Source organism: Myripristis murdjan, chromosome 10 (assembly GCF_902150065.1).
Source record: "Myripristis murdjan chromosome 10, fMyrMur1.1, whole genome shotgun sequence".
Taxonomy (NCBI): Eukaryota; Metazoa; Chordata; class Actinopteri; order Holocentriformes; family Holocentridae; genus Myripristis; species Myripristis murdjan.
The window spans coordinates 14,800,015-15,085,696 of record NC_043989.1 but is presented as its reverse complement, the minus strand read 5'-3'; the positions used below and the strand labels follow the sequence as shown (position 1 = coordinate 15,085,696).

At 42.1% G+C, this 285,682-nt stretch overlaps 17 protein-coding genes and 1 non-coding gene across 24 annotated transcripts in view; 8 read left to right on the top strand and 10 right to left on the bottom strand.

The window, feature by feature from the left end:
• Positions 1 to 9,283, bottom strand: part of slc7a2 (solute carrier family 7 member 2) — a 19,761-nt gene extending 10,478 nt beyond the window's left edge. The window contains exons 1-3 of the mRNA XM_030062015.1: positions 9,009 to 9,283; positions 631 to 1,011; positions 387 to 542 (exon numbers count right to left, since the gene is read on the bottom strand). Coding sequence (XP_029917875.1) covers positions 387 to 542; positions 631 to 1,011; positions 9,009 to 9,135 — 664 coding nt within the window. The 5' untranslated portion in view covers positions 9,136 to 9,283. The remainder of the gene's footprint in view (positions 1 to 386; positions 543 to 630; positions 1,012 to 9,008) is intronic.
• A 39-nt stretch (positions 9,284 to 9,322) lies between these two features.
• mtmr7a (myotubularin related protein 7a) lies at positions 9,323 to 21,512 on the top strand. Its single transcript, XM_030062016.1, has 14 exons — positions 9,323 to 9,527; positions 9,870 to 9,992; positions 10,284 to 10,446; positions 10,544 to 10,701; positions 10,793 to 10,921; positions 12,741 to 12,875; positions 13,179 to 13,311; positions 14,991 to 15,100; positions 17,255 to 17,380; positions 17,884 to 17,933; positions 18,030 to 18,230; positions 18,895 to 19,029; positions 19,262 to 19,388; positions 19,493 to 21,512. The coding sequence occupies exons 1-14, from the start codon at positions 9,504 to 9,506 to the stop codon at positions 19,838 to 19,840; spliced, it is 1,962 nt and encodes a 653-aa protein (XP_029917876.1). The 5' UTR covers positions 9,323 to 9,503; the 3' UTR covers positions 19,841 to 21,512.
• Positions 21,513 to 23,388: 1,876 nt separating this feature from the next.
• On the top strand, positions 23,389 to 30,457 carry cnot7 (CCR4-NOT transcription complex, subunit 7). Its single transcript, XM_030062501.1, has 7 exons — positions 23,389 to 23,573; positions 24,248 to 24,444; positions 24,566 to 24,759; positions 25,662 to 25,823; positions 26,760 to 26,904; positions 27,057 to 27,167; positions 28,567 to 30,457. The coding sequence occupies exons 2-7, from the start codon at positions 24,328 to 24,330 to the stop codon at positions 28,696 to 28,698; spliced, it is 861 nt and encodes a 286-aa protein (XP_029918361.1). The 5' UTR covers positions 23,389 to 23,573; positions 24,248 to 24,327; the 3' UTR covers positions 28,699 to 30,457.
• Positions 30,458 to 30,553: 96 nt separating this feature from the next.
• On the bottom strand, positions 30,554 to 44,892 carry zdhhc2 (zDHHC palmitoyltransferase 2). Of its 5 annotated transcripts, XM_030062433.1 has the most exons (14): positions 44,506 to 44,892; positions 41,433 to 41,459; positions 39,968 to 40,062; positions 38,729 to 38,849; positions 37,597 to 37,666; positions 37,462 to 37,494; positions 36,440 to 36,560; positions 36,243 to 36,281; positions 35,919 to 36,051; positions 34,373 to 34,499; positions 33,174 to 33,266; positions 32,685 to 32,800; positions 32,327 to 32,377; positions 30,554 to 32,245 (listed from the first exon to the last, which is right to left on the bottom strand). In XM_030062433.1, exons 1-13 carry the CDS (start codon positions 44,630 to 44,632, stop codon positions 32,337 to 32,339), a joined length of 1,143 nt encoding a protein of 380 aa, XP_029918293.1. In that variant the 5' UTR covers positions 44,633 to 44,892; the 3' UTR covers positions 30,554 to 32,245; positions 32,327 to 32,336. The 5 variants fall into 5 exon arrangements, with proteins under 5 accessions (XP_029918293.1, XP_029918292.1, XP_029918294.1 ...); XM_030062432.1 differs by having other exon boundaries at positions 30,554 to 32,377; XM_030062434.1 differs by lacking the exon at positions 36,243 to 36,281 and having other exon boundaries at positions 30,554 to 32,377.
• An 842-nt stretch (positions 44,893 to 45,734) lies between these two features.
• micu3b (mitochondrial calcium uptake family, member 3b) lies at positions 45,735 to 63,779 on the bottom strand. Its single transcript, XM_030062474.1, has 15 exons — positions 63,528 to 63,779; positions 62,191 to 62,338; positions 59,730 to 59,761; positions 59,361 to 59,439; positions 56,398 to 56,445; positions 56,207 to 56,289; positions 56,049 to 56,120; positions 55,303 to 55,344; positions 53,027 to 53,122; positions 51,620 to 51,711; positions 51,198 to 51,369; positions 49,647 to 49,755; positions 49,070 to 49,227; positions 48,244 to 48,312; positions 45,735 to 47,051 (listed from the first exon to the last, which is right to left on the bottom strand). The coding sequence occupies exons 1-14, from the start codon at positions 63,777 to 63,779 to the stop codon at positions 48,244 to 48,246; spliced, it is 1,452 nt and encodes a 483-aa protein (XP_029918334.1). The 3' UTR covers positions 45,735 to 47,051.
• A 487-nt stretch (positions 63,780 to 64,266) lies between these two features.
• Positions 64,267 to 66,272, top strand: fgf20b (fibroblast growth factor 20b). The gene is made up of 3 exons (XM_030062475.1): positions 64,267 to 64,885; positions 65,125 to 65,228; positions 65,479 to 66,272. The coding sequence occupies exons 1-3, from the start codon at positions 64,609 to 64,611 to the stop codon at positions 65,722 to 65,724; spliced, it is 627 nt and encodes a 208-aa protein (XP_029918335.1). The 5' UTR covers positions 64,267 to 64,608; the 3' UTR covers positions 65,725 to 66,272.
• Positions 66,273 to 85,291: 19,019 nt separating this feature from the next.
• Positions 85,292 to 86,887, bottom strand: LOC115366824 (transcription factor HES-7-like). Its single transcript, XM_030062469.1, has 4 exons — positions 86,769 to 86,887; positions 86,465 to 86,560; positions 86,269 to 86,362; positions 85,292 to 86,135 (listed from the first exon to the last, which is right to left on the bottom strand). The coding sequence occupies exons 1-4, from the start codon at positions 86,820 to 86,822 to the stop codon at positions 85,468 to 85,470; spliced, it is 912 nt and encodes a 303-aa protein (XP_029918329.1). The 5' UTR covers positions 86,823 to 86,887; the 3' UTR covers positions 85,292 to 85,467.
• Positions 86,888 to 89,534: 2,647 nt separating this feature from the next.
• Positions 89,535 to 91,225, top strand: her5 (hairy-related 5). Its single transcript, XM_030062140.1, has 3 exons — positions 89,535 to 89,687; positions 89,928 to 90,023; positions 90,154 to 91,225. Exons 1-3 carry the CDS (start codon positions 89,640 to 89,642, stop codon positions 90,673 to 90,675), a joined length of 666 nt encoding a protein of 221 aa, XP_029918000.1. The 5' UTR covers positions 89,535 to 89,639; the 3' UTR covers positions 90,676 to 91,225.
• Positions 91,226 to 95,685: 4,460 nt separating this feature from the next.
• On the bottom strand, positions 95,686 to 100,474 carry pfdn6 (prefoldin subunit 6). Its single transcript, XM_030061280.1, has 4 exons — positions 100,254 to 100,474; positions 99,980 to 100,050; positions 99,342 to 99,466; positions 95,686 to 96,026 (listed from the first exon to the last, which is right to left on the bottom strand). The coding sequence occupies exons 1-4, from the start codon at positions 100,315 to 100,317 to the stop codon at positions 95,906 to 95,908; spliced, it is 381 nt and encodes a 126-aa protein (XP_029917140.1). The 5' UTR covers positions 100,318 to 100,474; the 3' UTR covers positions 95,686 to 95,905.
• An 883-nt stretch (positions 100,475 to 101,357) lies between these two features.
• Positions 101,358 to 104,776, top strand: mmgt1 (membrane magnesium transporter 1). The gene is made up of 4 exons (XM_030062527.1): positions 101,358 to 101,515; positions 101,864 to 101,916; positions 102,010 to 102,113; positions 103,888 to 104,776. Exons 1-4 carry the CDS (start codon positions 101,437 to 101,439, stop codon positions 104,042 to 104,044), a joined length of 393 nt encoding a protein of 130 aa, XP_029918387.1. The 5' UTR covers positions 101,358 to 101,436; the 3' UTR covers positions 104,045 to 104,776.
• Positions 104,777 to 105,716: 940 nt separating this feature from the next.
• ints6l (integrator complex subunit 6 like) lies at positions 105,717 to 121,582 on the bottom strand. Its single transcript, XM_030062136.1, has 18 exons — positions 121,303 to 121,582; positions 121,107 to 121,184; positions 117,492 to 117,641; positions 115,712 to 115,801; positions 115,096 to 115,279; positions 114,859 to 114,987; positions 114,229 to 114,392; positions 113,477 to 113,629; positions 113,056 to 113,188; positions 112,584 to 112,678; positions 112,373 to 112,483; positions 110,843 to 111,058; positions 110,588 to 110,714; positions 109,975 to 110,117; positions 109,646 to 109,874; positions 107,821 to 108,210; positions 107,487 to 107,580; positions 105,717 to 107,078 (listed from the first exon to the last, which is right to left on the bottom strand). Exons 1-18 carry the CDS (start codon positions 121,411 to 121,413, stop codon positions 106,976 to 106,978), a joined length of 2,700 nt encoding a protein of 899 aa, XP_029917996.1. The 5' UTR covers positions 121,414 to 121,582; the 3' UTR covers positions 105,717 to 106,975.
• Positions 121,583 to 123,961: 2,379 nt separating this feature from the next.
• mospd1 (motile sperm domain containing 1) lies at positions 123,962 to 131,187 on the top strand. The gene is made up of 6 exons (XM_030061699.1): positions 123,962 to 124,101; positions 125,782 to 126,093; positions 126,954 to 127,029; positions 127,766 to 127,998; positions 130,107 to 130,268; positions 130,402 to 131,187. The coding sequence occupies exons 2-6, from the start codon at positions 125,934 to 125,936 to the stop codon at positions 130,431 to 130,433; spliced, it is 663 nt and encodes a 220-aa protein (XP_029917559.1). The 5' UTR covers positions 123,962 to 124,101; positions 125,782 to 125,933; the 3' UTR covers positions 130,434 to 131,187.
• Positions 131,188 to 131,571: 384 nt separating this feature from the next.
• Positions 131,572 to 141,785, bottom strand: pabir2 (PABIR family member 2). Of its 3 annotated transcripts, none has more exons than XM_030061697.1 (10): positions 141,685 to 141,785; positions 140,015 to 140,093; positions 139,856 to 139,909; positions 139,345 to 139,388; positions 139,178 to 139,232; positions 138,121 to 138,222; positions 137,919 to 138,004; positions 135,841 to 135,905; positions 133,721 to 133,817; positions 131,572 to 133,500 (listed from the first exon to the last, which is right to left on the bottom strand). In XM_030061697.1, exons 1-10 carry the CDS (start codon positions 141,759 to 141,761, stop codon positions 133,365 to 133,367), a joined length of 795 nt encoding a protein of 264 aa, XP_029917557.1. In that variant the 5' UTR covers positions 141,762 to 141,785; the 3' UTR covers positions 131,572 to 133,364. The 3 variants fall into 3 exon arrangements, with proteins under 3 accessions (XP_029917557.1, XP_029917556.1, XP_029917558.1); XM_030061696.1 differs by lacking the exon at positions 141,685 to 141,785 and adding an exon at positions 140,597 to 141,649; XM_030061698.1 differs by lacking the exon at positions 141,685 to 141,785 and adding an exon at positions 141,103 to 141,648.
• LOC115367118 (small nucleolar RNA U109) lies at positions 138,317 to 138,466 on the bottom strand. Its single transcript, XR_003928891.1, has one exon. It is a non-coding gene; the product is annotated as a small nucleolar RNA U109 (small nucleolar RNA).
• A 298-nt stretch (positions 141,786 to 142,083) lies between the features above and the next one.
• Positions 142,084 to 150,901, bottom strand: hprt1 (hypoxanthine phosphoribosyltransferase 1). The gene is made up of 9 exons (XM_030062329.1): positions 150,627 to 150,901; positions 146,947 to 147,053; positions 146,285 to 146,468; positions 145,865 to 145,930; positions 144,957 to 144,974; positions 144,784 to 144,866; positions 144,357 to 144,403; positions 144,090 to 144,166; positions 142,084 to 143,917 (listed from the first exon to the last, which is right to left on the bottom strand). The coding sequence occupies exons 1-9, from the start codon at positions 150,651 to 150,653 to the stop codon at positions 143,870 to 143,872; spliced, it is 657 nt and encodes a 218-aa protein (XP_029918189.1). The 5' UTR covers positions 150,654 to 150,901; the 3' UTR covers positions 142,084 to 143,869.
• A 1,351-nt stretch (positions 150,902 to 152,252) lies between these two features.
• On the bottom strand, positions 152,253 to 162,766 carry phf6 (PHD finger protein 6). The gene is made up of 11 exons (XM_030061666.1): positions 162,626 to 162,766; positions 160,014 to 160,178; positions 159,118 to 159,219; positions 156,217 to 156,350; positions 156,065 to 156,111; positions 154,791 to 154,951; positions 154,513 to 154,656; positions 154,282 to 154,386; positions 154,026 to 154,159; positions 153,215 to 153,344; positions 152,253 to 153,076 (listed from the first exon to the last, which is right to left on the bottom strand). The coding sequence occupies exons 2-10, from the start codon at positions 160,143 to 160,145 to the stop codon at positions 153,215 to 153,217; spliced, it is 1,089 nt and encodes a 362-aa protein (XP_029917526.1). The 5' UTR covers positions 160,146 to 160,178; positions 162,626 to 162,766; the 3' UTR covers positions 152,253 to 153,076.
• Positions 162,767 to 166,658: 3,892 nt separating this feature from the next.
• Positions 166,659 to 174,828, top strand: cab39l1 (calcium binding protein 39, like 1). Its single transcript, XM_030061667.1, has 9 exons — positions 166,659 to 166,999; positions 167,556 to 167,720; positions 167,839 to 168,003; positions 168,186 to 168,304; positions 169,464 to 169,632; positions 169,849 to 169,908; positions 169,995 to 170,060; positions 170,225 to 170,368; positions 170,949 to 174,828. Exons 2-9 carry the CDS (start codon positions 167,604 to 167,606, stop codon positions 171,138 to 171,140), a joined length of 1,032 nt encoding a protein of 343 aa, XP_029917527.1. The 5' UTR covers positions 166,659 to 166,999; positions 167,556 to 167,603; the 3' UTR covers positions 171,141 to 174,828.
• Positions 174,829 to 181,413: 6,585 nt separating this feature from the next.
• On the top strand, positions 181,414 to 279,009 carry gpc3 (glypican 3). The gene is made up of 8 exons (XM_030062103.1): positions 181,414 to 181,576; positions 189,224 to 189,385; positions 236,804 to 237,489; positions 247,158 to 247,300; positions 247,849 to 247,974; positions 253,224 to 253,332; positions 266,918 to 267,104; positions 278,834 to 279,009. Exons 1-8 carry the CDS (start codon positions 181,414 to 181,416, stop codon positions 279,007 to 279,009), a joined length of 1,752 nt encoding a protein of 583 aa, XP_029917963.1.
• Positions 279,010 to 285,682: the final 6,673 nt, after the last annotated feature.

The following is a 285,682-nucleotide window of genomic DNA, read 5'->3' as shown; positions in this document are numbered from 1 at the left end:
AGTGGCTTAGAGGGTTTAGAAGAAACTGTGGTTGCACTGGGCAGCGTGAGGTATGGTGTTGCAGAAGAGCAACATGCGTGATCAGGTTAGGTCAGAGTTAAAGAAGGTAGGAGTTATTCAGGGTTACGAGTGTGCTGACACAAACCTGGCTTTCAAGCTGAAGCAGCCTGGCCACCATAGCTTATGAGCCCTGATCTTCATTAAGCACTTATCACAAAACGTTCTGCCATCTCTTTATTGAATTAAACCAGATGCGATGATGTGACTCATGAATGCTGGCAGTTGAACCAAAAATGTACCCGTCCCGATCTCTCCTCTTTTGCTACAGTTTTGTACGAATATGACCTGCATTTTCTGCAATTCCCAGTTATTATTGGCTGTGTTACCAGAGAGCAGCAGTATGAGGCAGACGGCGAAGAAGTCCGGGTACTGAGCCAAACCAGGAGCGTTCATCCTGAAGTAGGTTTTACAGAATGTCTCTATGTGGCCTCCTATCAGGTCATCAAATGTACCACTCCAAGCCCTGGCTACTGATGAGGTACCTGTGAGGAAACAGACAACAGACGACATGGAGAACCAGCACCTTAGTGGATAAAAAAAATCAGGACTCAAGGACCATCATGAACTCACCAATCACGTATGAGAGGATTAGGTTCCAGCCCGTGATGAAGGCCCAGATCTCCCCTACAGTCACGTAACTATAAAGGTAAGCGGAGCCAGTCTTGGGGACGCGGGCGCCAAACTCGGCATAACACAGGCCGGCCATGACAGAGGCTAGGGCAGCGATGAGGAAGGAGATGACGATGCTGGGGCCCGAGTCGCCCTTGGCCACCTCTCCGGCCAGGACGTACACTCCGGCCCCCAGGGTGCTGCCGACTCCCAGGGCGATCAGATCCACGACTCCCAGACAGCGGCAGAGCTTGGAGTCCTCCAGGCTGCTCATGTCCACCACTTTCCTCCGCACCAGGGAGCGACCGAACGACAGAACTCGCCCCAACATGCTGACACCTGCTGAGAAAGACAAGAAAAACTGTTGAAATCACTCTTTCTATGTGTCTGTCATGTTAAAAGGGTGTCCCACTTCTCTGTCTCAATTAACAGTTCAGCTGATTAAATAATTGGTCGATTAATCAATTAGTTGATCAACAGAAAATCAATCAATTATGGTTTTCATAGCTGATGATTTATCAGTTAAAATCCCAAACATTTGCCTCACTAAGATCATTAAGACGCTAATATCTGCTCACTTTTTTCAATTCTTATTGTTATAAAATTAATACCTTAGGTTTTTTTTAGTTGCTGGTCAGACAAAGGAAGCAATTTGAAGAGATCACTTTGGGCTCAGTTAACTTCCTATGAGCATATGTCATTATTTTTACCACTTTATATATATGAAATGATTAATTGATTAATTGGAAAAAAAAAAATCAGATTCAGGAAAATATCATTAGCTGCAGCTCGTTTGCATCTTGCCAGGCCATCATTGTGGCCTGAGTTTGTTCTCAACTGACTTGTCCAGCTAATACAATGTCGAATAAGATTTGTGTGGTGTGCATGAGCGGGTAGCGGGACTGAATTTCATTTTTTCATTTCATTTTAATTATACAGGAAAGTTTAAAAGCAACATTGCTGATGATACAATTAAAACTGGCCAGACTCTGTTAAAAACTGTTTTGCCGCAGGTTCCTGTTCTGCGGCGCATACAAGACCAAATCACATGACAATATAAAACAATAAATAAAAATCACAGAAACAAAACAACAAACAAGGAAAACTACACACACTACAGCATCAGATCCATCATGTTGATCTGATATTATATAGCACCTCAGTCCAGATTTTAGTGAATGTTGTTATTGCATGCCGGTGTTGGGATAAGTGCATGTGAAACTGATTTGGTGATGCGTTCCTGTCTTATTACTTTGGATGAGAAAGCAGGATTTAGTGAAGTATTGGTGCAGTTCTGAAAATTCATGGCGTTAGATAGTGAGAGTGCAGCGTTGAGTCCAAGGGGAGAGTTTGCCATGGATCTTAAAAGCTCTACTGAAAAGTCTTACTGGTTCAATGGATTCCTTTGTGGTGAGTGACCGAACTGGGAGACAGGAGGATATTGTTGAAAGAATGAAATATGTTTCTGAGACGGAAAACATGGATAAAACAGTGTGTAAATGAGCACTGGCACATGTTGCATACAAAGAGATACACATAAAACAAGAAATATTATTAACAGTATGTCACGTCATCTGTCAAAGTCCAATTAAAAAGGGGAAAAATGTGCTACTTCAGGTCACATTATGTTTACTACTAATGTTTATCTTAGTATCAATATTTGAAGCGGCGCTTTCTCTTTAACATTCAGACAAAGGTGCAAGAATTGTGAAACCATGTCTTTGGGCTAAATTTGTTTTGGCATGTGCTTCAAAATTTGAACTGCTCCTGCAACTTGTTCCTTTTAAAATGCTGACAACTCTTAACAGCCACAATTACATAACAGTGGGAGGAAAAAAAAACAAAGGTGGAGTTTTGACAGTTGAGGGATATTAACCCTACAACCTATGACGCACATATTGGGAACAAAGCCAAGTGATTTGCATAACTTGCATATAGTAAAGCTTATAATTGTCTCATTATAAACTATTGTCTGTGGTTATGATGCAGATCTAAGTACTCAAAGGGCTGCATTCATGAGGGGGTCATGAATGTACCAATAAAACACAATAAGGCCATTCCAGCAGCTCTCCTCACCAATTACAACAAAAAAGAGAAACTTCAAAGACTTTTTTTTCTGTTTGCATCACTTCATGTATCTAAAACTCTCTTTTCATTATTATGAATAGGCTGGGGAGCCACCATATGTTCACTTTTCAGAAATTATGAATTTACATCATAAAATTTGGTTCAAATTCTTTTGATTCAAATGTGCGGTGACATGTCGCTGCTCTCTCATGAATGGGTTTTCAGCTTGCTTTTGAAGTTCAATCTTCTATTTTCAACCAATACTTTTATTATCTTGATAATAAATTGATACTGACGACCGTCCAGACGTGCATTGATCTCCATTTAAGTGTGGATTTTCAAACCAAGAGAAATGCAAATGCAGTCTTGTATCTGACAGCTCATTAACATAACAATGTGGTCTGCTTTATGGCCTTTACAGAATACAGTTGAGCTACACTGTAGAAATCCACCTGATCCACTGTCTGGACATTTCACTGCACATAAGAATATCATCATTGAGTTTTGGAGATACTGACAATTAAATGATTAATGATGATCTGTACATGACATACCACATAACAGAGGCAATAAAACTTATTTTTTTAACTAGCTGCTAGAAACATACTGAATTTTACATGATGACCACCACTTAACCCTGTCAATAAGCTGCAAAATTACTATAGTTATTGGAATGGTAAATTCCAGCAATAGTTTTAATATAGAAATTTTTATGTAATCACTATAGAAATTGTGCTGTATATATATAAAATTAGAATAATGCAACACCAAGAATGCCTACCTTGAGTGGCACAGTGTGGGTATGACTAGTCCAAGTTCTGATGTTTAAACAAGATTAAAACAGTCACTGCACTTCTTCCAGTTTACTTTTCTACGTTGCAGGGAGCCACACCAGATCGATTGCACGTGGAGCAAAAAGTCTATCTGCTAATCCCATGGGCTGCAGCTTCCAAACTACGCTTTACCACCCTGCCCAACTCTAATTCACTCTGCTGGCATGTAAACTGTGCAGAACACTATTTTTACTCCTCCCCTGTCCCCAGTGTCTCTTCATAGGTTCTGCCCCTGCCATGCCCCCTAGAGCCACAGCCTCCAGTCCTGCCCCGGCCAGCAGAGTGATGTCCCCTGAGCAGGGAAGAGAAAAAAGAGGAGGGGACACAGGGGGAGAGGGTGGGGGTGTTTCACGTCCATGTTTGTGGTCCGGAGCCAATATTGCACCATAAGCCCCCACCCTGAGGTCAATGGCCCACACAATAGGAGAGAACACAGAAAAGAGCAGGCATCTTGTTCCCCCCTTTACTGTAGAAATTGTGATTTCTAATGCATACTCAGGCCAAACAGATCCCAGCTGCCTAGGTACTTACTGACTACTGATAAATGGTTAGGCAACTGACGTTGACAAACATTGAAACAGACACTTCTGTTTACCCAGTGCAGCCCAGAGGAGTGCTGCTAAAAGCATGGGTGCTGATTGGTCAATGAAGGGTGGACGAGCTACAGTACTGGGGGGTTGAGTCCTCTTAATGGAAGACAGGTATTACTCAGTGTTCCCTGAGTTACTGGAGTCATGGACATCACAAAATCAATAATGCAAGCTAACTGTGGTACACCTCCAAAAGCCTGGCATCTCCACAGCAACTTCATTTACAAGTTAGAGAACTTGGAAGTCACCTTTTCCCATCATCCACCGCCTGTGAATTATAAATAAGGTTGAGTCTGCAGCTCAGAGCATTTCTACCAAGACCAGCTCAAACCAGCTTAAGACCTCAGTGGGAAGGTGGCAGCTGGCCCCCAGAAACACTGCCCAGCCCACAGACCAGAGACCAGACAGCGTGACAACAGCCAGCTCTATTCCTCGCTCACTTTGCCTGCCCAACCGAGCGGCCAAATATCACGGCCAATCGCCCACCAAGCCTTGGCTGCTCGAGCTGATTATCTGACCTGCATGCTGATGGGAAAGCAAATGCCATCCTTAATGGTAGGCAGGCTGGAGACACCATTGCTGGTACAAGCTGTTTGTGTGGAACAGGGATCCCAAACCTTTTCATGTCAGGCAGGTTCACATTAGACCCATCGACCCTGTTTGACGAGACTTTGCCTCCTGCCAGCATGAGAACTTTTTACTCTGTCTATGACCATACTAACACCGCTTTGGGAACCACGGGTCTGGAACATGCCCGCACATGTTGCAAGTGCAGGTACACACACACACACACACACACACACACACACACACACACACACACACACACACACACACACACTTTCAGCATGACAAAGGAGAAGGTAGAGTAACTGCACAGAGAAAAACACTAGCAGCATAATAAACAAAGAAATACAAAGACTATATATGGATGCCATCATGGGATAACTAAGGAACAAGAATCTGAGGAAACTATGGGGATGTTATTGTAGCAGAAATATATGCAAATGTGTGTGGAGAGTTGCGTAACTATCTCAATCTGTGTGTCTGCAAATTTAAAATTTGTGAATGTGAAGGAATCTGTAAATGCGTGCTCAGAATCCATGTGTGCATAATCAGATTGTAAATGTGTAACAGAATCTCCAAATCTTTATTCTGAACTGAACTTGCACTGACTTATTGGTTATGTATGTACAGGTTACAATGTAAGTAGCACTTTAACAAAACTGCATGCACTTTCAATGCCGCTGGGTATTGTTTATTGTTCACTGTCTGTTTGTGTTTATGATTGTCTTTTTGTACATGATGTGTTGCTGTACTGTCCTTGTTTATGATATTTATGTCTGAGAGTCTGTCAGGACAAATTCCTATCAACTTGTTGACATGGCAATAAATCTATTGAATCTTGTGTGTAGACAAATCTGTAAATGTGTACATACATCTGCAAATGCGTGCACCAACAAATGACACGCAATATACCATGAATCCACACATGAACTCAATAATCAACTTGTTCTATTAAATTAATAGGAAATATCCATTCACAAAGGCAGAGATGAAGACTCCTATAAAGTAACTCAGAAATTAAGTTGAAAAGTTTAAGGTCAAACAATGGTACAAAAAACAATAAATTAAAGGTTACCATTTTGCTGCTATTGTGATACAAATTTCAGTGTATTTAGAAACTGCTTTTTCTACATAATTTTTTTTATTACTTGAAAATAAATTTTTCATTTACTTGTTGGGAGAAAATTTAGTTGCTTAGGACTTAGGATCTGCTTTGTTTCAACTTAATTATAAAGTTATATCTTTATGGAACATTTTTCATCTGTTAAAAAAATGCTTGCCTTTGGCATTAGTATTAATATATACCCGTCATAACATTTAGGGTAATCAGTGTAACCATGGCGCAGATAGATGGAAAGGAGTCACTGGCTCGCCGTATTTCATTGTTGACATGTGCTAATTGTGTGAAGCCAATTGAATACATTTGGCCTCCAATGGCTGACTGACCCAGCTTCTTAAATGTGGATATGGTCAACAGATTGAGAGTTGTTTGCCATGCAGACACTGGACTGCTCGCTCCAGTTAACACTGGTGTCACCAGGAAATGTTAGAGTGAACAATTACTGATAAGCCGGACAACAGCTCAAAGTAGAAGCATTTAGATGCATCAACAGGGCCAGGGTGACTGAGACCTCAAAAACAGCAGCCTCTGTGCCCATGATACTTAGAACTTAGATACTGTCAATGCAATAAGAAAGAAAAGGCGATCGAATAAAAAAATAAAAATAAATAAAAAAAAAAAAAACAGGTTATCTATTTTTTAAAAAAAAGACAATAGCAGAGGGCTAAGTCAACTTTTTCCTCAAATAGAGGCCTAATGTCCTACATCCCATGTTTTAAAAAAAATCTAGGCTTGAATCACTTCTTGCTGTTTGTCCAAGTGAAACATTCAGACATTTAATTTCCACAAAGTTTAGCTCAACTGATGACAGGTGTATTCTGTATATATGTGACAAAAATGTGAGCTCAAGTAAATGTAAAAAAACAACCTGCAAGAAGATTTGCTCAGGAGGACAGCGTTGACCAGGTCTCAGATGTTTTCGACAAAGTCCCTCTTGAAGTGAATGGACCTCCACAAAGCCTCTACATATTAGATTTTAAGAACAGTCTGAGCGCTGCAGCCTGAGGACGTTGTTTTTAGTTTAATGCTCTTTTTATGAGGAAGGGAGATGCCGCATTGTCTATGAATGCATTCATCATCATTGAAGACAGTTTATGTTGTAAGTATCTAGCTTGGTCAGTGTCCAAGCCATAAGCTATAATTACAGGTTTATGCATATATAGACGATGGTGACTGACCTGCCAGTGCAGAGCAACAGACCTGTCAGTGACCAGCAGCCTTAACAGCTTCGGCAAACAATATTAGCTCATTTACTGTCCTCATCATACAAATTTTTACCCCCCTCGGGCCAAATTTTGCATGTCTGGGTCATAAGACTGCAAACCTATTTTTAACAAAATGTACAACAGTCTTAAGTTCAGTCTCATATCATATGCAAACTGTTCTTTAGTTTGAACTGGCAACAGATAACAAGATAGTCTCAATGTCCTCTTAATATGATCTGTCATGTCCAAGATTTTTTTTTCAGCCTGTGGTAATTGTGGCTTTGGGCTGACTCCACTCCAGCCCCCGTGGGACAGATGACTTCCAAAAATGAATTCCAAAGTGAGAACGGTCCAAGTTTTGTTTAGTGTCCACTGCATGTTGTGGCCCCTGGTGCCTAACTTCAATCAACTGTGATTTTTCATTTTCAAATTTCATTTTCAAAGCTCCAAATCAGGCATTACAACAGTGCTGCTCTGTATTAAAATGTGTTTGCAGAGGTTTTTCATTATGGTAACTGATATGTTATGGATTCAGAGATAAAATACCTTTAATTCATACAGCCAACAGAATGGCAGATTAAAACTAGGTCACATTTCTCATGGATCACTTCGACAATGTCGGCTACAGTAAAACGGCATGACATGCATCAGTGACTTTATGACTTTACAACCCTTCTTAAATATTTGGTTTCACATCTTCCCTTTACACTCCATTTAAGGACTAATAAATATGATTTAGTTATTTTTCAGTCTTTGATATGAGAGTGAAGAACTCCCACCACAGACATTTTAAAAGGAGGGAGTGTACCATAAATCAAACAAAAAATGTACGTAATCATTAAAAAGGATAATGACCCCTGGACTCATCTCAGCAGGAACAACACGCCAACATATTTGTTCTTTGCATGCTCAGAGCAGAGTAGAGCTTCTTCATAATCATAGTGGGCTCAAGCTCCTGGGTTTCTCATGCATGAACACAGTGCAGCATGAGGAGTGCAGCAGTAAGTCAATCACTTCTGCTTAGTTTAACCAAACACTTTTATGGCTCCTACCTCTGGATTGTCCACCAAAGGACGGCTGCTCTGCTCATTAATGAGGAGGATAATTTAAAATGTTAAGTATACAATCTAAATCTCAGCATGACAGCCAAAACTATGAAAATATCAGAAGAATGTGGTGTTGGTAACTAAAACAACACAGCCTGGGTATAAAGGGTAAAAATACATCCAATCTGTGTTTGCATGTTCACAAATAGCAACACACTCTGTGGGATTACAGAGATTTACACACACTTTAAAACGTTTTATGCTGACTGCAGCATTCCATGAAAAAAACATTTGAGCTTGTCTGTTTGCAGTGTACAGTAAGTTGTGTCACACCCACTGACTTTTGTGCGTCTGTGCGCGCGCGTGTTCGGGCGCGCGTGTGTGTTCGCATGTCCGTGTGTGCGCGTGCACGCAGTGTCGGGGTTCCAAGAATGTGCTCTGCACAAAATCTGCAGAAACGTCGACATAAAAAACTGGAGAAACAAAATGAGCACAGTAGACTTCATCTGATAACTAACTCAATTTACAGAGACAAGTTTTACTGACAGTAAGCACCGAACTGAAACTCCTAAACCTTTACAGCAGCTCTGAGATCTGCGGCTGATTGGTTTGATTAATCTCAGCCTAGAAGAACTGTCAGGGCTGCAACTTTGCAATGCAACGCAGCACTAGACACGCAAAACAGTAGCATTAGCTTACAATTAAAAAACCTTAATTTATCAATAAACTGCTTTAGATATATTTTCCATTCATTAACTAACATCCAAATAATCTACACTTAAAAGATGACATACTGCATGACAATATTGTTGTGTTATTGTTTTTTTGTTTTTGTTTTTTACAGTAGCTAATCTGTTGGCTGCAACATTGCCTATGTTTAGAAGCACTAATAAATGTCCGCTCAAACTTACTTTTCGCGGTCCCGGACTTGAAAGCAGCGTCCGACTGGGGCTGAGGTTTATATTTGCAGAGTACACTCCACCACGTGTTGCAGCTGCAGCCCGGGGCTGGGTTAGTGAAGGAGTACTGCCTGAGCATGAGGGGCTCTAAGTACGGATTAGATCAAGATTTAACATTTGTACAGAAGAATATTTGATGTAAAGACAGATTACTGAACGGCTTTGGACTGCCTGAATGCTCTTTTGTTCCCTCGCCGGAGCATGTTGAGGCCGCAGTGAGGAACCGGGCAGGCGTTAGGACCAGGGGGAGGCCCGAACAGGGCAGCGCAGGGAATATTATGGCTGGGTTTACCTGGGCGTCACTGAAGAATATCTAATACCAATCACCCAGGCCTGAACTTACATCTAACATATGATATTAATAGGTTAATCCATTCTAAGTACTATTTATTTATCGCGATACGTCACAGCCTAGTCGCGGGGCTTTAGCTCATCTCTCAGCTGCAGATGGAGCACATCCGAGTACCAAAGGTAACCGCGGATCCTGATTGCGGTGATTTCAGTTTTCACAGTGTGAATGATCGCTTGGTGCTGACATGCAGCGGGAACTCCCAATTCGCAACCATTCAGATCATTAAACAAACACAGGCTCTGGTGTTATTGTTATTAACAGGGCGTGTGCGCGCCTCGATGGCCACGTAGGCAATCAGGTTCTTCCTGATATCAGTCACAGATTTATGGCCGGGTTTGCATGGTGGCGCAGCTTATGGAGTGTTTTCCTGCACTGGAATTGTGGATTATTGTGCGTTTGATGAGGATGAGGGTGTGTGACGCTGTTCTTCCTCTGTCCCCTTCCTCCTCCTCTTCCCCCAGGTGGAGAATGTCAGACTCACTGACAGAATCAACCCCAGGAAGTCCAGCGTGGGCACACTGTACCTGACAGCCACACACACCATTTTTGTAGAGAGTGAGACTGGTGTCCGCTCGGAAACATGGGTAGGCAACACCTGGTGGCACCAAAGGGACTGTAAATAAATCCACACTGGATCATTATACTTGTCAAGTGCAATACATGTTCAGGACTATTTCTTGGTGGCATCATGCATTGTATAGTGATTAATGGCAAAACAGGGCCTCATGCAGTGCAAGGCAGTGTATTGGATATACAGGAGGCAATGCATGTCACTTTACATGCTTCCCTCATTTTGTCACTACAGGGTTTACACATGTTTTCAATGTTAAAAACGCCATAGCATGATATTGTTTGTCTAATTTTCACCCCATCAGGTGCTTCACAGTTTGGTGTGCAGCGTGGAGAAACAAGCCCCCACAGCCACAGGATGTCCTCTGCTCATTCACTGCAAGAACTTCCAGGTTCTGCATTTTGTCTTTCCTCAAGAGTGCGATTGCCATGATGTCCAAGTGTCCTTACAGCGTCTCTCCCAGCCAGGTAGGTTTTTACTGTGCCACGATGACAGTGAACATATTTGTTTCTTGAATTCGAATGAACTTTTGATGTTAATGTCGGCACGTTTTGTGTTTTGCAGAGTGTTACGAGGAGCTGTATTGCTTCTCCTACAAACCGAACATTGATAAGGAGGAGAGACAACAGCAGTGGGACTTCTTGGACCTCAAGGCTGAATTCAGCAGGATGGGAGTCCCAAACTCTCTCTGGAAACTCTCCTCTGTCAACCGAGACTACAAGGTCAGCCCGGCTTCATCCACAGCCAGTCACACTATTTCATACTAATATGGCTATTAAATCATGGTTTATTGTTGACCTGTTGTTTCCTCAGGTTAGTGACACATACCCAGCAGACCTCTTCGTCCCTAAATCAGCCACGCCCCCTCTCATCGTTGGAAGCTCCAAATTTCGAAGCAGAGGGAGATTTCCCACACTGTCATACTACTGCAAAGAAAATCATGTAAGTTGAGCACTTGTGATATATGCTGCCTTGCATTCTTCTCTTAATAGTTTCTGCTTGCCATTTGACAGTGCATGTACCATAAATTGGCATAAAGTAAACTTTTACATTAACCCTCCTGTCACCTTCAAATTTACTAACATTTTTCTTATCACTTGGGGCCAATCTAACCCCAATAATTTAAGAAAATTGCTATAATAAAAAAAATTACCCATGTCTATGTTTCAGGTTATTTAGGTTTCTTGCTGACTATGTAAATAACCCTTTAAATAAAACATAACCTCCCCACTCAGACCCCATTATACATCAAGGTTTTGTGGGAATCACGTTTTTTGGCTCTACTACAGGTGTGGTTGTGTTAAAATTATGCCCCTAAAGCAGAGGGACATTTTTTAAAGATTATAAATGGTATGTTACAGTTCCACATTGCAATCCAAAACAACTGAAACAAATCTGTGTAAAATTTTGATATTCTTTATATGTTTTATACAGCTAAAACAGCCTGGGTTCAAATAGGCCCCAGTGGAACACCAGTGGGTACCAAGTGTGTGCAGGACATTGAACACATCATCATGTTAATATTATTTTTACCCTCTTGTCCCCATTAAATTAGTAAATGTCATGAAATATGAAGCAAAAAGTGAAAAAAAAAAGAAAAAAAAGAAAAGACTTTCATCATGTACTTAGAGATGTTAACATAGAATGGGGTCAAATTAACCCCAAAGGTGACAGGATTAAAACACTTCCATCAGTCACCAGTAGGAATTGCAACACCACTCAGTTTACAGTATATATGTAGACTAATCTACATTATATATGTCTCTCTTCCTGCCATAGCTGCTCTGTTGTCTGGCCCTTACATGAAATATAATATGTTCAAAATGAATATGGTATGAAGATGTGAGCGAGGTCAGATCAGGCTGCTGCGTTCATTCCAGTTCAGCTAGACTTGGCCCGCACTGGGATTGATTTACTGATCCCGAGGTTAAGGATTCCCCTCTAATGAACAAGGATTTTTTTTTCATCACTCCGATGTGCAAAACAGCGGAAGCTCTCTCTCTCTCTCTCTCTCTCTCTCTCTCTCTCTCTCTCTCTCTCTCTCCCACTCTCTCTCTCCCTCTCTCTATCATCTATCTATCTATATCTATTTATAAATCTATATTTCTATATCTATATCCATCTATATATATATATGTATATATATATATATATATATATATATATGAGAGAGAGACAGGGAGAGAGAGAAAGAGAGAGAGATGTCCACTCATGTCACTGAATCAAAGAAGCATGAATTATAAGCAGCCTCTCTCCCTGCATATTTGTGGAAGCCTTATCAGGAATCAGGAATACGTTGAAACATTTATAATCCATCCAATTCATCCTTGATTGGGCAGTGGGGAGTTTTTTATGTGTGTGAGGTCAGCTTCCCAGGGTTCAGGGCCCAGTGCGTGAACCTCAGCTTGTCCAAAGGCGACTCCACTGTGGTTTGGGAGCCAATATGGAGAATCACACTGCAGTTCCCGGCCTTTTCCCTTGTGGCTCCTAAATACAAATTTGAAATATGGGTAACTGATTAATTTCAACATGCAAGTCCAAAAAAAAAAAAAAAAAAAAAAAATACTGTGAAGTTGTACTAGCCCTGCTTCTCACATACTGCATGTATGAACCTCACAGCTTGCTTTTTCATTGTTCCCAGTTGTCTGTCATACCTCTGTCAAAAATGCTGTAAATTAATTTTATGTAGTCGTGTCAAGTGCACTTAAAGTCTGCCATTAATGTCCCTGCATGTGCCTGGGTCCCTCTCACTTCCTGTCAGGCTGCTATCTGCCGCAGCAGCCAGCCTCTGTCAGGTTTCAGCGCACGCTGCCTGGAGGATGAACAGATGCTGGAGGCCATCTTGAGGTCTAATCCCCGCAGTGACTTCATGTATGTGGTGGACACCAGGCCTAAGGTGAGCCCTTTTTGGCTAAGCAATAGCTCTCAGAAAACAAGTCATTCTGTATGATGCTGTATGTTCAGGTGGGCTTTATTTTCTGTGCAGCATTTTTCCAGCTGGGTGTGCTCACAGCAAAAGCCGTGAAAACATCCTGCGGGCTCAATAGCGTGTATGCCATACAATGAAATACAATGTAAAGAATACTTGCTTTAAAATACATCATTTAATACTTTATTAGCACATATTTCTTGGTAGTGGCAACTTTAAACTTTGTATCCCGCTCTTTTCTTATAGTAACCAAAAGTCATGTCTTTCTAGTTAAATGCCATTGCAAATCGAGCTGCAGGAAAAGGCTACGAAAATGAGGACAACTACTCCAACATAAAATTTCAGTTCATCGCCATTGAGAACATCCACGTCATGAGGAACAGCCAGCAAAAAATGCTAGAAGGTAATCATCAAATTATGCTCAAATTATTTCTCACAGTCATTTGAGATTAATGTTTTTCTAGAACTCATATGGTGGCTGCAGCAGTGCATAACTCACTGCGTCCGCCACTTGAGTCTTACTGGAACAAATTGTATAGTTTGAGCTTGCCAAAACAACATTTCCTGGGTATGTCCGCTGCTTCATCACATTACCAAAGCATAGCAGGAGCCCATGCTCTCCCTGTGGCTGTCATATGCAGACTGCTCTGCAATCAGGCCTCCAATGAGCCCACAGGAGAATTTCTGGGTAATGTGCAGGGGTGCGCCTACCAAGACTTTGAATCCATCTGGACTTGATTTCTTGAGCTATTTTGGTTTCCCTGAGTGGACAATCCGGGACCTTATCCCCCAAAGAGGACTGAGGGCGTGAGAATGATGTGATTTAAAGTATGAAAAGTTATAGCTGGTCTTAGTTGTGATAACTTGCCCCCTGGCAGCATAAGAGAAGTCTGTCTCTTTAAAAGCTGGAGACACTGCCTGCTCCTCTCTCTCTCTCTCTGTCTCTCTCCTGTCTTCTCTCTCTCTCTCCTCTCTTCTCTCTCTCCTCTCTTCTCTCTCTCCCTCTCTCTCTCTCTCTCACTCCACACTTCAATAAGATTTTGAAGACCCCCTGCCCAGCAAGGTTAACTCAAACAATTTTTCAATATTTTTTTTTTTCAGAGTGCAATATTTTCTCAGTAGGTACACTCTCCTGTGTGTTATAAAACCAAAGATTGACTGAACTCGTTCACCTGCTCGCTCTCTCCCATTGCAAGCCACACAGCGCACTCTCTCAGGCCACAGACACACTCACAGATCAGCATGTTGATGTAGTCCCAGAAAAAAACACACTTTGTCACATCTGTCAGCTGACATCCTGTCAACACCTTACCGAGCGAGGAGAGAACAGATGTTCTCTATATACACACGTTATCTACACGTGTGTCAGAATTATGAGTGTTGATACGATAACTTGTCATAATGTCAGCCGTACAGAAACAGTTTCTCATCACTCTGCCCCAGAGTGAACCTGCAAATATTTATATTCAACTTCCCTGATTGTGTCAAATTTATTTACACTTTAACAATAAAAACAACGCATTAAACTTTACAATATGTATTTAATTGCCTACCTTGCTCTAGTCACTGTCATAAAGACTACACTGCACAGAAATAACCCTGTGAAAATGTTTTATTCCAACAACATAATACTGAATCTAATACGGCATCTGTCAGATAACATATAATGCCACTGTCTCAATTATTGTTTTCACAAGCATTTCATTTACAGAATCAATGACTCAAGTCTCAAGTCAAGTTCTTAATTTAATTCATTGTAATCTGGGTTACAGCTGTCTGAGATCCAGATTACCACTTTGTGAATGTTTAGGACCGTTTTTTATTCCCTGAAATCGTAAAGGACGAAACAGGGTGATATATCCACCGTCCCAGAGAGCTAGTGTTAACCTGGAAAGGAGCCGAGGTAAACAATCTGTTTTGGCAAACAAGGCATCTCATTGACCCACATTTTGTCGTGCCATGCACAAATTCCTCATATGAAAGTTCTCCGTGTTCTGGGAGGGAATGTGAGTTTTAATAATGTCTAGAGATCAGGTATGCCCCGTGTTTCCTGCCAGTGAGACAGCTGTGTTGTGGTTACAGTGTGTGAGCTGCGGTCCCCCTCCATGTCGGACTTCCTGGAGGGTCTGGAGAGCTCAGGGTGGCTGAAACACATCAAAGCTGTCGTAGATGCTGGCATCTTCATTGCCAAGGTCAGTCTGGGGGTTAATCCCGCTGTCTGCCTCAGTGCTGTACTCAATATTATCTTAGGTGTGTTTGTTTGTGTGAGTGTAAGTGTCGCACGCTGATGTGTGTGAGTGTGTGCTTGTGTGTTGCAGATGCAGTGTTTGTGTACACTGGCTTGTTATGAGGGTTAAACCGCGTATGTTTCTGTTTTGTTGGCATCAAGTGGCTAATTCAGTCAGATGTCAGACACATTGCTCTTCCATTACTGATGTTTACAGTGGTTGAGAAAATCATGTTCTACAAATCAAATGTTTGGTTTATTGAGCAGTATCTGCCAAACAAAAGACAAGAAATGTTCTACTATCACAAAAAAAAAGTTACATTAATAATGGTTTAATCTAGTTCACTCTTTTTGCCTTAAGATTTTTCAGTCTGGTTTTCTCCCATATTCAGTAGAAATTACATCCTCTAGGAAGCCCACCACTTCCCCTTGATGTTATTCCTCCAACATTCCTGAAGGTTGTTCTTGACACAGCTGGTTCTGGTAGTTTATTCATAATCAGCAGCTCTATGGTAACTAGGATTTCCATATGAGTTTTTAAACATGCAGTGATTTAGCTCCGTCTTAAAAAAACAATGTCTAGTTCCCATAAATTCCATCAATTTCAGGCCTACCTGCAAACTTCCATTTTTAACAGATTTTAGAAAATGTTGTCTCAACTCACCTCTTAGCTGTTTTAATTTTGAGGAATTACAAACTGATGTCCAAGAAATGTAGAGTGCACAGACAACTCAATACAGAAGTTAATGACTGCCTTTTAGTTGCAGATATGGGTGTCAGTGCAATTTTAATCCTTCTAGATCTCAGCAGAGCAGTTGACAAGAAATTTTACTTGACCATATCTAATCAGGCGTCAGTATCGAGGACACAGCGCTTACAGTATTTGGTTTGTCTCAAGTCTTGTGAAAACAAACATTATTGACCCACCAGGGGAAATGAGGTTGCAGCCAAATTCTAGACAGATGCAGATAAAAGCGACTTTGAATCATTTTGTCCTCTGAAGAGAAGCTCTGCACTTTACTTTCTGAAGGAAGGAGCCCAAGCCTCTCTCAGCAGGAGGAGTCCGATGTGACTTTGGCCTTGCTCAGGACCTGCCTGTAGTAGAGGTCAGAGAGCTGCAGCTGATACTTCTCAGTAACAGAATATTCCCACTACTGGAAACTTTTCTGCTTCAGCACACATTACCTTTGGAGTTCCTCAAGGCTCAATCGTAGGCTCCATACTATTTTCTGTTTTGTTTTTGTTTTTGTTTTTTATTATTATTATTATTATTATTATTATTATTATTATTATTATAAGTATCTAAAGCCTTGTTTACAAATAATGCTGGATGTCACATTTTTTTTGCTCAATGAAAATATATGATCCTGAATATCTGAATATCTAACCAGAATCTTAATTAACTTGGTACTCCATTAATCAATGAAAAGCTACCTGCCTGAAATTTGTGTATAATGTTTGAGGCTTAATTAAGCTTTTATTCAGTGACATTTTTTTTATCTGCATAACTCACAAATCCTCCTTCATGGAATACCCCTCAGGTAAAGAGAAAGATACCATTTTGTTGTTTTCAGCTGAGGAACGATCCTATAATTAAACCATTTTTAACATTTGGTAATGTGGAGGTCGTGATTATTTCTTCACAAACAGAGTACTGGAACTGTTTTTGCCTTAGTTAAATATCTGTTTCATGTCTCCAGCTTGTACAGAAAGTTGATGCTAGGATTTTAACCAATACAGGCAAAATCACATCACACATCATTACCTGTTTAGAAGTGATTTGAAGATTTTCCTGGTTAGCTCTAGTGCCATGACATCACAGACATGTTAAACCTCCACAAGTCAGTGCACAGCCTTAAATCTCAGGCCTCAGGTTTACGACTAAGGACGAAAAACTGTTGCCATTAGTGCCCCTGGACTTTGTAGGCTACCTGCCTGAGCTGCTTAGACAGAGTGGGTATCATACTTTCCACAGGCACTTTAACCCTCTTGGCAATCTATCTTGCTTGCACTCCTGGGGTTGTGTTTCTCTTGTTTCTGTGGTTAACTGACCGAACTTAAAAATGTGGTCCAACATCAAGATATTTCCAGCTGTGTGTGTGTGTGTGTGTGTGTGTAGGCTGTTGCAGAGGAAGGTGTCAGTGTCCTGGTTCACTGTTCGGACGGGTGGGACCGTACTGCACAAGTGTGTTCAGTGGCTTGTGTGCTGCTGGACCCCTACTACAGGACCCTCAGAGGATTCATGGTAGAAACTGAATATTTCTCTTAATTACTGAAGTCAGAGTTAAGAACTGCATCCTTAAATAGTGCTGTTCCATCTAAAATTTTCAGTTGTTTGAAAATCAAAAGTACTTAATTTCCTTCTGAGAAGACTTTCTGTCTTTTAATGTTAAGCCAGGTTTCAGTCTTTTCCTGGGCATTGACATATAGTCATGTGAACACGCTGTATAATTACATTCTGATTGTAGCTGACAGTATCCCATGAGAGGGTAGAAGCAGCAGGGCCATGCTGTGCTTATGATACTTGCTTCTTTGATCATACGGATTTGCTCTGGCAGACTGTGGATCTGCCAGGAGGCACTTTTTGTAAAGTAAATTCTCTTTCGAGTCAGAGGAAAATCACCCCACACAGGGGGTGAGGAAGTTCAGTCTTTCTACAAAGTTTAACTATGTACTATGTCTCAATCTTAGAACTCAACATGTACAAAACTATCGTTTCAGTAAGTGAATATCTTTTGCTGCACTCAGGTTCTCATCGAGAGAGACTGGGTCTCATTTGGACACAAGTTCTCTCACAGGTTTGACTCTAAATTATTATTTTCACATCCTACAAATACTGGATCCGTAATGAATGTTAATGTTAAATGGATCCTGTTGTACCGGACTCTCCTCAGATGTAACCACCTGGATGGAGACCCTAAGGAGGTTTCTCCCATCATTGATCAGTTTCTTGAATGCGTGTGGCAGCTGATGGAGCAGTTCCCCTGTGCCTTTGAGTTCAATGAGAGGTTCCTTATCACCATCCACAGCCACATCTACTCATGTCAGTATGGCAACTTCATTGGCAACAACCAGCGAGAGAGGAAAGAGCTCGGGTGAGATTTAAGCTTGTAGCCGCCATCAGTCTCTTATCCTTTTCATTGCACAGACATCTGGTCAAAGCCCTGGCTCTGAGACAGAGAGATTCACCACTGAAGAAAAATGAAAACAAGTACTGTATTGCATCACTGAGCTAATGTGAACCAAGATTATTTCATACTAGAAACTAGGGCTGAACAATTAATCAAAATATTCTTGCAATATGGCTAAGTGTAATATCCAAAATGCAGGAGCTGTAATTTTTTGATAACGATAAAATGTCTAACAAAATATAATTCCAAATAAAGTATTATGGTGCTACAGAGATGCACTGGCCTAAATTGTATTTTCCATATGTAAGAAAACATTGTGTGGTACAGGCCCCTGCAAAAATCACACCATCATTTTAATAGTTTTTTTCAGTGAAAATGAGAGTTATAATGTAAAAAATGATCACCCCTACTAAAATTGTGAATAATATTGCAATGATAATATCTGTAAAATTAGTCATGAGATGATTTAATTTACCATATCGTTCAGCCCTACGAGACAATAGCAAACTTCTAAATTGGTTTCTTTAATCACATTTGAACCCTCGATAAGCACGACTTGCCGCTCTTTCTGTGTCTCTCTGTATTTGCTGACTGTCACATAACATATATGACGACTTGGTTTTGACAGAGTACGTGAGAGGACCCACTCTTTGTGGATGTATCTGTGGACAAACCGGACAGACTACATCAACCCCCTGTACAGGCCAGACCACAGCCAGACTCAAGGCCTTCTCCGGCCATCTACTGCCCCCTACTGTTTTAAGTAAGTTGTCACAAGCTGCAGACCTAGCACTTGCAGCTCAGTTTTCGTTTTAAGAGTCATCTGCATTAATTACGTGCAGTGTTAAAATTTTAGGTGTGAATTGAATATGAAAAAGACCATAAAGGCCTCTGTCCTGTAAAGCATGCATGCACATGAAACTAAAAAAACATACTGGGAAGAGAGAGTTGATATTAAGTTCATTTCTCAGTCTATGATCTCCTTGTTTGTGTAGATTCTGGAGAGGTCTGTACAATCGGTTTGACAAAGGGATGCACCCTCGACAGTCTGTGCAGGACTACCTGATGGCCATACAGGAGGAGACGCAGCAGCTCGAGGAGCAGCTGGCCTCACACCAAAAGGTAGGCTAGAGTTTCATATCCAACACTGGTTCTCATCAGTAAAAATGGGCTGTCTTTGGTTATAGAATACATGAGTGTTGCATTAAGCTTGTGTTGTCGATTAGAAAATTGAAAAGCTGGAGAAGGAGCAGCAGTGGAGTGTTGCTGGGAGAGAGGCCACCTTGGATAAGAGCCCCACAGCATGGGCTGGTAACGCAGGTGACTATCTGGCTCTGGCCAACACGCCTCAGGACTACACCGAGGGCTTCATCACCAGCAGCCCCTGCCAGCACAGAGCACCAGAGAGCAGCCTGATCATCCTGCCCCAGGAGTTGAACCAAACCTTTGACCCCAACCTCTCCAACAACAGCGACCAGGAGTCCGGCATCGCAGACCTCAGTTGCCGCTCGCCCCTCAGTGAGGACAGCACCAGGGACCCAGACTCTGACGAGGCTGCCTACTTTGCTGCCTGAGTGAATGCAGCATGTTGCCAGTTGTCCAAAGGGCCCTTGAACAATGACTGTATTTTCATGCATGGAGTAACCTGGCAAGCGGCCACACTCCAGTTAAGGTCTTTTTCGGGTTAAGCTGTTTACCTGCACCTTTGATAGCCTGTTTTGGAGACTATCCCTGTTGCCATATTAACCAATTAACACTTGTGCACTGCAGCTGACTGTAGTTACTTCTATACACTGTAGTTGAAAAAAAATGATGATTCTAGTAGTAATAGCAATAGTAAACACTACTGTCCATCTTTTTTTTTTTTTTTTTTTGATACCCATAAGACTGCGAGTCTGTTTGCTTTGCTTGCTAGTCATGTCAACCAGGTTTCTCATAATCCGATTTTAACCAGGTTATTTTAATTAACTTTGCTATTTATACATGTCACACTAAGAACAGAGTTCTCCACATGTGTAAACACAGCCAGTGAGTGAGCTGACTTCATCTTATTATTGATGAGCCATTTGAAACTGTGTGTGTGTGCATGTCTGTTTACCTTGTGCAGGGTTGCTTTTTATTTCATGCCTTGCTAAAAACTATTTATGGTCTTCCTTTCACTTCATGTGATCACTAGGCCTTTACAGCATGAATTACATTTTGTTTACAAAGCTTGTAAAGGGAAGTATTTATTTGCCACTGTAACTTGTGATCGCCGGCTAGAGACGGGAACTTTGGGTTCAACACATGACCTCAGTCTGACTTGAACAACCAGCAACAATCCATCACGTGTTAATATTCAATTCAAATGGCAAAGTAGGGGTATTTCAGCACCAAAGTATACATTACAAAACATCCAGAATGACATAAAAACACTGCACTACAACTCACTCCACACTCTACAGGAACCCCAGCTGTGTTCAGCCTTGTTTTTTGAGTCATTACAACACTGCAACAAATGGCCAGCGTTTCTTGTCCAGCACAATGTGGCAATGGACACCAAAATACTGTATTGTGAAATCAAAATATAATTTAGAAATTTCACTGTAGACTAAAGAATCAGACTGTTTGATAAGACTGCTTTATAATTGTTGCGTGACATTTCAGTCCACATTTGTAAGTGCAATATTTGTGACCAAATTCATACCAAAGGGAATCCATAGTCTACTGGTTTAACTGTGCATGCTGTAAATAATAAGACTGCTGTTTGCCTAACCAGCAGACTAGAGCACCACACAAATGTACTGTCACTTTAGTTATAGAACCAGATCATTCATTGTCTTTCTGGGGAGCTGTGCCATTTCTCTCTCTCTCTCTCTCTCGCTCTCTCTCTCTCTCTTTGCAGAACAATCACATACAGGGGGGAGGTTGTAATATGACATATTACTCCTTACTCACTGTAGTAGGCATATTACAAATTCATAATGCACAGATCATTAAGCAAATCATGTTAAAGTATTTTTGTACTGTGGTCTTTTTTTTTTTTTTTTTTTTGACTGCTGTTATCTTGCTGTATTTGCATGTTTTATTTGCATCAAGAACATCAGACGTCATATCTTGAGGGATTCTGGCCATGTACTGTATGTCTGAAAGAAAGCGCTTTATGTAATGAGGTTTATTTGTTCAGGTGGACCAAGCTGATCTAAATGCAATATTCTGAAAATTGTGTATGTTTATTTGTGAAATAAATCTGGACTATTGTTATGATATCGTGCTTACTCTAAGAATTCCTCTCATGATAGTAGATTAGTCTTGTATGACCCTTGAAAACATCGTCTAGTGTTTGCACAGCCAGTCCAGGTCACAGAGTCGAGGTTTTCCCTTACGGTTCTCCTTTACAGTCCAAAAGCTCGGAGGAGTCTTGACCACTGGACTGTGCAATCCAGCATTCTTTCAGCTGACCTGCACATTTTTAGCAGCTCAGGCCTGTCAGGCTGAAACCAAATTATTTTGTGTCCCCTCTCTCTTTCTCTCTTTCTCTCTCTCTCTCTCTCTCTCTCATTCTCTTTTCGAGTTCATGTGCTTCTGCATGAAAGAATATTGAGACTCTGCTGTCTGATAATCCCTGTCAAAACAGCAACATATGCAGAATGAGCTGATTGGCAAGGTGGGATCACCACACTGTCTAACACATCATTTCATTTAAGCAAGTGAATGACAAGCAGAGGATTCAAGACAAAGAAGACCATAAAGACCATAATAAATATAAAAACCAATGCCCAGTTTGATTAATAAAAAAAATCACAACAAAGCAAAGCACTATCAGTGAGACTGGGATCTGTAATGTAAACACTAACAAAAAAAAAATTATCACACCAGGTTTATTAAGGGGAGACATTCCTCAGAAAACACAACATGATTATTTAATGTGATCAGCTCCTATAACAACTCATCTGCTCTAAGTAACCCTCTGTTTATCACAGCGTCCGTCAACATGGAAAAGGCTTGTCCTTCCTCCTCACTTCTGTCACCTGTTTCCATTTCAAGGCATCTTTCATAACAAAGGGAATCACATCCAAACCTTTTCAGCTAAACACAGGTAGTCGACAAGGAAGCCCGTTATCGCCCCATTTTATTTGCACTTTATGCTGAAGCTCTGGCAGCTTCCATCAGACAAAGAGCTTGTCCAACATCCAGTCTCTGTCATGTCACTTTAAAACAAATCTGACGGCTGAAGGCCTTTTACCACACATCTACACCACTCTCTGGTGAAAGCATGCAGGCCTACTTATGCATGAAATGTAAAAGCAGCTATTGTGGAAGAATGGCTGTTCAAATTATTAACCTATTATGCATTAACCTGTAAGACATATTTCACTGCTGGAGGTCAAACTGCTCCATTTACTGCTGGGTCATTTAAACTCACAGTGCATCGTATTTTATAAATTCTCAGCAAACAGAAATATTTAAGTGCCAGTACTCAAAATTGTTCTTAGGTGAGTCACACAAAATAAAATAAACAATATACATGATATATACATAAAAACACGGCTATGACATTAAACTCACTGAAAAACTTTGAAAATGTTAGATAAAATCGTTGTTTTGATAGCTTCTTTAATTTGTGAAGAAGAAATCATTAATACGTCTTTGTTCGTTTCCTTAACAAATACAAATTTAATCTTAAATTAATTAAAAACCTGGGCGCACATGAGGGAGCAGATAAGGATTTGTTTTGGTTTTTTTTTCCAATCTTGGAAACACAAAACATTGAAAACACATTTGAATACACAAATCAGATGTGTGCTCAAAATGATGTTGTATAAAAAAATAAACAGGAGTATTAATTCAGGCAAACAAAAAATAATATAAAAATTGTGGTAAAAAGGTTGGGAAAATTTTAAACCATTACTATAAAATCAATATAAAAAATACAACAAAAAGTTATTCCCTTTTAAAGAATTCACAGTACACGCTGACATTGTTATTATTTTTTTAGTGTCTATTAGTTTTAATAGTATATTCTCTAAATTAACACAAAAAAAACAATAAAATTTGGGGTAACCTCTGAAACGTTAACGTACGTGACGTCTGCTGCACTAAAAGGAAGCGGGACCTGACGCACTCATACGTGACGTTTTCCTTTTACGTGATGACGTCTTATTGTAGGCTCAGCTATGATGGCAGCAGTAGGTTGACATCGATACAACCACACTGAATGTAAAACTGTTGAAAAGTTAGTGAAAGGCCCCGACATAAGAAGCCAGGTCAGGCCGGCGGTGGTGAAACAGCGCAGGCCCAAACTGAGCCGTCCGCCCCGGGGGAACGGTAAGTCGAAACGAGCCTCCGTGTTGGAGCTTTTGCAGCGACAGCAGCCAAGGAAGTGCCGCTGATTGTGTGTTGCTGCTGTTGCGGAGCCGCTGCTGCCACTTGCTCCTTGCATGCTTCGCACACCTCGGTTTTGACCGCCGAGTTAGCTCTCTGCTGAGGAAATACTCCAAACCGTGGTATGAAGCCGTCCTCCTGGTCGTTTCCAATCCGTGATGCTCTCGTTAACTAACGCCGGTGTCTGCCGAGCTAGCTACCGTTAACCTAGCTAGCACGAATCGCTGCTGGAAACTGCCTGCGACGGGCTAACGAGAGCCGGCTAAGTTTCCACCTGATGGAGGCTGCTGATGGACTGTAGCCTGCCCTTGGTATAGAAGACAAACAGCCACGGTGGCCACTGTGTGTATGCTCGTGTTTCACATCATAAATTACCAGTTAACATTAAGTAGCACAACTAAAAGCCAGCGCGATCCTCTCTGATATTAAGTTACCCCCATTGCCTCCCTGTTTAAATGACATTGGGATCTCTTACATGAAACAGAGTGGGGTTTAAATTTCCCTACAATTTTTTTTTTTTTTTTTTTTTTGTCAGTGCTCAGCAGAAATTATTTTTCAGCAGTGGGACGCATGTGTTAATCTGTTTTGTCCTGTCACCTCTATTTGTCCCATCCCAGGTCATCACACCAAGCCAGGACTGCAGATTTCCTTAAGGTGTTTATTTTGTCTTCACTGCTTTGCATGAAGAGGTGGCACTATGCCCGCAGCTACTGTGGATCACAGCCAAAGAATATGTGAGGTTTGGGCCAACAACCTGGACGAGGAGCTGAAGAGGATCCGACATGTTATCCGAAAATACAATTACATTGCTATGGTGGGTGGATTCTCATAGACGTGACAGAACGAACATGTAGAGGATTGATTGGCACACATGGGTACAGTTGTCACATCAGTGGATTTCCCTTATGCATAACAGATGTTGATCTGTTTCACAGGACACAGAGTTTCCAGGTGTTGTTGCCAGACCAATCGGAGAATTCAGAAGCAACGCCGACTACCAGTACCAGCTGCTGCGCTGCAATGTGGACTTGCTCAAGATAATCCAGCTGGGCCTCACTTTTATGAATGAGCAGGGTGAATACCCACCAGGAACATCGACTTGGCAGTTCAATTTTAAGTTTAACCTCACGTAAGATCACTTTCTCTCTCACACACTTTTTGTTTCTTGTTGTGCATTCAGGCAAATGTGTGAATTGAGCGTTTTGTGGTCCATAACCTGAAAATACCACCATCAAATAAAAACAGTCCACTTTTCATACCATTTATCACACTAAAGTCAGCATCATTTAGTCAGCAGCCTTGTTGCTGTGGCTTGCAAAAACGAGCTTAATATTATTATTATTGTTGCCAAATAGTTTTAACTCAGCTGAAAGGGAGCAGACTACACAGCAGGCTGCATCACGTGAAAGATGGTTGATGGTTTGTGAATGTTATAGACACGGCAGAAAGGCTCACAATAATAATTTTTACAGGCAACAGAACTGAGGTTGCACATGCTGACAAAGCACAATACCTCTACAGTTATACTGGGTTCATGGTGAATGCTATTCTGCCTCACCAATTTATTTACCATTGTGGAGTTTCATTGTGACCGCACAGTGACACAGTGAGCAATCCTGGATTACTGGGGTCAATGCCAATACCGATATTAGGGAGTGAAAAAAAAATCCAATATCGATCCAGTATCAATATATCGGCCAGTATATTCAAAATTTTTTTTTTTTTTTTTTTTTTTTTTTTTTTGCAGTGGTCCCTCAAATGTGGTTATCAAACACCTGTGACACAGATATGTAATGGAGACACAGGATATTTTACAGTAAACTTTATTGTCCAAAATGATATCAGTGCACTGATGTCAAACTTCACTGTGAATTTAGTAATTATAAATAACTATAAATAAAATAAAGAGAAATACACACAAGTTTTCCTATCAGGCATATTGAACGACATGTGTCGACATGGATCTGTGATAGGCTGGCATGGGCTGATAGTGTCGGTCGGGCTTTAATTTGTGCTCCCCTGCGTCATCAGAGAGGACATGTACGCTCAGGACTCCATCGAGCTCCTGACCACTTCAGGGATTCAGTTCAAGAAGCACGAAGACGAAGGCATCGAGACGCTGTACTTTGCAGAGCTGCTGATGACGTCGGGTGTGGTGCTCTGCGAAGGTGTCAAGTGGCTGTCCTTCCACAGGTACGCTATCTTTTAAAACACACACTCATTTTTTTGATGCAGGGGATTTTGATTAATTATGAATGAAGTGGTTTCTGCCATGTAGAGGGCTGTAGATCTGGTCCAGAGTGCCCACACTGTCAGCATTATTTGAAATTGCTCCCCCTTGCAAATGAGATGTTTCATCTCAAGGGGCTATCCTATAATAAATTCAAATTATGTTGCCCTGGCCTGAAAATGTTACTGGAAATGGTCGATGCCCCCAAAGGTTCTGGGTTATTAGTTCAAAATCCTTTGTTCAGTTGGCTGAGTGTTTAACTTCAGGTTTGGCTGATCTGTTCACATTTTGAGGGTAAATATTAAAAAAAAAATCCTGAGAAATAGTTGTAGCAAACCAAAAGACGACAGGATTAAGATCATCTTTTCAACAAAAATGTGACATTCCTTTGTCACCTTCCAATAAGGCATGATATAAAATGTTTTATCACTTTGATTAAAAAGTCCTCAGCATATTTTGTTTGTGTTCTTCCACTCTTGCTGTGTTTATTGTTAATGTAATTGGCCTTTTGTTTGTTATTGGTTTATAGTTTCATCTGTTACAATTGACTACTCCATTGGTAGGATAGCTGTACATCAGATCAAAGTTCCAAATCAGAAGATGAATGTAGTGTAAGGAAATGACATTTTAGCTCAATATTAAGCATTTCATGTAGAGAATTAAGAGATTGCACCAGCAAATAGGATTATTTTTTCAAGCGAATGTGTGTTATTACCAAGTCATTTATTTGCAAGTGCAGCAGGTATAGAAAACAAACAGGCAGGCACGAGATAAAGATTTCCACCCGGCACAGTCCCCCATCATCTCGATGTCCCAGCGGACTGAAAGTGATGAAAAGAATCGAGATGTGGTCTTTGAAAACACTGAGATCAGATAATTTGTGCACGTCTGTGTTGCAGTGGTTACGACTTTGGATACCTGATCAAGATCCTGTCCAACGCCAACCTGCCTGAGGAGGAGGTGGACTTCTTCGAGATCCTTCGCTTGTTCTTTCCGGTCATTTATGATGTCAAGTACCTCATGAAGAGTTGTAAAAACCTCAAGGTGATTTCAAAAATATTACCTAATTCAGAAAAACACACCAGCAAAACTCAAGAATTCAATCCTCACATCTTGATTTCTGTTTTGGTCTCTGTTGGGGGTTTGGCTCTGACTCGAGGAGCAGCTGGAGTGACTGACAGTGTGCTGTTTGGCAGGGCGGGCTGCAGGAAGTGGCAGAGCAGCTGGAGCTGGAGAGGATCGGACCTCAGCATCAGGCCGGCTCCGACTCCTTACTCACAGGCATGGCTTTCTTCAAGATGAGAGAGGTGTGTTCTTTCAGGAAAAGGAGAGAGGTTACGTGTAATAGCTGAATGAATCCTAATTTAACCCATTAACATTCCTCCTGTAACAGGAGGAGATGGAAATCAAAGCTCAACAGTAGATGCCACATAGAGGTGGTGAACATCATCTGATACCTGGGAACCTGGAGATTAATTTGAGATACAGCTCAACACTGTGTCAAGTTACTATAGTCATAAACCTGTAATAAACATCATGTTTTGGTTAGTTGCCTATTTATTTATTTACTTATTTACTTATTTAGAGTGTAGCCTGTAAGGGTTAGAACCTGGAAAACCAACATCTTCTGAGCGGCCTAGGTGTCTAGTTTGCACTTATAAAGTATCATGGGGTTGTAATTATCCTAGAGGTCACTAAAGGTCATTTTATACCGTGACGTCAAGTTTCAAAAAATGATCTCCCTATGATGAAATGGCTACTATTGGAGCTAACATCATCACATATGAATCAAATTCATCAAATCAGAATCAGCAAACGTTAGCCTAACGTTGGAGTGATATTGAACCCCCTAGCATGACACACTTTGCATCAGTGGATTTCTTGCTCTAGCTTGTCTGGTGTGATATGATATAAAGTATCTTCACTCCAGTTTAAGAACGGGGGCTGCTGCGACGGCCGCTGTGAGTACGGCTGTGCCCGCCAGCAGGCCGTCACAGTGTGAGGGGGTTAAGCCTCTCTGACTGGGCCACCGTTTTACAGGGCAGCTTAGTTTGATGACAGGGTGTGAATACTTGGCTTAACAGTTTGATTCATGATTCATTAGTCGGGAATTTGATTTAATTTAATTTTGATTTGAGTTTGTAAACTGCAGTTTGAGTCAACTGCATATCGAGTGTTTGAGTCAAAGTGGTATCACAGAAACATGTTGATTCAGTACTTTTAATCCAAATTGTATATCCATTGTGTGCCAGACGTTATTTCTCCTAAAATGTAAAAAGAAAATCAGACATCAGAATTACTTAAAAAATGCAAATCATAGTGTTCTTTTAGATCTAATAAGAATAGTGAATGATCCAATTCAAGGCATTTCATATCCATTCAGGCCGGTTCAGGTCAGTTCATTCATTCTGTTTTAGCAGATGGGTACAGTCGAAGTGACAGAATTTATCATTGATAATTGATCATTTATAATTACATTGATGCAGTGATGAATCGTTAGCCACCATAAGATGTTTGGGAGGTACACGTAACATTTGTACTTTATGTCCAGTGTGCCATCAGCAGATTAACTGTCTGTTGTTCCATGTTTTAAAGGCGAGGTCCAGTCTGAATTATGTTTTTCATGAGATCATCACACTTGGAAGGGACCGCATCTACTGTCAATTTCCATTCTCACTCTCTTGTGTCTGTCGTTGTTTCCTGCAGATGTTCTTTGAGGATCATATCGATGATGCAAAGTACTGTGGTCACTTGTACGGGCTCGGCTCCGGCTCTGCCTACGTGCAGAACGGGACAGGGAATGCTTACGAAGAAGAGGCTAACAAGCAGCAGTCGTGACATCACCCTGAAACCCTCCAATCCCGTCGATGGATCACATCCCCAGTCGGCGCAGCGCTGAAGTCGAGCCGTGACAACTTGGATAATAACGGAAGAAGAAAAACATACACACATCATTTAGGAAGCTGTTTCTCATAGGCTCTGCTCACCTTAGACAATTGAAGATGATGGTCAGTAGGGGGAAGAAAAAAAAAAACCAACACTGCTGTCCTCACACATAGCACTTGTGTGCGTGTGTGTGCGCATGTGTGTGTGAATTTAGTCTTTTATTCCTACAAAGCAGCGTAGAGGGTCTGGTTGGTTCAGTTCAATTTAACATGAAATGCTTGAAGAAGATGGGATTTTAGTTTTCCTAAAAATGTTCTGTAGAAATTTTGCACTTTAAAAGCTCTAACCAGATTCTGATTTTATATGGAAAGCTCAAAATGTTTCTGGTGTCCTCTCTGTTGCCTTCTCTAAGTTCCCATTTTACATCGTGACATATATCTTTATTACGACAACAACAACAACAACCTTTCTCACCAAGCTCAGCCTTAATATTAGCATCATTATCTTTTTAAACTTTAAATTATTGTGCCGGTCATCATAACTTAGCGATTAACAGTTGCTCCCTTTCAACACTAACACCACTACTCCACTACATGTCAGTATGTTTTTCCCTGGTCATGGTTTCTTGTCTGATCGACAGAAGGGAAGCTCTTGCTGAGTGTGTTTACATGCACATCAATATCCCATCATATTTGGGAATACTCCAGTATGTTTTGCAGTTGGCTCATGTAAACATATCATGTTTATTATAACCTCAATAAGCTCTAATCCCATTGTGTGAAACCTGAACAAATTAGCTGGTATTTACCCGCTGGGATGCTGAGACAAGTGAACACCCTTTTCCTAAATGCTGTTGGATTTTTTTTTTTTTTTTTTTTTTTTTCATGTCTGAATCTGCTCAGTTTCCATGGAAATACCTTAGTTCAATCATACAGGCGTGTTTATGATCAGGAAGAGGATCCACACACTCACAAGAAGTATTTTGTGCATGTAAACAGCCTCACTGACTGGCACAGGCACATTTGAACACACATGCTTCACGGCCCTGTTTGGTCTTGCACTGATTTCAACCCTCAATCGGGTGGGCACCAGTTTTACCAGACCGAAAATTAAAAAAAAATAATAATAATAATAAAAAAACTTGCCTGCTGTAGGAACTGCTATGAGGTGAATTTCTGTTTTCAGAGTATATTTTCTGTTTTCATTTTTAATTCGAATGAAGGTTTTGTTGAAGAGTTTTAGTATTGTAATAATAATAATAAAAAAAAAAAACTTTTACTCATTGGGGAAAAAAAACACAATGCCTTTTAACATACATCTTAACTTCAGAAGCTTTTGTTTTGTTTAAGGATTCATTTCACTTGCAGTTCTGGCTTCTGTTTTTCTTTCTGTATTGCTTTCTGATTTGTTCATGCTGCCTAGAACAGCTGCATGTACTAAAACGTTTGAATAAATGCTGTGTTGTTGAATAGTAAAATTGGAACTTCCATAGACGTGTGTTGAAGTGTACGTTCACAACTTATTAACCTCCTTGAGTGTCAAATATGGCTAATATTTGAACCATCTCGCGTTTTTTTGTTGTTTTTTTTTCCTTTCCTCATCACGTTCTTTCACACCATGTAAAGGAGTAATGTTAAAAAGAAAATATGCAATATACCAGAGGATTGTTTTTAGATTTGTAAATAAAGGCTTGAAACTTTTCTAACATAAAATGTTTCTCGGCTGCTGCATCATTTTAATAAGTCGAATTACAACAGGAGAAATCAGCAACATGAATCTACTGGCACGTCAAGAAAATGACAAAAACCCAAGATGACATTTTATTCTCATAAGGCATCACGACTGTACAGCACGTTGCCCCACACATCCATAACGTCTCTTAGTCATACGGACAAGAGGAATAGAAAAATATAGATTGACACGACTCGTCACCATGAAGCTTTTTTGAAACAGGCATACATTCTTCAACAGAGAAACACTGTAGTTTTCAGTGATGGAGTTGTCGTTTCCAGTCCGATATGAGAACAGACAATCTTCAAGAAGGTAAAAATGTACAAAGCAGCCGGAGCAATCCATATTCTTGTTTGTTTTTTAGTTGTTGTTTTTTTCTCCTTTTCTTTTTGTGTAGTACATCCACAATGTACAGTCATGTGAGTTACTGGAGAAAACTGCTGTTTCTGAAGTCGTCTGAGGGGGAACCGGAGTAGAGATGTGCTGTCGGTCGCAGCACCATAGTGAGGCGTGGTTTTTCGGGGGTCCCGGGCCAGCCTGCCAGCCCTCAGGAGACAAACAGTCAGAGATCTTTGGCTGGCAGTTTGACACGGAGGCGACCACACACACACACACACACACACACACACACATACACAGCACAGGGGATTTGGCAGGGGGAGCACACTGTCACAGTACAGAGGAATACCAGTCTTCAGCTGCTGAGTGCGTGTGTGTGTGTGTGTGTGTGTGTGTGTGTTTCAGTGTGACAACAGTGTCCTCACTCATGCGATAATACAAGAATCATCCATTAGTTACACAACAGAGCCCTTATTCAAATAATTACTAATTGTTACTTTACAAGTTCTGTCTGAGGGAAGGAGAAACATCTGGCGGTGCACGGTTTTCCACCACAAGGTCTTTCATTTGCATCGACATCCTGAGGTGAGAGCATGCATCAGTCTGATTCTCACAACACATGACACGGCGCTGTGGCTGTGAGAAGCCAAAACCCGCCTTGTGTTAAACACTCGCCAGTGCAGATTCCCACCAGAAGTAATATTACAATGAAAAAAACACAAACAAACAAACAAAAAAACAACCAAAATGCCTGTTTTGTCACTGCTCTCTAAAAGGAATGTCAGTTACAGCACATTAATACCACTAGTGACCTATATTTACTGTGTGTGCAAAGGTTTGGCAAACGTGTTCGCATTTACTTATCTGCTACGCCACATGAGAACGACAAACAAATAAACTGTTAAAGAGAATTACGGTGACTTTGGGCTTCAGGCTTTATCTCACCTGCCTTTAATTATTATCAGGGCCTTTTACAAAAAAAAAAGTATGTAAAAGACAAAAGTATGTAACACATTGTAATATACAAAAGCAGCTTAGGTTAATTTTAAACAATGTGCAAAACCCCTTTTCTTACATTGCTGCTCTGTGCTTATTATATAAAACAGTAATAAAACAAACAAAAAATATATATATTACTGGAATGCAGTTAATCCACATGTTCAGAGGCCAACAGAGATTCAGATATGATGTGATACTACTGTCAATAATAACAATAACAATAACAATCATAGTAATAATGACGATGATGATGATTTATTTTATGCAACTTCGGTCTGTGTGATGTGAAGAGCCCTCAGAAGCAGTGGCTAACTACAGCAGTGCATCATGGGAAATGACAAACATTGACTGATGTCACCACCACATTACAATCTGATAGGCATAGACACTGGGGGGAGGAGGGAGGGGGCAGAGGGGGGGCAGCATAGACCTGTTGGATGAAATAAACAGTTGAGTGTCTTTTGAGATCATGATATATCGGGGCGATGTGTGCGTCAGTGTGTAAACTCACTTATCTGGGGCTACGCCTCGTTCTCAATGGTCATCCCTGGGTTGCTCGTGCCTGAACGGACACAAACGGGGGAAATGAAATCCATCAGACACGACATTCAAACTCACACTAACACTGCAACTCTGTTCATGGATCCCACGTGAGATAAAACACCAAGTCTGAAGGGTGCTGCTGTTGTTCCAGAGACAAACAACTTTACCCACTATTCCATGAAAAACTTTAAATTTGTTGAAAAATTAAAATTGGTAGGAAATAAATCACTTGTTTTCTGCATTATAGAGACTCTAACTTTTCATATAATATGTTTATGTTTTCTTTTCAGTGGGGCAACATGCACAGGCCAGGCTTATCTTCTTACCCTTCTTGTCTCTGTCCTCTGCAGTGTCACTCTCTGTCCAGGAGGGGGTGCTGGTTAGCAGTCGACTCTGGGACTCCCTCAGTGGTTTGGAGGGGAACTGGTGGCCCTCAGAGGTGCTGGAAACACCAACAGAGTAAAACCATGAGCAAATCAAACATATTACTTTTTCTGATTAGAAACTTAAAGCTCACAATTTCAAGTCCCATACCAAGAGGCCACCTTGCACAAAATGTGCTGCACAAAATCCAGCTATCCTCACAAATCACACTGACTGTCCAGCCGTAATTACAGACCAACATTTTTAACTCAAACAAGACATCACAATCTCAGATGCCAGAGATCCAAAGCTGACAAAACTTTGATCTGGCATTTATAATCTGTAATTAAAGGTCAAAATCTGAGGCTTTGAAAGGTTTGCGTCAGATGAAATATTCGACTTGTTTAATATTTTTCCTCCCCTCTCAAAGTTGTGACCGAGCTGCCACTTACACCTTGGTGGCGGTGCTGGAGCCACTGGGAGACGCCGGCTGCTCCGGATCCTGGTTCACCAGGCAGGTCGGGAACGAGCAGCCATCACCTAGACTGGGGAGGCAGCAGGAAACACAGCAGGAGGATCAGCTTGATAACGAAACAACTGGAGCTTCATAACTTACTCCAATAGGCCAGACTCAACCGAGTCCATACAGCACATGTGGAAGTGATGGATAATAATCAAGGTTGCAAACACACAAGTCAAACTGCAGTGTGTGAGTGGGAACATCAGAGGAAATCACATTGACTTCCTGCAACATCCCAGTGGTGTCATTTACTATTTTCCCTGAACACCCCTGAGGACCTCATGACTCACTTTAACTGCACTTCTTTAGCCATTCTCGACTCTGTTGCTTCCTCATGTGATAAGAACCTAAACCCAAACGCGGAGCTGGAAACGGTCAAACACAAACGTTCAGGATGTCAGAGCAGCACACCTCTCCAAACTCAAATCTGTTACTCTAAGAGCTTTCAGGTCATCTCTACAAAATAATAAAAATAATAACACATTACTAAAAGGATACAAGAGACTCTACATCTCCCCTCCTGACCAGGACTTCTGCTTTTTGTGAGACATTTGAACTAAATTCCCCCTTTTTTAAAAAAATGAAACTATCTCCCACATGAGTGCTCTACTTGTCTTCTTTATTGTTTTCTTCTACCCTGTTCTCTTCTGAGAACAGAGTAGATTTGGCTCCTATTTTTATCGCCTCCATATATAGTTTACTATTCTTGTTATTATGCCTTCCTGTAAAGCATGAACAGTTTGAGAAGAATGGAGGACAAAAAGAATTTGTAATGATGAGAAGAAGAAGAAGAAGAAGAAGAAGAAGAAGAAGAAGAAGAAGAAGAAGAAGAAGAAGAAGAAGAAGATGGACAGCGATGAGAAGAAGTAGAAGAATAAGAACAAGAAGCAGAAGAACAAGAGTAAAAAAGAAAAAGAGGAAAGACAAGAAGAAGAAGGGGTAGCAGAAGTTGGTTGTTACTGGTTACTGGTTGGTGTAGAAATACAACAGGTGATAATATTATTGTTGCCATTGGCTTTCCACTGTATTTAAACAAGCAAATGGTGTCAAAATCAGATAAAAGGAAACAAAAAGGACAGAGGTAAACCGTACCTGGAGGGAAACAGGAGAGAACAGCCCAAAGAAACTTACCTGGAGAAAATGGGAATCGGCCAGTATCTCATTTCATCGCCAAACACTTGCCGGAAGTTCTTACTGAAGCCCAAACTGAAACCATTTTTATCCGTGCCATGACGAAACACCGGGGCGCGCACGGCCTCTGGGAGGAGAGACAAGGAAAACAGCCCGGCATCACAAATGATATCCATGGTAAAAAATGAATGCAGCATCGCCCCACCCCGTCCCTGCGCTCCACACTGCACTCTAGTGTTCAGACGGTGCACTCCTCAAACAGTCACAGGAGTTCACTCCCACAACAAACACATGGACCAGCCGTGCTGAATAATGGCATCATTGAGTAAAACCTTGAATGAAAGTGTCTTTGTTCTAAAGGAAAAACAGATCTAGACTGTGCTCCCAGGTGTGACTTCTCTTCCTGAGGGGCCTGAGCAGCAGAGCCGCCGTTCCAGTGTCCGTTACTAAGCCTCTTACTGCTCTGAGCCTCGTATGTGTGTGTGTGTGTGTGTGTCTTTGCATTACACCGTAACATACTCCTTGGATAATCCACGCTCTCTCAATCTGAGACAAAGTCTGCCACTGTGCGCTCATAATGAGAAGCCGCTCTGTCTCATAACGAGCCAGAGAGCCTCATCAAGTCACGGCGCTGATGAGGATGTCGCTCCGTTCTGAACTGACAGTGAGACAAATGGAAGAAAACATCCTTCATCAGCGAGAGAGCACGCGATGTGAGTGCTGTGCAGAGGCTGAAAGCAAACACTCGGGACGCACCAAGATGGATGTGCTGTCCCACTGTGGCTGCATGCCTCCTCGCTGAAACATCTCCATCACGACAAGCCATTGCATCTCACACTCAGTATTAAAATCGAGTTTTTCTTCAAACACGTGCAAAAATCTGCCAGTGGGAGGAGATAATCCAGCTTGTCTCAGTGCTAATCAGCTTGTTTCCAGATGTTTCTAGTCGTTTTCTTTATCCTAGTGGGTTGATCTGCCTCATTCTGCCTTGTTTCAACATCTTTTTACTGTTCCAAGAAAAAAAATCCTGATACACGAGAACCTGCGCTGGAAACAAGTGAGATTATAGGCTGGCACTTGTTGCACTTGTTTTAAGAGTTAACAAGATTTGCAGTGTGTTGGTAGAAGTAATGCAGTACTGTGTGTTACAAGGAGGCTCTAACCCAAATCTCTGTTTCTGCACTTAACAAAGGTGAAAAATCTGCCAGTGGGATGAGATAATCCCACTGGCAGATTTTTACCCTAACCCACCAATGCTAACCCACCAACTTGTTTCCATAATTTCTTGAATCAAGTGTCATTTTGTTGACACTAGTGGGCTGATCTTCCTTCTTCTGCCTTCTTCTGCCATATTTATACAAGATTTCTTGAAACAAATGAAAGTGCATTGGAAACAAGTGGGGTTATCTCATCCCACAGTCAGATTTTTAAGAAAAACATGATTTTTAACACTGAAAATGAGACTCAACAACTTGTTAAGATGGAGATTTTTGTTCCTCCACACACTTGCATATAGACACTCATGGCAATAAAGTATGCCACCTACCAAGAGTGGATCTGTTCTTGCAGACGAGCCAGCAGTGGTAGACGAAAAGCGAAGCAAGGCTGACGGAGAACATGGAGGCAGCAAAGAAGAGGAACATGATGTGGAACTTCGCCTGAGTGTCTGGTAGGCCATTCTGGGGGAACAATCAACACGTTCAATAAACCAACATGACATGGATCAAACCATCTGAGACAAAATGAATTATCACTGGTCAGCAGGTGTAGTCGAGATACTGAGCGGGATTTGATCAGCTGCTACTTAACTAGTCTAGGGGGAGCTTATTAAAGCGCTGTCAGTGCCACTAATTGGTTGATTGGCTCATACCAGATACTCTTTCAGACGGAAATGCGCTCTACCTCCAGCCTTGTAGACATAAAATCAAAACACCACACACATGAGACGGTTTGCATGTTGTCAGATGTCGGTTTAGGCTTTGTTTTAGACATTCAGTGCTGAATAGTTTGAAATAAAAAACAAAAAGACATTCATACAGTCAGAGAGGCACTGTCGCTGATACTCACTGTCCAAAATTTAATGAAGTACTGAAGATCTGTAGCAGTAATAAAAAGGCAGTAGAGCAGCGAATATGCCAGGAAGAGCATGAAAAACTTGTAGTTGGAGAATCCCACGCAGTTGTTCACCCTGCCGCAAGCCACAAGAGTGAAATGATCCGGGTCAGAGATGTGAAATGTTTTCATTAGTGCAAGTTTAGACATTCAGTATGTATGTATGTATGCATCTATCTGTCCATTTCAAACTTTCTCCATTCAGTACATCTCTATTGGATTTTTTCTTCATTGTCTCCCCTGACTACACTATTACCCAAATCCTTCCAATCAGTCCATTTTGCACTGTTTGACTGAAAAGTCTCTGCTCAGCAGGTTTGCCTCATTTGAATTGGAAGGCTGGGTAGTTTTGGGCTCTCAGGGTCCGGCACTGGGCCTCTTCTGCCCATGAGCACTGAAAGGCGCATTCACACCAACTGTGTTTGGAGCGGTATAAATGAACTCTGGAGCGTTAACTCCTTCAGGTCAGTTGTTTTGGGCAGCTGACAACAAGGCCATCCAACAAGCCCATAACTGCACCAAGAGGCCTGAAGATGCATTTGAAAGGAAAGTGCAGTTTCACTGGAGCGGCATCTGACAGCCAGCGGCTACTCATGCTGGAAATTTCAACTGATATGAACACCAGAGAAGCTAAATTGCAGTGAAGAATCTAGGCTGTTTAGATGAAGTTACAGGGACTTGAGCTGGAGCCGACCAAAGAAATAAAACTGTAGATGTGACTGTGCACTCGGTAATAAATAGCCTTTGGACTAAACTATATTTATTTGCAAAACATTATTCTCATCCTAAGCCATAGTGGGCTATTTCTGATGAGGTAACAACAAAAACTGGATAATGTCATACCTTTCATCATCATACATGATGTGATTATAAGCCTGTAACAACACACTGTGAGTATGAGGTGTTCAGTGTTGCCAGTAGTTTAAAAAAATCTTCTAATCCTATTGCCTGACTGATTACAGAGCACGACTACATACCACGGACAATGGTGATCCATCTTCAGGATGCATCTGTAACATAGCAGGGCAAGAAATCAGTGTAAGTGCCGCCTGCCAAGCTGAAATATATTGCAGTCATCTTTTCGGTATAGGTGCATGAGCAGGAAGCCATACTTATCACAGACTGAACAATGGTGACATCGATCAGGCTTCAGCAGTTGGCAGCGGTCACAGAAACGGATTGCTGAGAAGAGACAGCCAATTAAATCACACGCCATCGGCGGCCTCTCCTCTTCTTCGACCAGAGACTAACAAAGTGGAATGAGCTGCGAGGGGGCGTCTCAGCGTCGAGCCATAAACTTCAGCTCAGTGTTGGTCCTCAGCAGCAGCTCTCACTGCACAAAATCTCCATCCTAACCCTCCCATTATCTCTGGGCTCAGTTTGACCCCATTCAGTGTTTAGCATCCCTAAATAAATGACTGGAATAATTTTTTGCTTCATATTTAATGACTTTGCCTGATTTAATGGGGACAAGAGGGTAAACATAAAATTAATGTGATGATATTTTTTCAGCGTCCTGTACACGTTTTGTAAGCATGGGTGTACTTTAGGTGACCCCAGGCTGTTTTGGCTGTACAAAACATAAGAAATATCAACATTTTACACACATTTATTTTGCTTGTTTTGGATAATATTGAGATCACCATATCATGCAATTTATAAACTTAAAAAAATGAACAACACTGAGGAGGGGAAAACATAATTCCCACAAGAACTTTGCCGTATAAGTCAAGTGGGTGGGTGTTTTATTTAAAGGGCCATTTAGACCATCAACAAAGAAACATAAAGTATCTGACATATAAACCTGGGTAATCATTTAAATTATTATCATTTTTTTTAGGTTTTAATTGCTTGAGTCAGATTGACCCCAAGAATGACAAATGTTCATAAATTTGAAGACAACAGGAGGGACAACAAGTCATTTAGTCTGATATCTAGTGTCAAAAATCTCGTTTTTCTTCAAACAAGTGAATAAATCTGCCAGCGGGATGAGATAATCCCACTGGTTTCAGGAATTCTTTTATAAATACACCAAAACAAGGCAGAATATTTGTACCATTTGTAGAACTAGTATCAAGAAACTGACTTGATTCAAGAAAACTCTAAAAACAAGTTGATAAGTACTGGGAGCAAGTGGGATTTTCTGATCCCACTGATATTAAGAGAAAAAAATTGGACTGAGTAAATGACGTGTTAAGATGGATTTTTTTCCCCCAGCGCTGCAGTCAAAATTGTTCACTGTACCTCCAGAGTTGGTGCGAGTATAGATGGGCAGGTCCTTTGCTATTCTCCTCAGAATCTCCTGCTGAGACTCTCCCCGATCTTCACGCTCCAGCAGCTCTTTGTCTGAGTGGGACAGGTGAAACTATATGTAGGGCAGAACACAGAAGGAAAGAAGGAAGAAAGAAAGCATACGTGATCTAGCTATACCCCTATCTATGACCAGTGCTGTTTATTCCCCATAAACCACATCTTTTGATGCACAAAAACAAATGTATACATTGCAGCAAATGAACAATATGCACTGTACTGCAAAAAAAAAAAAATCTCCATCTTACTATAACACGTAAATTAGTCTCACATTTAGTCTTAAATTCTTTGGTTTAAAAAGTGTGGGGAAAAATCTGCCAGTGGGGTGAGATTTTTTTTTTCTCTTGATATTAATGCGTTGATCGGCCTTATTCTGACTTGTTTCAATATATTAATACGTGCTACCAGAAACATTTCTGAAACAAGGGAAACTGTACTGGATTATCTCATTGCACTGATCTTTTTATTTCACTTATTTTAAGAAAAATCAAGATTTTAAGACTGAATGAGACTAAATGACAGGTTCAAATGGAGATTTCTGCAGCGTGCAGGTGGAGGTAATGCAGTCCTGTGTGGTACAAAGCAGCTCTAACCCGAATGGCCACCGAGGGGAGTTCTGTGTTTCTGCCTTTTTGCTTCGATTCTATTTCCTTCTGCCCCAGCAGGCAAATGGGCGAGCACAGAGCTGTGATATTACTTTCAGCCACTCAGGCGTCTTATGATTAAAAACTGAAGACAAACAACACTGACGATAACAAACAGCCCGGCGCACAAGAAATCTTATTTTTATTACAATCCCAATGCCACAAGTGATCTAACAAACAAGCCTCATAAAGAACAGCATTCATATTAGCTGGATATCGCCTACATGCGCTACGCCAGAATTGCTCAAATGAAACTGAAGTGCAAGGTGGCTGTTTTTCTGTGAGTGTCCACTAAGATGTATGCATCCAGCAAGCAGAGCTGAACTGCTGCGGTCAGGATGCAAGCCACTAGACTGCTACTCCAGGCACTTTGGAAGGAGAGTATTATTACTCTAAATGCAGGCTTTCAATCACACAGGGAGGCTGCAACCTACATCTGCACTTCTCACAGCGCCTCAACATCATCATCATCATCATCATCATCTTCGCCTGCGATAAAGCTGTGTCGGAGTCAGGCAGACACACTCACCTCCTTCAGGGGGTTCATTGGCTTGGTGAAGATTGTTTGCCAGTAAGCCCACACAAACATGATGAAGAGTATATGGTACACCAGCAAATACACAACTGCAATCAGAAAAGCATACACAAGTCATCTTACCACATAGTGTAATAGGTAATTGTTGGTTAGTTTTTAGTTTTGGAGCAATGAAGCAATTAATCGGTCTTAAATCAACCGTTTATTCATAAGCCCTGAGTGTCCCCTCAGTTTCACTGCATCTGTGAATAATGACTATGATCCAGTGTGATTTGCTTTCTTTTCACAGGTAAATCAATAAGTAATGCAAATAAAAACACTGGCTAGAGTCCACGATGAGCATTGGGTGCTCTGAAAATGCAGAGAGAAAAGGAAAAAAATGGTTTGAGCAAACAGGAACAGCTAGACAAAGCCAGCACTGCTAACTAAGCATTCAGCTGGAAAGCAAATTCATAATCTAGTGGAAAAATTATTTGGTATTTGTTTAGGTCATTTTTGAATAACTTAAAATTTCTCCCATTATAGTTTAGCTAAATAGGATTGTTAAGATTTCTACAGCACTGACAGTCAAATCTGTGCTGCTACGCTTGTAATTGAACATGATAATGAACCATGCATGCCAAATTTTGACTTCTTAATTATCATAAAATTACAACAACAAACAACAACAACAAATTTTGGTTCATATTTCCAGAATTTAGGGGGGGGAATGAATTCACCACTCAAAGGTGCACTTTTATTTTTCCATACAAAATCCAAATGAAGCACAGCAGTGCAGGATAAACTGACAGTTTTGTTTTTATTGATAGCAGAGCTCATAACCAAAGAAAAAATGATCATCATTGCATTCTTATGGTTGTCACATGGCCTTGTCTGAATTCAGTGTATCTCCACGCTGCCTGGATACCAACTACACACAGACTGCTGTTTAAGTCTAACTGAGGCAAAGCAAAAGCAACAGTTCAGATGTGTTGTAATATCTATCAAGCCTCACCATCTACAACCTGTTATTATCTTCCTCTCATTTTGCAAGGCCACTTCCAGACTGGTCTTACTAAATGTTGTTTTTTTCTCTCTCTCTCTCTCTCTCTAGGCTGCCTTTCTGCAGAATGAAGGTGGGGAGATTTTCACTTGTACAAATATTGCAGAGGCCCTATTTAACAGCTCTAATGTCACGTGAGCCTAACCTATATAAGCATGTGACAAAGCTGAATCCTGACCGGATCGAAAGGTTGTCTGCTATAAAGTAATGTCACTCTATGGGATTTTTCTCTTTGACTGATACAGTCCAAAACACACAGATCTGCTGAACATCTGACAAACGGCCACAGAAAGGCCATGAGCCAGAAACCTGTTGGTCTGCTAGTCATTACTGCTCAGTGGTGAGGCTGAAATTAAATGACTTGTCCTGACATTACACAGCATCTTAATGCAGGAGATTACAGGCAAAAACACTCACTCTTTTCTCCAAGGTCTTCGATGGACTCTGGAAAATTAAAGGTGAAAAGACACAGTCAGGTTCATAGATAGCAAAGGGAGGTGAAACATTTAAGAGAGTTAGTAAAGAGCAGATCATTTTCATTGCCACATGGGAAAAAAAGGTACTTTTAATCCTTTACACAGTGAATGCAGCTTTATATGTCACTCAGTTTGACTTGATGCTTGTTTGACTGACTAACTATCAATATAATCTCAGGTCAAATCTGTAAGAGTGAAAAAGCTGAATGTATACAGCTCTAATCCCACTGACCCACAGCACATCAATGACCTTAAAAAGCCCATTAAAACAAAACCATTACACAGCACGCTCCCAATCAAATATTTCGACTCATTGTTCTCATTACATAGGAAAGCATTAGTGTACATTCACACAAAGGCAGTGAAAACAACAGTGGTATCCTGCACAATCTGTGTGAATGCTGACAGCGGCAGCCGCTCCCATGGTGGCGGCGGGGTAAAGCTGCTGACACCAGGCCAAGATCAGCACCCTAACACACTGGATCAGCACCCCAAAATTCACACCAACGCTGTGGACTTGCACGTTCAAATCTGTCAACATCTTAGAATCAGTCAAAACCGAGCATATTCCCACTGGTGCATTAACAAACACACATTTACATTTTTCCCCCATAAGTAAGCAATCATTAACAGAGCATGCAGAATCATCTATCTTCAGTAATTAGCCCTTAAAGAAGCACACACACACACACACACACACACACACACACACACACACACACACACAGGCACAGCAGGATCAGAGGAAAGGTGAGCCAAGGAGCTGAATCAAGGCATGAGGCCAAAAATCATGTGCACACCAACTTGCCACTATCCCAGAGCCTGGGTGTGAGAGAGAATCACAAAGGTGTGTGTGCCAGCGTGGGGAGCGATGGTCAGGGGCACGTCCACGGAGGTTTATTAACATTAATATGAAAACATTTTGCCCTTGTGACTTTGCACGCACTGCCGCACTGTCACTTTATGTTCCCTTTTTGCCCTCTTGCTCAAATCCAAAGAGGAAACCCCTGCCACAGCATGACAGGGTAAATTTCAGCAACATGATGGCTCCAAGATGACAACAACAAACCTGCATTTCACATTTTTTTTTTTTTGTTGTTTGTTTTTTTGCCAACTTGGGAAGAACAAAAACAAACATTCACCGGCTGATGTTTGGTGGTTTAAAAAGAAAGTGGGTCAAGCACAGATTGCTTGGGGTGAATTAAGTGAGTCAGACAATGGGATTAACTGAGCTGCCGAACGAGAGGTATCAGCTGACGATACTTTCACACAATTATCTCTGTATTTCCACAGAGCGCATGCCGGCCCTGAGCAACCGCTGTCCCGTCCTGCTGTTGTGCTGCTGTTGTCCTGCTGTCTGTGCAGGGCAGATATTTCCATGTGACTTGAAAGCACCACAATATTTTTTTTTTTTTTTTTTTTTTTGCTGTTTGTTTTACTGAGTGCAAAACAAGAAGTCAACAGGATTTGTGTTTTCATGTCAGCCTGCAGTAGTAAAGAACGGCTGAATATCCCGTGAAAGGCACAAGACACGCTGCGTCCTGTAACTCTAGATGAGGTTCATCCTGGGACAGGCGGTGGCTGGCCTCCCTGATGAACCCAGTGACTTGGCACATCCCTGAACCAGTGGCACCCTGATCACCTACACTGCAGGAATATTCTTGATATTTGTGATCTGCCTTACTCTGCCTTATTTTAATATATTTATATTTTAAAACAAGTGAAACTACAATAGAAACAAATGAGTTTATCTCATCCAACTGGTGACTTTTTTCACCTGTTTCAAGAAAAACAAGATTGTAAGACTGATTATGACTGCTTACGTTGATTTTTTTTTTTTTTTTTTTGCAGTGCTCTTGTGCTTAAACCACAGTAGAACCACTGTGGTGCATTCCCAATTAAAAGTAGTGACAACTGTTCCTCTCAATGTCTGGCTAAGTATTCAGGAGACAGCAAGATCTGAAAAGATTTGGCCACCACAATCAAAACAGTCCCTTTAATTCCCTTTAATTCAGATCTATTCGCCTCTCATTGCCCAGTGTCCATTTCAGCTCCTTTGATAGAGGAGATTTTCTTTCCTGGTGGGCTGACATGTTGCCAAATGGAGCACAGAGTATGCTGCTCAGACTCCTTTGAGACATCCTGGAAACCACTGCTCACTATCCAGGTCAACTCGGTGCTCGCCGTGCAGCAAAGCTTTCAGCCGTGCGCCACAAACTGCTCTGAACCACAGAGGGCGTGAAAGCAGAGGTTGACCCACAGAGCTCTTCCAGTACATCTTCTTGCCAAACAGTGGGCCAAGTGAAGCAGGGGCGGGTATAAATTCAGATTATATGAAAGCTATTACAGTTGGTCTTCTTATGGAATGATAATGCTGGCAGTGTTTTAGTGACAGACAGGTATTCAGATAATGAATCACATTATCTAGATGAGTGAGCCATATGGCCTAATCCATTTACACATCCAAAGGGAGGTCTTGATCCAGAATAGACATAAAAATGCCAACCTGCACACTAACTTACATGTTTAACAGCTACAATAAAGGCTGATGTTGTCAATTCATCTTGATCCTGGCAGTGTCATGCATGAAAATGTCACCCAAACATAGTCCAGGTAGGCAGATTTAAACCCCGTGAGAGATGCAGAGGATAATGCACATGGACACACATCACTGCCAGCTCCTGCACCTGACAGCCCAACTAACACACAGGCCTGTTTGTGGGGCTTGGAGTAATAAAACATTCAGGCAACTGTCTCATGTGTCCCTGGGATGAACAATGTTATGGTCATGTGCCTGACATTGTCAACACTGCGTAAACAAGCCAGTCTCCTGCATAACCAAAAAAAAAAAAAAAAAAAAAAAGAGGAAAAATCAGACTAAAGTGCTGAAACAGAGAAGCCACACTACACAAGGCATGCAGGGGAGAAAACACACACGCATACACACACATGCACACACCATTCAGAGGCATTTTTGCATCCTGCGAGCGGCTCCCCTCCTCATGAGTTCTTACCTACGCAAAGCTGTAAAACATAGGCGTAGTATGACCAAGCCACTATGAGGGAGATGAAGAGGACCGGGATCCAGTACAAAACTCTCTGACAGCCCCGCTTGACACTACGCGAGCCCGACGGTGCCATAGTCTACGAGCGGATCATCTCTTGCATACATTCATGTGTTTTTTTTTTTTCTTATTTGTAGTTTTTCCTCCCTCTCTCTCCCCCTCTCTCTCTCTGTCCATGCAGACCGGCTCTGTCACTGCATCGCTGCTCCGGCTCTGATCAGCCTAATCGGCAGTTCAGACGCAACATCCTCCCGCCCGCCTCTACAGCAGCTCGGCGTTTTTTGGAGAGCTGCACTGCTCCTCTGGTCCCGCTGAGCGCTACAACAAAACACCAGACAGACGGACACACTCGCGGACAGACAGACAGACAGACTGGGAGACAGACAGATAGGCGGCACAGCACCACCCCTTCTCTCTCCACAAGTTGCCGTGACGTCCGCGGCGGGATGCTGCAAATCTCGCACATTTTTTCCCATCATGGACAGATACACGCTGCAAATCCAAGCGCATAATTGATGCCAGAAATACTCTCCTATAGGAGCCCAAGGTTATTTCAGGTCTCACCTCCCCACAAGATGCACATCCAACCACAGAGTTGGATGTGCATGTTTTTTTTTTTTTTTTTTTTTTTTTTTTTTTTTTTTTCGGAGGGACACCACACCTAAGGTTATTTATGACAGACCTGGCCTGGTTTTTGCAGAATCAATGAATGAATGGGTGGATGTGTGAATGAATTTAAACGATTCCTCACATTCTGCAAATCCCTTAGTAACCCCATAAACCCCCTTAGAGAGCCGCTTGATTAAAATATGACTTTACATATGTTGCCCTGCTGAATCAATCGTTTTCAGATTAAAAGTCCCTGATTGTATTCCTCCTAAACCTCAAGAGCTCAGCAGGTTCCCTGTGATTAACAGTTAATGATTTGCCGTCAGGTGGAAATTATTATTGGATTTTGCCCGAGGATATGGCTAAATTATAATTTTGTAGTCCAGCAATCAGATCCCTGTAGTTTGGATAAGAAGCAAGTAACAGGAATGTAACTGGTGAGCAATGTGTGATGCTGTTTCTAGATTATTGGCTGACTTGTGTGAAAATGGCAACCATAGCTGCAACTAAGCAACTAGTGTGTGAGAGTGTGTGTGAGAGAGGGTGCAAAATAACCACGACAGTGCGTATTTTACTTGAATTTATTGAGAGCACAACCTCAGTACAAATGCATCTGAGCTTCAACATGAATGTAACAGTCAAGGCCGATTGTTCATAACAGTGGTGTATGCCGGAAGTTTCCACAACTATTGAAGAGGTAGACTAACTAATCCAGTTTGAAACATTCACTCAACATAACAACTGGCACAAATGGTTTCCCCCTGCGAGGCAAAGAAAGTAGGCTTACAAACACAAATGCAAAGGCGCTCATCTGGGTAACAGACATTAAAAGATGTAAAATGTTGATTCCTGCAGTCAGCACATAGCCCCACACAAGGTAAATATTTTACCAGGAAACAGCTGTTAATATTCTTCAGCCATGAAAGAAATTAGTGAAGTATTCCTAGGACAGCCAGAAGGAAAAATAAGTACAGGTAATAATATATTGCTTGTCTAAAACCAACAGTAATTTAAGCTCAGTGTCCCATGGGTGGAATTAATATATGGCTTCAGTATTCTGCATATTTATAAAGAGGTCATCCCTGCCAGTTGCAAGAAAATGGCATTCTGCATTTCTTTTTTTATATCCTAGGGTGGAAACTGTCCTTTTTTAAGATATTAGTAACATTGTTAGCTGCCTGTAATGAAACAACAAAAGCCGCAGATTCAGTTAGTGTGTTAGAGGCTTGCTGGCTCTGGGGGTTACTGAAGGATTTTAGCTGCAGCCCTTTGGGAGGGAGGAGGAGAGGTGCTGTCCCTGCGTAAGCTGATCTGTGCAGGGGGCTGCAGAACAGACGAGCTGAGGAGAAAGTATCTTAGCAATGCTCCCGCTGCACAGAGAGCCAATCAGACCTGGGAGAGAGTCACACTGACCAAAGCATACGGTGGTGGCAGCACAGCAGCCAGCCATAATAATACTACAAAGTGCCATTTGGCCTTTTAGACAAATAAATGAGATGCTCTGTGTTAACAAACATAAAATAATAAATATATTCCCAAAGGATGAATCAATAAATAGTTTAATTTCTTCTGAACAAGCAAAAGCTAGTACTCAAACTATTAAATTAGTGCAAATTACAGTCTAAATAAGATGCAATACTGCCTGAAGTGGCTCATTTGGTTTGAGGGTCACTTTTTTTCTTTGACTACTTGCAATAGATCTCCACTGTGTTGACTGTATCCTGTTTTGTACCACATCCTGTTTTCTTTTAAGACTTCTAAGACAGTGCAATTAGACAGTTTATGCAGACACTGCAACATGCATCATTCCCTCTCTCTTGATAGAAAGCACAGGAAGGCAGAGCTCATCCAGGCGGTGACAGGTGCACCGGCGTTGAGATTTTCACCTGGTGACAATGCAGAAAGAAAACATTATGACAGATGCAGTCCCAGTAGGATACACTCTGTAACGTTGTTGCAATAGCGCGTGCTGTCAAAACAAACTACAAGTAAAGCAGCATGGCATGAATAATCTGTATTTTAAACACAGTGCAGAGGAAGCCATTGTGGAAGCTGCCCTTCATACGCTTATCCTGCATTTTTCCTGTGTTAATGTGGCAGGTAATTCTTTCTTGAATGTTGAACCAAATTAGAGTACTGTGAAGTGAAACTGTAGTGTCTCTTAATCAACTAGGCATGTAGCACAAGTGCAGCCGCAGCAATAGTTTTGCAAGTATGCAGTAAAAACTAGGACTTCTGCAGTGAACAGCTGTAGATGAACATTTTCAGCACACATATCTCCATATGAGTTTGAGGAAACAGCCAGTAACGGCACTCCCAGTTCTGTATGGATGTCACGTATTTACTCTGGAAAAATCCACAATCCTACTGACAAATTTTGCATATTTGCAACTACCGATAGTGACAGGCAAAAAAAAAATATTAAAACTGACAGATAAACAAAATTACAGGGGCATTTGATGCAAGTGTGTGTTAACCTTATATGTACGTATACATGCAAAATGTATATAAGATACCAAAGTGGCGTCTTAATTGTAACGCTTGTAATAATGAAGCTAAGCAAAGCGAAATGTGTTTTATTTCAAAAAGCAGAATAGGCCTGGAGACCATGTTCTTATTTTTCATATGTCGGCGCAGTTGCAGGAAAGCGTTGCGTATCAAGTGTTATCACAAATCCTGTCTCAAGTTTTATCAGGAAAGATTATCAAGGCCTTGTTTGAGAGGTGCATTTCCTTTGAAACATTTATACGGTTTTAAACTGCACCGCTCACTGCTCATGTATGCAGACTTAAGCTGGTATCTGGTAGCAGTTGATCAGGCGTTAATATTACAGTGTAACTCAATGCTGTGGGTGAGGACAGTGCGGGCCTCAAACACATCTGAAAAGCCTGACTATGCTGGCGCACTGGGCCCGTGCAACTACTGGGACAGCGTTTGGAAAAAAAAAAAAAAAAAAAAAAAAAAACATTGATTGTGACATTATTCAACTTCAAAATAAACATCGCTGAAAAGACTCAGTGTGCTTTTAACCGAGTGTCGTTTATCAGACATTGTGGCCAGTGTGGGAAAGCGCTTCACCTATTTGCCAGAAAGCTCCTTCTTCAGACAGGACTTGAATGATGTGTTCTTCTCTTCCACTCGGATGCCCTGTGTAAATGTTTGTGTGTGTGAGAGAGAAAAAGGATGAGAGAGAGAGAGCGAGAGAGAGGGAGAGACAAGGAGAGAGAAAATTTGGAAAAACACTGTGAGGCTACTGATTTCATGATGGTCCGCTAGATGGCAGTATAATTTCACAAAAAAAAAACACCAGCCACCACCTTTGCAGTGAGATGTGTTTCACTAATAAAAACTGGCAAGGGGGTAATTGAGACATGATGTTACAGAGGTATTTTATTATACCACAAACCAGGAGAAAATAAACAAAGTCATCATTTGCGGTTATTGAAATTTGCCGTGCTCCTAGCTGCTGTCGCGATCCTGTAAGACTGACCAGTTTGGATAGCAAACATGCATCTCTGTACTCTGCTTCCACACATATTTGTCAGTTTGTTGTTCATTATGCCACATCTGACGTGACTTGTTTGCGTGTGTTCATCTATAAACCCTTCCCTGGTGGGCTCCACTCTGCTCCACCACACAAAACAGTGATAATGCTTTAAGAATGTAGCTGACAGGCTGATAATGCTGGTATCTTTCAAATCAGCCTGTGCTACTGTGCAGGCTGAGACGCAGGCTTCCCTCTGTTTTCGTGCTATCAGAGCCTGCTCTCTCAGGCTGATGAGGGAACAGGTAAGTGGGCTGGGTGGGCGTATCACCTCTCTCACCTCGCGCGTCATAAAACAGAGATAAATGGAGTTTAAACAACCCCGGCGTGGCAGGGAGCCACTGACCCCGGCTGCCTTACCCTCTCGCTGCGGTGCAGCCGGTCCTTCATGATGCCGATGAACTCCTTGTAGCTCAGCTTATCATCATGATCCTCGTCGAAGATCTTGAAGACGGTGTTAACCAAGTGACGGGTCAACTTGAGGCCCGTCGCCACATAGACGGCACGAGAAAACTCGTCTGAAATGGAAACAGTGAGAGGAACTGAAAAGTGGTGACCAAAAAATCAGTGCCTCAGACAGGAGATGTGTTCCCATCGTAAAAGCTGAAAAAATTATGTCAACGAGGTACTTAATTGTAAAAAAAAAAAAAAAAAAAAAAAAAAAAAAAAACAATACCCAACAACGTAAAATTACAAGTACCTAATATATATTAAAAAGAATATCTCTACTTATCTGACCAGCAACTCAGCTGAATAAACAAAAAAAAGTAAAATAAAGGCTTGTTTTTGTTTTTACCTGAAGACAGAATGCCTTGGGATAATTTTTCCCTTGGTTGCCTGCACTCCTCAGCTCTTTCACCACAAATGTAAGCCTTCCAAGATTTTTTTTTTTTTTTTTTTTTCCAAATTTCACTTGATAACCCATTGTGAGACTTACCCTGACCAATGGAGCGGCTGGCAAAGTTGTACATTTGCATGGCGATGGTAAAATCCTCCAGGTTGTTTAGGAACTGGAAAAAGGACCTGAACTCCTCAAAGGTGATTCCCTGCAACAGCAAAAAAAAAAAAAAAAAAAAAAAAAAAAAAAAGAGAGAGAGAGAGAGAGAGAGAGAGAGAGAGAGAGAAGAGTTCTTTTTATTTATGAGACAAAAACCTAGTGATATGTAATGTGAGAAGTTATGAAGTGGTGCATAAAGCAAACAGCTATATGTCTCAACACTCCAACAAAGGATAGTGCTACAATTCACACAATACATAATCTGCCTCCTTTCATCCTCGGGGGAATCCTTTAGTGTCTGCAGGACCTTGAAGCCATCAGATAGATAACACATCCAAACAGAGAGAGTATACATTGCTGGATTTTCCCTCCTTGGTACGGACATGCTGAGCTGTCAGCGGCGGGGGGAGGGCTGCAGCGTTTTGGGAAGAGGTCAGGCTGCTTGCAGACTTTTCTAAAGCAGATTAACCTGATACTTAAATAAACAAAAACAAAAGCTATGAATCCCCAAACATCTCAGAGTTGGCTGATGACTCAAACACTGGGCCTATTGATCTCCACTCAACCATCCCCTGGCTACTAGCTGCTTCTCTTGCCAGGGGCCCTGCCAAATAGGCAACACACACACACAGACACACACACACACACACAGCTTAACAAATGGAGTAATGACTAATCTGTGACGCTTTGCTGTTTTAACAAGGTGAGTGCCATAAAATATCTCTCAGCCTAATGATGAGACCCACTTGATTATCAATGGAGATCTAGCAACAGGCTACTCAAGGCGGCTGAGGAGCTGCAAGCCTCTTTTCATGCGGGTCAGCGTGCCGAGGAGAAAAACAAATTAAAGCTAAAATGAGCGCGCTTCACTCGACACCTCGTTCACAGTCTCTCGGGGAGTATCTAAGAGAGACGGAAGAGGTTTTGGACAGCTAGTGAGGAAAATACTCATAAAATACAACACAATATAGCGCAGGTACTCTGTGTGTACTCTTTGTGTTTTTTAACTACCTGCCAGGGGGCTGCAGATGATGAAAAGCAGCATTTACGGCTCTGGCACATTTACAGAAATGTTATTAATGTGCAATGTCCCTTTCAAATAAAGCAACCAACTAAAAAAACTAAACTATCACACCTGAGCTTTCCCTGCTATTGGTTCCAGGAAGACAGTGATTATCCCCGGTGTTGTAAAACTAGAAAAAATAATTAAATAAGAAAGTCTTTTTAGAGGGAGATTGTATTAAAATGTATGTAAATATTACTGTAAATCCTAGCATCACCAAAAGATGGAATACTTTAATATGTTTTCCGTGGGGATGAATGGAAGTGAAGGTGTTTGGTCAGTCTTGGTGTAAGAAAATAGAAAGCAGAGGGATGAGTGAGTGTTCATGGAGGGGTGTACCAAAAGGGCAGAGTGAGGGATTGTGGGAGGAAAGCATATGAGGGTGGGTGGTGGAGGTTAGAGCAGACAGTGGGAAACAGACAGTGCACCTTTTCATCCGGGATGCTACGCCGGACGTTCTCCAGGTATCCGCTGATGTTGTCCACGTTGGTGTAGCGGAGGAGGATCCGAGCAAAGTCCTCCTCGCTGATGGTGGGCATGCCTTTGGAGTAGGAGAGGAACTCGATCTCGAGGACCTCCGTCTGCAGGTTGTCCATGAATCTGCAGGAGAGGGACGGACAGCAGCTGCTGACAGGAAACGCCACCAGTAGCTCAAACACACACAAACACAAAGGAACACTTGACACGGCGACTAGAGCCGCCGCCATGCTTTTGACTGTGTAATGAAAATAAACCGAGGAGAAATGCGCCGCGCAAATGATTAATGACAATTTCACACAGTGAGATAATATTTTCACAGGGACGCCGTGATTAATTGCAGTGTCAAAACACAATAGGTTTGTCAACTTACTTGTAAAAATCTTCAAAGTTCAACTCGGCCTTGCCTTTTTTCCCAAAGAAATGCACCAGCAGTGTCGTCTCTCTTATATTTTCATCCACATGCTAACAGGGTGAAAAAAAGAACAGGCGATTCAGTGACTGCATTACACTTAGCTTTCAATGTGAATCACAGATGTAATACAAGCACTTAAAAAAAGCAAACCACAATGCACTGCAGCTTTACATGTTTTGGTCAGTTTACATAAGACACGGGTGTTCTGTCATGTTTCCTAAGCAGAACATGGCGACCCCAGGTAAACATTAGCGATGACATTTATTTAACCGTGCTGAAAGCTTCAAGTGACAATCTCAGTTAATAGCCATACCCAGGTTGAGCCATTAAATATCTGCTCAGAGCTAATGGTTAATATTTGACTCGGACTGAAGCTGAATGGAGGCTCAGTGCTTCTTTTTTGTCCCCCCCGTAAAAACGTGCCATGTAGACGTTCAACACAGCCTGCTGATGTGTCATCCTCCTTATTTCAGATGCTGCTTCTGTTAGAACGAGCGCGACAGTAACTTGCCTGGCAATAATGTAAACGTACACATCAAGAGATTATTCTTCTATGTTTGCACCCACAATACATACAAAGGCAAGGCTTTATACAGTGCAACGTTAAAGGGATACTCCAATGTTTTGGGCAAAATACTCTTTTTCCAGCTTACCCACTTAACTTACACAGTGCATCATGTGTATTTGAAATATTTATCTTGGGATTTTAGGCGAGGTTAGATAGTGGAGCTGTAACGGCTTAACAGATTTATGTGTGTCCAAATGTGTGTGTGTTTCAAAAACACATGATACACTGTGTGAATAAGACAGCTTCAGAGTTGCTGCAAGGTTTATTTTTTCACTTTGACAGAGCTGGGCTAACGACTCCCATAGACTTCAAGTCTTTATGCTAAGCTAACACAAAATGCTACCAATAGGAACTGAACTGGACATACAGAGGTGAAAATGATTTTGAACATCTTGTCTCAGTCTGGGTAAGTTGAAAAAAGGTGTTTTGCCTAAAATGTTGGAGTATTCCTTTAAGACAGTTAGATGCAGATTTACTGCGTCTTTTTCACCAAACTATCTGTGCACGATTCTCCATCTTTCCCAGCAAATACCATCCAGAACATCTCATCCAGATGATGCAAACCCAGATCGTGATTTTATTCGAGTGTCCATCTGACAAATTGCAAAATAAGTTGATGCATGGAAGTGAAGCTGCACTTCCAGTTGCACTGTGTGAAGCCCAGCATCAAGAGTCTGTTGGGATTTGTGAAGGAAAACACTTGTGAGGACAGTGAGACAGGACAGCAGAGCCTGATCTGAGGCACGACTGGAACCAGTGTAATAAATGAAGAAGCGTCTTAAAGAGGGCATCTCTACCTCGGTGAGATCAGAAAACAGAACTTGACTCGTGCCACGCCTGAGAACATCCCACATGCCGCGGGCCTCTACATGCTGACAGTCTTTTTTAAGCACCTGTGGCAGTAGGTGAAGCACAGCTGTTAGAAGACAAAATACATCTGGAAAATGTGACCAGGATTAGGAATAGGAAATAGATTCATAACAGACAACGGACAAACAACCACAAGGCACACCGAGTCGGGCAGGAGGACGGAGATGCACAGGCGGGAGACGAGCTGACAGACAGACAGACAGAGAGGTAAACACACCGTCCACACAGACAGACTGACATCCATCTAACTAGCTGACATCTACTCAAACAGGCAGAACAATATCAATAGGCTGTGGGGATGACACCAGCATATCTGAGAGGGGCTGTGTAAAGAAGCCTGTCAGCCCTGACATGAGCCCGCTCTGCAGTGGTGCATGCAGCCTTTTGGCAAGAAAATTTAGCCAAGACAGCTGCCGATGTCCAAGGTATACAGGGCGTGAAACCTGAATGATGATTCATGCCAGGTTAACTGTGTAACTGAATCCACCCCAATACATCATCATCTGATACTTAGCTGTGAGCTAAACGCAGGTTATGGTGTACCTTTTCATCCACTTGTGTGAAACGGGGTCAGATTTTGATTAAGTATATTTTCTGGAACGATTTCCTCTCTTTGTTCATTGTCTCTAAGTCTCCTTCTCACATTTACTGGAGGACGGTTCCAGAAAAAGCTGTTCTGATATGTTAAAGAACGACTGCAGTGACATACAGTATAACCACAACAAATTGAAATCATTCATCACTTTTCAAAAGTGTGTTTTTCCACCTGTGATCGTTGTCTGGAAAGACAAAAAACAAGGAAGCCACTCTGTGCTGTATTTCCAAATGAGGTCATGCTTCTAAAGTAAGATCCTCCAATGATTATTATTACAGTTAACGCTACCCTGTTCACACTCATATGCCTCTATCTACTGTGGCCCAAAAACTAGTATTTCTGCTGCTGTGCTGAATCTCAGCAGTCAACAACAATTTGCTTGTAATTGGTGCCACATGCACGAAAAAGATCACAGGTAACGTGTTGTTTAGAAAAGCTATGATTTCTCACGCCCGGTTATAAACCAAACTGCGCTCATGCCTCTTGTTTTCAGTGTTTTTTCAACCCATCATTTTTTTTGTCCAGTCTTGATGTTGCTCAAGTCTCGACATCACCTCATTCAACAGCAACATCAACACACAGCCAACCAGGAACAGCCAGCAGCCCTCGACACGTGTTCTCAAGTGTGGCTTGCTTCATTTCATAATATTTGTTTATCTTATTAGTTTTTTTTTTTTTTTCATCTTCCACACCTGAGGAGGAATGCGAGACAGCTGATAAAACAGCTCTTCCTCTGCGCTTCACGGCTTTTCACCAGAGAGAGATTTATGACTTGATCCCACAGCTAATTACGGACAAGTCTTTAATGTGCCGCGCCGTTCTCATCTCATCCCATGAAAAGATCCTGATACGCTTGTAATTAGAATATGTCGGGGGAAAGCCCAACCGCAGGCCTAAAGACGTGCCTGTTATGTGTTTTGGAGAAGGTTTGACTTTTGAACCTGCGCTGGAAAGATACCTTCACTAACGCAGAACAAATCAAAACAAAAGACACACCTTAAACCCAAAGTCTTCAAACAGTATCTGAAAAGCTGAGCGTGCCTCTGTGTTAGCTGTAGGCCTGAAGCTCTTGTGTGTGCGTGTGTGTGTGTATGTTAATGTGTGCATGTGTGTGTGTGGACTGCCTTTCACAGTGCGCCTTCTTCTCCCTGACTGGCATTGCGATCTTCATGGTCAAACCCACCACAAAAGGTAACCTGAGCCCAAATACCACTCTTCAAGAAACTGTAAAAATAAAACATGGGGGTCTCTGAGAAATGTTGTCAGTCTTCAGGTAAGAGCTTTTTGAAGTGGAATCTCCGCACCCAGAGCTTACCCAACACTGACAAAAGACCAGTACATAAATCATCTGCGCTGCCGGGGCGATCCACAGTCCAGGACTACCACACACATGCACACAAACTCAAAGACAAAATGTCAGATAATGTCGTGGCATACCATGTCAGTGAATCTGAAATATGGCTGGTGTCAACCCCGATAATTCATGTTTTCTCTGGTGGCTCACAAATAAAACATTTTCTCACGTTACGAGGGCGGCATGCTGCAAGAAGAAAAAAAAAAAAAAAAACACATGCAACAAGCAGCAGAGTTCATTTGAACAATACGTACACTGGGTGCATGAGATTTCCGATAACCGTACAGTTGAAGGCTCTGAAGAAAAAAATAAAGAAGAGAGAAGGTCCAAGCATGACAGGAAGAGAGGAAAAAAGTAGATTGTGTGTTTGAGAAACTGAATTCATGGAGTATTTTGGACTGATTTGACTCTTAATACACCTCCAACTTCATTGTCTTTCATCCTTTTGGTTTATTTTGCAGAAATCCAGCTGTCTTATATTCTTTACAGTGACTTTTTTTTCCCCGGGTCATGTGACTTGACCAGCGATCGTAGATTAGCGTGTCCTATTCTTCAGCTGGATGAATGGGCCCCGAGTCTCCACACTCATCAACTCAGCTGTGTTTACCTCAACATCATCATCACATTTCAGAATCTGGAGGACCCTTTCTAATGATCTTTTGATGGTCTATACGGGCTTCGGTTTAATGTAAGACTGTCCAAAGATGCCAACATTTGTCTCTGGCCCACAGAATAAGCTCTCCTGTGTTGTGTGTGTGTGTGTGTGTGTGTGATAAGACCTCAAAGAGTCGCTCTTATCATTTTATTCGAATCTGCCTGTTTACATCCACCTGCATGCAGCATAAGACAACGCGAAAAAGATGAAAGCCCCAGGCGTGTTTTACCCTGTATGAACTGCATCCAGCTTAGTGCGGCCCATACACACACACACACACACACACATGCTCTGTCTAGGAATACTGCACATCGAGCTTCATGATGCAGCCGCCGTGACTCTTACCTGCTGGTCTGATCTCAGCACATCCTCGCCAGCTTCTTTTCTGTCCTTCTTTTTGCGGAAAATTTCCTCCAGCTAGTAAGAGCGTGGTGAATTATTGCATGGAATGTGATACATCATTTGTAAAATTTTTTAAATAATTTAAAAGACCAGGCTCATACCACCAAGAACTCCCTTTTGTCCACCATTTCATTTCCGTCCGCGTCAAACATGTTGAAAGCAATCTTGAAGCCTGCATGGGGCTCTGAAAGCAGCCAAAACAGAATATTACTGTTCCGTATTCATTCATTCATTCATTGTAGATGAATTTTTAAAAGTCAATGTTCCTGAATCAGTGGACACACATACTGACTTGTTAAAATGCAGATCAGGAAGAGGTACTCTGTGTAACTGATGATGCCTGAAACGAAGGGGAAAAATCAGTCAAAAACCAAAACATTCGACCTCTTAAACATTAAACAGAACTGACAATTCAGCTCCAGGTGTTTACAGATGTTCAAAGTCATATGCATTCAGAATGAGTAAGCCGTCCCAGAAAAAAACAGCACATCTTCAGAGGAGAAATAATCTCCTCTCTCTTATTGATAACATCTTAAAAGGTGCCTTTTCCTTCACGCTTGGTGTTCCCCTCACACAAACAGAGGCTTTACAACTGAGCTGACCTATCTGAACACAAACCCAAACAAATTTAAGGCCCTACGGCTTCTGATCGTGTTTGGGTAACAAGGTGTAATACATTCTCAAGTGATCTGTCACCGACTGAGGGTGCCAGATTCAGGTTTGTGTTCCACTTTTGTGTCCACCAGCTCCTTTTGTTGTGTGACACACAGAGAAGGGAAGAGTAAGTGTCAGGGCCCATCTCGCCAGACTCAGGAGGCTTGTCCCTCTGCCTCTGAAAGCATTCCCAAGCTTTTGTTTGCTGGGGAAGATAGAGAATCGAGCACAGATAGTTCTGGGTGACTGCTCTGGGTGTTATGGGAAAAGAACTCAGGTACGGGGGTTTGCTGCAGGGAGATTTCAGGAACAACGGACACTCAAAGGAAATGGTGAAAAAAAAACAAACAAAGATGTAATAACAACCTTTTCTTTACTCTGGTTTTGTAATTTCTCGGGATAAGGTGCAGGACAAACCCGAATAAATCAGAGGTTCACATAATAGTGGCTCAAACAATGCGGCAAGGCCGATCACATGACATAAAGGCCAGCGAAATGCATGTATAAAGTGTACAGACTCATGAAAAAGGCGTTAAAAGCATATTAGTGATGCATTCCATTAGAAAAAGTTCATCAAAATTTCCCCCCTGACAAAATGCGAGGTCTTTTCAGCGCGGCTCTGCCTGTTTGGCAGGTACGGCCTTATAATGACAACAGATCTGTAGCTTCAAAGACCTTTTAAGCTTAAATGGGTTGAGGAGGGTAAAAAAAAAAAAAAAAAAAAAAAAACTTTTAAGATTCCAGCCATGTCTCACCAATGCCACACACCTTCAGTGTGGGAGAGAGCCCCCCTCCAGCCCAGCCTCTGAGCTCAAGTAGATGTTGTTAGACAATACAAAGAATTCCACAGAAACACTTCATACAGAGTGGCAGTCCCGGAGATGTAATCCAATGCCATTCTTGGGCTTCATAATGTCCGTGGTGATCAGGGGGGTGGCCAGTGGGACATGTCTCGACATAGCCGGGTTCAAACGGCTCCCTCATTCTCTAAAGCGAGGCTTTGTTCGCAGATCAATCCAGTCCTTTTTTTCTCTGACAAAGCCGCAACGTTTAACAGCAGGATTAAAAGCCCCAAATCCCAGCATTGGCACTTAGCTAAAGCAACAGAGGAGAGAGCAGAACAGTGAGACCTGATGCACCGCGAGGTTGTCTGACCCACTGAGCAGGACTCTGCAGGACTCTGCAGGGCCAGGTGGGACACCTTTTTTTTTTTTTTTTTTTTTTTTTTTAAAAGGGGTGTTTTTGCTTGTGCTGACAAAGGTCAACTGTATTTTCTTAATGCAACGTTACTGTGAGTTAAAATTCCTCAAAAGAGTGTATCTTCCGATGCAACCCGCATTCAGTGAAATGTGATAATTTTTCCAAAAACACCCATGATGGTCCAAATGCAGCACCCACATGTCATACAGGCTTGACGAGTCAGTGCAAAAAATATCATTTAACCAACTCTATTGTAACCATCTCTTATCTCTTCCTCTCTAAATTACTTGGTCATTATTATATCATTATATGGTGAGCAAAAACATGTCAACACAGACACTGCAAAATTATCTGTCTTACCAAGTGATTCAGACTCATAATCAGTGTTAAACGTCTTGTTTTTCTTAAAACAAGTGCAAGAAATCTGATGGCCAGATGACATAATCCCACTTGTTTCCCATACTGATCAACTTGTTTCTAGAATTTTCTTGAATCAAGCATCATTTTCTCAATCCTAGCAGACTGATCTGCCCTCTTCTGCCTTGCGTCAACATATTTCTACGTGATCCTGGAAAAATCCCTGGAAAAAGTGAAACTGCATTGGAAACAAGTGGGATCATTTTATCCCACTAGCAGATTTTTTCCCATTAAGAAAAACATGATATATAACATGATATTTTTTTGCAGTGTGTCAGCTCACATCCTTATCAAACTCCAAGAGGATCACTGAGCTGTGCACATTAACACTGGTAACTGTGGCTTTTGCAGTGACATGGGCTATAATAAGCATTTTTATCACTTTCCATATCTTAGGTTCAGTGGAGGCTGGTGACTTAAAAAAATGAGTCAGCGCTGAGCACGGAGAATATAAATCTGTCACAGGCATAAGAGTGTTGATATAGTGATACAGTGATGCAGTGTGGTGTATGACATGTATATGAAAGGCTCTGTAAAAGCCTTGGAGACATGCTTGTGATAACGGCCTATATAAATAAACTTGAAGAACACAGGATTTTGTAAAGTGCATGTTGAAAGGCAATGCCTCAAAAATGTCTGACTAGCACGTTTACTGTTCTCAAGAATATTCAACTGCATAACTAGATTTTTGTTCAGAAAATTGGGGAGGATCATCCTCGATATCATCACAGTAAACCAGGCTCCTCTGACACAGAGGACTGATGGACTGATAAGATAGCATTTACAGCTCACACTCTCTGTTATAAGGAACCAAACTGCATTTGTGAACAAGAAATGAAAAGCCCGAGTGTGCTATCTTAAAAAAAAGGACAAAAAGGAAAGACAAAGGCATGAGAAGGATATTGTTTGTTGTATTCTGAGCCTGATTTATGTGCACAGCTGCATTACATCACACCAACGTGACAAAGCGGCAGGCTACCTTACCTCGCTCACGAAGATTTCTGAACAAATTAGAGGATCCTCTCCAAACAGGTGGGGTATCAGCCAGCATCTTCTCTAATTCCTTCAAGAATAGAGGAAAATCCCAAATGGCTAAATCTTTTCTAAAACCTCAGTACACTGGGTAATCACATCTCAATGCAGCGTTGTTGCTATCACAGTGATTACAGAGGTTTAGCACAGATAAAGAGGAGCTTCACCTTAAGATCTATAATAATGAGAATGTGGGGATATTCATGCATTTAGGGTGTTGGGCCTTTCCTGTAATTTAGCATCTATTTACCTTGAGTATGCACTTGAGATTGAAATGTTAATTCAATAGGAGATTTATTTTAATAAGGCCCCACTACTCACCTTTTTTGTGAGGGATTTCCGTGCTCTTGTACCTGAAAAAAAAAAAAAAAGCAAGGCTAGTGGTTAGTAGCTGTTGATGCTTGCGACTTAAGACTTCATAATGATCATGAATGCTGAACATTTCAACTGTGTTTTCTGCAAGTCACATATGAGGGGAAACAAAAGTGAAAACAGGTGTCTTGTGCGGACAGCCGGACACAAGACCGGACAGCAACACAAGCTCTGTATCAGGAAGGCATTCCAATAGTCAATAAACCAGCCTCAGGTCAGAAGATAAGGAGGAGGCCTCGTAAAAACACCTGGCTTGGTAAATCACATCGGCCTATCGCAGCGCTGCCATGATAACACCGACAATAACCCTCCTCTGACACATTTTAAAGCCTGTCCCTAAAGCTGGGATTATGATTGCCTTATGATTGCTTGCTCTCCAGCAAAGTGAGATTTCTGAATGATCAGGTAACAATAAAAGGCATGCCTGCTATTCAGGGATGCCCTGAATAGCAGGCATGCCTTTACAAAAAATTTCATATCCTGCAGGTTTCAGAGATCTGGTATAGTTCATGCACGTCTATTAACAATGGGAAGCAGACGTATATCGGTGCCTGTCCAATCAGACAATGTGTACGTTATCTTTGTTTGGATTCACTGCTTAGTGGCCAAACTTGTATCCTTGTCTGGAAAACACCTACCTCCACCTGTCCTTGATGCACTATATCTCCAAAAATTAAACCATCATGAGCAACAGTGATATGTGATGGTCACTCCCAAGGCCTTCACAAACATCCTCAGGAATGGCAAAAACAAATCTCTTTACAGCCGCAATATAACCATAAAACACCACAATTACAATTTCGTAACACATTGGCCATTAGCAACAAGAGAGCGATGACACAATGTATGCGATTCACATTACTGCCACCCATCTACATCGCTCATTTTGTGCCAAAGAAGCCATGTCTGAAACATCAGCAGATCACAAGATAGAAATTATAAACAGTCTCAGTAATCAGACTGTCTTATCATGACATTTATGGCACGATGATGAGCACAGCATCCACGCCATGTTGTTTGGTCTCTTTCAGTTTCTGAGAGCTTGTTGCCACATAAATGAGCCATAAAAGTGGGGCTGCTGGTAAAGATGTCTATCTTTATGCAGGTGTTATGACTATGGCAGTAAGAGCCACGTCTTATTCGGTGTCACCTCACAAACACCTCACAACAAGTTTGTTCCAGGAAAATAAAAACACTGGAACCTTTCAAATCTGAGGTAACTGGACAAAAGTAGAGATTTTATCTCATGACTCCGGTTATGTAATAAGGAAAATGCCCGGCTACAAATATTGTTGATTTCCTCATGGAGCTATAACCTAAAGCATTTCAAGAGGAGCGTATTTTGTCAGTGAATGTTTGTGTGTGACGTCGCACAAAAATGTTTGTAGTAGTTGAGAAGATGTTGGCAGAGTGGTGGATGGGTCAAACAACTGACTTTCACTCAGGTGACCCGAGTTTGAGTCCCATGTTAACAGTGGTGCTTGTTACCTTACATTACTTTACATGGCATACATTACGTTGCATTACATTACGTTACATTACGTTGCATTACGTTGCGTTGCATTATGTTACGTTGCATTATGTTACGTTGCATTACATTACGTTGCATTACGTTATGTTGCATTACGTTACGTTGCATTACGTTACATTGTGTTGCATTACGTTGTTACATTGTGTTGCATTACGTTCTGTTGCATTGTGTTACACTACGCTACATCACAATACATTATGTTACGTTATGTTACATTTTGTTACGTTACCTTACATTACCTTACATTATGTTATGTTACATTACAATGTTACATTACAATACGTTACGTTATAATGTTACGTTATAATATGTTATGTTCCGATATGTTACATTACGTTACACTGCATTATGATATATGACATGATGTTATATTCCGTTAATGTTAGATTATGTTATGTTGTGTTACATTGCTACGTTACGTTACGTTACGTTACGTTACGTTACGTTACGTTACGTTACAAAGTCATTTTTGGTGCCTAAGCCTAACCACATGACACTGACGCTCTATAAAATCCAGAAAGACAGATGACAAAAACAGTTGAAACCGCAACATACATTTCCTTCTAAACACAAATAAGAATGCAATTTAGCTGCATGGGAATATAATTTTTAGGAGACTATGTTGCAGTAATAAATAGCACAAAATCAAAACAACAAATAATGGCGTTTTCAAAGAATACTGGGTAACTCCTTGTTTGACATCATGGCAGCACTTTTACATCCTCTGGATCCTCTGTAGACACACTGAATGATTAACTAGAGGTAATGATCTATGTATCTATGTATGTATGTTTGTATGTATTTATCTTCTGTGAAAGGACAGACATGTAGCATTTTGGGGAGAAACCCATGTTATATGATTAATCAGACTTTACTCACGTTTGGGCTCATTCAGAGTGACAGACTCAATGAAGTTGAGCGGGGTCATGTAGAGCTGGCCCTCATACTCCACCGAACTGAACAGGCGGAACCTGTTCTCATACGATGACATGTACACATCTCCATCATCCAGATCGTATGGCCTGGCCTGCAAACACACACACACACACACACACACAGAGAGAGAGAGAGAGAGGCACAGACACATGCACACACACACACACACACACACACACCATCACAAAATATTGCAAATCATATCAACAGCGATAATACAGTCTGAAAGATGCTTTTTATGAAATCCATGGAAGCTTTTCTTGTCACGAAAAGCCTCGGTCACATGGAACAACAAAGAGGCCCGAGCTTTAATTCAGTAATGGGGCACATGTTATGTCAGCCCTATTTTTCATCCCTGTGCAGCAGATAATGTCCCTACAAATGTTCAAGCCCAGCCAGATCAGAAGGAAGGATTGGTGAAGACAGAGTGAATCTCTCTGTCAGGTGGCAGGGTGCCAGGTCCACTGGGCACACGGCAAACACCCAGGGAATGCGTGCCCCCCTCTGCTTAACCATTAAACCCCCTCCAACCACCACCCCCACCTCTCATCAGATGTCAGTCTCTCCGCCAAGCCCCCGTGTCCAGTTTCCTGTGTCCCTGGATTCCTCTTGCCTGTGTATACCTCCCTTCCATTTTAGTTAGCAAGGATATGATATACATGGTTACATGGTTTACATATCCTGTAATCTGTGACAGGCTTTTCAACAATGTCAGCACACACGTCACAGCTAAATAGACAGTGTAACACCTACAGTTATACTGAATATGCAGGCTGTCATTGCATGTGTTTTCCAGAGGACAGAAAAAATAGTACCATATTTGGAAGTGGAAAAGGCCAGCAGTGTAATAGTAATATGGTGATACATAAATACACTGTATAAATAATCTAGTCATTTTCACAAGGTAAGCATAATTATCAATTATGCAACATAGGTTGAAAAGCACAGTAAGTCTTAATGTATGTTAATATGTGGGTCACGTGACCCTGGGAATAAACGCCTTGATCATTTTGCCATTTCAGCACCAAAGGTCGCGGATAGCTCCCTAATGATGACGGGACAGTATCCATATTGCATTTTCTGTCCGCGAAATTAAGTAATTACATCTCAGTGGTGCTGAAATGCGTTTCATAATCGGCTGTCCGTCCCGCTTCAGTGATTTAGTATCAGAAAATCAAACGCATCGTCATTGCCTCTACGATTGAAAGGGATTTTGACCACAGCCGTGTTGCATGTTATGACAAAAAAAAAACTGCAGCTTGGCAAACGTCCCACTGTACCTTATCGGTCGCAGAAACTGATGGCAATGCGAGATGCAAAACTCGAGCCTCGACATGGCTCGCTAGTCCTGCGCGACTATCGTGAAATAAATAGAAACAGCAGGCAGCGCCAGCCGCGGCGGTGACGCCTGCTCCAGCTGCGAGAAGTTTCACCGTCCTGGTTGCCTTTGCGGATGTTTGTTTCCGGGCCCTTAATGATCCTGTTATTGGGATGTTGGTGAATGAAGAAACAAGCCTGCGCAGGGCAGCCATGGTTGTTTACACTGAGGTGTCGTAAGAGAACAGCAGCGTGGGCCGCCCGCTCTGATCCCTCGCGAGAAATGCCGTGGATATTTACCAGGGGACTGAAGGGGCTCTCTAATTATAGGGCTTTTATTCATGGGACTGGAGGAAATGTTAAGATATTACTTAGGAGCGCGGGTTTTGTTAGTTTCCATTTCCCCTGAGCAGATTCCAGTCAGAATTTGTGTTTGAACATTTGAATTGTGCAAGCCATCCACTCATTTTTCCCCCTGTGTAAGCCTACCTCCAACTCTCCCTCTCTCTTATTTTATGCCTTGGGAGGAGGAGAAAAAAAATCTCTGCCAGGGCACGTCTGAACTGTGACAGCCCCGCCCATTACTAGTCCTGTGGTTTTGCACCTGCCTCACCACCCCTGCCACTTTGAGCGCAAACCTCCAAGAGCTGCCTTACCTGCACTGCAGTGATTCAAACCCCTGCGCTGTAGCCTTTATCCCCTCCTCACAAAGCCACGGCTGGACCCTCTGAGGCATCCCCGTCCGGTATGAACAGGTAGGCAACATGAGGGCTATCTGACCAGCAGCTGCAGCCTCTTAAACCTCTGCTGATGAAGACGCAGCGGCGGGTCAGAAATCTGTGAAGGAGCGGATATTTGCGCACGGTGCGTGTTCCATGTCAAGGGAAAGAGACCCGCTGCGCCTGTCTTTGCACAGAGGGGACATGTGCTAAGTAACGGAGGGGGGGACGTAAACATGCAATAGGTGACAGTGGCAACCAGGTACTACGCAAGAGCGCTCCCTCCGGACCTGCTCACTGAACTTTACCCACTGAGGTTTACGCGATGGCTGCTCTGGGTGAAGTTGGAGGCTTCTTGCACGGTGTTGATGGTATTGGACACGTTGGGTCCCCTTTCCTCCTGACCCCACTTGGGGACAGTCCGACGCTGATGGGGGAGCACTTCATACCTGGGGAGAGGTTGTCCCGGAGCGCCACGGCGGATTTAACTCATCTAAAAGGGATTCTAAGGAGGAGACAGTTATACTGTAGAACTGGATTTCACCTGGAAATACTTCCGGATGGCACCGTGCAGGGGACGAGAAAGGACCATAGTCGTTTTGGTAAATATTTGGTTCTTTATTTTATACATTTTGGCAGCCCACAGATAGGTGAAATGGCAATAATGCCCATAAGAATCATGTAATCAGTGTTGTTCTCTAAACCATTTCTGATCTCTAATTATTTGTTTCCAGCAAAATGCTCTGAGGTATAGAGCTGAGTTTGGATGTTCAGCCTGCTTTGTAATAATCTTTCATCTTTGTCAAAGCATGTACAGAACAACTGTGTTATTCTTCTCCAGGTATTTTGGAATTCATAAGCCTTGCTGTTGGATTGATAAGCATTAGAGGGGTGGACAGTGGACTGTATCTGGGGATGAATGACAAAGGAGAGCTGTATGGCTCTGTAAGTACCAAGCTTTACCCATCTTTGCTTATTCATGCTGCCTTATCTCCAGTGTGAATCAGAGTTTTTGTCTGTATGATTTACCTCCTGGAGGAATTCCTTTTTTCATTCCTCCGTATCTGTGGTGTTTAGTTTGTTTATTACAAAGGATGTAATGTCAAATAGTTTGTTTCTACATTTCCTGCACCACGACTAAGTATCCGGTCCTTGTCAAGTGTAGATTATGGTGTACCTTTGTTTTCCCTTTCAGGAAAAGCTCACAGCTGAGTGTGTCTTCAGGGAGCAGTTTGAGGAGAACTGGTACAACACATACTCCTCCAACCTCTACAAGCATGGAGACAAAGGGACACGGTACTTTGTGGCACTGAATAAGGATGGCACCCCGAGGGACGGGACAAAATCTAGGCGACATCAGAAGTTTACCCACTTCTTGCCGAGGCCTGTGGAGCCAGATCGGGTGCCAGAGCTGTACAGGGAGATCCTGGGCCACAGCTGAGACCGGGCAGCCTCTGGTCCAGATCAGGAATAGCTGCTAACGCTGCAGCCCTCACAGGGAGCAGATAAGAGGGAGCCGGGGATGTGGCCAGTCCAGGTTGGTAGACGGAGGAGCCAGCAGCCCAACCAGCAGGGTAGCCCACATTACGGATAAAGGCACCGGGGCCTCCTCTAGGAATGCATGGGCCATCTCTCAGCGGCCGGGAAGACAGTCTAGAATGTCTGACTTTGTCAACCTGCGCGCCAAGCATGAGGGGGTCGTTTGTTTCAGAGGCCAGCCGACCCTAAAAGTACCTGCGTGGAATAGGAGAAGAACTGGAAGTGGAGCAGAGAGAAAGAGGGAGAAGCTGAATGGTCAGGGAGCGTCTCCTCTGTGCCGAGTCGGATGTGTCTGTTGGACAGAGACGCCAATTGGCAAGGAGTCCATGGGAATCCGTACTATCATGAGAATGGTATTTTTATTTGGGTGCTGTGTCAGAGAGCCTTAGTTTGTTCAGAAGGACTTTGAAGGAATTCAGTTTTTTCTTAGCTGTGTCTAGATGTGTTTAAAAAGAGTAAAAATGTAAAAAAAAAAAAAAAAAAATTATTTATTCATTTTAGATACATATATTTATGTTATATATTTATTTATTTGAGAATATATTTTTACAGTTAGATATATGTCGTAATAGAAAAAAAACACTAGAAATTGTATCAACATGTAAAGACTGAGACACTAAACCTCTTTTATTCTGAGAAAAGCATATTGTGTCTTTTATAGGGTCTCAGAAACTGGTGTACTATGATTACAACAAACAAACAAACAAAACAAAACAAAAAAAACAAAAAAAAAAAAATAAAAGAACACAGGCAAAAATTTGAAAAGACCCCCACTGCAGTCCAAATGCATATTATCACAACCACAGAGGTCATTAGTGGTGATCTTTTTTTTTTTAGCAGATCAGATTTTTTACATGGTATCTAGCAGCAGTCATGATTGATGAGCACTGAGATGTTATGTAAGAGCAGAATCTGAAGGAAACAAACCGAAGCCAAATTTAGATTTCTCCTGTCAAACAATAAACGGCTCAAAATATCACCTTAATTCTTTTTTTTTTTTCTTCAGACGATCAGTGATCAGTCCAGGTGCAGAAACGAAGATATTTTGTTTGCTGTTCCCTGTGCCCGCTGACAGTGTGCGCTTGAAGTCCCCAGATTTATAGTTTCAGCAAATCAATATTTTCAAAGAAGTGCACTCTGCTGTTTAGCTTTGTCTTTCAAATTTTGCGAGTTTAAACCTATAAACCCACTTACGAGATCAATGTTGTCTTTCTTTATGGTTGCCATTACGCTGCGAGACAAGACGTAGAGTCGATGCACACATAAAAACTTCAAAGCCTCTCTCCTGGATCCTCTGAATGTAGTGGCCGCACAATGACACGATCAGGGCCAAATAAAAACTGACCTTTAGCTCCAGCCCAGCAGCTTGGCAGATGTATAAAACTGGAGGTCAGTGAGATAAGGATGAAATAATCACTCCTGACAGTTTCATAAATATAGCCCCGTTGAAAAGTGTTATGAAACAATGACAGTCAAGATGGCCAAAACATCCCCAGGAACTGAAATCTTGATTTATTTTTCTTTGTTTGTGTATGTAATACCTTATCCTCTGGTCTGCTGATGGCTTCATCAGAGAGGGGCTTGCAGAGAGATTGTCTTACAATATGCCTGCTTTTTCAAAAGATTTATAGGGACCCGTCTTCAAAGGGAGAAAAAGACACGCCACTCTGAGTGTCTCCGTTTAGCACTTAGCAGTTCGACTAACCAAAAGAATGTTATGGGAGAAACACGGGATTTTGAGGTTACAAAGCGTATGATTATTAAACAACGGCTGAATTAGTGATTGGTTTAAAAAGAAAAGCCACTATCTCATATCTCTGTACAATTTCCTCCATGGTTGGGAGGAGATCTGTGTTGAAGCATGAAAGCTAAGCCTGTGATCTTAACATCTGATGTTAGGCAAGCCAGTGGGTGTCTTGATATGGGGAGTCAACTCTGCTTGCCAACTCTCTCTTGTCTGTGATACTATGGGACTTTCCCATCTGCACACCTTGAACATCAACACATGTCTATCTTCAATTAATGACAGTATGTTGTGTGTATTATAACCTATGTGCACATGGACATCCCCTGTCCACCACATAAACACATACATTATTATTACAACATACAAAGGAAATGCAGTGGATGGTTTGTCCCTTTTTTAAAAAAAAAAAAAAAAAAAAAAGGCAATGTTGAAGGAAAACATCTCCACCTTAACAAGATATTTAGTCCAAAAAAAAATCTTGTTTTTCTTAAAACAAGTTAAAAAAAAAAAAATCTACCAGTGGGATGAGAAAATCCCACTTGTTTCTGATGCAATTTTATTTGTTTCAGATGAAAAACTCCCAGTATTCTTTTTCTGGGACCAAGTATGAATATGTTGAAACAAGGCAGAACAAGGCAAATGAGCCCAGTATCAAGAAAATGATGCTGGATTCAGGAAAATTATGGAGATAAGTGGGTTCACATTGGAAAACAAGTGGGATAATGTCATCCCACTGGCAGATTGTTTCACTTGTTGCTGAAAAACAAGATTTTAACGCTGAATATGAGACGAAATGACTTGTTAAAATGGAGATTTTTCTGTTGCTAATACAAAACATGCATGTATTTAAGCATAAAAATAGTAAATAAGTTGTGCTCAACTGTGTTCACTCTGATCCTGGAGTCTGCTTTTGCTCTAAAAGAGGGTGTTGTTGTAATAGTCGGAGCACAAGTCTGACCAGCAGCTTCTTTTTCTGCTGCTAACCTCAGCTCTGTGTCAGCAAGATCTCCAAAAGGACAAACATTTCAAAGCAGGGCTCATTGCCATCACCTTCTCCAGCCATTAAAAACAAGACTTTGTGTAAATGTAAGAGCGTAACCCCCTTCCGCCCCCCTTTTTGACATTTTGAAGGTCATCTCTCTAAACACGTTGGAAATCCTGACTTGTGATACCTGATGCCTAGAAGTGCTCTTTGGCACTTGTTTAACCGATGTTTTGGAGCCTGCGTGGCCTTAGACAGATGCTTTTGTTCCTCTACTCCGCCTCCACCAGGTGGTCCGTGGCTGCCCGCTGAAAAACACTTAAACCCCTCATCCGCACCCACTCTGGAGGCTGTCTCACACGCTTAATGGATGCTCCCTGACTTTCATCACCTCCTCAGCAGCGGCCTTAAAGGGCTCTCGAGGAAACCCAATCAAGTGTGTGTGTGTGTGCGTGTGTGTGTGTGTGTGTGTGTGTGTGTGTGTGGCATGGGTCCACAGGCAGGTGTGGAAGTCAGTGATCTTCCTCGTCTCTCTTCGCGGTCCAGTCAGACAGTGCAGGTGTTCCCTCAGCACTCGAGCTCTCTCACACTCTGATCTCCGCCTCTGTGTTTGTCAGCTGGGGGATACAGGAGGTAAGTTAGCGGTAGGAGGGTGGAAATATGGCTGCCTTTGTAGTCTGCCCCCAATTATCAGGGAGCATAATTTCTATATTTAGAGGGCTGGGTTGTGGAGGACGGGAGGTGCCGAGAGCTCACCTGTTGCCTCTAAAGCCATGAGTGTGTTTGCTGAGGGATGCTGTCTGCAGCTTTGTGTCATTTGAATCCCGCAACTATTGATTTCAGGCTCTTTGTTGTTTGTTTATTCCTTAGTAAATTGCCGTGCTCACAAATTATGAGCTGCATGTGTGTTTACAGGGATTACATCAGAAGTGTAAGTATAGCGTGACCTGCTTGATATTTTTGGGCAGTTATGCGTGAAAGGTTCATGTCCAGGGGGAAAAAAAAAATCTGCACTTTACAGTCAGGGCCATGAGTTGTGGTTCACTCTTAATGTCATCCATCCATTCATTCATCCACTTTTCCACCTCCTGAAAAAAAAAAATCCACCTGAAGAAAAGAAAAAATCATCTCGGCACTTAAAGAGTATTGTACTTCTTTTGAGTTCAATCATTTTTAATGTCATAGCTGAGAGGATTTTGTGGTCTGCCTTCCGCAAACGGCAATTAGACCAGCATACCTGATTTACTGACACTCCACATCCCAAGCTGTCAGCTACGACGGAAAATATGCTCCTCTGTTTGCATCTCCATGGAGACATTAGTAGAAAACAACAATGTTTAGGTGTTGCGGGGAAAAAAAGAAAAAGAAAAAAGCCGGAGCACTGTGATTTCTACAGAGTTTTGTTTTCTCGGTGCAAACAAGGCCCACGCTCTGAGCAACACCTCGGTGCGATTGCAGCCCTCGCGGAGTGACTGACAGTGTTTTGATAATCTTAAGGCATCAGAACATACCTGGGGGAGGCTGTGCAGAGGAAGCTGTGCTGGTACAACAAACACACAGCTGCCATCTGCAGCATCTGCAGCACAGCAGTTACAGTCCAGGCTGAGACCAGCTTAACACGCCATGACTCTAATAATTATATAACATGCATTATTAGAGTTGTGTTTTATCCTTTCTAAAGGGTAGGAAAGTTCCTGGTTGACTGTATCATCTACAGTGAACCTTTTGAACCTCTGGAAATTAATTTTTGGCAAAAAAATGAATATTACACACTAGTTTTATAAAATATTAAGTGCACAAATGAAGTGTATCAAGGTAAATGTCACTATGTCTCATTGATCTTTCTTATAAAAATGTATACCTGTTACAGAGTCCATAGAGTTAAATAAGGATTTCTTGGATTTGTGACAGCTGAGGTGAAGATAATGAAAAAGGGGCTTCAACTCCATATCAGGACTATATCCCTAATCATTTTTACATTTAGTGTATTCACACTGTTTGCACTTTATTTCAACACCACAGTTTCTCTGGCTTCTCAGTCAAGCGGCCTCAGCCTCAGTCTGCCGCAGCCCCTAGCCCCTCACATCTGCTGACCAAACCGGTGGGCAAGTCCCCACGGAGCCGCCTGGTCACCCCTTCCTCTGGCCCATGTGTCCACATTACAAAGCCACAAATTAGGTCTTGACATTTGGGCGCTATAATTGCCCCCTGAAAAGCATGAGGCATCAATTAGGCTCTCAGCACCATGACAGGTTATCCCTACAGGACATAATCGCCCTGCTAGACTCCTCGGCTGGACTGCGCCATCAGGGTGCAGACACACACACACACACACACTCACACACACACAAACCAGAATTTCAATTTTTTTCCATCTTCCCTGGATATAGAGTGTGTTTCTTCAAGTTCAGATACATTATGGACAGCTCTAACGCTTCAGAGAAAATGTCATTGATTCCTAAATAGTTTGACAGGCTCAATAAAATTTGTCATCGTTTCAAAATGATAGACGTGTGATAATAATTTCTATGTGGAGGCCGTGCTGGAGGTTTGGCGGTAGGTCTCAGGGTGCTGCAGCAGTAATAGCTGCTTAGACGCCTTTGATTTTCCGACTCTGGTGCAGCCTGACAGTTTTTTCTCCCACAGGGCTCGGAGATCTTTAGGGTCAGAGAGAGGGTCAATTGGTTCATTTCCATAGCTTCCACTTTAAACATTCTTCCAGGCTTTTGGAAGCAATTCAATCAGCAGTGAAAACACTGGTTAGCAGCGTGGAATTACCAAACATCATTAAGGATGCAGGCCATTCACAAACAAGCATAAAGAACTGCACAATAAATTCTATGCAAATCTGCAAGATTACAGGATACGATATGGGAGTAATGCTGCAGTGCACAAAGATATTAGATGTTAGAGGTAACGTTTGGCATAAATAACCCAAAAGCTTTGAAGGCTCACATCATCAGTGAGTACTTCTATTGCTGAGGTGGGATGTTAAGATTAGATATGGGTTATTAAAGTTTATAATTGGATTTTTATACCAACAAAACAGGCTTAATTTCCACTTTACTGACCATTAGCACAAATTAAAGACCTATTCTCCAATAAACACAACTTTGAGGAAAATGGACTTTCAGATTACACAGATATGAGTGTATATATATTTTACATTACCTTTAAGTGAGGATCAAAATTATGATAATAAATTAGAACAGAGAAAAAGATACAAAGTGTAAATTTTTTTCATACAGTTTTAGATATCAAAGATGTCCTACGTGGGGCAGTTTCCCAGGAAATTTGATTCATACTACAATAGATTGCCTCACTATCTGAAGTCAAGCTTGCACTTAATCAAAAATATTTTTGTCTTGCTGCAGCATCCCGACTGTATTTTCCTTTTTTCTGATCCTAGAGGGAGAGAGAGAGACACCGGCCAAAATGCCAAAGTAAAGGCTCCACCTTTATAATAGATGTTTCTAAGGTGAGGAACATGGTAGGCGAGGGTGTGAGGAAGATTGCACTCTCACTGCCTACTGGTGAAAGTGGAAATGTGCTTTGTTGCCCCTAAGTCAGGCGGAAAATTGCAAACCCATTTGTCATTGTATGCCAAGATGTAGAGGTCAGTCGGTGGATTCCTTCATGACAAGCTTACGGAATCGAATGTTTTTCCACGGCCTCACCCCTTCACACCTGCACCTCCAGGTAAAATAACAAAACAGGGAGAGAAAGAGAGAAAAGAGGGCTTAGAGCGAGAGACTTAAAGACAGGGGGAGAGAAAAACGATATGCGAGAAGAATTCACCATGAAACCCTGCACGTCTGTTGGCCATTTCAGCTCATTTGAACCCAATATACATTTAGCTCACTGTGGCAGATGAAATGCCAGTTTTTTGGCCAACATCCAAACCTGCAGAATACCACTAATTATTCGTGCCTGTGACCGCAGAGCAGTCATGGAGGCTCCAAAGGATGTTGTTTGTTATCCTCTCGGTCAAAACAGCACAGCACTTGCTTGATTTGAGCATAAAGCAATAACAGAAACAAAACTTTTCCACTGCATGATTGACTGCTTAATCGTGCAGAGGAGCATCTTGGCTGCAGAGGTGTTTCCTACAGCTCAAACCCACATGAAACAGATAGATGCTGAGGTGATTTAGCTTTTGCACAATTCACTCATAATAGCTCTGTGTGTACGTATCAGTGAGTACATTAGCACACAATTAGCAGTGTGGTGATGACGGTAATGAAAATGTGTCTGCGGAGGATCAGTAGAAATCAACGTGAAAGACAAACTGCCTTAACAAATTTTCTCCTATTACCAATGCCAACTATTTATGTAACCAAAGAATGACTCGCCTAGTCCTAGACAGGGTCAAAGAGAAACATATAACCAATATTTTTTTTGTTTAATAAATGCAAACGACAAACAGATCAATGAACAGTTAATAAAAGCACTTGGATAGTTTTGTTGCTGAGTAATTCTTAATTCAAACGGGCAAAAATAGTCAAGATTTTTAGCTACAGAAAAATGTAGCAAAGAGGAGCTCTCCTGTGACAAGCCTGCTGCACAGATATAGTATAAACAGGGTTTTACTTTACAGTGCATTAATCTGTACCTCTTACATAGTTACATTGTATAAATCACAGGGCTAAACATGAACAAGCCCCGGCGAGTTGCAAGGCGCAAGTGATCCAAGAGAGCCGCTTGAGTCCCAGTTGTTTTGGAGAACAGTGAGGAATCACAGCCAAAACAGAAAACCACTTCAGAGGAATCGATGTGAATCAATAGCCCTGTGATCTGTTGCACCCCAAACGCTACATCCAATCCCTAATTACATCACTTTTGAGGAAAAATAGCACCAATGTATATAATGTAACAAGCTCCACAAAATAAATAGACATTTTGCACAAATGTCATGCAGCAGTGGTATGCAGGTGAACACCAGTGACCGTAACCTCTTTTATAAAGACAGAGAGAGAGAGAGAGAGAGAGAGAGAGAGAGAGAGAAAGTGTGTGTATGATTCACTCTGGTGTTTCTGGGCTGCTGTGGCTGCTGTTACTGTGATCTCAGGGAGTGTTAGCGATACAAAATGTTGTGGGGAACTTCAAACAAGCGTTGCAGCACAGCTCGGATCCTCCTCCATAGTAATAACTTAGAGTGCTTCTGGGAGGAGGAAATCCCCTGGCCAGGCAGGGCACATCACTCCACTACAAAAAGAAAGAGCTGTGCTGTTTCACACAGCCAACCTGCAGACTCCACCTTGAAAAAACAAGCCCAGAAGACTATCGCACTGGATGACATTACAAACTACAGCATTGTAGCTACACATGCCACATTCATCTAGATACAAACTTCTGCACAATACAAATACAAGATTTCCTTGGACGGAGTGGAACAAGCAGCATTCAAACACAACTGACTGATTATACGTCTGCACAAAAACTAATCCTGTGCTAAAATCATAGCCTCGAGGCACAGATTCATCTATTCTTGTTAAGTCATATTTTCATGTGACAAATTGAAAAAGCAAGAAATCAAGTGTGGGCCAACAATCAAACAAACATTATCATTTATTATCTTCTGGGAAAAGTCAGTTTAAAGTGTAAAATTTTTCTGTGAAAAAGCAAAATGTGTCTCCCATTGGTTCTCACAGAATGAGACAACATGGCCTTTTGGCTTCAAGTGTCACACAGCAATGCATGAGAGTTACATTGAAAACTCAAAACAAAACAAAAATGGAGTCTGCATGTCACCCTGTGCATACTGAAAGTCCAAAACTCACTTATAAAATGAATATATAGTAGGCTTATTCCAAGCCCATATCATAAACATAATCCATCCTGGAGTGCTGCTAAGGACTGCTGAGTTCTTCCAGATTATCACAGATACAGAGGTTAATCAGAAGAGCTTCAAGCAGGCCTTTATTTTGCCAAAGCCTGCATGCCCTCCAGTATCAAAGGCAACATGAAAACGCAAAGCAAGAAGCTGCAGCAGGTGATAAGCAGCGACCCGGCAGAGAGTTAAGAGGGATCGTGGCGGAGAAAGAAAGTTCATTCTTCGAGTTTCTTTGACTCGTGTCCCAGGTTGCACCTTCATGGAAACGCTGCAGCTTTCGACAAACTCACATTGGATCAGAAAATTAAAAAAAAAAATGCTCAACTTAAGTTGTGCTAGAGAGGACTGTCAAGACACAAATGGCAATTAGAAAAGAGATTAATAATCACCATGCAGCTCTGAAATGATGTTGCTGTTTTTGGACAGATGCCCGGTGCAAGATAAGGATTTGTCAAGGATGGTTATACAAAAATAATTAGCCGTTCCAAATTTGAGGACAGTGTTTCAAGATTTGTCATACTTTTAGAGTGAATGTGGTTTTTCCTGGATGACTTCATGGTTTTCCTGGTTCTGAAATCCCTCTGATGAAGAAACAGAAGTCTCTGTGGGGAATTAGAGGAATTATAATGGCAATAGTTTGACCTGCAAAGTAGCATTAAAGTGTGAACTGATCCTTTCACTAAACTTACTTATCCCTATTTTAGCAACTAGTATAAAAGTATACATTTATTAGTCGTTGTTGGACACAGTGTTTTTTATGATACCTTGGCCTTGGTTACTTCCTGCTAATAAGGTGTGCATGCTTACCTTTCCACATCCCGGTAACTAATCGTCACACAGATCTGGCCAAGAATAGAGTGGTTGAACACACGGGAAATATCATATTCAAGCATTCTAGAGTTACTCCTCCGCTTCCAAATTTCTCATGCCTTGACCAAGAGGATGCCAGCATTATCTGGTTCAGTAGACTGAAATTATACTTCAAAGACATGAGTCCCTCCTAAATGGCACAGGGAGGTATCTAAATGTTCCAGTGTTTCAGTGTGAATTTAGCTCTGTTAGTCCACCAAGCCTCAGCAGGTGTATTTTTATTGGATTCATATTTATCAGTGAGGTGATCAGAAACCCCGGTGCCAGCGGGCTAGGTCATCCTCGCACATTATGAAACTGGAAACACAGCTCTCATAAACTCGGCGCGGCGCTGTTTGATTGGGAGAAGAAGAAAGAAGTGACCCCCATATTTCTACAATAAAGACTCAAGGGGTGAGATTTGCATCAAATGTCAAAGCAAAGGTCTGAAGCAGTGGAGTGAAGCTGCGGCTTTGGCTGACATTATGTTTCAGGATCTGCTTTGTCATTTGCAGAGCAGAGTGACAACAGACTTTTCATTTCGCCTTTATTTGCATCCATCGACAAAGCTGAATCTGCACTAAATAATCCAACGCACCTCAGTAAAGGAATTTATATCATCTAAACCAGTACAGGTTTTTGTTTGTTTTTTGTGACCAAATTTTTATTGATTTTTTTTTCTTTTTTTCCCATTTGCTTTCATTATGGAGGAGACATTACATCACAAAATCTAGAAACTGAAATTTTGTGTTGACACTGTATAACACAACTGCATATATTCAATAAGGTAAAACACATATATCTATCTACCTACCTATCTACTCTTTTCTTATGTTGTAGGTGTACTGACGGCTTCAACTTGAGCTCAAGCATTCAGAGGAGTTACCTTTAAAAGAAATCATCCAGGACAGGCTCTAGCCCCCTCTCTCAGATAGTTTACACCCTCCTGCTCGGGCAGATCAAAGCGCCTCTCTGTGCACATTAGGAAAATACAGGGGACTCATTTTGAGTGCTCAAAGTGCCACACAGATGCTTAGCCATACATTCCCCCTGTCAGAGGCAAACAAAGACAGTTTTCTGGGAGGAGAAAGGCATGCCGTGTCTCCAGCATGCCTCACCTGTGGTGACCAATCACAATAGTAGCTCCAATCCCAAGCCCTGAAGGAAGATAGGTGAGGGTTTATGTTGTCATTGGTGGATGCTTTACAATCTGGTGTTATACATCTCACAGCTAATGTTTATTTTCACTGGGACCACCTCATTCTTTCACTCTGACCCATAAAGATGCTATGTGTAATCATAACAACATAGATAGGGATGTTAAAATGTCGGCTGAGCATTCATTCATTCAGCTTCTGCAGTGTCAACAAGCAAGCTGTCATTCTGTGAACTGGAGTCTTGTCCTCATTTCCTGCAACATATAGGCGTATACATGCAAATATCAAAGAAAAACACATCTTGTGCAGAATAGGTTTTTTTATGCCATTATTCTACTTATGTTAAAGTGTGGGAACTGTGCACACAGGGGAACTGGATGCTGCTGATGGTCAGCATGCTCTGGTGAAAGGTCAAACGTTGGAGTTGCAGCCAAAAGGAAACATTTGTGCCCAGCTCCTGAGGAAAGTGAGCAGATGCAGAACTAAGAAGCCCATATTGTGTTCCATTATCCGCCATGGTTAGTACACCTGAACTGAACAATGTTGAGGCTTACTGGCCCAAACAAAAGATTGATTTAGTGAAAGGGACTTTAAAACTGGTATTCATGCAAGTAAATAGCACGCTGTCTTTTAGAAAATGCGCTCTTATTCTGACAGGAAGAGCAATGCTGCTTTAGATGGATAATACATGATTCATTGGAAAAAATGCTGTTTAAAACCTATTCAATTCTGCTGGTACCACTGGTTCAAACCCCCCGGGACTTTACATTAGATTCATGTGGAGATCCCAGGAGCATGCTGAATGGCAGAAAATTATGCTCAAGAAATCTAGATGTTTTCTGTTTGATGCAGCAAAAAAACACTGGCATGTTTGAATATTTCACTCAAGAGTATGTGACACAATATGGAGAGAAAAAAACATGTTTTTTTTCCTAATAATGAAGCTTCTTAAGATTAAATTTAAGGAAAAATCTGAGTGCATGAGGTTGATGTGGCAACACTGCAGGTTTTAAATCAGTGTATTGCAGTCCTGGCACCGCGTCTCTGTAACTCACTGCAACTCACAAATCACGTCTGGCCTGGCACCGAAACTCAGGGCCTCCTGAAATCACTCACAGTCTGACAGGGCATCAAATCAATAATGTAACATTACTGATAGCCTCCAGCTTTGAGTTGTCGACCATGTAATGAAGAATGTGCACAAGTACATGAATATGATGGATAAGAGAACAGCAGAGCCAATGAGGTAGATAATTATGGGGGCGGAGAGGCCTGCCAGGCCAATCTAAAAATCTCTTCCTTTGTGCATTTGAACATCTTTCAATTTTGCCGCTGAAAAGCAGAATCACACAAAAGTATTTTCTCCATTCTGTTCTCCTTGCTGTGATGTTGTAGGGCAAAAAAGGGAGGGAAGAAAAAAGCTGATGACAGGGTACTTTCATGTTACTTATCGTGACACACTATCATACCCATCTAGATGGGCCAGACAAAGCACCACCAGCTCCCGTAGCTTGGAGCAGAATTTGCTCTGTTTCAGCACAGTGAGATGAGCACTATCTCCCTGCCTTTACTCCTCGGGGGAGATGAGAGGTTGGTGGTCCGCTCATTTTAGACCACAGTGAAAAAAGTGGGAGCCTGAATGACAAGAGATAAGTCTGGTCTTATTCAAGAGGAGCTATCTGTGTTTTAAGAAGAACTTACAAATACACAGCTGGATAAAAAAAAAAAAAAAAAAAAGAAAGAGAGAGAGGGAGAACTTGTGATAGCGACACACCCCGTCTCACGCAAGACTTCTCATGAGACAGGGCGTTCGTCTGTCAAATGTTCCCAAATAACACCAGTTTTTTTTAGGGAGTGTATATAAGACCCTCTGCATCAGGACTGAGAAAACAATGACCGGCTGAACAGAAAACAAACATTCATAGTTGATTGCAAACTTTTGTTTGAGCCATGTTGGTGTACATTTCTGAACAATAAACAATAAACCACAATAATAAAAACACTGAGTGCAGTAAAGCAGCACCCCCGACCCTTAACTTCTGGGTGTCCCATGAAGGCAGGAGCTTTACTTGCATCTCAGAGATTATTCATTCCCACACAGCAACCATGCTATCTCGCCTCTCCTCTGAAGACCCAAACCCTTCAGCCTGTGCCATGATCTTCCCACATCAGCAGCAGATGTGTATCACAGACAGCAGGGGAGGGATGAAGGTGACTGGGTGCACGGGAGTTCTTGCCTGACCCTGCCGCTCTGCTCCTGCCGCCCTGATTACACTGAGAACAAGACAAATCTCTATCTGGCCAAAATAATCTAAAAATCATTTCCTGCAATACTAATTGGTGATCTCACCATTGCAATTAGCCCTCCTGTTACCTTCAAATGCACTAATAATGGTAGTATTTCCTAAATACTACTCATAATGCTCAGGTTTAGGTATCAGGTCCTTTATGTTTCTTTGTTGATGACCTAAATATCCCTTCAAATCAAACATTAAAGATCATAAATGGCATGTTATAGTTCACTCACTAAAACACATGTGTAAAATGTTTAGATTTCTTATGTTTTATGCTGCTAAAAAAAAAAAAAAAAAAAAAAAAAGCCAGGGGTCACACTGATCCCAGTGAAACACCTACTGGTACCAAATGTGGACATGACATTGAAAATATCATGTTTTATTGTTTATTAAATTAGGAAAAGTCTTAAAATATAAATAATAATAATAATAATAATAATAATAATAATAGAAATTGGGATAGAAATAAATACAAAAAATACCGCGAAAACAATGTTAAACATGTATTTAGAGATGCTAAACACTGAATAGAGTCAAACTGACCCCCCAAGGTAACTGGAGGATTGAGTGTAGCAGCACGAATCAACCATCTTTTGCTGGAAGTTTCTATATTTGGTAACAACATCAACTGTTCATGTGTTATCCAAGAACCTGTGGTTGGTTACTATCCACTTAAATCTGAGAAAAGTTAGATGTAAGATGACAAAACAAGTCATTCCTACAAGACGAGATGGGCAAAGAAAGCATTTACTCCCCATAAGGAACATAAAAGTGAGAGACCTGTGGAGCTTTTTAGTGTAGTAATTTATATTTTACATTGTATGGCATGTACTCTTCATGAAAGGATATATGTATGTATGGAGACGGGGGTTGAATGTGTAATTTTAGAGCGTATATTAGAGGATACGTAGTGGGAGTTGCAATGTGTATTTTAATGTCCTACTGTGCAAAGACAGTCAATCAAGAGCGCCGGTCGTGTTAGGAAAGTCACTGACCGACGTGAGACCACCAAGCCCCTCACAGAGCTGCTAATAACGAGCAGTGATTCAAACAACACAGAGAACGGTGAAGGTATTTGGCACAGCGAAGGCATGTAATTTCCTCTTTTACTGTAACTCTTGTTCAGAGCTTGTTCCTGCATGGAGGCACTTGTGCTGCAACGGGAAACCCCAGCTCCCCGCCAGAAACTACAATATCAAAGTCTATGTACACTCTGCTCATCTCCAACAATACTGCCAGGTGTCAACTTGTGACTCCACAATAAAATAGCACATTTTTTCCATGCTGGTAATGCCTGAGTGAGTGGCCCATAAATAGCATGAATGATGGCTTGATTAGGTTTGTCATCCATTCATACTTTGTGCTCAGTTCAAAAGGTACATCATGTAACAAGGCTATGCGTTTCACCTTTCGCTGTTAATTTACTCAGTGGGTTTTCAGATTGCAGATTTATGATGGTTCAACAGGTTAAGATACACATGTACTTGCAACACTGTGCCCGTCCCATTTTGTTACCACCTTTTCCTTCTTTTCTTCTGTTCACTGTTAAAACCGAGCACAAACACTGCAGATTTATCTACAATCAACAATGAAAGAAAAACAGAAAGATGCTGGTGAATGTGACACATTTTAGACCTTCACTGTATGTGCTATGCATCATTTGAAAATCTCAGCTTCAAAAGCTCAAGTCCCCAGCATGTGAGGAATTCTCCCATAGCAGAGATAAGGACAGGCTGCTCTGTTTGTCAGTGTATGGGGCCCCTTAAGGGCCCAAAGAGTCTGTGTCCACACACTCTTTGTCCTGCACTCTGACATTTTCTCAGCAGTATGAGGTTACCTACAAGGAAAAAGACAGCTACATCATCAAGCTTTTTTTTCCTCAACTTGTGAACAAACAGCCTCTTAGTCTTGTTTCTGGCCACATTAGGACAAATGTCAAAAGTTCCCGAAAGGTTGCCTGCAAATAAAGCGTTCACTAAATGAGAATAGACAAGACCGCGTATTTTTAGGCGACCTATGAATCACTTGCTATTTTTATCGGCTGCTTCTGTTTCGTGGGTTGACCTGTGACCTGCTAAGTTCTTCCTGATTTTGAGAGAGGAGCAGGGAGCACGGAGTGTACCGCGGTACATCCCCGGGATTACAAGCGTTTCAGAGAAAGAGCTGTAACCCGCAGTGGCTGCAGGCTAGCAGGGTCACAGCCCACCCATGGGGGCAGGGGAGACAGGGTCACAGGGCCTGTGGACGATACATGTTCCCAGACACGATGTAGACAGCCTCATAGCCTAAACACACACCGCATAAAACTCTGTCAGCCATTCTTGATAGGCGATTCTTGATACTTTCCATGAGAACTGCTAAGAATCGGTTGAATGCGGCGTATAGATTAACTGGGTTTTACCTCCGGCAGCATGATGTCACAAACAAACCAATAGAGGCTCAATTTCAGGTGTGATCGTGATGACAATTAATTGTACATTCAATCTAGCAACATCTCTTGGAAGTCTAGGGAGGATTACAATTTGGACAGCACAGGGACATCTGACTGACAAGATGCTCTTGCATACTTGATTGTGGCAGGGCTTTGGAAGTTCCTCAGGAAAAAAAGGTTATAGGATCTCTGAAAAGGCAGCCATTGTTCATCATCTCCAGCAAATGACTTTGTAAAATTGAGAGGAAGAAAGGCAAACCACTGGACCAAAGTGATAGCAGCCTCTGAAAGCGGAGAGCACTGATGCATGAGTGAAAAGCGCCTTATGTCAAATATAATTGTCCTGCCCTGAAAAACAAGCTACCGATGTCTGATTCGATTCCCTCCTGTTTGGCTCAAGTTACTTCCTGCCTGCTTTAAACATGTCGCCTCGACAATGAAGCTGCTGGGCCGTTTTTGCGATACTCTGATATCCCTGTCCGCCAAAGATTGGGATTTAATGACCTCTCATTTCCCCGTCTTTTGCTTTGTTCGCTTTGTTTGGAAGAATATTGAGCATTTCATTCAGTTTCAGATATTAAATAAAGTAAAGAAGTAGAGGAGCGTCACGTGATATCGTCATGAATTCTTCAAGATCTGATCATATAGCTGTAAAAACCTTATAAAATCTTTGGCCGATCTTATCTCAAATATAAATATCTGAGATAAGACCAACACAATCCATTATTGTTTCATTCCTTGACTGCGTAATTAGGGATTCATGCTGACAAGGCACATGGCAGAAGTGGACGTCTCCTGCGGACACTTGTCACGCTCCATATTGCTCTGCTGTGTGAGCTGAGGCACGACCGCCTGCTGTTGTTGGCTCTGTGCTGAGATGTCTGCAGTGGCCCTTCTCTCGGGTTTGCTTTGCCCGTTGCTGCGGCCCTGGAAACATGTCCAGCTGTCCCATCATTCTGTCAACGCTGCTGTCTCCCACAGCCCCAGATTAAAAACGCCAAAGGGGCCGCCAGGAAAAGTGGCTCGCCCTCGTCTCTCAGGACTTATGTCAAAAATGTTTCAGTCCTCAGGTAATTTGCTACAGTCGGGGATCCTTTCACTATTTACTTCAAAGAACCTTGCAGAGGAGCAAGGGAGAGAGAGAGAGGGAAAAAATGAAATGAAAGAGAGGAAAAAATGATATTTAGTTGTGGGTAGTGACAGATCTACATTCTTGAGTATTGACATGAGATCTGAGAAAGGAGTCCTTCTTCCAGTGCGGGGATGCTGACTGCCCACTGGGTCTGCAGCAGCCTGACATATAAAAAGCAAGAGAGTCCACAGGCCGTCTTCCAAGATTTAGCCTAGTTAAACAAATGCGTGGAAGTCCAAAAGAATGCAAAGTACATCCTGCAAAACTGGACAGGTACACGCGATTGTCAGCCTGGACAATCGCAAATTAAACCATCAGTTCACTACTTTACGAAATGAGAAGTCCCATTTTGCTGACAGTGTCGTTAAATTTTGCAGGTGCTTCATGTCATAGTCGTATATTTTCTACTCAGGCATGTAAATCATAATCGCTTGATTTCGTTTTTGTCATTATGAGAAGAGGCAGAGAAAGGGAAGCTTCTTGCATGCTCTGGGAGGTGTAACTTATCCTGAGGCCATTACCCTTGATCGAGAACAAGGTAAACAATGCAACTAATCCAAAGTGTCCACACTGTCTCTCAGTCTGAAGTGGTCCCACAATAGAACACTCAGGTCCTTTATTTAAATGTTGGCAGGAGAGGTTAGCTATTCTCTGAGAGAAAGATAATCCTCTGCTTCTGGACTTAAATACAAAGTGATCTGTGCCCGTGGAATGAGGAAGAGAAAGCGGAAACGTCAGTTCAATTAAATCCAGACTTGGCAAACCTCACAGGGAATTTTGAATTATTAATGTGGATCTATCGAGGGCTGGTTTACATAATAAGAGCCACTGAATCAGAATACATCAGGAGCATTTTGTTAGGTGAATCCAAAATAGACATGACAGCTGTGTCACACCCAGCCCTGAAAACCTTTAGCAGAACCTTGAGCATTGCAAAAAAAAAAAAAAAAAAAAAGTCTGTCTGGCTGTTTCAGGGACAGTCATGATAAGCACCTGTCCTGTGGAGTTGCTGAACCACATACCAGCAAAGTACAGTGTGCGCCCTGCACTGTTTAGTGTGTATACTTTCGGTGTGTACAAGTGTGCACATGTGCGATGAAAATGTTTGACACCAGTCCTGTCTCAACATTGGGATTTTGAAACGTGCCAACATGAAGGAATTTGCAGATCCTCAGCGGCCCATAAACCATGACAAACCCGTGACATCTCCACATTATATCTTCTGGAGTGTTCCCCCCCTGCCTGTTTTTGGCCAAATCAGGAATGCATAGGGCACATTCATGGCAAACAAAACAATGATTAAAGAGGGTAACAGGATCAGCTCTAATCAGCGTGCCCTGAGAAAATGCTAGGGGGTTTTCAACCATTGTCAGGTCTCTCCAAGAGGTGATCTCTTTCCCTTTTAATTATGTGCCGTGCCGCAGCCAAATGTCCTCTACAGCCTGCGCGACCTATTCTCCTTACATATGGCGCGGCAGAGTGATCAAAACCTACAGAGAGACAGTGTGGAGAATCAAACTCCAAACGATGTGACCGCCCTCTCATTTCTCTGACAATGAACAATGGCCGCCTCCTAACTAATGGTACCAGCACAGAGAGAGAGTTTCTTCAGAGCGATGAGGAGCAAGGAGGGGGGGAAAAAATAACCATTATCCAAAGACATGTTCTATCATGTGATAAATTCTGTTTTCTCTAGCCAAATCCCTCAGTGCCTCCCTGTAGAAAATATTCAGAGCTTGTAATATAGATTTGATCAGCAGATAAAGAGCATTTATCTGAGGCTGAGAGACAGAATGAGGGAGAAAAGACTGATGATCTGGGGACTCGTGCATCTTGGGCTTATCGTTGATGGAATAGCTAGAAACAATGACATCCTCTATTTAGCCCAGCTGACAGCCCCTTTTATTATCCTCATTGTGAGAGGTCAGGAGAGGATGGAGATCGTCGTCTCCACTGGGGGACGAAGCTGTGTCACTGGCGCCCTCTGTTGATCACAAGTTAAATAATCACCAGCCCTTTGAACCCGGTTCACACCAAGGAGGCCCAGACTTTCCAATTCATCTTTTATGCGCTTGCAAATTAAAAATCTGCCCGGTCGCCTGTGAGAAGCACAGAGAGAGCTGCTGCTGGGATTCAAATGTAGCTTTGAGCAAAAGAGGGAAATAACAGCTCTCCATTATTATGCATGCAGTTCAAAATGTTCAGTGTCTTTGACTCTGGTTGAGGAGTTTTTATATTTTTAATCAGCAGACTAATTCTCACCATGTGTTGAAGGGATGACTTTTATACTCACGTATGCACATATGTGTGTGTGTTTTAACCTTTATTTCATTTCTGCCTCAGTCATTGCCAGATCAGATTTCACATGTGACACCTGAAGCAGCAGCAAAAGCCAGAGAGCAGGGACGATGACCTTCAACTCTCTACTCATCTCACAAAATTATGTATTGGGTCAATTTATGAATAATGGCTTTGAAAAACAAATAAATGGGCACTGCTTTGTGGTAATGAAGAGAGAAATGGCCAGCTAGCTTTTCCATACATCACAGCATCTCCGTGGCGAGTGTTGCTCAGGGTCAGGGTTTGGTTTATATTTATTTATTTATTTCATGTTATGTTCTCTTATTTCGAGATTGGAGACATTCACTTTCCTATATCCAAAATCCAGAACTGAAAGCACCCTCTTCAGGTTTCGGTCAAAACTGACATGGTTTAATAAATTCTATTAATAATAAATAAATGAAGATATGAAAAATATGAATAATATATATTCTTTGAAGGAGAATTTGTCATCTGCCCAGTGCCCAAAGGCTTGTGCTGCTGGTCTCTTGAATACTTCTGTGATTTAAAGAGAGAGAGAGAGAGAGAGAGAGAGAGAGAGAGAGATGTACACACATTTAGAATGAGAAATGAAATGAGCTGATCAGTTTTATGTGTTTTATTTACGAGAAATACAAAATATAGACAATTTTATTATATACACTGTACAATTCATGCATGAACACCAATAGGATTTTTTTTATTGTAATAAAGGATAGGTATTCATTATATTGCACGAAAAATGGCATCCTCTGAGCACCACAGCCAGTTTGAGATTCTTTCTTTACCCAAGCATTACAATGAATGTCCACTAGGTGGCTCACTGCCCTTGTTTATCCTCACCCCACTTGAGTAAAGCTTGACTGTAACCAGCAACAGAAGTTTTTCAGTCTGTCCCACTTCAGAAGAAAGGCCTCCATATGGATGAAGAAGAGTTGGGTGGTAATCCCTCCCTCGGGGATCTCACAGTGGCCCGGGAGGGGAGGTGGAGTGTGGGTGGGCCTGAGAGAGGGGGAGTTGGCGAGAAACTAACAGGAGCAGGCATGGTGGGCAGGGAGTGTGAAAGTGTGGCGGCAAAGGAGGTGTTGGAGGAAAGAGGCGACAGGCTGGGAGAGAAGGAGAAGTGGCAGGCCAGCAGAGGGAAGGGAGGAGGGGAGGTGTACGCAGGAGGAGATGAGAGGTAGGGAGAAATGGGCGGGGAGAGATAGTAGTCATGGCCTATGGAGGGAGAGAGAGTTCCAGGTTGACACGAGGAGTGATGAGACTCCTCTCTCCTCTCAGAGCTGCACACACTCCTATCCACAGATGCTGTGTTGGGCCCTGTAGCCGTCTCTGGTTTGAGGCCGTTTGGACACTGGCTCTCCATGTGACCGTTCAGCTCCTGGATCAGATTCATCCTCTCTGCTGGTGATATTTTGTGCATGTAGCTAGCCAGCTGGGCCATACACTGCTGAAAGCCTGCATTCTCAATGCTGAAAAGAGTAGGGGCGCCGGACTCTGAGGAGAGAGGAGGTCTTACCAGGGGAGGAAACGGATCCTTCGCCTGACCAGAATTTCCATTTGCAGAATCTGCAACAAGTGAAAAGACACGAGGGTGAAGGGGGAAATCAGGAGTGCACGTTCAAGACATTAATTTGATGCTTCATAAACTTAATCTATTCACAATTTCTCAAAAGTATCTAGTTATCCTGATTTAACCAACCAGTGCTCATGCTCCTCCTGTCAGTCCACTTTTGAAGATACTCCACAGCCAAGTCCAGGATCTCTGCCTTCTCTATTTTAGGATTCTGCAGTCGCTGTGGGTGATAAGACCAAAAAACACATAAGGAATAAGTTGATACAATCCATCCAAATACATGTAGGAACTAAATGTGCCATGGCCTGATATTACAACTCACCACATCAGATGTATAATTCAACAACAAAGTTCTCAGCTCCCCGAGACTTTGATTTATCCGATCCCTTCTCTTTTTCTCTACAACAGGTTTCAGTATCTGGAGAGAAATCACAGTCAGCACACACACACACACACACACATGAGTCAGCTGATAAAGTGATACAACTAACTCTCCACATGGCCAGATTGTTGCTGCCTTTTTTGACTAATTTAATAAGAATAATCTTGCAGGCCATTTTTACAATCTATTGCCTATAATATGCAGTGAATTTACTAAAATTAATAATTATTAAAAATGTCCTTACCCTTTTTCGACTTTTTGCATGATCCAGATTTGGATTTTGTACTTTTCTTGTCATGATTTCTTGTCTGTTTGGTTTAATGTCCACAGCCAGGAAGACTTGAGTCAGATTTCTGCCACAGCCTCTTGTGTTTCCCTTTTTTGAAAAAGTCCACACGACTGGGGGGCGCTGCCTTATATAGCCAGACCACTGAGCTGTCCCAGATTGGCCGAGAGGTGTGACTGACGTCTCTCAACGACAAATTGTCTTAAACTTCCTTTATTGTGGGCCTTCATTCAAACCACATCTAGATTTCACGATTTAGAGTGATCTGCCAATGTTGGTGTTGTCCCATAACCAACTTCATTAATATCAGGCCTATCAAAGTAGACTAAAGGTGTAATAATGACTGGGCTGAGAGGTCCCTTTGATTTTTTCTATAAATTACAGCTGGTAGAACTCAGAGACAGCGAAAACAAAGTCCCAGACACTTTAATTATTGTTTGATTGTGGTAAAACTGAGTGACACTGAAATGCGATTATGCAATAGGCTCTGTTAGCCTTACATGACCCTGGATTACCTAACCAGCATATTCAATTCAGCGCAGATCAAATATCACTTTAGATCTGCCATCGCCTCAGTAACATCTAGCACCTTGAAGGTAAGGCGATGTGAAACTGATTTTTTCTCGTGGGAACAGAACTGAAGTGTCAAAGCGAGCCGCTGGGATGGCGATTTTATGATGTGTGACGCATCGACACTTGAACGTGATGAAAAAGACCAAATGAGCGCACACACGGCCTCACCTGTTGGCCTATATGAAGAAGCGGGCGCACTTGGCCAATTAAATACCTTTGGAATAAATAGATGAGCAAATATGCGTTCAGAAGTAAATGCACAAAATGCCCCTCGGTGTAAAGTTTGGAGAAAAACACTGCGGGTAAATGTGATTATTTCTCTGATATGTAAAGGCTGGTGTGCTGCTGAGGCGCTGGGTAATTGTCGCACCCGGGTGTTAAGTGTGCGCTTGTTTAGGCCCACTCGACCAGCCTGCCGGGACTTCACGGGCTCTCTGTTTACGCACAACTCAAAAATCAAGCCACATTCATGTCGTGTCCATTTGCCTCTGAGCCACTTTCCCTCTTTTGTCCGCCCGGCTGATGCGCGTGACGAATCACGATATTAGAAGTAAACGGTTCATTTGTCGGTGAACAAAAGGCAGATGGCACTAATTGGTTTCCCTTAGAGGCTCAGGCAAGCACATTATTACCATCAATAAGGCTTATTTATGGGGCGGGTCCACGTGGCTTAAAGTCTTCACACACACACACACACACACACACACACACACACACACACACACACACACACACACACACACTCACCATATAGTACAGGCATCCAGACCTCTAACGCCAACGCTAATTTATTGTGTTCGTTTAAAATTCCCTATATCACTGGGCTACAATATGTCAGACCTACTGCTATAGGGACTTGCTTTAACCGCATGTGTATAATAATTCAAATTCAATAACATACATCAACATGGCAGTCTAATGTAGGCGGCAATTCTAAAATGTTTTGTAGAAGATATTTTGTGTGCTTTGTTTGTGATATGCCAGTTAGTAAATATGGGTATACTCCATCCTCACATAACTTAGACCTATAGGGGTAAATGTAGGATAGTTGTAGTAAAAATTTACAATTGGGAAAATTGTGTAGAGCCCATATTGAAAGATGGGCTAGGTGAGGTAAGTTCACTTGCTCCCCCCTCCCCCCTCCATCGTCTCCCTCCTCTGCACTAAGCCCATACAAACTCTCTCTTTTATGTTAAACGGAAATATCATTGCCTCTCAAAGACCACTTAATCTCCACGGGAGACCCGTGATCCGATCATCCTGGTGTTATCTCCACACTTTAGCCTATTATGGGGATCAGGGTGACCATAAATGCAGTGCTGGGGAGGCTACCCCTAAATTCAAAGGAGTTTTGTAAAGCCCGCACATTTCTGCATCGTCTTTAAGGTTATTCTGGATTGGTTGTCACGGAAAAGACCAAATTAATATCTCCACTGCATATAAACATTAAAAAAAAAAAAAAAAAAAAAAACAGGTTATAGTAGGCCTAATGATGTAGTCTGCACTGGAGCTCCCTCATCAACATCAACTGGTGCAACCGAGGACAACAAACCACTGAAGCCCTACTGTCGATCTAAAGAAGTGTGAATTAAGCAATTTGGCCGCCACAGCACAAGGGGAAAGGTGCGCATTTTGTGGAGTGTGTGCGTGCAGGGGTGGGGGGTCGATATGTAAATACTGACTTGCAGTAAATACAAGAGTCATAAATTAATGTGTTACCCCAATAAAACCATCTCAGTCGTGAGGCATACCTCAGGTTGTGCCGTAAAACTAGGCCTAATACTAACAGAAGTAGTACTAAAAGCAGTAGCGCTAGCCAGCTCGTAAAAACAAATTGATTTAAGTAAGAGACCACAGAGAAGTATTCATGGAGTGAATAAATGTGAAGAGTAGGCTCAAAGCAACTTGACCCTTAAAAGATCAGATATAACTCTTTATTCTATTTTATAGTTTTTTCTAACATGTTGTTTTAGTTCAAGGATACATTTTAAACTTATTTATACTTTAGATCAAGTTGTTTAGCCGTATGTATAGTGATGTAAATCAGGGAGTAGCCGGTGCGAGGGGCCGGGACGCGGCCTCTGTACCTTTCTCAGGTGACCAATCAGCGCGCTGATCCACGCCGCTTGCAGTTGAGAGGCGGGGCCAGCAGGGGGCGTGGCTGTCGGATGGGCAGCTCATTTATTGCAAGGGAAACGCAATTTTACTACTTGAGTTTTCGTTTCACCTCGCATCGACTGCTCGTTTAAATTTACCATGAAAAAGGTGGCCGCTGTGTTTCCAGGAGAAAGGGACGTGAGACGGGTAAGAAACAGAGGAATATTTGCTGTTTTTTCTGAGGACTGTGTTGTTGCTGGTGCAGGAACTAGTCTGACAGTAGCTCTCATGCAGAGGGAGTAAAAAGTCAACGCATAACCACAGGCATTAGCTGGAGAAAGAAAATAATTTCAAAAGACAACTTGTTGACCCAGCTATGGGAAATGTTGAATATACATTTGACTGTTGTTTAAACTGCAGGTTAACTTAATTACTTTCAATCCTCAGGTTCCTAAACCTCTGAAGGAGAAACGCAGGCGGGACCGGATCAACCACAGTCTGGAAACTTTAAGACTTCTGCTGCTGGAAAACACCCGCAATGAGGTGAGTCTGGCCTTTCTTACACTGAAGTATGATGTATTTAGTTAGAATCAAACTGATCAGCTATGATAATAATCTAATTGGTGTTATTGACATTGCTCTGATACTATATTTTTTATTTTCCTTGATTTAGAGGTTAAAGAACCCAAAGGTTGAGAAGGCAGAGATTCTGGAGAGCGTGGTCAGCTTCCTAAAGAGAGAGAAGGAGGTGCAGAAGGAGCATCGGACCCTGAAGAGGATCCTGTCTAGGGAGCAGATGCCGCCCTGCCAGCAGCAGCACAACTACAGGGAGGGCGTGCAGTCCTGTCTGCTGAGGGTGAGCCACTTCATCACCTCCAAGAGCCAGGAGCTGGAGGAGGCCGGTGGGGACGCAGCAGACTCGCTCCAGGTTTCACTGAGGATCCCGAGTATCCAGATGCACTCGGACAGCCCCGGACAGATCCACAGAGCGTTGATGTCCACGACCTCCTGTGGCCCCGCGGCTTTGTCTGCACAGCACCTGCCCCACAGTCAGCTCTCTTACACACCCCTGTCCAGTCTGAGCGGGACGACCCAGAGTCCCGGAAACCACTGTGACCATGACACCAGGAAGCTGCTCTCCCCCACCAGAAACAAGGACATCAGTGACCCTGTGTGGAGGCCATGGCCTCAGTGACAAAGGCACTGCAGATATGATATGATATGTATGATATGTATGATATGTATTTACACTGCAGATGATGAGGAGCAGGCAGATGTGTAGCTCTGTAAATATGTATCTTATTGTATATGGATTCTATGGATTCTTCTGTACAGTGAAGCTATTTTTGCTATGATATGTATTTACCTCTTGTGCTTGTGGAAGTACCACTGAAAACATTTACTCCACCGTCTTTGAATTTAATTTTTAGTATTTGGATTATTAGCGGGTTTTTTTTTTCTTTTTTGGAAAACCCTAAAAATCCCTTTTTTAATCCTAGATTTTGACTTTTGGATTAGTTTTAGTATCAAGTACCTCCTCCTACGTTTTTCATGTCCACAATTGAATTGCTTTTTTTAAGATCTTTTTTTTTTTTTGTGAGAATTTGGCATTCAGTTGATGTGGGGATATTTACACAAGCTTTTGCTGTTACTGTGAACACTTGAATGTATTTTGATTTATGTACAGGAAACAAGCCTATTCTGTTGTAAAATAAAAGCTTCCTATGAAGTACTTCTTTGTGACTAAGTCTCTGCCTCTTAATTTTACAGTTTGAGGAATGCAGTTCAGTAAAATGCTGGCTTTTGCTTTTATTCTTTGCTCTGAAGTGGAGATTATTTAACTGTAAACACTGCACAAGAATCTTAATTTTATACAAATTGCTTTAAAGGTGAATTCTTTGTTTGTGCTCCATTTTCTGATCCGTCAGTTTTAGTTGCTGTGTGAATTTCCTGCTCAATCTCATCAGCTGCACACTTTAGACAGAGAAAAGGGGCACATCTCCTGGACAGTTAACACATACTTTAGCAGCTTTATTCAGGCTGGATGGCATTTATGACACAGTCAAGTGAGCATTGAGATGTTGATGACTGGAAATCTGGTGCTGCTATGATCTCAAGAGCAGTTTTTTTCACATGTAGAGAGCGTTAAGAAGAGGCACTTTATTGACCATTCACACACTGTCCAGCATCCAGACAGCCACTGAGCATGTTTGCCTCCAATCTACAAACTCACTGACGGAGCTGGACTGTGAACCTGCTCGGCATGCAGCAGCTTCAACTCAAATGTAAACCTTTAACTCCTCTCACTTCTCAACAATTAAATCAATGTTTTGTAATAGAACAAATTAGATGTGTTTGGTTTTTGTCACATCACCAGTGCAGCCCAGCACACAGCCTGCCCATCATGTGTGCATGTAGCCTATATGAATGTCTTGAAACTCATTTGTTCCAACTAAAGAAGGAAAGATAGGTCTAAAATACATACATACAGTGGTGGAAAAAAGTTTTCGGACACCCTTAAAATTTTACACAATCTCAAATATTATCATGAAATATTTGTGGAATTTTTTTTGTGTGTGTGTTTCAAAAGGTGTGGCTGCATTAGATACAAACAAATACAAATTATATTTTTTTGTTTATTGTTTACAAGAAAAACTAACAAAACTAAATTCTTTACAGTTTAATCTTTATCTTCCTGCGTTAGGTTCCTTGTTTTAGCCATTTTTGTGTCTGAAGAACTTTCAAATGTGTTGGCTTTATATAGACACGAAGCTTGGCAACAAAAATTTTGTCTTTTAATAAAAAAAAACAACCTTCATCACTGGTACCAAAATGACCCAATACTCAAAATTTCTTATGTATTTTTATGGAACCAATCAATTTTAAGTTTTTAATGGCTTTTTTTAGGATTTGTTTAGTATTTTGTCTGTGACTGTAGTAAAAGAGGTTGCACTTGAAGACCTAAGAGTGATTTGTTAATGCAATATTTCACAAATGCATGGGGTGTCCGAAAACTTTTCTCCACCACTGTAAACTCAGCGAGCACTTTATTAGGTCCACCTGTACAATCTAATGCAGTTCAATACAGCTCTGCCTTAAATTCTACCTTTTAAGAAACTTTTTTTTATTTTTTACTGAGGTTGTAGTTTGCAGAGGTCTTGTGCTGGACTATATTGTATTGAGAGGTGTTTCTAATTTTTTGTCCTCCTTATTTATAGACAATGAGGGGGACAGAATAAAATAAAATGCAGTCCAGTACAACAGCAAACTATGAGCTCAATGCCAAACACAGAAGTGAATGAACACCTCTATTACTGTGACAAAAAGAAAACCTGAGCATTATAGGCATCATAAAGGCAAACTTTATGGCCCAACAGTTGTATTGAATTGTATTAGACTTTGCAGTGGCCAATGGGTGTATGTTACCAGTCACTGACTACTGAAATTAATAAAAAAATTAACAAGATGAATGAATAGGGTAAATGTTACCTCTGATCACACTGTTGGTAATATCAGTTTTTTACAGGTTCAACTCAGTCCTCTTACTCACACACCTGGGCTGGCCTCCAACAAGTGCTCAGCTACTTGAACACCTACTCAAACTCCCAAAGAGTGTGTGAGAGCCGCCCATTATGACCCCATTTGCACTAGAAGAGGGACTAAAGACAAATCATCATGGATGTGGATTTCAACTGCTCTGCCCCTTTCAAGTGCAACAGGCGGGCTGGGGGAGGCTCAACCAATATTGTGATAAGCCCCTTTTGCGAAAATAACAGTTTCCAGGAATCGACATTGGCTTGATAATTCCTGGATTAATCCTAAATGCACCTGGATTTTTATTAAACCACATAGCATACTTAATAAGTAGTGTGGGGTGATTTTTTTTTTTTTTTTTTTTTGCTACATTTTTCAAAAAAGCGACTAAACGATATAGGCATGTTTCTCATCGGATTAACTACAAATAGAAATAAAATACTCATGTTTCAGTGAGGGATTACATGTAACAGTTTCAGATTACAGTGGCTTTATAATTTATGTGATCTCTTATTTATGTGATCTCTTATGATATTTTCTTGTGTCTAGACAGTGGCCCATGCTTCTAAAAAGTAGCAGGCTGTGGATTAGAGTAGGTTTTTAACTCCGGAGGTTTTGGATTAGCCCAGTGAACTACACTATGACCGCATTAGCCTGTTGTGTCTCTGACAACACGCAGCATCAAAGGAGGCGTTAGTCCCGCTGCGCTGCTCTCCACAGGATGCGCCTTTGTGGGCTTTAAGCTTTTCTCGCCCCCCGGAGAAAAGCCCAAACAAGACTAAGTAAATGAATCAAACCGGGAATCAGATTAAGGTTTCATTCGAGGAGCATCTGTCTAAATGAAGATTAAATGGTTGCAACTGGAGAATGCACACAAGCGTCAGGTTATTGCGGATGTTGAGTTTAGATTAGAAAGTCATCTTAGAATGAGCTTCAATTGGAAGAAACTGGTTCTCTTTTGGACAGTCATGCCAGTGGTGCAATCATGCGAGTTTATTTACACCTCGACACCAACACGCGTCATATGGAGGACACAGTGATAAAAACACCTTTTGGTTTCAGCCACTGAAGTGTCAGAGACATTTGGCGTCCACAGTTCTCTTTGTTATAGCAGTTACATTATTCTTCAGCATAAGAGGATGCAATTTCAGGTTTGGAACAAGACACACACTTGGACAATAAGAGCGCACCTGTCTCATAGAAAACCTCGAAGTGGGACTTTAATCCGAGCGACGTCATCGAGGCAGATTTTTGCCACTGATCAGCTGAGGCAGCCTGAGAGCCGGTCCGCCCGAGCCACGTGTCAGCCCGGCTCCCAGCCATGGAGCTTGGCACCTTCAGGTGTGAATGGCTTTGCTGACACCCACGCGCCACAGGTGATAGGCTCGTGCACGGAAGCAGACATTATCAGGGATATTATTTAGTTGGTGTCAGTTTGAGGCTATTTTAATTTGATACTGCGAAAGTCCGACAACAATCAGTGGATCTCAGTTGCGATTCATTTCAGTTCAAATCAGCTGTTCTCGATGTTGTATTATTCATATTTGTGTGTGACTGTTTTAAGTCTACAGGGTAGGCCTAATCCAATGGCAGCTGAATGTGCATCTCATTTCATCACACACTGTCACTTCTTATGCTGGACAGATTAGGCTATACAAACAGGAGCTCTTCATAATCTGGCCTGTTGTTTAATGATCAATTTAGTGTACAATTTATATTAATAGCCTGGACGTTGTTGATCATCAAAGACTAACTTGTCTGAGTGTTTAGTGATAGGTCGCCTTGTTTTAGTGGTTCATTGCCATTCCATAACTGGTGCTAGGGAAGTTGCTCTAAATAAATGAGTAAAAATAAGTAATGTTATTCATTGCTTTCTACAAATTGACATCACATTAGGCTAGTAAAACCCAGATCAGCCCTCATACGGAGAACAAGACACTGAATCATGTGAGCACCAGTCATTTTGCCAATTACATCATATTGAATAAAAGTTCATTTCTGATCCTGATACACCTGAGAGGCAGATTATCATCACACCTGATCATTGAACCTATATCTTTTCTCACTGTTCCCCTATCTCAGTGTGCTCTTTATTGTCCTATAGTTTTCTTGTTGAATATCAAGTCATAAATAGCATAAGGATTATTCTTAGTCACTGTAGCAGCAGTGTCAATCGCGTTTGGAGCCGAGTTCAGTTTATTAAGTTGCATTCCCATGAAATCCCGTGTTCAAGTAACAGAAATACCACATTTTCTGTAATAATTAAAATTGGATAATGATAATTTCAGCTAGGCTTAATGTGATTATCGACAACTCCAGACATAATTAAAATGTTACTGCGCCACAGGGAAACGTAGTCTAGTTACACCAACACCACAGTTAGTTAATGGTGAACATTGCGTGACAGCTGAGCCTGACTTGTTGCAGTAAGGTGTGCCTGTGCCTGTGCACACACTAAGGAGGAAGGTGCTCCATCCCATGTTTTCACTCCTCAGTCACTCCTCCAGTTTTTGGTCAACTGGCCAGATTCCGCTGTGCAAAGGTACAGGCACAGCCTGTTCAGCTCAGATCACTACTGCTCAGTCGTTTGCATTGTCTTTGATCTAACTGTGCTGCATGGAAATGGAAAACAGCGTTCATGCCATCAATAAGGAGAATGAAGAAAAGGATATGACTTTTCATGAAAAAAAGTTTATTAGTTACAACAGAAAAGTCACAGTAACACTAAACACTGCTGTCGATAAACAACAAGATGCGAGCAGAACTGAATCTGTTTTATATCACCACATGAGATCAACTCCCTTTCTATATCTGCCAAGCTGTCTTTGTGTGTGTATGTGTGAGAGAGAGAGAGAGAGCAAGCGAGCGTGGGTGTGTGCAGTGTCATCTGGTCAGACTTTGCCCACAGTGAGGCCTTGAGCTCTCTGGTACTCCTGCTGTAGACTGGACAAGACTTCTCGATGCTGTTCAGATTTCTTCTCCATCTCCTTCAAAAGCGTCTCATACCTCTGACTGCAACACAGGACAAAAAAAAAAAAAAAAAAAACATGTCAGAGGAAGCTGAAAAAATTGCTGCAACACTAAAGTGCTCGCTGCATACAGCAAACGCTTTAACATAATTACAAAAACACTCTACTGCTCAGTGACATGAACTCTTTAAAAAGGACCACACCAGTGATTTTAAATGTTTGACCAGTTTACTACAATAAACCAACATTTTGCATTGCAACAAATCATTTTGCAAATCGTATGAGACACAGCATACATAATAATATACAGTACAGGCCAAAAGTTTGGACACACCTTCTCATTCAATGCGTTTTCTTTATTTTCATGACTATTTACATTGTAGATTCTCACTGAAGGCATCAAAACTGTGAATGAACACATGTGGAGTTATGTACTTAACAAAAAAAGGTGAAATAACTGAAAACATGTTTTATATTCTAGTTTCTTCAAAATAGCCACCCTTTGCTCTGATTACTGCTTTGCACACTCTTGGCATTCTCTCGATGAGCTTCAAGAGGTAGTCACCTGAAATGGTTTTCACTTCACAGGTGTGCCTTATCAGGGTTAATTAGTGGAATTTCTTGCTTTATCAATGGGGTTGGGACCATCAGTTGTGTTGTGCAGAAGACAGGTTACTACACAGCCGACAGCCCTATTGGACAACTGTTAAAATTCATATTATGGCAAGAACCAATCAGCTAACTAAAGAAAAACGAGTGGCCATCATTACTTTAAGAAATGAAGGTCAGTCAGTCCGGAAAATTGCAAAAACTTTAAATGTGTCCCCAAGTGGAGTCGGAAAAACCATCAAGCGCTACAACGAAACTGGCACACATGAGGACTGACCCAGGAAAGGAAGACCAAGAGTCACCTCTGCTTCTGAAGTTCATCCGAGTCACCAGCCTCAGAAATCGCAAGTTAACAGCAGCTCAGATCAGAGACCAGATAAATGCCACACAGAGTTCTAGCAGCAGACCCATCTCTAGAACAACTGTTAAGAGGAGACTGCGCGAATCAGGCCTTCATGGTCAAATAGCTGCTAGGGAAACCACTGCTAAGGAGAGGCAACAAGCAGAAGAGATTTGTTTGGGCCAAGAAACACAAGGAATGGACATTAGACCAGTGGAAATCTGTGCTTTGGTCTGATGAGTCCAAATTTGAGATCTTTGGTTCCAACCGCCATGTCTTTGTGAGACGCAGAAAAGGTGAACGGATGGATTCCACATGCCTGGTTCCCACTGTGAAGCATGGAGGAGGAGGTGTGATGGTGTGGGGGTGTTTTTCTGGTGACACTGTTGGGGATTTATTCAAAATTGAAGGCACACTGAACCAGCATGGCTACCACAGCATCCTGCAGCGACATGCCATCCCATCCAGTTTGCGTTTAGTTGGACGATCATTTATTTTTCAACAGGACAATGAGCCCAAACACACCTCCAGGCTGTGTAAGGGCTATTTGACCAAGAAGGAGAGTGATGGAGTGCTGCGGCAGATGACCTGGCCTCCACAGTCACCGGACCTGAACCCAATCGAGATGGTTTGGGGTGAGCTGGACCGCAGAGTGAAGGCAAAGGGGCCAACAAGTGCTAAACACCTCTGGGAACTCCTTCAAGACTGTTGGAAAACCATTTCAGGTGACTACCTCTTGAAGCTCATCGAGAGAATGCCAAGAGTGTGCAAAGCAGTAATCAGAGCAAAGGGTGGCTATTTTGAAGAAAGTAGAATATAAAACATGTTTTCAGTTATTTCACCTTTTTTTGTTAAGTACATAACTCCACACGTGTTCATTCATAGTTTTGATTCCTTCAGTGAGAATCTACAATGTAAATAGTCATGAAAATAAAGAAAACGCATTGAATGAGAAGGTGTGTCCAAACTTTTGTCCTGTACTGTATATAATCCCTTGATTTTCAAATTAGAATTTTTGGTTGAAACATCCACCTTGTAATGTTCTGCTTCTGGAGATAACAAAGTCATCACAATTTCATAAACCAGAAGTAACAATTTGCTGTGTGAGGCAAACTTTTCCCTGGGGACTATCATCAAAACACAACTGTGTCATTGCTTTTAGGAAAACTGATGTTGACGACTTGGTTACGGTGATGGGATACTGGTGTGAAGAAAGTTTGAAGTCTCTGAAAGTTCATTGTCAAATCAGAGTGGAATGAATGAAATCCAACAGCTGGATATAAGGGAGGAAAAACGATACTGAGGTTCTTAAATACGACCGCTTGCTTTGTGAAGAGATTAGATGCAGAATCCCAGTTATGGTCCTTTAAACTGGTTGTGCTCTAATATAAATTATATATGATCACACAGAAATGTGTGCAGCCCATACCACTATTTTGTGCTGTCAAGTGATTTTAAGAGAAATTATTAGCAAATTTTGTACATACACCTAACAAAGTAGCAAGAAAAAAGTGCAGGGCTATATAAAATGTATAATGGTATGTTATGATTTACAATGGACAGCAAATCTCACAGAGCATGGCATGGGACTCACTTCATTTGAGTCCTGTTCTTGAAGGTTCAAGGAAAAAAATAAACAATATAACTTAGTGAAAATATATAGACATTTTAAGTGGAGTGTCCTGGGTCCCATTTCCAATCCTCAGTAGTAAAATTACACCAAAATGAATAAATAAATAAAATAAGAGGGTGGGAAGAAACCTTAAAAATCTTAATTGATTTTTTTGAGGAATCCACTGCCATCATTCACGTCCTGCTAGGTTGGCGGCAAGAGGACTAAATATCGCTCTGAAATTCAGCAATTTTTTGGCAAGGGAAAATCTAGCATGGCCGTTTTCAAAGGGGTCCCTTGACCTCTGACCTCCAGATATCTGAATTAAAATGGGTTCTGTGGTCTCCTCTTTGCAGACATGCCCAGCTTATGATAATCCTATGCAGTTTGGAACTAAAACCATGAGGTTGTTTGCATGCAGTACAAATGTGTTATTTGCCTGTTGTAAAATGGTGTATTTGTGCATACTGGGGCCTAAACAGTCTTGGAGTTGCATAAATTGGGTTTGACTGGAAAGCTGAGACTCTTGTGAATTCACACTAGAGGATGATTCAAAAAAGAAAAATCGCAATAAATCCTAATATTGAATCACAATACTTAAGAATCTCAGTACATATCAAATCAGCACCAAGGTATCGTGACAGCATCGAATTTGGAGATACAATATTATTAAAAGTATCAAAACTGAGGCGTTCAGTGAGTTAAAAGACATTTGGTTTCATCCACATCACCCAGCCAGGGTCAGCTCACATTTACTGCACCAGGCCACACATGCAGTGAATAAGAGTGAGACTCACATCTCTCCATTGATGTACTCTAGTCTTTTGGTCACCGTGGCCTTGGCCTCATCCAGGTCTTGCTTCACTAGAACAGGACCGATGAGCTTATACACTGTGTTTGTGCTCTCCAGCAGACCCAGCTCCTGAAAACACAAGATGAGAACTTGTTTTCAACCTCCTGTTCTTGTAGGAATTATGATTTTAAACTCCCAAATGTCACATTAATTCTCAGCGGCTCTCACAATACTGCACGTGTGGTTATGATAGGTAAGGAGCCTGAAGCAGAGGGGAGTTTTGTGAATGTTATAGTTCCTCAGTGTCATCCAAAACAACTGAGGCAAATGTGTGTAAAATGTTGATGTTTCTTATATGTGTTACACAAGCTAAAACAGCGTGGAGTCAAACAGAAACACAGGTAGAGGACACTGAAAACATATCATAATGCTAATTTCATGTTGACCCAGTTGTCCCCATTAAATTAAGGGAAAAAAAGAAAAAAAAAAAAAAAACAGTGTTAATCTCTAATTTAGAGGTGGTTTAGACCCAACCCTGGACACAATATGTTCAACCTTACAAAGATTAATGTGCTGATCACACTGTCACCGCTGGAGGACATGAACTGTAAATATTATTATTACTATTATGATGATTACTACCTCTTTGACGATGTTGTTCTCTGTGAGCTGCGCCTCCAGCTTCTGCCGGGCTGACATGCTCTTGCTGACATCTGACAAACAAACAAACAAACAAACATTAGGCCGTTTTATCACAGTGACGCTTTCTAAATGCAGTCATGGCAGATGTGTCACACTGTTGTCATCATTTAAACACTACTGAAGAGCAGCTAACAGGAGGCATGTCCACTGAGCTGAAGTCAACATGGCCCGGTGTGAGACTCATGCAGCTTAGCTTAGCGCTGCTAACACTCACCTTTCTGCATCTGTGTGTACTTCTCCATCTCCGAGTGCAGCTTCTTCTGGATGGCCTCCGCCATGTTGACCTTTTCTCAGTGAATTAATATAGGTGTATGTGGATATAAATGTAATATAGCTTAATTAACAAAGAATAACTAAATAGCTAAATTGCTCAGAGCACAAACGGTGTCAGTTAGCTCACCGGAAACAGCAGAGGTGCTACCGGATACCATGTGCTCCTTTCAAAATAAGAGCCATGGCTTTTCAGAGGTTTCCAACAATTTCAAAAGCATTTCATAAATACAACAATACTGGTGTTAAAACAACATGACTGGTGTGAGTTGCTCATTTTGTGATACATACGTACGGAAATGTAGTTTTTAATGAACTGTACATTTATAGGTTTTTGTACGGCTGAACTGACAACATGTGTCACTGATTATATATATTCAGATTGTTTATGCTACAAAAATGTCTTGTTTGTTTGTTTGTTTTTATTGTAATAAGAACAGTGAAAATGAATTTTATTAAGAAGTTAAAAAAAAAAACAGTACAAACTCTAATACAAAACTTCATTCTTTAAAAGCACAATTTCAAATCAATTAATTTCAAGTTTTGAAATCCATTGCGTCTTCCTCTATCGCTTAAACTATGATGACTGCATGTATATGTACGCATTTTAGGGGCTTTCAGTAATTTATTTTTATTAATTTATTAGGGTTAGAGTTTGTATAGTTTTAGCAGATTTGTATGTTTTTTTGCAATATTAAAATAAATGCTAGACGCCGGTCATTACAAAATTGTCAACAAATAATCAATGGAATTAGAAAGAAAAGAGATTATAAGGAAATTGCAAAAAAAATAAAAAATAAAAAATAAAATAAAAAATGGGAGAGAGAACACACAAACTGAGGGAACATTGGAATATAAGAGCTTGGCGGAAGGAAGAAAATATTTGCTAAATTTTTGGAGAAATCTGTTAATGAATCTGATTCATGCGAAACCATAATGGATTACGGATTATGAACGAGAAAAAAAAAAAAAAAAAACATCCAGATGATGGCAGTACTCAGACATGTTGGGTTCCAGTTGCCGTAAAACAACAAAGAAGAAGAAGACGCAGGGAGGGGGAGGAGCTGCTGGGCTTTACGACGTTTTTTTGCGACAGTGGGTTCAGTTTCTCGTCGCCTTGGTTCAAGATGGCCTCGTCGTTTTGGAAAGGTGTTGTCGGCGTCGGACTCTTTGCCTTAGCCCACGCAGCTTTCTCCGCGGCGCAGCGTGAGTGTCAGGGGGGCGGCGGACACACACACATACACACACATACACACACATGTCCCGGTGTGTTTGTCGAGCGGCCCGGCGGGGCGTCGTGTCCCAGCGGGGCGGTGAGACATCCGGACACCGCGGGCCTCTCCGTCGGGCTGCTAGCGCCGATTAGCTGCGGCTAAAATCACCGACACGGAGGCTGAAACATCTTAATCCCTGGTCTATTAACACTGAAATACAAGTGTGAGCGCCTTAATGAGGCCAGTGTGACAGCAGAGACACGGCTGTTGTTTTTGTTTACTCCTGTTTTGTTGTGATGCTGTTGTCCTGTGCCGCTAACATCCTGCTTCTGCCTTCCAGATCGATCCTACATGCGACTCACAGAGAAGGAAAACGAAACACTACCGATCGATGTGAGTGATTCACCCCCTGCACTAAAATCCTCACAATGGACTGTGTGTGACGGTCTTTTCATTCCCTTTATTGTTGTTTTTTTCCCCCCTCAGATTGTCCTACAAACGTTATTATCGTTTGTTGTGACTTGTTATGGCATCGTCCACATCGCTGGGGAGTTCAAAGACATGGACGCCTCCTCAGAGCTGAAAAACAAGTAAGATGTCCATTTGTCACGGCTCAGTGTGATACAGATGAGGGATCGATCACAGGAAAAGTGCTGAGTGGGTTAATAATCCGGGAATTATTGAGAACAGGACTCATGAGCCTCAGAGGGCCAGGCACACAAACATCATGGTACAGTCTTTTTTACTTAATCTAGTGTTTCTGTGCTGGAGGATTACACTCCTGCCATCCAACACTAATGAAATGGAACATTATTAGTGTTATGTACATGTAGACTATATGCCGAAAACATTTTACAGTAGCAGATCTCAGCCTGAATCGACTCAACATGATGATTCAACAAGATCCCACCGCCGGTACTGAAACATCAAACTCATCAGAATAGTGTGTGTTGTCATCAGAAGCTGCCAAAACAGCTTTTATAGATTTTAGCAAGAGTGTGTTGAGCATTACTAGATGGATCTGAAGCCGTCACTCCACCAGAAGTAAAAAAATAAAGAAAGAAAGAAAGAAAAACATTCGCCTGATGGCTTAATCTAGATGGAATCCTAATTTTATAATTTAATGGCTGAAATGGGCCTGGAAAATTAAAATGATTTGTTTTATTGTTACTTGTGTCAAACCATGATGGGATGGCATTGTAAACCTACACTATTTGCATAGACGCCGTGCTAGAAAGATGAATGAATATGATAATGTATTTTGGTTTACGCGGCCCTCTGACGTGCTGAAGGGAGCCATATCGAGTTTGGAGCTGTGTTCAAGTGTCAGGCACCCTGTTTAAATGGGCTACATTTAAAACAGTAGCTATGTGTCGCCGCAGTTATATCTGCCATCTTTCATTTCGTTATGCCATGTATATATAATCACATATGTAATTAATCAGTTTTTCTAAAAATAAAAATTCTTTATTTCTAGAGATGCACCAATGTGGAATTTCAGTGCCAGTAACAGTAGAGTGTAATGACTGTTTGTTTGTTGGGTGCAATACAATAACATCACTCTTTGGATTTGCAAATATGTGAGGAGGACGATAAAAGCTCCCTATTTAGATTGACCAGTTTATTTTCCCACTGTCAATACATTTTTTTGTAAACAAACTGTAGTTAACACAAGAAAGATTAGTTTTATTGGCATTCTTCAACAAATATTTGTCTTTTTCTCTCAGTGTGCCAACAGGCAGCAGTGGAACTTAATGTCAATTCAAGAGAAAACCTCGTATGAGCAGTGTGGCTCTACATTAAACATGATGCATCATACAACACCCAGCATGCAGCGCTGGTTAAAAATAACACTGTCTAATGGACAGTCAGTCACAACTCACACACATGAACGAATTAAAAGAAGAAAAAACAACTTCCGACCGACTTCAGTGTTACTGACTTTAAATATAACAGCACCGAGCCTCAGAGGAACTGCAGCTGTTGTATGAAAAGGTTTTACATGATCACATCTAATTCCCAGCTCCAGTTCCTTTATCACGACAGTAACAATAACTTCCATTTCACATTTATCAAATATATCATGCTTTCCTATTAGTTTTAATGGCGTATTTCATCAAGTAAAGGCTTTTATTTAAATATTTAAACCCACTTAAGTACCTGGACTCAGATTTTTGTGTACTATGTATACCATTGGTGGTGAGTATTCCTCTCTTTTTTTGATAATAACTAATTTTGACTTGGTGTGTGTGAGAGGCCAGGGTTTACTCCAGTGTGTCCAAACTTCCTTCTCTCTACAAACACAGAACCGTGCAGAGTTTCCTGTGTCATGCCATTGTTTTTCACGATTTCGCCCTCTTGCAGAACATTTGATACGCTGAGGAACCACCCGTCCTTCTACCTGTTCAACCACCGAGGCCGAGTGCTCTTCCGCACGCTGGAGCAAGACGTCTCCTCCGCACGCAACCAGCAGGCCCTCCCGAACCCCTTACGACTACGCAAGCTGGAGCATTTGCACTGAGACTGGCCTTTCCTGCCCTCGTCATCATCTTCTGTGCACAGATTAGGTTTTTTTTTTTTTTTTTTGGTTTGTTAGATGGAGGGGAAAAGTGAGCATTCATTTTCCTTACTTTATCTTTGTACATAAACTAATACGCTGTTCAGACATGCATCTGTCCATAAAAGTGGTCACCACCATATGTAACACTGACTGTGCCAACCCCTCAGTTTTTTCAAGCCGACTTGTTTGTATATATGTAATCGCTCTGGAGTCTTAAGATTTTGAGACGTCTGCTCCCCTTTTCTCTCGTGTCCCTTCTGAGCTGAAGTGGAGTACCGCTATCCTGTGTTGTATAAGGGGCAGATTAAAAAAAAAAAAAAACAGTTTGTTTCATTAACCACACATCAGTCTTGAGAAGCTGTCTTGGGCAACTTTTTAATTTCATGTCAGCAGAAGTGGTATGTGTCGTACGAACTGAGGACCCTTTATGTCTTGTGATGATTTCCTGCAGGCATGAAGGCTCACCTGTACATTCTGTATGCAATAAAGAGTAAATGCAGGTTTGTGTCACAGGAAATCAACTCCAGGCTAGGTGTGACAGCCGTCGTGTCACAGCAAGTCTAATGATACTGTGAACACTAAGTTGAAAGTTAAGGTACATTTATTTGGACAGGTTTTTTTTTTTCCCTTCATTTTACATTTTGTTAAGATTCAACAGTTTGTTTTTGATTTAATAAAAGCATACTGATTTTACTAATGTGTCCAGTTTTTTGGACTTTGTGTTACTCTGCTACAAACTGGAGAGGCTTTGGATAAATTGAAGGGATTGTTAATAAATTACTATATCATACTGACTGATTATAGGTGATATCTTTTCCATGGATGAAAAACCAAATCAAGTAGCTGACCATCAGTTGAGATTGTTTAACTTCTGATGATCAGGATGTTCCTCAAATACAGATGATGCATAGATCTGTAAAATTAGTTCACGTTCATATGGGAAAGCTAAACGTTGCATATTGTGCCATTTCATGGACACATTTATTCAAAGTGTCTTACAGAAGAACAAAGGCATTTTTAGTCCTGTCATGGAAACTGGGTCGCATCACAGAGCATGGGATGGGCCTCAGAGATGTGCAGCTGTGCATCACCGCCACTAGATGTCACTGAAGGGCAACGCATGTTTCCTCCTCAGCTCCAGTTGCTCTGGCTCTTATTCACACAGTGCGATTCAACAGCCAATAATAAACTTCAAATCTGGCTTAATTTCCGCACAAAAATTAAGATCAGGTAGTTGAGAGTAACTTATCATACTTGATTTATTCATATTCTGTTGCTCCCTTAACAGCAGTTCATGTTTTTATGACAACTTTTAGCCACATTCCACATTCATTTTTATTGGAATCAGTTTTGTTACGTAAAGATTGTTTAGGCTGCTTTTGTTGATATATTTTTTACACATTAAATGAAATACATAATCTATCTTGCTATTTTAATCTGTTATTCATTTTGTATATCTCTGATTTAAATTGCAGAATTGTTTGTTTTTATTGACATATTCGAAATAAACATGAATAAACTAAACTAACTAAACTAAGATTTCTGAAAATGTTATGTCTTCATTTTCTGAAAAATTGTAATTTATTGTGTTTTTAAACCTAGAAGAAACACACATGCACACATGTATCTGGGCATATTTGTAATTTAATTTTGTTAAAAAAAGCTTCAGTTTATAAAACTTTCCCTTATATATATATTTAACAGTTTACAAAAAGCGCTTTAAACATTTCTTCCAAAATATTTTTTATACTCTGAAATAAACAAATTCACAAAAATAGTCTATATTCCTTATGAACATTAAAAAGTAGTGTACATCTGTCGTAAAAACAAAGGAAAAACACAGGAGAACTGTTAACTTGTCTTTTTGTTGATGTAAAATGCAGCAGAAGGCAGATTTTACCAGCTGTGCAAGTTCAACAACAGGGGACCGTCAACTGGCAGATGCAGATTTCCTAAAAACAGCTGCAGAAACGGGAGGAATCAATGGGCTGACTGTGGCTCTGTGGAGGATTGTAGCATGGTGTGTGTGTATGTGTGTGTGTGTGTGTGTGTGGTTGGGAGGGGGTCAGGCTCACAGTCCCTTAGTTTAACACATTTGCTATTGCTCTAGTGGCAGGTAAGAGTGTATTGATACTGAATCAATAAATTAGAGAGTACACCTGTCTTATGTCAGTAAGTCGGTGTCCAATTTGGCGTAGTTTGGTCCGACCTGCCCAAAACGTCTCTGCGTGGATTTAACACTAAAGATAATGAGGTAGACCAGATTTCTCATGTGAGTGATAAGATTTCTGAGTGCACAACAGTTTATTACTTCAAGCAAGTGCACTGGCAGCCTTGCGTTACAGTAGCACTTACTTGTCAGACCAGCTGAAGAAAGGTCCTTGTTGCTTTTTATTATTAATGAGTAGCTGTCTCGTAGCCTTAATCCTGAACAAACGGTGGGAATACTAGCTCAAATACAGGCCTCACATGAAAAAACCCCGTCCCCTACAATTTTCATAATCCGTCTGCTTATTGTGTTTCCACTGTAAGGAGTGTGTGTGTGTGTGTGTGTGTGCGCCTGCTGGATGAGTATGTGGAGCCAAATGGTTGTGAAAGGCAGCAGTCAATATGAAGAGGATTATATTCAAAGTCTCTTTGCTCATCCCCAGTGGATCTGTCCCCAGGCCCCTCCTCCAGTTAAACCCTTTAGCCTGAAGTGACAGCACAAGGACAGCAGGGGCATCTGCAGTCTGGGCATTTGTCCTATTCCCCTCCATCCCACCCTCTCTTTGCTCTTCAAGGTCAAACAACCAGGTTGTTTTTTTCAACACTATATGCTGTATCCCTCAAAAGGGGGAAGTACATTGTTCGCGTTTCTGCCTTTAGTGGCAGGGAGTCATGCTCTCTTCACTATCTGCCGTGATCGTTGGTGAGCCGGGAGGCTGGCGTCTGCCTCTCCTCCAGCTCAGCGAGGGCTCCCTCCAGCTGCTGGATCAGGACCCGCTTCTTGAACCTGGGGGACGGACGCGGAAAATGAGAAAAGAGGAAGAGGAAAATGAATAAGGACAGACAACTGTGCTGTCTGTTCATTTCAAGGCACCGAGCCTTCGACTGCAAGTGAAGAGATGTGCCTTTTCATGCAGATGAACCTGCCTCTCTGAAAATGACTGCAGTGTAGGTGTGACTCGGTATTAATAGCTGCAGCACTCCAAGGACACTAAATCTATGATATGATGAGACTGCAGAGAGAGAGGTCTAAATGGCACATTGTTGAGCCGGTGCGCTCCTTGTCACAGACAGGATTATGTTAATGCTTTATGCTCAACATTGCTCATAGTAAACTGAGTGAATAATAAGTTGTGACAAAACACTGAAATAAAAGAATATGGACACGCGTGGTGAATGATAGTGTGTTTCTTACCTGGCAGCCTCTTTGATAGCATGGTGGATGAAGTACCTCTGGACATTAACGGATCCTTTCACCTCCTGCAGTAGTCTAAAGATTGCCTCATAATCTGGGAAAAAAACAACAGCCAGGTGAACAAACACCCAAAAGGTTGCCAAAATAACACTTACGTCAGCAACTTAGAAAGAAAATAAGTGTACTATCATTATAGTGCAATAACTACAAATATCAAATCTCTCAGTTATGATATAATTATTAAAATACTGAATAACGTCTTGAGTTTAGTGTGTTGAACCTTACTGCAGTGTGTGACTGTGTACATGGAGTAGGCTGTGTGCCTCATACTCACTGCGGCCAGGCTTGCGGACCTCCTTGATGACCCGCGTCCGCAGCTCTGCTTGGCTGCCATCTAGTGGTGGTATGAATATGGTCTCAGGCATTGCCGGATCGGCTCCGGCACCCTCTGATGCCCCCTCCTGGCTCGGCGGACTCAGTTGTTCACAGTTGTGTTTTTCCTCCACAGGCCGCTCGTCCAAACCGTCCTCTGATAGTCTCTCCTCTATCACACAAATGTCCTCTGCCTGGTCAGCTGCTCCCAGTCCGACCCGTTCCCCGAGGCTGAGAGGAGCTGGGCTCCCTGCCACCGCGTCTACCTCGGTGGGCCAGCTGTCCCCTGAGTCGGGTCCAAGAACGCCCTCACCATTACTCTCACTGACCATCACACTGTTGCCATCCACTCCTGCAGGGGGGAACAAAGAATGCTTTGGATTAAACATCTTGGAATAATTTGAAAACTATTTTGCTGTCAGCACTTTGCTATCCAGTCCATGCACAATGCAGGTCAAATGCTTGAGGGTGCAACTGCATCGCTGTGATCTGCACAAACAGCTCAGGATGTCACAGTATCAGTTTTGGTAGTTGATAACAACACCGGGGAAACTCCATGGCCACATTAACACAGTGGCTGAAAGTGATCCAAGACTTGACTTTTCACATTCATCTTTGTATGGGGACCGCATCTGACATCAGTGTGAACAGATCTCTGCTGTGAACCCACATGTTCACATTTACAACAAGCATACATGCTAGTAAAAAAAACAAAAAAAAAACACAATTGACACAACAGTCCATCATCACAATGCAGTAAATGGTGGTGCAGGCATTCATTTCAGTAATGGTTTGCTGTGGTAACAGAGGTGTGGTGGCTGTCCCTCAGCTGTTCTGTCTGAGGGTAAGGAGGCAAAAAAGAGCCTGGACTGAAGCATCTTCCCATGTATCTCACTTTTGTTGCTGCTATCTCCCATATTTTGTTTTGTCCACCACTGTTGACAATCAGTGAACGATGACGCTCTGACAGAGATGTGAGTGTGCTCAGTGGGATTAAAAAAAACACATGAATTCTGGTGTGAGTGTTCATACAGCCGTCACATCAGCAGAAATCAGATACGTGTCTGATTTAGGACCACATATGAAAACAGCCAAAATCAGAATTGAAAATTCCAGAGTCAGTGTCTTTTTGCTGTTCACACTGGCGTAAAAATCAGATCTGTGTCACGTTTGAGGAAATAATTTCAGATCTAGGCCACTTTTTACTGGCTCTCTGAACACAGCCCATGGCCAGACCCTTTTGACATGAAGTAGCAGGTAAACACAGGTGTTACTTATGATGATGATTAATTAAGCTTCTGTTCCATTTAGGTGCACTAGAGCGTTTCCAGTAAGCCAGCCAGTCAGTAAGACCCGACTGGAACAGAGCCGTGATTAATTTCATTGGTAACACCTGTGCTTACCTGCTATTCAGGCTGTTGTGAAAAAGGTCTAATCCGAATCCTAGACCTTTTAAACATACAGGTTACACTGGAATAAGAACGCTGAGGTACAAGCAGAAAAAAACGCAGCCCAACAAAATTGTATTTTCAAATTAAGAAATTAACTGTATGAAATGTCCTGCTGTATCTATATGATTATGTGGTTAACTTTAAGTATATGGTATAATTATGTGTTGTCATTGTGATTTGCAGTTGTGTAAGCATGACTACTACTGATGATACTAATGATAGTAATAACAGCACTATTGATATTGTCTTCAAAGATTTAGTATTGACTTGATACCTATATTATTGATTCTTGTAGCATCCATACATACAATTCTGATTGGTTGCTCTGACTCCTACCTTTGTGCTGTGGGATGGGCTTGATCAGGTTCAGTTGCCCCTGAACCCCTGCAAGACCCTTCGCCACCACGTGGTTGGAGTTCATTGGAGGAGTCTGCGGCCGCCGTAGCAGCGGGGACATGCTGCGCCTCCTCTTCAGAGCAGCGCCCGAGTTGGAATCACCTGAGCTCCCTCTTTTCTTGTGTTGAGGGCCCGCTACAAACTCGTCTGCCTCGTCAACCATCATCCCCTGAGAGAAATAATTCAGAGAAAAGAAATTAGACATACAAATTTACAAAACAAAATGCTGGGTGAAGATGACAGGGTTTTTTTTGCCAGGATACTATTACCTTCTTGTCCTGTTTGAAGGGATTACCAAACGTGTGGAGGCGTTTTGGCTGGTCAGGGTCGATCTCCCTCAAAGGAGAAGGCATCATCTTTAGGTACTCCTGATAGTTTCCCATCTGAGCCACTGGTATACTGTGCAGATAGTCTGAAAACAACCACACAAGTAAGGGAAATGTAAACTATATAGTAGACTATCTAAGTTTCAAACATCAAATTTCAACATAAGAATAAACTGTGAAGAGGAGGAAACTGATCCTGTTTTAATTATATATTTTTTCTAATGCTTCTGGTGCTTGGACTGTGTAGTATTCCAGGTCTTCAAATTACTTTGTCCCACACTCCCTCCATGCATGATGCAGCACAGCCTTTGGGCAAATCACTGACAACACATAAAATGTTGATAATGAGAGTAACAGAGACAGAGTTTCCAGAACATACACTACTTACTGGGTGTATGTGCAAAATTTCATCATAGCAGCAAGTTCTCAGTTAATTGCTTCACTCTATTCCCCTCTTGCCCTCCTTGACTAATGACTGCCAGTTTCATCAGCATGAAGGAACCTGGCCAGGAATTAATTTCTTCTCCATTTCCCTGTTAATGGTGGGATGATATACCTTCATCTTGCCCCCTGATCAGTTTCTGCGTCGTCCGCAGCAAATTGGAGCGCATCCGCGTTAGCTGGTCCAGCAGGTTCCGTCTTGGGATGTCATACGCGTTCCGATAGGCTTGAGGCTTCAGATCCTGAGCATAGGTGGTAAATTTAGTGAGGGACAACCCACCAAAGATCGCACCCGTCCTGTTTTCATTCTCAACCACCCACAAGAAATATGTCATGCATTTCAGAAATGATCCCGCCGTCTCCTATCTACCTTGTTGAGCAGGGCGATCTGGAAACCAGCAAACTCTTTGAAGTTGATGTCTGCCAGGCGAAGGGGAACCTCCCCGGTGATTCCCTGCAGCAGCTGTTTGAAGTCACAGCGATGGGCCAGAGAGAGCGCACTGGAGTGGTTCTTCACCTTGATACCGGTCTCCTGGGGGGCTTTTTTCCCCACAGACACTATCAGACGGTCTGATTCGATCTTTGCCTTTACACCAAAAAGGAGAGAGAAAGACCACTTCTTATAGTTGTCTGTCTAGGTGGTAAAATTCAGACAGCTTTCAGCTTTTGATGAAGGATTGTGCCAAAACTATCAGTCACTTGACATTTAATCAATTACAGTCATGAAAATCAATGATTTGTTTTAGTAATTTATCAAGGGCATGTTTGGGATTTATCACATCCCAAATATATTCTGATTCCAGCTTCACGAAGATCATTAAGATGACAAGATTGTCTTGATTTTCTCTGTTCATATCATTATAAAATTAATCACTTGGGCTCAGCTAAATTCTCATCAGCATTTACCATCAGATTTGATATTTTATAGACTAAATAATTAATTGAGTATCCAAAAAAATGAATTAAACAACTTTGAAAATAATCATTAGCTGCAGCTATAACGAAGAGTATTCCTGTTCAAACCATAGACACACCACATCAAGATTCTGGGTAAATTTTTGATTTTCTGGCTTGACAGCCATAGTTTCTATCAAATACTGAAGTAAAGAAGTTAGTGATTTATGAGCTGTAGTCCACTGTCTGAACAGTTCACTGACTGAATTACAACAACACTTCAGTACAGCAATGACTGGTACAATACATGTTCTTTACCTACAATACCACATGATAAATGTCGTAGTTTTTGAGCGTGTTAGATCAGCTGAGTGAGAAACTTCAGCATCAGTGCTGCCTATCTTAACAACGCTTACATTTTTTTGATTTCAGTCAAAATGTATCTAACAGGAGCGATGCTGGTGCAATTAATTATATTTTCCCTCTCACATTTTGTCTAAAATTAACAGATAATAATGGCCATTCACTCAATAATTTGTGTCTATAAGAAGGAAGCTTTCACCATTTATCCCCATCAAATTACCCTGTTTGACAGTATAATTCTATAAAATGCTATAATGTGCATTTTCGCAAACGACTCTGGTTTTGCAAGCACTTGCATTTTTTTCTATATTGCAAGAGTTAAAGTTTTTACATTTACCTTGTAGGAATTTAGCAGATGCTCTTACCCATACCCATTTGTATTTATAACTTGTAAAGCACTTTGTGAGGTCTCTCTGAGAAAAGCGCTATATAAATAAATTTTACTTACTTACTTAAATACCAATGTACAAATAGTAAGCATTTAAGGGTTCAGGCTCTTGATCTAGGACACAGTGCCTGTTGCAGCGGGTTAAATATGTGACCTTGCAGTGAGGTCACACATTTAACCATTAGGCCATCCTGCCCACTGTACTTTTTACACTGCTTGGACATGACAGTCAGTGTGGGTGCAGAGAGCAATTACCTGCTGGCTGAGCTTCTTCAGGTAGGAGATGACACTGTAACTTAGGCCACAGTCCATGTTGTCTGAAATAAGGTTAGGTGCACCCATCATCCTCAGTGCCTTTTTTAAGGGCTGCGGTAAGATGGCAAGGGAAGATTTAGGATGTTAAAGCTATGCAACAACAAACATCAACATAAAAATGTGGGAAAAGTGGCATAACTATATTCTTTACCAAGAGATAGTATGAAGGCATGGTCTTCAGGTACATTTCAAAAGCCTGCCGCCACTTGAGGTTCGGTTTTAGTTTGTGCACTTTAAACAAATCATCTAAAAGGAGAGAAAGAAAATATGTCAATATTCTGGATCATCAGGCAAACAGACAACAGTTCCTCCTTTTTTTTTTTTTTTGCTTTGGGCTGCTCAACATATCTGGCTGGGCATCCTGTGTGCCCTGACAGACCCAACATTTCCCTTTAGTTTTACTGATGTATTTGTTTCACAGTAGTGTTAATACAACATAACAACATGCTGATGTCCATGTTCTGCACTGAAAGAGTGCTGTTATTTGTGATCATGTTTGAAGCTGTAAACTATCAAAAAAAACCTCCACTTTACAAACAACTCAGAAAAATAATGCTTTGACAGAAAATCAGCTCAGAACCACTGATCTAAAAACAAAAACATTTCATGCCTGTATCTCTTACCAAGGAGTGGGAGAAGGACTGGGTAGTTGTAAGGCATGACAAAGAGGTTAACACAGGTGAGAGTGGTGCTGGCTTTAAGGTAGCCAAAGGGCTGGCCCAGGTCATTTTGCTTCCCACTGCTGCTAACAAACACCTGAGGAAGTTTGAAGAAAGTTAAACACAATTAAAGGCAGAATCACATCATTTTTTCTGTTATTAAACTTAAAAGCCAAACTTCTGAAAAACTTTGCAGATTTGTGTCTCCTGACCAGATTTTGTAACTATGACTCATCTCACATTCACCGCTGCCAAATGGTTAAAGGATATTTTGAATCAGCAACCTAATTAATTCAGCTTCCTAGGACAACCCCTCAGGCAACACCAGTGACAGTACAAACAAACACACCAGCAGTGCTAATGGGTGTGTGCATCTCTACACTACCTGCCAGCACATGTGTGGAGACTTCCTTTCCAGGATGTACTGGGTGAGAGGAGATGGCTCCAGTTCATACTTGTCAAAGGGCAGCTTGTCGATCACCATGGGCTCACAGTCCACACAGGAGAAACGCACCACAGGATGGGCCGTGCGAGGTGGCTGGGGGCAGAGGATGGAGAGAGAGAGGAAAACAGTGGAGGATGAATTCGACAAGTTGTTGATATATTTATCTTGGAAGTCAGCTGCACTGAGTAAGATGTCCCTGTGATAGGAGTGTAAAACAAAGCAATAAAAAAAAGTAAATGAGAAGGATTGCCATTACACAAATTGCAGAGTGAGAGCTTGCAGAGTTTCACACCTTAAATTAGCCCTACGTCTAAAAAAACACTGGCGCAGAGCTCATAATATCACAGCTAATGTCAAAGACAGTGAGAGAGAGGGGAGCATGTTGGTGCATGAATATGTGTGTGTGTGTGTGTGTGTGTGTGTGTGTCTGTCGGTCTGTAGCTGCACACCTACACTGTTACAGGTCCCAGAGGGTGACAGCACACAGGCGATGTAATTAGTGGGAGATTAACAGTCCCCCATTCTATTAAGTCAAACTGAGACCTGATTATCAACTCACTGAAAACAAATATATGTCCAGATGGCTACATATATCATGAAAACAAAGTTATTATTGCAGTGAAATGAGACTTCATTTGCAGTATGACTGACTGTAGATGACACTGACATCTTCAGAAGTTGAGTCAGCTCACCAGAGTTGGAGAATTCTGGTCCGGCCAGAAGGACTCTGGTATGGGCCAGTGTCCAACTGGCACCCCTGTCTTTGGGTTCGGCCGCACATAGATGAGTTTGTGGCAACTGTGCCAGGGCTGTGGACTAAAGGATGACACGGGACGAGTTGACTCCACTGAGCCATCTGTAACACAAAAGTGGGAAAGATAAACACAAACACACTCCGGATGCACATTAGAGAACTGCCACAGTCAGCTGTATACTGTACATCAGCAAGACAAGCAGAATAACTTCATTTTTTGCTCTTTTGTAATTATGTCAAATGTTAATATAGGTCCTTACATTTGTTCTTGGTGATATTTTGAGACAAGATCTGTTCAAAATAATGGCTGTTGGCTTGCGCCCATTTGGTGTGCACCCATCAAAACGACGTACCCCCTTTGGGGTGCCCTGGTAGCTCACTAGATAAGAGCACGCACCATGTGCTAGGGCTGAGTACTGATCACAGTGTCCTGGGTTCGAATCCAACCTCAGGCCATTTGCTGCATGTTATCCCCCCTCTCTCTCCTGCCTTTCCTGCCTTTCTCTACTGTGACTGTCAAATAAAGCATAAATGCCAACCAAATAATCTTAAAAAAAAAAGGACTTACCCTCTCCTACTAGAGGCGGATCTGGCCCTGTCTTTTCAAAATTAATAACGACACCACTTTGAACCTTTTGCACCAGAGACTCCAGACACTGGTTCAACATCCTCTGCGTCCTCACACAGTACGATCGTCCTGTAAAACAGATATCTGCATGATTATCACAAATATCACACAGAGTGCCATAATTTTTCAACAAAACAGTAGTAATGGTGGTGCACCAAAGCAAAAATAGAGTCAAACCTCCTGTGACTTCACACATCTGGGTGATGGCTGACTCATCTGTGGGGACACTACCAAGCTGCTCACTGTCTGGTATGGTTGCTCCTGGCAGCCTCAGCACCAGGGCAAAGAGGCGCTGGTCCCAGCGGAAGGGCTCTTTGGTCAGCTCACTGCCGGGCAGGGGCGAGTTCAGAGGCAAGTGCAGCTACAGCAGGTCAGGGCACACAGAGGAAAGCCTTATGAGAGGTGGTGTATGAATGAAAACTGGCTTAGGCCGGGGGTTTTGCCCATGGGACCCTGATGTAAAAAGATATTTTAGTTTACATTAAAGATGCACTATGCAAAACTGCCAAGAGTAGAGAGAAGTGAGGACTGCTCAATGGTTTCCATGGTAAACCTTTAACAAATTCTTTAGATGTTCTCCTTAAACACTGACAACTACAGTCAAAGTCGTGAGATTGAGGCACAATGTTCAGCAAAATAATCACTCATACATTTTTTGTGTTGTAACGATTTCTGGTGAGACTTAAACAATAGAGAAAATAAACTATTCTTCATTTTGCAAACTCAGCCCTTTATGAGGATCAATACTACCAGCCAACAGACAGTAGCACTGATGCAGCCATCACATCCTTACCTCATCTGGCACCCCAGAGCTGTGTGTTAGCTTGTTCCCATCAGTGATAGTGATGATCACAGACGGCTCAAGGAAGAAGGGGTTACGGCCCTGAGGGGAAACAGTCAAGTTCAACAGTCAAAAACATGTGCAGGTAAAATGTGACCTCCTTTAGTCTCTCTCTCTGTCTGTCTCCTCCACTGTGTAGACCCGACAGACTGATCTGCTCTCTGTGGAAATACAAAATGTTACTTGTGTTTCATGCTTGCTGTAATGGAACAAAACATTTGCCCCACTTGGACACTGTTATGGCTACGACATTAGCCATAAACTTCTAATAACCAAAAGCTTGTGACCAAAATATGTTTGCAGAACACACACTGGATATAGACATGAAATGCGCTCTGCAGCTTGTGATTTTAACGTTCCTGTCTTGGTCGACCTGTGAGCTGCTGAGTGTCCTCGTGTCAGAGACGCCTCTCCCACTGTACTGTAGGGGTCAGCCTTGTCTCATTCAAACACACAGGGAGTGCCTAAGTAGATTTACACATTCCTGATGCTCACAACTCGCGTCACTACTTGAGTGTGCTAATCCATCACTGCCTTTTGGAGAAATGATGTGTGTGAGGAGCTGGCGACAATATTGACTGAGACAGGCTGGAGTGGATTAAGATCCATGATGGAGAAGATATGCCTCCCTTTGTCTCCAGATAGGAATAAAGGAAATTCCACACTAAAAGCCTTTGAACAGCGAAGATCTCATTTGACTAAGCACGCCTGTGCTTTGTCAGCAGCTTTGTACTCATACAGTTACATACATCCACAAATGGGAGCTGCCCAGTACAATCACATTCTTCTACTGCTGGCCAATGAGAGGCTACACTAGGGCAAGTGGAGGTTAACAGCCTTGCCCAAGGGCACTTATCTCTTTTTAAGCACATTTTCCCCAGCTTGTTTCTGCACCTTTCTGCACATCTAGGTCACTGCCACCCATATTCCAGAGACTATGAAACTGTAAAGGGTGCATTTCCTGACGTGGTTTCTCACCTAATCGTTTTTTTTTTGGGGTTGGACACCAGAAGTGACGAGCAGCAAGATCAAACACAAATCACTTCCCTGGAATGAATGCCAAACAATATCAAAAAGAAAGTCCCTGAGGATTACTTTCACCACATGTTACATTTTTTGTCAATGTAGACTCTCGCACACGCTTCACCTCTGCTTAATACAGCATAGTATAAAGCCTTTATCAAGACCTCAATAAACATTTTATACTGAAACACTGAGAATTAAGCACTAAGCAGAGGTGATGAGTGTGTGGGAGCCTTTCTAATTCTTAGTAATGTCCTCCTGTCGGGTTTTCCCACCCAGCATCTATACTGAAATTTAAGTTTCTGTGTGTATGTTTTCCATATCTTGACTGATTATTAATTTTCCATAATATAACCTCAACACATAAAAACAATTCATCATAACAAAAACCTGATGAGGGCGTTAACAGAGCTGTTATCTCGTCATTGAAAACTGGTGCCTGACGTCACGTTTACAACTACAATCAGTGATGGACTGAGTAATTCTGTAGGGATCTGTAAATAACTAGGCTGTTTTGGTGACCTTCCAGTCTCCTACTAAAACACTCAATAAAGCTTGTGAGTTGTTATGCAGAAGGGAACTCTACTTTTCTAAAAAATCATAATGATGTGCTTTTCAAACCGTTCAGAGAGTCACTCAGCCATCATGGCTGAGACTGCTGCCCATGAGAAAGAAGCACCTACAGTAACAGGATGTTTTTGTCAAATACCTGTCCGTAGTTGTCGATGCCTGAGACGAGGCGGTTGAGGTTAAGAAGGTCGAAGGCTGTGCGAAGCGCGTGACCCAGCGTGGTCAACCCCGATGCCTGCAGGTTCTTCAGCTCACACATGAAGGTGGCATGGTTCTCCTTCCAGCCGGCCTGAAATACACACATGGATAGAGCGCTGCATTCACTGCATAGCATTGAGTCGTAAACAAAAACACTACCAGAGGAGGCCAAAGTCACACCGTGTGGTGCACTGTCACATCAGCACCCAAAATAGTCACACATCCAAAAATACACATGCTGTGTAATTACAAAAACAGACACAGTTTTGTACACAGACAACCACAAACTCATTCATGTCAAGCGTATGATTATTAATCTGAGTGAGGAGTTTAAAACTGGGTAGCCGATTGGTTCTGAGCCGCATCTTAAATCTAAATTAAGTTATTATACACCAATAAAATGAGATTAGGTTATGTGGAACTCTGGAAAATCAAGATAATATTGCAAATTTCAGAATGAACAGCTCAGTCCTGCATGGTGTTGCTTAAGAACAGTCCAATTTCATACATCACAAGCAAAAATTATAACAACAACAACAACAACAATAATAATAATAATAATAATAATAATAAAACACATTTTCCCACTGTTGCTTGTCCTCTGAGACAGATACATTCCCATGGGAGAGATGTGGGTGTGTGACTGCTCTTGCTCTTTCCTCAAGTGAGGTCAAGTACCTTACTGCAACAGCTTTATGCTTAATCTAAGGATGACCTGCAAGCTTACCACCTTGATGGTAAGCACTGCCACACTTCCTCTGACAGAGGAATCAGGGACAGAGACAGAATACAGAGAGAGAGAGAAAGAGAGATGGAGAGTGAGAGGGAAAAGGAGAGAGAAAAGGCTTAGGATAGGCAGTATCAACATGCTGTTTTGCTCTGGATCAGGCCAGTGGATAAATTTTGAGATTATCACAGCATATCAATCTAGCATCACCATTCAGCTGGAATTTCAAGGAAGGCTCAGAGTCTAACAAGAATGACGCTGACCAAATAGCTTACAGGTCATGCATGCAATATTACTGCACTGGTGAAGCAAACCAGAAAGTATAAACATGCACAGCGTAATACTAACCCAGAACCAGGCGCTTAGCTTGTGTTAACTTACGGCAAAAACCCTTCTGTAGGCCTGCAGGAATGTCAGGCCTAGCTTGCACTCAATAATTCAGACTAGAGAATATTTCTGTTTTCTTCCCACCCAACCTCCTTTCTCCCCCTCTACATCAACAATTTATTGTCTCTGTAATTCTGCAATAAGAGTAGCCCCATTCAGCATAACCTTGTCCTTTTATCATAATCCTTTGTGCACAAAGCAGGGAGAAAACAACAAAGGACAAGGCAGCAAAGACAAAGAGAGGAAGAGCAGGAGGAAGAAGAGTTGAGGACAGTCTTTACGATGAGAGAAAAAGCACTCCACAAAGCAGTGTGTGGATGGTTTTATGTAAGCACAGATCTTGGGATTGTTTGCCTAATATGATTTAAGCATGGCTATTTCAGTATGACGTGTTCAGCTGCAGTCTAGATATATGGTGACTACTGCAAGGTCAATGGCTGGATAAAATAATCGCTGCATCAAATGAATTACAAACGACCTCGTCCACACATAACAGACATTTCATGCCGTGACCCCAGTTCTACACTGAGGCCTATGGCAACACAGTACAATATTTATCTTTATGACACTCGCTTGGGAAAAAAAAAAAAAAAAAAAAACATCCGTGAAAGCAGATTCCTATTTACAGTCATGTGTGAGTACTGGGCCAGTGAGATAAAATTGATTATTCTGCCAGATTTTAACGCGATTTAGCATGGAAATCAATGAAGATCTATGCTTATAATCTGGCAATTATTTTGTCCCTCATAAAAAGCTTTTTATAACACTATACCACATTGGAGATCAGTTAATAAGAAACAAGAGCTCTTTATTCAGCTGTTACAGATTGTAGAGTAGTGAAAGAACACAAATCCTTGTAAATGAGCAATTGCAAAAATAGTACCCTGGAAAAAGTTCAAAACCACTTTGGTGGGAATTTCACTTGAAGGGAACTATTGCTTTTAAACATCGGCCTTTTAATAAGCAAGTTTATCAAGCTTAGGGGTACATCAATATAATGCCCTTGTTTTTCTGTGTGACAACATATTAGGTTATTATACTAATATAGATTCAGCTGAAATGAGCTGCGATGTTTATGGCTTCTCTGGTTCAATGTCTGTGCTAAAGTTTAAATGAGTGACATCTGCATGACTTTATCATGTGTTTTCTATTACAAAGCCTTTTTCTTCATAGTAAAACAAAGCTGCAGGTGCTGAATAAGTGTGTAAGAATTGGGATACTCTGAAACTGAACTTTGAAATTCAGTGGAATAAAAGCGACAATTTGATTCACCAGAAATTAACTACTCAAGTATAGCACCTTATAACTTGTACTAGCCTATACTTCATAACATAACTCTACATCCAAACTACAGTCTACACTAAAACAATAAAACTGCACACAGTACTTCAGATAAAGTAATTGATTACTTTTTTAGCTCTGGTAGACTATAAGGATTGGTGCTGCAGCCAGCAAGCAGGAAAATTAAAAATGCACAAGGAAAGCAAACATTTCTATGTGTCAACAAAGGTTTGTGAAATGGGATGAAGTAAGCCTACAACACAGTGAGCCGACAACCTTTTCTTTGAGGAGTTACCAAGATCAGTGACGTCTGATAACACAGCCCAGGGGTTTCAGAGGTTCATAAGCGCTATAGATATTATTTTATTTGGCATGCAAAAGTTTACAGTGATGTGCCGACTCATAAACAACTCAATGGGTTTGTTGTGAGGAGAGCTTGCCTGACATAAAGCCTTTGAAATTATTGCAGTGATTCACAGGTTGTGTGTGTGCATGTGTGTTTGTTTTTGTGTGTGTGTGTGTGTGTGTGTGTGTGTGTGTGTGTGTGTGTGTGTGTGTGTGAGAGAGAGAGAGAGAGAGAGAGAGAGAGAGAGAGAGAGAGAGAGAGAGAGAGAGAGAGAGAGAGAGAGTGCAGTTGCTGGGCAATGATGGGTTTTCTGTAATGCTCATAATACCAGCATGAGAAATGATTATCATGTGAATAATTGTCATTTACATAATTTACTTTAAGGAACTATCATGTTTAATAATAATATACTTAAAAAAAAATCTCATGATGAATAGGGCTTATCAACTTTCAGTTCACATTGGCCAATGGTAATGCATGGAGGATGCAAGGGGCGGGTTTGGGGAGGATGGGCGGGCTGTTGGACCAATCCGGACCGTGTAACGTCAAAAAAACACGAGACGTCAGAGACGATAATAAATCTCTCCGCCTCCATCTCAACGCCCGAGACTTTTCTCAACACAAAAGCAAAATGTCCGCTGATGTTCAGAGGCAGCGCTGCTCCGGGTCTGCGGGTATTAGAGCAAAAAAATGCCGTTTTCGCCACCGGGAAGCCTCCCAGCCCTGGCTACAAATCAGAGGGACAATCAAGTCTCACTGACAGAAAAAATACTTTCGACTTATCAAATAAAAAAAATGCACCAGTTGCTAATTACCTTTACTCCGTATGGTGGATCATCGAATGTAACTAGCATGTACCTGTCGCCTCTACTAGCCGGGTCTCGGCCACGCAGCTGTCAAAAGAAAACCAAACAATACATATTAATTTCGACCTGTTTTGTCCAAGGAACCCTAAGCTCATCAAAGGCACATAACTTGCTGAAAAAAAGTCGGGGTAAAATCATTCTTTACCTTCATAAAGACCTCAACCGCGCCTTTAGCAACGTCCAGATACGTCGTACCCAAATAAGTGCGCTGATTCATAGAAGCGGACGTGTCTAACAGGAAAAGTAAAATAGGCATTTTAAATGGATAGCCACGGCTGTATGCTTTCTAAAATAACTGTTATTCACATATGAGCTATCGTGCGGCTAAGGCGTTGACACATGTGTGTATATATATTTTGTTATAATCAGACCCCCCTCCCCTCCTGAAGAGGGTCGTACAGCCACCCCTCGCCGCTGCCCTCTCTATCTGCCTTTCCAAAGCGCTGCCTCGGCTCGCGCTGTTGAACTTCTGCTCCGAACACAGCGGACCGCCCCCTTTCCAACTGCCGCCACGCGATTGGCTGGGCCCGTCCACACTGACCACGCCCCCTCCGTATACATTATCAATATGTAATGAGCTCCAGGCGTTTGTCTTAAATCCGCCTATTAAGAGTTTTTAGTTTGCACTTTATTTATGCAGGCGGGCCGCTGTTGCGGAGCGTGTATGCTGCAGCTCGTTAGCACTTTGTGTCGTGCTTTGCGCTCTCCTCCTCCTCCTCCTCCTCCTCCTCCTCCTGGCCCTGCAGCTCCGGCGGTGAGAGCAAACTGGAGCGCATGATGCACGTTATGGGGCATCATGCTCTCATAAAATTAACATTGATAGTTTAGCCACCCCCTCATCTCTCTCTCTCTCTCTCTCTCTCTCTCTCTCTCTCTCTCTCTCTCTCTCTCTCTCTCGTCATTCTCTTGCTGCTTTCAAGCGCTCCTCGAAGCTCCTGCATCTGAAATAGTACAAAGTACAATACAATATTTTGATCGAGAACAATAAAGTAAGTAACATTAGCTGAAAAGAAGAATGATCATTTCGGCGGGAAATTACTTAATAAACAAAAAAGTCTAGTAAATTATGTTTTTATGAAGGTTATTAAAAGTTAAGAGAGAAAATAAAGGATGCACATTATGGAGCATCATGCTCTCATAAAATTAACATCGATAGTTTAGCCACCCCCCATCTCTCTCTCTCTCTCTCTCTCTCTCTCTCTCTCTCTCTCTCTCTCTCTCTCTCTCTCTCTCTCTCTCTCTCCCTCCCTCTCTCTCTCCTGTGCCTGTCTCTCGTCATTCTCTTGCTGCTTTCAAGTGCTCCTCGAAAGCTCCTGCTTCCAAAATAGTCGAAAGTACAATTTGTGCAGCAGTCAGTTGCTTTTGGTAACAAAAGTATTTTGGCGGCCAAATAGTAAATAAACAATAAATGCCGATCAGTCGGGTAAATCATGTTTTATTACGGTTATTACAAACAAAAAAGTATCATAGCTAAAAGTTAGAATTAAAATAGAAGATACAGCAATAGTAAATATTAATATACAGACAATAACGTACTAAAAACGTCACTTTTCTTAATAATTACTATCACTAATAAAATATTTTTGTGGTAAAGCTTTCAAACCTAGAAAAAGAAAAAAATGTGATGCACGACAATAAACTCACTTCAAGACATAGAAACTATTGCACACATCCATTGTTTTTATATAAACAAATGCTTGCAACGGTGAAACACGTCGCTTTTATTTACCACATCGCGCGCTCGTAATCACGCGGGCATGTGTCCGACGGGCTGTGAAGGCAGCAGCCCTTGTACAGTCTTGCGACGATCAGTGGGGGGTTGGGAGTTATAATAGAGCCATGGTGGGGAGGAGATCAACTCACTGTCTTCTCATAAGCGTCCTGATGTTCCTTTGAGACTTAATCCACACCCCCAAAATGACAGGCTGGCGTGCAGGTCCATGGCCGTCGGTAATCTCAAGATGTATTTTTTCCCCCTCAACACATTATTTTTCCTATTTGCCAGGCTTTTGCTGCCGGCCTGGGTCTTGCTTTGGTGGCCGTACCGATTGGCGGCTGCTGGCCGGACGGGGAAGTGTCCCGTGGACCAGTTCCTCCTTAGAAAAAAAGAAAAAAGTAATCCCACCGTATAGCACACCATATGATATATAAAGCAGAACTGTAACTTCTGATGCGAATATGATGAGAGTGCCACAGTGATATAATAAGAGATAACATGCCCAAGTGCAAAAAGGTCACCATAAAGTCAAAGAAGCACAGCCACACTCTTTACGTTCATGCAGCACCACAACAGCAATGTTACCTGCTTGCACTTTTACATTAAACGTGCATGTTAAAATAGAGATCTCCTCACAGTGAGTGCATTTTTTAAATTGGGTTTCAGTTATTGCAAGAGTGTGTTTTGTAATGCAGATGAAGTCATGTTGACATTGATATTTTTCTGGCAGCACTTTTTTTTCTTTGATTTGTTTGTTTCTCATCGTTAGTGAGCAGAGGGCCACATGGGTAAATATCATCTGCAGGCGGTGATCATCATCATGTAAGACACAGGGGCCTCCTGAAAGCAAACACGTTCAGAAATGCACAAAATGTTGTTTATTTCCCTTAACGCGGTGTGGTGCACTACGGATTTATGCCATGGAGATCAATATCAGCGCGCACGTCCAAAAGGCGCACACCGACATTGCCTGGGCTCGGGCTGATTACCACATGTAAATATTATTATGTACCCCCTCCTGTTTATCACAGCACATCTCGGCGTCCATTTTAATTGACGTCATTAACTTTCTCCGGCCCTCCTGTATCCCAGCATGCACCGCACCATCTGCGGTATATTATTGACAAAGGAAAAAAAGGCAAGAGACAAAACAAAAACAGGGTGGGATCAGCGGCAAAAAATACGTTGTCACAACACCGCAGCGACCCGCGTACTGACAATAACCAGGTAAAAAAATATCCTCTAGTCTCTCTTTGTTTCTCACAGTGCAGCGACAGCCTATCCCGTTTTTATTTTTTATAATGACAAGGCTCGCAGCTGCCAGCTGGGCTTTTCCTGGCCAGCTCTCGGTAGCTAATGTTGTTTTTTTATTTATTTCTGAGGCGTTAGTATCACCGCCGTGTCTTTGTGGTGTGTGATGGGGAAACAGGGTGAATATGACCGAGATTTAGGGCTCAGCTGGTCAACAAACTTCAAACCAGCGTCGTCACGTAACCGGCCATATATCATGAAATAAGACACCGTTTACATTGTGTGCCACAGTGAGAGGCTATCACACTAAACTAAAACACCAACACCAGCTGTGGAGAAAAACAGATGTGTTATAGTCTTGTATTTTTCACTCGTCTTGTAATTTTTGCTGTCAATCCAGTTAAGTGTCAGTTCGTGTCTAATGTTTACTGTGAGTTTAGCGCTTTTTACTCTCAGTTTTAGCTTTATTTTTTTATTATTGTTATTACAGTATCGGTGATGTTTGTCAGAGGCATGATTTAAAACTTCAGTAAAAGGGATTATAATCCTAACCCAGCACTGACAGGCATGTAGACGTCCCAGCCTCAGGAAGCACGTGCACCAGTACCTCCTCGTGCCCGTTGTGTTGACAGATTAGACCAAATGATTTATAGTGCAGGTAACTCAAATGTTGTTTCACACCTGAGTTTTAAATTTAGTTTTAGTTAACTGTAATAACCTTGGAAAACATTTTGGTTAACTGAAATAAAAATGAAAACTAGATTTTAGGGGAAAAAATGAAAAACTAAGTGTAATGATATTACATATTTAAAAAAAACAACTAACATAAAAATACAGAAAATGACTTTGGTTTTAGTGTTTGTCAGTTTGGTCAAATTTGTCACCACAACAAGCATGAGGAGGCCTTGGTGCATGACTGGGAGTCAGCTGTTGTCACAAAGCGGTGTGTGTTTGTGTTGTAATAACTATTATGAACTAATTAAATACAGACCCACACACACACCTCCCTTGTTAGGATTGTGTGATATGGACAAATCTTCATACCTTGATATTTATGCCAAATATCTCGGTAGCAATATGATATGACTATGGGTTCACACTTATTTGAAATTTTACATGCAGCAAATTAAGCATCCCTCAAATAACAGCATAATAATGCCAAATGAACATAGAAAATGCAGTTACTTCACCGAGTCATTTATTGATCAGAACAGACCAATCACCATCTTAGACTGCATTAAAATGAATGAAAAAAAAAACAACATTTTGATGCAGCCTCTGCTTCGGAAATTAACTGAAACTAATCTGAAATTAAAACGAAAATTAATTAATGAGAAATACAAAACTCTAACAACTCTGCTGCAGTGCAGTTTGATGTAACACTTAACATTTAACTGTCAGTCTTAAATATAATAAAGTGACTTATTATACATTCCTCGTCACTTCCCTCAGTGCTCAGAGAACAAAAGTGTTGCGACACATTCAGTTCTTCTGCTCGTATCCAAGTAAACACACACACCCACGTGACCGGCCACGTGGAGTTCAGTTACTCTGGCTTGCCTTTTTGAACTTACACTCTCTCAGGTCGCACTCCTCTCACTCTCAGCAGCAGAAGGGCTCAGGTTTGCACTCTCCTTGTCTTTGTGTGTTGTGCAGTGTCAAGCCATGGCCCTAAGGAGCTGAAAGCTGCCATTTCCACCTGAGGGAGTTTAAACATTTTGAGAGCTTCTGGAGAGAGAGACAGAGAGGGAGAGAGAGAGAGGGGGCCCAGACCGTGGACGGGAAGGGGAAGAGCTCAGCTGGAGCCAATGCAGCAGCAGCAGCAGCACAGACAGCCTGAGCTAGTGGAAGGAAGCCTTCCCGTGTTCGTGTTCCCCACTGAGCTTGTCTTCTACGCAGATGAGCAGACATCTCACAAGCAGGTGCTCACCCTCTACAACCCTTATGAATTCGCCCTCAAGTTTAAAGGTCAGTGGCTACAGTGAAACTCACTATCTACTTTTTCCTCGTTGTCTCCAAATGTAGGGTTTATACTAGGGCTAGGACGATATGCTTATCTCCTGACGCTGCTTTGAGATTGAAATTCTTAAGTATTGCAATTTGATATTATGATTTATTGTGATTTCTGTTTTTTGCTTTGTCCTCCAGTTTGTGGATGTAAAGTTTCATGAGCCTGTGATTATCCTAAAGGTTACAGTAGATCATTTTATACAGTGATGACAAGTTCCAAAAAATAGTCTCATTATTGACCATTGAGATGGCTGCTATGGGGTCTAACATCATCACACATGAATAAAAACTGGGCTCACTGAATCCACAAGAGTCTCAGCTTTCTAGTCAGATCCAATTTATGCAACTCCAAGACTGTTGAGGCCTCAGCACAAATACACCTTTTTACAACAGGCCAAAAGTACACATTTGTACTGCATGCAAAAACCAGTATGGTGTTTGCTCCAAAACTGCATGGGATTAGAATAAGCTGGACATGTCTGCAAAGGGGAAACCAGTGGGTACCCAGAGAACCTATTATCATTCAGATATCTGGAGGTCAGAGGTCAAGGGACTCCTTTGAAAATGGCCATTCCAGATTTTCCTCACCAAAATGTAGCCTAACTTTGGAGCAATATTTTGCCCCCTTGCCGAGAACCTAGTAGGACATACTTAGTACCAACGGATTCCAACGGATTAGGCTGTCTAGTTTCATGATATACCTTTATATCTTTATGTTAAATTGATTTGGTAATAAAAAAAAAAAAAAAAAAAACTCATGTCATAATGCTTTTTTCCCCCCTACCCCTAGTTTATACAGTGTTTGTTTTGTTTGTCAGTGCTGTGCACAGCGCCAAACAAGTACACCGTTGTGGATGCTACTGGAGCCGTCAAGCCACAGTGTTGTGTTGACATGTAAGTTATCTCTCCATGCCAGACTCTCTTCTTTTCTCAGATATCTTCATTAATGCACTGGTGTAACAATATATGGCCCTGATGGTTTATGTCAGGCCAATTCAATTGGCGGCCCGCGGGCCACATGCGGCCCAGAAGCAATTCCCGAGTGGCCCAGCTCGTGGTTCAACCAAAAAAGCAGAGAAAAACATTAGCGAGAATGAACTCGAAATCCCTAAAGTAGTTCAGAAAGTGAATGCAACACTCCACGTTGCCCAGCAACACACAACCAACTCACAGTGCAGCGCATTGTTTTGAAAGTTACTGATGCTAGCGGCTCAAAAGTATGTCTTTTCCAACCCTTAAACGAAAAATTGACGATGAAAACCGCCGTTTTAAATGTCTGGAAAATGTCTGGCCCAGCTTAAGGTCTCGGTTAAAAATCTGGCCCAACTGAATTTGTAATTGAATAGCCCTGGTTTATGTGTTTAGCTTTTATTCTCGGTAGTTTCCTCTTCATGTTTTTATTGTGTCATATGTTAACCTATAGGGTCTATTGTGATCAGTGTGTCTTGTGTTGTCAGTTTGCCAGGTGATTGTTCACAGGAAGGCAATTACAGCCATCTAATTTCCATAATAGCCCTTGTCATAGGATGTTGTGGTGTTTGTTGTGTGCCAGGCTTGTTGCTGCCGTGACAACTGACTTCCCCACAGGGGTAAATAAGATCTCTTCCCAAATTATCTGTTATCTGCTCAGAGTCATCAGACACAGAGATGTGCGGGCGTGCCACTACGGGGTGTATGACAAGTTCCGGCTGCAGGTGTCGGAGCAGAGCCAGCGGAAAGCTCTGGGCCGCAAAGAGGTGACGGCCACGCTGCGTCCCTCTGCCACACAGGAGCCGCCTAGCCCCCGGCCTCAAGAGGAAGAACGCAGACTCAAAGAGCAGCTTGCAGACAGCGTGTTTTTTGAACAGACTGCGTTTCAGACAGGTAGGACAGAGGCCTTTTGTGCTCAGAAACAGCCAAAGAAATGTGTCTCTTTTTTCACTAGATGGCGCCAAATCACTAATTTGAGACACCACAGAGGAAGTAGATACACACAGTGGCCACTTCATCAGCTCCACCTGTACAATATAATGCAGTTCAGTGCAACAGCTCTGACATAAATTCTACCTTTTAAGAAAGTTTATAATGTTCAGTTTTTGTTTACATTGTGCAGAATGTGTCAATTTAATTATATGTTTATTACTGAGGTTGTAGTTTGCAGAGGTCTCGTACTGGACTACATTATATTGAGAGGTGTTTCTAATTTTTTGTCCTCCCGATTTATATACAGTGAGGGGGACAGAACAGTAGAAACAGCTCTCAATAAAATGCAGTCCAGTACAACAGCAGAACTAACTATGAGCTCAATGCCAAATATAGAACTATTACTGTGACAAAAAGAAAACCTGAGCATTGTAGGCCTCATAAAAGTAAATATATGTATATGTATTGCATTGTATTAGATTGTACGGGTGGACCTAATAAAGTTGCCACTGAGTGTATGTGAGGCTTGTAATTTTTGATCTCGCCGACTGAAAACTTTTGGGGTGTTGAGGGTTATTTATAACGCTCTTTGACACACATAGAAGCTGTATTTTTGTTTGTCTGTCTATCTGTCTATCTCGTCGCGATGGGGAAAATGTATTCAGTTATAAACCTTGTTTTTTTGTTGTTTTGGATGACCTTTTTATGCCATGAATTGATGCTTTGTCCTTATTTTGGACATTTTAAAATTTTGTTTAAGGTGGAAAATATATTGCTGCTTAGAATTTAACAGGTGGTGATGTGGCCTATTCAAGAAAAAATTTACTTCCAGGTCTCTGATATAGTATTGTGGGAATCGAGTGTATCATCACATGAATTAAAATCACAGCGTGTGGCTGACAAAAGAGATTCATGTCCATGCTTTAAATCAAAAGCCTGGGAAAATTTTGACTTCAATAATTTATAATGTACAAGCTGAGTGGACATGAGCACTGCTGTATGCAAACTAGGCCACTGAAAAGCCAAGTATTGCGGTAATACAACCAGCATGTGAGCTCATATTGCCCATATTAGGTTAAAATTACCCAGGGAAAAAAACATCACATGTTTTTCTTTTGTTTTTCTGGTTGGCTTCTATCTTTAGGGCCATAATAAATGTTAAAAGCTCAAAGTAAATTGGACTGACATGCTCATGATGTCTTTGGAAATATAATTCAGCTGTTTCCATAGCTAAGCATTTTTAAAAAGGTAATTCAAAATAAGATGATATTGTAAAATTGAATTGCAATACTCACAGAATCACAATAATTACACATCTACAATATATCGAATCAGCACCCAAATATCATGAATTGCAGGGTGTTAGGGTTCCCTGCTGATTCCCATCACGATTTGTCTATTGGTCTGTCTGCACTACACTGTAGCTTCAACAAAACTAAATATAATTACATTTTCATTACATGAACATCAGTCTAGCTCAGTAATAAATAATCCAGTCATGGCATTGTCAGGGTAACATCAAGCAACACATTCAGGAGTTACTAATACCTGTGTTTTAAGGCTGTGAATAAATGGCATTCACCTCATATTTTGATGACTGTGCAAGATAGACTCAAACATAGTTCCAGTGGTTCCACAAACAGTTATGACAATACATTCAGAGGCACCTTCTGGTTTTCACCAGAAACAAAACTTATAGAGCAGATGGTGGTGCAGCTATAAAAAACATGTCTTCCTTCCTTGCGTTCTGTTGCATTCATTGTTTGAGTCCTTTGACTGAAAAAATGCAGTTTTTAAAAATCTTCTCCTGATTCACAGTTGATCCTGCAGGGAGACTGGACATGCAGATGTTTCCTCTCTTTTGTTTACACTGTTTGACTGCTGCTTGTTCAGATGATCATAAGCTGAGGATTTAATCTTTATTGTATAAAATAAGTTTGTACTTCTTGTTTTCAAACCATTTTTTTCTCACAACAGCAAGTCATCAGCCTTCATTTTGTCCATGAAATGTTGATTGATTTGCTATTCCATGTGCCACATCTGATCAGTGCCTTGTGTGTGACTGACAGAGAGCCGGCCTGTTACCGGAGGGCCGAGTGTGTTGACGGTGCTGCTTGGGCTGGTGTGTATGGCCGCCCTGATGCTCCCGACCCTGGGGGAGCAAGAATCTACTGTGCCTGTCTACCTCCACTTAAGTGTTAACAAGAAACTTGTAGCTGCTTACGTTCTTGGTGAGTAAAATGATGACAAAGACAGGCACATAAACTTTGACAGTGAGTTGTGATAGATTAAAAAAAAAAAAAAAAAAAAGCTTGTGAGAGATTGTACATGCTGCACTGCCATGGTCTGCTGTGTTCCTTCCAGGTCTTCTTACGATGGTCATCCTGCGCACATGAAATGCTCTGAACTGAGAGAGAGAAGGGGAAAACGGATTCAAAAGATGAAGAGAACATCCACACACCCAAGGCTACAATATGCTTTAATGGGTAGAGCTGACATTAAGGGGAGAGGGGTGTGGAGCATCCGGTCACCTCATCCCCTCCCCTGAAACATACATTTTAGCATAACTGTTTTCAAATATATACATTTTGATTGTGTTAATGTGGAGATTGACACAATGCTGAACTGATGCAAACAACAGTGACCTCCAGCGTGAGGGTCAGAGGAGTGACATTCTCAGAGGCGCGGGCCTCGTTTTGAGCCCTGAGAATGGCTCGCGAAGGAATATGAGGGCGTTGAACACCACAAGTTGTTTGGCCCCATATTTCCTGTCTGTCTGTATTTCCGATGCCATTATGTAACAGAACATGGTTAACTTGAGTGTGAATGAAGTTATACACAAACATGATACCTGTATATAAAGCCATTAACATTTTGTTATGGTCTTCATCAGTAACCACCCTTATATTGATGTCTAATTCAAGCTTTTTTTTTTTTTTTTTTTTTTTTTTGGTAGTATAGACTGAGGACTAAATGCATTTTCTTGCATGTGTGGATTCCCATCTGAATGAGTTATTTTTCCAACAGCAATATGATACACCTTTACATCGTCACCAAAGGAAATATCTTATGAAAGATAATGGTTTATTTGTTGTACTATGTCAGTGCTCCATCGAACATTCAATAAAGTCACAACGCATTTGTCTGGCATACTGGACTAAAAGGTTCTCTTAGCTCTGCAGTCATGGTCATTGAAAACAGTCAGCCAGTCTTTAAGGGGCTCAGAGGTTGCCAGCTTTTACAGCGAAACAAGAACAAATTCTCACAGCTTTCATACCACTTGGCTTTCAACCAGTCAACTAAGTTTAGTGTTGGCATACTAATGTGGGTTCGTGGATGAATTGTTAACATATTGTGAATAAGCAGCACACAAAATATGCTTCAAAAAACTGGCCTTCAAAGGATGGTGATGAATAAGGAATCCATTATACTGGCAACCTCCACATTTAATTTGTCCACTTCTCAGTGCACAAATTCATGTATACCTTTTGCAAAATCACAAGTAATTACCGGTTTAAAAAAATACTCCATGGAAGTAGTAAAGAAATAATTTATTTAGTCCAGATGTTTTGATATGATAGCTATCACCAAGGACACAAGCACAGGCGAGATGTTGACCAACTCATAGGATTATATCCTTTCCATTACAGAGAGAGAACAACTCCATATGTTGAACTCAAGCCCTGGACACTAAGTAGGATGACAGGGAAAAAAGTGGAAAAATACCACCAATGTCGACAGCAGGGCAAGCTGATTGCCTTTTCTTTTTTTGTTTGTATAAAGGAAAAAGACATTCTGAGTATGAACTGCAACCACACGCTTTTCTTAAAAAAAAGAAAGAAAAGAAAGGGGGGGGCACACTTTCATTAAAAAAATGATTTACAATCACTTCCTTGCTTTTATTTGAAGATGAAAGGCTGAGGAGCTTCAGACGTGTACACTCACACTGGGGACAAATGCCTAACAAATTAAATTTAGGTGCAAAAGCACACTTTAGGTTTAACTTATACACATTGTACTTCTTGAATTTCGAAGGGAAGTAACATCAGTCGTGGTTTATTTTAGTTCTTCCCTGCATGAGCTTACATACAGCTGAAACATTACAGATGACGACCCGGTGCTAAAACCTCTAATAAATGTGACCACAGCAAAAACAGCAGCCTCTTCAAAACCATAATGGTGCCATTTTGCTTTGACACATGCTCTAGCAGTTTGCCAATTTAGTATTTATGACAACACAAACAGCATTTTTTCCTGGGGATAGAAATGATCACCTTCCAATTTTTACAATAAACAAATTTTTCCATAAATAAGAACATTATGCCAGCGGGCATTTTGAGGAAGAAAACAGAATAATCAACTATACTCTGCATATCTACAATAACATCCTGACAAGAATACAGGATTCAGAGTAGCCTTTAGTGTTGAAAACCCAACAGTGGTGACCACCTTCTTTTTCTTACCATGATTATCTGCTAGGTGAGTTAATTGCCTTAACTGGGCAATTATAATTGCAGCAAGTTCAGAGAACTGGCGAAGTGCCAAAAGTACAAAATTTCACCACAGTTCACAGCCTATACCATAAAAATATTCTGAATATCCACTGAAAACATAACTTTTTTTTTTACAGTATAACAGTGAGGAAACCACCATGTTTGAACCCCAGAAGCATTTAGCTTTTCCTTATCTGCTCCTTTACAAAGAAAAAATTTGCTGTTGAAGCCCTGTGCCCGCATTCACCTCACAGCCAATCAAAAACTTGTATGATATTTGACATGGTTAATATGTACATACTTACAAAGCAGGAAAACAATAAGTTAAATCCTTTCATACAAAACCTGCAGACTGTGTACATACAAAGGCCTGTGGACATGAGTTTTCCAGCACAAAACAGGGCATTCTACACATCCAAATAGTCATGTTTTGTCCAGTGCTCAATGTCTCTCTCCAGTGAAGCCAACTGGTCTGATACATTTGCAGGATAGTCATACATACAAACACAATATCATTATGGGGCTAAGCACCATAAAAGATCCATAACTAGCAGCTGGTGCTTAGTGTCTTCAGTCCTTCCCCCATTTTACCAGGTGCACCTTTACATACAAAGAACACATCCATGGCTTTCGTTTCCTTTCGTTCAGACATACCTAGACCCTACCAAATGCAGCCATGAGAACAGCCTTTCAAACGCAAACATGGAAATTCCACTTTAACTAAATCTAGGTGATAGAGAGGCAGAGGGTCTGACAAGGAAACTCGCTCTGTGGAGAGAAATAGGCTTTGGCGCCCATCTTTGTCCTCGTTTAGTGTCTCTTGCAATCCCGTGTTCACTTGGGTGACAGATCCTGGAGGGAAGCAAAGGGCGAGTTGCTGGATGAGGGTGACACTCCCTCCATCTTGCCAGGGGACCCGGTGGAGGAGCTCACACTGCTGAGGCTGCCATCCAGCAGATCTGGGGAGTGACTGAAAGAGAGCCAAATTCAGCAGGACTGCAGGCTGTGATAATGGAGGAGCAATCATCCAGTGCATTACAGGACACATCATCACACTGAGATTCACATTTGATTTCAATTAGCGCAGTGTTTCCTCAAATAGCCAGAGTTCAAACATTTCCACCTAAGTCACTTGACAGCACTGCTGGCCTGTTTGGTCTGACCGATTTAATGTTGCCACAAAATCTTACCAGGAACTGAGATCTGACAGGTTGGAGACGTCAGATGACAGCATGGTGGTGGTACCCTGAAAGAGCCTCTTAGGCTGGCTTTCTGTTTCCATCTCCCCTGCAGAGGGAAGGACACCTGCATCAAAAAATATTCCAAATCCCACACAACCTTCTGCAGCTCACATAGTCTGTGGTGAATGTCAAGGGACAGTCAAGTGAAACTGGTTCTTTATGTTGTCTTGGCTATAACTCAGATATGATATGGTGCTCAAGCACATTGTAAAGCCAAGTACAACTAATTTAGGGGGGTTATTTTATTTTATCTTATTTTGCATGTACTTTAGGTACACACAAAAAAATGTGCTGTATGTGACTCACTGGCACTACAAGACTCTTAGAATTGTCTTAGAATCTGTGCTGGAGGTTAAATGCATAGAACTGAATCTGAAAAGAACGATTTCTGAGAATGAAGACAATTGCGTCATGCTCTGGTGCAGCATGACATAAACGGATGAGTAAAAGACTGAATCAGCATCCAGGTTGAGTCAACGTGTTGACTCTAAACCACTGCCGCTTCACCATTGCATCAAGTCATGCTCACGAATCTCAACTGCTGGAGCCCTCCTGGCCAAATTTTCTTGGGTCAAATGAGAATTGTGACTTGCGGAAGCCATGCCAAGGACACATGCTGATGAGACATGAAGATTTTCATCTATGAAAACTGAACTAATCTTAAAAGTTCTCTTTGTACTCCACACATATCCAAGTGCTGTACGTGGAGTCTGTTCTTCAGCTTAAATTCCAATGAGATGGAAGAGTATTTCAAGGACAGTTCCATTTTCAATTCAACCAGGCCTGATTTTCCTTGGCACTTGCCATCATCACAACGGATTGTGTTCAAAATTTCATCGCTTACTTCACTGTAGAGTTTTGTGTAACTCCGGTTTGCAGAGTCCTGCTCTTCCACACACCCAGAGGGCCAAAGCACAGAGAGAACACAAAGTCCTTTGAACACAACACCACTCACAAGTCTGTTACATCCAAATTTTCCGATTGTGCATCTCCTCAAACTTTCATACACTGCAGTATGACATTTTATGCTAATTAAAGTGAGTTAGTTGACAAAGCACTTGGTTCAAGTACTCTAATGCTGCGTTTCTATCAGACTTTCAGTAAATGCAAACTGATGACTGGAGAAAAATGTTCAGTTAAACCTGGGTGGAAAATTTTTGAAGGCTCCAATATCTGCCACATGGTATAAATTGTGGAGGTGTGTCAATACAAGTGGCAAATGTAGAGGGGAATCCACTGATGCTGGCAGTCCAGCAAAATAAGAATTAATCTGTTATATACAAATCAACCATTGTCTTCAGTTAATTTATGGTTGATTTTACATTAATGAATATAAATGATTTTGATATGGGCATTCTGACAAGTAATAGCTAAATCTTTTCAAGCTGAAACAATGACATCCTGTTCCTCCGTTTCTGATGTGACCTGAACTCAGAAGACAGGCACCAGAAGAAAGAAAGAAAAAAAAAAGTTCAAGTGCTGGCAAAAGTACCAGTACATACAGTGATTTTAATTTGTTAAATTAAACTACTGGACGTTGTGTTGGTTCTTTGATTGCTGTACTGGGCAGGATCACTTTCTACAGAGAGGTGGCACAAACCGCTCTACTGCAAAGTGATGGCATGTTGAACACAATCTATCGTAATGATGGAGAGAAAAAAAAAAAAAAACATAAAATTGAGGTTCTTTTAAGTATAAAAGGATTCCTCACAAGAATTGAGTCCAGCCAAGTGATGTTCACAGCTCTTGCACAGATGTATTAACCTAGATTGTATTTAAATTTACTTTAACGTTAGCATACACAAAAACAAGCATTTCACTTCACTGTCCCAATATTTTCAGCATCACCTCAAGTGCACATTACACAGCCTTGATTCTGGACATGGTATCTGGATAGAGTTAAAGACAGTTCACTGCTATTCTTAAATGGAGTGGCTTTTGCTGTGATGGAATTTCACCACTTCACCTTGGTTTACTCAAGGGGAAAATACACCTTTAAATAGACTGGGCATCATTATTCCAAAAGCACTTAGTATATAGGATTTTTAAAGGCATGTTAGGTACCCCACCTTTGCGTTTTATTGGCCCAAGTATGCTCGCTCTGATGCAGTTGATTGGGCTTTGACTCCGTCGGCTGAAGAACACAGAAAACCAAAACATGTTGCCAAATATTTTGAACAGCCATCAGTGTTTTGGATGTAGCTATGGAAAGCTTAATGAGAGAAAAAAAATACACTCTACGTTCGATAGCAGTACCGAACATGACGACAAGACTCAAAAAAATGCTGGAGTATTACTTGGTTACATATCAAGTTGGAACTGGAGTAAAATGACTTAAAAACAACAGGACAGCCGTACTGGGTTCAAACTGTACACGGTAATATTCTACCTGTTTAAATCTACGAAAACCCATTGGAAGACTTTTAGAGGGACTGAGAAATGAAGCTCCTCTGGTAAAATGCCCATCATGAAATAAGCCTAACCTTGCACAAAACACTGTTTAAGGTAAATACAAATCATTCACCCTAAGCATGTAACTCTCCCAGAACAACCAATCTAATAAGAACTGTTCAGAAGAGTGTAAAATAGCTCAGTTAGCTTCTTTATGATTATAGTAACTTAATACTGCACTTCTTATGTTTTGTGAGGGGAAACAAGCAACAGCTAGTAACACTGAACATCCTATGTAGCTTAATAAACACCTCCCACATGTGATTATTTGTTGGAAAACATTTTAACGTATTTATACACACAAGAAAATGACCCCAAAGCTCAACTACAGCCAACGGGTGTCAGGGATCAAGGAAATGCTTCCGCTGATGTCAATGGGTGTTTCATTTGTATGGACAGCACAAATAGCAATAGGGATAGCGGGAGGATTGCAGACTAAGTTGTTATGCAACACAGTTCAATAATGTGTTTTTCTTTTTTATACCATGGTGCAGTTGCCCCACTTCCACATTCAGAATGACCCGAAATCCAGTCAATGTGTGTTTGTTCGGGTGAAACATCACTCCTATATACCCACAACCAGTTGGCACCTATTGCTGCTGTCTTGGAAGGATAGCAGCATTTTTTTTTTTTTTTTTTTTGGTAACAAATGAGGGTTACCATAAACTGTGGTGGTGTATCAATACAGGCAGTAACTGATGTTGTAGTCCAACATAATAAAAATGTATCAGTTATATTCAAACTAATATAAATCAACCACGTGCAAAAAACAAGAAAATACCTTCTCTTTATATATGGTTGATTTTAAACTCATGAATACAACTGATTTTGGGTGTAGGCATTCGAACAAGTAAAAGGTAAATATTTTCAAGATCAAACAATGAAATCCTGTTTGTTTCATTTCTGATATGACCTGAAAGCAGCAGATGGGCAACCAGCAAAACAAATAAGGAAGTGAGTAAATGCTGCCAAAAGTATCAAATGGACTAATTAGTTTCATGGGTCCATGAGTAATTTGTTTTCATGGGTTGGATGTTTGTTTGGGCGGCTGTGATGCAGTGATGTGTGTGTGTATATATACACACACACTGTTTATGATCATAAAACAGCACTTAACTCTGATTTTAGCCGGTATGATTGATTTTGCCATATCCCAAGGGGGACAGGGTATGTGATATGATATAAGCTCCAGGATGTTTGCTACAGGCTCAGTTGCTAACCTTACTTGGCAAGCCATGTGACCTCGCATTACAGTATTCTCCATAGAGGAGATTAGGGCAGCTGATCTACTAGGAAACCAGAAACCTGAGATCACGTTCAAATAAACAGCTTGTTATTTAGCTACAAATGTGCAACATGACTGTGCAAAAACTATACTTCGTCTTTACCATCAATGTACAGGTGCAGTTATTTGATTTTAGGAATTTAGTGGAAATAGATATGCAGTGAATAACTTTAAACTGCACAGAACTGGTCAAACATCCACACCTGCCCAAGTGCAAAGTAGTTTTCCGACTGAACAGACTCATTCAAACCAGGGAGAAATTGAGATTGAAGAGGGGCCAGCTGCACAATAGCCGTCAGTAGAGAGCTGAGATGTGCGTAACAATCTTATTTAGAGCAAAAGTGAAGGATAGCTGGCAAATTATAAGGGTGTTAGTAACCATAGGCGTTATTTAAAAGAGCAGCTGCTCACCTGAAGCGCCGTGTTGGGCTGGGTATTGGGCTGGGCGTTAGGCCATTACTGCTCACAAGGATTTGTAGTGAAGGGGAGAAACACTGCTGCTTGTAGGAAAGGGAAATAAAGAAACAGTGTAGCTAGAAAGACACATTATCAACTCAACCATCATAGCATCAGTATAAGAAGTCCAGTGCCTACAATGATCCAACAAATATACCTTCTTTCCTATCCCTCTGGTTGGAGACGGGGCAGGGGACACAGGCACAAAGTCAATGCGCTTTGGAGATGATGATGCAGACTTCTCCAAGTCATTGTCACTCTGTAAGAAGACACAAATATGAAACACAGGGATTACCACTATTTCTTTATTTGTATCCCTATGGAAGTGCACACTGGGGTAATGCAACTCATCAGAATGTTGGAGTATTATACTACCAACTCAGTCTGTCCTTGAGAGACTGGTGGCCCTGTTAACTCCATGTGTTTTTATCTAGCATGTTTGTATTTGTCCACACTCCAAAAATAGAGAGTGGCCAACAGTGGCCATGGGCCAAAACATGCAATGTGAAGGCACAAGACTTCCAAGGATCCACAGCAGTGTAATATATCAACAACTGTTTATGGGGTACAACTACAGAACCTGAGTGGTGTAGAAAGGTTTTTCCCATTCAAATCAACATCCCGGGATGGTCGGAGCAGTGGCAAGTTTGGTGTGAATCTTTGCCACCGTTCCGAACAAGCAGGCAAGTCGCTGTGAAGTCATCGAAAGCAGTGGAAAGACATTTTGTCTTTCTGCTGATATCCATTAGCTGCTTAAAGTTACCACTTTTCTTCTCCGCTAAAGTTCGCCCGCACTACAACAATTTGTAGTATTTAAGGAGTTATATTAGTCAAATTTATGTTTAATGTTGCTGGCCAGCTGGGCTTGCAAGTTTACAGATGCTGCCTGGAGGAGTTAATAGGAGAAGCACAATCTTGCTAATGTTATGCTGACCTTGTGTAATGTGCCAGGACACAGACTCAAATGTTCACAATTCTTTTAGTAATTTCCCCTTTCAGGCTACAGCCACATTACAATGTATCTGCACAGTTCTCATGCAAGGGTGACACACTTTACTGCCCTACTAGCTTGCTACCATAGCAAACAAGTAAATCTGCATTTTATTCAGCCAAATGACCACGGCAAACAGAGCAATGATCGTTCTACTCCACTCAAGTTCTGTGGGAAGAACATACTAGAACATAATAAAAAGAGAATAGCAATCCTTCCTTACCAGACTGAGGCTTTCCTCCCAGGACTGGCTCATCTGCATGGCAGCTTGAACCTCCCTGTGATGCACAGAATGAGGAATGAGGATGACAACGGACAAGCACTTTTCCTTCTACAAAGCGACTGTGATTTAAGAACAGATCCCTGCATCGGTGCACAGCTGTTACCCACCGCTCATGAGCCGTCTCTCTGTTCATCACATCTACACCCTCTTCCTGTTGGAGCACAAAAAATGGTTTCAAGTGTCAGTCATGCCATCTCATTATTTTCTTATGTATACTCATTCTACATAGATTCTACCATACTGCCATTTTAAAATCACTCTTCAGTCTAACAGTATCACTGGGGTCCTGAACGTTTTTTTCTTCCATGTTACAACCATGTTCGATGTCAAAAGCTAAACTTATCAGCCTCATGCTCAACATGATTAGGAAATGCAACTCAGCTGGTGGGTAGCGATGTAGAGGAGCCATTTTGTTGGAGTTTGATACTACCAATTGATCAACTCTGTGAGATCGATGGCCCTGTTAACTCCACAAACAATGACTCTGGCATGTTTTCCAGTCACCGTCACTCCCTATGGCTTGAGAGGGGGACAGCGGTCTGACATGCTGATCGTCATGATGAAACATTCACAAGCATCTGGCTCTGGGTGGACCAATAAGGGCACAGTTTTTCTTACTTGTTTGATCTGATGGAGTCTGGTGCTGGGAACGCGAATGGGTGATGAAGGGACCTGTAAAGAAGGAAGGTTGCGTATGAAAGAAAATGTTGAACACTGAATAATTCACAGACTATTCACTGAAGTGAATATATGTGTAATGAAAGTAGGATTTACTACCATATTGGGCCTGTTCACAACTGTAGTGCTATTTCTCCTGCTGCGTAGAACCTCTCTCTGAAACACCTGGGAATTATCACTGTAATGGCAAATTCAAAAACCACTCATTATATTTGCATGTATTTTAAGCAACAGCCTCTATATGAGAGGTCTAATTTAAGTGCGGGGGGAAATATGTTAACATTTATGACAACAGGCAGAGTGCAGTTTCAAATGAGAAGGCACAACTGATGTTAACAGTGAGGCTGAGGAAAGATAAAACCCCTCGGGTTCATGCCAAGTCTAACAACCCACAGAATTAATGTCACTCTTTTAAATGCCTATCCTGAATCTGATGTTTTGCAGTCAAATTTACATGAAGACAATGGAGCTTAATGTTCCAATATTTTGGGTAAGTTGTCCTGAACTCCTCGGGCATTTCTATATTTTGAGAAGTGAGAGGCATTTATCATTTTTTAACCACCTCATAACAAGGTGGGGTGTCCTCTCCTTTGAAACTGCACAGTCTGCCTTTAAGACTTTATACGATACACAAAAAGTGTTGTAGGAAACTCTTAAGGAAGCCAAGTCAAACAGTAAAACCTTAAGCCATTTATCATGGGTGCACTGTTGGATCTTCTCAAGTGTCCATCGCTCTGAACTAGCGAAGAGGGAATATCCAAGTCCAGCTCCATCTTTTCTTGTGGCATGACTCCAGGGTTGTTCATCTTGCTAGATGAAGCTCATGGGACTAATTCAACTGGCTGACCAACTCAGTGTTGCTGGCTAGCTGCCCCCCAGAAACCTCGAAATTAGCTATTGCAACTTTACATGTTTAGAGAAACGGGTTGACCAGTCAGGTAGCTGTGCTGAGGCTGGGTACAGGCAAACAAACAAGCTAGCGTTACTTCACTCACAGCAAACTGCAAGGCCCACTGGTCGGTGGTAATTCAACCACTAACATACTTAAGCTGTCAAACACAACTAGCTCGGTAATATCACGACAGTACCATCAGCCAAAACCGGCCTGTGCTAACGTTTCCTCTAACGTTACGGCCAGTTACCAACTTTGCTGATGATGGTTAGCATAGCATACCATGGCTACATACCCCCACAATGCCCGGTAACTGCGAGCTAGCAAGCAGCTGGTCAGCGGTGCAAAGCAGCAGAGCCTGGCGACCTGAAACTACACTCGCATGCTAACGCGTAAAGTCAGCCAAACTGTCCAACCTGTTCGTTAACAGCCGAGTGTCCTAATTAGTCTAACGTGGCTGACGTTAATGTAACGACGCTGCTGTAAACTGGTGATAACGTTAGCCTATCCGCAGCTAACACAACGCTGCAAGCATTATGCTACAGACTAGCCAACTACCCAGCTAACGCTAACTAGCCGGATAGCTTAGCTACGTTAGCATACGCCAGTAGCCACAATGCCATGTCCAGAGTCCGGGTCTGCAGCGGCTAAACGGCTCCGTCCATCAGGCTGAGGGCGACCGAGGCTCCTACACTTTAAGTAAACTGAGTCCGGTGTTAATGCTGTAAGCTCTACACGCAATTTACTGTGTCGTTTCTGCTGGGCGCCGCCGAAAACGAGCAGGATCCCAGATGATCACACGGCGGCTAGCTAAAAAACTTCACGCCCATTTCAGTTGAACATTAGCAAACCTGTCCAATGAAAGAGCTTTATTTACCGGCGTGCGCTGCCTGCCTGCCTGCCTGTGAGCGAGCACGGCCCCGTCCCGCACACATCCTGCAGCACCGCATCCATCCCGCCTCATGTGTCAGTGCTAAAACACCACACCGACACATTTAAGAGATAATTAAAGCTGCAGCAAAACATGTATGATTACTTTCCTGTTTTTCACCAAAGACTTGTCACGAATCATTTTTGCCCATAAGGGTGCATCCCTTATGCAAATGGTGCAGGTTAAATAGATTTTGTTCTCTTTTTTTTTTTTTGGTACATTTTCTATTTTCACAACAGCACTACTCCTAATATGCGTACACACACACACACACACACACACACGTGTATATAGATAGATAGATATAGATAGATAGATAGATACACATGAAAAACAACGGCCATATTTAATAGTTGCAATAGTTGTATTTTAATCATGTGGGATAATGTAAGCGTTTCCAGAGATCATCTCGACATGTGATCAATCCACATTTGATAGTCTTTAGTCATTCCATGGAGGCAGCACGAAGTGGAAAAAGTAATACAAAATACAGGGAGAAATGTCAGATTACAGTCATAACTGGGCATACATGGAATAGATCACTGGGTACAAAACAAAGCTGAACTTTGTTTTAAGATAATGTGATTTTTAAATAAAATGGGCTAGCTTTTGGCTCTCCCAGCATGTTTTCAGCCCTGATGGTTAATTGGATAACATGGTTCTGTGCAGCCCCTCTCCTTGGCTCTTTGTTAATGGGGGTGTAGTGGACAACATGGCTTTTGTTTGGCCCTAATCAGTGACTTTCTGTAAGGCCAGGGAGCTTTGAGGTCATGGTCTGATCACACTGACACAGGTCACACACACACCGGGTCCCTCTGCTGTCCTGTACACACACTGGAGGATGAGCAGCTGCCATTCCTAGAAAGCTTCAAGTTTTATTGGCTTCCCGACATAATGTAAATACTACTGATCAAATCCCAGTAACACACTTTTTGGGAACCCTTTTAGCTACTCCAAATCACTCATCCTTTCCCCTTTATTTGCATCATTAAATGGACAATAAGTGAATTATCAGCTTCCTTAGTGTTACTTTATATACATGTCATCCTGGGGAGATCCACTGGTCACAGCAGGGGTGTGAACATTTAATGGCTGATATTGCAAAATGCAGTTGAAACTGGTTTACAGTCACAGCAACACTGGATGAAGTTCTATTATACAGTGAATATTAAAGACATATATAAAAGGCAGTTAAAGGTAAATTATCTCAAAAGTATGCCTGATTCAATTAACGGTAGTTACAGATAAATTATGTCAAGTGTCTGATGCAGTGACCCTTTAACCTAAATTAACGACGGTACATTTGCACAGGTGCAAACAATATTTTTCATCATTCTCTTTATCGTACAAAAAGTGATGCATGGACGCCAACTTCTGTTGGAGACAAACATTTCTTTACTTTGGACACTCATAAGTAAAGGATGTCTCATTTTCAACAGATCCATGTGGCTGGTTTGGATAACTAACATTTGTGTTACTTTACACGTTGCCTTAATAAACAGCATATCTTAACAATAACACATTCCTTTGGTTTTAATACACGTTGCTTTGAAAAGTTGCCAAAATGTGTTGTTGAGAGTGAAACATCTTTAAGAGTGCCAGTAAAACAATTATTTCCAAGTAAAAGTAGAGACTTATTAAGATGAAAGCAACAGTTTATAAAATAGGAGGCTGTCGAAATGTTGAAGTAGCAAAAGACTTGTGATGCTCTACTTCAGTCTAGCAGCATTGCTCTGAATAAATTACCCCTCTGGAAAAAAAAAAAAAAAAAAAAACAAGACTAACACATTGGATATTAATAGGTGTGATGGGGCACAGGGGCATTATATGCTCATTTCAGACAAAGCTGAGCTCCATGCTGTACCACAGACATGGCTCGATCTAAGGCAATCAAATTTCTCAAAAGTTGAATGACATTGTGTGTGTGGTGACTAAAACTGGTAATGCAAACATCAGGATTATCACCGTATCAGTGTATCCTCAGGGACCCTGAGCATAAGATCCATGTGACATTAGCCGCACGCAGCTGGATATTGTTTTCATGACACAAATATATAGAAATCAAATATAAAATCAACTGCAAAAAATCAAAAGAAACAACCATACAATAATTATAGTACTGAAGTGCTCTTCATGCCTTGTACTTCTCCTTCCCTGTTTCACTAATGACGCAGATATGCTGAAAAAAAGAAAGGGATCAGTGACAAAGTGCAGCATACCATTGATTTACTGAAGGTCAAGAATTTTTGGTTCAGTATTTGTTTTGAGGATCTTGACTGTATCATAATCTCAATAAAACACAAGTACAAGCTGACATCAATGACAAACTTTTTTTTTTTTCAAATACTTACATTTAGATCCCTAAAGTACTCGTTGTAGTCTAGTGCATATCCCACCACAAATTTGTCAGGAACCTCAAATCCGACAACTGAAATAAATAAGAAAATAAAGTAAGTAAATTATAAACTACTCTTTGTTTACAGGAAACCAAATCAATCTGATGGTAGAGGAAAAAAACATCTTCAAAAAGAGTATTTTGTCACAGCAACTACAACACATGATCTGATTGGGTTAATCAGATAGTCTACTAATCACATTTATTGTTGTATTGAACTCACAGTCTGGTCTGTAGCCAACACTTCTCGGTGTTCTCTTCACCAGCAAACTGAGGACAGAAACCAAGATGTTGATCACATGACCGCACTGCTACAAGAATAACTCTGATATAAAATATGACTGCTTGAAGTGGCCTGTCTTAAGAGAGGACAGTTCACATTAATAAACATAAGCACTTAGATGCACCATCTAAATGTACCACATATTGCCAGACAGGCTAATTTTCATCTGTAGTCTCTGGGCAGGTTGATTGTTTACAAAAACATAAAGACCACATAACCACACATAGATGAATTAAAAAAAAAAAAAAAAACAATGTAACTTATGCTACATACAGTATATACACACTTACACACCTTGTAACATGATTTGTTATGGTGCAAAAACTAGTTTGGAATTGAAAAGGCAACTATAAAGAGGTTAAATTACCTTGCTACTTTCACCATTTTGGGATTGTACTGTTTGAGAAGTTGCAACAACGTCTTCATTGTCTTCCCTGTGTCGATAATGTCCTTGAAACAACACAAGACCAACTTAAAATTTGCAGAACTGGAAGGGCAAATGGTCTACATTGATAGAGGGAATTGAAATTCAAAGCATACCTCCACAATCAGGACATTCTGCATGAAAAGAACAGATAAGACTTTAGTTAACACAGTATACTGAACACACTACATCTTGATATGTAAATGAACCCATTAGGAATGGCTATGGCCTTGTTGTTATGCAACTGCATGGGAAATCCTTTAATATCATGGTACGGGGTGACACCTTGAAGGGATTCCTGCCAATTACTTGATGTATTTAATGTAACTGGTGGTGAAACAGATTTGTGCTTAACTGCCCTACAGGGATCTATGTGACTGTCTGCTGAATGCTAGTACTGCATCATTTATCATGCATAATCATTAACAATTTCACTTGCCACAGTTATTAATCAGTGAAGTTAAGCTGACTTGCAATAAGGAAACATCTCAACATCTCAATTTATCACTCTGCCTCCCCCTGAGGCAGCAAGAGGTATTGCAAGTGATGTTCAAACCACAGTGGAAAAAGTGTAGCAGATAGTGCCAACCCTGTGTCGTCACCTCACCAATAAACACTTCCCATCCTAGTAAAAATGGCATCCTCTGACCAAGTAATTTGAGCTTTAATGACTGTAGCTTGTATAATGAAAGAAGGCAGTGGCATCGTGTGTACCACTAGCAAATCAGTCACAATGGCCAAAAAATATTTCCAATGTAAGCTCTTTGAGCAGGACAGTATGCAAACTGGGCTAGGCATCAGTCTACACAGAGCTAACCATGACAACAGTAACAACGGGTTATTGTGCAACACAACTCCACAATCCAGATTAATAAGAGAACTGATATTGATTAAAAATGATGCAAAAGTACAGTACAAATCTGTTTCTAAAATCACTAAAATTAACAATAATTGTTAATAATATATAACAAAGTAATCAGATCACTGTCTAAGCCGTGACTGTTCACCCTAACTCACTGCTCACCTTTCCTGTCAGAGTTGACAGGTCATCCCCACCAATTACTTTGATTTCACCCGTCGACTGGTCATTCTGCAGAGATGTAAGAATAAACAGCACGAGTCATGGATTTGGTGCAAACTTTCAGAAAATACATCGGTGCAAAAACCTGCATCAACTACTGTGTGGGTGAAACAAATCAAGCTTAGACGATACCGTATATTGTATTAAATAATGTGAATTACAGTATGTAAGTTGTATTTACATTACAGTACTGATGTAGCTACAAAACCAGATGTGTAGCAAAAGCAAGAGGAAAGTATGAGATTAAATAAAGTAGTCAAGCCTATATGGAACTAAAAAACTCTGAGACTTAGAGAGCATCAGCACATTAATGGTGATAAACATAACCTGAATAAAAACAGAAGAGGAAAAAAGAAAGATTACACAGTAGCTCTTAAGGCGAATGAAGTCCACTGTCATTGGGATTGAACGGTCGCTGTTCCTGTTTAGGGCCTTGATGTAGTCCAGCAGGTCTGCAAAGAACTTGTAGCCCCCTTTGAGCACACAGAGGGCCACAATGTGGTGCCCCCCCATGTCCTTCATGATCTCCCGGGCCAGCCTCTCTGTCCTGAGGTCACGTGGTGGAAAAAGAGAGAGAGAGAGAGAGAGAGAGAGAGAGACAGCGGGAGAGGATGGTCAGCTCAGTTTTCTGCTGCAGTCAGCATTAGCTCTTACTTCCTTTCTCTGTTTGGCTCAGCGGGCATGGCTGTCATTTCAAAAGGACCCCCAGCGATAATAATGAGAGCTGGCTTTCAAAAAATAGTTTTAGAATAACTGGAATCATTCCCCTGACATGCTTTAGGTACAACTGGGTTTCTTCAGTTCAGTTCGCATTTGTTAGAGGCATGAAGGGTTAAAGCCAAAATCTGCGACAGAGAGTTGTCAATTATTTATGAAGAATCTAGATAAGCAAACTAGTCAACCAAACAAAGTCAGTCGTGGAGTGATCTGTTTGGCAGTCCATTCACATCCTGGAGTCTACCTTTTATATAAACTGGCACATTAAGTAAAACTCTATTATAACTAATCCTGAATGTGCAACCTACCTGTCCAAGATGAGTCCATGTGGGATGTAGACTCTCTCCAGGTCAGCTGCATAGTGCTTTGGTATGCAGAAAAGGTCCAGGTCATACCCCTGTTCCTCATCACTGATCTGTAATGAACAGGCAGATCACAAACTCAGAGTGTGTTAAGTGAATGCATGGTACTCAAGATTTGAAAAAAGGATTGTGTCTCATTTGATCATTTGATTCAGAGTAGGACCAACGCCAGTTCACTTCTCCATATACTCGCCTATAGCGATGGGAATCAACCACCTGTTCCAACTGACAACCAGTTGCCTACGAGCTGATCAATTCCTTTTATACTTTTCGCCGAAGTTCGAGCACTGGAGAAGGGAGATACGCAGGCAGTGTGTCTGTATTTTCCCTTCTTCTGGTAGGTGGAAAAAAAAGGAAAAAGGTGCAGGAAAATATGTGGGCAGTGCCGCCATATCTTTCCTTCACCAGTTGACTGCAAAAAAGGGGTGGTTGCTAAAGCAGAAGGGTTTGAAACACCGGAAGAAGGGAGAGTACAGAAGCACTACAGAAGTGTATTTTCAGCTGTGTTGATGCTGAAAACTGGTGTAAGGTCTGTTTTTTCCCCACACAGAAAATTGACCAGGAATCATTAAGGGAGTTAACAGAGAATCAGACCAATACAGAGTTGATAACGGCACTGATATCAATAGCATCTCATCAGTTTCCCTCCCTACTGGCTCGCTTACTGTGGCTGCACTATTGCAACAGACATTTTGCCACAAAGCACACAGTTCGAGGGCAAGTCCAGACAATGAAGCACAGTCTAGGAGGCAATTAAAATCTACATTTCACCGTCAGCGCAACTGCAGTGAAAATACTGACCTCAGCCTCTTCAAGAGACCAGTCAACTCACTCCCTTCACCATAAAGATGCCTCTAAATAATTCCTTTCACCACTACTGAAAAATCTGTGTCTTGTCCAAATGACCAAGTCCTGGAGGCTAATGCAGTCGTTGTCTTACTAGGATTTCAAACCCATGCTTAATTCCATACATGGTTTTCAGTATTTGTTATACTTCATTAAATCAAATTTCCAGCTTGAGGACAAACTGCCCGGTGGTTGAACCCATACAACATAATTGTTGTCATGTGATAGCTGAGAGGCTGGTACAGAGCTGGAGGTGCTGAGGTACCGGCTGAGTGACCACAGGCAGACTTGCAGTTTTTACTCATAGCATTATTTTTTGTGCACATTGTAAGTTGTAACCCTGTGGTCAGTGAAGCAAGATGCATGTCCTCATGAGTGGCTCTGCTGAATTTTTGAATCACAAATTCCCACTGCACACACACACACACACACACACACGACCCATTCCCAGTAATACCCACTCAAATGAAAACAATCTGTCTGGGCAACGCCCTTTCCATCCTAAAAAATAACGGTTCATGGTGAGCAGATGTCCTCAGAGACACGTGATCTGAGGCGCCACAGACTCTCACAGACTCGCTGCTCATTAGTGAAGTCTGGAAAAATAAAAAATAAAAATGGAATGATGATGATGCCTCAAGATCACCATGATGAACTCCACTTGGAGGTGGGCGGGGCGGCTCAAACAACCTTGAGGTGTGTGCAAACAACATCCAGGTATGCAAATAATTAGGGTTACAACATGAAATCTGCTTTGTCTTTCTGATGTGACACAGAAAACAAGACCTGCCGCTGCCTTTCTGAGTGCCTTTTTAGTCACACGTGCATTCAACTGGCCTTGTTATCTGTGTCAACAAGAAGTGTGTCTGCCAGTCTGATGGAAAGACGAAACAACAGCAAAACACTGCCTTTCAAACCTCCTGCGGGAAATGTCATGGAAAATAGGACATTGGTTATTTACCTCCTCCAGTATAGAGGCCATCACAGGCTAGTCAGCTGATCTAGTATGTGAATGCACACAGATACAATCAGCAGCAGCAGCCAATGTTGACTCAAAGTGGAATAATGTTTAACAAAAGACAAACATGTCATGTCTTGCTTCCACAATTATTTTGAGGACTTTTCCCTTCAATGCTCATATAAGGATGGGAATAAATTAAGATGCAGATGGTGTTTAAAGATTTAGAAGTGGCTGATTTTATGTATTTATTTCTGAATAAGTGTAACAAGAAGATAAAATCACAGACTCTCACCTCTAGTTTACTCCAAGTGTTCATGTAATTTACATTAAACTGGAATTTCAAGCAATTTTGCATGATAGAAATCTCTCAGTTGGAACAAAGCTACACACAAGACGATTTTCACAATACCCCTCTGTAAAGCCACTGGTATGACACAGGATTCTTGCCTAACCATGATCATTTATAGCACCAAGACAACTCCCTTAAATCTGTTATGCCACTTCCTAAAAATCAAACTCCCTGTCTTGTTGACTTTGAATAAGAGAGCAATTTGCTATCCCTTGCCTCCCAGAAACAATGATGCAGCCATTTATGCTGTTTTCCAGATAAACTGTATACATTCTATTTAGGGTAGGGGTTCCTGTTGCTCATAAAGGGTAAAGAAATAACATAAAAAATCCAAACTGCATATTTAAGAAATTTGGACTGATGGATAGACTTTTTGTCCTCATAAAAGAAAAAAGTTCCTCTGCTCTCTATACCACAGAGACACAGCTGGATGTCAGTCAGTAGATTCCTAATTGGACATAACAGCCATGATTTAAAATAATTAGCTTGGGCATACTGTGTCAAGCAAAGGAAAGCAATTTGCTTTACGTTGCCACCCAGAAACAATAATGCAGCTATTTATGCTGTTTACCATATAAACTGTATGGATCCCATTTAGGGTGCTGTTTAATGGGTAATGGAATAATTTATGATAAAGGTCTAAATTCAAACTGCATTTTTTGAGTAAGTCTTACCCCATTTTAGACAGGTTTTAGAATGACGGACAGACTTTTTGTCCTCATAGATAAAATGTGCCTCTGCTCTCTATAGACACAGGGAGCTGGATGTCAGTCAGTTGATTCCTAATTGGACATAACAGCCATGATTTAAAATAATTAGTTTGGGCATACTCTGTCTAGTCAATTTGGGTTTTACAACAATTATACTGCATCGGAATCTATCTGTCCTCTGAGGTCCGCTTGGCATGTGTACACAGCATCACCACACACACACACACACACACACACACACACACACACACACACACACACACACACACACACACACACACACACGCAAACGTCCAGTTTATCAATTATTATCATCTGTAGTGGCATGTAAGCTGGTGTCAGTGACGGGATACCCACATGTGGGTTTACATGTGTCCTCTCCTCCAGGTGTATAAAGGAAACGCTGCTAAAGTCACGTGCGCACGGCATGGAGAGCGCGTGTGTGACTGTCATGGAAGTCAAAACGTGCATGTGCGCACCGCCGCAGGCCGTGTTCAAAGTGAACCATTTAGCACCATGACTGCTGCAAAACCCGCTGTCAAGGTAAGAGGGCAGGCCTGTTAACCAGTGAGAAACAAGAAAAAATAAACCTCCAGTGTGTTCAAGGCGTTTTGCGGAGGGAAATGGCGCCCGTGTGTGTTTGTGTGTGTTGGGGGGGTGTTAGTCATATGGATGTGCTGTATGTCGCAACCTATGGCCACCTTTTACCCGAATCAGACGCGCTCATTTCGGTGTGGTTGTCCGGGGCAACTTAACTCACCACAACACAGGAGCTGGATGTCGCCATGTCCGTATCGGTCACTGCTGTCCACCTGATGTACCGGAGACTTCAACAGGATCAAGAAGCTGAGGGGGGCAAAAATCCTTAAAACGCGGTCACGGCGCCGTCACACACCCTTCAGCCTTGTGAGAGCAAACACATGGAGGTGGCTAGCTAGCTGCGTCGCTACCAGGCAGTCCCCTCCTGTCTTTTCCGTGTTGCTGCTGCGGCCCCACTGCAGCTCCGGGCTGTTGTGTATATCGTGACGCAGAAAGACAGCGGCCAAATCAAATCAGCGGGAAATTTTTTGCTCGCACCGCCCCCTTTTTGGAGCGAAAAGCCCGAGCTTGAAGGTCTGTGTGCCACCATGCCGTCCTACAGAGCCAAAGGGCACAGGAAGCTGCTGCCTTACCGCGCATTTATCATGTTACCATGACTAAACTGCCCTGGTAAATAAATGGATTAATATGTGGTTTAGTCGCACATATATATCTATTTTATTCTTTTTAAAATTCAGGGAAAACTCACCATGGCTCATGACAACTGACCTTTGATTTTTTTTTTTTTTTTTGCTCTTTACCTTTGTAAGCCAGCCTGTCCTTTGTTCAGTTCTGTGGAAACATCATGTATTTATTGATTTACTGATTGATTGATTGGGTCCACTGGCTCTGTTATGTTGTGGGAGGCATGGTCCTAACATGGTTTGGGTCCACCTGTCCCATTAAAGGGGAGGCTCACTGCAAATCAATACAAAGTTATTCTGAGTGATCACCTTTACAATGTGGTGAATCCTTGCTATCCTGGTGGGCGTGGTATCTCTTCCAGGGTTCACTGAATGGTTTGCTGGAGGTGGAATTGGTGTAAATCAGGTGCAATAGTCTTCACAGTCCACATATCTCAGCCCAGGTGAATACCTCTAGGAGATTTTGGACTGGTGTGTAGACAGCGCTCTCCTCCACCATCATCAAAACACCAGATGAGGGAGTATCTTTTGGAAGAATGGTGCTCCATCCCTTTAATAGAGACACTGAAGCGTTTCTGGCAGCTTGTGTTGGCCCGACACTTTCCTGAGACACTTAATTGGCTTTTCCTTTGTCACACATCTGTATGTCATCGATAACATCTGCAAAGGCCTTGTGATTTCCTGCTCACATACATACCATTGTCATCCGGCAAGTCCATGCACTAATATGTATCGTGGCAGTAATTGATATTGCCAAGATTTATGGACAAAATCTTGAAGGGAACATAAATGCACATTTTTCGTCCATGAAAGCAATACCACCCAGTCATAATGCCTCAGAATCTTAACTTGCTCGGCTTAGACTGTATTATAATTATGTAAGTTGTAATTTATGAAGTTATAATGAAAGGCTTGCTGCATATGGCATGGACCAAATGATTGCTTGTTCAAATAATTTAGTGTAAAATTAAATTGCATGAACTAAGTGGTCATATTGATATTTACTGCAGCTGCAGAATATGAATGCTCCAGATTAGTGAATAACAGGAGCATGCAGCTGGTGTGACATTCCTCACCTATCTAACACCCTGTTTACAACCATATGAGGAATATAGTCTGCACCAGTGGACACACTCAAAGGAAAGACTCGGTTCACTCAGTCGCTTGTGTAAAATAAAATCTTTTCTATTTCCAATCATTCGTGGATACATTTGAAGAGATACAAGGAACAGTACAACAAACAAAGTCAGGCCAACTCCTCTAAAGAGCTCTACATTGCCCTTTAGCATCTAAATAAAAAAAATGCCACCTTTAACAGTGGAAAAAATCCAAGTGCATGCTGGCAAAAACTTTTTAAGTGTGACTGTCTGAAATCCAGATATTCAAAAATTACTCATGGTGATAATACAGTAGCAAAATATTACATATCAAGAAAGAAAGGCTAACATGAAAAGAGATTTTCTTAAGACGATTACAGAAACAAAGTAATCAAACTGCACAACTTCAGAGACTAGTAACAAACAGACCCCTCTTAAAAGTGAGTCTTTTTAGAAGCTAAGGAAGAGGAAGAATGTTTCTGTTTTGGGCAAGTGTGGGTCATGTAAACTGTGGGGGGGATATGGGCAGCGAGAGACAATCAACAGATCAGTCCATTCAGCTCTTACTTCATGGTAATATTACATGTACTCTAAACTGAGCCCACGACTGACACTTGGGAAAAAAATAGCCATGGCTTTTTATTATCCTGCAGCAATCCTTCGCTCTCTGCAGAGTGCCACCAGTTTGTGAAAAAGCTCATCCAGTTATCTCAAAGCAGGGTTCATGAAGAAGACAACGGGTGCGCCTTGGACCACTGTGTCTGTCTACTGGAAGAAACCATGAGCTTGTTCACCATGACTTTGTGAGCCGGCTATCAAAGAGTATCAAAAATATCTCTCCACCATCATCGAGCTCTTCCTTTCTTCCCCATTTCACATCCATCTCCCACCTGTTAAAAAAAAAAAAAAAGAATACTTCAAACAGCCAAAATGGCATGAAAATGTGAATGAAAATTGAGTGCTACGCTTTGACAATAATATTTCTTCACATCTTTAAACACAAGAAATAAGGGTTTTCAATGTTGCACCTAGTTGCCGTTCACTTGTGAGGGCAGTGTCCCTCTGTGGTCGATTGCTGCCCGCTCTCTGCTGCGATTCTCCCGCTCCTCGTCTTCCTCATCCCGCTCCTCATTGCCGCTGTGGTTCTTACAGTACAGCCTGGATGTAAAACACAGCAGTAAGGAAACCAACTCACAGTATGATTAGTTATTCAGCAAACCAGGAATCAATTTTAAAGTTTAATGTGGTTTGATTTTGAAAGTTAAGATGGTGCAATAACCTGGTAACAATAATCTGAGTTCATTACTTGCCATTTAAACTGATGTACAAGATTACCAATTTAATACATAATCCAAATTATTTCAGATATTTTAAAATATAGTGTAGTACAATAAAGCCAGTGGTTTTCCCAGGTGTGCCACTAAAACTTTCAGATGTTAAGCTGCTCTTGGTTGCCAAAATAGCGCTATTTTATTTGTTTTTTTTTTAACATTAACATGGATAATTAATAGCTGATCAGAGTCAAGAGGTGAATGTGCATTTGCCATGACACTTAAAGGCTTACAGTCACAAATCCTGTCACATCAGCAGCCTTAAGTGATGGATTTCAAGGGATAGCAATTACTTTCTGGACGATCCCCAAAAATTTGAAACTGGAGTGTAAATGCGCAAGTGTGGCAATAAATATATATAAAGCATGAAACATTTCTGCACAAGAAAACAAGTATGTAAATTATGTTATTATAATCTAATATACCAAACCTCCTCTGTGTTTTTGTAGTAGATCAGAGCCTTTACTTATGAACTAAAAATCGGTTCAGTGGTAGAAACCGAGCTCACTTGTAGATGCCACGGGCCATGTTTTCAATGTACTTGGCTTTGTCCTGCAGGCCGCAGTGGTAGTGGTAGGTCTTCACACAAGCTTTGATTTCACACCCGATGGTAGCTCCCAACTGAGTGCAGAGAGTACATTTCTGGGGAGGAAGAAAAAAGTCACCCAACAAATTCTTAAGCAATCATTATTACGTTTCCGACATATGTATTTTTTTTTCCAGGAAGAGTTGCTAAATCATCAGAATTATTTAAGTTTGCACACCATTCTTTTCCCCCTTTTGATTTCCTGGATGACTGTTTTGACATCGAAGTTTCCAAATTCAGCCCGTGAAGTGGTGGTCAGCTGGACCGTCCCAGATGAAAAAAGCTGTAAGGGTTTTAAAGAAGAATATAAAATCCCAGCGTTGGCACTTTCCCTGCAGACACTGCTGCGCAAACAGAAGCTCCAACAAACAGCATAAACATGTGGACCGTCTTTACCATCTCATCTTACCATGCACTTGTAGTGTGCAGCAACTTTTTTGGAGTTATCAGCATGGAGCATTCCTCTCGTTTCATTTTCCTCCTCCCCGGCGTGGCAGAAGCCACAGCGTTGCCCACCGTCCCCTGGGCTGGTCCTCAGAGGTGACCGGTCCCGCTAGAACACACACACAACACTGATCAGAGCGACAAACCCGCCACCCGAGACCACATGCAGTGCAAACAGATCATGTTCCATGCGGTCCTGGGACTGAAACAGATTGTGTTTTGCGAACAGGCGTGTTGCCTTACATGGGATGAACTCTCCTCGTCCGCGCCCTGCGAGGAGGTGGACCGGGTGTCTTCTGACTGGCCACGAGATCCGACCTTGGCTCTCCCCTTTTCAAACCTTCCTCGGCCCCGACTTTGTGGAGGCGAGGAGTCTGAATCGTTGGCCACACCTGCCTCTTCATCTGATAACGAAGCAATCATTAGGTTTAAAACGCTTATTTTTTTTACTATTAATCAAAACCAAAAAGACAAACTAAGCACAGTAGAGGCCGCAGGGGAACATGACATGTATTTCGAGGCTGTGACAACACTGTGTGTGCAAAAAAAAAAAAAAAATCAGACATCATTATCTTGTTTTGATCAATTAGACTGCACAAGTTGCATTTTGTTCAAGATGTCCCCTCATTTTCGATATTTCTGCACATAATTTTGCTCCTTCAACAATGTTCATGCTGTTGCCACAGAATACATACTTTCCCCCTGCAGGTTGGCCATCACCAAACTCTGTGTGAATGTGTTGTCTTGAAGGATATTTTTAGGTTTAAAAAACACAAACCAACCATTTCTTTTCTCTTGCCCTGAAAAGCGAGAGGGGAAAAAAACATCCAAAACTAAACAAAAAGCAGCCTTGTCACAGTAAACCAAGAAACACAGCGGGGGAATTGTTTTTAATCTATATCAGCAGCTTCCCATCTCTCAATAGCGTAAAATACCGAATATAATAATCATCTCTGTACTTTGCAGCCCATGAGAGCTGCTTTTTAATCAACATAATGTCTTAATGTCCCCTCCCCACTGCAATAACAAACATCAGACTAAATGTAAAACACAAAGCAGCTGATTGGGAACAGCAGTGATTAAGGCATATTTTTTGGTTTCATCAGAATAAGTAATGACAATCAGTGGGAAAATATGCATTTAATATTAAATGCACTTTCAATCTGTTAAAGACTCCATCAAACATAAGTGAAAACACTGCGGTAAAAACAAAAAAGAAGAAAAAAAAATACAAGTCATGATGTTATTTTGGGACCGCCCTCTCCCAAATGAGTAATCACTTTCTCTTTATTCTTCTTATTAAATTCTTTAGCTCCAACAAGCTTGTGAATATTTCCTTAAAATGCAGGAAAAGTAAAGAATAAGATGCATTGATGCCTTTGATAAAATTCCACTTTGATTTTTTTTTTTTTTTAATGTACTGTTGCTTGTATTTGTGTTTTGAATGAGGAGGAAAACAGACATTCAGTCCCAAGTCCAACTCACAGTGGTGTAACAGATGTTAAAGTGCACTTTACCTTGAACATCATCCTGTGAGGCATCCCGGTGTTTGCGACAGTACACACTACATTCAGGAGCAAAAGACAAACAACAAAATAAGTTGGACAAATTGTGTCTTTATTTACCTTGGATTACCTTGTAGGAAAAGACCAAAGGCAAAGTGACTCACAGGTAAATCCCTTGTGAAGGATTCTCTTTGATCTGGGCTCTGTCCTTCAGAGCGCAGTAGTAGTGATATGTCCTCCGGCACGTCTTCACATCACAGCCGATGGTAGCGCCGGGTCGGTGACACGAGGAACACATCTGGAGGGCGAGGAAACGGAGATCAGACTTTCACAAAAGAAACAGATCGGCATATTCACTGTGTGGCCACTTTGGTAGATACACGTATACAATAATAATATTTAATATTATTTAATCTAATTATATAATATTTAAGGGTCTGCGGGGTATAGGTTTGGGGGTATCCTTAAATGATGAGTGTATCCTCTATATTAACTTTTTATATTACTTTTGTAAGTAACTATAATCGATAGTCTACTTGTTCACACTATTTTAATGATTGTATATTTATTTGTCCAGGGACTATGGGTGGAAATTAGCTTTATAGCTATAACCTTGTACAGTGCATCTCTCCCTTTTGGGTTAATGTCTATTGTACCTTGTCCCTGTTTCAGAAATAAAAATCACTATCACTATCACAATAATAATACAATCCATTACAACTGTTGTGCCATAACGTTTACTTTTACGATGCCTATAATGCTCAGGTTTTCTCTCTGTCACAGTAATAGAGGTGTTCATTCAGTTCTATGTTTGGCATTCAGCTCATAGTTAGTGGTGCTGTCATACTGGACTGCATTTTATTGAGAGGTGTTTCTACTATTCTGTCCCCCTCATGTATCTAAATAGGGAGGAGAAAAATTAGAAACACCTCAATATAATGTAGTCCAGTCCAAGACCTCTGCAAACTACAACCTCAGTCATAAACATTGAATTAAATTTACACATTCTCCACAATGTCAGCAAAAACTGAACATTATAAAGTTTATTAAAAGAATGAATTCATGGCAGAGCTGTAGCAGTGAACTGCATTAGACTGTACAGGTGGACCCAATAAAGTGGTCCCTGAGTGTACACGCTTTTCCCCCTATTCTTTTTTTTTTTTCTTATAGCATTTATTTATTTTCTTTCTGGATCCTTTATCATACCCTTCGTGCTATATTATAGGCCTTATTTTTACTGTCTACTCTGTTCTTTTGTTCTCTTTGTTCAGACAGATGTGTATTTTTCTGCAGCTTCACCACCAAATGGTAACTTAAATCGATGTATGATGATGTACATGCCTTGAAAATAACAATCAGATGTCAGGGAAAAAAAAGAAATAGATCAAACTGCTGTGCACCAACAGCTCTACAATTACTTATACTGCATGATACTGCTCCTCCTTATTATTATAGATAGCTGTCAGCTGGTAGTGGGATGCAAAATGAAATTCTTAAACATTAAATTAGAACCCATATGTTGTCAGATATGTACCAATATTATTTTTTTACAGAACATAATGCAGAAGAAGATGCATTGGGTAATTTCAAAATGATCGTTTTCTTAATTCAAGCTTAATTAATGTAGTTAATAAATATAATCAGTTGTCAGTTTGGGCAATAGATTTCAGTGTTAAACTGTCAAATATTTGCTCTCCATGACATATCTTTGTTACAAGTGTTTGATAACCACATTTGAGGGATTCTTTGCAAAAAAAAATGTGTGTTTATGAACATATGGAGAAATATATCAATATCAGAATTTTTTTAGTCTAATATCAGCATCAGCCTCAAAAACCCAGTATCAGTCGGGCTCTACAGTAAATATTACTTATTCTGAAAAATCACATGCTCTGATTAGTAGAACATGTAGGGGAAGCAGAAGAGTCCTTACATGGCTCTTAAGGGCCGTATGCAAATAAGATTAGATTAGAGGGGAATAAAGATCGTGTCAGAAGAAATAACACTCAGAAGAAAGAACAGATGAGCACAAAACTAAACTATAAAAAACTAACAATCCGGAAATAAATGACTCAAAACTAGCGTCAACAACTCATGGGAAAGTACAGATAATAAATTATAGATAAGACTATAGGTTTATTTGCGGCTGGTACTAACTGCTTACTCGAATATAGATTACTAAATATGAAACAAATGTTGTATATGTAGGTATAAACAAATACAGGTAAATATATATAGGAATGTGAAAATGATGATCAGCAACACACAAATGTGCCTTGTGTATATGATATGTCTTGTATATATGACGTGCCTTGTATAGTTATGCACGGTGAGGATGCTCATTACTGTACATTGTTTCCCTCTTTGTTGTTTGCAAACTTGCTGCTTTGAACTGCCCCATGAGGAATAAAAAAGCTGGACTAAATTGAACTGAACTGAGCTGAATTACTGGCTGTCCCTTCATCAAAAACTCCACAAAGGAAATGTCATTTGTACACTGTGTGTATTATAAGCTATTAAATAGAGCAGCTACTCTGTTTTCTCAGACAAGCACAATTTTCGAGAGTGTGGTAGTGTTATTGTGGTACTGTCAGCATCAATGGCATCCTGTATCACCAGACATATCTGGGGCAACAAATAATATTGTGAAAACACCCACCCCAACACTTGTTTCGGGTGCAAAAACAAAATGATGCTAATATAAATCTGGCTTTGATACCCCAAATCAGATCCACTGCAAAACATCTTCGGTAAACAAAAGCGTTCCATTTTGTGCCATTAAGAGCCGAGAGTGAAAAACAAAACAAAACAAAACAAACAAACAAAAAAAACCCTGCTGTCATTCAGCTTTATGCCAAACACTGTCTCACGAAATGATATAACTCTGGTAGAAGAAAAATGTTTGATCACTGAATTTCGTAAACTTAAATACAACTGGGCTGTTTTGTAATGTGCTGCTCTTAGATGCTTCACTGACAGAGAAACACGGGTGTGAAGCTCCGCCTGGTGGCTTCACAAAACAAGCACTCTGCTTCTCTCACAACGCAGGCCTGTCCATAACTCACCAATTTGTTCCCCCTTTTGATCTCCTTTTTCACATCCTCAATGGAAAATCCTCCGATGTTGTCACTGTCTGAGTGAGATGTGACCAGGGCAGAGGAGAAAAGCTACACGGGACGATTATGAAAACAGGAAATGGTTATCAGAATCAGAATCAGAGATCCTTTATTGATCCCCGAGGGGAAACTGGCTCAGTTGCAGTTGCTCTAATTCTCAAGAGAAGACTATATTATAAGCATAAGTGAAATGATAAGAAATAGAAAAAGACATAAGAAATAGAAGAATATGTGAATTATAAATGTGTAAAAAAAAAAAAAAAAAGTATGTGCATTATGTATAAATATGAGCATTAATCCCATAATAATAATCCAACAATGAATACAGAAATAAGAAATTGAGAGTACGCAAAAAGTATATCGATGTACACCATACATGCACTGTGGTATTGCACTACTAAATCATTGTAAAGTCAGGTATAAGATTATTGCACAGTTAAATAGTGTAAACAGCAAACAAAAAGTATCAAAAACAGTATCAAAAAGTATCAGTAAACAGTTAAAAAGGTGGCCTGTTTGGTATTTTCTATAATCAGCTATTATCACTATCATGTAAAATTGCTGCAGCACTTTACAGTTCATTATAAGCTGCATGTTTGTTTGTTTGTTTTTTATTTCCCTTTACTAGTTCTGATGGTCCATTTTCCCAGTCTGCTGGAAACTGAGCATGTGCCTGTGTTTGCATTCGTGTGTATTTGTGTGTCGTTGGTATTAGGCAGGTTTATCACCACTAATTCTACCATGATAATAAGAAAATCCCACAATGTGCAGGTTGTGTGTTAAAACCGTGTTTCCTGAATGGCATGTCAGTGCCTCAGTGGCCACAGAGTGTGTGTTCTGCTCACCATGCACTTGTGGTGGGCTGCCACCTTCTGGTTGTCAGACACCAGCAGCTGGCCGCACTCCTTGTCCCGGTTGGTTCTGCAGAAGGCACATTTAGGCAGCCGTGATGCAGCTCCTTTCCTCTGTCCCGACATGGCCAACTACTCTTGTGTGTGCCAAGTTTCTGTCTGAAAATCAACACCACAAAAATGAGAAAACAGCGTGACAAGTTATCATTGTGTTAGCGTGAATGGTGGACGATTTTCAAAGATATTATCCGAGCAGTTAAATAAATAACATAAGCCACTTATTCACCCAGAGACACTACCTTGCCAAGTCTACCATGTTATAAAAGCACAGCTTAGACAAAAGTTAGAGTGATTAGCTATTTCATTGCATAGATCAAAATATAAGTCTGCCTCAAGGACATTATATCCCTGTGAGAGGCGAGGAGCCATAGGACTTTATAATGTATATTTGGAAGGTGCCCAAAGTGCAAAGTGAGTAAAAGTGACCTTGATGAAAAGGATGGCCCAAAATATTGGCACCGAATTACAATAAGATGATAGCAAACCTGTATTCCTGACTTGTTTATTAATATGTAAAAACAAGACAATAATATCTAGGGTTCAATCTTTATCAGTGTGTATCTGCACAAGTACCAATATTTTGGGTTGCCACGATCCCTAACAGATGCTGTTATTTATTTAAGAGTAAAATATTGTGTTCTTTAGTTATCCAACAGGGAAATCTAAGTTTGCTTCTCATTTCCACCCAAATAAAAAGTGGATGTTATGAAATAATGGATAAAAATCCCTGGAAATGAGCCAGTGGAAACACTTTCCCAGAAACAGTTGGAAACGTCACTTTGATGCGAGCACTACAGCAAGTAACTCCAAAATAGAGCAATGAAAGTCACAAAAAAGTGTCCCGTGTCCTAAAAACACTCTTAAAAAGAGCTGACTTGCTCAGATAAGCCTCTGATGGATGACACATGGGGCCCCACAGAGTTGTTGAAAGTCTTAAGCTTGACCTTTTTCCAGTTTCACTTTCCTGGCTGAGTTCTGGAGAGTGTCTTACACTTCCATATGAAAACTGAAATCTACAATCGCACTACAATTGCTGAACGGTTTCTGATAGCCAGCGGAGTGTTTTATGTTCAATATTGAAGGTGGCAGCGCCAGACAGGATCTGCATAGCACAGTGGGCAGAGAGTCTGGGTCAGTGGTCCTCGGGGTCCAGACGACGGCTACTTCATTTTCCTACCAGGTAGTTTGTTGCATCCACCTGTCATCACCGCTCTGAATCAGACTCATATCAGACTGCTACAAGCAAAACCAGCAGCAACTCTCTCCAACCCAAGGACCAGATCTGATGTCCACTGATCTAAATGCAAACCAATGTGTAGCATACACAAAGGCCACATTTATACTGTATGTAACCTCCTCCACGACATCAAACAAACACACCACAAGCAGTTTTTATGATACAATCACATTTCTTGTTGCATACACACCCTTTCCCAATATTCCTCTATATACTATATGCAATTTTATTCTGTATGGCCTGTTAACTGTGATAAGTCATAGGCCTACAGGACAAACAGATTAACATTTAGAGCAGCTGGTCTGATTTTAATTTGTATCAAAACATACTAGTGCGTTGTATCCAAATAAAAACTTTTACATATTAATTATACATTATTTCTTTGGCATTCTTGCACAATGCATTGATCACCTTCACTGTCTGATTAGACTAATATTACATCTTTTGGAGTAGATGGAAGATCAAACCTCTTAAATCGGTGCGCTTTCATTTGCAGGGGCAGTCTGGAGGAGATCTGGCCCAGAAATGTGGCGACGGGCATTTGAAGAGACACCAAAGACACATTCAATAACAGGATTATAAATAGATGGAGTGAATGTTTAATAGTCCACAAACGAAAAGTGGGTGTTTTAATCACAATAGCAGTCTGCTGCGACGCCTTGATATAGCCATTACTGCCATGACAGCAGGGCCAGGATTTCACTGCGGCGGCAAAAGCAACGGAGCCCAACGTGCAGGCACACAATACTGTCCAAGTAAATAACACATTTACATCGGGCTTATTTCAACCTGTGCCGATTACTGAAATGTTCCCCAACAACCATCGTCTACCACATGGCGATGGCGTTGACGATGCGAGATTTGCGCTGGGTGGAAACATGAAAAAAGTCCCCCCCGAAAAAATCTCCCACAAAGTTTTGAATTAAAGGGGGTGTGTGTGTTTCTCCATCAAACTATATCTGAAAACAATTTGCAGCGTGAACATGCGAACGCCCCAAAAATAAATCGAAAGGCCTTTTTTTCATGCAGGGAAATAAAAAGGTCGATCGTAGGGAAAATATGATACTCCGACACACGTTTGGGCAGGACACCGAGCGGCTACGAATATTTCCCTTTAAATTGTAGGAAATTATAATGACAGGCGCGGGTCTTTGCTACCCCTTTCGAAGTAAAGAGCGCCATACGTGATGTATCCCTGTGAAAAGACAGGACCTGAGCTTGTACGCCAGCATTACGGCCTAAAACACGGCACTGGGCCTGAGAAGACAGAGGTTATTTCCCGGCCACAGAGGCACACTTCACATCTTACCTGGACCGATACTCTTTTCACGCAAGACAGCGAATAGACGCAAAAATGTTCCCGTGACTGAGTGTGTTCCTTTCCGTCCTTTCTGAGAACTGATCGTGCTTTTCACACTAATGTCAAGTCAGCCTCGATAACTAAACGAGACTTCCGGCCGACACTTTCAAAATCAAAGCCTTCTCCACCGGCAAAACGCGTCGACACTTTGAAATAAAGCAATGTATCAAAGCGAATATATCAAAAAAAAACATAAGGAGAGTCGGTGGAAAATTAAATTTTGAGCTATAAAGTCATTTTTATATCATATGTTCAGCCATTTAGGTGCACAAACTATTGCCGAAATGACGGAAATACCACATGAAAAAGGCTTTAATTTTGAAGTAAGTGTGACAATCACAAAGGCAGTTGTAGCCTACAGGCGAGTCATGTTAAGTGGATTGCCGACTGGCTCTTTTTAAGCAGGCAGCTCTCAAAGATGTTTGACAAGCATAACTTTTTTTTTTATTATCTCCGCCATGTGGTAGCCTGGAGGGGATTATGTGTTTGGTTGTGTGTGTGTGTGTGTGTGTGTGTGTGTGTGTGTGTGTGTGTGTGTGTGTGTGTGTGTGTGTGTGTGTGTGTATCTGGAGCTAATTTCACATACTGCTGGGCCTATCAGCTTAATATTTTTGTATAGTTATGGCTTTATGATCAAGGTAGTGATTCAAAACCTTTGAAAAACATTTGCCTTGCTACTGCCACTCCCTCTCTTGTTTCACTGTCTACCTCGCTTGACCACCGCTGCTCTCTCTCTCTTCACTTAAGTTTGAACACCAGAGAAGGGGAGATATGCAGGCAGTACCTCCATAGTTTCTCATCTCCCGGTGGTTTGTTGCCTTAAGTCTGAGCACTGGAGAAGGAGAGGTGTGCCCTGTGGAGGTCTGCACTATACTGGGGGAGAAATTTGAGGGTTAAACAAAAAGAAATACTCCTGAGAAACATTTATGTTCTCTCACAAAGCTTTTGCATTCCCTCACAAAACTTTCTGTTCTCCTGAGAAACTTTTGTCTTCTCCCACAAAAGTGTTGTGCTCTCTTTAGTAACTTTGCATTCATTTGAGAATGTAGAGAAATGTTTGAGGAGGGCAGGGGGTCATATGTCAAAGCCCCATTGTCTTTATATGTTAAGCCAAGCTCAAAATAAAACTTAATAATCTGCTCCTTTTTTCCACCAAGTGACATGTGTACAGTGGCTCAGAAGTACTTTGACATTTCTGCGCAAGTCTTAAAACGAAAAAAAAAAAAAAAAAATCACATCACGTGTTTCTCCGGGGAACGCAAATGTTTTGTGAGGGAACGCAAAACTGTCTCTGGAGAACACAAATGTATTTAAAGTTTGTTACCGTCCTTTTCTTCTTCCATGTGTAATTTTTTTCTTCCTCATGTCCCTTTAGGGGCTCCGTAGATTTCTAAGCAAAATTAAGCAACAGAGTTCCAAAATGCTAATAGGAGGTAGCCAAACTCCAGATGCTTTATTCAACGAAAACTGCAAAATTATTCCATGTGCCAAAGGAGTAATTTAACCTTAAAAATCCAAATAACATGTGCCAACAACAGGCAAACTGCGCTGGCAAGGAGAAGTAGTGTGAAGTCAAAGCTCACAGAGAGAGAGAAAATGGCACTTAACAGAATAGTGCTAAATTTAAAAAATATATATATATATTGTCTCAAGCATTATCACAGACTTTAAACCATTACCTTTAAGATGCAATCTCAGTAAAGTTGTAACTTGCTTCAAAAAGCTGGCATTTATGACAAAAACCCTTTATGTCCAATGACAATACACAAAAAAGCATAAATTAATGCAAACAAGGACAAGGGTCAAAAGCAGTATGGTCTGATGGAATAATCTCTAAATGTCTTTATTTATTTCCAAAATGTGGATTGGTTTACATTTTGATGAAGCCAAAGGATGTCTTTCACCCTCAGTGTGTGTTACCAACACCAAAACATGGTGGTGTATCTGTAAAGGTTGGGGCATCTTACGAGGATCAGTAGGACTGAGGAATGTGCTTCATGGTGATTCATTAGCCAAGGTATAAGAGGCCAGATAACTTGTTTTGTTTTGTTTTTTCCCCAGAACAAGGTTTTCCCAACTTGTACGCTGATCCCTAATGATGTTCCCATATTCCAAAATGGCAATGTCTCCAAACGCATTGATAAACAAATTCATGAGCAGTTTCAGGAACACCATGTTGAAGTGAAACACCTTCCATGGTTTCCTCAGTCAAGTCAGGTTAATTTGTACACAGCCACATTGTGAAGAACAAGGTAATACTCCTGTGTAAATCTGAGCAGGGAAAAAAGGAAAGAGAGCCTGGAAGGGTCCTCACAGAGAGGGAACCCTATCCAGGACAGTGAGGGATGCAGTTTCTACTCAGGGTGGGCAAACAAATATTAAAAACTGATCAGAAAATGAAAAAAAAAAAAAAAAAACACGCAGCGTGCAAAAAGAACAAAATAAGAGTGTGCAGATGAATGTAAGGATCTGGCATAGAGTGTCAGCATCAACCCTGATGATAATTACAGTCACTTTTGTCATCATAAGACACAGCCACAACCTGAAGTGAAATGAGAGAGGAGACAAATCCACCCACACACAGCACAGACAAACTGAGAAACCGACACACACACACACGCACACTGACATGATTGAACAGCTGATGTCCAAGTTCATCCAGTAACAGGAACCCCTGATGTCCAGCCAGAATAAACCACCAGTGATACACCTGTGATTATAAACACAAAACATACATCATCCTGCACCTCAAAAAAAAGTCCAAACCCACACACACTGCTGTGGCACGTGTTCCCAAAGACTATAGGAGCTCCACTGGCTGGTGATAAGGCAGCTAGTCTGCTCATTACACAGAGCACAGTTTAAGAATATTGGATAATTTGTCATACATCATGATTGAAGTGGATGAATGTAAAACAAAACAAAACAAAACAAAACAGCCATTGCGTAGCCTACTCGTGTTTATTGGGATTTGTTTGCAATCAAAAAAAAAAAAAAAAATGTCATCATCAAGGTGTAATTTCAATATTCCACGAGTAAATCTTGCAACCCAGGAGTGCTAGTAGTAATGCAACTTTAAATGGTCACGGTACAGATCAACTTGTTTTTTTTTTTTTTTTTTTTTAATTAATCAAAAGATTAGGTGCGCTCGATTATTTGTCCGCGGTTAGGCCAGTGAGCGGAGCCTTCATCACCTTCACTTTTGTATAGTCCCTCGTCCCAGGTTATTGTAGTTAACTAAAAATAAATTAAAAACTAAACCCGGGTGTGAAACAACGTTTTAGTTAACCGAATTAGAAATAAAAACAAAAACTAGACTAAAACACAACAACTGAAACGATGCCATAGGCTATACTTACAAAATTAACTAAAATAAAAGTTTAAAAAAAAAAAAAAAAAAAAAAAAAAAAAAAAACAGAGATTATGTGTTTAGTTTTGGGTTTTGTCAGTTTGGTCAAATTTATCAACACAAGCAGGAGGAGGTATAGGTGCATGTGTTCACTGAGACTGGATGTGTTCATGACTGTGAGTCCAGTGCCCTCACAAAGTGCTGGGTTTGGATTATAATACCCATTCTGAACTTCTTAAATCTTGCTCCCGACAAAAAATACCCCCCATATTATAATTATAATAATAAAAAACAACTCACAACTAACACTGAAACTAATACAAAGTAAATTAAAACTACATTTTCAAACAATAAAAAAACTAACTTGAAACGAGCAAATGCACTCTGTAAACGAATTGAAACTAACAGTAATTGAAAATTAAAATTAAAAGCGAAATTAAAATTTAAAAAACTAAGCAAAAGTACCAAACTATAACAACTCCGCGCATGTTCCGCTCCTCTCACGCGAGACACGCTGAGCCGTGAACACGCGCAACGGTATTGCCTCGGAGGGGGCGTTGCCACAGCGCGTTGGTTCCTTCAAGCTGATTGGCCGGGAGAGGCGTCAGTCACTGTCGCACGGACGTCGCCAACAAAACACAGCCGCCCAGTGTCCCTTGGTGAGGAGAGAACAGGAGCCTGAGCAGAACAGGGAAATGAAGTTGTCAGACAGGACAGCCCTGAAACACTCTTCAACTGAGCTAGCTTGCGACTTAGGGGACGAGTAGAGAGATTTAGAGTCAGTAAATTTAGCTATGAAGGCCGTCCGTCGGAGTAGTTTGTAGCTACGTTTAGCACACGTTAGATAGCTAACGTCGGGGATCCCAGATAGAGGCATTTCTCAGTAGAGGGGAGCAAGTTACTGGTAACAACTTGCTAACTGACATTAGCTGGCTAACCTTTACCCACCGAGCCTCCTTCAAGTTCAAAAACTGGTGAGTCTTGTCAACAGTGTTTCAACAACTGGTATGTGTGTGTGTGTGTGTTTTGTCGTCCTGTTCGCTGTCTTATTACTAACACAAACTCTAAAGGTGAAGTTAGTGGACTTGTCACTGCAGCCAGCTCACAAGCTAGCATGCTGAACTTTTGCTGATGAAACGTTCACGTCTTGTTCTTGACGCTGGTTGCCGTGACATCCTTGTTGGGCTTGGTTAACTAAGAGTTTGTAGTCTGCTGTGCACCCAGTGAAGTCAAATAAGCTGTTATTTCAACGCCAATGCTGCCCGTGTGTGTGACAGGGTACGTAGCAGTATTATCTACGTGAGTCGTTAGTAAGTTTTAATAAGGAGTCAGTGAGTTTCTCGTAGTTTGCTGTTAACCAGCGTCGATTTTCGCTGAAATACTAGCATAGCATAGCTAGCCTGAAGCCTCGTTTTCTTCAGGTGTGCGGCTCTGCTTTGCAGCCATTTCCTGTCCCTGAAAGGTACAGGAAGTTAATGTGCTTTACCTTCATGTTAATTGCAACTGACTCCTTCCCTTCTCTTGAAACAGTTTGTCACTTCATCAGACAATTAGGTTTGGATTACTTTGCCCTCCACCATGCCTTTTCCTTTTGGGAAGTCTCAGAAGAGTCCGGCTGAGATAGTGAAGAGTTTGAAGGAGAATGTGGCATACATGGAAAAGCTGGACGCTGCAGAGAGCAAAAAGTGTGATAAGGTTAGTGATGATGTGATGTGCATGTTTGTTCCTCTGGCTACTTTATGGTTGAAATTGGGCTTGTCATTTTGATGTCAATGGACGAGACTAGCAGTTGACTATTTTTCTGTTTGTTAAGGTTGCAGAGGAGGTGTCAAAAAATCTGGCTTCCCTGAAAGAAGTGTTGTGTGGGACAGGCGACAAGGAGCCTCAAACTGAGGCTGTGGCTCAGCTCGCACAAGAGCTGTACAACACCAACCTCCTCATTGCTCTCATTGCAAATCTGCAGAGGATTGATTTTGAGGTGGGGGAAATGTACTATTTTCTGGGATGACTTTTATGTATGTGAGAAGTATTGATTTCTTTGTGCAGATACTGAAGAGTCAGTGGGTGCAAGTGCCTGATTGGGGCAGCTAAGCCCAAAGCAAAAAATATCTTTCCATATTAGCACTACAAGTCAGCTATTCATCAGAATGACTTCCACAGGGCAAGAAGGATGTGGTGCACTTGTTCAGCAATATTGTGCGACGTCAGATCGGTACTCGCACACCCACGGTAGAATACATCTCCTCACACCCACAGATCCTCTTCATGCTCCTGAAAGGGTAAGTTGTGGTTTTTTCCTGGGTATTTCATGTTAGATGTGTGCCAGGACTATCCAGTCAGAGTTGTCAAAGGAAAATTCCACCCTCGGACACTCTTACACTGTTAGATATCATTAATTTATGAGGTAGGGCTGGGCATTGATTAAATCAGTTAATTCATATGTATATTTTAACTCGATGCAACAAAAACAGCTGAATCGTAAAGTTGAGATTTTTACTACTTATGTTATAACAGCTGCTGAGTGCTCTGTCGAACAAGAAGGTGCATGCCCAGAAACGCATGCACGAATCACCAGTCACATGATCATGCTTGCAAAAATTCCCATCAGTTAGTGATAGCTGTTGGTGAAAAACAAGAAAAATGTAGATTAAAATCGTGAATGGTGTAGAGGAAAAAAAATGGAGATTTTATTTTTTGGGTCATATCGTCCAGCCCTGATTCTAGGAGTTATTTTTTATCCAGTGTTGTTTACCTGTTTTGGTTATACCTCATCCTGCCTCGAGATTTTTTTGACGGCACTCAAAGAACAGGTGAGAACTTGTTGAATTCAGCTGTGGGTTATACTGTATGTACAGGTGGAGAGAGCAGTAGCACAGTGAGACGTTTTCCAGGCAAGAAGAAGTGAAAGTCATGACACTCATTTAAATTTCAGCATGTTTTGGCTGCATTGCCTTCTGGTGTATGGAGGCTTCTGCTAGTGGACAAATTGTTATTTCTGTATGATTGTTAAATGTTTGTGCAGAATGGAGGGTCTGTAAAGAAACTCTTGCTCTTAGATTCTGAGGGGCTGACACCAAAGTTTAGCATTTTCTTTCAATGTTTTTGACAGATGGTACATTTTCTGCTATGAAAACTCCACTGTAGCTGCAGAGGAAATATCTCGCTGTAATGTCACATTGTCTGAGTTTTGCCAGTTAGTGCATCTGCAGGAATAACAAAAATATACTATAGTACAACAAAATATGCCCAGTAGCTGTTTTTTTTCATAGCTCTAAAAAATGTTTTACGTTCGGTTTGCCCTTCAAGGACATCGATTTTCTTCTTTTTCATTTTTTGTTTAATCTAGAGTGTAGGCAATATCTTACAACCAGCAAATGGTAACTCCATATGATGGAAAGCTATTTTACTGAAAGGCCTGATATGTATAAACCTTTGCAGATATGAGACTGCAGAGGTGGCCCTGAACTGTGGGATGATGCTGAGAGAGTGTCTGCGTCATGAGGCTTTGGCACGGACAGTGCTCTTCTCTGAGGACTTCTACTGCTTCTTCCGTTATGTGGAACTGTCAACCTTTGACATTGCCTCGGATGCTTTTGCCTCATTCAAGGTTCACTGCTAATTTGCTTTCTTATGATGTTACGTCTGTACTAACATGATAATAATTATAATAGTGATAACACTAATCATCATCATCATCATAAGCTGTACTCGTGGAGCACTTAAACCATAGTCCACAAAGTGCTTTTACAAGCCAAAAAAGAATATAAATATAAAAGAGAAGATAAAAGCTTTGATTCAAACACTCTGATCTCTGTCTTCTCAGGATCTTCTCACAAGACACAAGATTATGTGCGCAGATTTTCTGGAGACCAATTACGATAGGGTGAGTTTTCTAGTCTGCATTTTGAAGAGAAATTCTCTTGCTGTGCTTAACATACACATTTTAAAACTCTTTTTTATATTTGTCAGGTGTTTACAGAATACGAGAAGCTCCTACATTCAGACAACTACGTCACCAAACGTCAGTCTTTGAAGGTACTGTCACTCTCAAATCAGAATTTCAACAAGTACTGAAACTCTAATTAAAATACCTGTCAAACATTTATTTGGGCCACTGACACAGGAATCACTGACTTGCTCACTGACTGCATGTTCAACCAAACAAAGTGCTCTTCATTCAACTGTGTGACTGTTTTCAGCTCCTTGGGGAACTTCTGCTGGATAGACACAACTTCACTGTGATGACCAAGTACATCAGTCGGGCAGAGAACTTAAAACTGATGATGAACTTGCTCAAAGATAACAGCCGCAACATCCAGTTTGAAGCCTTCCATGTCTTCAAGGTGTGTACTGCTGCATGCATCATAAATTTCGAAAAGTTTTCTTTAGTTTTTAGGACATATTACATGTATCTTCAACTGTTACAGTAAAACAATTTGCAGTACACTGAACTGAATTTTTTGAGGTTGCATTGTAAAATATTACATACCTTTTTACATAAAAGTTAATCATTCTGTAGCTTTTAAATCATTAGAATCTAGTCCATAGAGGTGTTAATTTTTTCTAATATAAGGCATATGTTGGTAAAATATTGGTATAAGGTCACTGCTTAATGTTGGAATTAGTTTATTTTTGGAAACTTTATAAGAAATGTAATTGCAATTGTAATAGGCAAAGAGTTGTCAAGATCACACTCAAATTAAAAACCTATTTCTGTTGTGGTCCTTAATAATTAGAATTGAGCATGAATTAAACACTGTGGACAACAAAGCAGCAGATGATCTCTGCCTGCCAAACTACTATAATTTGTTGAATTTTGTGCTACTAGTTAGAGAAGTTGTTACATTTTTAAAGGGCAGACAACACACTTCAGGATGCAGCTCTTCAGTCTTAGGCTCCATATGTCCCTCTCTGCTCTCATAGGTGTTTGTTGCAAACCCCAACAAGACTCAGCCTGTGCTGGACATACTGCTGAAGAACCAGACCAAGCTAGTGGACTTCCTGAGCCACTTTCAGACAGACAGATCTGAGGACGAGCAGTTCTGTGACGAGAAGAACTATCTGATCAAGCAGATCCGAGACCTGAAGAGGCCCACGGCACCCGAGGAGGCGTAAGGTCGCAGGGATGACCGCTCCGTCAGGTGGTGTTATTATTAGAGGTGGCGGTTGGAGGGATTGAGCCCTTGGAGAAGTGAGAGTGTAACAGAGATACTTCCTTAGGATCCATTAACCTCAAAATATAGGAGTAAAGTAAAAACTACTTCTTTCACTTTTTTTCTTAGTGTGGATATGATTTCCATCAGGCAACTGTGAGTGGGCCAAGAACTGTTATTTAAACCTTAGTGCTTCTTTAGTGTTAATAAAATGCATCTAGTCAGAGCTTGTAATGTTGGACCTTAAACTGTTACCTTTTAGATAAGCAATTTCCTCATACATTTTCACTGGAAAAGCCCTTACAATAAAAGAAGCTTCACCCCATCCACAGCCAGCACAAGCTCTGAGGTGTTCTTGAAAGCCTTTTTCACAAAGATGTCAATATATCAGCGGCTTTAAAAATTATGAGGAAGAATAAATGTTTTGCTAATGTAAGCGTAAGGTTAACATTTTGAAACTTAACTCTTCTTTCTAATACATTGCTTAGCCCAACTAATTCCATAGTATTGGTTTATTGCCTTATTGTAAGCTATTCTGTTATTCTGGGATGTAAATGATCTTCTGAAATTTGACATAAGCGTAATGACATCTGGATTATATTTTAGCCAGGTCAGCGCATGGTAATCTTTGGTGTTTAATAGGTGGTTAGTTGGCCTTTGGTGCGTGTGTAAGGTTTGAGGGGTCAGAAGTCATCCTGCTGTACTTGCTAATGCGTTAGCTGGCACAGGAAGAGAAAATCAAAACCATAGAGAAATCAATTTATTGTGCAGGGGTTTTAGTTAGGCTGTGGTCAGCAAGGCTTACATGACTGAAATAGAAACAAGGTATCAGATAATGCTGCAGGGTGTCGGGCAGCCATCAGTTCACTGCTAACATGGGCGGTCAGGATATACCAATTGATCTCAATGGATGCACTTCATTTCATCCCCAGATACACAGTGAAAATGACTTATTTTTGATAATAATTATACTCTTTAATTATACTCTATTTAAGAAATATACGCAGTATGAGAATTTACCTTGATCTTTTTTTTTTTTTAATGGGAGTGGGATCTATAGGATGAAAAATGCCACAAAGCAACAGATTATAGGACAGAAACTCAGCAGAAACCAATATTTTCACCAGACGGGTTAAGAAACTCATTGATGTGCTGCTGCTTGACAAAAACAGCACTGCTCAGCAGAAAAGAAATATTATTGCAGACTACTTGAAGTGTTTTTGATAAAGCGTTGCAATGCATCATAAGTATCTTATAAGTACTCATATTGGAACACAATTTAATCTATTATGTTAATTGACTTGGCATGTGTGTATGATGTGGTGTGTGCTGACAGGAATTGCTTTTCCTGGATAATTTTACTTTGAAATTCAGTGGGGGGGCTTCAGAAACACAACATAGTGGTATGAGGTGATTTATTTTTCATTTGGCCATGTTGATCATCTTATACTCTCGGCTTGAGGCAGAGTACTTTCATAAAATCCACAGAAGATGTATTTAAGATCTTTTTTGATGAAAATTTATAGTTAAAGCAAATTTCTCTTTGCTCTTTTCCAATTCAGTTAAATTCTGCTATGGAGTTGATCACCCTAATTTCATGCAAACAAAACCTCCCTCTGATAAAGTTTGAAGCAGTTCTGTTTGCACAGCCAAATGTGCAAAAAGCAAAGGTGGCAAATACTAAATACACCTAATTCAAAATGTCATAATGCATTATGTATGAAACTGTTTTTTATGTGATTGTGATTATAATTAGAGTACATTATAATATGCCTATGATGCATTAGTATGCACTACCTATCAAAGTCTCATTACACTCACAAAATAGTGACATGCACTGTTAAAACAAGCACAGGTCTGTTCTGGATGATGCGCACTGAATTTACCAAGGTCACTCACTTGGCTCAGCTGTGGGTTGAACCGCTAAGGCCGAGGTTACATGTGAAACTTTTCATGCTCTGTGGGCGCATGCAATTGAGTTTGTTTTGGAGCTCCAGCCAATGGAAATCATGACTTTGGTTTACATCACCATCAGAAGGGTTTCATATGGGTTTGTTGACATTTAAACAGTAAAAATTTAATTTACAACATGCAGCAAAATTGCATTTAAGTTGCACTGTGTATCGTCGGCCTTAGAAAGCATTCTGTTGAAATAATTGCCTTACTTGTCACTGTTTCTAAAACTGCATATTAGGGATTTTGAGAATTTGTTGTGTGTTGGCACAGTCTTTAGTATATACCTCATGGGATTTGAGTTTGTAAATGCTGTGTTCTCTTTCTTTCCTTCCTTGACAATATGTTTTATTTGACATTTTGATTATACACAACAGTGGTTTGTATGCATGCCTAAACTTGATAACTATGTTTTAACTTGAACAGGGACTGCAACCTGGTTTTCACAATAGAAAACTAGACTTTTGAAACTAAATATTTTATTGAGTGGTGCCACACAAATGTTAATTCATAATGAATTGCAATATGGTACCATATAGTGAATGCTGCCTTACCTAAAGAAATTTAATCGATTGTAATGATCATGTGAAAACCTCTTAATTTGTTTTTTAAACCAAAGTCTATATGAAAGGGAAAAAAATGCATTTCACGCCCCAAATGTAGCAGTAATTTCTCAGACCCACATCCAACAGCCAGATAAATATGCTGCAAATGTGATCCTATGTGTGTATATATCATAGAAATTTATTTCAGTTTCTATGGTACATACATTTTGAAAAGAGAGATCTGCAGAGAACCCTCAATATAGGTTTTTGGTCATACTTAATTTGCATTTTTAGATCAATATACATGCCTCCAAATAATCGTAAGGTCAATATGAGGCCTTTCTGGGTCCATAAATTTGTTTTGGAAATTTACTGTGCATGTGGTACATAATGCATAAACAGCCTGATGTAGTCCTGCTCACTGTGCAGCACCATGCCAGCCAGCTTCTGAGAGAACGTTTGCAGAGTATCTCTGGGCTAAGATGTTTCTCAAAACATCCCTGGCACTGATAAATTTATTAAAGAGTTTATGAGAGTTATGTAAAATCTAACCGTTGCAAATGTGAAATCCACCAATTTCAAAAATAATACTGAACAAACACACACACACACACACACAGGTCTCCATTACAAGTAAGCTAAACTTCCGTTACCACCAGGTTTATTTTAAGAAATAATTCCATGTGAATTTAAAAGTGGGTGCTTGGTCCATACAAACTTTCTTGAAATACGGCTCTAATCATGAGGTTCATTTTGGCATGGATAAATTGTTTATACAGATTCATCAAATACAGTTTGGGTAATTCACCAAAAGGAGTTATTGGCACCTTGTATCAGCTGTACAAAAATACATTTCTTGGAATAATCCTACCTCCGGTTATTTGAGTACATCATAATTCACTGGCAATTTTATTTAGACATCAACATAAATTCCTTAATGTAAGATAAAGACTATAAATTTGGTGATTGAAACCTCTTTTTGAAATGTAAATGTAATTTTTCCACTCTGTTGCCTTCTTTTTTCCCCCATAACCTTAGATACATGAATATTTTCCTTATTTACCATGGGAGAGAATTGTAAGTGTATATAGCTTTATTTTAAAGAGCAAAAGTGTGAAAGCATTCATGAAAATAAAATTTCATGGCACAACATTTTCTGTGGCTCCATCAATTGAGATGATTATTTTAGGAAAGTGAATTCCCCTACAAACTTAGACTAAGTTTGAAACCCAGGGAACTTGCCTTAAAAGAATGAGATGTGTATTTTAAAGACTGAAGACAAGAAGCAGTGTGACAATGCAGTCGTCTCTCTTGTGTTGGTTTTATCTTGGACTTTTTTCATGTGTAGCTCAGTCTTCAGGTGGCTGTAGCATTTAGATTTTGTATTTTAAACACTGAGCTTGCGCTCTTTTTCCAGAGTAACTTACAAGAAGTGCAACAAGAGAGACTGTTTTCATTGTGAGATTACCAGAATTTCAAGCAACCAAAACTTTAAACAGGATTATAATTTAAAGCAATAACTTGATTTATACCTGGCATAATTTTAGCAATGAGAAATTGGATTTAGTTCTATATGTGTTGCAGAAAATTGCAGAAAAGGTAAGTTGCATCATGATGCTTTAACAGACGTCTCAACCTTTGGCTGGCATTTGATTGAAAGCATAACATCTGTCTGTAAGAAACTCAGTAATGAGAAACAGATTATAAAGTGAGTTATTTTTCTAAGCCTAATGTGTTGCTTTTGTGATTTCTCCTGGTCTGCTCCATCACACGTTTTGGCCTACAGTGCTCCATCTGCAGCATCTTCTCATCCTGGTGTTTTCCTGGACTATCAAGCTGTGCTCCTGAAATTCACACAGTCCTGAACGCACCATTTTCCTCATCACTCTAGCTGCATTGTGAATTTCCTGCGGGATGAATAAAGTATCTATCTATCTCTATCTATCATGTTCTTTAGACCTTGCTCTTAGGATGGACTGAAATCACCTGGACGTCCACGACTCTGCTTCCTTTTCTCCCTTGACTCGTCTCTGGCTGTCCACGTCACTGCTGCCTCCTCAGTCTGCCGCAGCCACTCGCATGTAGATCCAATGTGGAACGTCCAAGAGCCATGCTTTGAGGATCCTTCCCAGGTCTCTCAGGGATTTAGAGAAACACAGAGGTTTATCCAAGCTCAAGGGAAGTGAGACAAACAATGTCTCCACCCAGTGGCCATCTGATTGATCTCCCTTTGTCACTCAGGCAAAAAAAGAAAAAAACACTATTGATTCATGTGAAAGCACGCTCTTAACAAAAAGCTCCTCTCGTGCAAAACAACAGCCTCAAATCACTGCAAAAATTCTTGAGCATTCAGAACAAACATCTTAGCAGGATGGATCTAAAGTAAGAGCTATAGCTGCAGTTTAAGGCAATGCAAAGTTTTTAACCTATTCCAAATGCTCATCAAATTGATTTTGCCAACATTATAACTCATAATCTTTGTGAATATAAACATCTTTGAAAAGCTAACAAGGTGATGACTGGTGCCAGTTTAATATTGCTGACTGAGCGAATGGATGAATGGGAGGATATTTGCATATACCAGTATATATTTTACATTGAAATGTACCTTTACTTATAACCTATATATGCCTTAATTTTTCTCTCTCTCTTTTTTTAACACTGAAATGCACTTTTACCTCCAGTAGAGTTTTCCCACATACTGTCAGATGTCCTTTGCATCTCTTACAGTCCATTCTCCCTGTGGTGCAAATTAATATTGGCAGTGTTTAAATAACCCACCCCCCCTTTTAGCAGCTCTGACTCTGGAGCAGCAGCGGTGTCACTGAGTCCCCAGCCCGGTTCAAAACACTGGGATGCATTCCATCGTACCAGGAGGCAGCCTGCATGACTGAAGGCAGTTCAATCGGCTGGCACTTTTTTTTTCCCTCCAGAGGTCAAATTCCCCCATGTGAAATTTGTGTCAACAAAAATTTAACCATCTTGAACCTAAGAGGCCTACATTTGTTTGATGATGCAACAGCTAAATTCATAACACAAAAAGATGTTTCAGCTACTTTGAACACATGAAGGCATTATAGCCTATTGTTGGGGGGAAAATATCCTAATGAGCACAATAAACACACCACTGAAGGTCTCAGAGGTTTTCTGCACTTTTAAATAGTACAGCATTCAAACTATTGCTTCATGAGATTAAACTGTGTTTTTATTTTTTTATTATTATTTTTTTTTTAATATACATGGTCAAATGCAAAGTCAGTTGGAATTTGAGTCCACCAATGGCACTCTATACAAGCAGAGAAAATGCAGTCTGGGAAAGTAGGTTAAAGTTCAATCAAACAAGGAGGCAAATAAGGCTACGATGGAGGGTATTCTCACGGCAGAGGGGCGTACCATGCTTTGAAAACGCACCATCAGCCCGGCTGAGGTTGGGATCACTGAAAAAGCATGTTGGAAAAGTATGCAATGGGGACATTTTTTGGCTCCATATCAAGCGGGAGGATTGAGGGACATGCTGCTGCAGATAGAGCACAGGGCTATGTGGGGGTAGGGTTTACAGGGGTTACAGGTCACAAGCCTTCTGGGTCTCTTTGACCACACCACTGAATGGAGCAGCGAGATGGGTAATCAAACTATTCACCTCTCCAAACCACAAAGTCTAGCTTTTGCAGGGAACTTTATTTCTTTGTGTGACTGCAGCGTCAAAAACAGGATGGTCTAAATGCAAAACCCAAAGCAGGGAATACCATGTTTATGTGGATTAAGAGGACATCTACAAGATTGCGTCGTCTGCGTTCCTTTCCCCACCCCCACAAAGAGAAAAACAACAAAAAAAAGATGCTCTCACAATTTCATGCATGACAAAACTTTTTGTTGGTGAAAAAGGCTGGCAAAGAGGATCTGTAGGAGATCCAACATCTGCGTGCTAAGGTACGTGGTAATATTGGAGTGTCCTGCATGGTAAGGCTTGTATACTGGAGCCATACTATTTCAAACACCCCAACAAAATGCGACGGATATGGAGGTAGGTTGCTTATGTGCGTGCATCTTTTTCCTCTTTATTCCATTATAGGGATATTTATTTGATAACCTGCCCTGATTGGAAAAGGTTTTCTACCCAAACGTTTGGTTAAAAGAAAACTAGGGGCGTCACTTAATTTGCTTTTTTCCTCGATAGGGGATTGATGATTTAATTAATTGTTAGACCGTATTGTTAAGGTGGAGCGTATTCAACACATGTGCAATGCAACAGTCTTCCACGCAGAAAATGCCTCCGCTTATGTCGGAATCGTCCCAACTTCCATCGGCTGCACTTGGGGAGCCACACAAGCTGAAATTCTCTATTTAACGTGTTTTGCAGAGATATTTGATAAGGCTATTGTTTGGGCTTCCCCCCCCCACTCTCAGATTTAATAACTCGTATAAACCCCTCCGAAAATGTGGCCACCTGCTCTGTAGAAGTTGGAAATGACTGTGTTAGGAAGTAATTGGACAAAAGTAGACGCGATTCCCATTGAGATCCTTTTTCTTTTTCTTTTCTTTTTTTTTTTTTTTTTAATTGACTTGAGCCGAGCAGCTGGTCACAAGACGCGGTTGGCGCCACTTTGTCAAGGCGCAACACCTTCAGTGAAAGCGAGCCTCATTCATAAACTTATTAAAAGGTAACTCGGAAAAAACAAGCCTCCTGTTAAAGTGGGACTGTTGCAGTAATAATAGCTGCAAATTATGTGTTCATGGTTTTTGAAGATAAGTTTAAAATCCTCACGGTGTTCATTGCATGTACAGATAATGTGACTTTACAATAGTGGAAATTTATGTTTTCATTGTGCCTAGACTAATTATTTTATTCTAAATAAATAAATAAATAAATAACCAGCAGCTAAGCAGTGCAACCTTTTCAGACTTCTTACCAGCTACAAAAGCCTTAAAGTCTAGGAATGAAAAATATAGGCTTTATAAAATCCCTATCTATCTATGAATAGTAAGTGAATTGTCTTAAATGTTCCCTTCCTCGTCCCAATATTATTGCATGACTAATGTAAGGAGTTTAAGTCCCACAGTGTATCAGACTGAAAGTTTCTGCCACAAAAATGTGATGTTAACCAAGCTGAATCCTGGTTTTATAATATGGTGATATCACAGCTACAATAATCAGTGTAGCCTACTGTTGCCTATGCAATCCTGCACAAAACAAATTAGAAGATGTTCTGGTTATATTTGCAATGTCTGGAAACAAACATTTTGCAGTCACCGCCGGCAGTGATGTAGTGGCAAACAAAACGGTGGGTTAAATAATTGCCTCCAGTCGATGATCATCACAAGGCAAACCATCAATTTAAGCCAAAAATCAATTCTTGCTTTCAGAAAAGCATTCTTTACCCATTCTTTCCTTAAGAGAGTCTATCTTCAATTACCTTGCATCAGTTCAATACTACTTACATGTTTTTATTGTAGGTCTTAATTTATTTCCCCTACAAATGAAGAGACAAACAGCTGCTTTGGCCATTGCTTTACATTGCTTTTTTGAGTTAAAGGATCATTTTCAATATTTACATGCATGCCACTGGTAATCAATTTTGTCCTCTTTTCAGATGGCGCAGACGGGGAATATCTCATATGGAGTAGGAGGCAATCGAGGACATCTGTCCCATGACTTCCATGTCTTTATTGACCCTATGGTCCTCCAGCTAAGGTGCATCTAGTGTAGTTAGTGAAGTAGTCCAGTATCTACTGCCCTAGTTGCTCCTTCTGGCTGGAGGGCTTGTTCTGCCAAGTCCTGAAATGTTTTTCATTACATATGGCCTGCAAACTCCTGTACCTCTGTAATGAAATGCCTCTAGTTTTATTTTTTAGAATATTATAACATTTTATGATTCAGTTCAGCGCATAAGACTTGTGTATCTGTGTAATTACCTAGAGCCAGCATGCAGTGTTGCAGTTTTTTCCCCAAAGAATTCCCACCAAGAAAAATGAGTGTAGTCATTAATATGAATGTAACAACCTAATCACTTGTTTTCATTTTTATTTAATCAGATATTGAGTCAGAAATGTTTATGAAATGTAGAGACGACGGTTTTCAAATGTGTTGATGTGTTAATAAATGCCAGTGCATACCACATGTTTCATTTATCATTGGGATTGTGCTAAAACCTGCATGTTTTCCTTTATCAGTGACTCAAATTAATATGCGGTGTATTGCCTGGACGTCTTGTGCTGTAGACCTGGCAGTTCCAAAGTGCTCACAGTGCAGGTAGTACACAACACATCTACTGCAGTATGTGCACTTCAGGTACTTCTGGTCACCTTATCTTTTTCATCAGCCGATTCATTACCTCGACGGCAGATGTGCGGGATGTGTTTACAGAGAGTTTTGTTGGTTTGCTCTCAGCTTCGTCATATTTCTGCTGTGCAAATCCATGCAAAGCTCCCTGTTACTCAGACATGCAGCCAGAGGAAGAGAGAAACCTTCCCTGAAATGGTTTTGTTATGGTAGGCACACAGATGAATGCTTGATAGACAAAAAAAATCAATTCACCGCAGGCATGACAGAACAGCTGCTGTTGTTGTCTTGCTGTCAGGCCAGTTAGGCTCTGAAGACATCTTAATATCAACTCATTGTGCTGTTGCTGTGTTGTCTTGCTGTTTTCGGGTGGATGACTTAGCAATTTTAATACTAAACAAAATCTAAACCAAAATTGCACAGTATCCATCTGTAATCCGCCAGATGTTCCGAGCAGCCATAAATTTCTTTTTATTTGTATAAAAACTATTTCAATCAAACTGCCATAATAAATGTGCTTTTGTAAGTTACCAACTTTTAATACAAAAAAGAGCGTGTGGACTTCTCTGGTGCCTGCTGGCATGCAGATTGACCACTAGATGGCACCAGCTTAATTTTATTGGTTCTAAATAGCAAGATTGGCAACTGAGATCCCAGTCCACTCAAGATGAGATGGAGATACTGGAGTCATTGTGAAATGAAATATTATTTGGTATTGATACTACAGAATTAAGGCCTGAATTATAAAATGATACTTTTGCCAAATCCTGTAAGTTAATAGTCCTTGTGAGCTTTTCTCTTTGTATTGATGTTTTTCTTACTGCACTAATAAAAACACTTTGTGTCCATATAGTAAGCTTATGTCATTTATTTTTAATGCACTATGTATATATACATTTATACAGCCCTGCAGCGGGAATAGTAGCCCATTGTGGCGTAATTGCTGCCGTGCATTGTACCATTCATCTAACAGGACAACAGCGCAGGTACTGCATTAATTCCCTGCTAAGCTGTGCTCTGCAGCCACTAAGGGCAATGCATCAGCCCAGATCATCATTACATGAGAGAGGAGATTTCTATATGCGCGCACCGGAGCCGTGGCGCGCGCTTTGAGGAGGGCGCAGATTTATTCGGGGCTCGTTCATCTGAGCAGCCAGCTGAGAGTCTGTGCTGCAAGTGAAGAGGGACTCTTTAAGTTATCAGGATAGCTTTACCAAGAGGCTTAACACAAACAGCTCTCCAAGTGGACGGACCGCGCAGCCTCTCAGGTCTTGGCTTCCCTGGATGGAAAGCGGAAGGATGCTTATCAGAGCGGAGCCAGGAGCTGCACTTTCACTTCATCAGCACAATCACAGGATCCGTCTGTAACTTTTTTTTTTTTCTTGGTTTGGGAAGTTTATCTCAGCTGTTTGTATCCCGCCCCACAGTTCCGTTTCGCCAAGTGCCGGTCGTATGCCATGGTTGGTGTGTCAGTGCATAGTGCGCTCTTTCTGTGCGCTCTCCTCCAGCTGTTCTCCCTGCCCGCGGGACAGGTAGCTGTACCAAACTGCCAAGAGGTGCGCACTGTGTTTCAGTCTCACCACCCGGGCTCCAAATGGGTCCCAGAAACCCCAGTTTCAGGTAACTATCAGCCTAAATCTCTACCTACCATCTGCTGTACGCATAGGTCTGTCAACTGCATTACAGCCTTTCTGCAGCTTTGGGACGTTGTAGGTCGGACTGAAATAACGTTTCATGAGTTAACGTTAGGATTAATGATCACTATTTTTATGAGATAATTTGGGGCCACTCAAATTTTACTTTGGCATTCCATATTAGCCAAAGAGAAAGAGATCTTTAACACAGACTTCTCCGAGTTGTTGTTTTGTTTGTTTGATTTTTCCCAAGGCTAACGAGAGCCAAATGCACAGATTCTCCAGCCCAGTTGATGAACCTTTTACCAGTCTGCCCATTCACCAGTTTACCCTGTTAGATCTGCCGGCTGATTTACATAAACTACCAGTTAACTTAAACTGTCTGACTGCAGGTTGTGATCCTACCATAGAGCCAAATAGCCTTTTCTGAAATCTGCCAAACTTTTGTCAGTGCTTTTGGAATTCATGTATGATGATTTTTTAAAACATGTTTTGTTTTTTTTTGTTGGTTTTTTTTTTACAGTTTTGGCTCTTTTGCTGTTGCTGAGTGTTGATATTTCATTTAATTGTGTAAAACTTTACAAAGTAGGAGTGCTGGAAAAGGATTATCTAATGATACAAAAACAACAAAAAGATCAGCACTCTAAGGCTTGATTAACAAGTTTTGCCCCAGTCAGGTTTTTTATCCAGCTTTTGCTCTGCTACACTGAATGGATTATAGATTAGTGCTGAGATATAAATTTTGGCTACCCTGAAAACAATCTTCTAAAAGATGCAATCATCCAAACAGAGTAATTATTGTTCCCTGGACTATGGGAGCTGAAATGCCACCTGAATCAGTATCAGTTGAAAAGAATGAATGCGTCTCAACAAAAGTGATCTGTAGAAACATGAACAAGAAATACACTGAGCCAATTGTTAAATAATTCAGGGCTTGTGGGATAGAGGAACATTTAAAATCTCCCATCCTGCTTTGCAGGATACAGCAAGTTGACTGTGTAATTGGTGCACTGCTGGAGCCTGTTGCTTGCATTCTGATTGAGTATGTAAATTGATATCCCTCTCATGTGGCTGAATCACAGCTGGCTGCAAATGTTAACTGGGTGTTTCACTGTCATGTCAGTGAGGGGAAGAGCTTCAGGTTAACTGTTTTCTCCCCCTCCACAGCGAGCGATTCCTCTGCCTTGCACCCACTTGATTTTAAAACAGTTCATCAGAAAATAATACAAAATTTACTGTGGACATCTAAGTGTGCAACAAATCAAGATTATGTTGTGCTTGACGCAAAGTGCTTGAAAGCAAACAGCAGTCACAATAGATTTTCGAAAAACATGTTTTGTTTACGCACCCTCTTCCCGTGTTATAGCTCATCTGTGGGTGCATGCAGCTCTAACCAATGCATTTCTACATGCATCCATCTTTAATCGTACAGAGTCAAACACGGTCTTCCAGCTACAGGGCATGAAGCATAAAACGGGAATCATATCAGGCCAAGAGAAATATTTACCCTCTCAAAGTCTCAGGCAGCCAGCTTTACTTTCCCTTATTTCTCCTGCACCTTGACAGTGAAATCTGTATGTGTTGGCCACCATACAACCACACTTACAATGGAAATCCAACATGGCCTGCTCAAGGGATATTTTGGCTTGCACAGTCCCATTCTGCCCTGATCACCCATGTCTGTGCTCTTACACATTAATAGTCGGGTGTATTGTGCTATTTAATGCACTATTTTTATGGCTGGTCATGCACCGGCAATATATAACACCGAATACCTGAAGATCATCAGTCAAGATCAGTCGGACATCTGCCTTTGCTTCCTGAGAGAAAACTTGTCTCTTCTACTCTGCTATTTTTCAACGCGTCCCCAAAGCAGCGCAGTTCATGTGTCATCACATTAATCTCCTTTAAGTGGAGATAGCTGTGGGCCTGCTTGGAGGACGTCACATGAACTTTACTGTGCCTGATTGCCTGCCTGTGCCACAAGAGGTCTTTCAGAAATGAGCTCCAGTTTGTTGTTTACCTGCCATCTCATGTAATTGCTCGTAGGTCATGAATCTGGGTGGCAATGCTTTTAACCTTTATGAATTTAGTGATTACAAACTTTGTATTTGGTTATTTTTAATGTTAGTTTTTGGGGTTTATTTATAAATAACAGCATCACCCAAAATCACAACATCAACATAAACAACCACATTCTCGCATTTGCTCACTAATTCATACACACCCTCATATGCATGCAGTTCTGTATACACTGAAAGAATAGGAGAGCTGTTGCACAATAGTGTTAGTACTTCATGTGACTATTCAATTCTCCTTCTCAAAAGCTGGATATGTGACATGCCATTCCTATATAAACTGTATCCCATTTTTTTCCAGTGGGAATTTTGATCCATTTTCAAAAAACATGCTGTACACAAATTTTTCACTGAGGGTTAAGATGGTTCCTTGTGTTTTCTGCTTTTTATTTACAACCACCTATTTGTCATCTTGTTGAATATTTAACTATCATTTCAAAATTAATATCTGGCAAAAGACATAGGTTGTGGTACAAAAGCTTATACATAGTGTAGGATTTCCATAAATCACCTCTTCTCTGTTTCTATCTGTAATGAGCCTTTTTTTTTTTTTTTTTACATTTCCAAAAAGCATGAAATATGCAGAATTTTTATATGACATTTAATGCGTTTCTTTGTTCTATTTTTTCCTATTCTTGCCTCATGTACAATTTATACTAGTCATAAAAATATACTGAATCGTATAGTCGCAGCTATATCTGCTGTAATTACTCTAAAGTTCTTTACACTTGCTCATAATTTTGAAAGTAAGTGTGGAGGAGAGGCCTTGTCATGCCGCCTAATATCACATGAGTTTGTCATCGAGGCGTACAGTACAGGGAAGATTGATGAAAATAAACGGTCAGGATGGCTACTTGTAATCTAGTTATAGAGGATAGTGTCTGTGCATGTGCGTGCATGTTACTTATGTTTGTGTGTGTGTTTGTGTAAGTGAGCGAGTCGAATGGGAGGACTTGAAGTAGTATATATTGATATACTGTGTGGGGGAGGTGGCTGATTCAGAGATGGCCGCAGGAAGGCAGAGCAGAATTCTAATAATGCTGCATGTGGTGCCAGGGGGCCAGAACACCAAAAAGCAAGCTCAAGTTTTTTAGTTTTTTTTTTTTTTTTTCACCAGTATTATTCAAAAGAACTCACTGCAGAGAGCCAACAGAACAGTAAAGAAGAGCTTAAGATAAAAAAATATATATCTATATAGCTGTGGGAGTACCACAAGTCTTTGTTATGGCTGTTGCTGTGGGTGGTTGTAGTGTCTGAGGGTGAAATGGGAGCCGGGTAGCGGTGTCATAATATATGTACAAGAGGCACGTGAGCACCGCTGAGCACTTACCCTGGGACATAAGGGTTAAAGCAGCTCCATCAGTATCTGTAATGGTTTGTTTGGAGGACTCTGTGCATTTCTGACAGCAGCTGACCTGATTCATGAGAGGAGGATCAGATTTTCACTAAGTGGAAAAGTAATACTAGTTTGCTGGAGGCTGGGTTGACAGCTGGCGCTTTTGAGACAGAAAATACAGCACCACTGCTCTTGCAAGGGAGTTCCCACTCCACCCCCTTTTAATGGAGATGCAACAGTTGTAGTTTGTACATTGTTTGATGCTGTTTGCAGGATGCCAACACAAAGCCGAGGGATGCTGCCCCCCTCAGTAATTAGTTGTGGGGTTTGGTCGGCATGGTGACACACCGTCCTGGGATCCAAGAGGAACAGGGAACGCTTACCAGGCGCAGTTAGAGGATGCGTTTACAATGCAAACATCACGAGGGGCTGAACAATAATGAATAACACTCCTGCGTTTTAAATCGCAACGGGCACAACTAATTGGCGGATCAATTTGACCCAAAGCAATTGGTCCTTCACTGTAATTAAACGCTGATCTGCTTCTTTGTTCTGTTCTTTTGAATTTTCTTTGGTTTAAAGAAGGGTAGTTATGTTTGTTGCCTCATTTTTTTGTCAACACTTAACAACAACAAAAAAAAAAAAGATAAGAAATGGGGCTCTTTCACATTCATACAGCCGGCTTTCAAATTATTGCTTCATCAAAAGATTAAAGTAGAGCAGCGTGCAAAGCGCTAAAAATATTTAAGACAATTGTAATCCCCAGTAGCTAATGATATTAACATTCCTTAGGTTGGTTGTAAATTGTGCTATCTTTATTTCATTTATGCTTATTGTCTCTGCAAAGTGTCATTGGCTTATTTTTGCCCTGGAGAGGAAACCATGGATTCCCACTTGCTTCAACCCCAACACGAGCAGTTGATGTATAATTTATGCTCATAATGAACAGCCTTTAACATATTCTATATCTTAATACAACTTGTTTTTCCCCCATGGTCTCCATCATTAAACTTGCATAGTGATAGCTTTCTAATTGGTACTGAGGAACGAAGCGACACATGCGTGCTTGCCCCCATTCCCTTGGCTTGGAGCCTCTGAGCTTGTTAAGGATGTGAGGAGATGGACACTTTGCGCACTCCACTGTGTGTGTGTGTGTGTGTGTGTGTGTGTGTGTGTGTGTGTGTGGGGCTGAGCTGGTATTGTCACCCACAACATCTCTTTGAGCACAAAAGACACAGTGGTTTGAGGTTTTTAAGACAAGGCTGCAGCGACCATTGTGGTGGAAAAAGGCATCCAGAGACCCTGACACTCACGAAAAAAGCAGTTGCTCTGCATGTATTTTCGCTCCACTATTGACTGACGCTACATGATGATTAAAAGGCGTCACCTTGAGCTGAGATTGCATGTTGAGGAAATTTACATCTAAATTGGTCCTAGCCTACACCTTGTCTCTCTTCATTTTGTCTGAGTGCACTGACCATCAGGACACAAAAATAGGCCAATTAACCAATAACAGACTGATGGAAAGGTGCTCCCTGTGCCTGATAGCAATTAGGCTCAAGGTAGGTGAAGTGAAACGAGCTCAGAGCAGAGGAGTGCATGGGGATGACAAGGGAAAAAAGAATAAAGAGACGAAGGAGGAGAAACAGAGACGAGCGCAGAGCAAAGGAGAGGAGCTGGAAGCTTATTCCCAAGTGGTCTGTCAGTCAGAAGGAAGGCTTTATTTAGAGGGTGTAATTTTATTATTTGTGTAACTCTACGGGGAATCATCTTCCTGCCGAATCCTTTTGCCTATTCTTCCCCGCTCTGGAACTTCTCTAATGAAATACATTTATCATCTGCAAAACGGCAAACGGGCAGATGAAACTGTCGGTTTTGCAGGCTGTAATTGCTAAACCCACATCTCCTTTGCCTCCACATGCGCTCACCTCTCCTTTGGTAGTATTGACAGCTTAATAATTCTGCCTGTGCAGTCTGAAAATTAACTTGATCTTATCTGTCAGGAGTCCTTTGTAGGTATTGATTTAAGATATTAAGGCTGTCAGTGTGCATACAAAAGGTGTCCTGTGACAGTTTTATTGCTGTTTTTTTGGAGTCATTATATACACCTTTAGTCTGATGGGAGTCAGGAGAAACTGGGGAGTTAGCTCGTGTGCTGATCGTTGAAGCTCCTCTCTGTTTGATTTCCCCGACTCCCCAGTAGTTGTTAATTATCAAGAGCATTTCTCTCTTGCATCTCTTGCTGGTTTGACTTCTCTCCATGCCTGTGGTTTCATCAAATTCATATCTGGATCCCCCTCTACCCCCCGTCTCTCCTTCACCCTTCCTCCCCGCCGACTAAGCAGCAGCTGAAGCTCACAGACTCCCCTGACATTTGTTTACTACGCTATCAATCAGGCCTTGTCACTTAAGCTTCTCAGGTAGATCCTGCAGACAACTCTTCAACCCTCCGTGGCATATTACTACTTCGGCTTTCATTGAAGCTTTCAGCATCCAGAGAAAGAAAGAGAGAGGGAGAGAGAGAGGGAGAGAGAGAGAGCTAAGGAGAGGGATTCTCAGAAGAGTTCCTCTTTGTATTTAAACATTAGGTGGCTGTGCCCTATTTATGTCTGTGATGTGTGACTCTCTGTGAGTCATTTTTGTGAACTGATTTGGGAATTGGTTTGAAATTTATATCTTGTTTGCAGCCAGATGGTACATTTTCCACTGGACCTTCTTTTTTTTCCCCCCTTCAGAGCAGTTTTGACACAGAATCATGACTGCATCAGAAACATGCATCAATCCTTCGTAGGTAAAAGGTTTAGACGCTTAAGCTGAGAATTTGCACTTTTTCAGCACATTACAGTTGCCAGGGCTCATTCACGTTGAAGGAGTTACACATGAAATAATTGATCTTTATAATAATTATGTCCTTCAGTATATCACACAAGACCGTGTGTCTCAGGTGCGCCGGCCATCCTTGATGAACAAATTCGAATTGTGAAGTCTTTATCTCTCACCTCACTTTTTTTTTTTTCTCCAAATTGAAATAATTTCTTCGGGGCATTTATTCTTTGATCTGGTTGTTTACAGGTACATTGCCGAGTGAAACATCCTTGTCACTTTGGTTTCTCTTTTCATTGGCTCGCCACCTTTCAAAGGAACTCGGAGAAACCAATTATTTCTTCTCCGTGCAAACAACCTTTAGTGTCGGTGGCAAGGTGCAGAGATGTTGTTTTATCACCATCCATCTTACTCATGGCTGTTTTTGTGTCACACATACACAAAGTAGCTGTGAAATTGCAGTGAAACCTGGGTTGTTTGTCTGTCCGCTGTACAGCTCCCGGCTCTCATCTCTGCGCTTAAAAAGAGACGTTTTGATCTTTGGTGTGAAAAGTGTAGCCTCGAGTAGCGGGAAAGTTTCTGTTGACCAAACTGATCTTTGAGGAAAACAACATGGCCTTGGTGTATTGCTTGAACGTACATCAAAATGACTAATTTTTGGCAGGAATGTGTTTTTGACTTCAGCTCTGCTACACCAAATATTCCGTAAATAAAAAATCATGAACTCATTAAGACTGCAGAATCTGTTGAAGGAATACTCCAACATTTCGGGGCAAAATACTCCTTTTCTGACTTACCTAGACTGAGACAAGGTGCTTGATACCATTTTCACCTTCCTTTGGGTAGCATTTCATGTTAGCTTAGCATAAACACTTGAAGTCTGTGGGAGTCATTAGCGTATGGGTTGTGTAAATTTGAAATACACGTCTCGGGATTTTTTATTTTTTTTTTTTAATAAGAGAGTGGTTTCAGGAGAAGCAAATATGTGCTGGATCTTCCTAGACTTCCAGTGGTGTACAGAACTTCTCCTGAATCCACTCTCCTTTTAAAAAAATAAAGAAGTGTTTCAAATTTACATGATACACTATGTAAATAAGGCAGTTCGTACTGCTACCTGTGCTACTCATAGGAACCGAGCCACTGGACGTAAAGAGATGAAAATGGTATTGGACGTCTTTTCTCAGTCTGGGTAAATTGATAAAAGGGTGTTTTGCTCAAAACGTTGGAGCATTCATTTAACAGTAAAGATGGCAGCTCCTGTGCTTAGTATGCAGAGGATGCTGAATCTCTGTCAGTGTGTGAGAAAACATGCTTTGCTCTGGAACATAAAAACGCTGGCAGCATCACAGCGCCTGCCCTGTGCTAATCCAGGATGTCTCTCCTGCCTCGCTGCCAGGTGCAGATCTGCAGGTTTGCCCTACCAAAGGCCCGACGTGCTGTTCCAGGAGGATGGAGGAGCGGTATCAGGTAGCCGCCCGCAACAACATGGAGTCTGGTCTGCAGGTTGTCAGCGCCCAGCTCAAACGTCTCATCATCCAGAACGCTGCCATTTTCCAGGGTAAGTTTGCCCGTGCCTCAAAGAAACGAGATGCTTTTGAGAAAAATAAAAGCGAAAATCTCAATTAAGCATCGTGCAATTTCAAGCGAATTGACACCTTCAAATTGAAGTAAAAATGATGTACGCTCCACTTTGTTACGTAGATATCCCTGCTCACACCAACAGCTTGCTCCTGCAGACTGTGAGTCACATATAAATAAAGCACAAGTATACAGCACACAGATAGGGTTGAGAGGTTCAGCTGCTGTCAAACTAAATGTTAGAAAGGGGCAAGTTGTGCGATTTGAGTGGTTTTGGATGTAGTATGATTGCTGGTGCCAGACGTGGGCCCCAGGCTCTCGGAAAGTGCTGGCCCCCTGAGACTTCTGGCTCGCTACAGTACCGAGAGTTTGCTGAGAACGGTGTGATAAACATACAAACACCTGTTAGCAGCGGCTCTGAAAAACTGTTGTTGATGAGGGCGGTCAGGGAGGAAGGGAAGACTTGTTTGACCCAACAGATGGGACGCAAGTATGCAAAATAAAAGCTCTGTACAGCGGTGATGTGAGGAGAGGTGTCTCAGAGCATGCGGCTCCTCAAACCTCGAAACAGATGGGTTACCGCGGCGGAAGACGTTTCTGGGCTCCTGTCCTGTCAGCTGAGATCAGGAAGACACAGAGGGCAGATGATCAGCACAACTGGACAGCTGAAGACTGCGAAAGCGACGCCTGGTCCAATGAATCAGGGTTTCCTCTGCAACATACTGATTGCGGGATTACAGCTGACAGTTGGATCAATCAACAGTCTGTGCTGATGGTGAAATAGTGTGGGGAATGTTTTCTTGGTACTAAATAGACCCCATGACACCATATGAATATCATTCAAACACTACAGGGTAGTTAAACATTGTTGCTGACCATGTTCATCCCTTTTGTGGCAACAGCCTGATCTGATTCAAATGCAGCAGGATAATATTCCAGTGACAAATCAAGCATTGTCTCCAAAGTGGATCCAGGAACAGGACGGTGGATTCAAGTCTCAACCCAACAGAGTGCAGTCTGGACAAGATGGATATTTGTAGCATGAATTTGATGTTGAAGAAAAAAAAAAAAAACTGCACGAACTGCCTCACGGTATCGAGACCAAGATCCATGCAGAATATTTCCAGCATCGGGTGAAATCTTTGCTTTGAAGAATTTTGACTCTCCTGGAGATGAAATGGGATCCTGGCTGGTAGATGTGCCTAATAAAGTGCATACTGAGTGTATTTCCTTAATTTTAAATTCTTCAACTCTGATTCATACTTGACTGGGGAGCAGGCCAAGTTATAGCTCGACCATTTCCTTACTTATTGTTGTTTAAACCAGGGGTTATTTACCTTTTCTGGACACCTAAGCATTTGAAGTGATTTTACCCTGGGCACCCTGATATGAAAAGGTACTCTGCTTTAAATATCAAATTATGTATAAGTATTAAACATAATGTAAAAATGATCACTTATGCATTTTTTTGTATTGTAAAAATCTCCAGTGAATTAAATCACACTGAAATTAAACCATTTACTGTTTTGCTGAGGACCCGTGGAACCTCCTCAAGGACCCCAGGGGACCCCAGACCCCACTTTGAAAACCTCTGGTGTAAATCACGGTCTCTCCCAGCTTTCTCCAAAACTGTAGATCTGTTAAGACATGATATAACAATGTACCAAGAGTATTTTTGTGCACTTGAAGTAAATCTTTATCAATCAAGCACAGACAATTAATGAGGCCTAATAACTGTGTTTGTACTGTCATTAGTATTAAACCGGTTATTGCTATAAAAGAATTAGGATCTTTGCAATAAAATTTAATTGAAAACGTTGGATTGAAAATCATGACAGACTGAATTGTACTAGTTTCTAAGTGCTACTGATGCCCTTTTGGGGAGGCGACCAACCAACAGATGAACTCGTATTCTTGCAGTTTATGGCTACATTAGCAACAGTTGTTGTGAAATGCTGTGAAACATCCCTCGCACATTTAACAGTGAACTTTTGTTATCAAGCTGCGCAGGCCTTTTCAATCCAGCGCCGCGGCTCTGTTTACTGTCTTGGGGTTTTGACTTGAAGGGGTTTGTGCAGACTCACAGGACCAAACTTTTTGAGGGCGTGCGCTCATGGTTGCGAAACATGGCGCCGTCCTGACATGCCAATTAAAACGTGAAGTTTAATGGGGACCAAGGGGTTTGCTTGACTTGGTTGATACACACTAACTAGTTTAGAGACTGCCACTGTGGTTTGGCTGCACTTTCCTAGAAGGGGTTCAGTACTAATTGCTTTAGTATAGGGCTTGAGAGAATTCCCCAAACAGCCCACGGACTGAAATCCCTTTAACATCCTGGTCTTATCTGTTTCCCTCTACTTCATTTTCATAGTTTCTCTGGCTCTCTCCCCTCTCTCTCGTCCACTTTTTCTCTTTCTCTATCAGCCATTCTCTTTCTCTCCATCTCTCTCTCTCTCTCTCAATCTACTTTACTCTCTCCCTTTGTCTTCCTCTGTCTCTCCTTCCCTCTCATTCCTGCTACTATTGGGAATTGAGTGCATGCCTTGTTTGCAATCTTCTTTGCTGCTCTCTGTCTCCTTTATTCTTCAGTGCTCACTTCTGCCAGAGATCAAAGGGCTTCCCCTCTCCACTCTTCTATCTCCCATCTCAGAGTGCTCTCTCTATCCCTGCATCCCTTTCTCCTTCTATTTCCACCTGCCCCTCTCCTCATTCCCAAGCCTCAGACTATGCCAGAGCTTTTACCCTTTTGAAGTCAACTTCTCCAAACAACAAAAAAGTAATGGCTCTCTCTTGTCTTTGTTTTTTAAGCAATCATATGACAGGCCGTTTTAGCATTAGGCCTTTCTTCAAGATCAATACCAGGAAATAGATAAAGCATTAGGAGTTTCTAATGATGCGTGGCTCCTGCGCAGAATGTTTCATATGCCATTTGACAGTCTAATGAGCCTTGGCCTGAGCTCTTTACAGTATACCAGGGAAATATGCCAGAGAAATACATTCTGTATAAATTTGATTTGTGAAAGCCTAGCACATTTCATTTTGATTCACATTAGTGAGATCATAACACTAGCCTCCCTCGCTCTCAATGATTGCCTCCCTCTGAATGGCCTGATGTTGTCAATTTAGTTTAAAAATGAGCATCTCGAAACCTGTGCAGGACGCTCATCTTTAGATCTAATCTTTTGAAATGAGAAGCCGATCTTGTGCATGCTGAGAATTTAATTTTGCAAATAACGAAGTCAGATTTTTCTGATGAGTACATTAGGACGTGATGCTTCACATCATTGAGCAGCCCTGGAGGTAATTTGATATGTTATTTTCACTGCCACGGTCTGAGTGAGGACTGAAGACCGAATGAAGTGTTAAGCTGGTCAGTGACATTAAAAAGTCAGTAGATGCAGTGCTTTTTTTTTTTTTTTTTTTTTTTTTCAGTAACAGCGAATAGGGATGAGTGTGATAATGAATCACTCTATTTAAGGTGGTAACATTTTTCTGACGCTGCCAAAGGCAAAACACCTGCCTCGACATCACCAACTGAGGTGTAGCTGCAAGTGTGTGACACGGCTGAAAGATAGATAGAGATAGATAGATAGATACTTTATTCATCCCGAAGGAAATTCACAAAGTTGCAGTCCATTGAGAGCACTGCAACAGTGATTTTACCGATCCTTGAATCGGATGCAAGACATAATTCTACAATTGTTGCTTTTCAGTACCCAGTTAATGTGATTCCTCATAAAGAAGCCATTTCTACAAATCAGAAAACCTGATTTATTGTTGTTTTGGTCTTTATAAAGCTTGTCAAAAGCCATACAGCTGACAAAGGCATAGAAGTCCATTACATGACATATTATGTATTACATGTCATCCGCTTCTCTCTCGCCCAGCTTATAAAGACCCAATAAAGCAAAACTTCATCTAAAATTGCATTCAGGTAAGTGGTATCTTGAATGATAGGATGCTCTAATTGGTGTTATTTCCCTGGTGATGTGTGCCTCAGCCTCAGCACAGCTCCACTGATGTGATGAGGCAGTGGACCCCATAGTCTTAGCCAGAGCCAGCAGAAATTAGATCTGGTTTTGTTTAACATGTGTGCTATAAAAGGTTTAAGATGGATTTGCTAGGGTACTGGTTTAATTCGGTGATAACAACAGTGCGTGCGTGTATAAAACTAACTGAGCGGAGATGCAGGCGGACTCTGTGCGAAACAGCACAGCACAAAATGAGCCTCTCAACTTGCTGGTGGAGTGTATGGACTACACCGCTGTCTCCTCTGTTTCATCACACCCCATTGCTTCACGGCACCCCGAGGGAGCCTGAAGAACAGCCGTACCCCAGAGGGGAGTCACACTGAAGTCCAAAGAGCGCACCCAATTAATAAACATGAGAGGACTGGACCGGCTTGATTGCTTATAAAGTCAAATATGTGGTGAAATATATGGGGAAGCAAGTTGTGCAGTGCGAGTGTATAGATATCGGAAAGTCTCCATGATATCTGCTTATTTCCTTCCTGAGTAAAAAGTGGGACAGCCAGCCTAGCGCCCCTGGAATGACTCAATGAGTCCATAGAAGGCTGGCACAGTGGGGTGTTCAAAAACAGGTCTGACTTGGACTACTTTCAGGCAGCATGAGGGCGATCTGTATGTGGCTTTGCTCGTTGCTGCTAGGCAGGGGAGCTCTCTCCTCTCTACTGTGAACTCACAGGGGCGATGCTCTGTAAATGATCAGGAGTTTAGAGAGAGCTTGAAAGGATGCTCATATCTTTTTATCAAACATAAAGACATCTGGGCAACCTGGGGTGCGCTACTCAACAAAACTCGCTGAATATCTATGAGGACACGCGTGCTTGCCGCAGTCACAATGGCAGGGAGAACACGCCGTAATTTAAACGTTCGCTGAAAAGAAAAATGTGAATAAATCTTCTTTTGTGTCCTTGAGTTCCTCATACCTCATTCCTAGCGGGCCAACAAATTAGCATCTCATTAGCAGTCTAAAAAAAAAATTGTATCGACTTCCTTCCTTCTTCTAGACGGGTTTTAATTACTCTAAGTGTATAAGGAATTAGAATGGCAGACCCCCTGTGGCCCGTGTGGAGGTGGTTGTTGACCTTGAGAAAGAGTTTGCCCTCGTTTGTCTCCGATAGTGCTGAATTGACATTTGCTATGGCAGGAACCCAAATGAGACATGGCAGGAGGTGGATGTTGCTGGACCTGGCACACCAGAGCTGCCTCTCCAGCGGCCAATAATCTAAACCAGACCCCGCTGCCCTGCGCGACCATGCCTCGTCTCCTGCTCGTTAGCCGTCCGCTCGATCCTAAGTGCTCCGAGCGTCTGGGCTCAGCGGGTTCCCCTTGTGCTCCTCCCATCATCAGCCCCTCCAATACTAATCCCATGCCACTCTCTTTCCATAGAGCTATTTCATCCTCTGGAGAAGCTTCTCCCAATAATCCAATAACAGGGAAGACTGGTGGGATGTATGCCTGCTGTGAGATGTCTGAAGTTGTTTACTCGCTGCCCCGGGCTAATCTAATAACTTAATGATGGGTAGAGGCAGTTCTGCTCTGTCCAACAGGCTCCTTCGAGCATCGTTTACCAGACATGATGGGATATACCAGCCATTACCACATCTTTCTCTATCAACTTGTAATTAGGTTTTAACTTAATTGCCATGTTTTATCATTATGCGTCACTTATTAGTGCGGCTGTAATGAGATTTTTAGGACTTTTTGAGCGCTCGGCCGGTCCGGCAAACTGTTGTGCAGATTGATACTTAATAAGGCGGTGTAATCCTCGGAGTGCTCTATCCTGTTTGAATTCTGTGGCTTGTTGTGGGGACGCGGAGCCAAGAAGAAAAAGTCGGAGGAGGATGGCGTACCTCTTTGGCGCTGGAAAGCCTGACTGCACATTTGTGTTTGGAAGCCATAGGGAGTCACATCAGCTGCAGTTTCGGGTCCATATAATCACCAGCCGTCCGTATGCTTGTGTGGTGCAGCTAACACACTGCTGATGCCACCCATCTCTGTGCTTGTTAGCTTTGCAAAGTCATTAATTCTCATTATCCGCTCTGCTGTTTGTGGAGACAGTCACGTATGTAACATGGCTAACACCACCTGTGTGTGTGTGTGTGCGTGTGTGTGTTACGGCTGAGAGCAGGAGGCTTCTGTGTAAGATGTCATGGTGGATCCTGTTGCTTCAAGCACTTTCCAGATTTCACAAAGCAAGAAAATGACATAAATGTGACAGGCGCTGGCTCACTGAAAAGTGGGTAATTTAATGTAAGCGTATCAGCACACACACACACAGAAATAGATTTTGCAAATAATTTTTAGTGATAGCTTTAACTTGTTTGAACTACCAGATGGGAAGGGTTTCCAGTTAATGCCAATGAAGTTATCATTCATTAAAAAGGTATGCTAAATTGACTTTTGTCTGTTTGCCAAATCCCAGGATGAACTTGAAACCATAATAATGGATGTAAATGATCACTGTGCTTATCATTCTTTAGCTCTACAGACCAGATGGAGAGCTGCAGAGTACATCGACTATAAAATCACATCAGCTAATTCTGGGAATCACAACATTCATTTTACTTTTTGTTCCGCCAAACAAGCCTCTCTTTCTGTTTTTTTGTGTGCTCATTGTTTGGCTTTCCAAAACTGATTGTCTTATCGCTCCAGGCTTTATTTAGGTTGCCAAGCGCTCCCGTCTCCATGGGAGGGCCCGGCATCTTATTCCCAACAGGGCTGGCAGCCTCTTTAAAGTGCTCCTGTTGTCTTGTGTGCTTCTCAGTACACGTTTTTAATCATGCCTACGTCTTTTGATTTGACCACACTCAAACCCGAATGCAACGGCTGTCTCTCTGCTGATAATATGTCAGCCAGTCAGCACCCCATGGGGTGGATATTTGCATATTATTTCAGCCGTGGCTCTGGAAATCTTCAATAACAGAATTATCACTCCAGAAAGAAAAGAGCCGACTCTCTCAGACTTTCAGTTTTGGCTGTGGAGAATGTGGCCGTTCATCTTATTTACATCATTATTCTTTAACAAAGGCTGATTTCCGCACTGAGATAAACTGCTGGTGTTTCATTGTTACATGCAGCTTGGATAAACCTGTGGAAAGGAGAATTGGTTTAGCTCTGCAGCTGCACTCGCTTTGGGAGTGAAGGGCAAATTGATGAAAAGTCAAATTGACTTAAAAAGTTGGGTGTGCATCTGTTCTTTTGTCATTGCTCTTTCTATATTGCTTCCTTTCTTTTTTGTTGTTGTTGTGAGCTACTGTGTTGTAGCCAATAAACAAAACCTTAAAAGGTGCTGACACTTTCACCAGCAGTTGCTCTTCCAAATAAGTCTCACCCCCAGTTTCTAAAGCTTTAAGGCATACAACGGGGATTTGTGTTTTGCTCCTCCCAGGCCATGGACTGCACTTGACTCTGACGGATCTGCCTTATTAGATTAATTTATTGCAGCGCAGTCTTTGCAGACAGGCCGGGGTTTTGCCTGTGCTTTCTTGTCTGTTCAGCTGACTGTTCTCCACAGGGAGATCACCTGATCTGCGTTTGTCTCGACAGACAGAGACTGTTCCTACATCACCTTCCTTGTCGTGTTCTTTGCTCTACAGTGACAAAAAAAAAAAAAAAAAATTGTCATCACTGGTTTCTAAGGACAGCCATGGCTCTTTGCGTTTGAGCCACATTTTAATGATGTGCCCTGTTGCATGCCTCTCGAGCTGAATTTCATCATAGAGGAAAAAACAAACAGTGTGGAGTGTGGATCAAAGTGTCATTTGAAATGCTATCATCAAACAGAGTTGAGAGGACTGACAGCTCCTCCCAGCTCCAGCTGAGAAAAGGAGGCTTTGTTTCTTCTGTTGTCTGATGACTGGTGTATGAGAGAGGAGAGGAGAGGAGAGGAGAGGAGAGGAGAGGAGAGGAGAGAGGAGTGAAGGCAGCTTATTGATATATACACATCTCTCACCAGGCTAATGGGCTCTTTTAAACGAATGTGGGATCATCCAGTCTCCATACATCATGCGAGACTTTCAACGTAATGGATGATACAGAGCGGACTTTCAGAACTGCCCACAGTCCTCTTTAATCAAAGCCAGTTCTGTGAGCCAAATCAATGCAAAAGCAAGATCACATTGGAATGGCAGCATCTATTAACTAGACATGTTTCACAAAGTGCACATTTGTCTTTATATTAATTCAAACAAAGCCTATTCTTGGATGTCACTTTGTTTGTGCTCATGCCGACTCCGGGACAGACATATTCGATTACATAAATTTAGAGGTTGAACGATTCCTCACAGTCGACGTCTTAGTGATGGTGAAAGCAGTAATGGTGATGCTCTCTCTGCCTTTCTCTCAAAACTCTCGTCCCATCAATCTGAAGTTATTCGAGTTCAGCTCTGCGGTGGCAAGCCCAGAAAGACCTGAAGGTGTTTGCTTGTCTGTCTCACTTCGTCTTTATGCAAAAAGTTTGGCAGTTTTGCGACATGGGACAACTGCTGCAGAATTACTCTTCGGCATCTCATTGTCGGCTTTATAAAAAGCTTCTTTAACTTTGAGAAAGCTGCACTCAGCACCAGGTTCACTCCCAAGCCTGGTTTGTTTGCCGAGAACAAAAATTCAGGTAACGGTTTCGTTCTTGCACAGTATATAAAGGTTATCACACATTTAGCAGTGTCCCATTTATCTCTGCTCATCCTTTCTACTTTCACAGCAGGTATTCCTCTGTTCACCTCTCGACCCTAACAACTTACCACCACCGCCCCCCCCACCCCTCCAAACATGCATTTATAGTTCAAAGAGATGTATTTTTCATTCCTGCCTATGAAATATTGAAGAGCTTACGCAACACGAGTTCAGCCATGCAGACATAACAACCATGTCAAGGCTTGGGGTGGAGCAGGGCAAAGAGGTTGATCTCACTTCTGCAGGATCTCATGGCTTATTTACAGCAATTAACCAAATTTAACCCAGATTCTGAAAGAGGCACTTTTCAGGCGGATAAAACTCCGCTTGATCTCTTCACCGAGCACATGCTAACAGAGAATAGGTTACAGGGAGGGTGAGGATTAGGGTTCGGGGTACGGGGTTAGACTCACACTATGAACTTGCATGCAGAGACAGATGGATTTTCTCATCCGCTTAAAACAAAACCCCCATCTACCACACGAGCTACACCGCTGAGGGGCGCAGGCGTTCTTATCGCAGCGATTGACCCTGTGAATTATTGATGAGGCAGGACACCATGTTCGCCCAGCAGGTGTGTGTGAAGAGTGCGGTGCCCCAAGGGCCGGGTGGGCTTGAATGAATGGAGGGAAGGAGAGGGGAGATGGAGGAGTTGTAAGGCTGTCTGCTTGCGTGGCGTGACTGATGTGAGGAGAAATGTTTGGGTGGTGCCGAACGCGCCAGTCTGCTCCGAGTCCCGGTGGAGCTTCATCAGTGGAGCACCTCTGCCCCACCCTGAGCCCCCTACCACCACCACCCCACCCCCCGCCACTTCCCCTGCCTCCCACACCCCACATCTCCAGCTACCCCGGCTGGACGAGAGGCTAAGTGGTGTGATGGAGAGAGCTCTCCGACAAGCTCCATTACTCCTCCTCAGCCAATTCCCCCGCTCTGCCTGTCAGCCGCGAGCTGACGGGGCGGGGTGGGCCGATCAGGAGGCTAGCATAGAGTGGAGTGACTGGTCTTTATTGTCTTCCATTTACCATCTCCCTCATCAAGTGTAAAGTAGAACTGTACCAACCCCTAGTAACTTCATAACAAGCGCTGTAAGTAGCTAAGTCTGCCTCGGTGAACCGTCTCTTTAGCATTCAGACAGAGGCTGAGGCGAAGTCAGAGAGCGAGACGGAGGAGTGGCAGGGAGGTGGGAGGCCAACGGGGAGGAAAGAGAGGGAGCCAGGGAGAACTGTGGCATGGATAACTCGGACCTTGTTAGTATCGATCCTCTCAGACTGAGCACCCTTTCATTTATAATTCATCTCTGTCTGATGGGTGCAGATGTGTGTGTGTGCACGCGTATGTGTGTGTGTGTGTGTGTGTGTGTGTGTGGCGGGGATGGTGTTGTGAAGCAGATGGGCGAGGTGTGCTTTAGTATGTTTTCATTAGCAGTCTGAATTGTTTGGCTGTATTACCACTCGGTGTAATAACAAGGCACAGGGGGTTGTGTTTCAGTCCATTGGGAAAGTCCATGATCGTCTCCCTGTCGCACGGCGTCCCAGGGCAGCTCCTCGCCCTGTCAGGTCTGACGGGCGCTCCATGGGGCCCCGGTGGTCCAGTGACAGCGACCAGAGTGTCTCTGCACTCAGCGCCGCGGTCCATTCCTGGGCATGTCAGCTTGAACGAGGCGGTGGAGGGGATCGCTCCCTATTAATATTTGAGGAGCTCTCGTCGCTGCAGCTGTTTACTTAACAGAACACGCTCCGGGGCTCCCCTGAAGAGCGCGCCACATAGGAGCTGACAGCGTCACCCTGTCACTCACTCCGCTTGTCCTCCACCCACCCTCTCCTTCTCCCACAAGAGCTGCACTGCTACCTGTCTCCCCTCCACGAGCTCCAGCTCCCCCTCATCCATCACGCTTCCATCGTGCTGCTTCCTAGCTGTCAACCTCTGTTGTGACTGTCATTATTTTTCATTGGTGCGGCGGCTCTATACAAGGTAAACGCATGCGCCTCCTGACTGAGCAATGTCCCGTGCAGGCGTAGTATCATGGCTGTTTTATCTCTCCGTCTCCCGCTCCATTTGTAAACACATCTGTGTCAGTGATCTGCAGATCTTGGCACGGTGTTACAGCGCCGGTTATTTGTCACCTCGGAGTCATCAAAGTAGATTAATGCCTCTCATGACCAAACTCTGGCCTCCTTCGGTCTAACATGATGACAGGCGTTCACCCGTGCAGGTCACGCCAAATCCCAGAGCCATTCGCCTCTGTGTTAAGAAGTCAGGGAGAGTTCACGGGTTCATGCAGTTTTAATAACTGAGTGTTTCCTTAAACCTAATTTCTCACCGTTGTATTGGGCTACTCTGCTCAGTTATGACACTGTTCACGGTATTAAATGCACACCAAAGCGAAGGCCTGTAGTCAAACCCAAGACAAAGAAGTGAATAAATACAAAAAAAAAAAAAAAAAGAAAGAAAAAAAAATGAGGGGGTGCGGGATTGGAGTGGCCTCTTTATATTCGTAGGTCAACAGTTCCCTTTTTGTCTCTCTCTCCCTTTTTCTTATTCCATCTCTGTGCCTTCTGACTATCCCCAGGCTTTCTATTCTCCCCAGTTGAGCAGGATTTGTCACAGGTGTTAGGATGAAGCTCTCGTTCCCATTATACTGCAGAGTGTTTTTCTGTCCTGCTCTGAACCCAGTTTCATTCCGGCTATAGTATTGGGAGCGCGAACAGGCTTGATATGCTTGAATAGAGCACATGGTCTTAATGGTCGAGCCCATATCAGGCGGAGAGGTAAGGCCTGTGTGTGTGTTTGTGTGTATCATCCATAAAAGAACACAAGTTTTAGTTTCCCTGAGCCTGTGCATATTTCCTCTCATGTAGAGCTTTGTCTTGTAGGGCTTAATTTGCACACCTTATGCCACGCTGTTAGCTCTCATGTTCTGTTTTTGTTTGATGCCAGCCTGTGTTTTCTCTAAGTGGGCTTATTTGTTGAACAAAACAGCACACTCAAATGCACCAGGGAAAGTTTTAGGCTGGTCACGTGTCTGTCTGGGTGCAGACAGATACTGTAGGTGAATAAGTTAGTGCCAGCTGGTTTAAAATATGTCTCCCCTTCTCTCTCTTTATGTCACACAGGCACACATGTACAGAGCCGTAGCCTATATGTGCGTGTAAATGTTTCTGACTTTTACAAAACACAACAAAACATAATAAAAACATTTTAAAACACAAATGTTGCAAATGTGATAATTTTCACTGTTTTTCAACCAACCACATTTAGCAGTTTATTTAATCTTATACGTGAGGGTTTCATAATGTATATTGCTGTCATGTTTCACCAATTTTTAAATCACGTAAAATCACGTAACTGAAAGACTATCACATCCACCAGCCAGTTGGATGTGATGATCCCACTTTTTTCCGATGCAGTTTCACTTGTTTCAGGAATTTGTTAACATGTACATATTTAGTAACAACTATAAATATGTTGATACAAGGCAGAATAAGGCAGATCAGCCCACTCGTAAAAAGAAAATGATGCTTAGTTCAAGAAAAGTCTGGGACTAAGTTGATTAGAATTGGAACCATGTGGGTTATCTCATCACACAGGTAGATTTTTTTTTTTTTTTTTTTTTTAACAAAAACAAGATATAAACACAGAATATGTTTAAATGACTTGTTATGATGCAGTATAAAAATGGGAGTAGTGATGGTGATTCTCGTTTTTGAAAATTCTTCGGGTTGTAAGCGCTTATGGTGAAGGTGGAAAAGGGAGAATTCATCTTTTCTAATGAATATTGCATTTTCTAATTGCATTCATTTTCTAATCAATTTTGCATTTGTTAATTTGGTATTTTCAATATCCTTTTTTTTCCACCTTCTATTTCACACCCTTTTTTCTCCTCTCTCTTTGGATTCATGCAAGACACAATAGTGTTCCCGGACACTGAATCAACTCTGCTGACACGCTGGTCTACAAGGCTGAATGTGCGGCCTTGGTTTACAAACACGACAACGTTCTCATTAATGGACTTTTTCAGAAAAGATGAGGCATTTTTATGCGAAACAGAATATTTTGTAAAGATGACACACACACTCACACTCACACAGAGTCAGCCTGCACCCTGATAAAAAAAAAAACCCAGGAGAGGTGTTTGGTTTAACCACGACACTTGGAGCAAAGTGCTGACTGGACCCAGGGGTGCAGTGGCGGCTGGATCGACTTACAGTGCTGCGGCCTGACGTACACATGTTCTCATGAGGTTAGGAGGTAGAAATAAGAACGGTGTCTGTGTGGGTTAATGACTCTCGTGAGCTGGTGATAAAACCAGGCAGAACGAGCGTTAAGTGATGATAGCCTCGAGGTTAGAGAAGCAAGCGTGTGACCAAAAGGTTGCCGGTTTGAAATAAGGAAAAGTGGGGAAAGTGTACCAGCAAGCATCCTCGCCATTTTTCTTTGGTTGGATCACAACAGCAGGGCCAGCTCTTTAAATGCAAATGTCCGTCATTGACTGTGTGATGAAGAAAACACCATTGGTCGGCCGAGTGTTGGAGTTTCTCCGCTGGCCGTTGCTCTTTCAAAGTGAATTGTTGCATCCTCACGGGTTCCACGCATTGACAGCAGTTCATTCCAAGTTTATCGCATGCAAAGACAACAGAACCAACTCGAAATTGCTGCTTCATATAAGCAATATTAATGTAACTAAAAAAATATATTTTTTTTTCACTTGGAGAAATTATCAACTACAATACAAGTTTTACGAGTCTTGCTTTGACAGTTCCTGGCTGTACACAGGGCTGTTCAGTTTCTCTCTGACCAATCAGAGGTCTGCATTGTTTTCATGTCATCTTTAAGTATCGTCTCAGCTCGCCTGGAGCCTCGGCGAAGGTGATACCAAAAAAGTACCACGTACTACATTTGCTTGAGTATAGCTGAGTCGATTCAAGTTGAGCTGTACAATGGGGTGGGAAAGGGGCTTATTTCATTCTAAAAAATAAATTAGCACCATTTAACTGTATAAATAATCAGGGTTTGAAAACTGCTGTCCAGTGCAGCCGCTGTTCACAGAACTGAGGTCAAAACAGCCGCTTGGTAAATGAGTTCATCCTGCTGCTAACAAACTGGCCACAGTTTCTCACCTTGACGATACACGGTGCCGCCATGTACAAGGTTTTGACCCGGTCTTGTTGATATGCTCTTTAGCAAGACACTGAAACCCCAGCTGCAGTGGAGCTGCTCATGGGCCACAGGCAGAGGACAGCTCCAAGGTGCAAATGTGTACAATTATTAGTTAGCCTGCTAGGCTTTAGGGGATTAGTGCAGGGACCGAAACTGAGAGAGTTTCTGGGTTTGGATTTGTCTGTCTTGTAGTTTGATTGGTTTTGTTATTTAGTGTGTTTGTTTGTCTTATAAGCATTTTAGCTTATGCCAGTTAAAGCAAATGTTCAAAGGCTGTCTGTTTTTCAGCTCTGTGTTGAGTTGGGAAATACATGGCGGAATTCTGCATGAGAAATTTGGGATGATGTACAGTGAGGCGGTCATTATCACAAAACAAGCTCCGACAGGGTGAGTGGAGACCGTGACGCAAAGCAAAGGGGTCTTGATTGCCCTGAAGCGGCAATCAAACTGAAAGCTGAAGTGACTTACAAGCCTCTGCCAGAAAAAGTCCAGCAGGACTGTCTCCAGTAATTGTGGACATGTGCAGATATTTGGCACATGGTGGTGTGAGTTTATTTGATTAGAGCCCAGCAAAAACAAAAGGACTTCTTGACTGCAGAGTGATATAATTAGACATGAAACAATGGTCTGTTAATTAGAAATACAGAAGAATGTGCACACATCCAAACTAACCACAAAAAACAGAAGGTGAATCTTGCGTGTTTGTTGGCCAATCAGAATTGAGCATTCAACATGTGTGTAAAAAATACTTTGGCAGCCAGTGTCACTCACAGCATGGGGTTGATTATTTTAAGTATAGAATAAAACATTAAAAAAAAAAAAAAAATAGAGTAACATTGTAGTGCCATTCTAGGACAAGTAAAAGTAAAAGTAGTAAGCTGTTGTCCTCTTGTATTCAAACACAATATGAGACTTTATGGCCTCTGAAGTTTTATGGGCTGTGAAACGTAAAATGCTGCAAGGGCATTTAAATTGTTTGAGTTTGTGTATTCTTAAATAATAAAGAAGAGAGGGTTTTTTTTTCATTTTTGTCACATTGAAACAAACAGACGCAGTATTGTGGACAGATCACAGCCATTGTTACAAACATGCTCCTTTGTTAGCAAGTAGACATTTTAATTGATAGAACGCTCTTTTGGCAAATAGTCGTTTTTCAGTTGGAACGCTCCCTTTGTTCAGGAAACACACTCCCTTTGGCCGACGAAACATTACATTTCGTTTCATGGACTGCACTGCCTCGGTCGATGAAACTCTGTCGTTAATTTGATGGAACTCTCCCTTCGGTCAAGTTCATTACGGTCAAGTTCATTCATTTATTCAGCACATTTTTAAAGGACAGCTGACCACCCAAGCACCGCACAAAGTGTAAAATAAAACACCACAAACATGTTGTGCACCCACTTCACACATGTGAGGCAGCCGGATATCAAAAGCAGTTTTTTTCATTCACTTAACATCATATGAGATAAATAAACGGAGACAAACAAGCAAACAAATAAAGGAATGAGAGTCAGTAGAGCTACTACGTCTGGTCCGGTGTCTGTTATGAAGAATGCCTCCAGACCCCGCGGCGTGAGTCTGGGCTCAGCCGCTGATACTAACAGCTCCAGCCAGCGGCCCTGGTGTGGTCGTGTGTGAACCAGCTTACCTGCAGCTGCATGCCAAGTCAGGACATGCTACAATGTCCCCTTTGGAGAAATAAAAATTGTAAAATAAATAAATCAATAAATGAATATAGTGCGTGTGGCCTGGGAGGAAGTGCCCCAATCCATATGGGAAGTTAATTTGCTTTTTGTGGTTTGAAATGTTATGGTACACAGGAGCGTGTGTGTGATGCTAAGTGTGGCATTCCCGGCATTGGACGCTTGATGGACGAACCACTCCTGATGATTGACAGTTGCTCTCTCCTATAGCCTTGGTAACTCTTCCTATCTGCACCCAATTGGACAAATGCTTCATTAGTGGGCTGTCCTCTCCCAGATTTCAAACCGGACTGGCAGCTCTTTTGGAGACTTTCTCTGACGTTACAAAAATAGTTCACCGAAATGTGTGTCTGAAAACATTCGAGGCGAGAAATAAACCCTGCAGCTGCGGACTCTGTCTTCATTTCAGACTGACAATGGTTAGTTTAAAAGTTTCGAAGAAGTTTCCAGAGGCGAGGATTTGTGCTAGACGCTGCTAATTTGCATAAAGTAGCCTTGACCTCAACTGTGGGCAAATGAGTAGACACCAACGAGATGCCCCATCCATCAATCAAAACGTAATGCGACGCTACCAGAATGCATTGCATGGCTGCTTACATAGACAATGAATGGAAAGTGTGGAAATCACTGATCCTGTGGACTTCTTCCCTGGCCCATGACCAACCTTCCTACCAAATTTGGTGGAAATCCAGGGCATCCGTTTGGAAATTGTGCCACCGTGTGTGACTAACAGATGCACGCAGATTGATAGTTGTCCTGTCCGATTTCATGAGATGGGTGGGACAATGAGTGAATGTATGAGTAAATGAATAAATGACTGTAACTGAACCTGCAGTAGGTTTGGTTCATCTATGTGAAGCTGATCCTTCCAGACACAGGGTGTGTTTTGCAGAGGCAGGATTTGGATCTACAGTGCAGTCGTGCTCAGCAGGAGGTGACGATGGGCCAGATGAGCCTGATAGGTCACCATCATGCCTCTCCTCCCCTGCATCGCGTCCCGTGACTTTGCTCTACTCCATTTCCCCCACACAGCCGCAGGAAGTGATCCAGTTTTCAGACACAGCAGCAGCCTCCACACTTTTCCTGCCTCATGGCGCTCCTGCAGACTCATTTCACAAAGCTTTATACACAGATGCCACCAGTGACACGCTGTCTCCATCTGTTTCTCTGTTCTTTTTTACAATATGCCTTTCTCCCTGCCTTTTTAACCTTACAGTGTTTCTTTGTGTGTGCCTTCTCTGCCTGTCTTTCTGTATGCATCCCATTAAAGCAAAACAGACTTTTTATTATCCAGTATCAGTTTGATGTGTCGATTTTTTGTTTAAACAAAATATATCTCTACTGTTTTGTACATCCATTCCAATCCACTTTGTGTAATGTGCTTCAAACCAGAGTTGGATCTGAATAGATGACTATTCGCACACCTACTCTTACGATCTTGTCCCTTGGAAACAAGGCTTTTGTGTGATGTTTGATTGTGGATTAGTCCTGGCCAGTTTTTGCTCTGTATATCCTTAGTTTATCTTAGCAGTATGTGCTCCCATTCTTTGAAAAATAATAGACAGCCTTGGGAATGTACTGCATTGAAAGAATAAGACGAGGTATGTCAGAAAATTACTTTTTCTCTAAATCTTTAAAGAATTCACTTTTCTGAAGCAGTATTTCCTATTGACTTTTTCCCTTTGGGATTCTTGCGTGGCTCTATGTGGCTCACATGAAATAAAGTGCAAATTGAATAAGGTTTGAAGTATAAAGTAAGTTTCCTTTTACGGAAAGCATAATCAATAGCCCTTGCTCTCATTTGTACTGCGGGAAAGACTTTGACTGTCAATTTCATTTGACAGTCTGCACCGTTAAGCTCACAGAGGGAATGCTGGTGCTTTGAGGACATCTGTATCTGTGAGGCAGTGAAGTGAGGAACACAGAGAATTTAATTTTACAGAACAGCACCGGCGTTAGATCGACGTCGGTAGCCGCCCTGCCTGTGACCCTCTTTTAACCACCACGACACTTCGCTCACAGCGTTGAGTTGCCCAGTTTGCACGTAGGATCTGGTGCGTAGAGTTGAGCTGTAGTCTCTTGTGGAGGAAACCTGACTCTCCATATTTGACTCATATTCTCATTTTCGATTTATATTAACCCATATTAAATACTCATATGAAAGATTATTGTACGATTTGTTGCTGGGGATAATAATTCATATAGTCAGTTAAAAAATAGTCTAAAAAAGGATGAATCCACATGTATTTGTATCCATTCATCCTCTCATGGTTAGTCTGTAGGCCTCTCCCTGTGCAACCTCTGGCCCTGCTAGGAGCAAGCTCTTTGTGTGTGTGTGTGTGTGTGTGTGTGTCTACTTAGGTAACTTGAGGACACGAAATATCTTAAATGGACTGTACTGTGGAGGTGTGCTTGCCTTTGGAGCGAACATGTTGTTTTGACATGGAACATCTGTGAGGTTGAGGCAACATGAGACAAACAGTCATTAGAGTTATCGAAGATGATCGGTGAGATGGGGCTGGTACTGCTGAGAGAAACAGAGAGGGAGAAGGAGAGCATCTAAGAGGATGCTCTCCTTTCTGAAAAGGACATGGGGGATTTAGGCAAACACATCTCTCTTTGGAAAATTACTGATGTTTAAGGCGGGATAAATGCACCCATTGGATGATATTTGAAGTTCATCAAGGTATTTTGTAGACGAGAGGGAGAGATTTGATTAGTTGTCAAGCAGAATGAGAGAAGTGATGTTTGTGCGAAGATGTGTGTAACTTTGGCGTATAAACACCTACATATGCACTTTTAATCTTTGGCCTTGTTGCTGCAGAGACACCCAGGTCTTTTGAATAAAGGATCTCTAAACTGAATAACTTCTTCTTCTGTATTTATTCCTCTGCATTCTCATGTAGAAGAATACAGAAAGTGTAAACCTTTTCTCAGAGTTTAGTTGTAGGTTTTATTTGGAAATACACTAGCAGTGCATGCTGGTATATTAATGTAAACTATCAAAAAAAACATAACTATAAAAAAAAAAAAAAGAGTCTTATGTTCAGTCTTAAAATATTGTTTTTCTCAGAACAAGCCCTTTTTTTTTTTTCAACAAATAGCCTATGAATACACTATATGGACAAAAGTTTTGGGCTACCAACACATTACACCTACAGGAGTTTTTATGACATCCCGTTGTTATGACATCCTGAGTGGCTGTGGTTGCTAAACGCTTCCACTTTGCAATAATACCACTTATAGCTGACGGTGGAATATCTAGGAGGGAAGAAATTTCACTTGTTGCAGCTGTGGCATCAAATTACAGTACTATTACAGTACTATGCTCACTCGAATTCAATGTAAGCTCTTTAGAGTGACCCATTGTTTCACAAATGTTTGTAAAAGCAGACTGCATGACTAGGTGCTTGATTTGATACACCTGTGGCAATGGGACTGAATGAAACACCTGAATTCAATAATTAAGAGCTGTGTCCCAAAACTTTTGTCCATAGAGGCTGTGTCCGAAATCACTCCCTAACCACTATATAGTGCACTATATAGTGATTACGCTATTTTGTAGGGGTGTCCGAATGTTTAGTGATTATTAATGTTCACTATATAGTCCACTCGATGTATCCCACAATCCACCGCGAAATGTAGTGGACATCCGATGGTCACTAACCAGGCAGGCAATATATCCCGTCATGCATTGCGGAACGGCGATGAACGAGTGAAGTAGTGTCCGAAACGGTCTGCTATTGAGTTCACTATATAGTCCACTACATTGAATTCCCTATATAGTGAGTAGGGAGTAGTGAGTGAGTGAGTGAGTGATTTTGGACACAGCCAGAGTGTATGTTGAAACAACAAAGAGAAAGCCTGATCAGCTCATAAGGATCAAGAAAATTATGAAAAAAAAATCAATTTGCATTGAGTGAAATTATCTCATCTCACTGGTAGATTTTTTTTCACTTGTAAAACAAGATTTTAAATCTGAGTATCACTTGTTAATATTGCTTTTTTTTTTTTTTTTTTTTTAGTTAATCGCATCTGGCTCGTAGCATTAACCCCTATCATTTAGTAATAAGAAATAACCAGGGTGCGTTAGTCCTGTAATGATTGTTCAGAAGAAAAAGTGATAAAGTTTCTGTTTTAGTTCTATGTGTTGGACACCATGGACAATGTTTGCTTGTTTGTATATATGTGTGTGTATATGAGAGTGAGAAATTTGGGGATGTTGCTGTTGTAGATCCTGGTCTGTGTGCTGCTCTTGTGGTTGTGGGTCTAATTATCTAGCCTCAGATGGAGCCAGGGGCCAACAGGTGTCTAGAATAGGCTGCTCTGACACTCTGGATCAAAGCCAGTAAAAATAATTACACAACCCAGTTCTCCCCTCTCCTAGATAAGACTAACAGCCTGCTGCCTCACTCGGACACGCTCCGACCACAAACCACATATCTCCAGCCCTTTACTTTGAGGCAAAGTGGCACAATCAGTTAAATTTATACTTGGCGTGGCGTGATGTCGCAGTGGGTGTGCGGGGCAGAGAGACACACTCTCATGTTTGGTCTTTGTGTGTGCACATATGTCTGGGTACACAGAGCGCTGGGGGTGAAGCTACGGCAGACAGATGCAGAGTAATGCCACCCAGCTGAATATTTTATCTGTTCATCATTAACACACAGCCAGGAAGCTGAGAGCAGACTTTAAAGGACAGACACACGCACACACACACGCGCACACACACTCCACCAGGGCTCTGGCATTTTCATGGCCTAATTTCAAAGTGCTTCTTTGATGTCTCTTAACTAACTACAGTAGAGCTGCATTTATTTAAAGCTAACACGATAAAACTGATCAGTTGATCAAAAAGGTGTGATTGCTTGATTTCGTTTTGTTTCATCTCATTTCAATTCACTTTACCGTGACAAATCAAACTGTGTTTCAGTTTGTTTTGATTTTAGAAAAAGAGAAATATACATTAAAAGATATAGAGGGAGGCTATGCATAAGTGTGACTTGGAAAACCACAAATAAAAGTTATGAAAACCCCAATCCTCAGTCAACAAAATATGCACAGCCTAAAATAAAAGTATTTTAGGAATTTACACTAATGTCCCAAACCCTGCGACTTACAGTGAGTGCATCAGGGAAGAAATGCATAAAATCCTTGTTTATCCACCTTACAAGTAACCACTAGTGAGCACTGCAAGGATCAGAGCCGCCCTTACAACACATGTAACAGGATCAGATATGAATGAAACGTCCCTCAGTAGGGGAGGAAAAGGAGTAAAATAAAGACACCCCTCCCTCCTCTTTTTGGGAGCTTTTACTTTGAAGACTAAAACGCGCCTTTTAGGAGATTAATTTGGACCAGGCATTGGGGAATACAGATGTGTCCATCATTTTGAATTTTAATAACCCTGTGTATAATTGCAGCGTGTCATCCTTTGTCAAAACCACTGTTTACCCTTTTACTGTGTCCACCTCAGACCTTGAAGTGGTAATCTGCAAGACTTTTGTTTTTGTCCTGACATCTTTGGTGATGAGCAGCCATTCATTTGGTGTCTTTGTGCTGCACTTGTGCTTGTACATTTCCTCTATGTCTATTCTGATCCTGCTCTTCTTCTGTTTACGCTACTGCTGCTGCCTGAAATGCAGAACGAATTCCGTCTCCTGGGTATCAGAGGATTTTTCCTGGGAAAGACCAAGGAACTAAACACATACTAAATTTGCACTGGTGCCAAACTTTAGTGCCTCTAATTCTGAAGTCAAAGGTGTTGGCATAGAAAATCCCACTATAAACTACTATACACAGTCTTAGTCTTTGGAATGTCGACAGTATAGAGACTTAACTACAAACAACAAAACATGCATTAAATATTGCAGATTGGTGTCTTTTTTTAATGCAATGTGCACGTTAGTTGTCCTTGTTATTGGTCTCAAAACATTAGAAGTCTGTTGAGCGGCTGCATACAACTTTGCATATAAAGCCCAGCTCTAGCTAACATTAACAACATGATGTTAATGTTAGCGCCATCCAGTAATGAAATGCATATAGTGAATGTGAGCTAGTTAATAACAAACAAATAACATTGACAAATAATTCTGACACAAGGGGTAATAAGGTGTTCAATTGGCTTATATATGGCTTATATATATAAGGGGCTCCAAACCCATTCACCACAATGTCAACTGCACCAGTTTCCATACTTGGCACCAGTTTGGGCTCATGTGCTTCACAGTGACATAGTGTCCTTTCTTTCTTTTCCTTTATTTTTTAACAAAGTATCTTATTGAATCATCAAGGACAGAATGTAATACAAAAGCAGCAGATTGAGCAGATCACAGACTATTAGCGATGGGAGGAAAATGACAACAAAAAAAACAACATGGCATGTAGACATACATATTACATGGAAAAACATTATACAAATATCTCAGAGCTTGGATACATTACACGGATCAGGGAGTATGCAACTAATGCAAAGCAGTGAAATACCCAGGAGAGAGCATTAGGCATTTGCAGGGGCGCTGGAGGGATGTCAGGCCACAGTGCAGTGCCCCCTGTGTGCCAGGTCTGCCATGCAATCTGGGAGGGAGTTTAGAGCCACCAGCTAATCAGAAACCCTCTCGTTCTCCTTCAGGATTGAGCCCAACCACTCCATCGGCAAAACTTTAGGGATTTCTCCTCACCACTGATTAACAGTAGGAGGTCTGGGCTTAATCCAATGCATCTTCTTGCTAATAGGAGAAGCTTGTTCACAAGTTTTTGCTGGACACTTGTCAAAGAGAGCTCTTCGCCTGAAAGATTCAGCAGAAACAAAGCAAGATTCATTTGTATTTCCTTGTCAAAAAAAAAAAGACGGTTAAGTGCCTATGAGACTTTTTCCCAGAAATTAAATATCAGAGGGCATGCCATATGCAGTGTATGTGAAAACCTCTCTCTTGCACTTGGCACACAGGGGAAAAATTCCCAGACAGGCGGTATTAATAGATTGATGTGTGCACTGCAATGGGTGAAGGATCCTGTACTGATTCTCTGTTAGATTAGTGCACAAAAAAAAAAAAAAATCCCTATCGACTCCATTGCATCAGACCAAGCCTCTCAGTCACCAGGTCCCTCTCCCATATGCATTCAATTCTGTCAATGTTGAATGTGTCGCGGGACTGTAATCTTCCATAAAAGCAGGATATGAAATTTTTATGACTGCGATACTGTAACCACAAAGAGTCAGTACCAGAAGCTATTGAGTTTCAGGAAAATTTAGATTGTTGTGTCTAATCTGCAGAAAGCCATAAAAATGTTTAGATGGTATGCCATATTCGGCTTGAGCTGCTCAAATGATAACCATTTTCAGCCTCAAACAGATGACTAATAATCCTGATACTTAGGTCATACCAGCACGGAAATAGTTTCTTACCCATTCGGGAGTCTTTTCATTCTTTTATACTGGTCCCATGGGAAAGACCTAATCCAAGACCTAATTTCCATACCTCTTTCCTTACAGACCTAAAAACCTGCAATAGGTCTAGCACTCTAATCAGTTTTGTGATATGTAGAAACAGATCTGAAAATAATAAACACCATATACACTTAAAAAGGGTATTAACTACCCTGTGCAATGCTGCTGACAAGTCAATGAATAACTGGAATAGGATTTAAAGTAATTTGAGGCTCTCCGCGACAAAGAAAACAAGATGTGTCCTGCCAATTATCTCCTCAGCCATCAAAGGAGACGGTGCTAGCAGGGCACACAGACGGAGCCAAGAACAAGAGCTGAACAGACACCTAATGCGCCCAGCATTTGCACACGGACAGGGCCTTGATCATCCAGCTGTGCTGCTGACTTGCAGAGTCAGATCAAACAGCCGACATCCTTCCTGCGTTACCCCTAGCAAGAAAAAAAAGAAAAAGGAAAAAAGGAAACGTCATCCTGGTGACAGATGCTGCATCAGCCAGACAAGGTGTCCAGGGATGTTGTGGGAATATCTGGGTTCCATGTTCCTTTGCTGCCTGGCGTATTTCATAAAGAGTCCAAGAATATATTGGCCAACCACTGATGTGCACAGACGCCTGATCAAGGACGGACTCTGTTGTGTGCAAGGCTTTCCAAATGTGGAGCCGTCAACCTGAGCATATGTGACCATGAGGGTGCAGTGCAGATTCCCAGGAGGAGGAAATTAGAACTTTTTTCCTGACATTACATTTGTATTTGGTGCAGCTGTGGCCATATAACATGGAGAGAAGTTTCCCAAAATCATAGTATGTGTTTGTTTTTCTATTCTTAACATTATGTGGTCAATTCTGATTAAAAACAAGACCTTTGTATCTTATTAAGGTCCCGGGGGCAGGGTTGCCAGCTCGGTAATAATGTGCCATTGTCCTAGCCTGCACTGAATTAAATGATTTAAAAAAAAAAAAAAAAAAAAAAAAAAAAAAACAATATGAAAAGGGAGCCAATTTTCCACTACATTGATGGAAACAACAAAGTCGAGGTTTTGTTGTGTGCAAACAAAAACATGCTCAAATTCCATATTTTCATGATAATTCCCTGCCATTACAGAAGTGTTCATTCATTCATTCATTCATTCATTCATTCATTCATCCATTGGCCTAGTGCTACAAATCAGAAACATCTGAGTTAGGAGGGTTACTTCACTCATCATTATGTAATGTGGCCTATCACATAGATTAATGATGTTGTCTTATTCATAAATAAAGGTAATATGCTGATGACACAGTTCTCTGCTTTTATACTAATTCAGCAGTGAATGACAAACCTGCAGCTCATCAGTCTTAAGTGTTAGTCCAGTACTGATCAAAATAAATACATGTTGTTCTCCTATACCTGTCATATCCAAAACAGTGACTTGTAGATACTAATTAAAATATCTTAGGATGAATATTAAGGTACATGTATATACTTTGAAGACTCAAAAACCTCAGCTCATAAGGACTTTGGGGTGGAAACAAGGTTTGTTTTTCTGCATTCTGTAAACAGAAGATTTTATGAAGCATCCTCACTGCCTTTTTTAGACGATGGTGATGGCCTAAAACGTAAAAACATGTTATTTCCACAAATGCGGTGGCTTGTGCTCTGAAGTGCACTTGTGCTATGATGCTGTTTACCATTAGGCTCTCAGATCTATTTTCAGAAATAATTACAGTACCAAGCTATGTATTTTATATCAAATAAGTGGCCAGACCCTCTCTTTGAGTGTGAAGAGATCAACATTAGTTTCTGCTTATTTATAAAGCTCTTCTCCAAAAATTACCCATATTTTAGGTCACTTATTGACTGGAGAGTTGGGCGATGTTGTCGCTCCAGGTTTCCTGAGTTAGCACTGACCTGGGAAACACTGCTGCGAGATTTTGTGCTCCATATACCTGGAACAAATTGGGGCATACCCTGAAGGTGGATGCTTTGAATGCAGTGGAACAATTTGGAAAACTGACCCTGATTAACTTGAAACGTGGATGTTTTAGTCAGTGCTTAGCGAATATTTGAATTGCTAATGTAAATATTGTTTATAGCGGTGCGTTTGACTTTTTTTGTATGGATTTTACACTGAGGGCACTTGTCTTTCTATATGTTTTTGTAGTATTACCATTAAAGTTAAATGTGCATGTTTTGGGTGTAAGTGCACAAAAGAATGTGTGTGTTCATGCACGCCGTTTGTGTGTATGTGTGTGTGCTGTGTCAGAGGACCTAACTCCAGCCTGTCCTGGCTTAAACTGGAACGGAGGAGCTCTCACCTCATAGCTCTGATTTCACAGAGTGGCAGGGCTGTGTCACGGGCAGATCAGGCATCAGAGGGCGGCTAAGCTCGGCTGCCTGATCCGCCCCGAGCCAGAATTCCTCCCTGGGGTTTCAATGCCAGGCTCAGCATAGACTGTGTGACAGACAAACAGGCTTCTGCAGCAGCCCACAGCGGACCAGAGCAGCAGCAAGAACAAGGAGGGGGTGTATGTCTGTGTGTCTGTATGTCTATGTGTGTTTGTGACTGTGCATGAGAAGTATGTGCATGTACACTTTCATACATAGTCAAAGTGACGCCTGAGCTACTTATCCAGGCAGAGATATGACGGGACCCCCTTGTGGGACTTGAACCTTTGGCTCCTTTGGCTCACGCCCATGGCTGTCATGGGCAGCTGTGAGGTCCCTCTGCTCTGTGATAATAGAATACCATAACAATATGCTTTACCTAGATGGCAGCGTTCAAAAGTGAGTGACAACGTGCTGTATGGCAAGAGAAACAGGCATAATATGAATATGTGGAGCAATGTAAAGGAAAAACAAGAAACAGACATATAGCCAAGCTGGAAGTTGAGTGCTGTAAAAATAATAATCTGCAAAGGTCAAGGTGATTTTAAAAAAGTTACAGATTTTGCTACTCTAATCTTACTTGGGCAGGTTGTTTCAAAGGGCTAAATCACCTTGAGTCCTTAGCCGAGACTTTGGCGGGACTCAAAGGGACTAGCCTATGGGGTTCAGGCTGTCGTATGGCTCAGAGGGGATTAAAAGGTCTTTAATACAGCCAGGGGCCAGGTCGAACTTTATCTTTAAAGTATTTTTAAATGAAAAAGGAGCAAATTCCTAAAAAGAAGTTATAAAAGAAAAACCTCACAACATTGTTTGGAGGCTTAAATAATAATCAGACAAGAAACTTCTTTCCTTATGATAATAGATGTAAAAGATTTTTGAGGTTGTCTGGCAGAAAAATAAAGATCCAGGGTTGTTCAGGAGATGGAGAAGCATAGCAAGTTCAACCAGTTGTCGATTATAGATGAAATACCAGGACTGACTGCGTCAAGGAGTTCTCTGAGGAATCTAAATCCAGCGGAGAAGCAGAGAAGTTCAGAAAAATTCCTCACAAGACACAGAGATGTGATGATCACAGAGCAGCTCAGCAAAGAGCTCTTGATTCTTGGACTCAAACTTTTTTTTTTTTTTTTTTCCCGGGCGCTGCAGTCTGCCCCTCTCCTTCCCATTCACACCTGTTTCCCATCTGATTCTGTTTATATTGGTGAGACACCGTTGGGCCACTGTTGGCTTCGTTTAGTGTCTGATTCAGATCGGGTGAAGTCAGCTGCTTCTCACACAGATTGGTTGTATTCTGACTTTGACTATACTCCATGTACACACTGGGGATTTTGGGAACACCTTTGCTTTTGTAAAGCCGTGCCCAAAATGTAAGAGTTGTGTTGTGCAGTGCAGCTTCCCTCTTGCCTTTGAACACGAACTTCAGAATATTGGCTTCTTTGTCTTTTTCATGTCTGGCTGCACAAAACTGAACCATGGACTTTCAGCCTTTTGATATGCACGCTGGATGTACTTCCCTCTGAGGCCAGACATCTGACTTCATGTGCTTTTTAGTCTTAAAAAAAAACACACACACACACACAAACAAACCAGGCACTAATGAAACGTCTAATTCCTGTCTGGTTGGTCATTTCTCTTAAAAAGCCTCTGCATTGCTGATACCAGTGCCAGAACGAGGAGGAAAAGAGACATAAAGTGCTTTATCCAAAAGGTTATATAGGCTACTATTCCAGTGTATGTTGTCAGCATGTCGGTCAGGGCTGCCAGGTCATATAGCCAATTTGTCTGCCACCAGCAATCCAAATTTCCCTGACTTCAGTGTCTGACATGATGGGCATTCAAGTGCTACTTACCAATACTGATGGAAGCTTGCCCTCAGGAATACAATAATTTGATTATTTAGGGTATTCAAGAAATTTGCTGGTAAGAAAACAGAGAATACTTCACATCAAAAACAGATTTTATATCAAATGATGAGTTCCTTAGTGGCAGCTGCTTTGTATTCATCACACTAAGCAGCCACTCTCATGCAGCACTGTTTACTGCATTGAAAATTCATTATGAACATATGTTATGATGATGTTTACATCAACTACAGCTGTAGAGGCCTGAGCTGTTCCCACATCCCGGGACATCCTGTCCGTCACAGCACTTCTCACTGAGATAGAAAAGGGTGCGTGCTTCACAGAAGAGATGTAAGCTGTGGGATCTGTGTAAATACTGTGCAAATTATCATTCAAAAGACGGAGCAGCTGAACGATCGTGGCCCTATCTGTGTGTAAATGCTGGATGCGCTGAGCGTCTGTTAAGCTCAGCACGTTTGAACGATTTCTTGGCACCCTCCATGCGCCCCGGTAGCGCCGTCTCCTTTGATGATCCCTTAAAAAGTCAATTGACTTGTGTGTGAAATGAAGCTGTGTATTAGAGTGTATGAGTGTGTGTCGGTACGGCGAGAGAGAGGAGCAGTCAGTATGTAAAAACGCACACCAAGCATTCCATAATGGATTCAGGAGATGGAGACTGCTGTGATTGTTTTTTTAACATTTGGTTAATTTTAATTATACTGATTATCGCCTGTTTGCGTTTTGACCTCTACCGCGCTATCAATTACACCCATATATTTTTATTGCACAAAGTCTCGAGGGCTGCAGCTGCAAGACGCCTCTGGGCATCACTTGGCCACTGTACGAATCTAGATTTCTCAGTTGTGGAGAGTCATCAATTTGCTATAAATCCAGTATCAGCTGTTAAGAAATCAGTGAATAATGTACAGTCAACTTAATTTATTTCAAGAGGCTTTAATTCAACAATTTATATCCAATTTGATGTGTCTGGTGTTTATCAGTGTGCAGATTCCTCGCTGTACACCAAGAAACTGACTGGAGTGCTGGATATGTTGTAAGGTTTTGCAGAGTCAGAATGCGTGCATTGCACCTTGATTTACATATTCATCACCTCGAGTATGTATCATGCAGGAGGCCGCGTATCCCCATGCATAACTCCAGGGCTGGAATCAGCAGGCTTAAAAGAGAACTGCACGGCACTCAAGTCAGGGTCTGAATCAGGCCTACTGTAATTTACTGAGCTGAGCTTTTTTTCTCTCTGAACCAATCTTTTCTCACAGTGATGTGGGAAAAAAATACACACACACACATTCACACATACATACACATACATACACACATAGCACTACAGAGTAAAATTTTTGTTCTAACAGCTGCAATCAGGCCAGAAAGGCCTGAGATGACGTGTCATTTCACGCCTCCCTGGCTGCACTGCCGACAGGACATTTGAATCGCCACTGTCGTACTGGTGCATTTCTCCATCATGATGGGTAACATTATGCGATCAAATTTCTTTCAGAGTGATATTAAAGGTGTTTCATGGCCTGTTCTGCAGTTTGTTTGTTTTTCCATCTGGAAACCAACTAGATTTAGGCTGCAGGCTTCTCGCCGGTATTTTGTCCCTTAACGTGCTACAAGTGTGAAGGTGAAGGTACAATGGTAGCCACAGTGGTTCCAGAAGCCTCACAAAAAAAAACAAACAACACTTCTTAAATTTTGTGAAATTACCTCGCTGAAGTGAAACAACTGTTCAAAAGTCACAGTCCACTGCCATGAATGTTTTAATTATTTATAAAATTATCATTAACATTCTGCTCATTCAAGTACTTCTCATTCAAGGATACATTGTTGCAAACTCACACAAACGAAGCTGAAATATACCTCGCTCTTCCTCCACAAAAGGATTGCATGAAGCTGGCACTTGTACAAACAGGTAATGGTCTGACATTGAAATGGCACTGTGGAAAATAAAAGCATTGTGGATGGAGATCTGAATGGACTCATTTCTTATTTCCTTCAACTCCGCTGACCTGATCACCTGCTTTTTCCGAGATGTTTTCTATTGTGACTGACGTTTTCATTCTGAGTATAGGCATTCAAGTCCAGACAAGTGCAAAATGGTTATCTTGTTAGCCAACCTTTTTCACGGAACAAGCGAGTGAAAATACCACGTCCGAGCTGCTACCGTCACATAATCCACTTTTGTGCTGGAGGAACATGATCATTACATGATTCATAACACGTAACCGGCGCTCCAGACTTCATTCTGGATCCTCTCCTGACGCCGGAAAGAAAGAAACGGGTCCAGAGCTGAGGTACGTGTCAAGGTGATGTGACGAGCCACCTGCTGGTTTGGTTGAGTCGCCGGAAACAGTCGGCGCGTTTGAAACCGCTGCCTGAAACTTGTCAGTCATGAGCGGTGACACTCGCTTGTCAAAAGTTTGACGTGTGGAGGCACTTGAGGTGTGGAGGTTCATTGTCTTCATGTGTTTACGTTTGTCCCTTCAGCATTGAATAACTTGAGGGAAGGTTAAGCACTGATATGCTATAGGAGCAACATGCCTGCGGCTTGTGACAGAGAGAAAATGTTGATGGCATTTATAACCCTTGCAGATGGGAGAAAGTGACATTTTCAGACAATTCTTTTGCTGTTACAATTTTTTTGCTGTGCATTTATATGGTTTATTTAATCATTCTCATAACTGCAAGAATTACTGCCAGATTTGAGACAACAGTGTGCATGCGGTTGGCGGAAAATTGCCAGCTTTTGACAGTAAACCTTGACACTGATGAGCACTGTGGCTGTGTAATAAGGTTTACAATAAGGTATTTTATCATAAAAACTGGCCATTATTTCCCTTGACTAATTCCAGTTTGTTTATTTCTTGTTTTTTTGTCTTATGTGATTGATCGATTGAATACAAGCACAGTGATTCTCCTGGCCTGTCACACCTCAGTTTCATTAATTTCACCAGTCTGTGTTGTATATTTATTTGTCTCTGTCTCTCTTCAGTTTCCCATTCCATTTTTTTCCCCTCTATTTATGTCTGTCAGCCGCTATCTCCCTTTTTCTCTCTCACACACATGCAGACATTTCTCACACCGACTTAGACAAACATTTCAGAGAAGACAAGCACCAAAACAGAATGCACAAATATTACTTTCGTAATCTGCAGACTGTTTGAATCATTACTTGTGAACCAGTGCAACAGCTTTCCAAAATTAGAAACACCAGTAACCAGTACCCATCAATGACATCTCTATTCTCTTTTGTCATCAACAAACCATCCATGACAATGAGCTGATGACAGACTTTGAAGATCATAACATTTGAGTGAATACGTGCAAATCAGCTTCCTTTCATGATAATGACCAAGGCTTCTGTTACTGAATCCACAAAACGAAGAATGAATATTAAATCCAGTTGAGCCGAGGCAGGAACGTGAGCGTTTGCTTTGGAGGAGGAGGAGGATTCTGGTCTGAGTCGAAGCTGCATCAAACGCAAAACTGCTCGCCAAATTACATTGAGCATCCTGGCATTTCATGACTTCGTGAAGTCAGGATAATTCACCAGTTACCAGTTGAGTTATTACTCAATTTTTTCGCTCTTTTTTGCTCTTTTGCTCAAATGTGTAATTCCATCATATTTCATTTCTACTCACATTGTGACATTGCAGTTTAAGAGCAGAATGATTTCACCTTAGGAGGAAAAGAAGGATCAGGTAGAAGCAAAAAAACTCTCTTCCAGTCCCTGTTGGTCCCCTATTTGGACCCTACCCCTAACCTAATCCCTAACCTAATCCTAACCTAACCTAATCCTCCTCTCTCTCTCTCAATATAGCCCTATGCCCTAATCTTGGGCATGCCTTAAACTAGCCAGACCTCTATTTTGTTTTTAACTGCTTTGTGAAATTCAAGCAAGACGTACTTTAACCTAAACTTATCATTAGTGTATGAGCGTAGCCATCGTAGGCTAATGACATGTTTAACTTTAACTTAATGCTTGAATTCTACTTTGTTGCTATGGTCACCTGGTTTGAAATTTTATGGCTGGCATATAAATTTAGGACAGTGGTTAAACTTGAGCGGGGCTATATGTGCATTACACAGTTTAAACACACACACCACTCAGCCTGTCAGAAATTATTATTCAGCCAGACCACAGCCTAATTAAAAATAATCTAAAACAATATGCACTAATTTGGGCAATCGTGTTGTTAGCATGTCCCACTAATTACTCCTGTCGTGAAAAACACTCAATCCCCCTTGGTGTTGGCCTTGATTTAAGTAAATTTAGTCATGGGGATGACTTGGATTTTAGCTGTAGTGATCTCGAAAACAGTGCTACACACCCTGGAGAGGCTTCAGAGAGCCAAGCCGCAACTGTTGTGTTCACAAATCGAGCCTGAACGGATCTGATATAAATGGAATTACATGTAAATCATGTTTTAGGTTGGTTTCCCCCTTCCGTCTCCTCCCCACTTCCTCCTCCCGTCATTTCTTTGTCAGAGCTCATTCTCATCTCTAAACTCTGTGCAACTTCATCCCCTCTCAGCTTCCACTCACCTTTCAACTATTCAGTCGCACCTCTGCCTCTGATTTCTTGTCCTCTGCGTCCTCGCAAAGCCCAGCGTCTCCACCTTTCACTATCATCCACCCGGTGATATACATCCCTCCCTCTTTCCTCTTTTCATCTCTCACTCCCTCCTTTTAGGCTTTTAATGTCAAAGACATTAAAGCGCTTTCCTGGAATGATAAATGTTTTATTAGGTCTCCCTTTTTTTTGAAGGGTAAATACAAAGAAGAAGTGAAGGAAAAGTTCCTATCTCTCCTCCCTCTTGACTTCATTTCCATATCTGTCAGTCTACCTTCCCCTCCACTGTGACCTCTCATCTCTGCTCATCGCTTCTCGTCTCTCCTCATCTCCTTTCAGCTCTCCTCTTTCATCCAGCCTCTCCTCTTCGCTCCCTCATCTCACCGCGCTGGAAACCACGCACCGCTTTGACAGAGGACACGTTTCGTTGCGTCCAGCGGTAACATCTGATTAAAACAAATCATGAAATCCACGTCAAAACCCACGGACAAACTAATCCACAGTTAAAGTGTGGTGCGTCAACAGACAGGCAGATAGGTATCTTTGATAAAAATCTCACAAGAAGCCTCAAACATGCTTAAGAGCAAGTGGGGGGTTGGTGGTACAACTTAAAAGGCCCCTAACTCATCTGCTATACTGTTGCTGGGTCTTATATTTAGCCTCGAGGCTTGTAGATGATTGTATTTCCTGCTCTGTAATAGCTGGCTGTCCTCTGGGACTGTGTGTGTGCTCCCTGTCTCTGGCACCCCTCGGCTGTGCTGCTGATTGCTCCTCCCTTCAGAAAAAATGGGTCATGTTATGTGGGCTGCAGCACTACACCTAATTCTACCTGTATCCAGGACATGTACGTCTGAGCACCAGACAAAACTATCCATGATTAAGGTGGCAGCTGAGGACACTGCAATGGTATTTTTTTATATATATAAATAGGGATCAGCTGCATTTCTTTTTTCTTGCTACTTTTAACCCTTTATCAAAGCTATCTCCCCGCTCACTTGTGGAGCTGCAAGCCTCACTGTGGTAGATAAACACTTGAAAAAAAAAATCTCTATCTTAACCAGTCATTTTGTCTTGTATTTGGTATGTTTTTTCCCTTAAAATAAGTGGGAAGAAATCTGTTAGTGGGCTGAGATAATCTCACCTGTCTCCAGTGCAGTTTCACTCGTTTCAGGGTTGTTTCTGGGAACAAGAGATGAAATGTGTTGAAACAAGGCAGCATAAGGCGGATCAGCCCGCTCGTATCGAGAACACGACACTTGATTCAAGAAAATTCTGGAGACCAAATCGATTCGCATTGGAAACAAGTGGGATTTTAAGAAAAACATTTTAAGGGTTATTTTTTTTCCCAGTAAATGCCTGACATCTAACCTCTGGATTTTCTTGCTGTATCCCGTTCTGTCCACTTTTTTTTACTGAATGCTGTTAAAAGCCTTTACCGTCAATGAATGTGAGCAAAACAAATTTGCCACCCAGCCCACACACACACACACACACACACACACACACAGCCTCCGCATGATTGCCATGTTTTTCGCAAAATCCAATATTTCTCAGCTGCGTTCCATTCAGTCCTGGAAGGCTGACATATTTCCTCTCCAGCTTCATTTATCGAGTAATTGGCCTGGCCACGTCCATTAATACTCACACACATCCCGGGAGACCACACACTCCGAGTGGCTCTACAGCGTCAAAGCCATTTCCTCCATTTCCTTTTCAGTTATCCTATTAGGCTATAGGGATGTGTGACTGGTATGCCGGGCTGGACTAATGATGCATGGGTCCGTGGCTTCTGGTTCGACGTCATGGGCTGCAGGAGACCGGCCAGGCGATTGTATGCGGCATCCCACGTCGCGCTAATCGGTCATCCCCCCCGAAACGTTAAGCGTGTCAAACCTGGTAATGGATTGGCCCAATTAACACGGCACCTTGACGGAGCACACACCTGTTTGTGCACACGGCTCCGTACACCGCTTTCATTTATTTGTAGTTGTCTGGGAGACGTTCTTATCGAGGCAGCAGCATTTTAATTTGGGAGCCGAGTCCAGCCTCCTGCCTTCAGACAATTAGAGTTTAGCGATTATTCCAAGAAAGAGCGGCGACAAGATATTCTCAAACAAAGGAGCCAAAATAATGGCTCGGCTTTATTCTCACATCCCCTTTACAGTTTTAACAAGGCTCTCCCTTGTCTCATTCTCCATCCTCACTGATGCTGAACTCCACTCTATGTGAGTGTGTGTGTGTGTGTGTGTGTGTGTGGATGTTTGTATTTTTGACCCTGGAGTTCAAGGGCAGTCTTGTGTGCGCTGCCTCGGGCTGCTTCTGTCTGTACCCAAGTGGTGTTTATTTAAAGAGCTCATCTACTCTACCCACGCGTACACACACGCACACACATGCACACACTCACACACACACACATGCATGCACACACACAAGCCTAACCTTGTGCTCTGAAACACAGCACCCCAAGTTCTGCACTGACAAAAAAACTCTATCTGGAGTTACTATCCTCTGGTTCCACCAGTGTGCTTCCGACACACGTACACACACATGCACACACACACACACACACATACACACACACACACACACACACACACACACACACACACACACACACAGCGTCCTGAAGCTCACAGTATGTCCTGCAACCCTGCCTCCCAACCTACTGGATTAATTACTCTCCTCCCTGCCTGTGATCCCCGAGAGCGTCTGAGCCGTGTTAGCCGGCCTCTGCCTCTCGCTGGTGGGCATGGAGATGGCAGCGCTCACCCATTCATCACCGTGACTTTGGGAAGGGAGAAGCGAGGGGGGAGACGGGGAGGGGGGAGCGCGGAGAGGGAGAGAGGGTAGAAGTGAAGGTGAGAGAAAGGTGATAGGAGAAGGGGTGCGGAAAAAGCCAGGTCCCCTCTGACCGTGGCTCTGATTAAAAATTAAAAATGTTGCCGTTTCGCTGGGCTCCAGAGGTCTGAATTGTAATGTATGGACTGTTGGGGCGATCCTCAGAGGATGGTGTGTGTGTGTGTGTGTGTGTGTGTGTGGAGATAGATAGAAAGGGTGGGGGCGGAACAGAAAGTACATACATAGAAGTGTAGGCATGAGACACACTCACCTGGAGACAAATCACCTAATGTAACGGTGAGCCGAGACTCTCCCCATTGTTTCCCCAAAACAACATCGCATTCATTTTTTATTTGCCGGGAGATGTCTCTTTCACGGGAGATGGATGAAGGCGGGGTAGGGTGAGGTCGGGTGGAGGGGGTGGAGTGGGGGTGGGGGTGTGAGGCAGAGGGGGGTGTGGGGCATAACACCAGCAGTGCTAGAGCAACTCTAATTAATGGAGAAGAAAAGGAAAGTAAAGACAGATAGAGGGGAGTAAGACAAACTGTGCGGCATGTGTGCGCTTGGATGTGTGTGTGTATCTGCGTGTCAGCCTTTGATCAGCCCGGGAACTTGTCAGACTGTTTGTGAGCGTTTGTGAGCCCTATTTGTGCCTCTGTGTGTCTCATTTGTGTTCCGGTGACTGAGGCGCACGCCATGCAAACTGGCATCAACCTTAACAAGGAGGAGAAGGGAGAGGAAAGCCAAACAAGGGAGTCCTGTTCTGCAGGCTGGGTGAGAGAGATGAGAGAGATGAGGCAATGAGGAGATGGGGGGGTGGAGGGTGAGGATGGGGAGGGAGGAGGGGGGGTGAGGTGTGTCTCAACCATTCAGGCAGCGTAGGCGGCGCCTTTCATCTCCTCTCTCACACAAACAACAAAGAGCCTCCGAGGTTTTTTTTTTTTTTTCGCCCCCTCTCTCCATCATTTAGAATACCCTTCCTTAACTTTTACCTATTTATAGTACCACGAGTTGAGAAGTGCCGCACTCTTTGCAGTATCATTTAATTAGGCGCTTGTTTACCAATAAACTGCATGTGATGTAACCATATCCCCTGTGTTGTTTAGGTTGAGCAAAAGTGCAAGAGCCTCTCTGTGTTTTCCTGCTGTCAGAGGAGAGAGGTGTGCGAAGAGTGGGCGTGTCGTCGGGGTTATCAAGTTGGTGTCTCCCATTAGAGATGTTTTCACACACAGCGGTCCTCTCTCGCCGCGAAATGACTCGCCCGGCAGGTCAGAGGCAGAACTGTATCAGCAAACAATGGACTTGACTGTGACTTCCAGCCTCTGCTGTGATGCATTAACTCCTGTCTTAGTCATAAGATGGACGCACTGAACCGGTGTCAGAGAGCGCCTCTCTGATCATGAGACTAACTTTCTGAGGGCAGCCGTCCACCACAGTGTTTTGGGGGTTTTGGGCTCGTTCACCTTGCCAGATGAATATGGGGAAGCAGGAGTACAAATTAGTGCCACAGTCTGTGTCTGAATGACGTGGTGTGAAACAGGTTTGAGGCTGCAGTGAAAGAATTCACCAAATCACAAACATTAGCCAGTCAAAGTCTTTTGATACTGTTGCCCAATATTCATTCATCAGTGATATGCATGAATGTCTTTTTTCATTAACGTGGTGTGGAACAGGTTCGAAGCTGACCCTGTCACAAGCCAATTATAGCATTAAGCAGTCACGTTTGTAGCTTAAGTTGCAGGGGTTATCTAATAATGTCCATCACATTCTGCAAATATAAATTCGATCGAAGAATGAACGGTCGAACATTTGATTAAAGAACGTTTGTTTTTTTTTTTTCTTTTTTCAAGCCAATACGATTCCAGCTGAGTCTGCAAGCCATGATTGGAGTCAACAATTTGCTTGTTGATTTGCTGGTTTGTTCGTTTGATCGATTTGTTGGATGCCTCAAGGCCTCACTTGTTCCCAGCGTTCACGTTTTTTTGAATATTTCAGTGCCATTTTTGTGAGTTAAGTGCTTGTAGTATGTACATGTTAATGCATCCTACATTCTTCCTTTTCTTCCAGTATATATGTACTGCGTTCATTTCATTCCAAAGATGAAGTTTAACCGTATGGTGATGTATTTCCTCTGTAGTGAAGCTTGTTGCAGATATGAGCTGTAACTCTGGGCCGTCTGTTGGCGTCTTTGCGTTGCTGAAGGGAGTTTAGAAGAGAACAATCCCATCTCACCATGCAACCTCAGAAATCCCTTTTGGTTCAAATGATAAATCTTCATAATAGATAAATGAGTGAAAATCCTTAGTTTATTTTATATATATATTTTAACTTTTAATTAATGCAGCTAATCATAAAAAAACATGGTTATAGCAATTTTCTAAGCAAGAGAAGACTCTTTTGAGTGAATGGTCGGCTCTGCATCTATCAGCAAAGTGCTGTTGATGTGCTGGAGAAAGTTTGTCTCACCCAGTGGCTCAAAACTTTGCCCTCAAGTTTAATTAAGCAGTCAGTGACTTTAATTTGAATATGTACATATATCAATATTTGATAGGGAAAATGTACATATACTGTGTGTAATTACCCATATAAATAATGTATTTCAATTTCTGCTAGTGTATTTAGAGGATATGTGCTTTTATGAGGAGCCAAGGAGAATAAAGTGCTGTGAGGAAACTTGTCAGCTTTCGAGAACGCTGGTGTGTGTGTGTGTGTGTGTGTGTGTGTGTGTGACTGCTCAGAATGATTTTTTTAGGCTTTCAATTTGTTTTTTGGGGGTTTTTTTATGTTGTTGTTTTTTTTGTGTGTAATTCATAGTAAAAACATTTTCAAAATGATGCTTGTGTCATTTGTGCTGCCCATCTGTGACTTGTGCCCGACACAGATACAAATAGTTCCGCAGGACACTGGCTTCAAACACACACACACAGACACACACAGGCTTTAAACACACACACACACACACACACACACACACACACACCAGCTTTAAGTTCACCCTTAGCTGCCAGCTGAGTTTAAGTAAACTTCTTCCTTTCTTCCTCTGTTCTTTTTTCACGCCTTGTTTACCATGTCCTCCCACGGCAACGTAAAGTAAATACACCACTGAATTTCGGACTGCAGTTGTGCTTTAGGTCTTAAGTTGGTATTGACCATCTTCGGGGAGACTGTGTTTGCTTGAATTCCCTAATCCCTAGCCTCACCGCACTGCCCTTAGTTCTGCTATGTTTTATTCCTGATGTCCTTCCTTCTGAATACAGCTATCACCTTGGTGAATTTTAAGAGGAGATTTTGCACACTGCCATTATAACGGCACCCAGACAGAGCATTGTTGTGGTGAATTTCAACATTGTCAGGCACATTTGTATGGGGAATAGGCTTTAACCAGATTTTGATGTTTGTCTCTCCATAGAAATTGAATGCTACACACAGTGGTTCAAAGCCAAATGCATTTTTCATGTGTGGAGATATAAAGTGGATCTCTCTTCTGTTGTTTTGCTGATTTAATTTGGTGCCAATCATCCCTCTGTATCCTAAATACCCAGAGAAGCCTGATATGGCTGCCTCCTGCACCGATGTGAATTAGCTGTTCCAGTTTTTTAAATAGTTTCCACCTATGTGCTAAAGAAAAAATTTCCCCTCCAAATTGATGAGGCACGTGGTCTGAAACTCATTTATTCCTAACGGCTCTTTTCCTCATCCTCCTCATCTTCCTCCTCATCTTTAGTAGCATCTATAGGGATTAACTGTGTCCCTCTTTTGTTTCATAAACTCCCATAACCCCAAAATCATAAGACATCTGGTGCACTGGTATACCCAAGGTGGTGGACACCAGGAGTGTTGTAAAGCCCATTTACTGAGGCACTGGCCCAGTAATATTTTACTGCGCCCCAGTAAAAATGATCGTTGCTCCGTATCAACAACAAATAACTTGTATAGTAGCGTGTTGTTGCATGTAAAAAGGTTAGATGAAGCTACTAAAAAGCAGCTTTGTTTTGAGCTGTTTCACTCTGTAGTCGGCTGAGGAAACTAATGCCGCGGATAACTCAGAACAAGTTGGAAAAGCTGCATTGATTTTGGTGCCATCTGATTAGTTCGCCGTGCCGTACACTTCAGTCACAGAAATGTCATTTTCTTTTATGGACTGGATGTAAGAAAATTCTTTATGTCGCGAGGACGGGTAATGTCAGACAGGCGAGACAGAAGTCAGACTTAATGAGAGAGGTTAATGCCGCATTCATGCCGCGGAGGAAAGATCAGAAGCCTGAATGTCAGCTTGCAAATCACCGCAGAACGGTTCGAACAACAAAACAGATTCACACAGTAACAGATAACACCAGCTCTAACCTGGCATGTGAGTGAACAGAGTAAATGTGTAGAAACGTGTGTAGAGAAGATAGACAAGTGTTACCGACGATGCTTTCATGGTGGACTTCAAATTTTCCTTGTCGATTTGTGCGGCACAAGTGGGAGAATTGTGTGGAAGTAGCAAATCCAATTATCTCCACGGAGTAAATAACACCAGGGAGGGGATGCAGGAAGCTTGTGTTTATAATAATACAGCATGCACACCGTAACAGAGTATCATGGCCTGTTACCTATATGTGTTTGTTATCGTGTGAACAGTGAAAAATATGAATACTGATGAACATGGAAGAGTAAAAACCATTGTTCAGTTTCAATGCATATGTACGTTGCTGTTATAAAGTGTTTGGTTTTTGTTTGTTTGTTTGTTTGTCGGTAGCATTTTGCATTGTCCCACACAGGTCATTATAAAAGGCGTCAACTGTGAGTAGACTGTGAACTTTTGGAGGGGAAATGACCGTGGCTGAAGTTTCCCTGACAATCCCAGGTAGTAACTCTGATTGTCATATTGCACTGCATTGCTACAAGTGACACCAGGCAACACATTTTGCTGTAGCAATAAAAATAAAAAATAAAAAAATCCAATTTCTCCACACCACGTTGCCTGTGTGAGATAGCTCAATGGGGCTGAAAACACATGTTGCAGAAATCTGAATTTGGGCCCATTCAAACAGCCGAACCGGTGTTGACTTTGTGTTTGTCATTGACAAAAGGCTGCAGTATCCAGTTGACAGACATCATTGAGTTTTTATTTGTGGTAGGTGTTTGTTTATTTTATTTTTTTTTTTATTTTTTGTCTGACCTTCCCCCGAATAGGACCCATTTTTGATAAGTTTACTTTGGCAGGGTTTGTTATTCCTGAACAATGCTGTTTGCATAGCTGGTTTACTCCCCCAAACAAACATTTTCCAAACACTGTTAGACAGTATGTCAACATTTTACTCTCAGATATACAGTTCCCTCACAGTGCTCAACTTGACATAGTTTTAAATGAGATTTTTAGTGATATGAGTAATTTAAGTGTACCAATTCCCCACCGTGAAGCGTTTGCATCTATGAACATTTTGCATGCATCTGGTGTTCTGCCTCTTAAACCGGGGAAACGTCTGGATGACGGCCCATTTTCCCGCAGTTTTCCTTCTCAGTGGGGTTCTTTTCGAGCTGAATTTTCTAGTTCTTGTTTATATGACTCATGGTGAAAAATGACTTGATATTATATTTTAAGGGAGCCTTGTAAAACGCTGTCTTAGCTCATTTCTTTTCCTCTGCACTCCTCAATGCTATTAATGATTCAGCTGTATTTGTAGTACACTGATACCTTCTCTCTCATCTTCTGAAGCCTTTCATTTTTAGCTGTCTTCACGCCTGCGCTGGTTATTCAGTCTCTTGCTGTTGCCTGTACTTCTTTTTTTTTTCTGAGGCAGCCTGCACTCCAGTAATAAACTACGCCGCTTTCTGCTTTTTTATGAGTAAATTTCAATATTATTCTCAGTGTTGCCATGTTTTTTGAGTGTTTAGCCTGCCAAGCACAATTTTTCAAGTCAGCGTTCATCAATTTCTATTCCCTATGTTCTGCAGCCCTTTGCTATTTCAGTCGAGGTTTCTGTCCAATGATCTTTTCCCTCCCTGGATGCCAGGCCTCCGTGCCCTCTGGTGTATTTCAGCGCTGATGCCAGCCTCCACAGTGACACGGCTGCTGATATCCTGTGAGCTGCGGTTTGCTACTTGTTGCTGAACTTCACCCGACTGACTTGACTAGCTTCTTAAAGATCAATACAGGGTTTCTGAACTCTTCCTATCAAGCAGCTTTTTCTTCCCTCGCTTTTTTTTAAGGCATTTAAAGGTTATTACTGTCTGCCAGCCACAAAACACACCAGAATCTCTTCTCCCTCCACTGCTGTTTTACCTGCTGCTGGCAAAATGACCTCCATTTTCATGCTCACGTCATCAAAATCTTTTGCTCTCCCGCTCTCGAGCAATATTACTTCTCCTGAATTTGTGACTGTTTTTTTCCTGTGTTTATTTTTAAGTCATCCCTGGCACAGCACACGCCGCACACACGCGACAGATGTGGACACATGTCGTCATGAGTATGTGATAAACACTCTGCACTGCAGCCTGTGGCTTTTAATGAAACTGTCAGTGATGTCCTTCAGCTCACAGGAGCTGCCACAGTCACACACACACACACTCACACACACACATCTTCACATACACCTTCACATGCCTTCAGATCTTCTGAGAAAGGGTAAGGATAAGTGGTATTGATGTATCACAACAAGGTAGATGCGGGCAGTATCTCAAGATATACCCATATGTCTCTTATTGTGGAGGAGAGAGATCTGTGATAAGATGTACAATAAAAAAATATGTACAAGAGGAGGACATAATAGCAGGTTTAACTCCCTATTCATTCTTAAATTTCCTAACAAAGCAGGAAGATATTCGCCTTTCTAACCCACAGTTGAATGCAGAAGTAAGCATGAATTTGTGCATGAACAGACTAGAGTGTTTTAGAAATGAGCCTCACTTTTGATATTGTGAGGTCAGTGTAATGAAAGCCCAGTGTAAAAAGTGCTAGAGGTTTTAGCTGCCGGTCGACATCGGCTAACTTTAAAAAAGAATATTTTAAAGTTCTTTGTCACTGGTGTAAAGATGGTGAGCTCTGCAACTTCCTATTCATAATTAGGCAGTAGACATCTATCCTTCGCACACCCTCGCTGTTTCTCTCCTTTTTTTCTCTCCCCCTCTCGCCATCCCTCTAACACTCCTTGTTTCTCCCTCTCTCACACACACTGTGCACCCATCTGTTTCAAGAACTTCAAAAACACTCTGTATCCCCTCGCCGCTCGCCTTTAAAAGTTCAGTTCACTTTGGTTCATTGGTCTTTTATGTGTCTTATAAGCCTGACTTCAAAAAGGCAAGAATTCCTCTTTCATTACTATTTCAGTAATTTATTAAATGGCAATGCTAATATTTCATCTTTAACATTTGTTTCAGTTTGAAAGCGAGCTGTGCCGAATTAGGCCACTGCATGGGCGTGATGTGTGCAAGCAGGAGCGTGATAGATAGATTGAGGGTGAATGAGTAGGAGTGTATTCATCATACACCACAGGATCTACTTAGAGATGCATATTGGATTATTAGAGCTCGGGTGCTCGATTTGGAGTGGAGTACTCAAGCTGTATTTGTCATAACCTTTCTCATCTCGGGCTTGTGTCTCCTGCTCCAGCCTCTCCACTCTTGATGGGCTGTGGGCTTTTTATCCTCGTCCTCAAATCACAACCCTGGAGAGCAACAAGAGCTGTCTGTGTGTGTGTGTGTGTGTGTGTGTATCTGTGTCTATCTGTGTATGTGTGTGTTGGGAATGAATCCATTATTGGAATAGCCTTTCACTCAAGTATCAGCTTTCCGAGTTGTAGCGTTCCTCAGAGCCTGAATATGCGCGTATGTGTATTTTGTCAGTGACACGAGCGTTTGATTGGGGTGTCAGGTCTCTCTCGCCCATGGCTGAGTTTTGGCGAGAGGTGTACTATGTGTCTCTCAGCACTGGCACTGGCTGACTCCAGCTGCCTTTGATTGCTGCTTCAAAGCCTGCCTCTCTGAATGTTCCTCTCCGCACACTCTGGCACCGCGCTGCCTCCCCGCCCAGAGCGCTCTGCTGTGTTACTCCAGTTCACTCCTGCCCCTGTGTCCTTCCTGCCTCGCTGTGTCCTCTAACGCCGCGCGCCACACCCTCTGACGGCGCCCGTCTGCTGGACTGAGACGGAGCGCAGTTCAACTTTGACCCGAGCACGGACTGCAGCGCCAGAAATCAATGGAGTCAGTGGTGAAAAGCAGAATTGTTAGGAGCCGGGGAAGCAGCCTGGCGTTCGCTGTATCAGCCGGGAACAGCAGTATTGGTCCGTGTGTCTCCAATGTTTCATGTCGAATGTTTTGTAGATAAGGCGAGGCGGGAGTAATTTAGTTTCTGAGGCTCAGGTTTGCTCCGAGGTTCATTTGGGGATTGGTTCGAATAGGCAATGCATTTTAAGAATCGCTCTTATTTGGATATTTAGATCATGATATACGGCCAATTGTGTTCAAATTCTGTTATTTTGTTCGGGAGGGAGCAGGCGAGTAATAAGAGCGAGACGATTAGTTTTCATTGTTCTTTTTTCTAGCTGTGGGGACAATTTTTCACCAGCTGGTGGTGGGAGGGGGGCAGCGAAATGAATGAAAAGGAAAACACAGTGTGCGTGCATGTGTGCATGTGTGTGTGTGTGTGTGTGTGTATGTGCGTGTGTGTTGCTCTGATGAGGTGCTCCCTATCAAGGTGAAGCTCTAGTCCTCACACCTGACTCGCACCTTGCACCCTCACCGTGGTTTGCCAAATGTTCGCTCACACTGTCACCACCTGGCTACTAGTGTATGCACTGTGTGTGTGCATTGTGTGTGGGCGTGTATGTGTGTGTGTGTGTGTGTGCATGCATTTGTGTATGTGATTAGGTGCTCTCTAACAGATGGAGTAACCTAATACATGTCTCATTTCTGCCCTGCTGTCCATCGGCCCCCGTGGTCTGCTGGTGATGCTATCTCGGCCTTACCAGCATCCTGTCTGCTTTGTTCCTGGAATCGGCCCACCCCATCCTGCCTCGCCGCCCCCGTCCCGTAAGGCCCTGGCACCCGGACTCAAACAGACACTGGTCCTGGAAGAGGAGCTCCTCAGGTGGAGCAGCTCTCAGGTTACCTGGGTGGGACAGGTCACTCTGTGGTGGCTGAGTGAAATGCGCTTGGCATCGAAGAAGAACGGCATATTGTTTACCGCCAACGGCATGGATCCACAGATGCTGATTTTGTTGTTGACAGGTTCATTATATCATAAATGCCTGTAGGTATGAGTGTGTGTGTGGATGCATGTGCACATCCTGTTCATTTGCCTGCATTTGCACATACTGTATCCCAGCATGTGGCTTTTTGAATGGCTCCAGCCTCTCTTCCTAGTTCCCTATCTGTGTCCTGGACAGGTTCAGTTTTGTCACCGGGACCAGGTGGCAGCGGCCGCTCCATCCGTCTCCGTGGCGGCTAGAGGTGACACTCCATCAGCCAAATGGATTAGTCTCATTGGTTGGGTAATTTATTAATGCTTCCCTCTCTTGGGGATAATGAGTGTATGGCCTGCTGATGGATGACGCCACACAGCGCATGTCTGCCTTCCCGGTGTGACAGGCACAGTCAGTGAAGTTGTCTTGTATGTTATGGGCCACGGAGTTGACTTATGTAACAGCCAGACTGATTCCCTCATGGAGATCAAGCATGTTCATATGACAGGCTATTCATAGCTTATGTGAAGAGACTGTTTTTCCCTCTCTCTGTCAGATCTCTTGGATGTCAGAAATACGTGGTAGTTGTCCCCTCTGTGGCATTACATTTGTTAGTTATATTTTTACACTTTGGCGATGGCAGCCGCGGCATGTGATTGCAGTTTAAATTGACGCCTCTGATAAATGACATGATAAGTGCAGAAAGTGGATACGGCCCCCATTATGTGAGAGCATCCCGTGCGCAATACAACACTGCTGATTTACGGTATCGTTGCTGACAGAGTGACAAAGTACCTGTTGAATATTGGGCTTAATGCAAGGTACCCGATATCCGTATTTCAGTGTCCAGGCAAGTTGAGCGCAGCCACCAAATCCTTGGAGTAAACCTTAGCTGGCTGGTGAAGAAAAAGGATGAGTAAAGAAGCAAAGAGAGACTTTTTCTTCTGCCTTGCGTTGCTGATCTGCCTAAGGAGAGCCTCTGGTCTCAAAGGAGAACTATTTTTTCCAACAGCGAGCCTCTGCCTCCATCTATCAGAGCACTACTGACAAAATAAATGCTACTGCTAATTTTAAGTGCGACCCAATATGTTTATGTGGGTTTCTGCTCTGTTAATGTGCACTCCCGACCTCTGACAGTTGTATCCAGATGTCATAGGTCCCTGACATACAGCCCCTCTCCCCTCCATTAGAGGACACTTGATCCTGCTCAGGCTTTCACTGATGAAAGGGAGCTTGCAACATGCGCAGGAAATGGGCATGCAGTGATTCTTACTGCGAGCTTTTTGACCCTAACCACTTGTATTGCATTTATGAAGAGCCTTCTAGCCTTTCTTTTTCTTTTTTTTAGCCATTACAAAGTGGCCCTCCTCTGGTGGTGTAACAGATACTACAGGTAACACCTGATTTAGAAGGATTGATATAAGAGGCTTTTATAGAAAAGGAGAAAGGACTGAAAAACTGCTTTGAGGTGGATGTGTACTCCTCTTTCACTGTCTTAAATTTGCGATTTCAGTGTAACCAATTATATGCTGCTTCGTCTTCTATATGGCCATGCAAATATTACTTAATTCGTGCAGGTGCATGGGTGCGCATCTTCCCTCCTCCCAGCCTGTCTCCTTGCCCTGGCTGGCATTCTGCACATCTGTCAGCTCATTGATCACAGGAGGAAGTGCTTCGCAGGCGCAGCAGGACAGCCGTACCCTGAAAATTTAAACAGATGTGCACTGCACCCAAGAATCCTCGTACACTTACCCAAGCGTCTTCGTAAACCCAGCCAGGCATCCTCGTATGTTTTCCTTCACCTGTATTTATCCAGGGAGCGGTTCGGCTGAGCGTGCGTGCTGTTTTTAAGCGCGGTCCTGTTTCATATTCATCGTTACACACTTGTAGAGTACAGCCGCAGTCTTCTGCTGCTGGGCACTGAAGAAGTTTGGGATTAAATGCGCAAGGGCACTTTAGTAGTAGTCTTGCCCAACATCCTCATATTCTTACATATGTTTCCATGCATACACATCACATACAAATATGATAAGGTACTTGAAGGAACACAAAAGAACTGTCAAACTGCAAAAAATCTCCATTTTAATGAATCATTTCATCTCATTCAGTCTTAAAAATCTTGTTTTCATCAGACAAGTGAAACAATCTACCAGTGGGATGAGATAAATCCAATGTTTCCATGCTAATCAACTTGCTCCATGAATTTTTTTGTATTAAGTGTCATTTTCCTGACCCTAGTTGTTTGCTCTCCCTCCTTCTGCCCTGTTTCAACGTATTTGTACTTATTCCCAAAAAAAAAAAAAATTACTGAAACAAGTGAAACTCACTCAAAACAGGTGGATGATCGCATCCCCACTGGCTGATTTTTTCCCCACTTGTTAAAAAAAACAACACCATTTTAAAGCTGAATATAACACTAAATGGCTATCTAAATCACTATCTTTTTACAGGGCCACTGTTTGTCAGTGCTGTCCCAGGTGCCGACGCTCTGCTTAGGCTGAGGAGCCTCATTTAACCCGGGAGAGGTGGAAAAAGAGAAAGAAATCAAACTGCCCGAGCAAGACGAAATGAATAACAAACATAAAGATAAAATGGCTAGCTGCTGGAACACAAAAAACAATAACCTCTCAAATTTCTCCTAAACCAGCAGTTTCCCCCCCAGTGGAGAAAGCAGTCGCAGCTATCACTCTCAACAAAGTGATGTAGTGGACTAGCCACAGTATAAATGGGATTTTGGCATCCCCAGCTATTCTCCTGTCCAAAGCTTCATTTCACTGGCTCTCAGCTCCCCTGCTAAGTTCAGTAATGGAGCCTTAAATCCCCTCTGTTGTTGGGTCCTCACTCACTTTGCTACTGGGTCGATGATGGAGCTCTTGCTTCTTTGCCACCTTGTTGATAAGGCTTCACTTAGTGCCTTGAAACGCCGCTGATAATTTTTCCTCCTCATATCAGCTGCCTGCCCCCTCCCTCCTTACCTTTCGCTCCTGCCTACAGTGTGTGCCTCTCTCCCCCTAGATATCCTCATACACTTTCTCTAGGTTGGCTTATATATTGAGATTAATACCCTCCTTTTAAGTGACTTAAGACTATGTGTGCTCTCTTCCGCCGTGCTCTTTTGTAGTATCGAAAGGTCAAACCGCAAATCTCGGTTCTCATCTGACGCTGAAGCTTTGCTCTCTTTATTTTACAAGTCATCAGCTCAGGCAGATAACAGCTGTGTGTGTGTGTGTGTGTGTGTGTGTGTGTGTGTGTGTGTGTATGTGTGTGTGTGTGTTTGTCTTGTGCATGTGTGTCTGCACCCATTAGAGAAAACAACAGAGAGGGAAAGAGAGATGTGCGTGGGAAGGTTTCTCTGACTGTTATCATTAGAATGGGATGGGTGTTTGGGGGGAATATGTATCTGTTTACGTGTTTGATGTTCTGGAGGTAAATGCTCTGCCTTTTTTTCTTCTTGACAGCTTGGCGTGGTTGTTATGATTGTTGAGGCACATCATCACGCTTTGAATGCAACAGCCTTCAAACTGAGCCGGTCTAACTTTCCCCCTCTTTCATCTCTCTCTCTCTCTCTCTCTCTCTTCCTGATTCTTTCAGAGGCCTTCGACCTGGTGCTGCGTCACGGCCGAAACGCCACCCTGTCGATGCTGAAGACAGAGTTCCCGGGTCTCGGCAGCGGCGCCCATGGCTCGGTGGGCCAGTTCTTCCTGGACATGTCGTTCTACATCCTGGGCTCAGACTCCACAGTGGAACACATGGTTACCGCTTTCTACGACCGCCTCTTCCCCCTGGCCTACCGCCGCCTGTTGGGGGGTGGAGCGTCCTCTGTGTCTGAGGAGTGCTTGAGAGGGGCCTGGAAGGACTCAGGGGTGTTTGGCACCTATCCCAAACTGGTAAAGACCCGGCTGTCTCGCTCCCTGCTGGCCACACGAGTCTTCCTGCAGGCGCTGAACCTGGGCATCGAGGTGGTCAACACCACCGACCACCTGCGGCCCAGCCGGGAATGCAGCCGCGCCCTGCTGAGGCTGTGGTACTGCCCGCACTGCCAGGGCCTGCTGGGGCCGCCCGCCTGCAGAGGTTTCTGTCAGGCGGTGATGCAAAGCTGCCTGGGCGGAGCGGCGGAGGTGCAGCCCCACTGGAGGACCTATGTGGAGGGACTGGGGAAGCTGGCCGGTGCCATGAGGCGAGACCAGGACATGGAGGCTGTCGTTCTTCGGCTGCCTTTGCTGATCAAGCTGGCTCTCAAGCACGCTGTGAACGCACGGAGCCGCCTCAGCGCCCAGGTGAGGCCAATATGGAAACACACACTCACCTACTAACTCGTTTTTTCCACTCAGTAACACTTTTCACACAAAATGTTATGGCTGAGTGTGAACAGGAGCAGTGTCGCTTTTCCAAAAAATTCTGGTCTTTCAGTTCTCCTGCTCAGGGCCCAGTACAGTTCACTGGCAGGGTCTAAGCGTCAAAAAGAGCAAAGACAGTTTTGCATATCCATGAGAAATAATCACAGCAGACTGAGCTGACATGCAATTATATTGACTTGTATTTGAAGTCATGGATCTGCTTTTTTTATCCTCTCCTCCTAAGACCTTTTGTCTAGAAATTGATCAGAATTCAAATCAGAAAGCCTTCGTCAATACGTGCAGTCAGAGATCGAACCACTGTCTCTTTTGCACCTCCCATTCTTCCCATCCTCAGCATTGTTGTGTGTGAGTGAGCATACATAGAAATGCTCCAGAAATGTACTGTGTGTGTGTGTGAATGATGAGAATCGCTGCCTCTTCCAGAAATGCTGTGTGTGTGTGAACTTGTCAAGTGCTTCTCTCACTCATATGCACACAAAAGCAAACAGGACAACTTAAGTGATTAAATGCACACTCTGCAATTTTATCTCACCTCTAGATGGCATCGAGAGCAACAACAACAAGTTTGTGGTTTGTAATCTCTTTCACAAAGCCACTCATCTCTCCCCCTTCTCCAAAGTAAACATCTCGGCAGCACAGAGGCAAGCCTCGGACAGACAGACTTTGCTAAGCTCCGTGTCTGCAGGCTAATGGCTCAGTTAAACCAACCGTGCTGTGTTTTGTTATGTTTTTTTTATCATGCTCCTTTTTTGACTCGGGATGTGGCCTTTTCGGCTTAGTGCCACCACTCTCCCCGCTTGTTGTGCTCAATCAGCTTCATGGATTTTGCCATTGTGAATTTTTCAGGAATGGGAGTGTTGAGAGCGCTTCTTCTAATTAAACAGTATGGGGGGGAAGCAGCAGGATGAGTTTGAGTCTGGCATGGATTTTGGCACCGGAGACAACAAACATTGCAGAGAAGGACAAACGGGCAGAAGAGAGCAGCATGGCTCGTCTCAGTGAGCTGGTCTAAGTTTATCGCACTCAAAAAGTCTCCTCAGTTTTAACAGTTTCAAGATAATTAACAAGTTCTGAAATTGCATTTTTTTTAAAATTACACACTGCAAAAACGCAAAATCTTACCAAGATTATTTGTCTTATTTCAAGTCAAAAATGTCTTATTTCTAGTCAAAATATCTCATTACACTTCAAATAAGACATGATCACCTCAGAAGTAAATTGTTTTTAGACAATTTTCACTTGTTTCAAGTGAAAATTTGCTTGAAACAAGTGAAAATTTGCTTGTTTCATTGGCAAAATTTGCCAGTGGAAAAAGTGAAAATTCACTTGAAATAAGTGAAAATTAGCTAGAAACAAGAAACAAATTTTGCCAATGAAACAAGCAAATTTTCACTTGTTTCAAGCAAATTTTCACTTGAAACAAGAGACAATTGTCTAAAAACAAGTTACTTCTGAGGTGATCATGTCTTATTTTAAGTGTAATGAGATATTTTGACTAGGAATAAGACATTTTTGACTTGAAATAAGACAAATAATCTTGGTAAGATTTTGAGTTTTTGCAGTGCAGCCACAGTGACCGAAACCCGACAATACAGGAAGGATGTCTGTAAAATATCTGAATTAACTGCAAGCAAACAATTAAATGCCACAAAAAATCAAGAAAATTAAGGTACATTTCCACAGTATCTATATAACTGAATAAATGCCTCCTGTGACACATCTTACTACTTGATTATCATCTGACCGTTGCTGTGGGAAAGTCTTTTGTTTGCCTAGTTTTGCACAGACACATTTTGGCCTCTGCCCTCCTGTGACTTTATAAATTATTGCACTGCGATGCCGTTTCCTGTCCAGTATCATGTTACAGTCTTTGCGTACATGAGAAAAAGAATTGACTTGATTTCTGTCTTACCAGGCAACGCTACCACCGCCCGCCATGACAACAACTGAGAGCAACCGGTCATGTGATTCAGTCCTGTGTCCTGATTTGTTTGGCAAATGCTGAAGTATCCCATTTCTTTTTTCATCCACCTCAAGCGAATGTGTAAAGGTTTTAGGGTTTGTATTTGACATTTACTGTTCCTGTCAAGCATGTTTTTTATGCGATACAGCAAAATGAGCATGAAAAAAGGGTTGATATATATATATATATATATATATAAAAAAAAAAAAAACACGTCTGTGACTCAGTACATGTTGTCAGGACCTGACAAAAGGGGTTGAGGCAGGAAGACTCCTCACTGTCTCCTCATTTGAGCCTCAGTAAGGTGTGAAGGCTTTGTGTGAAGACAAGAGGGGCCTTTTGCTGCCAAATCACTAGAACTGTGTGTTTCAGTGCTTTAACAATGTCGATTTCTACATTCAAAACCAAGGAGGCACTTAAAATGGAATTGAACTGAGAGAGAGGGAGGGAAAAAAATCGAGAGAACGGGAGGGAGAGGGGAGAGAGATGGTAGTGTGAAATACATGGCTGCTCTTACAAGCATGTATTTCTCAGGCAGCCAGACAGATGCTCGCAGCATGTCTGGCTGAAACTCGCCCTCCTCAGCAGTGGTGACCCGTTATGTGTGGTTTAAACTGCGATAAAACAGTCAGGTTTAGTTCGCAGCCTACATGTGAAGTCAGGGAGAAGCGCTCATGAAATATGGAAGCCTTTTCTGCCGAGGTTATAGCTGTGGATGAGATTTTTTTTTTCGGTGCTGTATATCTGCTGAACTTTTCACTCTCACACCCAGAATCCCTGTGGTGACCAGGTTTCCACTCTCGGAACCCATCATTTATTAACACAGAGGTTGACCTCACTTACTCTGCACTGCGAGGGCGTGGCTGGATGCAGGGACTGCTGACTTGGGAAATATCTCGCTCTCTCTTCCCTCTCTCTCTCTCTCTGTGTGTGTGTGTGTGTGTGTGTGTTTGTGTGTGAAAATTAAATAAATCCTTTGTGGGTTTATTTAACAGTGCACTGCCAGTACTTACAGATGACTTTACCCTGTGTTTATGGGTCTGTGTTTAGTTCCTGTATATGGGATTAAAGCCTTCTATAGCGTTTTATTGTTGAGCTCAGAGGCAAGGTCGTGTGTGCGTGTGTGTGTGTGTGTGTGTGTGTGTGTGTCAGCCAGAGTGAATGTAATCTTGCAGTGCTACTCCCTCCTCGGTGCTGTCATTGAGGGGACAGAGGCATCATTTCCCTAATGGCTAATTCCATCCCATTGAAGCGTAATGAGAGATCAACCAAAATTAGACAACAACTTGTGATTACTTCACCTCAAATAACCGTTTTAGAGTTTGTCTTAATGATCTTTGCTTCAATGTGACTTTCTACAAGAGCAGGGGTCTAAATGCTGGCGTGGCTCCGAGATGTCCGCGTGCGTCTGCGGACGAGAGAGGTGCAGCCGTCATTAGGATTTCAATATTTTGTACGGCACCTCTGCACTTTGCATCATTATGGATCATTAAAGAAAATCATTTTTTCCCAATAACTCAGTGAAAATGATCTTTTTTCTTACTGTTTAGCAGTGCCCACATTCTTGGCATGACCCCAGGCCTGGGCAATATATTTACAGCGTCATCATGATGTGAGGCTTTTGATGTAATACTGCGATGAAGTGTTTTTCAAATGCTTAATTATAGTAAAGGAATTGTGCTTAGTCATCTTATCTACATCACTAATGCCTGTTGCACTATTGATATTAAGGTATTTGATCAAAGACATCATGATGATTGATTTAGTCCAGTGGTGTCAGACTCATATCAGGTAGTGGGCCGCATTCCTTCAAACGAGCCCTCGCGTCTCGTTTGAAGGAATTATGTATTTTTGCTAACATCAATATGACTCGAGTCAACACATAGCTATTTAAGGGTACTTTCTGATTTATTATTTAAAATAAATCAATTTGTAGCCTGCCAATCAAGTTGCATGTTGGCACATGAAAATAATACATAATGTAGAGTTACACAAAGCAGAAGAGAGAAATGTACCAAATATATGCTACTCTTTTTCCATTTCGCTCCCAGAGGTAAACACTGGGGTTTTTTTTCATCTTTCTTGAAAAATTCTACATTCCATGTCAGCTTTACTTTTTTTGATCAGCATGTTTGCTAAACTAACATAATCCTATACTTCTGGTCGATTCCACTTTTGAACAGTGGTTAATTTGTAGTTGCAAGTATTTCAATTAGAAAAAAAAGAATCACCTCGGGGACCAGATGAGACGTGCTCGCTGGCCAGATTTGGCCCGCAGGTCTTATCTCTGATATCTCTCATTTCCTCCATATTGCCCAGCCCTTCATGATCCCTTGATTACTTTTATACTGTGACATAATGGACCCACCAAGGCATGGGGCTTGTTGTTTTCAGGCTCCGTGTGACTGTAAGTGCTCCGGGTGCACATGGCCGGTGGCTGGGTGTTACTCACTTACCTCCCTGTCCAGTGTAAGTGCAGGGCCCTGTTATCGAGGGTGACAGACAGATCGACTCTATCACAGTAAAAGAGTCCTTGAGGTGTGAGGGAGGCATCCCTCCCCGTCTCCGCGGGGCTTGAAACATGCACTCTGCCAAGCTAGATGACCACTCGGCGTCCGCCATGCCCATTCCCCGGCATGTTAACATTCATTTCCTCCACCCCAGCGTGTAACCCCAGTGTGAATCAACCAATGTTCCCGTGGCCGAGAGACGGAGAGGGCAGCCAAGAGCCTGCGGTTCCAATCCATTCCCCTGTCAACTTCCCGCCCCTCTCCTGGAGTTTGTCATCTACCTCCTCTCTCTCTCTCTTTCTCCCTCTCTCTCTCGCTCTCTTCCACTACATCTCGTCTTCAGCACCCCTCTCTCTTTCTCTCTTTTCAAGCCCTTTATTTCTCTTTCTTTCTCGTGTTCATACATACTGCTGTGAGAGAAGATGCATGATTTATGAAGCTCTATTTTTACCAGTTACTGAGGAGAAGTGAGGGGGAAACAGCGACAAAGGGAGAGAGAGAGGGAGAGAGAGAGAGATAGGGAGAGAGTTTGAAGAGCGAGCCCAAGGGGAAGGAGGACAGGAGAGTGTGGTGGAGACATCCATCAACCTCCGACCCCTCGGCTGAAAATGAAGATGGGAAGTAGGTTGAGACAGAAATATGATGGATCTGACTGAGCATATGGAAGGTTCGATTCAGAGAGGGGGAGCGGATGAGTTGTAATGGAGTCTGCTCTATTACGCACTTCAACACCGCTCCGTGGTTAGTCGTAATTTTAAAAACCCTATATTAATTATTTGTGCGCCAGTGAGATCTTTTGGTCGATAACACAGATTTCGCACTTGTCATCAGCTCTCTTTTTTTGTTGTGTTCCCTTTGCACGCAAAAATAGCTCAAGCAGATCAAATCACATCCAGATCACTCCTTCCGTCCCCGAGAGAGCAGGAACCTGCAATTAACTGCATTTTTATTATACTTATTAATCCATGCACCTATAGACCAAAATATGACTTCCACTTTTTTAAGATATAAAAGCTGTTCGAGCTTTCAACCGTGCAGCCCAAGTATGCTTACAGTAATACTACACTGTCCTGACACTTTTGTTGAAATTGAGTTATCGGCTTAAATGTAAAACAGGTCTAAATGTGCTAAAATGCAGATGATTAAAAAACAGGAATAAAACAAGTAAAATCACACCAGATTAAAAACAGGCAGGCTGTCATGTTGGTTGAATGCACCGAAAGTCATATTGAAACAACTTAAATCTAACTAGCATCCTTTTGTTGCAATGGCAAAGGTTAAAAAAAAAAAACATGAGTAATGTGCTGAAGTTCACCTAACGACAGTATTTTTAGTCTAGACTTTCCTATCAATTGTACGCTGTGTATGTAGTTAGGATTTCCTTCTTAATCACTTTCTTATTTGTTTGCATAACTCCCTTTTCAATGTAGAGCCATGACATCTTTGCCAAAGGTGAGATGTCATCCAAATGCAAACACACTGTCCTTCATATATACCTTCACAGGCATTTATGAATTTTTTTTTTTTTAGCTTTCATAGCTTTTCTCAATGCTACATCCAAGAATACATAATATATCGGCTTCCTCAAAGCATCCACCAGGCTCACGGACACGCATCTGCATCTGAATGGTGTCTGTAAAACGACAAGGACATCATGTTTTTAACAGCTTTTCACATCTCCGAATGGCTCAGCGATTGCAGGAGTGATTTAAAATTCATGATATTCATATTTCCTACAATCCTTTCCACAATCAAATAATCTCTTTATGTTGATTTTAAATTACACTTGGAGCAGTACAGTGCACTCCTCTATTTTAGCGAAATTAACATTTTCAATTAAATTCAGGGTTTACTTATATGTTTAATTAAAAACACAAACAATGTATGGATGTATCTAACCAAGCCAAATCATCTGAGCTCCCTTTAAAGCTCCCTCCTGTTGACTCAGAGGCACTTCCTTCTTTGAATACCGTCTTTAAACCTTTATTACAAACTGCAGTGATGGAACCATGTTGCTGTTTCACATCATGTCTTTGACTTGAGGTGGACTGTGTTTGGATGTCGCCGTGTAACCTGCACGCCTCCCTTCTTCGCTGTTTCTCATGTGTTGCTTTTATCTTTGTGCTCTATCATGTGCAACTAATTGTGCTGTCGTCTTGACCAGGACTCCCTAGAGGAAGAGGTCTTGTATCTCAATGGGACCTTCCTGACTAAATAAAGGATAAATAAAAATAAATAAAGTGGGAAAAAAATGGTTACAAAATGCAATTTTTGAGACTTTTTGGGATTTGTTGTTACCTCATTAATCTGATCCCCAGATCTCTGATGCGGCGGGTTTACTAAACAAGCTTGTTGAGCTAAATTGCTGTGGAGAGAAATCACATTATAAGCATCTAAAATTTGACTGAGACGGAACAAAGTATCCCAGAGACTGTGTGTGAAGGAATATTTTATATTTTAACCGGCTTTGATGAAAAATTTCAGCATAATGAAGTGGTTTCTACTGCATGCACACATAGTTTATGCAGTACGCCTTTATATGCGTAACTTATATATGCCTTATTAACTCTTATTTTATTCTTGGGCATCTTTAGCTTTGCACAATTCTGATTCAAATATCAAAACACTCATGTTCAAACATGTTCAAACTACAATGTAAGACATTTTTGGTCTTTCATGTATAAAAACATTGCATCGCTTTTCTAATTTTCTGCATAGACCTTATAAATTTGAAACCACAACTGTGACAGCAAGGTGGTAATATTTTTACTTTTGAGACAAAGTAGGATTTTTTTCCCCACCCTCATTTCCACTTCACTTGGAATATTTTGAAAGGGAAACGGTTTCTGCCGAGACAGGATGCTTATAATGTCTGCATTTCACCAGAAGTCAATTCTTATGCTGGTGACAACAATGCGGGGAGGTGGAGGAGGGCTGAATGCAGCATGCTGACTCAGTCTCTCCCCCCCTGAGCTGCAACTCCCCTGGAACGCGCAAACATTACTCACCAAACATTTTCAAATATGTTGTTACAGCTGTATGTGGCATTATTCCAGACTCACAGCTAAGCTGCACAATTTAGAGCACTATCTTTCAACCTGAGACAAGGCCATGGCTTCACTTTGCCCTTTCTGGCTCATCGGCTAATTGATTACACATAATGTGTTGTCATCGTGCTTATGGACTCATCATACAAGCGGAGTGGCATGATCCACATGTGCTTCCATTGATTTGTTTGCACAGGATCATTACAGCGTGTTTGCACAGGCAGAGCGAGCCGTGGAACTTGAGATGCAGGTGTGCACGAGCATGGATGTGTGGATATGTGTGGATATGTGTGGATACATGTGTGTGTGTCTGTGCGTGTGTGTGTGTGTGTGTGCACAGCGGCTGTACCACCGGCTGACAGCAACTCTCTCAGTGAGGTAGGCTGCTCAGTGCAGATAAAAGTGTGCAGATATTTCAGGGCTCTCACGCTGAGGCAGGCTTTATCTGCAGACTCTCCTGTTGGTTGTGTTAGTCCAGCCCTGGGTGATATTAATACCCCGCTAATGAGCCCCTTCCTTGAAGATCCGGAAACAATCGGCGGGGTGGTGGTGGAGGGCTGCGTGCTGAATCAGTCTCTCCCTTGTGCCACAACTCCCCTACGGCTGCCGGGAACACACAAACAAAAAGAGGAGTGAAGCTCCAATCACATTAATCATGGCCTGTGGGAGCACCAGCTCGCTCCAGGCTGAGGAGAACGGGAGAATTACATGAGAGGAAGATCTGCAGAGAGAATGGGCTGGCATCTCTGCACATTTTGCATGTGTGTGGGGATGTGTGTGTGTGTGTGTGTGTGTGTGTGTGTGTGTGTCATTTCCCCCAAGCACACAGTAGGGGAGTATTAGTGGCGAGGACTGGTCAGGGATGCTGGGTATTAGCAAATGCCTGGCGCAGGAGAGCTTCTGCCATCTGTGACTGTCAGGGTTGTGTGTGTGTGTGTATGTGTGTGTGTGCGTGCGTGTGATGTACTCTACGCTGAGGGGTTTCTCCTGTGGCTACCACTGTATCCTTGGGTAACAAGGCTGTATTGATTAACCCTGATGACTATGTCTTTCAGCTAATCAGCATTTCTGCGCATCAGCATGCTTGTGATAAATGTGTGTGTGTGTATGTGTGTGTGTGTGTGTGTGTTTATGCAAACGTGTGTCTTCTGCAGTGCTGGCAAGGTGTATATTATGCAGGAGAATGTTTATCATGTTAATGGGCTTACATGCATCATGTTCAAATGAATCATTACATAAACTTATTCATTTTTGTGTATGACTGTGTGTGTGCATGTGTGTGAGTATATGACTGGGCATGTTTTGTGTGTGTGTGTGTGTGTGTGTGTGTGTGACTGTGTGTGTGTGTATGTGTGTGTGCCCTCCCTAAACACCAGATAAAGATGTCCAGTGCTGCTCTATCAGGTCCCATCAGTATTCAGCAGCAGTGGCGCCAGGCTATTCACTTAAGGGGAGCTGGGCACAATTAGCTGTTAACATTACAAGGCAGAATTAAGCCTTGGCCAGTATCCCCAGGGGAAATTAAACCACCAGCAAATCATTAAACCACAAGCTAAACATTAACAGCCATTTGCATTTTTATTGCACCTGAAAAGAATGGGCCAGGTCCATTATCTCTGAGAGACAGAGAGGGACTTCTTATTTATTATTGTTATGTTGTCCCGCGTGGAAACACAATGGCATTTATCCGGGGAAAGAAGCAAACGAGAGGCCTCATTTTCACACTCGCGCGTTTGGAGGGTTATGATTACAAATTCGAACAAGGCAACAACGGCTGGCAGAGGATACAATGACTTGTTTGTTATGCAAATCCCCCCCCCCCCCTTCCATTTTCATCCCTCCCAAAATAAACAAACCCAAACAGATGACAATTTGCAGAGGGGCTCAGCTGAGTAAGGCCAACGGTTTGGCTGCTGACAGGTTCTTACTGTCTGCGGAGCCCTTGCTATTAGAGTCTGAATGAACAGACATACTGCAACTGAGAGCAGTATATAACATAAGTGGGGTGTAGAGGGTGTTTATTTGCACGGGGCCAGTTTCTCATTGTCTCCTGCTCTTTCTCTCCAGGTGAGCAGCATGTGCGGCCTCTCTCCTAAGCGGGCGTCTCGCTCAGTTGCCTCCCCTCCTCTGCAAGCTCCCGTTGCCTCCGCAGCCCTCAACTCCCAGCCATCAACTCTAGACGCTGATGAGACTTTGGCTGGCCTCCGCAGGTGAGTAAATCCGAGATGGGACAGCTGTAATCCACAATGAGGCCCTTAAAGCTGATGAACTGACGGAGGAGACTTCACTCCGCAGTCGGCTACGTCTGACAAATATTGTCTCTGACACCGTGGACAGCTCTCCTCCTGTTTCTAGTGACACAGAGTTGAGTGTTTTTAACACCCCCTATGCAGTAACAGGCTTAAATGAACAGTGTAATAACACCCAGCAGGGCCGGCGGCGTCAGCAGCACAGTGGCCAGATTAATGTCAATTAGGAACAGAGGCACTTTGTACTGCCGATTCTCCTCCTTTTCCTCTTTCTCCCTTTCTCAAGTGGATCTCATTCGCTTGGCTTCTCCATAATCGAGCTTAATTCCACCTCTCACTCTGTCTGCTTGCTTTCTCCTCCTTTGTCTTCCACTCTTTGTCTCTTTCCTTCTCTTTCGGTGAAACAATTTGTCTCTCCGCTCTCCTCTCTGCTGACCAGTGTGAGTTGCATCCAGATTAGCATAACTAAAGTGTCTCTTTCTCCCTCGCTCTGTCTCTACCTACCTCAGGGAGTTTATATCCAGCCTGAGGGGCTTCAGCTCCTTCTACAGTGGCCTTGGGGAGGCGCTGTGCAGCCGCGAGCCCGCTCCAGCAAACCACTCCCTCTGCTGGAATGGGCAGGAGATGACAGACAGGTAAATTCAGCTGCTGACTTCTGTGGATTTAACACCGCAGAGGGCTTGGCAAACCCTCACCGCATGCACACATACATCCACACTACAGAAAAGTCACTTAGTCTCATATTCAGTGTTAAAATCTTGTTTCTCTTACAACAAGTGCTGGAGGGATGATACAGTCCCACTTGTTTCCAACGCTACGCAACTCAATCAAGTGTCATTATCTTGTTTCTACTGGGCTGATCTGCCTTAGTCTGCCTTGTGCTTCTTCTACAGTGGAAATAAGTGGGATTATCTCATCCCACTGGCAGATTTTCTGCACTTGTTTGAAGAAAAGCAAGATTTTAATACTGACTATGAGACTAAATGAGATTTTTTTCAGTGCAAAAAAAAAAAAAAAACAACGTTCAGGTTCAGTTGTGCTGCTGATTTGTAAGTATTCTAACCCATGTTGTGTATTCGGCATTTTATTGAATCCCAAGTATTAAACTACAACATCTAGGAGAGTCACATCGAGGTGATTTGAAGGGTAAGTTCGCCCGGAGTTGATGAGCCTCTCAGGAAGGCCCTCTCTCCCACAGAGAGCCAGTGTAAATCTTGACTTTGGCTCTATGGGATGTTATTAATGCCAGTCGCGCTGTCACATTCTTCTCGCTTAGTTAATTGCCGCTTCGATCGCTCTCTCCTCTTTCATCCTGTGTCTCCTGTGCACCCTGCAGAACCTAATTTGGATTTCGTAATATTTCACTTCACCCCTGTCCCTTTGGCTCCACATCATAACTTCCTCCCTTCCCCACCATACTCTCAGCTGGCCCCAATTTCAATTTGGCTTACTTAGTGCGTTTTTTCCCCTTTCGCCTTGTAAAATGTGTAGCCTATTGAGTTCAATCAATGCAGAAACACAAATTTCAGATGAGATTACAAGTGGTGATTTTTTTTTTTTTTTTTTTTACCGTCAGTTTCCCTCAGAGTCCTTGCCTCGCTTTGGAGAATGCAACATAAATTCAGTGCCTTCTCAAGCCTCCACATCAAGTCTCCTCCAGTGATGCAGGCTCACATATGGAGGCTGAGGACAAAGATAGAAAACAGCCAGCGTCTGAGGAGGAGACAGGCTGGCACGGGGGCAGAGCTGTCCTGAGGGGATGATTACAAGCCAGACCAAATATTGTGATACGGAGGTAGGAGAGGACGAAAGAGAGAAATTGATGGAGAGATTACAATGTCTTGCAGCAAGCAATTCTCCATGTCAGCTGTGAGGGCATATGCCTGCAAAATCCTCTGGGTATATTTTCACTCCAAGATTTGCTCTGGATCGTCTTCCATTATCCTCCCAGATATATAAGGTTCTCCACAGCCAAATGCAGTGTGCATTCTAGTATTGTCTCGTACAGATAAATTTAGGCAGGGTGGGTGGGTGGGTGGGGGGTACAGAACGTCTCTGACACTTGAGGAGCGATCTCGCAGCTAAATGTGGCTCTTTTTTTATCAGGCGTGTTTACCATCCCACCTGGAGCAAAGATCAGAGGAGCGAGACTTTCACAGCATCAAAGAGCGCGTGTAATAACTGCGATAATAGATACAACACTGTGTCAACTCAAAACATTTAAATTCCACTCCTTTTATGGAATTTTCATATCATATTATGATATGACTGTGTAAATTTGACTCTCTTTTGTGCAGCGTGATTACACTGGCATGCAGCCAAAAGACACAAGACCTTATATGATGATTTTAGAGCTCCCTTGCAAGACACTACACTGCAGAAATGTGCACAATAACAAGTCATTTGCTTTAGTTTATACTTTTGAGTCTTCACAATTACATTTTTGTAAAATAAATGAAAAACAATCTCCCAGTGTGCTGAGATAATGCCACATATTTCCAGTGCTAACCAGCTTGTTTCCAGAAAATTCTTGAATCAAGTGTCATTTTCTTTATGCTGGTGGGCTCTGCTTTGTTCTGCCTTGTTTGAACATATTTACAACTCTTCCCAGAAAAAATTCCTGAAGCAAGTGAAACTGCATGGGAAACAAAGGGTATTATGTCACCCCACTGGCAGATTTTTTTTTTTTTTTTTTTTTTTTTTTTTGCATTTGTTTAGTAGTGTAAGACTAAATGGCTTGTTAAGACTTTTTTTCAATGCACACAAAATCCAGCAAAGGAAAATGCTCCTTTATAAAGGAAAACAAGAATATGAAAAAAACTGAATATGAAACTAAATGACATGTTAAGATCCATATTTTTTTGTAATTTTTGTTTCTAAAAGCTGGAAAAGGAGGCAAACCTGACTTTTTAACTTAGACATGTGTTATTTGGTGATATTTGTGTACTGTAGTAGTTTAATATACTTGCGTACATTTAGATGTGCATTTGGTGTCCCACTCGCTGTCAGATTGTTTGACAGTATCTTGTTAGTCCATGAAGGTCTGGGTGTCTTGGATGTTAAACAAAAGATAAAATTCAGTCATTTATTCATTCATTTATAGAAAACAAAGCCCGAGGAACAGCAGCAACCATCTGAGATTGCAGGATTCACAGTCGCCTTTCACATGTGGGTCACAGCCTACAGAATATACTGGTGTGTACTGACCACTGACCCTATCCTGTATGAGAGTGACACCTCCTTCAGCCGGGAGGTGTGAACAGGTGGTGCGTTCGTGTGAAAAGCATCAGAGCCCATTATGTGGCCCCTCCACACATAAACTCCTGAGCCTCGTCTCCCACTGGTGCCGCCGTCACGTTCACTCACCGTGCAACCTGCCGTCCAATCAGATCTTACCTGCGAACACTTAAACTGGCATACCTGTCAACACGCCTGTCTTTTTCCATGACCCTACCCCTTTTTTAAAATCCCATTCTTTTGTTAATTTCCCGTTTTTGTTTTCTGACACCAATATCCGATCCAAAGTGTGTTATGAGGGAAAATTAGCTTGTCAGATGAGATTGGCAGTTTAGATCATTTTCTCATGCTACCTGGCAACCGTACTAAAGACGTCATCTTAAAAGTCACTCCATGTCAGCCGCCCGATCTGCACTGAAAATAGATGTGACAGATTGAGGAAAGATCAAATCAAATCCAATCATATCAAAATACTCGACTAAATCTACTAAATACTGAGTTTAAGACTCATTAAAATCATTTTACTTTCAAATTCTTGTATTTTTTTGTCTATTTATCTATGGTGTAGGATGATAGAGGGTGGGGGGTGTTGAGAATGGACATAAGACAAATCTTCCTTTTTTTTCACAGCGTAATGTTGACAGGTATGAATCGGTATCAGATTGTATTATATTATGTTATTAGTGAAGTAAACTGAGTGTTGCAGGAAAGATCAGATAACAAATTGAGAGCTGAAAAATGAGACTATCAGTGGTGAAAACAGTTCCAAGGTGATGTACGCTGAATTATACTCCAGCAACATTATCACGCTGGCATACATCACTCTGAAACCCTTCTTGACTCGGCTCCTTATCCCCATCCAAAATCTCTCACCCCTAATCCTCCTTCCTCAGCCCATATTTCCTCTTTCCTCTCCTTAATGGATCACACAGCTTTTCATTATTAATGTGATAATTAACAGTGGATGGGGGGGTGAGATCATGGCTAATAAGAAGGATAAATAACTGTGGAAATGTAATTTGAGTTTAATGAAAAGTCAGAGTTAGAAGGGAGCAGGAGTCTGATGAATGAACATGGCAGGTGAAAGGTGGGTACAGCTGTGTGTGGGTGTGTAGGTGGATGTGTGTGTGTCTGTGTGTGTGTGTGTAGGACGGGGTGGGGTGCGCGGGGTGTGTCATCGAGATGAGAACAGAATATGACCTCATTCTTTGCCTCCACTGCCAAAGGGCAGAGGCTAGACACACTTTTCTCCCCCTGCCCTTTTCTCTCTCACTAACCTTTTCTCAGCAAATCATCACTTCCCACTCTGGCTCATTTGTCCTTCATCTTCCCAACATTTGCTGCGATATAGATGGCATTTAAGTTGAGATGTGACCTCAACCCTTATCATCACTCTGGGTGCCTGAGGACGATATGTGGTAACTCTGGTAGTCAATCCTGACTCGACTTGGATATGAGCTGTGCTAAAGCTCAGCTGTCCAAACACGCCTGTCTCGTTGCGTGCAGGAGGGGAGTCGGTGTTAATTTCTCAGAGTTGCGATAGCATCGCCGTCAGAAGGGGTTAATGCCAGGCGTTGCCAGAAGTGAAGGAACACCTGCAGGAAAGCCTCAGCTCAAAAGACTTGAGAGAAATCTACCTTTCAGACTCACCACCTCCTCCCAGTGATAACACCCACCCACACACACACACACAGGCATGGACAGAGCCAAACTGTCAGAGGCATGTGAGCACCTGCCTGCTGGCTACCTGCACCGACCCCCACCCTCTGCAGCAGGATGTAGATCTGATCCTATACTCTCCGTGTTCTTTGCTCCATCCTAACAAGCCCTTTAGCTTCACACTCAAAATCTGTTTTTTTTTTTTTCCCAAAGCATTTGGAAAAAAAAAAATCTGCCAGTGGGATGAGATAATGCCATGTTTCAGGATTTTTTTTTTCTGGGAACAAGTATAAATACAGTTAATCCAGTCAGAATAAGGGAGCTCATCACTTGATTCAAAACAATTAATGAAACAAGTTGATTAGCATTGGAAACAAGGGGATTATCTAAGACCATTGGCAGATTTTTTTTTCACTTGTTTTAAGAAAAATGTGATTTTAACATTGAATATAGTAAAAGACCTTTTAACATGGAGATTTTTGCAGTTTAGTCACTCTTGATCTTAGATATAAATGGAAATCCTCTAATTGACAGGTAAAATGCTGCCATTGAATGAGTAACATACCAGACATTTTACAGAGAGCTTGTTTTCACTTTCAGACAGAACTAAAGTCAAATTTGTTAGGTCTTTGAAAATTTATTGTTCTACCATTTTCTTCATTTCCATTTCTCTTCATTTTAGGCACCATGTCTCCACTGAGGTTAATTTTAGTGTTAAGATTAGGGTTGGGTTTAAAATCAAGTTTTAGGTGAGGCGTGTCCCATCTCTGCAGATTGGCGCCAGACTAACCAAAGGATCTGTCGTGCAACTTATCAACACTAGGTGGTGATAAACTCTTATTTTGGAGAGATGGAGCAGCGGCCACTGGGTTCTGTCTTTCACTGATGAAGCCTCTCAAAGTCAGTGGAGCCTATGACAAACAGCTACATACAATCTGACTCCAAGTTGTTGTTGTTTTTGTTGTTGTCGTTGTTCCTGTCCTGTCAGGTTCCTCAGCCCGAAGCGACCTCACTCTCACGGCTCTGAGTCCCGAAACAACAAGCCCCCCGAGCCCATCATCAGCCAGATCATCGACAAACTCAAACACATCAACCAGGTGAGCTGTGTGCTGTCTCTCAGGGTTTTTCAGTGTGTGTGTGTGTGTGTGTGTGTGAGTGTGTGTGTGCTTCTGCTTCTGTGCCCTTGTGCTCGTTCAACTCCTGAAATGAATGGTTCATCTTGGGCAAATCTCATGTTGCCCTTCGTTTTTTTAAGGACTAGCTAAGCCATTAAATGCTCCCAGGATGCCGCAAAACTGAGTCAGCAGCTCCTGTGGGGTCAGCACGGGACAAGTGAAGAGGGGAAACAGAGACACACCTTCCACCAGGGCTGGGCGATATAGACAAGATCAAATATGACAATATGTTTGACCAACTATCAAAATATTGATAAGGTGACAATATTCTAGGTATGACTGTTGCTACTTTCAGAAGGTATATCTGAATTTTAGCCCTGTAAAGCCTGAACCATCAAATAATTGACCGAAAATTCAAATTCTTTGAAACTGGAGCCATTATTGTTCCAACTAAACAGCCAAAAAAAAAAAAAAAAAAAAAAAAAAAAATTCAAATATCAATTCCCAACTAAGAGTTTCAATTTGTATCATATTTGGCACATCAGGCAATTGTGCTTTATTTTTTTTTTTTTTATTTTAAACAAACAAAAACACCATAAAACACAATTTTTTATTTTTTTTTATCACATTGGTAATTCCAAACATATAAAAGAATACTTTTCCTTCCAAACATAGAATGTAACACTTTTTCCATGATTTAGTATTATCCTTTTATTATTTTGACCAATTTGGTGAAAATGACCTCAATATACCTGCTGTGTTAAATTTGAGACAGCCATTTTCAATATGCTTTTACAAACAAAAGCGTTATGAAATGTTCAGTAATTTCACATTGCATCAACTCAGTCATTTTTCCTATCGATGTTTAGGTAAAAATTTGCTGTACAGTTGATGTACAAGGCTGAAAACAATCATGTCTTAAATATGACACGTGCGGCTTTATAGGGTTAAAAAAAATCACAAGTAATGTGGATATAGTGACCAAGCAGGTGGAGGCAGGGCCAAAACAGTCTAACAAGTTCAATAAACTGCGTCTTATTACTGTCATATACTGCCATATAATGATATCCCAAATCCTAGATAATATCATGATATATTATCAATTTACTGACCTGCCTTACTTGCCTCTCTATTGTAGCAATGCTACACAAGACACATTTCAGGTAACCTCACTAGGCGCACATGCTCAAGAAGATGATAGCCAAATATTTTTGACAGGAAATATTTGATCAAACTGCTGGTCATGTGTTTTATTTTATTTCAGGATGTGTTTCTCTTCTATTTTGCCCACAAAATTTAGTTGTGTATCGCTCTCCTCGGACACTCTGATGGTGATGTTATTTTTTTTGTTTTTATTTTTTTAAATTCAGACAGGAGGACATGATTTATGTCTACCAAGCTTCAGCTGTTGTCAAGGCCAAAGACCCTCTTTTGTGTGTGTGTGTGTGTGTGTGTGTGTGTGTGTGTGTGTTGCTGCTGCTGCGTTTCCACGGCAACCACCTTTGGAGTGGGCTGGCTGTGCGCAGAGATGCTTGCATGTAAGCGCGGCGCTGGTCTCTGTAGGTAGATGCATCAGCCCACAGATCTGTCTGCGATGCCTGGCTCCTGGTGGTTGCACTTGTAGCTGTCAGCACGTCAGATTGCCACTGACCACCTACGTCCCCCCCTGACGCCGTCTTCCAGCGCTCAAGTGTGTGTAGGAGCGAGTCCTTCCCTCTCTCTCTCTCTGTGTGTGTGTGTGTTTGCATCTGACTTTGTTAAGCCTGTCTCAGTGGATTACCATCCCTCTCTCCTTTTCAAACACACTGGGCAAGGAGATCTAAGCAGCATCGGTGCCCCCCCCCCCAACATACACACACACACACACACACACACACAAGACAAAAAACAGAGTTTCTCCACCTTGGGGAAACGCTGTAATTGTCTCAATTATTTTTGCTGTATTACCTCATGCGTGCTTAGTCCTGTTGGAATCCAGAGGAGTGATACTTGATAACGAGTTCTCTTACCACCCATCTCTCCTTTCTTCTTTTTTTCTTCAAATTCACTTCGTGTGATTTGTCCTTGATCTGTTTCTCAAGTACCGGTTTAGACGGAAATCAGGTACAGGTTTCATCTTGAAAAAACAGGCCATGCACACAAACACACACACACTCACACATCTGCTTTAATGCAAAAATAAGGCTTTCAAAACTTCATGCCATGACAGGGACAAACATTGTGCCCACATGATTACAAGCAGAGCTGCTTCAGTGGAAATGTTTACCATGTGGATCATGTTCCTGATAGACTTTTGATGAGATTTTTTCTAGAAAATGCAGTTTGGTGAAATGACTGGGCTCATTGTGCGCGAGAAACATCCACAATCCCTTATAAACATGGAAACACACAAACTGGCTTGCTGTGTCTCTGTCTGTTTGGTGTGTGTGTGTGTGTGTGTGTGTGAGTGATTATATGCTCTCAGTAACCTAATACTTGCCTTAGCTCCGCTCCGCTGTCTATTGGCTCCCATGATGTGCTGATGATGTGGTACTTTTAGTGTGTTTAGAGTGTTTGTGTGTGTTTACACAAAAAACGTCTGAAAATTTATGCAGATTGGCTATTCACATGGGGCCTATATCTGATCATCTGTGACTATACAGCGAGGTCAAGCACATTTTTCGCTTAAAATGAAACTTCCTTTTTGATCTCAACTTCAATAGGCTGGATCAGCATCTGACGAAAGACTAAATAACAGCACTCGATTGCAGTCAAATTGCTTATGACTAATAGTAAACGCTTTCTTCTGCACAAATCAGAGGAAATACATAGGTCATAAGACAAATCATTTCATATCCCTTCTGGAAAACTGCCGGCAAGTTCATCCCACTGATATCCCAAAAACAATTCATAAGATAAACTTTCTGCGAGGTTAAACTGCATTTGTGACCTTGTAACCTCAAAGTAATGTCCAGTGCTACTGTAGGGAGAGCACACATGTGAACAGAAAGGCCTTTTATGTTGCATGTGACCAAAGAAACCGTGCTTTTTATTTGCGATTTTGGCAAAGATTGTTGATTATACAGTCTGTCAAACAGCACCTTCTGACCCAGCAGCTCTGAATGGGCGTAAAGCAAGCTCTTTGATGCAATGGAGAAAGTGGTGGTGTTTAGTTAGAGGAGGTAAAACAGTTTTACAAGGTCTCCACCTCCCTGCGTGTTGAAAGACCACCAGTTCTGGATGTTGCTAAGCTCGAGCTCAAACGGACTAATTAACCATCTGATATGAAAGTGTGGGCCAGCACTCGCAGATAATTACTTTCATCTGCCCTGTTTATGTTGTGTGTTTGAGGATAGGCCAACAATGAGATAGTCTGCTGATGACTAATGCTCCTGGATGCACGCCAGCAGTGTGCCATGCTAATTAAAACTGCAGCATTTCACCGTTAGGCTGTCTGTGCGTTTGACATGTGTGCGTGTTCAGAGCTGCAGGCCGCAGAATGTGCACAACATTGTTCTGGATATGCGTTCAAGTCAAACTGCACATTTGGGACATGGGTCAGTCACATACTGGCCCTTTTATCCCGCAGACTTTTTCAATTTGAGTGAGCATTAGTCTCCTTTTGGCTCAACTTGTGAACACAATCAATGGTTCTTCCAGCTTGTACTGACCCAGTTTCTAAGCAGGAGTTTGTGAGACTGTGTCATAAAGTATAGGGGCTCACTGCTATACTCTCCAACAGTGAGGGGAACATGGGACCCCTCGAAAGAATCCACTTCCTTCCAACTTTAATCCCCGTGATGTTTCATTCCTCCACTCTTAAGTGCTCCGTGACGATGGCCCTGTGAAATGCAAGTACACAGCGGAAATGTGTCATTTCTCACGTTGTCAGTGCTGATCAGAGTATCTGTACATACAGAGACAGTCTGGCAGCGAGACACTAGCCCTTGTGCCTCTGTGAGGCTAAACTAAACACAAAAAAAAAAATCACAAAGCCTTTCCTCTACACTCATAAAACAACGCTTTCTCACGCCTAAAGCAGCTGATGTCATGACTGTACTATGGCCAAGACTAAAGCGAGCTGTGCCCTATAAATGGATGTAGAGAAATTACTTTCTACTTAGGTTATTCCTTCTGAACATGGAATTTCTAAACACTGCAGGGCTCCGAGCAGCCGTGGACAACTTGGTTATGCTGTGCAGCACATTCCTGTGAGAGGTCCTGTGTGTGCAGTGTAATGTCTGTTACCAGGGAGCAATAGTCTAGTGATACAGACTAGTGCACTTCAGCATGATCCCCTCAGCACCTCAGTCAAAAGTTAGATTTTACGAGGCCTTGTGACCAGGACTCTGTAAATGGCTCTGTCCTCCTCTGTGAATGGTTTTGTGCCAATGGGCCATTTGAATTCCAGTCTGGAGCCATAACTACAGTTATAGCACTCAAATTAGAACATATCCCATATTTTGATGATCTGTTCTTGTCCTCGGGAGATGGTTTGTTTTTCTGAACATCTGTTTAACTTCCCAGCGTATCAAGTTTCTACTCTGAGCAACTAATCTCACAGGAGACAGTTGAGCTAGTGGCAAAATGCAGCAATTATGTGATTGGTCTTTAATTACAGAGTGTTTCCCACTCATTTGTCAGATGAGTTTGCCATTTGGAGGGTCAGGGCTCCTGGGATTATTCTTATAGGCTCTTCTTGGCTGTGTGACACTCTTCAGAGAGATACACTAGAGATGCGTTGGTTATGAAAGACATCTTTGTTGAGGAACTTCTGGAGTCCCTACGGCAAAACGCTGATAATTCTGTTACCTTTCACCGTATACTGTCTCATTTCTCTGTCATTTGAGGCATAACAGACACCTACGTGCTGCTTGTCAAAGGAGTTTTCTTTTCTAGGTGCTGCAGTCAAATGTTTTTGCCTGTGTTCCCCTTACTTCCATCTTTCTTGATCCCACCGTTCTCTTTCTCCTTGTTCTTTGCCCTTCTTTCCGTCTCCCCAGCTGTGCTGAGTTGTGTGTGACAGACTCCAGTTCTGTCGCCCTTCTCTCTTCCAACCCCTCCTCCCGTTTCGTTCTTCGAACCCCCCCAAGAACCCCCTCTCTTTCTAGCTTCCCAGCCTAATTGAAGCCAGAACCTGGGAAAATCCTGCAGGTAGGACAGGAATCCAGGGTGGAAAATAAACCAGATCCCAAGTGCCACAAATTCCATCACGCAGTCTCACTTCCTCCGAGCCACAGCAGTCACCAGAGCCTGGGCAGCGTGCTCTCAACACCTCATGTGCACACACTTACACATAACTCATACACACACCTAGACAGACTTAGAAAGGCATTTTTCTGCACACACTTCAGTATTAGCTTGTAGTGTTTTATCTTGCGCCCACACAGTTGGCAACATAACCAAAGCAGAGACTTCCGCAGCTCCTCCAAATTAGCGATGAGCAATTAATTGAAATATTGAAATCGCAGTATTGCCAAGTGCAACATCCAAATCTCAGCAGCTGCAGATGTTTGATAAAGGTAAAAAAAATATGACAAAACCGTGTTATAAATGAAGTATTATGGTGCTACAAAGAGGCCCCGGCCAAACTGTACTCTCGAGATGTAAGAAAACATGTTTATTTGGTACACCACCAACACCAGCAAAAATCTTTCTTTTTTTTCAGTAAAAAGACAAATTATAATGCAAAAATAAAAAAATAAAAAAAAAATCAAATGCAATATAAGATTGTGATTTCTATTGCATCTGTCAAAATAACTGCAATATAACTTTTTCACTATATCATTCAGCCCTGCTTTGAAGTATTAATAAGCAGTGTTGTAGTACCAATAACCTCCAATAAGTTTTCAGAAGTGCTTTGAAAATGTGGACAGACAAAGTGCTGTGTGTATTATAGCTCCACTGTATATGAAGTGGGAGCTGGTTCATGAGGAGGGCTGACATGCGGTGGCCTTTCCTACAGGGTATGCTTACAATCAGACTAATGGACACCATGGGTGTCAGACCAGGCCTGCTGTTTTGTAAACTTACACTCACTAACCTAGCCATTATCCTTGCTCTGCTCAAAGAGGTGACTTCTGTTTGATGTTATTTACTGAGGGTTTTTCAAATGTTATTTAATATACCCCCTCAGGTGCTTCGTCCTCTCGGCCTCCTCGTTTTTATGTCTGTGCTGTAAGACTCTGGAAGTGGAGGAGGGCTGTTATCCCACCCTATTTGGGGACGGGGTTGATAGCCATGAGGGCTCTTTAAATGAAGTGTGACACCTGGTATAAACCTCTGAGGAGCTGCAGGGTGTTGCTGAGGGAGAGTTTCTGTCACTGTTACAGCACCACACACTTGTTTTTGTACCCCTTTGTACCCTTTGTTTTCTGGACCTTTGTAACTTCATGCTAACGTTTTTTCTTTTTTTTCTTTTTTTTTTTTTTTTTAGGGTTGAACAGTTATGGTCCCTTAACTTAAGGAATCCAGCTACTGACTACCCTCCACATACTCCCTACCCTCTCCCACCCCTGCTTTCTCCCCCGCTGGCTGGGAGGTCAGACAGAGCATGTGAGGGCCCTTTTCCTCCCAATTAGTCTTCCTGCTAATGAGGCCCAACCATCCCTGCTACCCGACCACTGCCACCCCTTCCTTCTTACCTCCATACCTCCTTCCCTGTCCCCTCCTTCACAGCCCCCTCCTCCCAAGCCCTGAGGCCCTAGCCAGGGTTGCCTCTCTCTCTCTCTGCCCACTCTGCCTCTCTTGCTCCCACACCACTACCACCCCACTGGGTGTAATTATCACACAGCCGGCTTATAAAAACCATGCTGCCCAAGTCGGGGACGCAGCTCCCTCCTCAACACTCCCTAACCAGGACCAGAAAAGTCTGAACAGAGCACCTTACAGCGTTTAGTCCTCTAAACATGTCATTGCTTTGTTGATTCTGTGTTTTTTTTTCTGTGCTGGTTTATGTAAAAAACAGCTGTGTGGGACCCAAGACGCTGAGAGTTGAGTCTTCCTGGTGTCTGATCTCGTCTACAACATCCTGGGCTCGCTGTCACAGGGCAGAGTCACGTGTTGCTGTGTAACAGGAGCCCCCCAAGAGGTCAGGGGTCACACTTCCTGTTTCCTGTCTCTGCTGGGTCATCAGAGGGTCTCCCCGCGAGGGTCAGAGACCTCTTCTGTTCCTCCTCTGCCTTTTGTTTGGGGCAGCGGTGTACTGGGGGGCGCAGAACGGAGAGAGGCTCCCCTCAGGACCTGTCAGTGTGTTAGCACTCCCCAACTTTATCATTCTCCCATGTGCTCGACTTCTTTTCATCTTTCTTCTCCCCCTCACCGCTCTACAGTTTTTCCCCCTCTACCTCTTACTCAGCTTCACTGTTACTTTGTTTCTCCCATCTCTAAATCTTGCTCTCTGTCAGCTATAAGCTAAGCTGGCTCGTGGCCGCGTTGCTGTTTACATCCCCTCGCCCCACTGAGATTTGGATAAACACACAGGCCTGTCCATCCTCTCTTATCCGCTTACCCGACCGGGCAGCCGCCTGCTCCCTGTAGGTGTGATCATGGGACGCACAGTGACTGTCTGCTGATGTTGGAAAGGAGGGTTTCTTAGCAACACATGACTCTGGGAACCGCGGTGATAACGTGTAAAGCAGACGAGCAGCAGACAAGAAGAGATTGTCTGAGAGCAGTAATCTGATTTAGTAGCCAGCAGCCTGTGCAGGAATAGGACTTTTTAAACTATTAAGCCCCATGCAGACAATCAACCACATTCACAGACATAAGTCAAGATTTTCATTTGGTTAGCCTCAGAAAAAGAGATTGAAAATAGCTGTCATACCAGAGATATTTAATACTGGGGGAATTAACTCACTATACTGATATTATTTCCCTCTCTGTCTTAGTCTGAACTCAGTGCTTTGTCTGAATAAACACAGAAGACACTGTTGGGCTGCTATTTTCCACCACGGTTATATGTAGATGAATCAGTAACAGTTTATTCCACCAGTCCTCTAAAATATATGTACCATTCTCAGGAATTTTATTTAGCTTTCAAAGAATTATCTAGCAGAGGAACAGAGGTTCCTGCCAAAGTCTAAACATCCATTCAAGTTTCAGTCCAAGCTAGACAAATCTGGAAAGAGCCTTATGGGTTTAGTCAGAAAGGTGGGGTGGGACACACGCCCAGTTTAACGCAGGATTGGAGAGCTCCCCTTTTTTCTGTGTTCTGTTCCAACTGGAATTAATATCAGGAAATTAATCTTGTCTGCGTTAACCGTCTGAGGCTGGGCTCCCGTTGCGTGACATGCTCTACCGTGGACAGACAGAGGGAGACAAGAGGGAGAGAAAAAAAAAATAGAGAAAGGAGAATGAGAGCGCATAGATCCCCCTCCTTTTTTTACACTTCAAATTCAATAAAAGTTGAGTAATGAGTCGCGGAGAGCGGGTGGGACTGCAGGGCAGGCCGTGTCGTCCGGACGCCACTCTGCCTGTCAGCATGAGGAGCTTTCCATGACTCACTCACTGGAAAAGTGCCTCTCTCTCTCTCTCTCTCTCTCTCTCTCTCTCTCTCTCTCTCTCTCTCTCTCTCTCCCCTCATTCATTTCCACTCTCTTGGTCTTTCTCTGAGCTATGTGCACCACACAGCAGGGCTGAAAACCCGATACATGGGCACGCACTCCTTGCCTCTCTGTGTCCGTGAGGGGATTACTGCAGGTATAAGGAAAGTCAATTTCCTTCACTAATCAAGGAAAATGGCCTGCGCTGAAAAATCATGTGTTTGTCTTCTTTGATTCTCATCAATCACAGTGACCCAGACATAGCTCATATGGTGCTTTAAAAATAACACAAACACTACCCAATGTACCGTACATCCTGAGTTTTGCCAGAGCTGTGAAAAATATAAAAACATATTATATCCTTTATGTAGCATACTGAATACTAACAACTCAAAATATAACATAAAAGTGCAGCTTTTTTTTAAAATCATAGCTTTAAAGACACATTGTAATCGTGCCTATAAGACTACATTAAGACCAATAACTTTGTACTGTTTCACATTTACAAGCCAGTCTCTCTATCACAGTAAATCCAGAACGCTCTTCACATTATGTTTATACAGCATGCACCAAAAGAGTGCTACAGAGTGCTTCACAAAAACAAAAGAAGGGGGGAAAAAATGACGTAGGAAGACAGTGGAGACTTCTAAATGCCAAAGACCATATTTCAAAATAATAAAAAGACAACTAAATACGAAGAAAAAGACCATACAGACTTCTCAGTATTAAACATTAAGCTGGTATTATGTTATTGGAAACCCCATTCATTTTGTTACTAAATGACAGCAGGTCGTGGGTGTTCATTCACCAAACTGATCCACATTAGCATATGACTGCAAAATCGTGGCTTTTGTGTGTCTAGGCATTAGTCTGTTTTGGAGAGAGGGCTTAAGACTCAAGTTATGTAGATTAGATTTGTAGACGAGATGTGTTGAGGCATCGATAGAAACCTTCGGAGCAGCAGATTCCGTCTGGGCCGAGTCATGAGCGGCTAGTCCAGACATGTCCCGTCTTTTCCGGGGAGAGGAGGACATAACACAACACGGGGCCAGATCCCAATCAGACACACTGACAAGAGGCCCTGCTTTTTCTCTTCATTCCTCATCCTCCCAACATCACTCATTCACCTCCAGCACTCCCCTCGCTAATTCTAGGGTTTTACATTTTCTCGTTTATCTTTGAATTTTATGTCCTCTTTTGCCCCAAGATTTATGGTCAAATGAGTCCAGAGTTTATGTACAACCAGCAGCGAAACGATTTGTGGACCTCAGCGCCGGCTCATATGTAAAAGTCCCTGATCCACCGAGCGCCACTCGCTGCAGGTTGATTTTTAGCTCTGCAGGTCAGCCAGTGGCAGAGCTGTGGTGCGCAGTTGCAGCTGTCGTGTCGAACAGTGACCCTATGTGGAGTTCATGTCATGTGTGGGAGGCAGTGACAGACTTGTGGTTTCTGTGTCTCTGTCTGGGCTGGCCTGTATTGAGCAATCCGCCACATGTTTGGGCTTTGTGTGTGTGTAGCCTTTGAGCCCATGTTTCCTTGGTGTGACTTGCGCTTTTGTGTTAAGGGGAGGTGAGCCCTGTGGCCTGTGGGATGGCCAGCCACGCTGATTACATGTTCTGTGTCCTGTAGCTCTGTCCAGCTGTCTGCACCCAGCAATGCAAACCCTCGAAGCACACAGAGAGAGAGAGAGAGAGAGAGAGAAAGGACGGGACCGCATTCCCTTCCTTAATGTGCAAACGTCGGGGGAAAAGAATGAATTAATGGGAAACATACCGAGTGTTTCTCAAAAAACATCTCTTTTTTCGCTTCCTCCCTGCCTCCTTTTTGCTTTTTATTTATTTATTTATTTAGAGTGACTTGCGGTTTCTCCCTCTTGTGGTAATTCTGGAGGCTCATGTCGAATCACACTGTGGCTCCACCATGCCAAGAGCGCAGCGTCACTTTCGACACAAACAGCCCCCCGCCCCCGCCCCAGGACCGCAGCCGTGGCAGCGGCAGCCAGCCAGCGGCCGAAAGCCACAGCGCCCTGCCACAGACCCTGAGAGGGAGGCACTGCCCTGCCACCCTCTTCTGCAGAAGGGCACGGCTATGGCTCATTTAAGGGTACTGCTACGCTTATGCAGCCAACTTCCTTTTTTATTCCCCAGAAACTGCAATTCCCCCTTTTTAATACCATTTTGTTTTCTCTTTTGCTCCTATTTTTAGCTGGCAGTGTTCTTGACCTCTGACAGTCTGCTAAACATGCTGGCTTTTAAACTCTCCATCCTACACGTCATTTAGTCTCATTCAGAGTTAAAATGTTGTCTGAAAACAAGTGAAAAAAAAATCTGCTATCATCCCTGTTGTTTCAAATGAGTTTCACTTGTTTCAGGAATTGAAACAAGGCAGAAAATGTCAGGTGAGCCCACATGCGTGAGGAAAATGGCACTGAATGAGGCAGACAAGACCACTAATAACAAGAAAGAGCCATTTGATTCAAGAAAATCACTTGTTCATCACTTGTTCGCTTGTTTTAAGAAAAAAAACAAGATTTTAACATTGACTATGAGATTAAATGACTTTTGGGGTGTAAAAAATAAAACATTTATATGACAATGTGTTTCTTCCTCTTAACATTAGCGTACAGACTGTGTGTATGTGTGTGTGTGTGTGTGTGTGTTCATGAGCAGAGTCGGTGTGCTTTGCTGGCAGGTGGTCAGCTGCACATGGCAATGTTCACAGAGAGCTCTAAACATGGGCACAACAGTTGGTGTCAATGTTTTCCCTCGCTCCCCACACCTTTTTTTAGGTTTTGTTCTAAAATACCCTCAACCACATCTTCCTCTCCCAGCTTTTACGAGTGTTTGTTTTCAGTCTTTTTCGCTTTTAATTTGTTTGCGGGACACCCCTCCCCTGCCAGGGTCCCACCGAGTTGCCAGGATACAGACCCGGAGAAGGAATTTCAGGCCCTCAGTAAATCTGCGGAGGACTCTTGCAAATCCAGGCAAACATGGTTCCGTCTTAAACAAAAAAATGCTCAGTACATTAAACTCTCGTTCCTCATGGCGAGGAAAGAGAGGAGAGTCCATCGCGTTTATTCATAGACTTCAGCAGATAAGAGCGTTTTAAGTGCGGCACCTGAGACCTGTTTTCTCTCACCAGGTGGCGCTTTGCTAGACACGTGCCTGCTCCTCGCAAGCCCTCGCATGCCAAAACACATTTTATTCCAGGGTGGTCAGAGAGAGTCCAAATGTTCCTATGGATCAGCCATCCCGGCTATGAATTACTGTTTGTCCATCCCTTGGCCCAAATGACCAGACTTTTAGAAATGTTGTGGTCATCGGCCATGTATGGTCTCAATGTTGGGAAATGAATAGAGGTTTGTTGGGCAGCCCACGCTAGAAACAAGGTGTTGTGTGTTCCCTCTCTAAACTTTAGAGTTTATGTCACTTGTAAATCCCAGATTGACTGGTTTGTAATATGCAGGCGAGGGAAGGGAACGGAGTTGTTTATCTTCTGACTGACGTAATTCTGTGATTATCTTTGGGTTTTATTCCTTTGCTCTCTCTCCCTCTCCCAGTATGATCCCAGGCAGACTCTCAGGCTGACGGCTGATGCAGCTGACCTGAGACGAGGCCCATATGAACTCAATTTTCTTGCAAAACCACCCAAACAACTAAAAACAACAACAAGAAATGCATGCTGACGTATACACATAGGAAGGAAATCAATTAAAAAAAACAAATAGAGATGCGGCGGGGGAAGATGAAAGGCGGGTTGGAGAGCGAGCGACAGGAATTTAGCACATCTGTTACCTTGGCAGGGCTCTTAATCATGTGCGGAGGTTGAGGGATGGTCAGAGAGCAGCCCATCTAGGTTCTCTCCAAACTCGCTCATGTGTTTTTCACCACTGGATAGAAGGAATAAGTAATATTGCCGAGTTTTGTTTCATTTCTGTGATGTTGTGCAGCAGTGCAAGAACATCTGAATAGCTGAAGTCAAGAGCAGCTAGATTTTCCCTGGTTTGAACACTGCTTCCATATTATTTTGAAGTTTTTTTTTCTCCAATTCGTCATATTTTATTTCACTTTTGCCAACTAAATGGTCACTTATATATGATATCCTTTGTCTGTACATTACCGTTCTCCCATTTACACTTGGTCAAGAGGAATTCCAGACTTTTTAATAAAACTGATTTAATAGCTCTTGGACAGCTCTGGCTTATTTATGAGTTGATTAGTTTACCACAGTTCTCAATAAACACAACCTTGGTATGTGTTGCACAACAAATTATAAGCTTCTGTAACTCACTGGAAAAATATCTGGGCAAAGCATGCAGCTGTTATTACAGCCCAATGGCCAAATTGGATTAAGATTCTGTAGCAAATGATATTATGCTTCCTTTAAAAATCCACCACCTCTGCCTGTATTAGAGTCTGCACCGTTTGTCTGGATTAATCCCATTTGACAAATATAGCACGGTTAAACCCATTCATCTTTTCATTCAGCTGTAATGTATTTCATTTCAGACGTGTCACGTAATCTCAATATTTACAGTAATAACTTCCCTGCATGTTGGGTCTTGGTGTGCACTTGTTGGAGTGTGTTGTGTGGTGCTCCTGTATCCGAGCTGCCCTGAGACGGCCACTCAAGACAATGATGTTTGCCAGTAACAACATAATCGAACCAGGCGGCCTGTCCCAAGGATTCTTTTTTTTCTCCCGCTAAATTACATGGAGCGACGGCCACAGCCCTTTGAATGAATCACATTTGGACAAAAATAACATCTCTGGCACAGATAACAAAACTCTGTTCCTGGTTGGTGATTATAATTAGAGCTCAGTAGATGCCAACCCTTTCATATCTTACCATGCTTTGTCTGGAATTTCCCTTATACTGTTATAATGACACAGTGCGCGCTAAGATCAAGACACTATTTATTTTCACAACTTTGTCGTGCCATTAATGCACAGCCGCATTCCAACCACGGAATGAATAATGGTGCAGCTGAGGTCCGACTACGTCTTAATTCCATTACCTTTAACCATATCCTGTTTGTCCCACAGTTGCTAAGGCGGGTTACAGTAAACGAGAAGCGCTGGAGAGCCCGGTCGCGTGGCGGTGGGGTGGACGGCTGGAGCAGCGAGGAAGAAGAGGGGTTCGAGAGCGGTGACTGTGATGATGAAGATGAATGCACCGGGGTGTCGGGGCTCGGCCCGCCACCACGACGCAAACGGTTACGCGTCTATGCAGGTCAGAGTCTCCTCCGCTCATTCATTATGGTTTTATATGGTGTGCGTGTCGTTGCATTGGTTCTCAAAATTAACTTTAATTGCAACTTGGGTGGTTTCAAATGAGGCACTGAATCCACATTGATAACTTAAATTACCTTAAATGAAACTGCATTTATGACATTGGCTATGAAAAAATGTTGGGCAAAAGCTATTAAGTTGTTTACCTTTAAGACTGCTCACCCCCTAAATTAAAGCTGCTTACTTTAAAACTGGTAGATGCATGAGAAAGTTTGGCCTCTTTCGTGGTGAGCCAGTGCAATCACAGTCCAAACACGGGCAGTGGGCAGAGCAGAGGGATGTTTACATGACTACTGTACATGTTGACACCACCGTGTCACTATGCAGCAGGAGATGTGAGACTTCCTCAGGTAGCGGCCTCACCTCAACCTCTTGACCTGCTCGCTGCCAATCCCTTGAAAACAGCAGACGTGCTCTCCATAAACCAAACAGAGAACAAATGAAGCTACAAACTGTTCGAAGAAAAGAAACCAAACAGAAAAAAGGGAGAAAACAGTCAGGGAGCTGGAACAAGGGGGCTCGATACGCCGACACAAAGCCAGCGCAGCTGAGCAAACATGGCAGAGGGAGTAGTCCTCCTGTCAGGGGATGTTGTGGCAGGGATTTGGGTTCGGCGGGCAGGGAGCGAGACCGGGGACCCGGGGTTAACACAGGAATCCTGCAGGTCCATCGCTTCCAGCAGGCTGGGCCGTGAGAGACTGACGGCCTCTCCTGCACGCTCCTGCAGCGGTGACGATACACTTTTATCTCAATCTTTGTGTGTCCTCAATTTTCCATTATCTTCTTCACTGCGAATCACCAGATTAGATGCCTGTGCTCTTGGTGTCTGCATGCATGCATGCATGTGCCGGTTTGTACGTGAGCCGGCCATGTTTGCAGACCTTGGCTGGTCTCTGCTCACTGGCAGATACAGAGATAGCTGCTGATAGCCTGTGATGACCCAGGAAAATGCTGACCTGGCGTGACCTGTCATCCCATTTTGGTCAAACAGGGGGGCCAGGGGTCAAAGGTCAGCCTGCAGAGCACAGGGACTAATGGGCAGCCTGTTTGTGCCTGGTGCTCTGAGATGGACGAGGCAGATCTGGTTTCACAAAGCCTGGAGAGAAACGACGGCTTGGCCAAACACAGACCTCACTCCTCTGCTCGCCCCTCCACAACACACACACACACACACACAGAGCCTGGGAAAGGTGACAGAAACAACAACAACAAGGTACACACAGGACTGAGGCAGGGCTGGGACTGCAACAACCCCCCCCAAACACACCCATCCCGCCGCCATAGCTGTCAGCCTGTTGATCACACAGTGAATGTTCCTGCCAGTCGTCCCGTTTCCAATTGATTGATGCTTTCTCGTTCACTCTCAACACAGATTCCATCGCTTACTGATTACTAAGACTGCCCGCCCCCACCCACCCACCCACCCACCCATCTTCCCTGAGTCATCTCCGTCTCCTCCAACAACAACACCCACCCCCACCTCCGCCCACGCCCCGACATACACACACATGCACACACTTCCTGTCGCGGCTAATCGAACTCCGTGCCACGCATTCCCCAGAGCATTCCAGGCCAGGAGAGCTATTCCAGGACAGGGACTGTGTCGTGTGTCTGTGCCCCGTTGCCCCGAGCCTGCCCCCCCCCAGTGAGAATACACAGCCTGGCCCAGCACCGCTCTGGTTCCTGCTTACATCGACCACAAAGACACATCACAAATGCCCCGGATGCTCTGGCGATGCGGCATGAATGCTTCAGTATGTGAGGAGCTCCGGTGAAAATTAGTAAACATAATAAGCTTAATAGGATCTTCCTCTCGTTGAAGGCTCATATGAATTTAATTTTAATTTTATTTTATTTATCATACTTCTGAAATTCTGCTAAACAAGGCCAGTGTTGTGTCACTCTATTATATCATGCATCTCCTTTAGCTCTTACATTATTTTTTTTTTCTTCACTTTGGCGTAATATGCACTCATTCTATTCTAAGTCTCATGTGGGTCATTAAGTAGAAATATGCTGAACATGATAAATGGGCATCTGCGCTAATATATGATTGTGTATGTATATAAATATGTAAATGTATACGTACATGCACATTATATGTAAATAGGTTTGAATATAAATGAAAGTTTGAGTTATTTAAGAGAGGAAAATGGGTAAGAATAAGTAAGTTTTTACTTCCGTTCCATTTTGAGTACACACACTTTTTGTAGGGCCAGTTTATTTATTTTGCTTTGGGCTATTCCTGTTTTATTTTTAATATTTATTGATTTTTTTCCTTCTTATTTATTTTTCTACATATTCACTCTAAAGTATCCTTCATTCAGTATTCAAAAAGATAATTCTGTAGAAATCTATCAGCAATCTTAAGGTGTAGCCATCTATAAATGCAATATCATGTTTATTTGTATGGAGCACTTCTTACAATTAATGTAACATACATGTGCAATTAAAAAAAGTAAAGGAACAGATCCTTACTGTAGGTTTGCATGTAATGATGTGTGTGTGTGTGTGTGTGTGTGTGTGTGTGTGTGTGTGTGTGTATGTGTGTGTCAGTTTGTGGTGCTAGGTGTATATTTTTTCTTTTTTTACACCAATAATCTGTGATGATGTACAGATGTGCTCTGCTATTGATGAGGGCTCACCTGTGCTTCGCTACACACCTGGCATCAGACTGTCGAAACAAAGCACCTGCACCATCTTCACGCAAACCCGCTCACTTTTTCCTCTCAAAGCCCCCTTAGTTCCCTTTTGCACTTCTTTCTTTCGTTCTCCTTCTCTCGGACCTTCTCCTTCTCACTTCTCCCAGATATAGTGAGAAAACATAATTTAGCATGCTATTAACAACTTGTTCAGCAATCTTGTTTTTCACTTACTGTATCAATAAGAGGCACAAAAAAACTGAGTAATTAAGAGTACTGTAGTATTACGTGTTTAAATGTTAAAGGGAAAAAAAACAAAAACAAAAAAACAAATAAAAAATAAGACAACTCACTCCACTATTGTCAAGATAATGTCACTTTACTCAAGTCGGGTCTTGAAAGAAAGTTACTTGCAGTGGACATACTGTACGGGAAATTATATCACCGCAGTGGGTTTTATTTCACTTTTTAATACTCAATACGCGACTGGACCACTTTTAAAGATCGCTATTTAAAATTTTAAGACTAACTGCTAGACTAAATGGCTTGTTAAGATGGGTATTTTCTGCTGCAAAGAACCTTAGAGACAGAAACAACATGGAAACAGCCAAGCAGCCCTGCAGAGCTCTGCCTTGTGTGTTTTCTGCTGAGCTGGATGGGCCTTTTTCGCTCTGTGCTTCACCACCTTGCCGTGCTCAGCAGGCGCCGCGTGAATAGACCTCTTGTTATGTTCCTGCACTCAGACGTTCGGTCACTATAAGCAACCCGAAGGAAAGCTGTTCTTTTGGAAGCGCTTGAGCATTTTATCAGCGCCAGGGGTTAGCAAAATACAAAGTGGAAATATTCCTGTAATGTGAAACATGCAGCTTACGATGAGAGGCAGGGCTGGGCTCACCTTTCAGGTCTGCTACAAATTTTGTGGCTGGAACAAAGGACCAAGTAAAGGAAAGAAGGAGGTGATGAAAGAATGAAAGGAAAGGATAGAAAAGAGACAAAAACACCTTTGATAACAGTAAAGGTTGATACACAGGGAAACATAAACATTCTTTACTCTGTATGTGGGTTGAATTAACAGGCATACATGCTGCCAATGCGAGAACCTGGTATGTTAATTAACTCCAGCTGTGACCCCTGACCCTCGGCACCTGATAGGTGAGTCACACGGCGCCGGTCCTCCCAGTGGTGTTTGCCGCATGTCTTCATCAAAGCAGCCGTAATCCAGACACTGTTGACATTAGGCCTGCCAGCTCTGGATGTATCTACCCTATACGCAGTTTCCTCCTCGTGAGCTCCATGTAGTTTAACAGGCTACCGTGTTCACGAGCCTGCTCACAGCTAAGTGTCCTCCACATGTGGCAGCCATGTCGAGCGGCTGCGAGCCACAGGTTGGCGTGAGACCGACGTAGACGGACTCAGGCGGTGCAGATGTGAGGAACGCAGGTGCCTGGATGGTGGGGAGGATCAGAGCGGCCGGGGGGATCTGGGTGCCCACATGGTCTGTCTCCTCCATGGTATTCAAGACCGAGCTGAACGGGACGATGCAGAGGTACAAAGAGGTACAGAGTAAACTAAATTATGACTGGTTAGCCTGCCCCCCCCCCCCTCTGCTAGGACAAACACAGAATGACAAAGGGAGGGGAGCATGAAAATGTCGAGGCCTTTCTTTTTTTTTTTTTTTTTCCAGTTCAGATGCCGTCATATCTATTGTGCTGCTGTAAAACTGCCCTGACGGGTCTTTGTATTAGAATGATTCTTGACTCGGCAGGGAAATGAAAGCAGTAAACAGAGAACGGGAACAGATGTTGTCACGCCATTTAAAGGCGAGCAGCCGCCACACTCAGCTGCAAATGAAGAGTCTCACTCCCTAACGAGATATACACAATTCAGAAAATTAAAAAAAACACCTCCTGTGCTCCTTCTGGACTGACAGTATGCTAATTTTTCATCAGATTAAAAATTCAACATTTATAAGCTATTGAACGATGAACTTGAAGGTAAGGATTGTTTTCAAACATAGACACAGTATTGTATTTTGTAACAGAACACTTAAAATCATCCTGTTCAGACGGATAATTGAGCCAAGGGGAGGTGTGGAAAGATGGCGGGACGGGTGTGGGATCAAGTCAAACACGCTGGAAGGGCTCTGACCCAATGTTCTTTACCTTCATCCCTCCTTGAGCTTATAAACAACCTCTGTAAATTCACCCAGTCCTCCTACTTCCCCACCTCCTCCACGCCCCTCACAAAAATAATGAAGCTTGCCACCATCTGTGTAAACAGGCTTGGCGAGTGTGAGCTGCAGTCTCTCGTTCACTCTCGCTCTCGTCGGGGCCAACCGCAAGGCCTTGTGGGTCCCCATTTACAGGACTGAGAGTGGTGACAGAGGAGGGAGAGATGGGAGAGGAGAGGGAGGTGAGGAACAAGGAGATGAAGTTACCCAATTATTAGACCCTTGTTGGTCTTCCACCGTGGAGCTTTCTCAAATCAATCCAAGGATAAAAACCTAAAGTACAGCCAGAAGGCAGCAAAAAAAAAAAAAAAAGAGCCCTGGCTTTAATTTCTATGGACACAAGCACAGAGCGCCAACTGAGATCCATAGTTCTCATCATCTACATATGAGGAGGGAGTGGGGGAGCCCCGCCAGTTTTTGATTCATTTTGTAGGCCTGTGCATTTTTGTGTGTTTGTGTGCGCCTCTCGGAAAACCGTTTGTTTGCCCAAGAGCTTTATTTACATTCACAGGCACTTTTGGACGCACTAAATTGATTCCAGGCTCATTCCTGGGTCTTGTCCATCAGCTCCGCCACAGTCCACAAACACTCTGTACACAGCGGGCCCATTCTGGAGACCCACTGCTCCGCTGCTCGCCGCCAGGGTGACACACACAGCAGCCATTTTGTGGGAATGTTTTAAATGCCTGGTTGAGGATTTGGGTAGTTTGCATTTCATGTGTTAACCCTCTGCTCTCACCTGTCTCGCTAATTCTCCCGTGATCCATCTCTCTGTCAGCAGCTCTCACTCCGTTTTTCTTTCTTAAAGTAACTCCACAGTTCTCTGAAAGTTGCAGTCGCACTGGCAATAGACTCGGAGCTGCAGGAGGAAACCACAGGCGGACCACAAAAAGGGCTTGGACAGATAGTGTAACTGAACAACAGGAGCTCTCTGTGCACATTTGGACAGACCAAATTGTCACTCTTGGCCAGATTTCTCAATCGCGTTTCCATGACAGGAATGCGGAGAGATTCTGCGTGTTTGTTGGCAGGGACAGTTGCACAACAAACACGCATCTCGATCTGCCAGCTACATTTCCCTCTCTGGACGGATTACTCGACCCAGGAGGAGAATGTAAACAGATCTGTGTGGGATGTCAGCTTCCTTCATTATTGGAAGATAAAGATAGTATCCTAAGAATGTGTTCCTCCGAGGCTGACTGACCCCGCTTCTGGGCTCTCCTGCTCCAGACCGGGACGTCCCCAAGGCAAAACTGGAATGCCGACCCAGTGGTCATCAGCTCGGCTCCGGCTCAGGCCACTCCTGTCTCTCTCTCTCTCGCTCTCTCTCTCTCTCTGATAAGAACCACCATTGTTCCATCTTCTCAGAAAGTGCCCCGCCCATCGCACCCTGCCAACCTCTGACCCTCATTCGGCACCGACCTCTGCAGCGCTTCAGAGCTGCAGCAGGGCTACAGGCCTTCTGTGTAACCGGCGGAGCTCCCACCCTGAGCGAGCCCCCTTGCCCTCAGCACAGAATCAACTCTTTGTATGTTTGATTTGTTATGGTTTTTTACCTCTCTCGCTCGCTCACACACTTTCCACCCTCACAGAGCCGGCGCTGTTAACAGAATCCATAGGAATTCTTAGTTAAAATTTATACCTCTCACCCGCCCTCCCCACCCACGTTTCGCTTTTTTCTTTCTCCTTCAATTTCTCTCTATGATCATTTTAGCCGTTACTGGAAGCGGAGACTATAAATACATCAGAGTAAATCTAATTTGGACTGCAGAGACTGGGGGGAGGCCAAGGGGTGCTGCATGCTGGTCATCCCTTCACTGACACCAGCACGAATCACCCAGTCTGACCATGTTAATTAATAGGTGTTGACTTGCATTTGTCCCACAAAGCCACAATTGAGAATGGGGCCAGGAATGCCGGCTTGCTATTCTTATAGCTGGGGGTATCCCTCCTCATCAGAGCAAAGTCATGCACGCAGTTTTAGTCATCGTGCCTGGTGACTTTTATTCTATATTTATTCGAATTTAGAGTCACCCTACCGTCTGCTTCTTTCCTCTCTCTGTCCTCGCTTTGTTTCGCTGTTTCTAGAACGCCTTTCTCCTGCATCATCACCAATTTATGCTCCTTTCCATTTTAAACATTTAGCCTTCACCGCCTATTTATGCCAACATTCTTCGCCAAGTTTTGAATTCAGCCTTTTCACTTCTCCCCTGTCTATTTTTTCTTATCGTCTCTCTCTTTCTCTCTCTCTCTCTCCTCTCTATCTCTCTGCCTTGCCCTCAGTGTGGGAGGGTTCCTCTGCCTAGAATAACAGTGAGTGTTATGGAGGTTGGGAGGCCAGAGCAGCTCACAGAGTGGTGCTGTTGCAAAGGCTCGGGGCAGGGCCTCCTCTGGGCGTCCCGTTTGTCTTGGCCCAACATTCCCAGCCTCTCTGCGCGCCCCTGTGGTCGGCCCGTGGGTGTGGAGGCAGACGCTCGCATTCCCGCCAGCCCATGGACAGAAGAGCTGCCCGGCTCTGTTGAACCCCCAGTTCCTCCTCAACTCTCAGTCAGCAATGTCCCGAAGACGAGGCCCTGTAATGTCACATATCCCGCGTAAGAAGTAGCAGAATGTGGCCTCAGTGTTGCACAACAAGCCAATAAACACAGGCCACCCTCTTATCTGTTACCCTGTGCAAGATAAGGTCTAATCAATCAATTCAATAGTCCCTATCATGCCGTTACAGGGCCATTGTCCTAACATTGTGTTTGCAGCTATTAGAACAGCCTCTAACAAAGGCATTTAAGATTACTCCACCCCGTCCACTCTCGCAGTTTATAAATTTGCTGATTGTAAGAACCCAGAGGTGAATAGATTACTGCATAGTAGACGTTTAGATGAATGATAACATGTTTGCTTTACTTAAGATGCCATAAGATCTTTTAAGCCCCGTCGAATTTAAGAAATCTTGATCAAATTTGACCAGCTCAGGTGTTTTATGTGCTCACAGTGTCTGCCAATGTAACTGCAATCTAAACCATTTCCCCAGTTTCATAAGAAGCACCTGTGTTTGGAGACAACATTCCACATACTTATCTGACCAAAAAAAAGGCCCTTCTGCAAAGCACACATGTACTGAATAAACTGTACCGGACCATGAAGGTACATATTTGTCAGGGTGTAACAATAATGTGTAAAATGGGCCACTGATATTCACCTACACATAATAGTAATTCATTTCAGACACAGCTTTACTGAAAATGCGAGACAGCACAAATTAACCATTTCCTATAATTACGTGAATCATATAATCATCACCTGTGGCTGTGGCACAGTCGGAGCTGAGGCTTTCCATTCACTGGCACTTTTGTCTACATAGTTTGCTTGTTGTGACAACTGCACAGTAGCTAACAGTAAACGACAAGCCCGAGGCACCGAGTGCTTTTGAAAACAAAATACCAAATCTCTCTCTCTCTCTCTCTCTCTCTGCTTGCTCCCTATTGCACAGACAGACCTAAACATACACCACACGCTCTGCAGCCACTGCTTGACCCTTTTTGGGGACCCAAACAAACATCAGCCCCCCCCCCTCCCCTCCCAAAACCACAGCGTCTGGATTTACTCATCTATTCTCTTCCTGGGGGGAAAGATCTGCAACATAAAGTTAAAGAGGCAGAACGGCGACGTGAATGTGTCCCCGGCTGTGGAGCTGTGTGTGAGTGAGATGTAGGTCCGGCCTCAGCGTAACCAATCAATGGGTGGACTGTTGACCTCTCTCCTGGGTCGTAACTCGAGCTCATGAGGCCGTGATAAAGCTAGCAGGGTACGCTAGCAAGGTGGCTGCCTTTGGGGAGTGATAGTCTCAAAATGGATCTGCGGTGGGGGAGGGGGGGGGGGGGGGGGGGGGGGGGGGGGGGGGGGTTGAATGGGCAACCAGGAGGGCTCCACTCCTATACTGAAAGCCACGAGGGCCCACATTGGCCACATTAATCACAGCAGGAATTGTGGCTCTATTTATAGCCAGGGGTTATCCATCTATCTGCCTATTTGTCTCAGCCTGCCCACCGCCTCTTCCCTTAAAAAGGCCCCGAAAGGAAAGAGAGAACAGGAAGAACACAGAAAAAGGAAAATTATTGCTTTTACTCTCTCTCTGTCTCACACACTCTGTCTTTCCTCTCTTTTTTACACACCTCACACGGGTGTTCATCACTAATTATACCAGGGTATTATTAGTGCCAGCCCTGCGTAGGAGTGCAGGGGATCTACGTTTGCATAGTGTTCAGTCCCTGTTGGGTTGTTTTTAAAGCCTACAGAACAAGGCCCCTCTGTGGCACTGCTCATGTACGAGTGTTTAAACTAGCAAGAAAGAACCGCTTTTTTTCCTCTTCGTACGCGTATTTGGGGGGGATTTTTTTCACAGCCTGAGACTTTTTTTTTATTATACACACACACACACACACACACACATTATTGCTGCTGCAATGCACATAGCACAATGCTCTCCCACTTTGTCTCACTCTTTCACACACACACACACACATACACACTCTCATTCACATAACAAATACACAAATGCAGGCGCACCCCTCCGCCCCCTCCCTTATGCACAGTGTATATAAAAGCTGTATCGAATTGCACCTTGAGTTTAATTGGCTCGGCGGTATAGTGCGCCGCTGTCGACAATGACAAATCGTTCTTTCAGAGCCCCAAAGAATGTCTGCCCGCTGCCATGTCAGAGGACAGAGGAGCAGAAAAAAGTTAATTGTCCCCTGGCAGGCGTTCAACTGATGTCGTAACTGCAAAGAAATTCGCAGGAGATGTGGTTTTTTCAGCGTTGGAGGTTTATTTATTTGCCTCCTTCCTCTGTTTGAGACGGTACCTGGCAGCGTGGGGGCCTGTGGGCACTAGGGACCCCGGAGGAAGGGCGCCGCTCTCTCTCTCTCTCTCTCTCTCTCTGTGTTTCTGTTTTCCTGAGAGCTGGAGCAGAGGCTAGACCGAGGCAAATTTCTGACAGCTCCCTCTGATCGCACAGTGGTTTAGATCAGCCACTTCCTCCCGCTGGATCGCTCCCTCTGGGGAGAACAGTACACGCAGATCAGATGGGACAGCTAATTCAATTTGGGGCTATCTGTTATTTTAGGAGCTCAGATGTACTGCATTCACAGTGTGCGTGTGAGAGAGAGTGAGAGTGAGAGTGGGAGAGTGTGTGTGTGTGTGTGTGTGTGTGTGTGTGTGTACGTACATGCAGCTAAGTCACCAAGACTGTGAGCAGGGAGGTATGTTAGAAATGCAGTGCTGTGTGTATGTATGGGCGTGTGTGTGTGTGTGTGTGTGTGTGTGTGTGTGTGTCTGGGTTCTGGAGAGGTGTTCCACAGCTGGCTGGACAGGGGTCGGCTCTGCACATAGCTGACGTTCCTAACCATAGTGCTGCTTTATTACTGATATCCTCCTGCCCTTTCTCATAACTCAGCCTCGGTGTTTCAGTCTCCCTCACAGCTATTTCTGCCAGACAAAGCAACACAGAATGAGCCCTTAGAGAGAGTCAAACACACACACACACACACACACACACACACACAAACACACACACGGGGAGGAAAGACACTGTTCAGAGTCGGTAGTAGAGCAGCTGCGGCTGAGAAGCAGCAGGTGACCATGAAGTCATTGCCTTTTTGCGGGACAGATGGAGAACACGGGAGCAACACGGTAGAAAACAGGAATAACTGAGGAGAAACACGGAATTAACATGGAAAAAGCGGAATTGGATGTCTGCAATTTATGTATTATATTTTTACAAATCAGGCAATTATTTAGTGTTTCATATTGGTTCTGTATTGTCAAATTTGATCAGCATCGATATTATTATCCTATATTTCAGTATAGAGGAACTTTTCGTGTATTAGATGTATTATAGGTGTGTGTTTGTTTTGTCTATCCTTGTATTGTCCTACTACTCCAATATGACATGTTGTATATATTTAATATTGTACTGTCACAATGTGGACCTCAGGACTGTCTTTAAAAAAATCTAGTCTACTCTATTCTGCCGATTAAAATACAATATAAAATAAAGGTGTGACGGAGTGCTGGTGTGAGCACTATTTGTTTGTTTATTTTCATCTTTATCGATGTAAATTTGGGAGAGGGTGGGTAACTATATTGTGAGAAGAACTGACAAAAGCAAAGGCCTCATGCCTTTTCTTTCAGTGAGGTATCTGCATGATTTCTTTTGACTGGAATGATTTCTTTTGTATTGTTTGTTTTGTTGTGATTTGATGACTTTATTATGTGCATGTATTTAGCATTAAGTGCTTAAAAATAAATACTAATGTTAATATTAATAATTCTGTTCTATTCTGTGAATCAGCACAGTGAATGGTCATGAGTACACAGTGCAGCGTAAAGGAAAGACTGTATTTCAGATTTGGAGACGTGACCTTACACAGCCTCTACGGTTGTTAAATTTCTTGTTTTCAGCATCTCGCCCCTCGAATTCATATTTCAGCACTCGAACACGGTGAAATATATATATATATATCTATGTGTCTACATGATTCAATGTATGTCTGAAACAGTAAGGCGACATCTGGATATGTGGAGCTTTGGTTTTCCACTCTCCTGATGTAACGTTGTTTTCACAGCTGCACAAGGCATCATGCAAAAGGAGGACAGACATACCATGAGTGTTATTCAGCTTTTGTGACAGTGTTTGTTCTAATCATCTCCATCCCTTTTCCTGCCTTTCTCATATTTTTCATTCTTCTCCCCCTCCCCTCACTTATCTCCTGTCTGTCTCCTCCGTCTCTGTTCGTCTCGCAGACCTTGCTGATAATCTGGCGATGGACGACTTCACCTTCCAGGAGCAGCTGCTGACCCCTCGCTTGGCCACGGCCGGAGTCGGAGGCGTCTCCTCACCTGCGCCTCCGCTGTGCGGGTGCTACCTGGTCCCGGCTCTCCCTCTGACACTCCCCCTTGTCCTCCTTTGTCGCCACTGACCGGTAGCCGTCCCTGCTTCGCACGTACACACACACACACACCCCACATACACACACATATACGAACTCTGTGGAATGTCACAAACTTATTCGGCTGCTGTTTTTCTTAACGCATCCCCTCCGGTTTCCGATGTAAATGCCATGCCATCTACAGCAGGCATGAACAACAGAAAAACGCTGTCCTTCTTGCCATGTCTTTCTCAGCAAGAACTCGTCATTGTTTTATTCCTAAAGTGTTTGAAATCACTGGATGTTCTCAGCAACCCCATCAAAACAGCACCAGATAAACCCATGGTATCGTGTAAATAAGAAACTGTATTATATGACTCCTACATTCCGGTTTAGACTCCACCATTGCTACTCTTCAGTCGCTCCTGTCCTCCAATCTCATGCTGACCTCTATATTGCGACAAAGTGGCAGAGCCCGTCGAGACGGAGCCTCGCGTCATCGGGGCTTTGTCATGACCCTGCGTGGGCTACTTGGTGAACGCACACCAAACAGAGACTGAAGTCAGCTCCAGAAACAGCTCTGTCTTCTCCGCTCTCACTCTCAGCTGAGTAATTGCCCTGCAGGAATAATCTGGAGGAGTTGCTGCCACTCTCTAGACCGGGAGGAAATGACCCTCGGGCCAGATGGGACAATCAGCTGGGGAGCTGTATTGAGGTGAAACCTTCACTTAAAGATGTACCTTGACATGCTCTTCCTGAAAAACCCCTCTAGCTCTCTCTCACTCTCTCTCTTCCCACTGTCCCTCTCTCTCTTTCTCTCTCAGTGTTTGTGTCCTAGTGATTGCCAAATTATTTCAGATAGAGTAAAGGTTTGCTGTGAGTGTCAAGCCCTCTTGATCTCCAGTGTCCACTGGTCTGAGCCGATGCACTCCCATGACGACTGCAGATGAGACATTTTGGTGATCAGACCGATTCTCTGGGCTCAAGTGTCAAACCCAAACCGTCAGTGTTTGCTTTATTTCATATCGCCGGGGGGGTCGGGGTGGGGGGGCTCAGTAGCACATTGAGATTATGGCTCCAGTTTTCAGATCAACATCACAATGATATCCTGAATTCAACACACATATACCGTCTTTATTTTATGTGACATCACCACTGAACGCATTATATTTTATTTAATTAGTTTATTTACAAGGCACCATATACAATATTTAACATAAATGTTGCCTTTTGATGCACTGTACCAGAGTTAGCCAAAAGCGAACGGTCACCTGCAGTTCGTTTGGCAGGTTATATTGATACCTTTGAGCTTAGATGCCAACATTAACTAATGGGGATAGCTTGCACCTTTAACAGCTAATATTAGCTTGATGAAATAATGTGAAAATTCCCTAGGCAGCTAATGGTAGGTAGTTAATAATGAATTACTTGAAATTCAATATCTTGACTTGCAGCAAAAGATTTAATGCAAACACATTAAGATTAAAAATTACAGGACAAGCTCAGGAGAAAAACAACAGCAACAAAAAATGCTTTGAATCTTAACTGGTAGCTGTTGTTCCTATGGTGATCAGATGAGAAAGGGTCCCGTTCAGGACAGGGGAGTTGGGGGTGGGCGTGGCCTCCAGGACAATACATTATAAGTGTCAACAAACTGTAACAGTAACAGGAAAACACGTCAAAGTCTTAACTTCACACTAAAATTTATTACATGGCTAAGAAAAAAAAAAAAAAAAAACTACTACAATAGCCATAATTCATGTAAGCTACAGATGTAACAGTGGCTGTCTGTGGGCAATACCAAAATAATGTTTAACACTGATCAGTATTTAATGTTTTACTAGGCTATAACTAATCAAAACTCAGGTTTAGCCTGATTTTTCCGGGGACAAACTGACGGTCCTGAATTTTTTAGTGTTCGCTGGAAGTCAGCCTGTGAACCAACATTATAGCTCCCAAGCTCAAAGGTATGAATAGTGCGCTCAGTGTTGATGTCACATAAAGTTCAGGAGTTGAGTTCGGGACATTGTAATGTTGAGCTGAGGACAGGAGCGACTTCAAGAGCTACATCACGACAGCTTCATTCTTAAACTCCGTCTGATAACTGTACAGAATATGTATGTTTCTCTGTTTCAATGCCCATGTTTACAAAATATGTTTCATTGGAGCACTGGCATATTTTACAAGAAAATGTGGCTTGCGGACTGAGTTACCAGATGGTCAGTGCAGCAGTGCCACAAAATTCTAGCTTATTCTCAAGAGCTGCGGGCAAAGTGAGGAGTAAAATGACAGACAATGTAAATATGTGTACATTACTTTGATTTTTTTATTTTTTTTTCTTATGTGGTTTGCATTAGGCTCAGATCTTTTCAAGGTCTGGCCTTTGTATCTAAGTCCTTTCTATGCTTGGTTTGAGTCACATGTTTGTATTCTGTTGTTTTATTTGATTTTGTCTGTTTTTTTTAAACCTAAATGAGATGAAAATTGGAATCAAGCTCCCTTGCTATTTTGAGTGGAGGGCCTGCGTTTATTAGAAGCTCGATGGTAGGTAATATGTTTGGAAAGACACTAATTACAAACTAAATGTCTACTCGCGGCCGCCACCCAGCTGACTTCACAGCGGTATCGTGACCATCCGACAGGCCAGGCTGCCTCCTGACCAGGGAACGCTGCTCGGTACCAGAAAATGAAACGCCCAGTGACATTTGACGTTTCTTTCACTTCAGTATTGATGGGGAAACTATACTATGATGTACAATAAACACAAAACATGTTTTAATTGGGTCTGGGTTTGGTGTTTTGTCCATGTTCTGTGAAAATCTATAAAATATCTTTTCCATTGCATTCACAAAAACACTCTGCAGAGGTGGAAGAACTTGTTTTATTTAGCATGTATCTATATAATAAATATCAAAAGTTATTTAGTTCTACAGGTTTGCATATCCTCTATAGATAGCATAGATAAAATTTTATTTAATGACTGTTTTTTGAAAGTAAACTCCATCAAAACACAGCTATTCGCAATGTACCTTGCGTTCCTAGGTCCATTTTGTTTGTTGGTGAAGTCACATCAAGATACGTCCATGGCAGCTATTGTGGAGATTTGTGTTACACCCTGAGAATCAAAGAACAAGGGTTTCTTTATATAATCACCATTTTGCATCAATGTACAACAATCATACAGGGGAAAACACGCCACGGAGGATGCAGAGACTAGCTTTATCAGTCCAAAACGCAATGCACCCACATGGCATGCTGTAAATAAAAGGCAAAACTTGGATTGGAAAATCTTGTTCTTGTTACTTGTCACTGCTTCTCTTTCAACCTATTCATAAAACCAACAGCTAAATGCAACAAGTTTAGATATGTTCTCTGAGGGGTTGTCAGAATGCATTCTGGGAAATGTAGGAAAACCCTAACTGAGGTCGACGTAGACAAGGCCAGTTAAGGGAAAGTGGGTACACCACAAAAGTAATTTACAGCACGACTGCGAAAGATAACCACAGCTACGCGTTGAACATCACAGCCTGATGAAACAAAATAGTGGAAAAAAAGTGTCCAGGGTTGAATTTTCCTTTAAGTGCCAGGAAAAAATGAGAAAGAGAATGAGGAAGACATGCCACAGAGGTTATGAATAGGTTAGTCAATGTTGGAAGTGTGTGGCACTCTATGCGCTCTTCACCCTTGATCCACTTCAAAGCCCTTCGTGACTCATCTAATTTATGTGCCTCTGGATTGTGCTCATAGCTCACCGATCCTGAAGGCAGCATGTGAATCATGTTTGTTTCTAATTTGTCTCTCGTATTGCATTTCTCACTCTCATCACATGAGAGACGGCTCCTCTGCACCTCTCTTTGCCCCCCGAGTCAGCTTAGCCAGGTGACAGACGCTCATCCTCGACTCGGCAATGAAATAAGGTTCATTAGCAGTAATTGTTTGTGTTTGGTCTCCATTTAAAGCCTGGCAACTTTCTGTGAGGGGTCTCAGCTCCTTTAACAAGGACCGTCACTTAAAGCTGCACACGTTAACACGCCTGTCACCACAAACACACTTCAAACCCTGTTTTTGTGTCCCCCATGCTCCGCTGTAACTTTTCACACCCAAACACCCACTTCTCCCCGGATTCAGATCAACAAAAAAAAAAAAAAAAAAAAAAAAAAAAAAAAAAGCCATTGTCATCCAACTGTGCCTTTTTCTCCTGAACCGGATTGCACCTTTTAAGATGGAAAAGAGAGGCTGATTATTAGGAGATGAGCAAACGCTGGCTGCAGAGAGAGCAGCCAGGCAGCTGACCCAGGATAGTGGGGGGAATACTCTGAATGCTAATGCGAGGCTGCAGAAAGGGCAAACAGGCCCATTGAAATGCAGAGTTCTCGTGTTTTCTTAGGGTAATATTGGGGCAATGTTGAAACAGCACGCATTATGAGAGTGAAAGGTCAATTTGATGTTAGTCAGCAGGAACAGTGAGAATAGCTGACTATCAGGAATTGTTGAATTTTCTGCTTGAGTGATTGACTCCCTATGAATATGTATTTGAGCTGAGCATTTCATGGTCACACATGAAGATGTTCCGGCTTAAGTTACCTTCGCCTGCTTCGAGGGGTCATCAAGCGGTGCATATAAATTAAAATAACAATATAATCCGTGCCCTTATATTTGTATACGGGCTCCCGAGTCCAGTCCAATTTTTACCAAGCTGGACGTTGAAATTCCTCTGTCAGGGAGAAAGGCTTGAAACATGTCACGTCGTTCGAAGCTCATTCAGGTTTAATTACCATGGCAGTGGACCATTTTCTTACCTTTTGTTGGGCTATTGAGAGGAGCGCAGGGCCCACGCTCTCCCATGCACACTGCTCCAGCATCCTCCTCCCGCTCCTCAGCAACCCCTGGCTTCCCCTGCAGCAGCCGCAGTCACACGGAATGAATGGAGCCGCCTGTGGAATGTGGACACAAAAGGAGGAATGTCATTTTGCTGAGTGCTACCCCCAAACCAATGGACGTGCGCACACACACACACACACACACACACACGGACACAGACCCATGAGCTCCCCACAAGCCCAGGCATGTTTGAAAACGCAGGGGGCCAAAAAGTCTTAATATTACATTTTTCACCAAGGGATTTGTTCACAGGACATTGTGTGTAACAGTTTATGCACTGCATCGAGCTCTGTAATCTCATATTTGGGCTCAGAGACTGAGACAAAATATACCCAAATGTAGGTCAGTTCAGACTGAAAATGATACACGGGTAATTATGATTGAAGACAGGAAATAAGAGACGTGGATGTGGTTGTGAAATGTTCCAACTGCGAGGAATTTTAAGATGACTATTTACATTTTTACAGTGTATTGATTTAGCTGGCAATCTTATCAAGAGTGACATGAGTGCAACAGTAGAATACGCTTAAATTGTCAATATTACAAATAAGCCAGTCGTAAGGAGAGCAAAGGTCAGAGCCAGCTGACAGTGGATGTCGTGATGTGAGCCGTTTCTGTTACAGTGCAATGATGATGCAAGACAGAACAGTGATTGGAGAAAAAAAAAACAAAAGAAATAGAAGCTGAGGAGGGATTATTTTTTAAGCAACTTGAGGATGCCGCCAACAGAGAGGGGGATGTGAAGTATTTGTTGAAGAAATTACATCCTTATGTGGTTATATTTTTATATTCAAAGAGTCTCCAAATGCAGATAACAAGGCATACATGCAGACACACACACACACACACACACACACACACATACAGTATACGCACACATTTTTATAAAGCCTGAACTTAAATAGCGGCTGGTGTGTGTGACTAACTGTTCAGCAATGAAGAGATTAGTGAGAGTTTTGCTGTGTGTCCAGTGTTCATTCCTTCATTAAAGTGCATGCTGATGCTTTAACACATGGTATGTGTTCAGTGGATGGCAATTAGCTTTGCATCATCTTTTATAGCGGTTTAGTACATAACATACTGGATACACATAGAAAAAATTATAGAAGTCCTCTTCTTGCACAACAGCAATTTGATGAATGGTTTATGTGTCAAAAAGATAGTGTAATCCCTTAATTTTACAGTGGTGATCCTATTGTTCTGTGTGACAAGAGTGTTGTTTTGAAGCCTAAAATAATCTGCATTGTGAGCGTTTTCTATAATCTCTGTCCACCTGTACTCCTCCGTCAGGGTCCCAGCAGGTACTTTACTTGTAGTCTGCAAGACTTTGACACGCAACATGAAGCCAGACAGGCAGCCATGTTGAAAACACAACCACCCACTGCTAACAGGACACAAGCTGTGGTTTTTCAGGGGATAATGAAACAGGCCTGTGATTTTTGCATCCTTGGTTACAGTAACACCAGCCAGGTTTCAACCCAAGGATTTTTATGCAAACTAAGATGTATTGAATTACAATGGCTGAACAGAAACAGCAAATGTTTGGTGAAAATGCCTTCAGTGTTGTATTTATTTATTTATTTATTGCATGCTTGTTTGAGATAGAAATTTTGAAGGAAAGAAGAATTTGCCAAATACATTTTTGTAAGGCAACACATAGGTCCTTTAATTTCCATTTTTTTCTACAAACAAGGAAAAGCCTCCAGTTACATGGCCAAAAGGTTCTCAGTTGTTGTTTCTAAAGGGGCCAAAGAACAGTTTATTATCATTATGTTATTTATTTGTGGTTAAGTTAAATAAAATATGAAAATGTCTCCTTTGATCACAAGTTTTACTGTTATCT

Coding starts and splice junctions, on each gene's coding strand:
- mtmr7a (XM_030062016.1), top strand. CDS start 9,504: ATGGAGCACATCCGAGTACCAAAG. Junction 15,101..17,254: donor CTGGCATCTTCATTGCCAAG/GTCAGTCTGGGG, acceptor GTGTGTGTGTAG/GCTGTTGCAGAGGAAGGTGT. Junction 18,231..18,894: donor CGAGAGAGGAAAGAGCTCGG/GTGAGATTTAAG, acceptor TGGTTTTGACAG/AGTACGTGAGAGGACCCACT.
- cnot7 (XM_030062501.1), top strand. CDS start 24,328: ATGCCCGCAGCTACTGTGGATCACAGCCAAAGAATATGTGAGGTTTGG. Junction 25,824..26,759: donor AAGTGGCTGTCCTTCCACAG/GTACGCTATCTT, acceptor TCTGTGTTGCAG/TGGTTACGACTTTGGATACC. Junction 26,905..27,056: donor AGAGTTGTAAAAACCTCAAG/GTGATTTCAAAA, acceptor GCTGTTTGGCAG/GGCGGGCTGCAGGAAGTGGC.
- zdhhc2 (XM_030062432.1), bottom strand. CDS start 44,632: ATGGCACCGTCGGGCTCGCGTAGTGTCAAGCGGGGCTGTCAGAGAGTT. Junction 41,460..44,505: donor TGTTTTACAGCTTTGCGTAG/GTAAGAACTCAT, acceptor TTAATTTTCCAG/AGTCCATCGAAGACCTTGGA. Junction 34,500..35,918: donor CAAGAACAGATCCACTCTTG/GTAGGTGGCATA, acceptor CTCTCCTCCCAG/AGGCCGTGCGCGCCCCGGTG.
- micu3b (XM_030062474.1), bottom strand. CDS start 63,779: ATGGCTGCCCTGCGCAGGCTTGTTTCTTCATTCACCAACATCCCAATA. Junction 56,446..59,360: donor CAGAAATCTTCGTGAGCGAG/GTAAGGTAGCCT, acceptor CCTTCGTTTCAG/GCATCATCAGTTACACAGAG. Junction 49,228..49,646: donor CAGCCGCTCCATTGGTCAGG/GTAAGTCTCACA, acceptor TTTCCATTTCAG/ACGAGTTTTCTCGTGCCGTC.
- fgf20b (XM_030062475.1), top strand. CDS start 64,609: ATGGCTGCTCTGGGTGAAGTTGGAGGCTTCTTGCACGGTGTTGATGGT. Junction 64,886..65,124: donor AAAGGACCATAGTCGTTTTG/GTAAATATTTGG, acceptor ATTCTTCTCCAG/GTATTTTGGAATTCATAAGC. Junction 65,229..65,478: donor AAGGAGAGCTGTATGGCTCT/GTAAGTACCAAG, acceptor TTTCCCTTTCAG/GAAAAGCTCACAGCTGAGTG.
- LOC115366824 (XM_030062469.1), bottom strand. CDS start 86,822: ATGACAAGAAAAGTACAAAATCCAAATCTGGATCATGCAAAAAGTCGA. Junction 86,561..86,768: donor ATGCAAAAAGTCGAAAAAGG/GTAAGGACATTT, acceptor ATTTCTCTCCAG/ATACTGAAACCTGTTGTAGA. Junction 86,136..86,268: donor CAGGAGGAGCATGAGCACTG/GTTGGTTAAATC, acceptor CACTTGTTGCAG/ATTCTGCAAATGGAAATTCT.
- her5 (XM_030062140.1), top strand. CDS start 89,640: ATGAAAAAGGTGGCCGCTGTGTTTCCAGGAGAAAGGGACGTGAGACGG. Junction 89,688..89,927: donor GAGAAAGGGACGTGAGACGG/GTAAGAAACAGA, acceptor TTCAATCCTCAG/GTTCCTAAACCTCTGAAGGA. Junction 90,024..90,153: donor TGGAAAACACCCGCAATGAG/GTGAGTCTGGCC, acceptor TCCTTGATTTAG/AGGTTAAAGAACCCAAAGGT.
- pfdn6 (XM_030061280.1), bottom strand. CDS start 100,317: ATGGCGGAGGCCATCCAGAAGAAGCTGCACTCGGAGATGGAGAAGTAC. Junction 99,467..99,979: donor AGAACAACATCGTCAAAGAG/GTAGTAATCATC, acceptor TTGTGTTTTCAG/GAGCTGGGTCTGCTGGAGAG. Junction 96,027..99,341: donor GAGTACATCAATGGAGAGAT/GTGAGTCTCACT, acceptor CCTGTGTTGCAG/TCAGAGGTATGAGACGCTTT.
- mmgt1 (XM_030062527.1), top strand. CDS start 101,437: ATGGCCTCGTCGTTTTGGAAAGGTGTTGTCGGCGTCGGACTCTTTGCC. Junction 101,516..101,863: donor AGCTTTCTCCGCGGCGCAGC/GTGAGTGTCAGG, acceptor TCTGCCTTCCAG/ATCGATCCTACATGCGACTC. Junction 102,114..103,887: donor TCCTCAGAGCTGAAAAACAA/GTAAGATGTCCA, acceptor GCCCTCTTGCAG/AACATTTGATACGCTGAGGA.
- ints6l (XM_030062136.1), bottom strand. CDS start 121,413: ATGCCTATTTTACTTTTCCTGTTAGACACGTCCGCTTCTATGAATCAG. Junction 111,059..112,372: donor TGAAGAAGCTCAGCCAGCAG/GTAATTGCTCTC, acceptor TTTGGTGTAAAG/GCAAAGATCGAATCAGACCG. Junction 110,715..110,842: donor AGATCGCCCTGCTCAACAAG/GTAGATAGGAGA, acceptor ACCTATGCTCAG/GATCTGAAGCCTCAAGCCTA.
- mospd1 (XM_030061699.1), top strand. CDS start 125,934: ATGCAGCAGCAGCAGCAGCACAGACAGCCTGAGCTAGTGGAAGGAAGC. Junction 127,999..130,106: donor ACAGACTGCGTTTCAGACAG/GTAGGACAGAGG, acceptor TGTGACTGACAG/AGAGCCGGCCTGTTACCGGA. Junction 130,269..130,401: donor TGTAGCTGCTTACGTTCTTG/GTGAGTAAAATG, acceptor TGTTCCTTCCAG/GTCTTCTTACGATGGTCATC.
- pabir2 (XM_030061696.1), bottom strand. CDS start 140,721: ATGAACAACCCTGGAGTCATGCCACAAGAAAAGATGGAGCTGGACTTG. Junction 139,910..140,014: donor TTGTGAACAGGCCCAATATG/GTAGTAAATCCT, acceptor CCTTCTTTACAG/GTCCCTTCATCACCCATTCG. Junction 139,233..139,344: donor AGAGAGACGGCTCATGAGCG/GTGGGTAACAGC, acceptor TGTGCATCACAG/GGAGGTTCAAGCTGCCATGC.
- hprt1 (XM_030062329.1), bottom strand. CDS start 150,653: ATGGCGACATCCAGCTCCTGTGTTGTG. Junction 144,404..144,783: donor AAAATGGTGAAAGTAGCAAG/GTAATTTAACCT, acceptor TTCTGTCCTCAG/TTTGCTGGTGAAGAGAACAC. Junction 144,167..144,356: donor TGTTGGCTACAGACCAGACT/GTGAGTTCAATA, acceptor TATTTATTTCAG/TTGTCGGATTTGAGGTTCCT.
- phf6 (XM_030061666.1), bottom strand. CDS start 160,145: ATGTCGGGACAGAGGAAAGGAGCTGCATCACGGCTGCCTAAATGTGCC. Junction 159,220..160,013: donor CAGCCCACCACAAGTGCATG/GTGAGCAGAACA, acceptor CGTCCCGTGTAG/CTTTTCTCCTCTGCCCTGGT. Junction 156,112..156,216: donor CCTTCACAAGGGATTTACCT/GTGAGTCACTTT, acceptor TCCTGAATGTAG/TGTGTACTGTCGCAAACACC.
- cab39l1 (XM_030061667.1), top strand. CDS start 167,604: ATGCCTTTTCCTTTTGGGAAGTCTCAGAAGAGTCCGGCTGAGATAGTG. Junction 168,004..168,185: donor TGCAGAGGATTGATTTTGAG/GTGGGGGAAATG, acceptor TGACTTCCACAG/GGCAAGAAGGATGTGGTGCA. Junction 170,061..170,224: donor CCAAACGTCAGTCTTTGAAG/GTACTGTCACTC, acceptor GACTGTTTTCAG/CTCCTTGGGGAACTTCTGCT.
- gpc3 (XM_030062103.1), top strand. CDS start 181,414: ATGGTTGGTGTGTCAGTGCATAGTGCGCTCTTTCTGTGCGCTCTCCTC. Junction 181,577..189,223: donor CCCAGAAACCCCAGTTTCAG/GTAACTATCAGC, acceptor CCTCGCTGCCAG/GTGCAGATCTGCAGGTTTGC. Junction 189,386..236,803: donor GAACGCTGCCATTTTCCAGG/GTAAGTTTGCCC, acceptor TGATTCTTTCAG/AGGCCTTCGACCTGGTGCTG.